Source organism: Lactuca serriola, chromosome 4, assembly GCF_051521515.1.
Source record: "Lactuca serriola cultivar US96UC23 chromosome 4, Lser_US96UC23_V15, whole genome shotgun sequence".
In the NCBI taxonomy this organism is placed as follows: domain Eukaryota; kingdom Viridiplantae; phylum Streptophyta; class Magnoliopsida; order Asterales; family Asteraceae; genus Lactuca; species Lactuca serriola.
In genome coordinates, this window is record NC_136411.1 from 74,206,721 (window position 1) to 74,495,078 (window position 288,358).

Here is a 288,358-nt window from a genome sequence, read left to right on the forward strand (position 1 = left end):
ATACCATCACCCACACCCAAATGGATAAAGATTAAGAATAGGGTGTTACAAAGTTAAATAGTGACATGAGTATCACTAAAACCTACAAGTGTTATGGTGACATAGTAGAAAATTAGCACTAAAGCCCCGTAGAATTGTAGTGAACTACCAAAAAGTGTCACTAAATCCCAATAACAATGGACATTTACTCCATAGCAAATCATCTACGGAAATGATTTTCATAGCTAATATATGTTGCTAAGGAGCTACAAATAATTAATTTCTAACAAAATTCGTAACAAATGTTGCAACTAATATCACCTCCATAGTCAAACTTCCACGAGTTTTATTGTCATTGCAAATTTTCATAGCTAAATAGCTATAAATTTGAACTCCTTAGCAAAATTGCTTTGGAATTTAATTTTGTAACAAAATTCGTAACACCTTAGCTAGACTTTTTATTTCCATAGCAAACAAGCAACATAAATAAAGTTTCATAGCACAATTCCTTAGGTAAATACCTATGAATGCTACTTCCATAGCAAAACAACTATGAAATTTTATTTAATTGCAAAATTCCGTTGTAGATTAACCACGATATTTAATTCCATAGCAAAATTACAACGGAAAGTATTTCCGTAAAAAATTTTGTTGCAAAGTTGCTACAAATAGTTTTTCCATAGAGATATCGGTAGCAATATAGCAAAAGATTATAGTTATTATGTTATTTTAAACTATTATTATTGTTGACAATTATGAATTAAAAACCATTTATTTGGGAAAAATTCAATTACTATAAAAAAATTTGATATTTTTAGTTAATTCGACATGTCGATTTAGTTTCATATTTAAAACATTTAAATGTTTTAAACACTTTTAGAAAATAAGTTTTGAATTTTATTTATTTATTTATTTGAAACGACAAATCTAACATACTCCTAAACTATATTTTAAATTCAGTTATGTACACGACATGACTTGAACCCTCAACCTCAAATAGGGAGGACAACAGGATATACTACTGGGCTAGAAGCTCTTTGGTATATTGATTATTTGATATTGAGATTTATATTTTGGATTTCTAATGATATTAAAATTATTTAGAAGTTACTTATTCCATATATTTTTCTGTAACGAAAGTTATACCACTTTTTATGATTATTATTGTTAGTGGTTTGATTTAAAAACCATTTATTTGAAAAAAAAAACAAATTATTATAAAAAATACGTTTTGATATTTTTAGTTAATTTCAAATGTCGATTTAGTTTTTTATTTAAAACAATTTAATGTTTTGTAATATTTTGAAAAGTAATTTTTTAATATTTTTTTTGTTTATTTGATATATTGATTTATATTTTGGATTTACCATGATATTAAAATTAACGTTTTAAGTATTTATATTGATAATTCAAAAAATCTACCATTAATATGTTAATATTTCACATATAATAACACATGTAAGTTATATATATATATATATATATATATATATATATATATATATATATATATATATATATATATATATATGTGTGTGTGTGTGTGTGTGTGTTGTGCGAGGGGGGGGGGGAGGTGGGTAGGGTTCAATTTAAAAAAAAAAAGTTGAGAACGAGAATACGAATACGTGTCATTCATTTCGAATCTATCGCTTAAGCGCCCCAACGTACAAGCCGACGGAACATATCATATTCATATATGAATAGGTATATTCATATATGAATAAATATGGCGGAATTGATTATTCATATATGAATATAGCGACGGTGGGTAGTGATGGAGGTTGCAGTAGAAGTTAGTTATTTGATATATTTTTCTGTAACGAAACATAATGTAATTTATAATGTTATGACACTTTTTACTATTATTATTGTTAGTGGTTTGATTTAAAAACCATTTATTTGAAAAAAAACAAATTATAATAAAAAAATACATTTTGATATTTTTAGTTAATGTCAAATGTCGATTTAGTTTTTTATTTAAAACAATTTAATGTTTTGAAATATTTTGAAAACTAATTTTTTAATACTTTTTTTGTTTATTTGATATATTGATTTATATTTTGGGTTTACCATGATATTAAAATTAACATTTTAAGTATTTATATTGATAATTAAAAAAATCTACCATTAATATGTTAATATTTCACATATAATAACACATGTAAGTTATATATATATATATATATATATATATATATATATATATATATATATGTGTGTGTGTGTGTGTGTGTGTGGAGGGGGGGGGGGGGGGTAGGGTTCAATTCAAAAAAAAAAGGTTGAGAACGAGCATACGAATACGTGTCATTTATTTCGAATTTGTCGCTTAAGTGCCCCAACGTACAAGCCGATGGAACATATCATATTCATATATGAATACATATATTCATATATGAATAAATATGGCGGAATTGATTATTCATATATGAATATAGCGGCGGTGGGTAGTGATGGAGGTTGCAGTGGTTAGTGGTGGTTTGTTATAGAGGGGGTGGTTATAGCGGAGGTGGTGCTGATGGTTGGTGGTGGGTGGTGACAGAGGGAGGTGGTGTATTCATATATGAACACATTTATATTTATATTCATATATGAATACTACTCATCATCCGTCGTTTCGGTATGCCGGAGCGTTTTGTGACAAAAATAAATGATTGACTGAGAATGATTACCTCAGTGTCAACATTTTCGTTTTTCTCAATTGAAGTTAACTCATGTATATATATATATATATATATATATATATATATATATATATATATATATATATATATAGAGAGAGAGAGAGAGAGAGAGAGATAGGTTCAAATGTTTCTAGCAACTATTGTGTTCCTAAATGCACCAATGAGAATTCAAGAATTAATAAACAAATAAATTAATCATTTAAGGGTATTTTCGATCTTTTGTACTTTTTAATTAAGGAATCATTTAATTGAAATCCTGGAATTAAGGAAATAAAATCAATATATTTGACCTAGTTTTTCTCTTGTATCGTGTCTTCTATCTTCCACTATTCAGTTTCCCCGAACTCATATCGGCCACCATTGGCTTCATCCGATCAGCAAATATCGGCGTGTCTACATCGGCGCCATTCAATCAATATATTCTGATCCCCTCTCACCCTCTCGAAATCCATTTCATAACAATCTAATTCCTCCTAAAAGCCCTAATTTTTCTCTCAGATACAATTGGATCATTGTTTATATCGAGAGGAGAGTTAGGGTTGTTGAGGGAATGACAATTCTTTACGCAATGGTGGCGAGAGGATCTGTGGTGTTGGCAGAATTCAATAGCTCGCAGACGAACGCGAGCACAAGATCGAGAAAATCCTGAGAAAATCCCAAAAGCTCGTACCAATAAGGTGGTGGCCAGGCAAATTCTCGAGAAAATCCCAGGAAATAATGATCTGAATGTTTCGTACTCACAAGATCGGTATATTTTTCATGTTAAGCGTATCGATGGGCTCACGGTTCTTTGTATGGCCGACAACGTCGCCGGAAGTAAGCTAAACATCATCCTCTTGGAATTCATGTGTTTTTCTGTTCAATTTAAAGTCATGCAATTGTTCCGGAATTGTTAATTTCATTTTAACTCGAATTTCTTCCATAGATTTGGTCATAGAAAATTATGTTACAAAATGACCCGAGGGTTGGAATTTTAAAATTTAGGATGATTTTGCATTATCTGCTGAATTGCTCCTGTGTAGGGAATTGAAAAGGAAGTTGAAATTAAATTATCTTGGATAACCTAAACTTCTCAAAGTAACATTTTTGAACACTCTGATTGTAATCTTTTGCTTAAACAAAGTCATGATACAAAACATTGACAAAGTTCTAGAGAGAGGGGATCGATTGGAGCTACTTGTTGATAAAACTGCCATTATGCAAAGTAATACTTTTCGCTTTTAAAAAGCAATCTAGAAAATTCAGGAATTCAATTTGGTGGATTTATATGTGAATGTAATCTGATGTAATTTTCATTCACATGTGAACGACGAATATAAATGATAAGTATATGTATGAATGATAACTCATCTTAATATATAAGATTTAATTGTGACTTTCAGAAATGTTCACATTGAAATCAGAATCTATCTAATTCTCTTAAAACTTAATACGAAAAGAATTTATTCTAAGTCAAATGTGGGTGATCAAAAATTGTTTCAAAAATTAGGAAAAATGATGATTTGAATGTGAAGTAATAGATGAACAACCTTATTCAGTTCAGATCAATGTGATTTTGTACTATTTGAAACTAAAAAAATAGTTTAAATTAATATTTGAAACCGAACAAGCTGAAACAATTTTGTTTATAAAATAGATACAATAGAGATTCATATGTTAATCTATACGAAGTAAACTAAAATATTATTTATTATATATCGATATGGATATCTATATATAGAGAAAAAAAAATATGAATTTTTTGATATACGTTAGCTTTATTTTTTGAAAATGAATAAATTCTTTGATTAATGAGAGTGTTTTTTTGTTATGATTAGGTATATTCTTAATGGGTAGTTTATGAATGCCTAGGTGGGTCACATGGTCCACCTAATTTTATAAATAATAATAGAAATTCCATACCAAGACATTGAGGAACCACCTAAAGGTTTTCTAAAGACCTATCTTATAAAGAACTAAGCGAATGCCCACGCGTTGCGTGAGATATAAAAAAAATTATATTAAAAATAACTAAATCATTGTTATTAACAATTAAATAATAATTTCATAAAAAATTATAAAAAAATGATTTTTAGTATTGTTATTATGTTGAACTATATTATAAGAGATAAGATTGGAACTTGAAGTTGTTTTGCATCTAGAAAGTTATATGATTAAAATTGAAAAAAATTAATTTTTAAAAATAAATAAATCGTTATTGTTATCTATTAAATAATAATTTCATATTAAATTAAAACACACTTTCTTGTATTACATACAGGGTTGTAAAACTTGGCTAACACAACTAAATACTCGGGATGTTACTTAAACTCGGCCTCCAATGGAAGCGAGTTTGCCTAACTCAGCCAGAAGACACTCGGATCCTTATTAAACTTGATCCAAATCTAAAAGATTCGGTCCAAAATATTTTCGAAATTCTGAAATTTCATTGGCCACTTGTCGACAAAGACAACCTCACCAAAGAATACACTCAACGTCCTACAAAGTTAGATGCAAAGAAGATCTCATGGCTTAGTCCCTTTAAAATATTTCACAACCTTTCCTATTTATAGAGGAGAATACATTCTCTTGTTTACTCTCACGATCAATGTGGGATGAAGACATTTTAATTAAACTCATTTCTTTATTTGCCAATAATTTCATTTTGTTAAATAAAATATTAAATAATAAAAATAAAACGTTATCCAGAAAATTTATTGTTCAATAGTTTCATTTTTCAGTTATCTCGTAAGTTCTATAAAAAATTAAGTTTTTATTGAATAACTTTTTGTTAAATCCTAAAATTATAAATTCAGTTAGGTACTTAATATAGAAAGTTTGTTCATATGTATTTTCATGATTCAAAATGTCATTATAAAATGAATTCATTTATAAAATATAATCGAGTATATATTTTGTGCTTTTGAATCAAAGTGATTTTCCAAACAATTATAATTTTATGTTTAAGTAGATTTTTTTATATTTATATAACATTATGTAACTTATAATATTATTATAAACAATTTGAATAATCATGGGAGTTTCAAATGTATGTAGTGAAAGAAAAATGTTTCATTTATCGGTCCAAATTGATCAAAATCAGACCGATGCAACTTAATATACCAAACTACATAACGTTTTTTCTATTGAAACCCGGTTTGTATATATATTCTGTGTTTTTTAATCAAATTTATTTTTCAAACAATTATAATTTTATGTTTAGGTAACTTATTTATAATATTATTAGAAACAATTTGAAAAATCACGGGAGTTTCAAATGTATGTGCTGAAAGGAAAATGCTTCATTTATCGGTCCAAATTGATCAAACTCATATCGATTCAACTCAATCTACCAAACTGCATAACGGTTTTTCAACTGAAACTCTATTTGAACCTAAAAAATCTTATTCAAAACCATTTTCGGGATTCTAAAACTTGAATGGACAGTTGTCAATAAAGACAATCTCACCAAAGAATACCTCAACATCCTAAAAAGGTAGGCATAAGGAAGTTCTCATAGTTTGCTCCCTTTGAAACATTTCACAACCTTTCTTATTTATAGAAGAGGAAACGTTCTCTTGTTTACTCTCACCATTAATGTGGGATGAAGACACTGTAATAAAACACACTTTCTTGTTAATAAAACATTATTCAACTTATTTAGTAAAACACCTTTCTCTTGTTTACCCTTTCTTTGTTGTTCAATAGTTCCATTTTTCTATAATCTCGTAAGTTGCTATCGAAAAAAGTAAGTTTTACTGAATAACTTTTTGTTCAATTCTAAAATCATAAATTCAGTTAGGTACTTAATATAGAAAGTTTGTTTATATGTATTTTCAAGATTCAAAAGTTCATTATAAAAAGAATTCATTTATAAAATATAATCTGTGTATATATTTCGTGCTTTTGATCAAATCGAATTTTCAAACAATTATAATTTAATGTTTAGGTAGATGTTCTTTTATATTTATATAACATTATCTAACTTTTTTAAAATATCATTGGAAACAATTTGAAAAATCATGGGAGTTTCAAACGTATGTAGTGAAAGGAAAATGCTTCATTTATGGTCCAAATAAATCAAACTCGGACCGATTCAACTAAATATACCAAACTACATATTTTTTTTCTAATGAAACCCGATTTGTATATATTTCGTGCTTGTGAATGAAAGTGATTTTTCAAACAATTATAATTTCAGGTTTAGGTAGATGGTTTTTTATATTTATATAAAATCTTGTAACTTATTTATAATATTATTATAAATAATCTGAAAAATCATAGGAGTTTCAAATGTTTGTTGTGAAAGGAAAATGATTCCTTTATCGGTCCAAATTGATCCAGCTCCGGTTCAACTCAATATTCCCAACTACATAAATTTTTTTCTAACTGAAACACAGTTTAAACCTGAAAAAATTCGGTTCAAAACTATTTTTGGAATTTTAAAAGTTAATTGGACACTTGTCAATATAGACAATCTCACCAAATAATACATTCGAAATCCTACAAAGGTAGACATGAGGAATTTCTCATGGTTTGGTCCCTTTGAAACATTTCACAACCTTTCCTATTTATAGAAGAGGAAACATTCTCTTGTTTACTCTCACCATCGATGTGGGATGAATACATTGTACTAAAACACACTTTTTTGTTTATAGAACATTATTTAACTTGTTTATAATATTATTGTAAAGAAATTGAAATGTAATTGGAGTTTCAAATGAATGTGGTGAAAGGAAGTTAAAAAAGGGGGTTTCAAATGCATGAGATTCAAGAAAAAATGCTAGCTTTATAAGATTGTATGAAATGAAAGAAAAAAAAGAAAGATATTTTGGGTTGTAAAAAAAATCTCAATTGTTGACACAGAGGTGAAACAATGGAACGACGATTAAAATTATTTAGGAACAATAGGTTTTTTCTGCTTTAGTTCCCAATTCCATTAAGGATAATGGACTCTCTTTTATTACATTATCATATTATCATTTTTTATTTTATATTTTGAGTTATAATAAAAATAAACATATATCTTATTTATTGACTTTTCTTGCTTTGGGGGAACCCGAGGATAAATCATCTCCAATTTGATCGCGAATTTATATCCATTTTGTTAATTTCTTTTTTATTTTTATTTAATTTTAAATAGATTTTCATACATTTTTTCATTAAAGAAAAACCTTTACTCACATATTTTTTTTATTACTGACTATTAGATGTATGAATAATCATTAACAAATCGGCTTTATTTTAAATTTAAGTAGATTTTTAGTAAAAAAAATTAAGGTTGATCGGTTTGGGCTCGGTCCGCTCACCGTTAGTTTTTATACGTGTTGAATTGATTATTTTTCTGGGTAAACCTGGTTTTTTTAACCAATTTTAGCTGGTGAACCACTTGGGTTTTTATTCAGACTAGCTGCTGTATATTCCCATCTATCTAATATTTTTTTTTTGCCTTTGGCCTCAAGATTAGTCCAATAGAGAACCAATAAAAATCAAGGAAGTAACGAACCAATAATAAACATCGGAAAACAACATATAAGCAAGCAAATACTAGGATGTATATGTCTTAGTTGGACGCGTATGTACCGAACTTTAGCAAAAAGCAACTTCGTTTTGTTATGAATTTTTTGAATTTTTTTTTATCAAAACAGAACTAGATATACCATAATTCTTAATTTTTTGTTTTATATAAATATAAATCATATCGATATATCAAAAAAAGAAACTTTCTGTTTACTTTTACTTTCTTCATATTCACTTGTAAAAATACAAAATATGTATTGTATAAAAAATTGTTTCAGCTTGTTTAGTTTCACACATAAATCTGAACATTTTTTTTTTTCAATTTCAACTACTTAAAATTTACATTGTGAATCTAAACTATATCTAGGTTTTTCATATATTAATTTACATTAAAATGATGATATTAACCGATTTTGCAACTATTCTTATTCATTCACATTTGAATTTGAATCTGAATTTGAATATATTATTTTAGTAATAAGTTTCAAATGAATTAATTATATTCACATGTGAATTTAGACAAATTCGCATATGGATATGAATATTTATTCAAAGCCACATGTAAATTTGATATGTTTAAACAAGTCGGAGAAAAATGGATGTTATAGAGTTCTATATTGGGTGGCAATATATTTGTTCATCACATTCTAAGAGGGAGATTGTTAAGCTGTAGAGAATGATGCTGACGCTCATCATAAACTAATTTCTTTAGTGTTTTGTAGGCTTGGCTTATTGGTAATCTTAGGCAAACAACTAGTATATATACTACATGTATTCATGTAACCCAAATAGTAAGTGTACAATCAATCCTTTAGGATATAAGCAATAAATCTCTCTCTCTCTCTCTCTCTCTCTATCTCTATAACATCCCGATGCTCTGGTACTTCTAAATTGATCCCTATAATTCTACTTCATGTCATTTTGGTCCTTAAGTCCAAGAAGTTATGCTTTGAATCCCTAGTGGCAACTCCATAAATATGGTAGGAGGAGTACGTCATGCGTACATGTGTGCACACTGAGCATACTAAGGTGCGCTGTAGTACGATGGGCGTAAACTTATGTATGCGGGGCGTACTAGCTTTAGTGGATACCCTAATTTTTAGGGTTTGGGTGGTATTTAAGCAACATTATCTCTCATTTCCCCCCACCTTTTCAGCCTCCACATCCTTTGAGACGTTTTTGGAAACCCTAGCCCTCCTAATGTGTGTTTTGAGCTCAAGAGAGTGTTTTGAAAACTCACATGGAGTATTAAAAACACATTGATTTATGAGGTTTTTCAGACGTCTTGGCGACATTACATGTACATAAATTAACTACTTTAGGCATGAAAAACATTATTGTGTTACAGTTTTGGAACCTCTAAAGTGCTACCCACATACGGAAAAACATCAATTTTCTAGAAACAAACATTGGTCTTGATAGAAGGCTACATTTATACCAGTAGAAAATATGAGATTTTCTAGGAACAAACAAACAAAAACAAACCATCTCATTTTAAATTCATACCAACATTGTCATTTAATACTTATGAAACTCACCAGCTTAAATGATGATCTACTCTTTCAAAAATACTTGTATGTCCCAGGGATTCAGTAATTACAGGTAACAAACAACTTTTGAAGAAGGGACGCTGCGACGCCAATTAATTTCATATTTTGGCATCATATTGTAATTGGTTTTGAACATGTACATTTTAACCATGTAGACTTTCAATTATATATATGATGGTTATATTGCTTTCTTTACTATGTATTCAATTGTTACGGTACTACATGAAGTCATCTGCCCCGAACGTTTTACCCGTTCCGGTTTGGGGGTGTGACAGATTGGTATCAGAGCATTGTTTATAGTGAACTAAGTATATCGAACCACATAAGATATACAAACTATAAACGCTTAAGGGATTAATACTCTCTGACAAAACATTTTTTTGTTTTACGCCTAAGCCGCATTTCGTTTAACTTAAATTGTTAGTTCATTTAAGTACAAATACATGCATACAACAACTTATTTCATGATTATAACTATACAAGAAGTATTTAGACGAGTTTGACACTACGATTAAGACTCGATATATGTAATCAAATTTGGGCCAAATATAGCATGATCAACTATATTTATCCGAGATCGGACTAATGTATATCGAGGAATGCTCGTAGTGAGCAACAAGTCGAAACTTACCAAAACATCACAAGGATCAAACACACGAATTTAAATACTATAGGATTATTTGTTACATAAAATAGTTTAACCTACATGTTTAGTCTTACATGTTCCAAATTTTATTTAATTCTTATAACCCTATTCTCGTACAGTCAAATGGTTGGATTTCATCACCCCGGCGACCCCTACTATCCCAACCAAGGCAACGGGGGATGGATCGAAGAGGATCCCGAGGAGGACGAAGAACCCATAGAATTGGATGAAGGGGAGGACTCCGGTACCAACTCAGAGCCGAAAATAATCAACCCACCACCCGTACAACCTCCCGTCTTCATGAGAAACTTTCAAGGACCGACTCCCGTTTAGGGAAGTCACCTCCACCATTAGAGCCAGCAACAAGGGATACATCCTCCCGACGGCATGTTTCGAGACTTCTACGATATCTGCGGCGGAGGTTCAGCCGATCGAGCACTCCCAGTCATGGTCGGCAAGCTAGCCAACCAGTCCTATCAATCCGGAGTTCAAGCTAGCCGGATTCGTGAAGTCAACGTGGAAGTATAGGTTCACACTTCCGACATCCGTAGGCTGGACAGAGCTCAGGACAATGCCCAACTCCAAACTGAAGCATTCCAAGCACAAATGATTGCAACCCTCTAGATGAGGGAGCAACAAGCTGCCTTCGATAGGCGTCTTATGGAATCAAAACAATCGGATGCGGAGTCAAGCTCCAAGCGCAACCTACGTCACAAGTAGTGCTTGCCAAATCCCAAATTTTGTTATAAGTTAGGACCTCGGCTAAAAGTTTTATTTTTCTTAAACTTTGTAACCGGAGACCCTTAGAGGGGTCAAATTTTTGTGATCGTTGTATCAACTATTATATTAATATAATTGGCACGCTATTATTACTACATTGAGTATTTTGTTCAATCCTTAAAATATTATGGAGAAACCATACGCTTGTTTCATATATTCGGATTTGCGAATAACTTCCATCCTTCTATCTTTGAGACTCATACTATCATCTGTTGTTGAACTATAGCGATTTAGTTCATGAGACAAATTCATTTTCTATACTATGGAATTCTTATCTTTATCTTCTCAACCTATAGTTGAAGGATGCCTCCGCGTAGAAACCCGAGACGAAACAACGGTGGGGAAGCACCGATACCACCACCGCATCCACTTCCTTAATTTGATGTTGTTATGTTCCAAGCAGCAGTCACAGCAGCTGTGACGGCTGCCATGTCACATATCAATACCCCTGTTATTACTGGTTCAGGAATTGGCACACTTCCTTCCAACCATGGCGAGAATCATGGGCAACCCTGAGAGTGCACCTATAAACACTTTACGAATGCCAAACCCCGGATGTTTAATGGAACTAGTGGTGTGATGATTTTAAGGCAGTGGATCGAAAGGACATAATCAGTCTTTGAAATATGCTCCTGTCCCGAGCACAGCAAAGTCAAGTTTGCAACTTACATGCTTACTGATAGAGCTTTAACTTGGTGGAATGGCCATGTTAAGGCACTTACTCTGATAGTGGCGAATTCAATAAGCTGGGAGAGCTTAAAAATCATCCTGATGAGAGAGTACTGTCCACGAGGAGAGATTCAAAAACTCGAGCACGAACTCTGGACTCTTGGAATGATTGGTACCGACATATCAACTTATACCAACAGATTCTGCGATCTGGTAATCCTTTGCCCAGATATGATTGCTCCTAAGAGCAAGAAAATAGAGAGATACATTTGGGGACTGTCGCCCCAAATTCAGTCAAGCGTGTTAGCTTCAAAACTTGACACTTTTGAAAGTGCCAAGGAGCTGGCACAATCTCTTATTGATCGCGGAAGTCATCAACTCAACGATTTCTGCACCAGAACCACAAAAGGGAAACAACAACAACAATAACAGGAAGAGAGGATGGAATAAAGGGAAGGGTGGGTCTTCCCAAGAATCCTCGAAGAAACAACAACTAGTTATAGTGAATGCTGCTACTGTACCTACTACCATTCCTACAAATCTCTACCCAACAAAGCCTTATGTAGGTAACCTTCCAAAGTGCACCAAATGCACTTACCACCACAATGGACCTTGTCGGGAAATGCAGTGCTCCAACTGCAACAGAAAGGGACACACTGTTCGTTTCTGCAAAGCCCTCGTAAAGCCGATCACTCAAGTTCCCAATGCTGGTGTAGGCCAAGCTTGCTACGGTTGTGGCGAGGTGGGCCACTACAAAAGAAACTGCCCAAAGGCAGCGAATACTGGCGGAGTGCGACGAGTTTTGGCTATATGCCACGAAGAAGCCGTAGCTGATCCTACAATAGTTGCTGGTACGTTTCTTCTCGATAATTCATATGCATGCATACTATTCGATAGTGGAGCAGAGAGAAGCTTCGTGAACCAAAATTTTATTCACTTACTTAAGCATAAACCTAGCATGTTAGAAAAATCATTCACTATAGAAATGGCAAACGGAAAAACGGAAAACACTAATTGCATATACATGAGTTTTACATTAACTTTAGACGGTCATTCTTTCCCAATCAACCTCATGTCGGTCAAAATTAAAAGTTTCGACGTCATAGTCGGCATGGATTGGTTAAGTCTTCTTCGCGCCGACATCATGTGCTTTGAGAAAGCAGTTCATCTTAATCTCCTTAACGATGAAACAGTAGTGATTTACGGTGACAAATCAAGTACAAACCTTCGCATCATTTCATGCATCCAAGCTTGAAAGTGTTTTGCAGAAGGATTGTCATGCATTTCTTGCACACATCGTCGATACTGATGGGTTTTAGCCATAAGAACTTTCCTATGTGCGCATGGAAAACCCTAATGCTCAGATCTAGGCTTTCTAATTAAACATGCTTTGAATCCAAGACTTCTAATGGCTAACTAGGATAAATAACAACATTGAAACAGATCTAGAACCATACCTTTGAGTTCCTTGTTGATCTTGTAGTCTTGGAGCTTCTAGAGTCACAATTGTCACTCCTCTAATGGCTTACAAACACCAATAGCAAGAAATATGATTTAGGAGAAAGGAGAGGGGAGGAAATCGGCCAGGGTTCTCTTATTTTAGGTGAGGTGCCGATTTCCCTTGCCCATGGGGTCTATTTATACTTGTAGATTCCTTAAGGGTTATAACCTAAACCCTAATTGGATAATCTTCTCTTAAGGCTATCCAAATCCTTTCCTTAGATAAGTCATTGGACGATTTTGAAGCTATCCTAGCTTCTAGAATCCGTCCACTATATATCTATAAGGATTTATAGTCTAAAGCTTAACTATCAAACAATTGACAGTTTATACCCCTTTATTTAATTAACCTCTTTAAGTCACCAAATTAATTCCAATTAATTCTATGACTTATATTAATCAAATAACAATATATTATTCTTTATATTATTCCCATAATATATTAATAATATTCACTCTCTCTTAATAAATCATCCTATCAAGTTGCTATGGTGAAGGCAACCCAAAAGGACCATGCACAACCGAGTCAAATACTTGCCTAATATAGTTGCAGCCTTAGACACTATTCCAACAGTCTCCCACTTAGATAAGTCTAGTAACTATATGCACAAGTACAATTCGGTTTGCAATCGTAGCTCTCAAAGACGCTGTCAAACTCTGATCTAATCAATCTTGTCCTTTAGATAAGGGATCGTACAGTCCTCTGTTAGATATCATGCTGACAATCCTATGGTATGGTTAGTCAAGCATTTAGGTTTCTCGATCTCTGATTTATTCAACATAGAACTTAATCGAACACATCAATTCAGTTCTGACCGGGCCCGATACATAAGTCAAATCAAATCATCGAGCGGCCGAGATATCACTTTTACCTTCTTAGATAAAAGTTACAGATAAACTTCGACTTATATGCATTTACTTATTCATTAATCAACTATACACAACAATGCGTTTTATAACACCGAGTTACCGATGCATTTTCACATTATCAATGTACAATCAATTAACAAATAACAAACCATATATCTAGGTTTTAAGACCATATGATATTATCGTCTTGCGATCATCCTTTTATATCATATTCCATAAGGTGATTCCAGCAAGCGCGGGTTTGTTCCAATGCTCAAAACTAGTTCATAAGCACTCATGAACGTTGTAGCAACCCTTTGCAATGTCTAAAACCATTTAGACAATCTACACACCAATTCATGACAATCTTCATTCATATCTACTTCCAACATATGAACGATTGTGGACAATTTGAACAACTCGATTATTCCTAATAAACTCAATTATTCTGGAAGTCAAAACATGCAAAGTGAAACAATAGTTAAACAATTAACATAAGACAGTAACATTACTCATAAATAAAACTCCTTTATTTAATCATCAAATGTTAATTACATTTATCTATTACACGTTTCTAATACTATCTAATCTATGCTAATATCATCCTTCAGCCCAATACTCCTAGCATGCTGCAAGTGCTTAACCCTACTCAGTCCCTTCGTAAGCGGATCTGCTGGGTTATCTTCTGATGATATCCTCTTCACTACGAGTTGTCCTTCTTCTACACGATGTCTAATGAAATGATATTTTCTGTCGATATGTCTTAATCTACGATGATCCCTCGGTTCCTTGGTCAAGGCAACCGCTCCTTCGTTATCACAGAAAATCTCCATGGGCTCCTTTATGGCAGGTACAACTCCAAGATCACCGATGAAGTTCTTCAGCCATATTGCCTCCTTCGACGCTTCGCTTGCTGCAATGTACTCTGATTCGCACGTTGAATCAGCTACGGTCTCCTGCTTGGATCTCTTCCATGTCACTACTCCTCCATTTAGGGTAAAGACCCAGCCCGACTGCGAAAGGTAGTTGTCCTTGTCGGTCTGAAAACTGGCGTCACTGTACCCTCGCACCTTCAAGTCATCACTCCCTCCGAGGACTAAGAACCATTCCTTCGTCCTCCGAAGGTACTTAAGGATATTCTTCACCGCAATCCAATGTGCTCTGCCAGGATTCCCCTGATATCTGCTAACCATGCTCAAAGCGAAGGCTACATCAGGGCGAGTACAAGTCATAGCGTACATGATTGAGCCAACTGTGGAAGCGTATGGTACTCGGCTCATTTCTGCTATCTCAGCTTCGGTACTCGGACTTTGAGTCTTACTCAACTTGGCATTACTTTGTATCGGTAATTCTCCATTCTTCGAGTTTTCCATACTAAATCGTTTTAGTACTTTATCCAAGTAAGTATTCTGACTAAGTCCAATTAGTCTCTTACTTCTTTCTCTTACTATCCTTATTCCCAAAATGTAAGAAGCCTCTCCGAGGTCTTTCGTAGCGAAGCACTTCCCAAGCCAGGACTTAACCTCCTGCAGAGTCGGGATGTCGTTTCCTATGAGTAATATGTCCTCGACATATAGAATGAGGAAGCTTACTATACTCCCACTGGCTTTGACATATACACAAGATTCGTCTTCGCTTCGTACACATCCAAACTCTTTGACTTTCTCATCGAAGCAAAGATTCCATCTGCGAGATGCTTGCTTAAGTCCATAAATGGACTTCTCAAACTTACACACTCTATTCGGATGCTTCGGATCCACAAACCCCTCTGGCTGAGCCATGTAAACATCCTCAACCAACTATCCGTTAAGGAAAGCGGTCTTGACATCCATTTGCCAAATATCATAATCATGAAATGCGGCAATTACTAGCATCACTCTGATAGATTTAATCTTCGCAACTGGTGAGAAGGTCTCATCATAGTCAACTCCGAGAGTTTGAGTAAAGCCCTTCGCAACCAATCGTGCTTTATATGTGTGTACCTTTCCATCCACGTCGGTCTTCTTCTTGAAGATCCACTTGCACCCAACGGTCTTACGTCCGGGCACATAATCAACCAAATTCCAAACTTGGTTATCATACATGGATTGGATCTCGCTATCCATCGCCTCTTTCCATTTCGCAGACTCCGGGCCTGCCATGGCTTCCTTATAGCTATTAGGTTCATTAAGATTTATTAGTGTACCATCACTAATATACGTGTCCCCTTCGGTAATAATATGAAAACCATAAAACTGGGGATGAACTCTAACTCTATCGGAACGTCTAAGAGGTAAGGATTCGTCAATTGGTTCAACCGGAGTTTCCTCCTCGGGTTGAGTGCCAGCGGTAGAGGTTCCTTCATCTATCGACTCTTGAATCTCTTCAAGTTCGATTTGCCTCCCACTATCTCCTTGGCTTATGAGTTCTCACTCTCGGAAAACTCCTCTCCTCGCAACGAAGACAACATTGTCCTTCGGTCTATAGAAGAGATATCCAAAGGATGTCTGCGGGTAGCCGATGAAAATACATCGCTCACATCGAGGTTCAAGCTTGTCATGAGTATCTCGTCTTACGAAAGCCTCGCAACCCCAAACATTGATATGTGCCAACGAGGGAGCTTTCCCTGTCCACATCTCGTGAGGTGTTTTGGCAACCTTCTTAGTAGGGACTCGGTTAAGGATATGGGCAGCAGTCTCTAACGCATACCCCCAAAAAGAGATAGGTAGTGAAGCACGACTCATCATAGAGCGAACCATATCCAATAAGGTTCGATTATGCCTTTCTGCCACACCATTCAACTGCGGTGTCCTAGGAGGCGTCAATTGCGAAACTATTCCACACTCCTTGAGATAATCGTGGAATTCAAGACTTAGGTACTCTCCTCCTCGATCGGATCGAAGCATCTTGATTTTCCTGCCCAATTGATTCTCCACTTCATTCTTGAACTCTTTGAACTTTTCAAAGGTTTCTGACTTTTGCTTGATTAAATAGATATACCCATATCTACTATAATCATTGGTAAAGGTCACGTAGAAGCGGTTTCCATCCTTCGTGGTTGATCTAAACGGTCCACATACATCGGTATGTATTAGGTCCAATAGACCCTCACCCCTTTCACACATACTCGTGAAGGGTGATTTAGTCATCTTTCCAAATAAACAAGACTCGCATGTTTCATCTTCCCTAAGGTTGAATGACTCCAACACTCCATCCTTTTGGAGTTGGGCTATGCGTTTCTTGTTGACATGTCCAAGACGACAATGCCACAAGGATGCTTTATCCATACTAGTGGAAGAATCTATATTCAAAACATCATTTCCTAAGTTATCAACAATCATAACAGTTTCATATATTCCATTACATGGTATAGCTTCAAAGTAAAAGACACCATTTAGATAAGCCAAAATAGAACCATTCTCATTATTAAAAGAAAATCTAAATCCTTGTCTATATAAACCATGAAATGAAATGATGTTTCTAGCCATTTCTGGCGATAGCAACAATTGTTCAAATCTAAACACAAATTATTCCTAAGCACTAATGAATACACTCCAATCTTGGTCACAGACGACGATCTTCTGTTCCCCATGATTAGATTGATCCTTCCTTGCTCCACATCCCTACTTCTTCTTAGTCCCTGCACATTAGAACAAATGTGGTAACCACAACAGGTATCAAGAACCCAAGAAATAGCATGATTAGAATCGTTAGATTTAATTGTGTATATACCTGCGAAAGATGGCTTGATCTTTCCTTCTTTGATTGCTTGCAGGTATTCTGGGCAGCTTCTCTTCCAATGTCCTATCTTGTGGCAGTGGTGGCACTCTGCCTCCTTCGGGTTAGGACAAGGCTTAGCGGGATCAACTTTGGTCCTACTAGAAGAGGCACCATCTCGGGCTTTGACCTTGTGATAGTTCTTCGATGAAGCCTTCCTCTTCTTTCCCTTTGCTTGACCAATAGCCAAGATAGGAGCAGCAGGCGGATTGGGAGTCGGTGCAACAGACTTGTCTTTGAAGTTGCTCTCAGCAACCCTCAAGAGACCTTGGAGTTTGCTTAGGGTGACCTCTTCTTTGTTCATGTGGTAGGTCATCCTAAATTGGTTGTACATCAGAGGCAAAGAGTGAAGCACCATGTCGATCGCCAAGTCTTCTCCAAAGTCAACATTTAACTTACGAAGGCGGTCGACATACCTTTGCATCTTTTGCAAGTGCACGGTAAGAGATTCTCCATGACCCATCTTAGCGGAAATCATGTTGGTGAAAATCTCATAACGCTCTTGTCTCGCGTTCTGGTGGTATCTCTCCAATAAGTCTTGGTGCATCTCGTACGGGTACATGTCCTTGTAGGACTTTTGGAATTCGGAGTTCATGGTGGCAATCATTATGCAATGTACCTTCGTTGCATCTCGCTCATGAGTCTCAAAAGCGGTGATTTCGGCCGGAGTAGCGATTTCGGGGTTGATTTTCTCGAGCTTCTCATCGAGGACATACTCCTTATCCTCATAGCGAGCAATGGTGCGAATTTACCTTATCCATTCGCTAAAGTTCGTTCCATCGAAGGTGACCTTTTGGCAAAGGCTCATCAACGTGAAAGAACTAGCAACAACGTTGTTTGCATTCGACATCTACAAAAGAAGAAGGACAAAGATAGATTAGAATAAGAATCCCTAATTATCACCAATAAGAAAATTAGGGCTAGGATCCAACAATAACATTTACATACTAGAAAAGGGATGCCGTAATCTAACATGCAAATAAATTGAAGGTAAGTGAATGACGATTCACTAATTCTCCATCACAAAACTTAACTATTAGTCCTAAGTGTATTGAGCATTCCTAGGTTCGAATGAGATTCATTGAAACTATTCAATGGCATGTTTAAATCTCGATATACCCCTCTTGTTTGTGACTGGGATACCGAGGATCACAAAGCGGGTGTGAATTACCATGCAAATTTACATGGTGCCTTCATTGTAACGATCACCTATTCGATGTGTCGGTAAACCACACATGCTCCATCGAACTATGATAAACAATGAATCACCCTTTGCCACCTTTGCTTAGAACCAATTAGTGTGCCGGTAAACCACACACGCTCCACTAACTTCTTAGCAAGGGTGCAAAGTGTAATTTCATGGGATTGCATCAACTCACTTTTCCTAAAGTAACTAAGATTGGGAAATTTTAAAAAATTGTGTAGTTACTTTGTATTACTTATTATACTTTTAATGAGAGGATGAGGTTGCCCTATCCTACCCGTTCGGCTAACGACCCTCCACCAATCAAGCAAGCGGTGGGTGTGAGTGTACACCCATTAAGCGCCATTTTATAGGCCGCAACCTTATACCCACCTTATAGATCGGCTTCGTGAATGAGGCCTACTAACGGTAAGACTAGCATTTAGTTATACATATATATATATATATATATATATATATATATATATATATATATATATATTATTCTAGTAATATCATATTAGTATAGGGTTGTATTTTAAACCTTTTAAAATCTAGGGTTTTGAAATTTAAGTTGTCTAAATTAAAACTTTTAATCACAAATGTAAATTTCAAAACTTGAGGGCAAGTTTTAAACATTTAAAACATAGAGGATCAAATAACAAATAATTCCAATTAACAATTAATATCCTAATTATCTATATTTGATTTTATTCAAGATTTCTTTGAAAGATAAATTACCAAAATAATTAAAATAATTAATTAATTATCATATAAGGAAATTAAATATTTTATTAGTAGATAAATACCTTTAACTAGATCAAGATAATAGTCATATATATCAAACAATCGGATTAGGATTGATCTATTATGATTAAGGTAAGTTTCCATAAGATAATTATGAAAAAATCCCGAATCTGGCCTTTCCTGACGCTTGAACTCGTCGAGTTCCCAACTGGACTCGTCGAGTTAGGCCAACTCGTCGAGTCCACCATGGGACTCGTCGAGTTTACGACTCAGAAACCCAAAATTCGAATTTTGCAAACAAGTTTCAAACAAATAAGCAACAATTTAAAGAAAACCAAGCTAGGCTCTGATACCACTGATGGGTTTTAGCCATAAGAACTTTCCTATGTGCGCATGCAAAACCCTAATGCTCGGATCTAGGCTTTCTAATTAAACATGCTTTGAATCCAAGACTTCTAATGGCTAATTAGGTTAAATAACAACATTGAAACAGATCTAGAACCATACCTTTGAGTTCCTTGTTGATCTTGTAGTCTTGGAGCTTCTAGAGTCACAATTATCACTCCTCTAATGGCTTACAAACACCAATAGCAAGAAAGATGATTTAGGAGAAAGGAGAGGGGAGGAAATCGGCCAGGGTTCTCTTATTTTAGGTGAGGTGCCGATTTCCCTTGCCCATGGGGTCTATTTATACTTGTAGATTCCTTAAGGGTTACAACCTAAACCCTAATTGGATAATCTTCTCTTAAGGCTATCCAAATCCTTTCCTTAGATAAGTCATTGGACGATTTTGAAGCTATCCTAGCTTCTAGAATCCGTCCACTATATATCTATAAGGATTTATAGTCGAAAGCTTAACTATCAAACAATTGACAATTTATACCCCTTTATTTAATTAACCTCTTTAAGTCACCAAATTAATTCCAATTAATTCTATGACTTATATTAATCAAATAACAATATATTATTCTTTATATTATTCCCATAATATATTAATAATATTCACTCTCTCTTAATAAATCATCCTATCAAGTTGCTATGGTGAAGGCAACCCAAAAGGACCATGCACAACCGGGTCAAATACTTGCCTAATATAGTTACAGCCTTAGACACTATTCGAACATATACGAGTCAGGAAGTAAAGGACATTAAGAGCATTCCAGAAGTACGCAACTTTCCCGATATCTTTCCAGAAGAACTACCGGGATTACCACCGCAACGTCAAGTCGAGTTTAGAATCGAATTAGTTTAAGGGGCTACCCCAGTAGCAAAATCGCCTTATCGTCTGGCACCAGCAGAGATGCAAGAACTTTCCAGTCAGCTTAAGGAACTCCACCAAAAAGGATTCATTAGACCAAGATTCTCACCTTGGGGAGCATCGGTCTTGTTTGTAAAGAAGAAATGCGGATCGTTCAGTATGTGCATTGACTACAGAGCACTGAACAAACTTACTATTAAAAATCGTTATCCTCTGCCCCGCATTGGCGACCTATTTGATCAACTTCAAGGAGAAAATTACTTCTCAAAGATAGATCTGCGATCCGGATATCACCAATTACGACTACTAGAGGAGGATATTCCCAAGACAGCCCTCCGAACTCGTTATGGACACTACGAATTTGTAGTGATGTCATTCGGGTTAAACAATGCACCAGCGGTATTCATGGACCTAATGAATAGGGTGTGTCGTCCTTACTTGGATCAGTTCGTCATCATCTTCATCGATGATATACTTATCTACTCCCGAAGTAAGGAAGAGCATAGTAAGCACTTACGAAGAGTCTTAGAAACATTATGATCGGAGAAGCTCTATGCGAAGTTCTCTAAATGCGAATTTTGGATTCGAAGAGTCGAATTTTTGGGCCACGTTGTTAGCAAAAAGGGGATACACGTGGACCCCTCCAAAATTAAGGCCATTGAGAACTGGTCGGCACCGAAGACACCTACAGAGATTCGTCAATTTCTAGGTCTCGCTGTCTACTATCGCAGATTCATAAAGAACTTCTCTAGCATTGCGAAACCTCTTACTACATTAACCCAGAAAGGCGTGGCCTTTGACTGGGAAACAAAACAAGAGAAGGCGTTCCAAACACTGAAACAGGCCTTGTACACCGCACCGATACTATCCCTCCCCGAAGGGATAGAAGATTTCGTAGTGTATTGCGATGCATCAAATGAAGGACTTGGTTGTGTTCTTATGCAAAGAGGGAAGGTTATTGCCTATGCCTCCCGTCAGCTTAAGATACACGAAGTGAACTATACAACACACGATCTTGAGTTAGGAGCAGTAGTATTTGCTCTAAAGATCTGGAGACACTACCTATACGGAACAAAGAGTACTATTTTCACCAACCACAAGAGCCTTGAACACATTTTCGATCAGAAGGAGCTTAACATGCGACAACGATGATGGGTCGAGCTACTCAATGACTACGAATGCGAAATTCGTTATCATCCTGGCAAGGCCAATGTAGTAGCTGACGTCCTCAATCAAAAAGAATACATGGGTCAGAGAGTCAAATCTCTCACTATGACTATCCATTCCCACGTATCCACACAAATTAAGGAGGCTCAACTGGAAGCTTTGCAACCTGAAAATGAGTCGGGCAAATCCCTGAGAGGAATGGAAAAGAATCTAGAAATCAAGGGTGGCGGAGCATATTATTTCATGGACTGTATCTGGACACTGAGACATGGTGGCTTCAAAGACGTGGTCATGACCGAAGCACACAACACGAGATATTCCGTTCACCCAGGTTCAAATAAAATGTATCTGGATCTTAAGAAACTGTACTGGTGGCCTAACATGAAAGCAGAAATTGCTACCTTCGTAAGTAAATGTCTTACTTGCGCTAAGGTTAAGGTCGAGTATCATAAACCTTCAGGATTACTACAACAACCGGAGATACCGTAATGGAAATGGGAACGGATTACTATGGACTTCATAACCAAGTTGCCGAAGGCAAAGGGTGGACTCGATACCATATGGGTCATCGTCGACAGATTGACTAAATCCGCAAATTTTCTACCAATCAAGGAGACTGACAAGATGGAAAGGCTTACAAGAACTTACATAAGGGAAATAGTACGACTGCATGGTGTTCCATTATCCATTATCTACGATAGAGATAGTAGATTCACTTGAAGGTTCTGGCAGTCACTACAAAGTTCCCTGGGGACTAGGTTGGACATGTGTACAGCCTACCATCCACAAATAGATGGGCAAAGTGAGAGAATGATACAAACTTTGGAAGATATGTTGAGAGCTTGTGTGATTGACTTTGGAAAGGCATGGGATATCCATTTACCCCTTATCGAATTTTCATAAAGGCTACTCCATTTGAAGCCCTCTATGGTCGTAAGTGCAGGTCCCCTCTGTGCTTGGCTCAAGTTGGCGACACACAGTTAGCTAAAGGACGAGTTCCTGAAAGCACTCTCACCGGTCTGGAAATCATACGAGAAACGACAGAGAAGATCGTTCAGATTCGTGAACGGATGAAAGCCTCCAGAGACCGATAGAAAAGCTACGCTTACCAAAGGAGGAAACCTTTGGAATTCCAGGTAGGAGACCGCGTTCTATTGAAGGTCTCACCTTGGAAAGGCTTGATACGCTTTGGAAAGCATGGAAAGCTAAATCCAAGATACATAGGGCCTTTCGATATTCTCGCCAGAATCGGCCCTGTAGCTTACAAACTTAATCTACCACGTGAACTTAGTAACATACATCCAACCTTCCATGTCTCGAACTTGAAAAAGTGTCAGTCCGATGAGACTCTTGTTATTCCACCCGACGAGATCGAGATCAACGAGAGCCTCAACTTCGTGGAAGAACCAGTAGAAATCATGGACCGAGAGGTCAAACAAATGAAACAAAGTCGCATAACCATCGTGAAGGTTCGCTGGAACGCCAAGCGAGGACCTGAATTCACATGGGAACGCGAAGATCATATAAAACAAAAGTACCAACATCTTTTTCTCTGATTCACAAGTATCTTTCTTACTTTAAATTTCAGGACAAAATTCCCTCTAACGGGGGGATGATGTGACAACCCGATATTTCAACTCTATGTAATGACCTAAAAAGTCAACTATTGTAACCACTTTTGATATAATGAAATTAACTTCGAAAATAAAATGTTCAAAAGTCTCTATTTGGTTACCTAGTATCTTAGATATCATTAAACCGTGATCGTACATAAAAAGAACGTCCAAATCTGACTTCATATAAGGAAGTTATGATTTTTCCAAGTTCGGCATAGTGACAGACAGTTAAAAACTCGAAACAGATATCGAGCGACTTTTGGCCGGAATGACCTAAATAAGAATCGAAGGTCTCGACAATGGTTTTTCAACGGTAAAAATTCTGGCAAAAACAGACGTCAGATAATGAAGTTATGGATTTCTAACGAAGTTTTCTTACCCCGACCTTTTAAAAATAAATAATAAAAATAATTTCAAAATTTGCCAATGGAGTCTAAACGAAAGTTGTAGAGCGTAGTCTCACCTACGCGTGGATATAAAGAACGTCGAAAACGGAGTTCGTATGAAGAAGATATGAACTTTTTAAGTTTATTAAATAATAAAAATATAAATTTAAATTAAATTTCGGTATTATCCGAAGGAGGAGTCACCGGGCCAATCCGAGTTACGCCTAGCGTACTCGAGGACTAGGCCTCAGATCGTCCACGTCTTCAACTATGCGAGGCTATGCCCCGTCCCATCCAAAGCTCTGAGGCAGTCGAGGATGCGGTCACGCATGACGCACGCGTACGCCCAGCGTAAACGCGTACGCCCAGCGTACCGAGGCGGTTCCCAGCCCCTATAAAAGGGATGAGAGGGTTCCGAAGAAAAGGCTCATTTCCTCTCATCTTTCTTGCATTTTTGCCTCGTTTTCCATGCACGTGATATCCCGAAGCCCCGGTTTCCATACTCAAGCCCCGAGGGTCGTTTGTGCTCCCGAGAATCCTGAGAAAATCCGCTTTCTTGAGTCGAAGTTCTACTCGGTTTTCATCTCGTCTTCTTCGATCTTTCAAGTGAGTTCATACCCCTATAATCCACACTTTTAAATGTTTTATAAATGCTTTTATATGCTTTTAAGGGGGGGGGGGGGGCAAATACAAGTAAAACACACGATTATTATCGTGTGTTATATAAAGCTTCGTTATACACTTTTTATCAATTGAATCATATGTGAATCATAACTATTATAGGGAAACTTTCGTATGCAAAATATATCACGATAACATCTTATCTTTTGTAATGAAAAATGTTGTTATATATATATATATATATATATATATATATATATATATATATATATATATATATATATAAATCAAACACTCTACTTATACTGTAAGTATATGTGTCCTTCTTTGGCACTACAAAAGTTATACTTTTCACAACAAGTGAGCATTTCACTAGGGTTTACTATACAAACGAGACCCACTTTTGGAAAACTATAATAGGTATAGTTTTACGAGAACATCACAAACTTTTACATACTAGAAACACTATTGCAAAGAGATACATTCATATACAAGAACAAACGAACATTTTCATACGTAAATCTGTTTTATACTAAGTTTTGTGAGACATTAAACTTCACGTACGTTCGAGTATACATTTCAAGTCCTGTTTTATATACCAGAATCCCTTGGAGGGGGAGCATGGTGTTTGTGTATAGATCTATACGGGATTGACAACCCTGTGCCCTGACTGTTAGCTACAGTACACCATTTGGGGTGACAAACGTCAGAACATTCCAACGCCTGAAGAACGTTGTGTATAGGCCTGCCTAGTCAATAGCATGGTTATAAAACTCACATGGAGTATAAAAACACATTGATTTACGGGGTTTTTCAGACATCTTGGCGACGTTACACATACATAAATTAACTACTTTAGGCATGAAAAACATTATTGTGTTACAGTTTTGGAACCTTTAAACTGCCAGCCACATACGGAAAAACATCAATTTTCTAGAAACAAACATTGGTCTTGATAGAAGGCTACATTTATACCAGTAGAAAATATGGGATTTTCTAGGAACAAACAAACAAAAACAAACCATCTCATTTTAAATTCATACCAACATTGTCATTTAATACTTATGAAACTCAACAGCTTAAATGCTGATCTACTCTTTCAAAACTACTTGTATGTCCCAGGGATTCAGTAATTACAGGTAACAAACAGCTTTTGAAGAAGGGACGCTGCGGCGCCAGTTAATTTTATATTTTGGCATCATATTGTAATTGGTCTTGAACATGTACCTTTTAACAATGTAAACTTTCAATTATATATATGATGGTTATATTGCTTTCTTTACTATGTATTCAATTGTTACAGTACTACATGAAGTCATCCGCCCCCGAACATTTCCGCCGTTCCGGTTTGGGGGTGTGACATAAAACTTGGATAGGAAAACTTCTGTAGCTTTACACTTAAAGTTCATTTAGCTTTACAGCCAAAAGTTTTCGAACATAAATAATTGGGAATTGTACTAAAACTAAGGATTGTTTTGGAAGTTTCTCATTCATCAAAATAACAAGACGAACTTAGTGAGGTCCTCTCTAATAACTGTATATAGATCTATACGGGTTGACACTCCCCGTCTGTGGTTGCTAGCTACAACCATCGTTTGTCGAAACAAAACGGACAACAACTTCTTGTTTTTATCTTACACTTTTTATCATGACGATGATGAAGCGTTGTTACGAAAACAATCACCAATATGATTTTCACTGTGCTTCACGGAGGCGGATTTATGTCATGTTGCTCAGTTATTGTTCCACAAAATTCTATATTAAAAAATACTAATAGACTAAGATAAGGTTGTTTTTAGTATACACATTCACATCTAGAATGTTAAACAAATTGTTAGTGTTTATTTACATATAGTAAACACTTAATATTCCACTTCACGAAAATATGTTGATTTTTTACTTATTCATTATAAGTAAATTAACATGAATACTTTTATCGGATTACATGTATGAGTCTCACATAAATCATATCGATAACAATTTTAGTTATATACTTGCACAAACTTTTCTTTGCAAAGATTCTAAATTTAATAAAAGTTCTTTTTTATAAAATTCACTATAAATCGGTTATAATTCCACATTGCCCATATTTCATTTCAAAAATACTAATACAAGTTAGAATAGAACTATTTTTAGTGTAAGGATTTACTGTGAGATCAGGATTAAGTGTAGCGTTTTATTTAAATAAAATTAACATTTAAGAGTATACAACATGAAATCATGTTGACTTTAACTTGTATTTCATAAGTCAATCAACATCCAGACTTGTATGACATTACAAGTACATTTACACTTAGGTCAGGATGACACTACTCATTATTATTTAACCACTATGAATTATAAAAGTAACATTTTTATATAATCTGATTATGTTTTACTTTTATATAAAAATCCTCTTTTAACAAGATAATCATAGTCAAAACCTGTAGAACTCATCAACAATTGTTTTAGACGTATTTCCAAAACGCGTGTATTCTCAGGAAGTTAGTAGCTGGATTTCAATCCCGATGAGTTATGGAATAACCTATCTTTTATTATTTACCAACCTGTTCGGGCCTTTTTGTTTTTGTTAAGTTACACCTTGTTGAACTTGTTTTGTAAACTCGCATTTCCGAATTAATTTTGAATCAATATAATCATTGTATTTAAATCTATGAAGACATGTAATGTTATTCAAGTCGTGTACTATTCTATGTATGTTTCTTAATTGTGATCCAATTTTCGACATTGCAACCTTGACGTTTCCGCCGCCGGCCGGGGTGTGACAATCTACATTGCGGTTTGAGGTGAGTTTCTAACTACATGATATTGATGTTATACGTCCTTTACTTTAGCTCGTGTATGCTTGTAGGATATATGTTGACAGTAGTTGGCTATGTTATTGTCTAGTAGTTGTATGATATTGGCTCAACATATTGAGGAATATGCGTACGGTATTTGCTCAACATACCGAGGAATACATGTAGGATATTAACTCGACCTACTGAGCAATATATTAGGTCTCGTCATACTGAGCGAAAGGGATCGACAATAGCCGATGTGTCATGAGTTAGTGTGTTCTTGTTTATGATTTTTTCTTAGACTTGCATGTGTGGTAATGTGTTGATTGTATCCTTATGTTAGCGGTAAAGTGTGTGAAATGATATATGTGTAGGTGTTGGAATTCACTAAGCTTCATGCTTACCCTTTCCCTTAAAACTACTATTCCAAGAACATCATGTACGAATGATGACAGAGCGTGACAGTACACACTGGCTTGGTTCGTTCATGATGAGTAGTTACATGATACAATTTTATTCATGTTTCCGCTTGGTTGAAATTTTAATGCATTAATTAGGGAAAATATATTTTTTTGTATATAGAATTGGATTTTAAAATTTGTTAATGATTTTTGTTTTAATAAATAAAATTTAAAAGTTCAAAATTTATTGAAAATTTTGGGATGTTATTGATTTCACGACGAGTGATCCGTAGGAAGTGTTCGTGACGGGTGGCTGAAAGCGAACAATATTGAGATACGTGCTATATAAGGATGTTAAATCAAAAAATGATGCCCCTTTGATATTTGAAACATTAGGCGATGACCCAAGTTGCACATAGTTTGGGTCGGCCATAATAATGTAATTTTAAACTTCATTACGAAATCAATAGAAACTCTCTCCAGTTCGCTTGTGGACATAACATGATTATCTCATCATGTAAACCAGATAAATCGTGTATTTGTTTTTATGCTTTTTCATCTTATATCCATGTGTGTCGCTCTAAACCCTAACATTTGATTAGTCAACTTGCCATTGTTAAGGTGTTTTTTAAATAGGTAAAATGTATGAACTCTTTTTCCAAATATGTAGTAGAAGATGTGGACCATAATATAGTCTACAAAAAGGAGATTGTTTATTTTATTTTTATAATGTGTAGGCTACATCAGAAAGCAATTCTTTTTTGTTTTGTTTTTTTTTTAACTTGAAAGACTTTCATTGATTGTAGTTCCATAAAGTGTACCAACCGCTTATTTAAAACTTGTTGTAATTTATTATGTCTCGTGAATGTTTGAATTTTTATTATTAAAAGAGTGATATGATTTATTGTTAACAGAAATGCATGCTACTATCAGCTTCATTGTGTAGTTAAACAACAAAAAAATTGTTGTCGTTAAGAAACATATTTCCTCCAAAAGCATTAAGGGGGCAACATGAAATATGAGGATACGACCATAATCAACATCTCCATGACTAAAAATGACACAAAATTTCATAAACATATAGGTATAATGAGTTTCAATGTCAAATGAAAATCTTGAATTTCAATCCTAATTACAAACACGCCTTGATACCTTGTTAGATTTTTGAATGATGATACTAACAATATAACTGAGTGTATGTAAATCAACATGACGTTACACTCCGCAATCGATTTTAATTCTAAATGCACTTTCTTTTTCAAAATAATTTCCCCAAATTTGACAGTTTAAATCAAAAGTAGAATATAAGAGAAACTTACGGCTGGTAGAATGATTGGATCCCATGTTGAAGTTGCTAATCCTCAAAGTAATCAAAGAAGATGATCAATTAAAAATTTATCTACAATATGAAGAAAATGCCATTTTCGATTATGCTGGAAAATCGAAACTTTGAAGCTGAGTGTTCTCTAGGGTTTTTTGTTAAGCACGGGATCACAGTCCCCTCCAAAGGTTCCATTTGCGAGTGCATGGTGGTTAATGGTGTTGGTGATTTTAGTGTCACCAGACGTTTTAGGTAATTAGAACTAACATTTGAGCTAAGAGGCTTATTATTTTTATTTTATCTTATATGTTTGGTGAATGCGGAGTGCATGCATATATAAGATCGAATTATAAGCTGGTACGACAGAATATCGGTAGTCAAGAGGGTCGCACCCCCTTGAATGGCCATAGGGCAGCACCCCTATTAGATTCTAAGGGGCATAGCCCCTAGAGGTGGTCTTTGGAAATTTTAGGGTAGCGCCCCAAAAGGTTTTTGGAAATCAGAAATAGTTTTATTATTGAACAACCAAATTCAAGTTATTGAAATTGATAAATCTTGTCAGTTTTGACACTATTGATTATTGCATTAAATTCGAGATTCCCCTAACTAACTTAGAAGATAAAACCCAAGTATGTCATGCATATATAAAACTCTTCTTTTGATCCATAAAGAGAACCCTTTTCTCAGCTCTTTTTCTTAAAAAACTATAGCGTCCGATTATCAGGTATTATCATTTTAGCCCCTAACTTTATTAAAGTTGCATAATTGGTCCCTTGTGGTAAAGTTTCTGGTTTAGCATGTACGTTGGGCATACATGATGGTACGCACATCGTACTCGTGAGATGAAGGATCGTGGAAGGCCTGCTAGTACCCTGGCGTACGTGTCGTACGTCCGGTGTACTAGCCCTGTCTCTAAACCCTAATTTTAAGGGTTTCTCCCTATTTAAACCACCTTATGCCTCCATTGGACATTCCTTATCAACCACCATTCGCTCAAAAACCCTAATCTTGAGTCTAATCTTGTTTCTGAGAGTTTGGGAGCTTATTAAGTGGTTTTGGTGCATATTTGTTGAAAAGGGAGGTGGAGAAGAATGAGGTGTTGCATGCAAGCTTATAGATCCAGAAACTACTCCTCATTGGCATCTTTTCCAGATATAAAGTTTATACCTTGACGAGTTTCCTTTTTGATCTCCATGGATGAGTTTTATCAGCTTTTTGTCCCAAAGTTTGGACCTTTATGAGTTTGGATCACTCTATTGAATAATAGTTATCGCTTCATGCATTTTAGGTCTTGTAGATTCAAAACAATAGTTGCTTGAGTATTTCCCTTGGCCCATGCATGAGTAAAGTGAATTAGAGTGTGATGGAAGTTAAAGTTTGTTGCATTAGGTCTTTTCTAGCCATGAAATGGCTTTAAGTCGATGACTTTATGGGTTAAGACACCCTAGGATGGTCAGATCTGAAATTAGGATAGGTGTCTAAACGGATTAAGACATAAAAGTTGATGAAACTGGATCAGGCAGAGAACGTCGCCCATACTGCTGGCTACGCCCTGCATAGCCAGTCCTGTCCCCGACTAGTCGTTGATCGAGTTGTATGCCCCGTGTAAGAGAGAGTACGCCCAGCGTACGCGATGGGCAGTTGAATTTTGTTTACTTTTGACATTTGGTCAAGATTTAGGGTTTTGGACCACGTGATGGGAAAAATGGTCTTTTGCTCTTGAGGGACTTAGTCGTGGTATTTGGACTCACGAGTTGAGTTATGGACCTTAATTATTAATTAGGGTTAATTATTGTGTTATTAGGCAGAGTCAGGTTCTGGTAGTTCGGATGTGAGATTTATCTGTCATCAGTATCAAGTGAGTCTCCGCACTTATTCTTACATGTGTGGTAGAGTATATGTATTTTTAATGATCAGTTGGGTCTACCATTATTTTGTATGATGTTGTTTATGTGTGACTGAGACTTAGGGTTGCTGATAATCCATAGGGCGTGTTGTTGCACATTGGGGCTGGTGATAGTCCTCAGGGCTGCTGATAACCCATAACTGTTTATTTATGTTGTGTTGCATGTGGTATCTTGGGGAATTCACTAAGCTTCGTGCTTAAAGTTGGTTATTTATGTGTTTCAGGTACTTCTAAGAACCGTAGGAAGACGAAGGTCTGATTTTACACTCTCGCTGGAAGATTTGTTACTGGGACAGTTTGAGATACTCTGATATTTTGTGATGATGTTTGTTCTAGACACTTATGTTTTTGATGACTTGGTTTGTGAAACTTTATTTTGGTAAATTAAAAATGAAAAATTTGGTGTAAAATTTGAGGTGTTACAAAAAACGAATATAGAACTCTCTGATGATTTAGTTTGTGTTTCTGTGCGTAGATACACAAGTGTTATTTTGGATTATCCTAGATTGAATTTCTTGTAACCCAGACATATGATGAAAATATCAGTTTGGAAAGTGAACATACATGATCCATTATGAATCCGATTTCCACAATCACCCTAATATCTAACCAAGAAATGGCGAAAGCGGAGGTGGAGGCAACGATGACTTAGTACACTATGGTGTGGCGGTGAATGGCGAGGAGATTTTTGATGGTGAGGAGCGTAGGGAGTGTCGGGAGGGGAACCGAGTGATGCATGAAACGAATGTTAAAAAAGCGCTTCAAAAAGCAAAATCTATTTTTTATCTTGTGCAAAAGGAGTTGAGAAAACGTTTTTTTTTTTTTTTTCTTCTTCTAAAAAACAAACAATTCTTCTGCAAAAAACAAACACTAACCGAGTCTTTCTTGCTAATATTCATATATTGCCGTTTAAAGAAAATATTATTTAAAAATATAGCCATGTTAAGACTTAGAACAGACCTGTGTACAACTTGTGCTAACAAATAATAACAAACTGATGGCTAATAAAAGAAATATATATCTACGTAACTTTTATCCCCACTTGCCCACTCGTCACCGTTGAAATGCTGATGTTTGATGTTTCCACTTGGTCACTCCACATTCTTTCTTTAAATAGCATGCATTTTGCATTCAAAATCAATCATCACCCCTCTTTTTGTAGTCCAATAAACATGGCTCGAGGGCTCACCCTACTGTTTTCGGTTCTCATACTAATCGCATTGACACAAATTCAAATAATGGTGGTCGTTGCAGCCGAACCACAGGTTCCATGTTACTTTATATTTGGAGATTCAATGGTTGATAGTGGCAATAACAACGGTCTCTTGACAGCAGCAAAAGCCAATTACCCACCATACGGGATTGATTTCCCACAAGGCGTGACCGGTCGATTCACCAATGGTCGAACCATTGCAGACATTATTGGTATTTTTTATACTCTCATCTAGTTCGACTATTTATATTTATTGGACATATGTTAAAACAATATAATATTATTATACTAGTTGTGAGACCCGTATATTATACAGATTAATTTAAAAAAAATTAAACATTAAAATATAAGCAGTAAAGATTTTTTAATGTAAAACTTTAAAATAAGAAAGAAAGAAACATATTCATTGCAATTTAAATTCATATATATTGTAAGAGTGTGCAACAAACCGCATAAACCGCCCACACCGCACCGCATAATACGGTTTTCAATGTTCGCGGTGCAATTTGCGTTTTGTAATTTTTTGTAAACCGCAATATACGGTACGGTTTGCGATTTATGATTTATATATATATATATATATATATATATATATATATATATATATATATATATATATATATATATATATATATATATATATATATATATATATAAAATTTTAAGATCCATTCAGTCATTCAGAATATCAAGTTAAATTTCAAAAACGTTTTGTGATTCATCATAAATTTTATACTTAAAAATGGCATCATTGCAATTTTATAATTAAGAATGTATTAGTTCGCATGTATAAACATTCTAAACTCTTTTTTTGAATTAAAACCATTCTAATTTCTTGAATTAAAAACATTATATTTAATATTAACAAATGTATTCTATGAATTTTTTCATTTCACTTCACGATTCGTACAGAAAGAAAAAAATAATTGTAGATTTTAAACATCATGTGTCCTTGATTAAGCACTAAAGGGACCAAAAAATTAGTTTTTCTAATTATGTTTTTTTAGATCGTAAGCAACACATAAATATAAAAAAACGAAAAAAAATATTCTCAGACCGCATTAAAACCGCCCGTACCGCACCAAACCACAAAGCGCGGTTTAGAACATTCGCTATGTGGTTTGCGGTTTTCGTAAATCTCAAACCGCATATGCGGTGCGGTTTGCGGTTTTGACTCTAAAGCACACCAAACCGCACCGCGCTCATTATATTGTATTTAATACTTGCATATATAAATATATGACTTTAGTTTTAAAAATTGAAACAAATCAGAAATTGACAAGTGAATAATATTTATTTCAAAAATATCACAAAATGACAAGTGTCAAACTAATGAAAGATTGAAAAGTGGCAAAAAAAGCTTCATTTATTAAAAAGGATTTATGTAATATATGTTACCCATTTTTATCAAAATGTTATTACTAGAAAATATATTGATGTTTTAATTGTCTACTTTTTAATTTAACAATTAAGAAAATGTAATTTTTTGTATCTAATTACTCCCTACAAATTAATATTTTGTTGTTCATTGCGAGTTATCAATATAGTATTTGAAATAAAATTGCAAAACTAATTTACTTCTTTATTTACATACTAGTTTATAATCCGTGATAACCACGGTTATTAAATTAATTAAACTTTCATATTAAAAAATAAACATTATTAATAAATTATTTTAAATAAATAATTATTTAAAAGATATTTTTTAGCTATATAAAATTATAATTGATGATTTAAATCATTTGTGAAGTTATATCACCTTATAATCTGTATTAATTTTATTTAATTTTTAACCTAATGTTATTACTTTAATATAATTAGAATAAAAAATTTAAAATTTAAAATTTAAAATGTAGAATCAATTATTAATTTAATGTAATTAGAATGAAAATTTTAAATTTTGAAATTTGAAATTAATAGATGACAAGTGACATAATAAGTTACATATAGTTATTAATGAAGAGTTTTAATAGTATGACACTTGTCAATAGAAGAATAAATATATTCATTTATTAGAATAGGAAGATCTGTAATCGGTATTTCAAATTATGAAATTCCATCTTAATGCACCATTCTTTATATTTTAAGCTTACGAAAGAATATGATTAAAAGTTTATCAATACTGAAAAATATTAATTAAATTTTATGCGAAGCTCATTTATTTACAGAAAAATATCATACATTTTAACAAAATTTTGCTGATAGAAATGATCGTAAGAATATTGAGATAAGCAAATGGTATGCATGATGTATATAAGCTACAAGGTAAATATAACATGAGTCCTTGGTTTATCTATTAAAATAGCTCGTATACAACGAGATGGAAAACCCGATAGATAATATAGACAGAAGGGGTTATCAATATGAGTTACACTAATTTTTTTTTCATCAGTGTAAAATGGACTTTATGTAACTTTTTCTTTTTGCATCTGTGGTCCATTTCCGTGAAAGTTGTCACTCCAAAGATCAACAAAAAATGTCACACCAATGGCCGTTCTTTGAGACCTCCGTTTAATAGGAACAGGAACGTTAAGTTGAGAGCATTTTCGATAACGACCATTTACGACATTTTGTTAAACTTCCTTAAGGACCATTTGTTAGATTTAAAAGAAGTCTATTAAATTTTGTGTCAAACAAAATGGCAAAAATGGTTCATGTGGTTGTTAAAAATATAAAGTTTTTTGTCTAAAAACGTTTGTGGTGTATAAGTTGTCTAGATTTGGATACTTGTGCGGTTTTGGTTTTTAAGAACTTGTTGTTAGCTTTTTCTAAAATAACAATTTTATTCTTACGGACGATTTCTACAATTGTTTATTTTTACTAAATTATAAGGATCATTTTTGCATCTCTTCTTTTTAATTTTATTAAATTACTATACATTAATCATTTTAGTTAACTCTTTTTTTATTTCTTTTTATTCTATTTTTATATATTAATAACCATTATTTTAATGGATTATAAATTTCTTAAGAATTTTAATTTTTTTTATTATAATAAATTTTTTATTAGATTAGTATATATTAATAAATATTTTTTATATATAATATTTATTTATGAATAAATATTATTTTATTGAATTATTAATATTATTAGTTAATTTTTTAATTTTATTTTTAGTTGATTATTTCATTTTTATTGAATTATTATCTATTAATAAACATTATTTTAAATATATAATACTTATATATTAATAAATATTACTTTATTGGATTACTAATTTTCTTATATTGTTTTCTATTTTATTTTAAGTAAAAAAAACCCCATAACAAATCCCACCACCCCACCTCTCTTAATTTATTTAAAATATTTGGAATATAACATATTTCGGAAAACAAAAACACCATCCTAACTTATTTAAAAAAAAATCCTACCTACCCCACTACTGTCGGATCAGGTGATAATGGTGATGTTGCCCAAAATATGTTATTTTCTAAATATTTAAAATAAATTAGGATATGTGGTGTGAGTGGTGTTTAATTAAAAGAATTAATCCAACAAAAATGAAATTAAAAACAAATTAACTAAACGAAAGTAATAATCCAATAAAGTAATAATTATTTATAGATAACTATTATACATTAAAAATAATATTCATTAATATATAATAATTCAATAAAAATAAATTAAAAGAAAATTAATAATCCAAAAAAATAATATTTATTAATATATAAATAGTATATATTAAAAAAATTATTTATTACTATATAATAATCCAATAAAAAGAATTAATCCAATAAAAGATAATTAAAAAAAAGAATTAGCTAAAATAATTCATGTATAGTAATTTAATAAAATTAAAAAGAAGAGATGAATAAATTACCCTTGTAGTTTCGTAAAAAGAAATAATTACAAATTGATCTGTAAGTGTAAAAAAAAATGAAAAAAAGTTAAGAGCCAATCTATTAAAATTAACGAGATAGGGACAAAAATCATATAATTTATCAAAAATTGGATCACTGATGCACCACCAAATCTTTTTTGGGAAAAAACCACATATTTTTAACTCCACACAAACCATTTTTGCAATTTTTTATTTATATTAACTATCATAAATTGAATAAAAATGAAAAAAAAAACTAAAACATGTAAAATATAATATTCAGATAGTTAACAAAATAAGACCTACTAATTTCAATCATCATTTAAAATTTTTTTATTTAATATATAAATAATTTTTGTTATCTAAACTTTATCCAAAATATTTAAAATAAAATTCATCCATAAATATTTTCATTTCCTATTTTTATCATGAAACAATAGGACTAAATAAAATTCAATTTAATCAGTCTAATTGATTTGGTTAAAAATTATATCCGAATAACATACAATAAATTTTTATTGGTTCGATATAAGCTTTTGATATTTAATTTAACAAAATTATGTAGTTTTATCAAATTTTGAATATATTCCTTAATAAAGAGATAAATTTTTCAAAACAAAATTTAAAAAAAAAACGTTTGTTAGCTAATATGAACATAATGAAATCTTTATAAATACTTCAGCCTTTTTTATCACCTTGGTTGTTATGCATGCTAAAATAATCAACCATATAAACAATATGACATTAATTCATTCAATTAACTTTCTTTAAAGGAAAATAAAAATATTTATATGTTTAAAAAGTTTTTATTTTAAAAATAATAATGTACCGTATTTAAAAAAATTAATATATTTTTATAAATTATCTAAAGATAAATCTCAAAAATAATATCACATAAAAATTAAAGGTAGATAAAGTTATGTTTTTATACTTCAAATATTTTTAGATAAATACTTCAATTATGTTTTTATACTTCAAATATGTCTGAATAAATAATATCATATAAGTATTAAATTTTCTATGCTTTAGTTTTTGTGCTTTTATTTAATTTATGATAACTAATATAACATTTTATAGACTTCTTTTAAATTTCGCAAGTGGGCATTAGGTGAAATTTCATAAATAATCTTTAAGCGAAGTTTAACAAAATCTCTGAAATAGTCCTTATCTAAAACAAACATATTGCAGAAGGACCATTGGCGTTACAACTTTAATTTTTCAGAAGGGACCACTGGCATGACAACTTTGTAAAAATGGACAATTAGACTGATTTTAGGAACATTTATTAAACCATAAGGACCATTGTGAAAATTTTCCTATTTTGTATTTTATTTTAAATGATTTTTATAAAAAATGAAAAAAGAAAATAAGCCTGAGAAAGATAATTATTCCACTCTTTGGTAGATCTAATATAGAAAATTATTTCTTGTTTGGTTGTATTAAACAGAAAAATGAAAATGGATTCCTTTACCTTGTTTCAAACAACATTTTAAAAAAAAATATACATCTTTTATATTTTAAAATTTTCATTTTAACATTATTTGTTACCAAATAATTTATTTTGTAATAAATTAGTATTATTTTATACACATCTTGTATTGAAAAACACATTTTTAATATAAATGAATAACTTAAAAATATATTTTAATGAAACTTGAAAATCATACTATTTAAGAACTATGTCCAATAAGGATATGCAAAAAGAAAAGTTCAATATTCTTAAAAATAACAAAACATAACTATATGTCTATGTTTAATATAGAATGTACAAAGAGTCAACTTCAATATTCGTAAAAACTACAAAACCGTAACTTAAAATAGATTAATCATGATATTGAACCATCAACAATCATTGTCATGTAACAAATATTTTCTTCTTCTGGGTTTGAATCCGTTGTCGGCACCACCATACTTTCCGGATACATGTAACTCCAACAATGCTTTAATCAACTTTGCATCCTCTTCAATAGTCAATGCGTGTTTGCTTCTCCCTGCCATGCCTAATTTTTTTTTACATAATAGATGCTTAAAATAGTAATTCAGCAATCCTAACAACCCATATTCAAAGCAGCATAACTCAATAGTAACTAAACCAAATAAACTATTTTTGATCCATAGACATAGAGAAGATAGAGAACTAGAATCTGAAATAGTTTTTAACAATCTTAAAAACCCATGTTTAGGGATATATAACTCAGCCAAATATAAATCAATTAAGCTTTTATTTAGTCTAACATGTAGACAAGATAGATAAGTACAACCTGGGACAAAAATCAGCTCATACAGATCACATATGAAGATTTTATGGTGGTTCCAACTTTGATAAAAAGCTTACAGAGTGTTGAATAGATTACAACAATCATAAATGGCCTTATTTGGGCTTGTATAAATTATCCAAATCTTAATCAATTAAGTTGGTTTTTGAGCCTAACATGTAAATAAGATAGAGTACTACAATCTTGAAAAAAAATCAGCCTGTTAGGAGGTCGTATGAGGATTCTATGGCTTTTCAAAGTTGGGCAAAAATTCTAAAAAAGAATGAAGTAGTAAAAACAGCAGTAACAGGCCTTGTTTTGTGTTGTATAACACATCCAATTCTTAATAAATCAAGTTGTGTGTTGATTCTAACATGTAGTTAAAACAGAAGAATACAACCGGGAAAAATTCAGTTCGTTCGAAGATTATATGAGGAATTTATGATTGTCCAAAGTGAGGCTAAAATTTTATAAAATGCAGAAAAAAGCGAACACTAATAGCCCATGTATAAAGTTGTGTAAGTTGGTGAATTCTTAACCAATTAAGTTGTTTTTTAATCCTAAAATGAAGCCAAGATAGAGGACAACAATTTGGTAAAAAAATCAATTCGATCTGAGATCGTATGAGGAATTTATACTTGTTAAAGTTTAGGCTAAAATTTTGCAAAATAATAAAGCAAAAGCCAAGTCAAAATTTTCTTCACAATACTAATATTGAAATTCCAAAACAATTAAATAGGAGATGATGTTCTTACGATATGATCAAAATTCAATCCACATATCACCTTATTATAATTTGAGGTTGAGATTACAATTCTCATTTTATGTAAATCAACCAATAATCAAATTAATAAATTGACCAAGAATCGTAAAACATTTAAATCAAAATCAAAATCAAAATCAAAATCAAGTAAGTAATTACATGTAATTGGAATTAGGTTAGCAAAATCGACACACAGAGAAATTGAGGACAAATAGATCGACTTCAAAGTCGTTGATAGTTGTTGATGTGTGAGGAAATTGATTTGTTGATGCCGTCGATGTGAAGAAATCGATTTCTAAGGAGATCATGGATGAAAAATTGGTAGCACACCCTGAGGTTCGAAGTTGAGATATGATTTCAATTCTCCATTTTTGTTTGATAACCTTTTCTCTATATTTCCTTATTAATAAAACGAGAATTAAGATGGAAATGGAATCAATTTAATTCTTTTTCGCTTCTTTTTAAAATTAAACGCCAACTAAACAAGAGAAATGGAATACATTCCATTTCTCTACTGTAAATTCTAATTCTATGTACCAAACACACCCTTATTATCTTTGCTTTCCGTTTCTTCTATGGTCATCTTTGCTAACCCCTATCGCCACCCACCCCATCATCCCCTCATTTACACACAAAAACCCCAACCCTTCCTTCGTTTTGAAGATACAACATTGAACGCAACACCCTCCATCTTATCTATCTTATCCGAACTAAGAATACATACCACCGTTTCAGACATAAAACCTGATCATTCAAATCACTTTTAAGGCAACCAAAGCGTATTAAAATAAAACAAAATTCATACCAACACAACTAATACAAAGCCACCATAGATTGTAGAGTGAAATCTAAAAGAAATAGTTGTTTAGAGTAACTGCATATTCAATTTCAACAATAACTTCTTAATTACTCGATTTCTAGATCTTAAATAGGCAAGGATCAACATCTAAAGAGACAACATTTCAACAAAATGAAACATACAGAAACCAATAAAGAAAAAATGTTGGTGAATTAGTTGTGGCTAATTGCTTTAGCTATGAGGAATGATTGCTTTAGCTATGAGGAATTAGGGCTCCTAAGCTTTCTTACTTGTTGTATAAATTAGTGATGATTCAAGGGTTTCGTAGGCTTTCTCATGAACGTATTTCTTGTTGCCATCACACAACTTAATCAGATTAAATCTTTCTTTATCCCACTATGACAACTTGAAATCAATACGGATTAAAGGGTCACTGATGATTCTAGACATGTGTTATACAGTTCCAAACCAACTACTCTATTGTGAGGAATTAGGGTTTGAGAGGTGTTAGGATGCCCATTCAGATTGGAACGAAGAGTGAGACGATGGGTTCAAGAGCCTAGGGTACTAGGTGGGGGAAGTGAGAATAGAAAAAAAATGTTGACGCTTGAAGGGAATAATATGAGGGAGAGAAAGGACGATCCTAGAACGAAAGATGGAGGACGTTGGTTATGGCAATCTGGAAACCAGGGTAGGGTAGGGTTTTATTGGTAAGGTGTAGGAGGCTATGGGTGGAGGTGATTTTTTATTTTTACTTAAATTTCGTTTTATAAAATATGAAATAAATTAAAAAGGGTAGAAAAATCTTTTTATATGTGTGAAGGACTAACTATATACAAGAATTAAAACCATATGGACTATCCATGTAAAAAAAAAATAAGAAATGAAGCATGTAAATTTAGGAAACCACATGGACCATTTATGTAATTGTGTGTTGTTTAAGCATGGGAATTTGGGAAACCACATGGAGCATATATATGATGTGGGTGATATGGAGCCACAGGAACAATTGGATCTTCAAGTCTATTACAAGAGATGTTCATCTCAATTGACAAAAATGTTGTTTATCTCAATTGGCCAAAATGGTGTACCTACCTAAAAACGGAATTATCAACTCCATGCAACTCTAGCTTCTCGCTAGCCTTTTATCAATAAAACTTTATTTTTTTTTTATCAAAAATTAATTGTATTGTTTAAGTGAAAAGGATAATACTATTGATCTCAGCAAATCGTATGTTTAATTTCAGGTCAACTTCTAGGATTTGTTAACTACATTCCACCATATGCTACCGTAACTAACCAAGAGATCAGCACAGGTGTAAACTATGGTAGTGGCACTGCTGGTATTAGAGATGAAACTGGAAGTCACCTGGTAAGAAAGAGTGGTTTTACTTTGTCTCTATTAAAAACCAATGTAACCAATGAAGTTTTTGTGACATAGTTACAAGGCCTAAAAATACAACTTATATAATTAGATCGATATTAACATTTTCTTTTTTTAAAGGCAAGGTGATTACACATTTTTTTTCACCATATTGATCGTATTATATTCTTCTATTTTGTCTTTTAGATTTAAAGTGAATTTTTATTTATTTGGTCGTTTTACGGGATGACAGGGTGACCGTGTCAGCTATGATAAGCAACTACTGAATCACGCAAAAATAATCTCTCGCCTTTCGCTCTTACAACACAACATGACATTTACGCAAGAATACCTGAAAAAATGCGTTTACATATCAGTCATTGGAAACAATGATTACATTAACAACTACTTGATGCCTAACAATTACCCCACCAGCCGCATATATACAATCGATCAATATGCAGCAGTCCTCGTGAAACAATACTCTAAACAACTAACTGTAAGCATTTTGACCATATTCCTTTGTTGTATTGTATATCTGAAATGTTATAATGTATTTTTAATTACTTTTCTTTTATTTTTATGATATTTAATCTTGTATACTTGTTATAGTTATATTTTTAGTTAACTGATAAACCCAAAATATACATTTTATTTCCTATGATAGACTCTATACAAATTGGGAGCTAGGAAGATTGCGGTGTTTAGTTTGGGTCTGATAGGGTGCACCCCATCTGAGATAGCACAGTTTGGCACTGATGGAAGACCATGTGTGGACTCGATCAATGATGCGGTTAGCCGATTAAATAATAGGCTTAAGCCTCTTGTTGATGATCTCAACAATGATTTGTCCGATGCAAGATTCACTTTCATCAACCTAACAAGCATTTCAACACCACCAGAAGGTATATATAAGGCAGGCATGACTACAAAACTTTCGAGTTTTATGGTATATCATACTATTTGATTAAACCTCCTTTGATTTGGGTTTCCACGAGTTTCGAGGAGAAATTATCTATTCCTAATCATGCACACACATTAAATTAAGTTTATCAATGGTTTATATTAATAAAATGTTTGGAATTTGCAGGTGTAACATTACCAACTGAGCCCTGTTGTCAATTACGGGCAGATGGACAATGTGTTCCAAACTCAATCCCTTGCCCGAATCGCAATTTAACTATTTTCTATGATGGTTTTCATACCACAGAAATTGCGAACACAGCTTTTGCAACAAGATCCTACACTGCGCTTTCTCCCATGGATGCGTCTCCATACGATATTAGTCATCTAGCTCAACTATAACATCGAACAAAATTGCAAGACAGAAATTATTATGTAATTCCTTGTATGCATAAAAAATAATAAATAATAATGATGATAATAAATACTATTATGTGACTTTGTTTTTACGGAAACCTGTTGGGATGTTATATAATGGAAGTCGACGTGAATCACATGATATAAACAAATTTGATCCCAAGTGTAATTAGAAAAGCGACACGACCAAACAAAAACCAATGAAAAGCTAGGATCGACAACTTCAATAATATTAAACTAGTATATCAAGCATAAACAAATTAGAAAAGTTTACGCCCATATGAAAGGATGAGGAAACTGCATTTCACTAAAAAAAAGAAATTTGAAAGTATTCAAGTGTTATCTCATAACTAAACTGAATTTAATGACATGACGTGTATATCTATATGGACAAATATGACCTTTCAATTCCTCACACCAATTCTGTTTCCTTTCTCTCGTTCTCTACTTCGAGAATTCCTTCCAAAATCTTAGAAAAGTTATTATTTATGTATTCTAGTTGTTAGTAAATTATTTCTCGACCCGGCCGGTTGACCCCGAGCCGATCTTTGAGTCCCGGTTCTACCCTACTTCAGTGGTTTCACAGTTTACAAGTGAGTTAACGACCCATATTTTACAGTTTTAAATGTTTTACCCGGGGTGATTTATAAAGCTAGATGCCTTAGGATACCGGATCTATAAATACTATGCCTAGTCGTAAGCTATGATGTTGTACCTAAGAGTTCGGATGGCCGATAACCTACGAGTATATAATACTTAGATGTTATAATGGTCAAATCCTTAGGAAACCTTAGTAGCTAGGAGTTATGCTAGACAAATTTAGGGATATGCATCGTAGTTAGTTGTTACCTTCCCTAAATATCATGTTAAAATAACGATAATTAGGTTACATATATGACACTTTATATATACTAGATAATTATAAGATCATAGAATATATATATATATATATATATATATATATATATATATATATATATATATATATATATATATATATATATATATAGAGAGAGAGTAACATTCCAAAAATACAGATAAAAATTTGTTTTTAATTTCATTTAAATCACACGACACTAATAGAAAAATAGTCGAGAGTATCATAGTAACATGTTGTCAGGGTACAATTTTCCAAAATCTCTAAATACGAAAATCATAAGGTGATGCGGTGCGATCAGGTCGGGCTCTTCCCCTTTGAAAGGAAGTACGTGAAACATAAATTTAAAATTGTAAGCACAAAGCTTAGTAAGTTCCTTCAAAATACAACATACTAAACAAACATACTGCCAACCATATCTGGGTGCTTGCCTACCCCTTCGGCCTGTTTTAACCAGATACTATTAAGCGTATCCGGGTGTTTGCGTACCCCTTCGGTCTATTTCAACCGGATACTATCAAGCATATCTAGGTCCTACAATCCACTTCGGTCCACTACTAGAAAACAGACCTTTAATGACGCGCTTTTTACGATACACACTGATTAATGATACGCAAAAGGGTGTGCCCTAAAAATAATGTCAGATCTTTAGAAATTTGAAGAATTTTGGACGCGCATTTTTGCGTGCCCTAAAACTATTGTCCCACAAAAAAAAAGAGACAAACACGGAGGGCGCATGTGCGTCCTCTGTGAGTGTAGCTTTATAATTTTTCACTCAAAATGCGCGTTCAAGGGGGAAATCGCATCCTCTTAAAATTTTAAAATTTTTAAATATCCCGCTTCAAGATCTCCCTTCATTCTCTTCTTCCCTTTTCTTTACAAACCCTAATACCAGATACCATATCTTCTTGCTTTGGTTGTTTAGTTGCACAGATGGTGGTTGTAGTGGTTGTCATGGTGCTCGTTTACCATCTTATGACACAATCTTCTAGAATAGCAAGCTGTGGCCCAGGGCATCATTGATTTGGGGGCATCAAGTTTTTGAGAGCTTTTATGGTATGTATAGTTTAATTGGACCAAAATTATTCGTATATTATTTTTTTAGCCTAGGGCAGCGGAGCTGAACACGAACACAGGGGAAATTACAACATCTCACGCCTAAATCAAAGCAATCGAACATATTTCTAGGGAAACACACGCCTAAATTGAGGAGTTGCTTAGTTATTAATCGACGCCGATTATCCTTCTTCTTTTCTTCTAGACACGCTTCTTCAAAGATCTTGATTACATGCTTCCTTCTGCAGACATTCCCCCCATTTCCCACTTTCGTCTCTCACTCTAGAAACCCTAATCCCTCCGCCACAATGAACACCGCCACCAACTCATCCACCAGACTACCGCACCCACAATGCACCACCACCACCTTCAGTCTTCATTATTCTCTATTAACATCGCTCAACCACCACACCCCTCCCTCTCTGGGTTGCAATCACAGATACACACCACTGTGAGTATCCCAAACATGGTTCCTTGAAAAAAGGTATATATTATTTTTCTATTTTTCTTACATGAAGTTTATCAGAGCTATTTATTTCTTCTTGATTTGGTTTACATAACATAAAATCCTTAATTTAATAAGTTTTGTTTTCATCAATGTGGTGACGAGAAGCAAGAAATGGAATCAACATTCTAATAGGTTGGTTTCTTCTTACGTTGGTTTAGAAAAATGGAGAGTAAATGGGAAGAGGAGGAAGACCATGTTGTTGATTTTTATTTTTGTAAGGCGATCACTAAAATCTCTGTTATTTTTCTCTGTTTCTCTCTAGAAAAGATATAAGCTGAACACCAGACCTCTGTTATTTTTCCGCTTTTTGTTGGGTCTTAGAAGAGGCTCAAATAGTTCCCTCAGTAGCCACTACAATCCTCTGTAGAGCAACAAATTTGTTATGAATGTGATGCCCAGATTGCACTCTGATTACTATTATCATTAATGTGAATATTAGAAACAAAAAAAATTCAAATATAAGTAAAAAGGTAGGGCTTCAATTGACAATGATATATGGTGAATATAATAGCTTTTACCAGAAAAACACGGTGAAAAGATATTTGACCAATGGTATTCCTCTCCTCTAACCACCTAGAATGAACATCATGTTATAAGGTAGAATCTTTTGAAGATACGGGTGATGCAAGATTGCTTAATGATAGGTTATCATTATCAAAGTGAGGTATTTACGATTCTATATATATTATATTTATAATTTATAATTATAGAATTTATATTACTAAACTAAAAAATTAAACATCATTAGAAGGCAAATAAGAATGTAATAAAAAGAATATTTTCAGAAAGTAAAGTTATAACATAATGAAAATCATGATGGAATGAAAAAGAAACACTCACTGGCTCTTTAATGAAGAATAACAAAATGCAAGAAAGGTCCATTCTGTTTCTTTTATTCCAATGGAATGAACCATTCCATTCCATTGGCCCAAAAACACTAGCTTGAGTTTTAATAGTAGTATCAAACTTATATTGTTGGAGATTTTATTTAGGTACCCAGATGAATTTGAGAGCACACGTATCATTGGTGAACGGCAATTTAAAAAAGCCACACAACTCTTTGAAAGTGTGTCTGAACAACTGAAAGGGAAAGTTAATTATTGCCACACATACATTGATTTTTCCAACCTCAAAGTCTAACTTTTAGAAGCAGCTAATAATAATAATAATAATAATAATAATAATAATAATAATAATAATGTCAAAACGTGCCCTGCTGTTATGGGATTTGCTTGTGCTGCTGGAACCACTGATGGACCTGGAGCATTTGACTTCAAACAGGGAGATGACCAGGCAGGGTTTTATATCTCTACACTACACACTTAATTGTTAAATTAATGGATCTAAATTTAGCAATGTAATGTTTTAGGGAAATGCATTTGGAAGCTGGTTGGAGGGTTACTGAAAAAACCAGATGAGGAGCAGATCAATTGTCAGGATCCCAAACCCATTCTGATCGACACTTGTGAAATGCATGATCCATACGACTGGGCAACCTTATGCAGCCTGCCACACTACCAATTCAGATTTTGCAAATCGGGCAACTTGTTATTCTCAGTGTTCCAGGAGGTAATCTTATACTTGGCATACTTAGTGTTACTAATTTTCCACTTGTTTTTATGGTTTTTGTAGAATTCACAACAATGGCCGGGAGGCGTCTGCGTGATGCGGTGAAGGAAGTTTTGACTACGATTGAGGAATATCAGATTCTGAGATACGAAGTAAGCATATCATACCTTACCTTTCTATCGAACATCTGACCAAAACACATAAATGCCCTCCTTATCCTCATAACCGAATTAGCCTTAAAAAGCTTGTCATTTATCACATAAGAATGGTAAACACCTTAAATTCTATAATTATAAACACCTAGATTGCTTAATCGTCAAAATTATTACTATATAATCTTGGTTTGTTCATCTTTTTCAGACCATGATGATTCAAAGTTCTGGAAAGGTATCCAAAGGTCGGGTTGACAACAACACTTTCATCTCTACAAATCCTGATGTTGGTATTTGGAAGCACAAAGAAGAAGATTTTCATCTCTACAAGTCTGGTAAGTATCCAAAAGTACACAACTTATATTTATAATGAAGACAAAATTGAGAGTTTTATGGGATCTGGTCTACATCAGGTTATTAAAGGAAACAATGACTTAACACCAGAGCACCATCAATTCTTTCTTTATCAACTTCTTCGAGGACTCAAATACATACACTCAGGTCATACAGTATTATCATCTGATGATATGAGTATTTGTTTAATTGTTTGAAGTAATACAAGCCTTCACACACTCTTTCACTCGTGAAACCATACCCGACCAATAGAGGTTACCCGCTAATCTTCGATAGGTGTGATAGTATCCTGAGTGTCCCCCATATGTTGATTCGTGGAATTCTTTCTGAAGATCAGGAATAAATTTTGATTATCTGGAAATTACCAATCGCCCCCTGTAATATAAAACTCCATTTTTAACTTGATAACCGGGATGATATGTAGGATTTGATTCACAATCAGTCTTTAACCTTTGTAGATCAGCATCATGTTGTGTTTCTGTCAACAACTCCCCTCCCTGTAGCCATGAAGGTTCTGAGACCAATGCCATAATTTCACCATCTTCTGCCCTTCTTGACAGATCATCAGCAGCTCTATTTTCCCTGCCCGGTTTATAACATATCTGAAAGTCATATCCCAGCAACTTTGCTACCCAATTCTGCTGATCGGGGCTAGTAATTCGTTTTTACAGCAAAAAATTTAGACTCTTTTTATCTATATACACGGTAAAAGTGGTACCAAGCAAATAGGAACGCCAATGTTGAACTGAAAGCACCAAGGCCATGATTTCTCGTTCGTAGGCCGATTTAACTAAGTTGCGGTCACTTAATGCCTTACTAAAATAGGCTATCGGTTTCTGATTTTGCATAAGTACAACACTGATACCTCGCCCGGAAGCATCACGTTCCACCACAAAAGGTAATTTAAAATCCGGAAGAACAAAAGGTAATTTAGATATCTGAGTTGATTAAAAGAGCTTAATTAGACGCTTCATCTGCAGGTGGTTCACAAGGATTGGATGGAGAAGAACAAAAGATGATATTTTTCTAGATGTTACAATTACTTCTACTTTACTACCTTTTACATTAAATTTTACATCCTGAATGCTTCTCTATACGAGTAATATATATATATATATATATATATATATATATATATATATATATATATATTATCTTTTTAAGCTGAAAGTGTAATTTAACTTATTTTTAATTTTCAAGTTTCAGTTTTACCTTCCTTTGTCTATTGAATTGGTACTACTTGTTTTCTATATACATGCAGCTAAAAAATGCATATGTTATTGCCAAATTGAGAAAATCTGGCTACTCAAAGAAACAATTCTATGCTGAGGCTGTAACCCTATAAAAAGAGGTATGATTTTTACTATAAATCACTGTTAAAATTAAATATGTTTGGATGCGTTTTTAAGTATAAGATTATCTTGTTGGTAATATTTAAAGAAATTATAAGGAAACAAGTCCTAGTCATCACGTTAAATCCTCTTGAGGTATAACGCCCGTAGATCCGGGCTAGTCAAATTAGAGGCAATAGGGGTCGAAAACGACTTTTCGACAAAAGATTATTTAGAATAAATAATCTTAACCAAGTTGTGGAATATGTCTCAAGGTTTCCGTACATATAAAGAACGCCGAAATCCGAGTTATAACGAAGAAGTTATGGCCCGTCGAAGTTTTACGGCAAAACCGGCACGACACCGGGAAGCGTAAATAGTAAATTTACGATAGAGCGATATTTAGCCTTAGCAATCTAAACAAAAGCTGTGGAAAATGTTAAACTAAGAGCGTCGATAAAAAGAACGCCCAAATCTGACTTCGTATGAGGAAGTTATGATTTTTCTAAGATTCGGCTTAGCAGTGCACGGCCCGAAACTCGAATTTTAGTTCGAGCAGTTTTTAGCTTACGCAACCTAAATGAGAGTTGAAGATCTCGTTAATAGGAACTCAACGGTAAAAAAATGGACGAAAACGGAGTTCGTATGAAGGAGTTATGAATTCTTCACGGTCATTTAACAGTCTAAACGCCTCCTACTGTTAAATTTGAGATCGGTCGAGAATTAGCCGATGGAGTCTAAATGAAAGTTGTAGATCTTGATTTTACCTACGCGTGGATATAAAGAACGTAGAAAACGGAGCTCGTATGCGAGAGTTATGATTTTTCTAAGTTCGAAGGCTGATACGCGATAGGGGTGACGTGGCACCACCAGAATTGGACACGTAGGGCCACCAGAAGGCCACCACATGGACCAACTCGGCGAGTAGGTCCCCCCCTACTCGGAGAGTCCATCAGATTTTGCACTATAAATAGAGGTGTCGGGTCTAGCCTTCTCTTCACACCTCCCAAACTCACTTTCTCTCTCTAGACTCTCTCTCTAGCCTCCCTAACCCCCCTAAAAGCCTAGGTAAACCCCTTAGCACCCGAAGGAAGCCCCGAGGCTCCCAGAGTCCCGAGAAAAGAGCCTTTCGGCTCGGGAACGCTGCTCCAGTGAAGCCCAGTTTTCGAGAAAACCCGATGTAAGTGAGCTACGCCTAACCTATCTTTAGTATAGCTTATGTTTTAATATAGTAACATTATTAGGAACTTATAATAATTATTTGGCCTATTATTATGAGTTATATTGAGCGTTATTAACGCTTAATAATAGTCAGACTAATTAATTTGTCGTTGTTATCGTTAGACTAAACCCTAGTGGTATTGGTACTAGGTTTTATCGAAGGAAAATCGTTTTGAGAGTATCGAAGCGCTGGTCGAGCGCTGAGTCACCACCTACTCAGGTGAGTGCATAGTCCTTTTCATCTTACACATAGATATGAAGTATTTTAATATAAATTACGTGCTATGTGTGCATATTGTTTGAATACTTGTTGTCTATGCTGGATGAATGATTTATACATGTTTTAAATGATTTAAAGTGTATATTTATTTTATATCTACAAATATGTTGGGATAAAAGATGGGTAGATGAAATAGTTGGTGAGTGATGAAATAAAATAATGAGAGATAGGTGATGATAGGAAGGTGATGATAATTAGGTGAGGATAGATAGGTGATTATGAATCGGTGATGTAGGATACTACAACCTTGTCCGACAATTTGGAGATGTAGTCATCTACCAGAGTATAGATGGCGACCACGGACTATTATAGACAACCCCGTGGAAACACCAGCAGGCTAGTAACCTGTAGGTGATGAATTACGAGTTCAGGCGATGTTGTAACTACGTATTCATGCGATGATAGTCTAACCCTTATTATGAAGTACGAGTCCAGGCGATGTTGTGGTTACATATTCATGCGATGATAGACTAACCCTTATCATGATTTACAAGTCCAGGCGATGTTGTGGCTGCGTAATCATGCGATGATACCCTAACTCTTGCTAGACACATATTGAGGGAGTAATCCCCGGATTAGTATTGTCTATGCAATGTAGGCGATGATCCTTAGGTAAAGTTCGTAGGAACAATCATATAAGGAAATACGATGTAAGGAGATGAGAAGTAAATATGATATAAGAGATGACCATTGAGATAATAGCTTTAGGGAAGACTAAAAGAAGATAATGGGGATGGGTAATTGAGTTGATTGTTTGATTGTTTAAACATAATAACTATATTATTGTGGGTTGAAAACCCTATGTACTCACCAGGTTTCCCAACCTGACCCACTCAGTTTATCTACATCACAGGTGGCGATATGAAGTGACATTACACTGAGAGATTTAAAGAGATGTAGATCACTAGTGTAAATAATTGTAAGTTCTGTTTATGCTTATGTTTCTGTATTAACGATGACATCCCAAACGTTTTAAGATGAATAAAAATACGTTTCTTCGAAAATGTTTTAATAACGTATTTATCGTGTTTTTCTGGGAGCAAATTCCGCAACATTTTTATGAAAAGAAGTACTCTGATTTTTACAAAGCATTAACAAAATCGGTCTTTTCTGGCCGTGATTTTGGGGATGTCACAGTTGTTATCAGAGCATTAGTTTAAGCGAACTAGGAATATGGATTTATTTCTAGACTTAAACTTAGAATGCTAAGCGATGATTGTGAGGTGTGAGCACTAGCTTATTTTAAGAATTGTGCCTAAAATGCTTTTATGTGCTAAATACTTGTGCCTGATATGCTGTTAGTTGTTTGGATCTATGGTCTGTTGCCGACCGGATCTGGAAACCTTATGTGTTTAGGATTCTAAACGTACGACTACGATATTAGAACTAGCATATAAACGTTTCAGAGTGATAAGGATGATTTAACCGTCAATCCTAAGTAAAGATCTAGATTCACCTTATTCGGTGTATAGATCAAGATGGCAAGAACCCGTAGCGGAAACGTGAATGCAAATGGGAACAGAAACCAACCCCTAGTGATTGAGCAAATACCGGTGATGGAAGCCGCTGTTGAGCCAGTCACAATGGCCGGAGTGCAAGTGATGATCCAAGCGATGTTGGATCGTCAAATGAAGGAAACCAGGCGTTTGCTCCAACAAAATCGAGAGGAAGCGACCATTCAGATCGAACAACCCGAGTTGAACGAAGGGCAGACTGAGGAGGGAAACTACAGTGGGACTATTGGTCAAGCCAACCCACCAATAGTTAGGCAAAACCACCAGGATGGAGGAAATGATGGACATGGATGCAAATACAAGGATTTCATGGCGTCCAAACCACCGAGTCTATCTGGAAGCCCGACGCCGGTGGAAGTCATAAACTGGATCTCCGAGATGGAGACGATGTTTGAGAGTTGTGAGTGTAGCAACAGGCAAAAGACCGCTCTCGCGGTTCCTCTGTTGAAATCTGGAGTACTAAGCTGGTGGAAGCTACTAGCTGATTCGATGCCCAAAGGAGAAGCGAGCAAGATGTCATGGGAGGATTTTCTGGTGCAGCTAAAAATGCAGTACTGCTCTGAACAGGATTTTCTGGAAATCAACAACGAGTTTCAGAATCTAAAGAAGGGAAAGATGAGTGTCATCGAGTATGCTGCAAGTTTTACGGAAAAAATGAAGCTTGTTCCTTATCTAGTTCCAACTGAACTCTCCAAGGTCAATAAGTTTGCCCATGGATTACCAGCAGACTTTGGTCCAATGGTCAAACAAGCAACCACTTTGAAAGTCGCCATCTGGGCAGCCAAGAATGTTGAGACCCAAATAAGAGAAAAGGGTCTGGAGAAAGTTGAGGTTGGTGAGAAGAGGAAGTTGGAAGGATCCTCAAGACCTGATAATAAGGGAAAGTTCTCGAAGTCTAACCTGGACGACCGAAGGAATGAAGCCAAGTGGTGTGAGAAGTGCAAGAAGAAGCACTTCGGAAGATGCGATGGTGAAGTGACGTGCTATAAGTGTGGTAGGACCAGTCACTATTCCAGAGATTGTACATTCGACAACAAGAAGTGCTACGAATGTGGAAATGATGGGCATATTTCAAAGAACTGTCCAAAGAAAAACGAAGCTGCAAGACCAAATGCACCACCGAAACCAAGGGCATTCCACATGATCCTCAATGAAGCAGACAACAATGCGAGGAATCATGAATGAAGACTTCTTACTCGAAGATCGGATTATTCAGTAGCCATAGTTTCGTATGATGTAGCCTAGTAGAGGCATAGTCTAGGGTGAACTTGAACACCTATGTAATCGTTTCAAGAAATGATATAAAACCTTTGTTTTGTTATCTGATGTGTTAAGTTGTTGTGTGATTTACTGCATGGTGACTTGGGAAACTGCGAGACAATACTTGGGACGAGTATGAGTAGGTGTGAATGGTAGTAGAGGCCTATACTACCGGAAGCACAGGGCTCACACTTGGATCAGGGAAAGTCACAAGGTTACTAAGAAGCTAGTAATTGATTTCGTTGTATTCAAGTATGTCGTTACCATTGTTTCGGTAATGACTAAGAAGATTGTTGTTATCCCGACCCTAGTGGTCATATCCCATCGAGCCCAACCACGATGAGTAGGTTACGTGGTTCAGAGAACCAAGTTTGATGAAGCGTCCGACTTAAACCAAACGATTGGAATCAAAGAGACCAATAGAAATATCGCGCTCAGAAGTTCATAGCTAGAAATGCCTAATGTTAAAGTGTGATTATATCACATTAGAACATGAAGGAAGGCATAGTCTGTTTTAGAGTTTAACTCTAAGAGACCTAAGTCTAAGTGTTGCAACGTACGATGATAGGTCATTAGAATATGACATATCGATCCGTAGTAATAATAAAAGAAATTATCTCAAGTTCGTATCCAGGGAGGATCGAGATTGTGACTTGAAGGTCATAATTGGGAGTCTAGCCTGAGGTAGAGAACAGGTGCACGATCGAGTACTCTTACAACCAATGAGTTTAAGATATAAACTTGAAGGAATGTAGAAGTTATAATTATTACCTAGGATGAAGAGATGATGTATGGAGTCATTATACGACTCTGCTTCATTGATGATTCCGGGACGTAATCATCCAAAGGGGGAGATAATTGTAACGCCCGTAGATCCGGGCTAGTCAAATTAGAGGCAATTGGGGTCGAAAACGACTTTTCGACAAAAGATTATTTAGAATAAATAATCTTAACCAAGTTGTGGAATATGTCTCAAGGTTTCCGTACATATAAAGAACGCCGAAATCCGAGTTATAACGAAGAAGTTATGGCCCGTCGAAGTTTTACGGCAAAACCGGCACGACACCGGGAAGCGTAAATAGTAAATTTACGATAGAGCGATATTTAGCCTTAGCAATCTAAACAAAAGTTGTGGAAAATGTTAAACTAAGAGCGTCGATAAAAAGAACGCCCAAATCTGACTTCGTATGAGGAAGTTATGATTTTTCTAAGATTCGGCTTAGCAGTGCACGGCCCGAAACTCGAATTTTAGTTCGAGCAGTTTTTAGCTTACGCAACCTAAATGAGAGTTGAAGATCTCGTTAATAGGAACTCAACGGTAAAAAAATGGACGAAAACGGAGTTCGTATGAAGGAGTTATGAATTCTTCACGGTCATTTAACAGTCTAAACGCCTCCTACTGTTAAATTTGAGATCGGTCGAGAATTAGCCGATGGAGTCTAAATGAAAGTTGTAGATCTTGATTTTACCTACGCGTGGATATAAAGAACGTAGAAAACGGAGCTCGTATGCGAGAGTTATGATTTTTCTAAGTTCGAAGGCTGATACGCGATAGGGGTGACGTGGCACCACCAGAATTGGACACGTAGGGCCACCAGAAGGCCACCACATGGACCAACTCGGCGAGTAGGTCCCCCCTACTCGGAGAGTCCATCAGATTTTGCACTATAAATAGAGGTGTCGGGTCTAGCCTTCTCTTCACACCTCCCAAACTCACTTTCTCTCTCTAGACTCTCTCTCTAGCCTCCCTAACCCCCCTAAAAGCCTAGGTAAACCCCTTAGCACCCGAAGGAAGCCCCGAGGCTCCCAGAGTCCCGAGAAAAGAGCCTTTCGGCTCGGGAACGCTGCTCCAGTGAAGCCCAGTTTTCGAGAAAACCCGATGTAAGTGAGCTACGCCTAACCTATCTTTAGTATAGCTTATGTTTTAATATAGTAACATTATTAGGAACTTATAATAATTATTTGGCCTATTATTATGAGTTATATTGAGCGTTATTAACGCTTAATAATAGTCAGACTAATTAATTTGTCGTTGTTATCGTTAGACTAAACCCTAGTGGTATTGGTACTAGGTTTTATCGAAGGAAAATCGTTTTGAGAGTATCGAAGCGCTGGTCGAGCGCTGAGTCACCACCTACTCAGGTGAGTGCATAGTCCTTTTCATCTTACACATAGATATGAAGTATTTTAATATAAATTACGTGCTATGTGTGCATATTGTTTGAATACTTGTTGTCTATGCTGGATGAATGATTTATACATGTTTTAAATGATTTAAAGTGTATATTTATTTTATATCTACAAATATGTTGGGATAAAAGATGGGTAGATGAAATAGTTGGTGAGTGATGAAATAAAATAATGAGAGATAGGTGATGATAGGAAGGTGATGATAATTAGGTGAGGATAGATAGGTGATTATGAATCGGTGATGTAGGATACTACAACCTTGTCCGACAATTTGGAGATGTAGTCATCTACCAGAGTATAGATGGCGACCACGGACTATTATAGACAACCCCGTGGAAACACCAGCAGGCTAGTAACCTGTAGGTGATGAATTACGAGTTCAGGCGATGTTGTAACTACGTATTCATGCGATGATAGTCTAACCCTTATTATGAAGTACGAGTCCAGGCGATGTTGTGGTTACATATTCATGCGATGATAGACTAACCCTTATCATGATTTACAAGTCCAGGCGATGTTGTGGCTGCGTAATCATGCGATGATACCCTAACTCTTGCTAGACACATATTGAGGGAGTAATCCCCGGATTAGTATTGTCTATGCAATGTAGGCGATGATCCTTAGGTAAAGTTCGTAGGAACAATCATATAAGGAAATACGATGTAAGGAGATGAGAAGTAAATATGATATAAGAGATGACCATTGAGATAATAGCTTTAGGGAAGACTAAAAGAAGATAATGGGGATGGGTAATTGAGTTGATTGTTTGATTGTTTAAACATAATAACTATATTATTGTGGGTTGAAAACCCTATGTACTCACCAGGTTTCCCAACCTGACCCACTCAGTTTATCTACATCACAGGTGGCGATATGAAGTGACATTACACTGAGAGATTTAAAGAGATGTAGATCACTAGTGTAAATAATTGTAAGTTCTGTTTATGCTTATGTTTCTGTATTAACGATGACATCCCAAACGTTTTAAGATGAATAAAAATACGTTTCTTCGAAAATGTTTTAATAACGTATTTATCGTGTTTTTCTGGGAGCAAATTCCGCAACATTTTTATGAAAAGAAGTACTCTGATTTTTACAAAGCATTAGCAAAATCGGTCTTTTCTGGCCGTGATTTTGGGGATGTCACATGAGGTATGTTTGGTTGGATGGAATGGAATGAAATAGACAAGGTAATGGAATGAGTCATTATATTAATGATCATATTTTGTTGGTTTGATATGAATGAGATATAATGGAAACCTGTAATAGTCTAGCTAGATTAGCTCGATCATCTTCTTGGTTTGATATGAATGATGGAAACCCGTAAGATATTTAGTAGATTCTTTCAAGCTGGTGGATGCGAGCTTCGTCTTGTTTTCATAATGCAGTATGTATAGCTTTTAGTTTTATAACTTTGTCTGTATAGTAACAATCTTGTTTTCATAATGCAGGGGTATGTGAGTCTTTTGACACAATATGCATATATCTGGAGAGTGATCAATCTGTTGGGACTGACCCTGATAAGAACTTTTAGGTGAAATACAGAATGGTTGTTTTGAATCAAAAGAATCCTTCCAAGACTGTGGAAGGAGTCATCTATTTGTACAAAGACATGGAATAAATATGTGCTTTAGTTTATGAAGGTTTCTGATATGCTTGAAGCAAATGCAGGGTTTCTTGTAAGAGACACAGTTGTTTTCATTTGCGAAATCTTTGATTGTTGCCCATGGTTCGAGTTCGCTGATCTTGTGGTCAGTAGTCTCTTAATTCCTTATCTTTGTTCATTCTCCTTTTCTTTTTTAGTAAAAAGTTTATCTTTTTTTTATGTTACCTGCCTTTGACTTTTAGAACTCCACCTGTTAGTCCACCAAGACCAAGTTACTTAACAGGAATTAGAATGAGAGTTCACTAGAGTTTAGACCACACTTAATGGATGCAGGGCTTGCAGATCCTCAATGTTGTACATGTTTTGTTTTCTATAATAAATATTATGCAATATTAGCAATGTGTTACATTTACTTACTATTGGAATGACTATTTGTATTTGACATATTAGTGCAATAAATTATCTTTAGTGTTTATGGTATTTTATTTTATATTATGAGACTTGTAATGTGTTATTTAATTTGAAAATTAGTAAATATACCAAAAATATATAATTTTAAAAACATTTAAAATTATGACACGCAAAAATGTATTTCATTATATTAAAACCCTGGGATGTCATCATTAATACAGATCAAAAGCATAAACAGTACAACATAGGCTTTACAACATTTATTTATATCTACTAGCCTATAATCCATAATCCTCTCGTCAAGTCATCCAACTATGCTCTTGCCACTACTTGTAATACAAGAAACTGAGTGGGCCAGGCTTGGGAGCCTGGTGAGCACATAGGATTTTCAACCCATAATAAATAAGTTTATTAACTTCAACAAACCAAACAAACCCGATTACCCATTCATGTTATCCTCACTTTACGTACCTAAAGCATCTAATATAAGGGACCTAGCCTAAGGATTATCATCGGGGTGACAACATTGCTTAGGGGATACCTCTTCAATTTATGTCAAATAAGGAAGCCATGAGGGGGATGGAGTAGACCTGGTGGACACTTAGTTTAAATAAACACCTACAGGTTGCGAGCCTGCTAGCGTTCCACTAGACTGTCTAGAAAAGTTTGTGGTCGTCATCTATACTCTGCTAGATGATTGGATCATCTTCAATACCAAGGCCTCTCATAATATTATTTTTTCACACACCAACTATTTCATCTACCCGTGTTTTACCCAACATATTTGTAGATATAAAATACACATACAGTTCAGATCTTAAATACGAAGTTTAAATCCTTCATCTAGTATAGATCTCAAAGTATTATATATATATATATATATATATATATATATATATAGTTTAGATATTAGTAGAAAAGTTTAGACCTAACAAAAATAATACATATACAGTTCAGATCCGAAGGAAAATGTTTAGGTCTGACAAAAAAAAATACATATACAGTTCAGATCTGAAGAAAAAAAAGTCTTAGCACTAAAAAAAGAAATTTTAAATCTTTCATCCGACATAGATCTTCAAGATAAACAGATAATATGCACACATAGCATGTAATTTATATAAAATACTTCATATCTATGTGTAAGATGAAAGTAACTATGCACTCACTTTATAAGGTAGTGATTCGGATAGTGCTTCACTTCTTAAAATAATCTCCTTTGACGAAACAATGGTTTTTGCTAGAAATCGGGCTCTGTGCGGGCAGGGTTTCAAACCGAAAAACTGTTTTTCTAGGAGCCTTCGGTCGCTCCGGGGCTTTCTTCTAGTGCTAGGGAGGTTTCCAAGGCTTTGGGGGTCTTTGGGAGGTTTAGATAGAGAGTAGTGAGAGAAAGAAGTGTGAAATGTGTGAGAATGAAGGCTGCCCCTCGCACCCATTTTATATCCGAAGGATGCTGACTATGTTGGGCGCTCCAGCGAAGTACAAAACGCGTTCCTCGGTACGCAGGGCGTACCCTCATACACATCGCATAGGAGTGAGGTTCATACAATGCGTGTCGATCATCAAATGGGGCAACGTGCCCGAACCGAGGCCTAGTCTTCGCGAACACGGTGCGTTCTCCCTTTCTGCGCGGACTGTTCCTTAGATAGTCTCGCATTTTGCCTTCCCGACTTAAAAAATTCGTAACTTTTGCATACCAGATTCATTTTCGATGTTCTTTATATCCACATGTAGGTAGAGATGTACTCTACAACTTTCGTTTAGACTCCGTCGTCTAATTTTCAATTTATTTATAAAGTTATAATTTTAACAGGCCGGGACATGATAAGTCCATTAAAAATTCATAACTTCGTCATCTGGCGTCTTTTTTCTTCTTTTTGCCATTGAGCTAAAATTAAGGAGATATTCGGTTCTTATTTAAGTTGTGTCAGCTAAAAGTCGTTTGATCTAATATTCAAACTCAGGGCTGCATACTATTAAGCCAAATCTTAGAAAATTCATAACTCTCTCATACGAAGTTAGATTTGGGCGTTCTTTTTATGCACGCTCTTGGTTTAACATATGCTACGACTTTCATTTAAATCGCTAAGGCTAAAAAGCACTTTATCGTAAACTCACTTTTTGCATCACACAGTGTCATGCCAGTTCTATCGCGAAGCTTCGACGTGTCATAACTTCTTTGTTATAACTCGAATGTCGGCGATCATTATATCTCCGAAATCCTTGTCACAACCACTCCAGTTTTCTTCATAGATATTGGGTTATCTAACATGTTATTTTTGACCCTTATTTCCATTCTTAATTTATTATATCTTTATAAACAAGTATAAAGCACATAAATTCATATAATACTCAAATAATTAATCTTTATTACTTCAAAATGAGTTACAATGGTTGACCTTGAATATTACATCATCATATTAATGCTTAGCCCATAAACATGGGCGTTACTATATATATATATATATATATATATATATATAGTACCACTCGAGTCACCACATATGATTTTACTGTTTCATTCTGGATTTAATCTAAATAAAAGGTGTCAAAGGGTTGCGAGTACATAGGGTGTACACTAGGTACGCACAATGTACTCCTTACATACGCATCATCAGGGGATCCCTAGTGTATGTTCGGCGTACCCATGTGTACGCTGGGTGTAATCGAGCTAGGGACAAACCCTAATTTATAGGGTTTACATGCTATTTAAAGACCTTAAGTCCCTCAAGTCCTCTACCCTCTTAACCTCTATTTACATTTTAATGCAAATCTTGAAGCCTAGCTTCCTAATGTGTATTTTGAGCTTGCCTTGAGTATTTATGGTATTCTTTGGTGGTTTTAAAGGAAAAGGAAGTTTGGGAAGTAGCAAAGAAGAGAAGAAGGAGCTTATAGATCCAGAGCTTGTGCACCATTTTCCAACCTATTGAAGTTATAAAGTTTGAACATGATCAATACAAGCATAGATCTTGGTTTAGGGTAGAATATGACATCATTTGGTCCCATAGTTTGGTTTCTTGGAGTATGAGCAACTCTAGGCCATTTGAGTTGTCCTTTTGGACTCTTGGGAGTGTTTTAAGTCAAAATCAGATCTTGGTGGTTAAGAATCAACAATGCAAGTGTAGTAACCATCCAAGTGAGTTAATGGGCTTAATTCATAGTTTGAACCCCATCCATGCATGTAAGAGCATAAAGTTTGAAACTTTATGGCTTAAGACGTTATTTTGAGCTTGGATCTAAGTTTTGGACGTTATGGTTGAAGGGATTAAGACTTGGAGATGAGTATGGGCGGACTGGCCAATATGTTGGGTGTACTTGAGAGGGTCAGTGCCCGGATTTCGATTGGTCAGCAACTTACACTGGATATATGAACCATGTACGCCGCACAAACATAGTATTTGGGCTTAGACAATTTTAGGCTTGATTTGTGTTGGGCCTTTTGGACTTGTTTAAGTTGGGCCTCGGGCCCACTGGATGGTAGCAGGTCATTGTAGGGCTTAAGGCAATGTTGGGGGTTCTCGGGCCATATTGGGCCTTATCTTCGATGCCTTTTTGGGCTTTTTATGGATTTGGGTATTAAGAGGAGGGAGGCCCATTGAGGCAATAATAAAGGAGCCCTTTTTACCTTAAGTCAAGAACTAGGGTTTGGAACTTTGAGTTAGAGTGTGGCCTAATTTCTAATTAGGGTTTTATGTTTTCGTGTTAGGAAGTGGTTTTTGCGAGTCATCCACCGAGTGCGATTTGATATCTTCAGTTTGAGTTAAGTCTTCCTTCGCAGTATCCATGGGTCGAAGGCACCAATGTCGGCCCACTAGTTTATGATGTAGTGTGATGGTTGTCTTTGTGACAATTGTCAGTTATGCCTACATTTGCTTGATGACTCTGTGATTTATGTTATGATATTATGTGGTAGTAGTAGGGGTGAAATAGATCCGGTATCTAGTTGGAATAGACCGAAAGGGTTGCAAGCACCTAGATATGCTTGATAGTATCCGATTGAAATAGACCAAAGGGGTAGGTAAGCACCCTATATATGCTTGATAGTATCCGGTTGAAATAGACTGGGGTAGGCAAGCACCTAGATATTCCTGGAAGTATGATTGTTTAGTATGTTATATTTTGGGGGAAATCACTAAGTTTTGTGATTAGTTTTTTTAGTTTACATTTCAATTACTTCGAGTTCGAAGGGCAATGACCCGGCCTGATCGCACCGCATCACCCTAAGATTTCCGTATTTAGAGATTTTGGGAGTTTGTACTCTAATAACATGTTACTATGACATTGTTTTGACTCTTTTGCTATTAATGTCGTGTGATTTTAATGAAATTGAGAACAAAATTGTATCTGTATTTTTGGGATGTTACAAGTTGGTATCAGAGCCTTGGTTTAAAGGATTTGGGCATACTCTCGGGTGTTCCTAGTGTCAAATTGAGGGTTTGGTAGGTTTTTCATAAAAAAAACATTTTAATCTAAGGATTTTTAGTAAAAGACAAGGGTTGTGATGCGTGCAATTAGCCAAGCTCATGTAAGTCTTCCCAAAATACCCATACAAGTTATATGTTTTATGTTATTATATGAGAATTTCATGCTCGATTAGGATAGGATTTCTTCAGAATTGCATGATAGAATGCTAGCATATATGCCTTTATGTGCCTATATGTATGAGCTTTTAGATTTGCATGCTAGTATTTGATAAGTTACTTGTTTGGATGACCTGTATTAGGTATGTTTTGAGTCGAATTGCCTAATGCTCGAATGATGCATCCTTTGTGCTTTAGGAAATTCTGTTGGTACTAGCTAACTAGTGGATGAACGCGTTGGGTTACATATTATTGTGATTGGATAATTGTAGAAGGATATGTTTAAATCTATTACACAAGTCTTGTTTGAGTCAAATTGTTGCAGTGTGGGACTTGTCATTCGAAGAATTATGTAGTACTAGTAGTATGTAATTGTGTTAATGTAGTACATAGGTAGTATTTGTAGAAGTTCCTTCTGCATATGATAGCAGAAAGGGGTGAGGAAGGGAGTCTTAGGGAGTCCCTATGAGATGCTTTGGTACGTAGGATGCCTTATAGTTTGAGAAATGTATTAGTTGGGAAAAGTGACTTGGAGGAGTTGGGATAGTCCTTAAGGAGGGTATAAATAGGTGTTAAATGTAGTATTGGTCTCGTACTACTGAAAGCACATGATTTACATGCAAGTCCAAGAAGACCACGATGATCTAGGGAACTCGGGGGTGTGAATCTTCTCGTGTGTTTGCTAATCGTTTATATGGTTATGTTTCAGTATGGTGGTGACACGTCACAGAGCAGGAGCTGTTGGATTTGGATCTGGTTCAAGTACGAGCACCAAGCTGATTAATGAGGGATTATGCGATTTCATTGCATCAATGATTACTAGAGGCATCCTTGATGCGACCCCTATCATGTTCGCGTCGATTAAGGAGTGTATCATGGAGCTGATGGAGGATCACCTTCAAATCTTCAATACCGATTTGGCAGCTAGCAAGTCGGGGGGCCTGCACACTCTCCTTCAAGGATTTCAAGGGATGTGGGGCACCATATTTCTTTGGGGTGAAGTACCCAATCGCAGTCAGCCTTTGGATAACCTTCATTGAGTGTGCTTAGATGATGAGCTTCTTCCTCGAGGGGTTAAAGTTAAGGTTCGCTGCAAGATGTTTAAGGGAGCGAGCCCGAGATTAGTGGGAGTAGGCTATCTATGCCTTGGGAGCCCCGACCATTAAGGTCATGAATTGGCCAGATATTGTGACCCGGTTTCACGCAAAGTTTACACTGGCTGTTGAGGTGCAACAGTTAGCCAGGGAGTTCTTGACATGAGGCTGACGATTGAGATTATGGCAGAGATCGCCGCCATGTTCAGAGAGAGGGCATTGTTGGTACCCAGTATGTAGCTGATGAGGAGATGAGGAAGATCGAATACCATGATATGTTGAGATCTGACATCAGGGAGTTCATTAGTTTTTCTGCCTGCCCGACTCTAGATGATATGATATGGAGGGAATAGGAGCGAGAGATTGATCTAGAGCACATATGGAAGAGGATTGTGGAGCCTGGCCAGATAGTTGAGGTTTCAGTGAAGAAACCCAAGGGTTTCAAATGTAGGTCGAAGGGCCAGTAGGGTCGGAGCCGCTATGGAAAATGCGACAGGTCGCAAGATCGGTTTTGCAAAGCGGGTGGTTCGGGATGCTATAAGTTCGGTAAGTCAGGGAACTTTAGCAAGGATTATACTGTTACTATCACCACCACACATACATCAGACCTGATTTGCTTTCATTGCAATCAGAGGAGCCACAAAAAGGCCAACTTCTTGAGTTTAGCATCAAGAGGACCGGTAGTAGCACCTCCTCTAGTGATCCTACGGATTATAGATGGCCGCCAGGGCTAGGCGGATGCGCTTGGTGTGAGGATTAAGGCCTTTTAGTTGACTGCCGAGGAGGCGCGTGCTGCAACAGATGTGGTAACAAGTATGTATTTTCTCCTTAACTCTTTATTTATGTTGATTTCTCTGCTTATATTTGTGTGTTCTGTTTTAGGATCGTTCCTTGTGAACGACATCTCTACTTTGATATTGTTTGATTCAGGGGCTACTCGATCTTTCGTGTCTCTTGCGCTCAACAAGAGGTTTGTTGGAGCTCCAAGTAAGCTAGGTCATCCCTTATAGGTTGATATTACGGATGATCGATTTTTCCGAGTAACGAGGGTTCATCGGGATTGCGTTCTAGAGATGTTTAGCGAGCAGTATCTGATCGAATTGGTTCCTAATGGGGCGGTGATTGATTGTGAGCGCCAGCTGGTACGTGTTCAGACCCCAAGTTGGAGAGAGTTGGTGGTCCATAAGGAGGACGCTCAGCGCGAGTTGGTCCTATGCTCAACCGCTAGGGCCAGACACTATTTTCATCAGGGTTGTTCTGGTTTTGTCGCCTATGTTATAGATACCCAAGAGAAGAGCAAGGTGTCGGTTGAGGATGTGCCGATTGTGTGGGAGTACCCCGATGTGTTTTTGGAGGATTTTCCTGGGGTGTCTCTGGAGAGGTTGGTGGAGTTCCGGATTGATTTGGTTCCTGGTGCGGCTCTGATAGCTAAAGCACCATATCATTTATCTCCACCAAAGATGTAGAAGTTATCTGCACAACTACAGGAGCTGTTAGAAAAGTATTTCATCTGACCGAGTAGCTCACAGTGGGGTACACCGATCCTGTTTGTGAAGAAGAAGATAGATGACATTGTATGTGTATTGACTACTGGGAGCTGAATAAGATAACTGTGAAGAATTGTTATCTAATTCTGAGGATTTATAACTTGTTTCACTAAATTCAGGGCACGTCTTGCTTTTCAAAGATTGATCTACGTTCTGGTTATCCTCAGATGAGGTTCTGAGAGGAAGACATGCAGAAAATGTCCTTCCAGACTCGTTATGGTCATTATGAGTTCATGGTGATGCCCTTCGGGCTCACCAATGCTTCAGCCGCATTCATGGACTTCATGAGCTGCGTATGCTGACCGATATTGAATTTGTTTGTGATTCTATTCATTGATGACATCCTGGTCTATCCCAAGACCTAGGAGCATCATGAGGAGCACTTGTGAGAAGTGTTGAAGACCTTAAGGAGGGAGAGATTGGATATGAAGTTCTCCAAGTGCAAGTTCTGGTTTCACAAGGTGCAGTTTCTAGGGCACCTTGTGAACTAGACTGGTATTCTGGTCGATCCGGCCAAGGTGGAGGCTGTGATGAGGTGGGAGGTTCTGAGGTCTCCATCTCAGAGTTTCCTTGCGTTGGTAGGATATTATTAGAGATTTATTCAAGATTTCTACAAGATAGCGGTTCCCCTGACCTGGCTGACGAAGAAGACTGCCACTTTTTGCTGGGGGCCTATGCAACAGGCAGCGTTTGAGACCCTATGATAGAGATTATGTGAGGCATAGATTCTGACCCTTCAAGAGGGTGTTGAGGATTTTATGGTTTATTGTGCCGTGTTTATCATGGGTGCGATATTGATGCAGAGGGGTCGTGGTATTGCACACACTTCAAGGTAGCTGAAGCATCATGAGGCGAACAATCCGACGCATGATTTGGAGCTGGGGGTTGTGGTTTTCGCCCTCAACATCTGGTAACATTACCTCTAGGGGTTTTATTGTACTAGTTACATAGATCACAAGATCTTGAGTTATTTGATGGATTAATCGAATATGAATATGAGGCAATGTCAATGGTTGGTTGTGGTGAAGGATTATGATTGTAAGACCCTTTACCATCCGGAGAAAGCCAATGTAGCGGCCGATGCTCCTAGCCACAAGGAGTTTGTGGCTCCAATTCAGGATATTTTTTTGATTTTGACTATGACTACTCCAATTTTGGAGCAGATTCGAGAGGCACGGATTGAGGCTACAAAGGAAGAGTATCGGAAGAGTGAGTGCATAGTTGGTTAGGTGGCTTCCTTTGATCATGATAGCAGAGGTTTATTGACTCTCTATCAAAGAGTCTAAGTTCTGTATCGGGTTGGTCTGCATTAGATTCCGATGGAAGAGGCGTACAAGTCGAGATTTTCCATTCATCCCGAGGAGACGAAGATTTATAAGGACCTTCATCCTGATTATTAGTGGCCTTGCATGAAGCAAAATGTAGCTTGGTACACGAATAAGTGCTTGATTTGTAGGAGAAATAAGGTCAAGATCAGTAATCTCACGACAAGACGTTGCCTTTAGATATTCTCATTTGAAATGGGAGGAGATTACCATGGACTTCATTATGAAGTTGCCTTGGATTGCACGCGGAGTGGACTCGATTTGGGTCATCATGGAGAAGTTAGTTGAGGTATACATCAGGGAGGTCATAGCAGGGCATGGGGTGCCAGTTTCTGTGGTTTCTGACAAGGACATCCAGTTTACTTACAGATTTTGGAAAAGGTTCCACGATGAGTTGGGTACTCCTCTTCATTTAAATACGGCTTTCCACCCGCATACCGATGGTCAGAGCGAGCGGACTATTCAAAACTTAGAGGATTTGCTCCGGGTGTATGTTTTGGATTTTGGTAGGAGTTAAGGTACGTATATCCCTTTGGCAGAGTTTTCTTATAACAACAGTTATCACTCCAACCTCAATAGACCTCCTTTTGAGATGCTCTATGGGAGGAAATGCAGGACTCTGATATGTTGGGGCGAGGTCGGTAAGCAAGTCATGGGGAGTACCGAGGTTGTACTAAAGATCATTGAGTTGATTCAGCATGTTCGTAGCAGACTTTAGACAACTCATAGTCGGCAGAAGAGCTATGTTGACAAGCGCCGATCAGACTTGGAGTTTCAGGTTGGGGATATGGTTCTCCTGAAGGTGTCACATTGGAAATGTGTCGTCCGATTTAGGAAGCGGTGCAAGTTGGGCCCCATTTATATCTGTACTTTCAAGGTTATAGCCCGGGTGGGTAAGGTAGCGTACCGATTGGTTCTTCCAGAGGAGCTCGGTTAGATTCACAGTACTTTTTATGTCTCGCAGCTTTGGAAATGTTTGGCTAATGATTCCGTAATGGTTCCATTAGAGGACATTCAGGTGGATGACCTTCTGAATTGCATTGAGAGACCAGTAATGATCCACGACAGGAAGACAAAGACAATGAGAAACAAGGTGGTTGAGTTGGTTAAGGTGTAGTGGTAGCACCGCAAGGGCTCAGGATGGACGTAGGAGTCGAGGATGAGATTAAGGGGCATTAACAAGAGTTATTTCCCGCAACGGACTTCAAGTACGAAGTTTAATTCAAGTGGGGGAGAATAGTAGTACCCGAGTTACCAGGTATGAGTTATTGTTTCATTCTATGTTTAATTCAAATAAAAGGTCTTGGAGGATTGCAAGTACTCTGGGAATACACTAGGTACACATGGCGCACTCCTTTCATGCGCATCATCGGGGGATCCTCGACATATGTTGGGCGTACCTGTGCGTGTGCTGGGTTTAATTGAGCCAAGGGAAAACCCTGATTTTTAGGGTTTGCACCATATTTAAAGACCTTAAGCCCCTCAAGTCCTATACACTCTCAGCATCCACTTCCCTTTTAGTGCAAATCTCGTACCCTAGCCTCCATATATGCATTTTGAGCTTGCCTTGAATCTTTGTAGTGTTCTTTGGTGGTTTTGAAGGAGAAGGAAGTTTGGGTGGAAACAAAGGAGAATAAAGAGCTTGTAGAACCAGAGCTTGTGCACCATTTCCAGCCAAGTGAAGGTATAAAGTTTGAACCTTGATCATTACAAGCTTAGATGTAGGTTTAGGGTAGAATATGGCATCTTTTGGTCCCATATTTTGGTTTCTTGGAGTATAAGCAACTCCATGCCATTTGAACTATCCTTTTGGACTCTTAGGAGTGTGTTGAGTCATGAAAATTGGATCTTGGTGGTTAAGACTCAACCATGCAAGTGTTAGTAAGCATCCAAGTGAGTTAATGGACTTAATTCATGGTTTAAGCCCCATATATGCATGCAAAAGCATAGAGTTTGCAACTATATGGATTAAGACGTTATTTTGAGCTTGGATCTATGTTTTGGACCTAACGGCTGAAGGGATGAAAAATTGGAAATGAGTATGGGCTGACTGGCCAGTATGTTGGGTGTACTTGAGAGTACGATGTGCGTAATGGTTCAGTGCCCTAATTCTGGTTGGTCATCAACGTACGCTGGGCGTACAAGCCATGTACGCCGTGCGTATGCAGTCTATGGGCTTAGATAATTTTGGGCTTGATTTGTGTTGGGCCAATTGCACTTATGTCACACCCCAAAACCAAGAACGGCGGAAACGTTCTGGGGCAGAGGACGTCATGTATAATATCAACAACAATGTAAAGTAGTAAACAAGCAACAACATCATCCATTGCATTAATAATATAATTATTATACAAATGTGTTCTGTCAAATTTTGATAAACACTAAAGAATAAATCAAAATGAAAGATAAGTCTTGAACAAGCTCCATCTTCCTTTCTCCTTGCATCGGTACCTGTCTATGATGACCTGAGGATACAAGTAATTTTGAAAGCAAGTATCAGCTTTGAAGCTGGTGAGATCATAAGTATTTAGTGTCTTAATTTGTATGTAAGAATTTATAAGTATATGTATTGTAAGTATTGAAAGTGTATATGAACTGTAAGTGTTTGAAAAACCCTAGAATCCCTATGATTCCTACTAGTATATGAAGGTGTCTTCTACCAAGACTTAACTGTTCTGAACGTAGTCTTCTACCAAGACCTAACTGTTCTGAAGGTAGTCTTCTACCAAGACCCAACTGTTCTGTATGTAGTCTTCTACCAAGACCTAACTGTTCTGAATGTAGTCTTCTACCAAGACCTAACTGTTTTGAATGAAGTCTTCTACCAAGACCCAACTGTTCTATATGTAGTCTTTTACCAAGACCTAACTGTTCTGAATGTAGTCTTCTACCAAGACCTAACTGTTCTGAATGTAGTCTTCTACCAAGACCCAACAGTTTTGTATGTAGTCTTCTACCAAGACCTAACTGTTCTTAATGTAGCATTAGTACTACCCTTTGGTACCAGGGTAACTAACGATGTTAACTGATGACATCCGTAGATGTACATTTACCTCTGTTGCTAACAGCTGGGTATAGGAATAGTCAGTCCCTTAAAGTATACCTGTAATGGTATCAACCGTTGACATCCGTGGATGTGCTTTTACCTCTGTAGCTAATAGAGATTCTAGTAATGGTCAATCCCGCAACGTATCCTTTGGTACTAGGATATTAAATCCAATCTATCTCGTCGATTATGTGATTGTATCACAAGGTAAAGATAAGAATGAGGATTTGATAACAGAGTCTATACATATAAAATGTAATAGAACTCATGTAAGTGTGATCATGTAATTGTACTCATGTAAGTGTGATCATGTAATAGTATAGTGGTGTACTGTAATGTTCTACGTGTGCTAGCTGTAATGTGTGTTCTCTCTATCTAGCAAGTATAGTAATGTACTGTAATGTTCTACGTGTGCTAGCGGTAATGTGTGTTCTCTCTATCTAGCAAGTATAGTAATGTACTGTAATGTTCTACGTGTGCTAGCTGTAATGTGTGTTCTCTCTATCTAGCAAGTATAGTAATGTACTGTAATGTTCTAGAAGGTATTCACTCATGAATGAACTGACTCATTGTATGATATCGTGTTCTAGTAATAGTTCTAGTATCTTCCTAAACTACCCATATGGTAGTTTACTAGCAGTCTAACTGGTACGTATGGACATGGATGTATACCCTTGCTACCCAAGGGCATGAGATGAACTGGAAGGACCTTTTATGACTATATAGGTACACATGATATATAACTAATATTTAAACAACTTTCGGACGAGTACCCGATATCCCACCAGACCACATCTCAAGCGCGAAAAGGAAATAGGGTGGATAGCCTTCCTAAGTCTTTTAAACATTTCTTATATAACTATACATATAGAGGCATGCAATTTATAATATAAAAGCATAAATAAGTTTTGTAAGACATTTGAAACATAAATATTATTTTAAGAAAATATCGACTTGATGTCAATCTATAAAACAATTGGAAGGCATAAGTTTGATAAAACAGTTTAAGTATAAGGAAACATTTGTTTGAAACACAGTTGTAAATAAGTTTGAAAGGTAATGTACAGAGTAAGATGTATAGTGTAATAAGGAGTTTAAAACATATAAAATGTTTATAAAAATCATTTGAAGGAAACTGTTTGGTAAAACGGCTAATGAGTAGCCAAATCATTTGAATGTTGTATATTAATCACATGCGATTGATGTAATAACAAGCATAATTCTACTTATTAATCACATGTGATTGATATAATAACAAGCATGTTTTTACTTGTATCCCCCCCATAAAACATTTAAAAATAGTTTAAAACATTAGTTAAGGGGTATGAACTCACCTGCAGTTAGTGACTGGAATTGAACGGACTGTTATCGTACGGAAGGATCGGACAAGTGCTTGGTGTCAAGTGAAGACTTAGACACACACAATGATCCTAATTACATATGAAAACATATGTATATAAATAATTAGTGATTAAAACACTAATTATACAATTAATAACATTTAAGCGCGAGGAAAACACTTTTGGTCAAGTGCTAGGAGGCTAATGGGTTGCAACAAAGGAGTGCAATGCCCCTAATGGAAGTTTATGGTCAAATGACCATATGTTTTGGAGTTTACGGCCCAGGGGACTAAACTCCTGGCTGTAAACTCTCCTTAGGGTCCCTAATTGAAGCTTAGAATTACTACAACTCTAGTGGTGAATTGTTTCAAGGCTATAACACGTGTTTGGGTGCCATATTAACTCCTTTGGGGAGTTTACGGCCCAGAGACCACATTCCCTTGGAGTTTACGGCCGTAAACTCCCTTGGGAGGGTTTTTATGGTGCTTTCAAGTCTCAAACATTTCTAGGAACTAAACTAGGCTTTTGCACTTGTCTTTAGAAGAGTTTATGGCACCATTTGGCACCATTTTATGGAGTTTACGGCGATAGAACCTTTTGGGCCGTAAACTCCTTCACTCTTGGTGTTCTAAGTGTTTTAACTAGTCCAAAACTCATTTAGGTACATGCCCAAATAGGTCTCTTGGCTTAAGGAAGGATTTAGGGTGTCATTTGACCTCTTTATAGGAGTTTACGGCCCAAGAACCACTCTTGGCCATAAACTCTTCAACACTTGTGCTTTCTTATGTTTTCTAGGTTCTAAACACTTTAGGGTACATGTCTATAATAAAGCCTAAGCCTTTGGGGTGATTAGGGCACATTTAAGCCTTTGAAAATGGTGTTTACGGTCCAAGAAACTCTTGGGCCGTAAACTCCTAAAACTATGTGTTCATGATTGATTTCTAGTCTCTAATGATCATACATAATACCCTAAGCTAGTTACCTAACAAGGAAATGAGACTAGATGGCCTTTAAGCTCCATTTTGGAGTTTACTCCCCAAGAACGTTCTTGGGCGGTAAACTCCCGGATCTCTTATATTTGACCTACAATCTATGTTAATAGGCATAAAACAAGCATTATAACACAACTAGAGAAGTGTACTCACGATTTGGGATGAAAACCCGAAGATCCGTGAGAGAGAAAACGGCTTTTCTCTAGTTGGAAATGTGAATAATGAATGAATTTAGTTTAGAAATCTATTTATATTCCTGAAATATTTTTGGCAGAAAATATTTTTATTCTTGGAACGAACTCTAATGTCCTACAGTATTGGAATTACAGTGTTGCACAAAACCCTAGTGCATCTAGTCACCTAATATCTCCTTAAGTGAAAAATCCTGAAAACTACCAAACTTATACTCGAAGTCTGAATTTTTACTGTAACTGCTCTACTTCTTTTGGCTTGATATGGTTTATTCAGAATGGAAATTTCGGGTTGTCACATCATCCCTCTGTTGAAGGGAATTTCGTCCCGAAATTAGAATTTAGTTAAGGAAGTACGCACGAATGATCGAGTCGTGAGGAGGAAACTTCCTAATCGATTGGTTCTAGCGCACTTAAGTGAAATCGGGTTCTCGGTTGGCATTCCAACGAACCTTCACTAACTGGCGACGGCGTTGCTTTGTCCGCTTGACCTCTCGGTCGAGGGTCACTACAGTTCTAATACGAAGGCGAGGATCTCGACGAGTGGACTTACTAGAGTCCTAACGGAAAGGTATGGTTCCACGATTTGAGACGCGAAGAGTAGGATGTACGTTACTGAGTTCGCGGAGTAGGTCTAGTTTGTGCGAGGCGCAGGACCGATTCTGATAAGAATCTCGGAGGTCCTGTCTATCTTGGATTTAGCTTTCCACGCGATACCAAGCGTATTAAGCCATTTCCAGAGTGAGTTATCCTAAAGAACTTGGTCACTCACTTGGAATTTGAAAGGTTCCTTTTCTTGCGTAACTTCCCAGTCAAAGGCCACCCCTTGCTGGGTCAAAGTCGTACGAGTTTCTATAGCCTGAGAGGAGTTCTGAATGAACTAAGACAGTAGGTCGGTAAGACCTAGAATTTGGCGAAAGACTGCCGGCATCTCAGGTGTCGATAAATGCTCAACGGTTTTAACAAATTGAAAGAGTACTCAAAATTTCCCACATTACTAACAGTGTGTAATAGAAATTTGACTCTTCAATTTCAAGACTCGTGCCTAGAGAACTTCGCTAAAAGTTCCTCTGTAGGAATGTTTCCATGGGTTTTCTTCTTACTACGAGGGTAGATAAGTAAGTCATTTCATGGAGAAATGAAGAACTAATCCAAGTAAGACAGACGTAACCCTATTCATTTAGCTCTTGAAAACTATGGGCGTATAGGTCCTATCCGAAGGGTATCACTACGGACTCGAAGTGTCCGCATCGAGTTCGGAAGATAGTCTTCCGGACATCTTTCCCTAACACTCGGGCTGGTGATATTCGGATCTCAGGTCCATTCCTGAAAGTAATTCTTTCCTTGCGTTTGCTCAACCATTTCATCTATGTGTGGTAGAGATAACGATTTCTAATGAAAAATCTTGACGGAGTCCTCGATATTCGAGGCACATACGATGCAATCCGTCAATCTCTGGGAGAATATGACCAGGGTTCTTTAGGGTGAGAAGCCTAGCCTTCTAATTCCCTTTCTGTGTAGCTCGCTAAGTTGTTTGTACTGTTCTGGTATCTCTATAAGTGTTTAAACTATAGGGTGATCTGACTACGGGAGTCGTACTGGGTTCTAAGTTTGTTCACATGATGATGTGATTACTCGTAGGCTTAAGCAGTTCTCCGTCCTGAAGTTCATATTAGAATTCATACTTGGCTTCACAATCACAATTTCGGGTATACGAGTCGCATATAATTAAGGTTGAAAATGTAGTCGAATAACTGATTCTTCTTTAAGCTCACATCCCATCAGGGAAAAAGAAGTTAAAGTGGAATCATCAATTCTAAACCTGTAGAAGCTTGATTATATATAACTCTTACGTATACCTTCCTCAGTGATAGATCAATCGCATGAATCCTTGGATTGAACTTGACGTACTGCACGAGTGGTACTTCGGGGATTTCTTCGGAAATAAAATAACTAAGAGGTACTCCTGGCATGAGTACTTCGGCGCTCTGATGTGACGGTTTCGCTGGAAAAGTGATCTAGAAGAAAGAGATGTACGTATGAAGCTGTTTGTGTGAGGATCAAATTGAATCGAGTCGTATGATAATGTCGGAATCATACTGAAACTTAAAGACATTAGATTTGAACATAAGAAGTTTATAGATAAACCACAACCGTGCAACCATGAACAGAGTTACAGTACTTTTAGATTTACCACAAGACTATTGCTGCGAATAAGATACACTACAAAAGACAAGTATACACAGCACGAGAATCCCTATACAGACAGGATCTCACAAAAGGGTAAGACTCTAGTTGCACTAGTTCTAGATAGTTTAAAAGTCTGTTACATCGAAACGCCTAAATTACATTTAACGTGGTTCCGGAGTAGGCTCTCCTGCAGCTGTGATCCTGAGAATCTTCCCATCCGCACCCGAGTTCTTTGCTATCGAGCAATCTTTCTTGAAGTGCCCTATCTCCCCGCATTTGTGACATGACTGGCTAGTACTAGCTTTGGTGACGGGATTTCGGTATTTAGCCAATGTTATGTGGACACGAGTGCCTTCCTCGTTACTCCACTTTGAAAATTGCTTCTTAAATCGTTCGGCGTTATAACTAATCTTGTGTGCAGGGTTAGTCCCGATTAAAGGGACTTGAGTGATGGGTCGCGCCGGTGCTCCACAGTCACGAGCATGGTGCCCTATGTTTAGGCAATTGCAACACTGCATCTCATGGCAAGCCCCATGATGATGGAAACTACACCTATCACACTTTGGGAGTTTTCCCTCGTATGGCCTGCTCGGTACGGAAACGGCAGGGGTTTCCACTTGCTGCTGTTGTATAGCCAGCTTTTGGGATCTCTTGCATTCTTTCCGGGCTTGATGCTTTCGTTTCTTGTTTTCTGTTTTTCGGCTTTGCGAGCCTGTGACTGTTACTGTTTGGTGACCTCCTGGATGGATACCACGATTGGAAACCTCATTCCCATCCGCAACATTGACTGTTCTGTTAGCGCTACGGTGCGCAAGGACCACGGTTACGGCAGCCACCACGGCAGCTGTAACTGCTGTTTGAAAGGTAGCGGCGTCCATAGGAAAAGCGGAGGTTTCCCTGTTCGACTGATTGCTTCCGGATGATGACATGATTCTGTAACACGAAAGATAAGGATTTTGTGAGCGATTCTGGTTGACCCTGATGTACTTAGATTGTTCATGTAAAGAATAGAAGTATGTTCTCGAAAGTTTGACCTACATCCCTATGATGCAGTCCTAGTACAACATGAAAGTATGTTCGTGAAGGTTTGACCTACATCCCTATGATGTAGTCCTAGTAATGAGTAGAAGTGAGTTCGTAGAATGGTCTCAAGACGTTTGTTGTGCAAGCCGAGGTATCGTGGGTTGGTGAATAACAAGATCCAACCACTGAAAGAGACTTGGAAATGTCTCCGGAGATAAATCACTATAGTCCAATGACTTGACTAAAGCATGATTCAGATAGACTCCAACGAAGGTATGATAAGAGTACTTGAATGAAGAATGACACAAAAGTTAGCCGGCTGTCAATATCTTTGATATTCACGATGTAAGGATTCTGGAAAATGACCTTGTAATGGTCTTACATCATATCTACAGAAGATAGTTCCTGACAGCATAAAGACCTAACTAAAGTACTTACGGTACAAGATAATTTCATAGAAAATGCCACATCGGGCATAGACAGAAAACACGATTTCCTTTTTAATAAAGAAATAAAGTAAAGCGTCTACTATTGGCGACGGTCATCCCTCTGGTCAACTCTCAGTTCAGCCAATTGACGTTCCATGTCAAGTAGGTGCCTTTCGCACACCATCTGGCGTACTCGGAGCTCTATGACTTCGGATCGTGATTCAGCCAGTTCTTGTAGCAGGGTTTCATGGTTTCTCTCTGATCTCTCGTGAGCATCTTCTAGACGAATGGTGCGGAGGGTATGCATTCTCGCATCGGCGACAACTTCGGTAGTCTGATGTAAGGCTGTCCTGCCTTGAATCTCATTTCGGGCCACTCTGCGGACCAAGATTAGCAAGACTCTATCTGCTGAGCCCCCATTGCTCATGTTGTAAAAGCTTCGGTCGCCATCAAATGGCATAGGCTGATCTTGTCCTTGGCTCCATGTTTCCAAGCATTCCACTCACTCAGGGTTGGGTCATGAAAAGCCGGACGAGGGTTAGGAATTGGAAAGGGAGCTGCTCGGGGTAGGTTCTCAACCTTTGTTTCGGAGTTAACATCATACGAAAAGTCTTCATCATGGTAATCATTCAGGGGATAGGATGATCATTCTCTGGTTCTTCTCCAAACCAACCAGCTATGACTTCGTTCGGAAGATACTAGTTGTCGAGGGGATGGAGTCCAGCTATGTTTTCTATGCGAGAATTTAGGGTAAGGGAATAATTATTAGACGGAATATCTAGATAATTATTTAGAAAACCTTCATTAGTTACATCGCTATTTGTGAAGTGCATACCAGCTATGTGTAATCTAAACAGGATAGACCTTCGAATAAGTGACCTTAACTCCGTATTCACACAGAATAGGGGTGAAGTAAAATTTTCACAGATTCTAAGTCTATAACATCCTAATTACATATAGCCTTAGTGTATCCACTTAGCAACTATCTACTTAGTAATGAAGATCTCGTTTTAGTTCTCAAGTATAAAGTACTTATAGTAACACCAAATACACCTATAGTATTTTAATTTTTAATGTTATGTTCTGTTGTTCTCATTGTGGTATGGTTGGTAAGATTTTAGCATTGTTGCAACCGCACAATTAAACTTAGGCACATGCTAGTCAACCCTCAGATAATATAGGTGACCAGGCTATATCTTCCCAGTTCTGACCATATGTCTCTAAGCCCACTTGTGTTTCCCAACAATCGTAATTCTTTTGTACTGTCCTAGTGACACTGATTTTAGTATGAATGCAGCACGTATACTTACTTAAATATTTTACTATTTAAAGTATAAACTCTTGGTCAGAGTATTTTTAATCCCTTATGTATTTATAGTTAGTATATCTTTTATGGGTTCATATACTTAATTCACTATAAACAATGTTCTGATACCAATCTGTCACACCCCAAAACCAAGAACGGCGGAAACGTTCTGGGGCGGAGGACGTCATGTATAATATCAACAACAATGTAAAGTAGTAAACAAGCAACAACATCATCCATTGCATTAATAATATAATTATTATACAAATGTGTTCTGTCAAATTTTGATAAACACTAAAGAATAAATCAAAATGAAAGATAAGTCTTGAACAAGCTCCATCTTCCTTTCTCCTTGCATCGGTACCTGTCTATGATGACCTGAGGATACAAGTAATTTTGAAAGCGAGTATCAGCTTTGAAGCTGGTGAGATAATAAGTATTTAGTGTCTTAATTTGTATGTAAGAATTTGTAAGTATATGTATTGTAAGTATTGAAAGTGTATATGAACTGTAAGTGTTTGAAAAACCCTAGAATCCCTATGATTCCTACTAGTATATGAAGGTGTCTTCTACCAAGACTTAACTGTTCTGAACGTAGTCTTCTACCAAGACCTAACTGTTCTGAAGGTAGTCTTCTACCAAGACCCAACTGTTCTGTATGTAGTCTTCTACCAAGACCTAACTGTTCTGAATGTAGTCTTCTACCAAGACCTAACTGTTTTGAATGAAGTCTTCTACCAAGACCCAACTGTTCTATATGTAGTCTTCTACCAAGACCTAACTGTTCTGAATGTAGTCTTCTACCAAGACCTAACTGTTCTGAATGTAGTCTTCTACCAAGACCCAACTGTTCTGTATGTAGTCTTCTACCAAGACCTAACTGTTCTGAATGTAGCATTAGTACTACCCTTTGGTACCAGGGTAACTAACGATGTTAACTGATGATATCCGTAGATGTACATTTACCTCTGTTGCTAACAGCTGGGTATAGGAATAGTCAGTCCCTTAAAGTATACCTGTAATGGTATCAACCGTTGACATCCGTGGATGTGCTTTTACCTCTGTAGCTAATAGAGATTCTAGTAATGGTCAATCCCGCAACGTATCCTTTGGTACTAGGATATTAAATCCAATCTATCTCGTCGATTATGTGATTGTATCACAAGGTAAAGATAAGAATGAGGATTTGATAACAGAGTCTATACATATAAAATGTAATAGAACTCATGTAAGTGTGATCATGTAATTGTACTCATGTAAGTGTGATCATGTAATAGTATAGTGGTGTACTGTAATGTTCTACGTGTGCTAGCTGTAATGTGTGTTCTCTCTATCTAGCAAGTATAGTAATGTACTGTAATGTTCTACGTGTGCTAGCTGTAATGTGTGTTCTCTCTATCTAGCAAGTATAGTAATGTACTGTAATGTTCTACGTGTGCTAGCTGTAATGTGTGTTCTCTCTATCTAGCAAGTATAGTAATGTACTGTAATGTTCTAGAAGGTATTCACTCATGAATGAACTGACTCATTGTATGATATCGTGTTCTAGTAATAGTTCTAGTATCTTCCTAAACTACCCATATGGTAGTTTACTAGCAGTCTAACTGGTACGTATGGACATGGATGTATACCCTTGCTACCCAAGGGCATGAGATGAACTGGAAGGACCTTTTATGACTATATAGGTACACATGATATATAACTAATATTTAAACAACTTTCGGACGAGTACCCGATATCCCACCAGACCACATCTCAAGCGCGAAAAGGAAATAGGGTGGATAGCCTTCCTAAGTCTTTTAAACATTTCTTATATAACTATACATATAGAGGCATGCAATTTATAATATAAAAGCATAAATAAGTTTTGTAAGACATTTGAAACATAAATATTATTTTAAGAAAATATCGACTTGATGTCAATCTATAAAACAATTGGAAGGCATAAGTTTGATAAAACAGCTTAAGTATAAGGAAACATTTGTTTGAAACAAAGTTGTAAATAAGTTTGAAAGGTAATGTACAGAGTAAGATGTACAGTGTAATAAGGAGTTTAAAACATATAAAATGTTTATAAAAATCATTTGAAGGAAACTGTTTGGTAAAACGGCTAATGAGTAGCCAAATCATTTGAATGCTGTATATTAATCACATGTGATTGATGTAATAACAAGCATAATTCTACTTATTAATCACATGTGATTGATATAATAACAAACATGTTTCTACTTGTATCCCCCCCATAAAACATTTAAAAATAGTTTAAAACATTAGTTAAGGGGTATGAACTCACCTGCAGTAAGTGACTGGAATTGAACGGACTGTTATCGTACGGAAGGATCGGACAAGTGTGTGGTGTCAAGTGAAGACTTAGACACACACAATGATCCTAATTACATATGAAAACATATGTATATAAATAATTAGTGATTAAAACACTAATTATACAAGTAATAACATTTAAGCGCGAGGAAAACACTTTTGGTCAAGTGCTAGGAGGCTAATGGGTTGCAACAAAGGAGTGCAATGCCCCTAATGTAAGTTTATGGTCAAATGACCATATGTTTTGGAGTTTATGGCCTAGGGGAGTAAACTCCTGGCCGTAAACTCTCCTTAGGGCCCCTAATTGAAGCTTAGAATTACTACAACTCTAGTGGTGAATTGTTTCAAGGCTATAACAAGTGTTTGGGTGCCATATTAACTCCTTTGGGGAGTTTACGGCCTAGAGACCACATTCCCTTGGAGTTTACGGTCGTAAACTCCCTTGGGAGGGTTTTTATGGTGCTTTCAAGTCTCAAACATTTCTAGGAACTAAACTAGGCTTTTGCACTTGTCTTTAGAAGAGTTTATGGCACCATTTGGCACCATTTTATGGAGTTTACGGCCATAGAACCTTTTAGGCCATAAACTCCTTCACTCTTGGTGTTCTAAGTGTTTTAACTAGTCCAAAACTCATTTAGGTACATGCCCAAATTGGTCTCTTGGCTTAAGGAAGGATTTAGGGTGTCATTTGACCCCTTTATAGGAGTTTACGGCCCATGAACCACTCTTGGCCGTAAACTCTTCAACACTTGTGCTTTCTTATGTTTTCTAGGTTCTAAACACTTTAGGGTACATGTCTATAATAAAGCCTAAGCCTTTGGGGTGATTAGGGCACATTTAAGCCCTTGAAAATGGTGTTTACGGTCCAAGAAACTCTTGGGCCGTAAACTCCTAAAACTATGTGTTCTTGATTGATTTCTAGTCTCTAATGATCATACACAATACCCTAAGCTAGTTTCCTAACAAGGAAATGGGACTAGATGGCCTTTAAGCTCCATTTTGGAGTTTACTCCCCAAGAACGTTCTTGGGCGGTAAACTCCCGGATCTTTTATATTTCACCTACAATCTATGTTAATAGGCATAAAACAAGCATTATAACACAACTAGAGAAGTGTACTCACGATTTGGGATGAAAACCCGAAGATCCGTGAGAGAGAAAACGGCTTTTCTCTAGTTGGAAATGTGAATAATGAATGAATTTACTTCAGAAATCTATTTATAGTCCTGAAATATTTTTGGCAGAAAATATTTTTATTCTTGGAACGAACTCTAATGTCCTAGAGTATTGGAATTATAGTGTTGCACAAAACCCTAGTGCATCCAGTCACCTAATATCTCCTTAAGTGAAAAATCCTGAAAACTGCCAAACTTATACTCGAAGTCTGAATTTTTACTGTAACTGCTCTACTTCTATTGACTTGATATGGTTTGTTCAGAATGGAAATTTCGGGTTGTCACAACTTATTTTCGTTGGACCTTGAGCCCACCTGATGGTAGCAGGTCATTTTTGGGCTTAAGACCATGTTGGGGGTTTTTGGGCTATATTGGGCCTTAGAGGCCTTATAGTTGGGCTTGGATGCCTTTTAGGGCTCTTTATGGATTTGGGCCTTAAAGGGGAGGGAGGCCCATTGAGGCAATAAAAAAGAACTCTTTTTTACCTTAAGTCAAGAGCTAGGATTTGGACCTTTAAGTTAAAGTGTGGCCTAATTTATAATTAGGGTTTTATGCTTGTGCATTAGGACTAGGTTTTCGTGAGTCATCCGCCAAGTGTGAATTGATATCTTCAGTCTGAGGTGAGTCTTCCTTTACAGTATTTGTGGGTCGAAGTCACCAATGCTAGCCCACTAGTTTATGATGTAGTGTGATGGTTTTCTTGAGATAATTGTCAGTTATGACTTATGACAATATATTCCTGATGACTTTGTGATTTCTGTTATGATATTGTGTCGTAGTAGTATATAGTAAAATAGACCACTACTAGAAAAATAGCTTTTACGACGCTCATTGCGCGTCGTAAAACGCTCAGACGACACGCAAATGCGCATCAAGGAAGGCCCTGTCATAAACAGAGACAACGCGCTTTTGTGCGTTGTCTATGGACGACGTGCATTTACGACGCGCGGTTATGACACGCAATACGTATCAAGGAAGCTCTTGTCATAAAGGAAAACAACATGCATTTGCGTGTCGTAACCTTATGACGCGCGTGTTTATGACACGCAATATTTATCATATTATCTTTGGGGAACAAATTACACAACACTTTTCTTCAAAAGATTACTCTGATTTGAAAATAAAGCATAAACAAATCGGTCTTTTTTAGCCGTAAAATTGGGGATGTTACAAATATATATATATATATATATATATATATATATATATACTTTCAGATTCATTTGAGACCATTCTAATTTTGTAAGACCGTGAGACCAAATCTAAAAATAATTTTAAAATGCAAAATAAATGAAAAAATCCAAAAATTCTTTTTTTAAATATTATTTTCGGAACTTGAATTAACTAAAAATAAATAAAAAAAATAAAAAAAATTCCGTTTTTTTTTGAAAAATACGTGAAATATTCTAATAGAATATTACACTGACATATTCTAAAAAGTAATTTTAAAATGTAGAATAAATGTTAAAATCTAAAAATTCTTTTTTTAAATATTATTTTCGAAACTTGAATTAAATAAAAAAAATAAAAATAAATTCCATTTTTTTTGAAAATTACGTGAAATATTCTAATAGAATACTATACTGACATATTCTAAAAAATAATTTTAAAACGCAGAATAAATGGAAAAATCTAAATATTCTTTTTTTAAATATTATTTTCGGAACTTGAATTAACTAAAAAAATAAAATAAAATAAAAATAAATTCCATTTTTTTTGAAAAATACGTGAAATATTATAATAGAATATTACACTGTACATATTCTAAAAAATAATTTTAAAATGCAAAATAAATGGAAAAATCAAAAAATTCTTTTTTTAAATATTATTTTCGGAATTTGAATTAATTAAAAAAAATTTAAAAAATAAATAAAAAAATCGCGTCTCACGGTCTCACAAAATATAGGTTGTCTCAAATGAACCTAACCCTATATATATATATATATATATATATATATATATATATATATATATATATATATATATATATATATATATATATATATATATATATATATATATATATATATATATATATATATAGGTTCAGGTTCATTTGAAACCATTCTAATTTTGTGAGACCGTGAGACCAAATCTAAAAATAATTTTAAAATGCAAAATAAATGGAAAAATCCAAAAATTCTTTTTTTAACTATTATTTTCAGAACTTGAATTAACTAACAAAATTTTAAAAAAAAATAATAAAAAAATTTCGTTTTTTTTTTTTAAATACGTGAAATATTCTAATAGAATATTACACTAACATATTCTAAAAAATAATTTTAAAATGCAGAATAAATGAAAAATCTAAAAATTCTTTTTTTAAATATTATTTTGGGAACTTGAATTAACTAAAAAAAATAAAAATAAATTCCATTTTTTTTGAAAAATACTTGAAATATTCTAATAGAATATTACACTGACATATTCTAAAAAATAATTTTAAAATGCAGAATAAATGGAAAAATCTAAAAAAATCCTTTTCTTAAATATTATTTTTGGAACTTGAATTAACTAAAAAAAATAAAAAAAATTCCATTTTTTTTGAAAAATACGTGAAATATTCTAATAGAATATTACACTGTACATATTATAAAAAATAATTTAAAAATGCAAAATAAATGGAAAAATCCAAAAATTCTTTTTTTTAAATATTATTTTCGGAACTTGAATTAACTAAAAAAAAATTAAAAAGAATAAAAAAATAAATAATAAAAATAATAAAATGCATCTCACGGTCTCACAAAATATAGGTGGTCTCAAATGAACCTAACCCTATATATATATATATATATATATATATATATATATATATATATGATAAAAAGTATATCTATATACAAAAACCATTTTAAGATATATATACTCGGAAGAGGTATAGTGTGATGTATGTGTGTATGTATGTATGTATGTATATATATATATATATATATATATATATATATATATATATATATATGGGCAATTATGGGTAGATAAACGATTAAAGATAAAATATAATTAGCTAAAGTCAATGTATTAGTGAGTTGATAATTCGTCCAAACGCCTTGATTAAATTTGACATTTTCCCAGTGCCTATAATCGTTAATCTTGCGAGTGCCTGAAAGTGTCAATTATAGGCACTCATGGTAATACATTAGATCAACTTAAAGTATAGTTGATTATAGGGGCTCATGGTAATACATTAAAATTTCCTTAGAGTTTAGATTATCATTAGGTGCACCTGGTATAGTAATTAAAATACTTTAGAATCATTAGATATCCTAAAAAGATAATAAATTTGGATTAAGAAATGATATCCTAATAAGATAAAAAGATAGGATCGTTAGATACCCTAATATGATAATCAATTTTGATTAATAAATGAGGTCCTTATAAGATATAGGATAGGATCATTAGATATCCTTAAGAGATAATAAATTAGGATTAATAGATGATATCCTAATAAGATAAAAGATATGATCTTTAGATATCCTAAAAAGATAAAAAACTAGGTTAATAAAATATTTAAGAAAGGTTTTTCTCAAAGAAAAAGGATTCTCTAAAGTTATCGAAAATTGAAAACTCTAAAAACCTGTGAGGTCACCAACATTACGTTGCGTTTTCAAAACTCCGTGTATTCTTAGGAGGCCGTGAGATGGAAGCCTACACTCCTGGAAGCAGCAATTGAGGGAGGAAGCATCTACAAATCCATTGTAGTTTATCGTTTATGTCTATCCGTTAAGTCACCTTTCTGTAATAGGAACCCTAGAAATCTGATGTAATGTTTTATCTATAAATAAAATAGTTATCTATGTTACATATTCGGTTTTGTATTGTTCAATATATATGAAAGGACTAAGAACCAACATCCCTACGTCGCACTGCCTTGCATTTCCGTTGACGGTCGGGCAGTGTGTGATAGGCTCTCTTGGATTTGACCAACATATCATCGATGTATACCTATATGGTGTCCCCCGGTTTTTCTTTTAACATTCGATTCACTAGTATTTGATATCTTGCACCTACATTTTTTAAACTAAAGGGCACACCAATATATCAGTATATACTACTGGGGGTTATGAAGATAGTATCCTCTTGATCAAATGGTTCTATTTGTATTTGTTGGAACCCAGCTGAGGCGTCCATGAATGCTACAAATTCATGGCATGTCGTGGAATCTATCATGGATTCGATGTGTGGAAAAGGGAAATGATCCTTTAAACAAGTGATTAAGATTTGTGTAGTCTATACATACTCATCATTTTTCGTTCTTCTTTTGTACCACCACCACATTGGCTAGCCATTTTGGAAATTTGACTTATATAAGTATTTCTTTCTTAAGAAGTTTTTTAACTTCCTCTTGGATGATTTGGTCCCTTTCAGGTGCAAACTTTCTTCTGTTTTGATGTATAGATCTGAAAGAAGGATCTATATTAAGTTTGTGAGTTATAGTTTTTATCTACACATGTAATATCTTCATGTTTCCATGTGAGGGTCTTTTTCTATCTTTTAGGAACCTTATTGGTATTGCTTAATATCCTCATGTATTTAGGATGCTATAAGTACTTTAGCTTTAGGATCCTCAAGGTTTAAGGGCATTTTTTTTAGATCTTGTTTTACAGCTTCTAGTACATCTTGTTCCCTTTGCTTTTAACTGCTATGCTTTACTCGGTACTATGGAAGGCTTCATTGAGATTTTGTATCATTATTTGGATTCTCGTTGATCACCAATGGTCTTCACTGTTCCCCAAGGAGTAGGCATCTTGACGCATTGTTGGTATGTTGATGGTATTGCTTTCATGTCATGGATCCAGGGTCTACCTAGTATAATATTATAGGAAGACAAAGCATTAATAACACAAAAGCATTGAATAAAGTTTACCCCTTCAATGTAGATAGGTAATTTGATCTCTCAAACCGTATGCTTCGTTTTATCGTTGGATCATTTGATTTTCTTGGATTTCAAGATGTTCATCCTGGTTAGAGAATCTAAGAGTATTATATCCACCTAGGATCCTCTGTTCACTGGGATCCTTCTAACAAAGTGATTGGCGATGTTGAGACTTATCACCAATCCATCATTGTGAGGATCTTGAATGTTCTTTATGTCCTGTTCATCAAAGGTGATTTCTTTCTCACCTTTATTGATGTGTTCTTATAGGGTCTTTCTTCTTTCTCTGTCTTGGATACATTAGTGTGTCTTTTTTGCTGCATAGTAAGAAGTTCCACAAATTTAAGAACCCCCCCCCCCCCAAAAAAAAAATTAACATTAATCACCTTGGTGTCTGAAGGAGGGGATCCTAGTTTTTCTAGGATCTTTGCAGGATCTGGCTCCTTTTCTTTCGATCTTTCTTTCCTTCTTCCTAGGATCTCTTCAAGGTATCATTTGCTCAAGAGATAGCTACTTTCCATCCTTGATGGCTATACAGAACTCAGTGATTTTTCTAAAATCTTCATGGTATGCACACCACTTAGATTTGTCTTTCCAGCCACTTGTTTTTTCCCCTTTTCTTGGCCATCATGCTTTGTCACTAAGATCCTACATAGAAAAGATTAGACCTGAAACATCCATAGAAAAAAAATAGTCAGTGATCATAAGGGATTCATGCTCTTCCGTTTGATCATCAAGGTAATTAAACCTATGACAATCAAGTTTGGACTACCGTTTTGATTTGTAGGATCGTTGGGTTGAGTACTCGGCCTTCCTATTAGGATTGTCGTATGAATTTCGAGTGTAGGTCCTTTTCTAAAATTCTTTGTTTTCTTCTAGTTTGATGAATCTCAGTGCTCTACTTCTGAATTCATCCATTCTCTTGCATGGGGTCATCATAAGATCCTCACGAAATTGAGAATCCCTCTTTAGGCTCGTTTTAAAAACATCTGCAGAAGTAGCCTTGTCAACATCGGGCATGTTAAACACTTCCCTACCTAACGTGCTTACAAAATCTCTAGGGGATTCCTTCGGATCATAGAGTACTCGATATAGATCACTAGTGATCCTTTTGAATGTCCTGTTACAAGAGAACTGATTATTAAAAAGGTAAACTAAATGAGCAAAAGAAGAAATGGACTAGGGAGGAATATTAAGGAGCCATTTCAAGGCATATCCTATAAGGGTTGAACCAAAAAACATTGCATAAACAAGACTCTTTTAAGTGCAATGGGATGGGAATAATTTCCATTCTTTCTCTATATTGTACTATATGCTCATCTGAATCTGTAGTTCCATAATAGGGTTCCATGACGAGTGTTTTGAAGTGTTTTGGAGCTACTGTGTAATCTATGGAGGGAGTAAATGTAACACCCGATATGTCAAATAAAATCTTAGCTACTTATTTTCTTTTATTTTTTGTTAAGGACCCTAGTATGGTAGGCATACATAAAGTACAACGGGCATACTTCGAAGGATGCATGAGACAGGGTAGCCCCCTGGTATGTTGGGTGTACCCATTTGTATGTTGGGTGTACATCAGTCAGGGGAAAACCCTAATTTTTAGGGTTCACACCCTATTTAAACACCTTATAAACCAAAATCTTTCTCCTTATCTACCTTCATTGACTCTTCTGAGCTATATCTCGAAACCCTAACTGATTTCTCAAATGATTGACCCTTGTGTCTGTGTTTTGCTGTGTGTAGTGCATATTGAAGAATAAGAAGACTTATAGAGGAGAATTGAGCAAGTGGGAACTTGTAGATCCAGAGTTTATTCACTCTTTCCATCTTATTGGAGGTATAAAGTCTTAACCTTTCTTATCATATGTCTAGATCTAGAATAGGTGAAGATTTTAGCATATTTCCGTCCCATGGATGAATTCTTGTGAGTACAAGCTACTCCAAAAGTTATGAAATTCTTCCTTTGATTTTTTTTGAATTCCTTTGTCCATAAAGTTTGCATCTTGATAGTTGTAGATCGACCGTGCATGAGTTCGTGATCATTTAAAGGAAGTAGGAAACTAAATTTAGGGTTTGAGTCTCCTTGAGCCATGCAAAGGTATATAGATCTGAAGGATGGACATTATGCTTAAAGCTTTTAGTGCTTAATGGATATTTTGGCCAACCAGGGTGTACACCGTGTCTACGAAGAAGTACGCTGAGCATACGCAACTAAGATCCCAGTCCTTATGTATCAATCAAGTATGTAAGGCGTACTGGTGGAACCCTTAGCGTACTCACCACAGAGCTTTTTTGGTTTATAGTGATGGGTCATTAGTGAATCTTATGGATTTTGGGCCATGGTGGACTTTAGGCCTCTTGGGCCTTTTTATGCTTTGGGCTAGTTTGGATTTGGACCATGATATGTTAGGCCCATAGGGTAAAGTACCCTTTTTACCTTAGGAATTGGCATTTAGGATTTGGACTCTCAGTTTGGGTTGATGACCTAATTTCTAATTAGGGCTCTTTTATTTGTGATTTAGTGTGACGATTTTATGATTCAACAGTCGTAGTGTGATTTGATTTATTTTCAGGCTGAGGTGAGTTCCTTTACCATACTCATGGGTCGAAGGTACCTAATGATGCAAGAGGGAGAATTATGGCGTAAGAAGGAATGTTATGGCGCAAAAGCATTCTTCTTGCCCACCCCTTTAACATATGGCGCAAAAAGGTCCCATTGTTGCTCCATATCACTCCTAAATGCTCCAAACATCTTACAGGTGCTCCAAACCCCCTTCTGTAGGATATGTTCCTTTGGAACTTGATCTGTTCCTTTTTCAGGCTATCTATTCCCTTCTCAAATGATCTGTTCCTTTGTCACATGTTCCATGAACCCCAAGTGCTCCATTGAGTTCCAAACGCTCCAAATGAACTCGAAATGCTTCATCCAAGTGCCCCACTGGATTCTAAGTGATCCATGTTGGACAATACTTCATACCTCAACAACCCATTGTAGAATACCTCCGAAATGGCACGATCCCAAAAGAGGAAAGAAGCAACAACGCCTTCAAGATGAGGGTATCATGCTTTGTAATGATTCAAGGGAAGTTATACAAGAAACCCATGGCAGGTCCATACTTATGATGTTTGGAAGATCATGAAGCTATAGATGCTCTAAAAGATATACATTGACGATATTATGGCAATTACACTGGAGGCAGATCCTTCTGCTCCAAAATACTAACGACGGGGTACTATTGGCCAACAATGAAAAAGGATGCCTTCTTACATGCACAAAAATGTGATTCTTCTCAAATACATAGCAACATTATTTATCAATCGGCAGAACCTCTACATCCTTTTATCTCTTCCTTGCCATTCATAAAATGGGGAATGGATATAGCTGGAAAGTTGCCAAAGGCTCCTGGTGGAAATGTCTTCATGCTAGTGATGAAAGACTATTTCTCAAGATGTATAGAGGTTGAAGCCTTTGTTCAAGAAAGAGACAAGCAAGTAGTTTCATTCATTAAACACAACATCCTGACCAGGTTTGGGATCCCGACTAAAATCATATGAAATAAGAGATCCTAATTCATAAGCAAAAGAAATAGAGACTTTTGCACTAGTTGGGGAATTAAAATGATAACTCCACTTCTATTCACCCTCAAGCTAATGGTCAACCAAAACCTAGAAACAAGATCGTAGTCAACAATTTTAAGAAAAGGCTATATGAAAAAAAGGAAGATGAGATGGAGAACTTCCTTTTGTCTTATGTGCGGATAGGAGTACATCAAAAACATCTACACGTCAAACTCCACACTCCTTAGTGTTTGGAACAGAGGCCATGATCCCAACCGAAGTGGTGATTCCAATAGAAAGATACCAATTCCAAAATCAGGAGAATAATGATGAGATCTTAGAATAATGATGAGATCTTAGCCCTGGATCTCGACACTATCGATGAAGTTAGGGATCTTGTCAGGATCCGCATTGCTGCTCATCAACAAAGGATTTCCAAAGCGCATACAACAAAAACATCAAAGTTAGAAGATTCCAGGTTGGTGACTTGGTCCTTAGGAAATCATTTCAAAATACCAATGATCCTAACGCAGGAAAGCTGGCATCCAAATAGGAAGGGCCATATCTTATCGATTCAAAAGAAGGAAAGGGTGCATATTGGTTAGCTACCCTAGAAGGAGACGTCTTGCCATGATCTTGGAATACCATACACCTAAAAGTGGATTTCATCTAAGTTAAGTCTTTCATTTTATAATAAGATTCAAGGTACACATTCTTTACCCTTTACTTTTATCTAAATTATTTTATTTATTCTATAAAAGACCATTATTGACTTAAGCATCGGAGGGGCATCAGCTAGGATAATGCCCACCTCAAGCTAACATTTGCAATTTGCAGAAGTTCTAGGATCCTAGCCGCTATGAGTAGAGACTAATCATCTCTCCTCCGACTAAGGGTAATTATTCCCCTCCAAGGTTTAAAGAGTTAATAACCTCTTTCTCACAACTTTAGGTTTCTACACCTCGATTGGACACACGATATCTTACTATAGGATGTGAATAAGGCGATTAGTTCACACTATAGTGACTTGACAACCCTCTTATTCTGAACATATGTTAAGATCTTAATGATTGATCTACGGTTTATAACATTGTCATGTTATCTTAAGTTGGTATCTTCCCTAGTTATTTTCTTGGGATCTTTCCCAGTGAATTTCTTAAGTTAGGATCTTCCCCAAAATTTCTTAAGTTGGGATCTTCCTTAGAATATATTAAGTTGGGGCCTTCCCCAATTATTTTATAAGTTGGGATCTTCCCCAGTAAATTTCTTAAAATTGCATTTTCCCCCAACATTTCTTAAAGATTGGATTTCCCCCAGCATAAGCTAAATAGACATTTTCCCTAAAAGACTCCTAAGTTTGATTATCTTGAGAGGGTTCCTTCCCTACACAAATCATAGGGAAGTAAAGGACTTACAACACGTAATTTCTCCTAAGTCAAAATGCTTCATAAGGTCAAAACTAAACCTAAGGATCTTCAGGTTCTATATTTCCTAGTTTCTTAAAAACTATTTTCCTACATTATAACTTAAGGTTTATCTTTTTAAGGATCCTAAATGCTTTAAAATCCTAAGCAGGTGACTAACCATTAAGATCCCAAGAGTTCTTGTAAAACTGGAACTCTTCAGGATCTTAACCATCTAGGGTTCCTCATAAGGCCTACTACTACAACCACGTCAATCATGTCAATCATGCAAGAAGATGTAAACAACCATGAAACCACATAAAATGGTTTGCCCACCAACCTCACAAAAAGAAGTAAAAATTGTCTTAAAATCCCAAGAAATATTTAAATTGTTTTTCAAACTACTGCTTGAATGTTGTCACTTGGAACATTCTTTGTTTCTTCCACCTCTCCTCCCACCTTCAGCTGCCCTACAGGATCCTGACTAGTGTTAACAGACTCACTAGTTAATTTGGCTAGGGCTTCATACCAATCAACACCATTCCAGGATCTTGCATTGGCCATATCCTCTGCCAGTTTGATCTTCGCTTCCCAAAAAGCCACAATAGTGCTTCCCTTCATCTCAACAATCACCTCTGCAATCTCCGCAACATGCTCCTCCTCTTTTTTATCCTTCTCTTTCCTCATCAGCTCCATCCTCATTAGGAGATCCATATTGGTGGCCTTCCACACCCTTGCCTGCTCTTGTAATGCTAGCTCGACCTTTTTAGCCTAAACCTTCAAGTCACTAGTGGACCGAGAAATGTGATCGGAGATCTCAACTAAGAACAACATCAGTAAAAACGAAACTAGAAAAGAAAAGACCAAGATTCCAGAAATACTTACTGCTTGAGAAATAAAGACCAGCTTCCTGTGTGCTTCCTCGGTTTCAAGGTTTTCTAGACTCATATATGTAACCTCAGCAGTTTTCCTCTTCTGGGAACCTAGGGTCGTAATAGTAAGATGAATGTGATCCCTCTTTGGAGGAAGATAGAAGGCAACTTTTTTCCTCCTTAACTACGATCAAACCACTAGATATGTCATCTTCTAGATTAGAGAGGGAAAATTAAGCACTTAAGCCAGTAGCTTTGGATCTTGTATGTAACGAAGGAACCTCATTAGTTCAGGATCCCAAAAATAAAGCATATAATAAGAAGAAAACAAGATCCTTACCAGTAGCCATTGAAGCTGTGGCGGAAGAACCTTCGAGGAGACTGGAGTGTTCAAGCTTGAAAGATTTATCAGCCGTAGATAGAGTGATAAAGTATGCATCTTTGTCTTCAGCGTCGTTAGTAGCAGGAACAACTTTTTGAAAATTGAATGATGTATCACAATAAAAAAAAATAAGAAAGTGAATTTTAGGATCCTTACAAGTAACAAGTAAATCCTTCTATTTTTTACCCAAGTCCTTGGCAGAAGATCCCTACCGAGAATGGAGTCACACCTCACAAAAATACTTCTCTTTCCAGGCTCCGTCATTTTGTTTTGATTTCAAAATAAGAAGCCACGTATTAGGTTTGAGCTTGAGTAAAAAGCAGGAGTTCCCAAAGGTAGCAACATCATAAACATGAAGTAGTTCAGCTAAGCTTATGCATAGATCATTGGGTTGGTTCAACTGATTAATACGAGACAAGATCCTCTAATTGATAGGCATGTATTGGATATATGAAATCTTTGTGGTTTCAAAAAACTCAGAGATGATACCGGAAAAGGGGTATTTCATACCCAAAGAAAATGGGTATTCAGGGAAGCATACCCAAGATGACAAAATAATGTTTGGCTGAATTGAAGCATCATGAGACCTAACGATTGTATCCTTATGAAAAGCCCTGTTGGCATTCACGGACTCGATATCCTCATGATCAAAAGAGAAACCTCATTGTAAATAAGGATCTATTGATCAATAAATTCGTTATCAAAAGGGCGGTGATACTGGTGCGAGAGCGAACAATCTTTTCGCCAATGGTCGAAAGATTGCAAAATCAAAAGAGAAAGAAGAAGAAGGATACCTTCGGAGATAGTCGGTGACAATCAAAAGAAAACAAGGGCAAGTAAAGAGAAACCCTTCACTAGTTACCCATATTTATCTTGATAACAAGAGAGAGGGGATTGATTTGACCGTGTCATCATGAGCATCAAACAGATAAAATTTTATCCGTTAGGGTTTGAATTTCAAAAATCCCTATCTCCGATAAAATAAAATAATACCTTTAAATATTCAAGATTAACATAAATATTTTGTAGTTATAATTAAGAGAAATTGTTAGGGCCAAGATCCTCAATCCTATCCAGGATCCAGGATCTTAAAGATATCTAGGGATCCCAAAGTATATGCCAAGATTCTGATTAATATTATGATTGTTTCCTAACAAAATTTAACAGCTATATCTTTATCCTTTATATATGCAGAAATAGTCAACATAAGTCTCATTCTCCATGATGAATCATTTTAATCAGGCAGAAGACATGGGAATACTAAGTCAAACCAATGTATTCATATTTATTCGAAACGATCCCGAAAATATCAGACTTATGGTTGCTTAGACTAAATTATAAAAGCACATGTACAATACACACTACACACAACTAGACTAACGACAACACTTCTACTTGTTATCATATTTTCATTTCTTTAATTCCAATTCAATAAATATAATGAAGCAAGGCAGGTAATCATTATCACCTCCCAAGGTTTTGTACCGGAGATCCTAGAAAGGGTCAAAACCTTTCTTGGTAAACCACTTGTGGAATTTTATTGTTAATTTGATAAACAATTCACCTACAACACCACAGTATGTCATTCATATTGGTTGATATTCATTTAATTTATTTTGACCAAAACAACTACTATGCTGAAACTTTGAAAAGCCATAACTTTCTCCCACGAAGTCAGATTTAGGCGTTCTCTATGTGTGCATAATCTTTGTCACATATGCTATAACTTTGGTTAAGTTTATTTATCCTAAATGACCTTCAATCAGAAATGTTATTTTTATCATTTATAATATCTTAATTGACTGGCCCAAATCTGCGAGTGTTACATTGCAATTGTGTTTATGTTCCAAGTGAAAGAAATAACAATGTACATTGGTTTTTGTCCCGAGTGCAAGAAATAGGAATGTGCTTTGGCATAAATAAATGCATATTGATTTGATAATTGTGTTTTTAACCCAAATGCAAGAAATAAAAATGTACTTTGGTATTTCTTATATTTAAGTATGTTTAGCACAAAATAAATAGAAAGTAAGCTAGCATTTCTTGTAAAACAAAGCTATTTAATTTAAAAGTCTCATATATCTATGTAATGATCAATAAATGCATGTTGACTTGGTAATTGTTTTTATGTTCCAAGTGCAAGAAATAACAATGTACTTTTGTTAAAATAACAATGTACTTTGGCATCAATAGATATATTTTGATTTGGTAATTGTGTTTATATCCCAAGTATAAGAAATAGTAATGTATTTGTGATATTTCTTTTATTTAAGTGTAAAAAATAGTATTGTACTTTGGTAGTTTTTGTTTTGACTTGATAGTTTAACTTATAAGTTTATATATGTTGTTATTAATTATGTAGTTAAAAAATCTTCATGCAATGCCCAACAACCCAACGTATAGGGAGGAACTTTATGCGTTTTTTCAATCGGAAAAACCACAAAGTGATGATCAAGGAGGAAACAAGGGGAGCAGAGATGATGGTTCGTCAGATAATAAGTTTATGTTTTGAATGTTAGATTTGTTGTAACACTTTGGTACTTGTTGGAATTATAACACTTTTGTTGTTTATTTTGGTATTTGTATGAAATTATAACACTTTGGTACCTAAGGGCATCCACAATGCATTGAATTCCATACTTATCAATGGATTGTCATATCATCATTCTACAATTCATACAACTCTATAATATATTTTTTTATAATGCATTGAAGTCTACCAAGTTCAATAGAATGTTATAAAATATAATTTATAGTAAATATCTAAGAATTAAAACTTTCCCTTTTCCCATTAAAAAGTTCAATGACCATTGAATTCCAAATCCATTAAATGTCAATGTGGCATCTCACAATGGTTGAGTTTCATCTATTGAATGTCACATAGACTTGTCACCTCATTCAACTCTCCCATTGAACTCGTCATTGTGGATGGTCTAAATAGATGTCTTTATGTTGTTGTTGTTGTTGTTGTTTTGCATTTAATGTCGTTACCTATCGGTTTTTTTGCACCCGAAAAATGTTGATTTTAAAAATAAAAAATAAAAAATTAATATTACCGGCGACACTATTACCGACGACGCATGCTATTATCGGCGACAGAGTATATTAGGCGACAGGGTTACTAGCGGCGACAAATATCTTTAACGGTGACATTTTGAGAAATAAATGCATCACAGTACCAGTACCGACAACTCCTTAGCGGCGACCTGTCACCGCTATTACTTTTACCGGTGACAAATCCAACCTTTAGCGGCGATTTTTATCGTCGTTAATGCCTCTTTTTTCTAGTAGTGTTGCATCCAGAAAGCTCTAACTTAACGAGTCGAACACTTTCTCGAAGTCCACTTTCAATGCAATAGCTTTTTTTGTCATATATAGCCCATATGCGATCACTTCGTTTAAAATTAATGGACGATGACCGTCCTAGAAGTTGAAAGTAAAGGGTGAAGAAGGCCGAAAACAAGACTAGCTAGGAAGAGGCTATTGCAAAGGAAGCTGAGGGACTACGAAGAGGCTATTGCAAAGGAAGCCGAGGGACCACATTACACCAACGATAAGCGAGTTGTAGTGTCTGTCTTGAGTCGATCCATTGGGATGAAATTAAATTTTGTAATCTCTGTATGAATCTATACGTTTAAATACTTCTTACCCCTAGATTGTAGACACGCATATAGTTTGTGCTCACTGTATACATGATGAATTTATACGTTTAAATACTTTTTATCCCTTCTGACTATTTAACCCTAGAAGCAAATGGGTGTTTCGTCTTTTAATTGACTTGAAATTTTTTGATATATATTGGGAATAGGATCTTCGTTTGATTGATTATTGAGATGAACATGGAGAACCACGAGTAGTGGGAACCTTTTTTACCGCACGATTCCCTTGCATCAACTTTTTAGACACCTTAATTAATATCACCGACTACTGAATGGATGATCCACATAATAACCAATGAACTTTTTTTCCCTCGTCATCTTTTATGCAAAACCAAAAGAAATTACAAGCATATAATTGGATCACATCCAAAATGTTATTGGTATTGCTAAAACCCCACCGGCAGCCATATATGAATTTAAACACAAAATAAATTGATTTCGCACTGTTTTCATAAACAGGGTTGTTAGGAATAAGCATATTTGCAAAATCGTGGTTTTATATCATTACAAAAATATTTAAAGAAAGGAGATCGATTTAATCAACTTTTTTAATATAATTCTCATGCAGTTGGCTGCGCCTTGATCGAAGTCAGACAAACATGGCTTCGGAGCCTTGTGTATTGTTTTGGATCCTTGTGTTGCATGTTCAGATATTTGTAGTCATCGGAAATCCAAGAGTCCCATGTTTATTCATATTTGGTGACTCGTTGGTTGATAATGGCAACAACAATGATCTTGAGACGCAAGCAAAAGCAAATTACAAGCCTTATGGGATTGATTTTCCTGAAGGTGTTAGCGGTAGATTCACCAATGGTCGAACCATTGCAGATATGATAGGTTTGTTTCTAACTATTATTCTGTTGAAACACAAAACTTATCATTTGATGAAATTTTGCTACATATCTATTACATTGTCCTTTTTGTCTTTATCGATTATTAGTTCCATGGGCAAATATTCATATTTTCCAACAAAAACACATCATTCCAAACAAATGAGGGTTCATGCTTTTTATATTACGTACACCCTTTCATTTTGTCCTAATTAATCCAAGAAAAATTGTTTTAGACCATGTTTTAGATGTTGTCTTTTAGGTACAAAATAACCCAACATTTTATCTTATGACTAAATTTGTTGAATTGACGCTGGCTGTAAAATAATAATAATAATAATAATAATAATAATAATAATAATAATAATATAGAATAAAATAAAATTATTTATACAACAATATTTTACTTTTTTTTTTGGATATAAAAACTATTTTACCTTATAAATTGCAAAAATCGTTAAACCAAAATATAAGCCTTTAACCTTTTTGTTATACAAGAAAAATACGTACGTACATTTTAGTTTGTAATCAACATAAAACATATACTTGTATTTCATTACTTCAAATTATAAGCATGCATTTTAATTAACATCAAAATTCTAAGAAACTCATTTTACTATTAAATAATGATTCATAGTTTTTTGGTTTTCTACATATTAAATATACTCGTAAAGACTATTGACGTGTATATATAATATTTGTTTCAGGTCATCTTCTAGGTTTTAAAAATTTTGTACCACCTCATGCCACCGTAAAAGATGAAGAGATCAGCACAGGGGTAAACTATGGCAGTGGTAGTGCTGGTATTCGTGATGAATCTGGAAGGCATTTGGTAACCACTAGTTGTATGTCGATTTATTTTATTTTTCGGCTTTTCTTTGTGGGGAAAATGACTTAAAAGTCCAACGAAGTTTCCAAACCATTCAAAAAACCTCAATCAATTTTTGTTTGTTCAAAAAAACTCAACGAACTTAACATTTTGTCTAAAAAGTCCAACAAAGTTGCTTACTCCTCAGTAGCTCATATAAATCTCGTGACTATTGGTATGTTTAGTCTGAACATACAGGGAATTGGAGGTAGCATTCTACTAATGTTAAGTCATGGACTGGTTTCTTCAACACTTTTTCTATGTGTTGTTCTATATGACCAACATAAGACTCGACTTGTTAGATATTACGAAGGTTTAGTGAGCACCATGCCGAATTTCTCTACCATTCTCTTCTTTTTCACTTTGACCAATATGAGTTTACCACCCAACGAGGTTTCCAAACCATTCAAAAAACCCCAATTAAGTTTTGTTTGTTCAAAAAACCCAACGAACTTAACATTTTGTTTAAAAAGTCCAACAAAGTTCCAAACCGTTCAGAAAATCCCAATTTTGTTTTGCTTAAGTTCGTTGGGTTATTTTTTGAACAGTCAAAACATGATTGGAGTTTTTTAAATGTTTTGGAAACTTCATTGGTCTAATAAGTCATTTTTCCGATACGGTAATAAGCCACGTCATATGTTTCTCTTATTTGACATTCAGGAAAGTGTAACTTAGTTGGGCTTTTTAATGTTAAGTTTGTTGGTTTTTTTTGAACAGACAAAACATAATTGAAGTTTTTTGAACGGTTTGAAAACTTAATTGGGCTTTCAAGTCATTTTCCTTTTTTTTGTGATGCCTAAAATTACATTATTTATTTGTTTGATTGCATGTGTTTAACACTTTAACTACACCGCAGGGTGATCGTCTCAGTTTGGCTACACAGATACGTAATCACAAAGCAATAATTACACGCATTACGAATTTACAGAACAACAAGACACTTACCGATGGACACTTGAAAAGATGTATTTACTTATCAAATATTGGAAGCAATGATTACATCAACAACTTCTTGATACCTGAGTTATATCCTGAATGCCACAAATATAGCAGCGATGAATATGCAGCAATCCTTGTACGACAATACTCTCAACACCTAACTGTAAGTATATATGATTCTTATTTTCGTTTTGATTTTGTGATCGACCCTTAAGCTTTCAAAAACTCTAAATTTGTATATGATTCTTATACAGACTCTGTACAATATGGGAGCGAGGAAAGTTGCAGTATTCGGTTTGGGTCAGATAGGGTGTGCATTAGAAGTAATAGCAAGGTTTGGAACCCCCGGAAGTTCTTCGTGTGTTGATTTGATCAATGACTCAGTTAACATATTTAATGGTAGACTCAAACCTGCTGTTGATAAGCTCAACAATGATTTTCCTGATTCAAGATTCACTTTCATCAACGTTACAAGCATTTTAGCACCACAAGGAGGTAAAGGATGAGCATAATATTTTATAATTTATGGTGTTTCATGCTGATTTCAACATATATCATGTGATTTTGTTATTTAAATTGTTGTGAATATTTAGGTGTACAGTTTCCAAATATTCCTTGTTGTAAAGTAAGGCCAGATGGACAATGTATTCCAAACACAGACCCTTGCCCGAATAGGGGGCTATCTGTTTACTATGATGGTTTTCATCCCACGGAAGTTGCGAACACAGTACTTGCAACAAGATCATACACTGCGCTCTCTGCTTTGGATGCGTCTCCTTATGATATTGCTCATTTGTCTCAAGTGGCTGATGATTAAAGGGGATTCAACGATACCAATCTGTTTAGAATTTTTATTTTTATTTTATGCATGACGTATAAATATATAGCAGTAATCATGACGATAGTAACATTCTATTGTATCTGGTGTTCATTTAGATAATTAGATTTAGAAAATCCATACACAAAATCTAGTGAACTAATGGAGCACTCAATTTTCTTGATTTCTCCAAATTAATGCTAGATATGGAATTTAAAAAGTTGGAACTGAGGTGAAAAGGGTTTGGGATCTTCACGCATGCATAATGGTAACACTTTTAGTACTGCTAACATTTTACAAAAGAACTGGAAAATTAATTGTCCTTTCTTAAAAAGAAAATACACTACTACACAAGTGATTTAATAATGCAAACCATTCTTTATTTTTGAGGCGGTTTATGGTAAAAACTGTCTCATTAAATGTATAGAGCATTAAATAATACACATTAAATAATACACGAACCGCTTTAAAAAAACATCAGATAAATTTTCAAAAGCTTTTGTTAAGGCGGTTAACAACAAATAGCATCAAAAAAAGATTTTTTAGTGCTACTTCATGTAAAAGCATCATTAAATAAGGATTTTTTGATGCTCTTTTTATAAAAGAGCATCATTAAATATTTATCTTTTGATGCTATATTTTGAAAAACGCATATGAAAACGCTATGATTTTTTAGTGCTACTTCATGTAAAAGCATTATTAAATAAGGATTTTTTGATGCTCTTTTTAATATAATAGCATCATTAAATCTTTATCTCTTTCCCTCTAAAATTTTCGTTTTAGCTTTCTAAAAACCCTCCATAGCCACCACCAAATTCCACACAAATCGCATCAATAAAATCTAAAACCGCCCCAAATCATCTCTTTCCCTTTAAATTTTCGTTTTAGCTTTCTAATATTTTCAGCGGATTTCCCCCCAATGGCGGTCGAAAAATTCTAATCTCCCCCCAAACCTAAGTTCCTCTCGCCTTCAAAAAAAATTTAATCTCCCTCCGACCTAGGTTTCCCTCCCACTGGAAATTTTTTTGATTGAAATCCAACTGACCCCTCATAAATCTATGGCTTCATCAACCATTTATATTCCTAAACGTTACTGGTTATCTCCATTTCGCATCTGATGAAACCACTAAATCCTCTGTTTCTTCTTCATAAATGAGAATTTACTTCTAAGAATTCATCGTCATCTTTTACTTCAACTAAACTTCTCCCTAGTGCAAAACCCTAAATATCTCCATCCTTGTAGCAGTAGATTTCAGGGTGCCAGGATTCAGTCTCAAAATGAACGCAATCAAGTATGTCCTACACCTTCTGCATCAAATTCTTCCAACTATAGTATTTTTCCCTAAAAAAAGGCTATGGAAGGTACGCAATATTGATCACATTAACTATTCAATTAAAGAGCATTATTCAATTTGGTGATTTTTTTGATTTCATCAAGTATAGTTGAAATAATCATGGTTTGTGTTGTTTTTCTTTTATTTAAATCGGGATTTCTATGACTTTTCAAGGAGGATCGATAGATATAAGAAAAGTGATTCAGCATGAAGATTATATTAGAGGATGTGGAGCATATTTACATTTAGGGAGCACAAGTAAAGAAAGAAATGATGATGGGAAGAGAGATGTTGGCAATGAAGAGAGGAGGTGTTCGATCGGGAAAATTAGTGCATATCTGAACGTGGTTTACTGGAACATCTTGCAAGAAAGAAACATCAAGCCAAAGGATAAGAAACCACCACCACCGTCATTACTAGTTATTGCAGGTTCAAGTGAGGTTTTAAAGAAGAAAATGGAGTGGATATGTCTTATTTGTAATGTGAGTTCATCAAGTGAGATAGATTTACAGAAGCATCTTGAGGTAAGAATACAAGGCGAAAGTAGCAATCATAAGAAAAGGAAACAACAAGTGAGATTGGCGTCTTTCTTATCTAGATAAGGCGGTTCTACATTTTCTAATGCTGTTGACTAATAGCATCAACAAATGATTGATGATATTTTATGTTGCCATTCATATTGTGTTTTAAAAGGCAGTTTAATTTCTAAGGCTATTCAATAACAACATCAAAAAATAAGTCTATTTTATGAAACTATATTTTATAAGGCGGTTTTGGACAGCATCAAAAAATAAGTCTATTTGATGAAACTATTTTTATGAGGCGGTTTAGGACATTTTCTAAGGCGGTTGTAGAACCGCCTCAAAAAACAACAATATTTTATAATGCTATATCTTTTGAAGCGGTTGAATAACCACATCAAGAAATAAAAAACAGCTTTATTAAACCTCTTATGTACTAGTGATAGTGCAAGACAAGCAAAAGTTGCAAAAATCACCATAACAAAACATCGAATGGTCATGGCCGTTGGCAAGTGATATGTCAAACAACGCTTTCAAATAGCATGGTCATAGCGGCAAAAAGCTAAATTAGCATGGTCCTGCCCACACTCAGCTACTATGATATACAAGCCCTGCCCACACTCAGCTGCTATGATATACAAGCCCCGCCCACACTCAGCTGATATGAGATACGGGCTTTGCCCACACTCAACTACTATGAGACAACTAATCCAACATAAAAATCATTATATTATTTATCATGTGTTTTTATTTAAAAAAAATCCAAATAGATATGAAACCAAACCAAATTTTATTATGAAAATGATTCATTTTCATGTGTTTTTATTTAATTTAATTAGTTCAATCGGTGTAATTTAACTGGTTCGACCGGATTTTTGTAAAAACCAGTCGGTTCATTCCGGTTCGGATATAAACATAAAATTGGTGCTAATTGTATCGCTTCTTTCTCCGGTTTCTGGTCCAACTGAGTCGAGCGGTCGGTTCAAACCAGTTTTTAAAACAATTGTCATTGTCCTTTGTAGTTTCCACGTAATAATGTTTTCCCCGAGATAATAAATAATTCCACTTATGTTTTTAAACAAAATGACATCCCCAACTAACTCAATATCCATCCAAATAACAAATACCTTGTCTTCATTCTTTTCAAGTTTCATTTTTGGATTCATGGGACAAAATGTCAGGATACAAACTATCCGCATATTCCTTTTGCATGGATCGAAAAAAAAAACGGTTTCCTTTGTCACTTTCTTTTTTCCTAAGATAAGCCGTTTGCTCATTTCAATCAACTAACTTCTTTAGATTTGAACCTAAAGTTTTACATGCGCGAAACAACCAAAATCTTTGAAGCCATAAAAATTGACCTTCCGAAATCTTACATGCCATATCTAACTGGGATCGTCAGAGGTTTAAAAGAATTGCATTGGTTATTTCGTCCTTAAAATGTCTTATAGAGCCTGTTAGAAGACCTAATTAGTTTTTAAAAAAATTTGTTATTGTTGTCAAACACCTGCAGAATGTCACCATCCATGTCGACTCGCTATCGACTCGGTTTGTTTTCCAAGACTTATGATATTATTTTTATGTTTGGGAATCTAATACACCTTCTTAGGTAACTTTTAGCCTCCATTTTTGCAATCTTTTTCTTTAATGTTGATTTTTGAGCTAGAGAGTGTGACCCGTCACCTTCTCGCCTAGTTAGTGAAACTTGGATTTTTCTCCCATCATGTGGTTTCTAGCACATTTTTGTCGAGATATCATACCTCGTGTAACATCCCAAATATAGGATCCGAAAATTTAATTTTTAGTTTAGTAAAACTAGTATTTCAAAAACATCAATAGTACAACCCAACAAAATAATGTGTCAAACATCATAACAACCAGAGTAAAACACAAAAGCGGAATGAGGTGGTGTGTGCTCTGCAATCATTCCAAGCCTTTCCCTTTGGAACTGGAAATAGCTGAAACATAAATTGAAAACCGTAAGCACAAAGCTTGGCGAGTTCCCCAAGATACCACATACCAAGCATATAACACATAACGGGCCCCGTTGTGACATCCCCAAAATCTCGGCCAGAAAAGACCGATTTCATTTATGCTTTTAAAATAATTTCAGAGTAAATCCTTTTGATTTGAAAGAGTTGCGGAATTTGTTCCCAAAAACAAAACATTATAAAACAATGTTTACCAAAGCATTTCATAAAAGAAATGTATTTTCATTATAATCAAAACTCGGGATGTCATGTTCCGATACAGACCAATAAGCATAAACGATAACATTACAAGTCATTCAACAAATATAAACATATACAGACTTGTAAACAAAACAACTTGATGGTTCATCCATCTCATGCCCTCGCGCCACTTCCTATAATACAAATAAAACTGAGTGGGTCAGGCTTGGGAGCCTGGTGAGCATATAGGGTTTTCAACCCACAATAAATAATCATATTTAATTTCCACCAACTAACAATAACCTAATTACCCATTCCTGTTATTCTCACTTTATGTCCCTAAAATAACTAAAACAAGGGACCTAGTCTAAGAATATTTCATCGGGGCGACAACACATGCTTCGGGGGTTCCTCAGCAATATAAGTCAAATAAGGCAACCATGAGGGGGATGGAGTACAGCGAATGAACACCCAAGTTTATTAACACCTACAGGTGGCGAACCTGCTAATGTTTCCACAAGACTGTCTAGAATAGCCGTGGTCGTCATCTAAACTCCGCTAGATGACTAAATCAAACAACAACGAGGCCTCTCATCTGTTTATTACACACCAACTATCTACCCATGTTCTACCCAACATATTAGTAGATAAAAATATACATTTTTATACATAGTTTAAAAACCTGTATAGCATGCTTTAATCAACACATAATCCACATAACAGATGAGGCACACACACACATAACACATATCTCATAGAGAATAAATCATATCTATGAGATAGAAGAGAGTGAGTATATATTCACACATATAACAACAAAATATATACACATAGCACGTATTTTATATAAAATACTTTATAATAATGTGATGGAAGAAGGTAACTACACACTCACCTGATCAGAAGATGATCGGACAGCATTACGACTTGCAGAAGTAGTAATCCTCAGCAGATCTGAAAGATCTTCACAAAAATCGAACTTCACGCGGGCAGAGCTTCGGCTCGGGAACCACACTTCTCGGGATCTTCGGGATCTCGGGACTTGCCTCGAGGCTCGAGTATAATACCGGGGCTTCGGGGTATTTCTGGCACCCAAAACGATGCAAAACGGGAGAGAGAAGAAAGAAAATGAACAAAAGAATCGGCTGCACTCGGATCCTATTTATAGGAGGCTGGAGCCTCGGAGTACGCGGGGCGTACTGCTTCCGAAATCGTCACTGCATGCGTCATCCGAGCCACTTGCTGCGAGTGTCGACACCTTCGGTGTACGCGGGGCGTACTTCGGATCGGATTGCTGACTCTTCTTCGGATAATGCCGGATTTAAAGATTTAATTTAAATGTAAAATATTTAATAAACTTCGGAAATTCATATCTTCTTCATACGAACTCCGTTTTCGACGTTCTTTATATCCACGCGAAGGTGAGACTACGCTCTACAACTTTCGTTTAGACTCCGTCGGCTAATTTCAACTTTATTTTTATTATTTATTTTTAATAGGCCGCGACAGAAAAACTTCGTTATAAATTCATAACTTCTTCGTTTGACGTTCGTTCTCGCCTAACTTTTTATCGCTTTGATACCAACAACGAGACCTTCGATCCTCGTTTAGATTGCTTCGGCTAAAAACCGCGCGATCTCAAATCGAGTATTTCGGGCTGCACACCGCTAAGTCGAAACTTCAATAAATCATAACTTCCTCATACGAAGTAAGATTTGGGCATTCTATATATATTCGGAAACCTCGTTTCAACTACTACAACATTAACCAAATATATCAAGTTTATTTTACACTTAAATTTCGACGCTTATTTTTATTCTTAATTAATCAAACCACATAATTAAGCAATTAAGCACAAAACACATAATACTCAAATAATACAAACTTATTATTTCAAAACGGGTTACAAAGGTTAACCTAGACTATTACATTGCTAAAAATGGCAAGCCCGGAAACACAGGCGTTACAATTCTCTCCACCTTAGAATGATTCCGTCCCCGGAATCACACATCAAAAAACAAATGCGGATAGCGACTCAACATGTCACTCTCCGTCTCCCAGGTGAGATTCGGCCCATTCGTGTGTTTCCATCGGACAAGCACTAACCCAACCATTTTGCATCGCAACTTCTTAGTCTTTCGGTCAACAATTGCCTCTGGTTCTTCAATCAACCTTTTGTTCTCATCAATTCTCAATTCAGAAATTGGAATTATGTCGGGAACTTCTCCCGTGAACTTCCTCAAATAACACACATGAAAAGTGTTGTGAATTCCATTCAGTTCTTCGGGTAATTCGAGCTTGTAAGCTTGGTTCCCAACTCTCTGAAGAACTTTAAACGGTCCAATAAACCTTGGACTCAACTTTCCCCTATATCCAAATCTTATAAGTCCCTTCCACGGCGAGACTTTAAGCAAAACCGAATCTCCAATCTCAAAAGTCATCGGTCTTCGCTTTTTGTCAGCATAGCTCTTTTAACGATCTTGAGCTGTTAACATTCTTTCCCTAATTATTTTCAACTTTTCAGCGGTTTGATGGACTATCTCGGGACCCATAAACTGCTTCTCCCCAGCCTCAAGCCAACAAGACGGCGTATGACACTTCTGTCCGTACAAAGCTTGATAAGGTGCCATCTTTATGCTCGAGTGGAAACTATTATTATAGGAAAATTCTACCAAAGGTAAATGTTCATCCCAATTACCTAGGAATTCCAAGGTACATGCTCTCAGCATATCTTCAAGTGTTTGTATCGTTCTTTCACTCTGACCATCAGTCTGCGGATGGTAAGCTGTACTTAAACATAACTTGGTACCCATTTCCCCTTGTAGACTTTTCTAAAACCTTGAGGTGAAACGGCTATCACGATCCGATACAATTGTTAACGGAACACCGTGAAGCCTCACAATTTCCCTCACGTAAGAATTTGCAAGCTTCTCCATAGACCATTTCTCCTTGGCTGCTATGAAATGCGCACTCTTAGTGAATCGATCAACGACCACCCAAATCATGTCATGACCATTCTTTGTTCTGGGCAGTTTAGTGACAAAGTCCATAGCAATGTCTTCCCACTTACCCATAGGCACAGGAAATGGTTCTAAACTCCCGTAAGGTTTCTGATGTTGTGTCTTGACTCTCGCACAAGTCACACACTCAGCCACATACTTTGCAACATCAAGCTTCATCTTCGGCCACCAGTAGTAGGGTTTCAGGTCCCTATACATTTTAGTGCTACTCGGATGAATCGAGTACATGGTCTTGTGAGCTTCTTCCATCAGAAGATCCCTAATTCCTCCTGACTTAGGTACCCAAATACGATCTTGGAATACCTTCAGTCCATGACCGTTAGTATCAAACACCAACGTTTTACCCAAATGTTCCTCCTTTCGGTCATTTTTCTCAAAAGCTTCCTCTTGAACTTTCTTTATACTTTCCACAATGGTCGAGACAACTTCAATTCTCAACACTCTTGGCCTTTTCCTTTCAAGATTGACCTTCTGACTGAGAGCATCAACAACAACATTAGCTTTACCGGGGTGGTAAAGTATCTCACAGTCGTAGTCTTTAAGTAATTCTAGCCAGCGTCGTTGCCTCATATTCAATTCCTTCTGATTAAAGACATATTGGAGACTCTTATGATCAGTAAAAAGTTTGCACTTTGTGCCATAGAGGTAATGCCTCCATATTTTCAGAGAAAAAACTACCGCTGCCAACTCCAAATCATGAGTCGGGTAATTCTTTTCATGCTCTTTCAGCTGTCGAGACGTATATGCTCTCACCTTTTCTCTTTGGGTCAAAACACAACCCAATCCAACCCCAGACGCATCGCTATAGACAGCGAAGTCTTCAACTCCATCGGGTAGAGAAAGTATCGGTGCCTCGCATAGCTTCTTCTTCAGCTTCTCGAATGCTTCTTTATGCTTATCACTCCAAGCATAAGTAGCTCCTTTGTGGGTCAAAGCTGTCAATGGAGTAGCAATCGAAGAAAAGCTTTGGATAAACCTTCAGTAATATCCGGCTAATCCTAAAAAGCTTTGAATCTCTATGGGACTTTTCGGTTGTTCCCACTTCATCACAGCTTCGATCTTCGCTGGATCAACCATTATCCCTTCTTGGTTGACCACGTGACCCAAGAATTGGACTTCACGAATCCAAAAATCACATTTGGAGAACTTCGCATACAGCTTCTCCTTCTTCAAAACTTCTAACACTTCTCGCAAGTATCTGCCATGTTCCTCCTGGCTTTTCGAGTAAATCAGAATGTCGTCTATGAACACTATCACAGATTTATCAAGGAAAGGGTTACAAACCCTATTCATCAAATCCATGAACGTTGCTGGAGCATTGGTTAGTCCACACGACCTAACCAAGAACTCGTAGTGTCCATATCTAGTTCTGAATGTAGTCTTCTCGATATCTTGCTCTCTTACTTTCAGCTGATGATATCCTGATCTTAGATCGATCTTCGAGAAATAGCTCGAACCTTGCAATTGATCAAATAGGTCATCAATCCTCGGCAACGGATATCTATTCTTTACTGTTGCCTTGTTCAGCTCTCTGTAATCGATGCACATTCTCATACTTCCATCTTTCTTCTTCACAAATAACACCGGAGCTCCCCAGGGCGAATGAACTAGGTCTAATGAAACCCTTGTCCAATAACTCCTGAAGTTGCATCATTAGCTCCTTCATCTCCGTTGGTGCTAATCGGTAGGGTGCTTTTTCTATTGGCGTGGTTCCTGGTAATAAGTCAATTCTGAATTCTACTTGTCTATCAGGTGGTAATCCACGAAGATCTTCGGGAAATACTTCCGGATAATCACACACCACTGGAATGCTCTGCATCACCTTCTTTTCCTTCTTAGCATCAATCACGAATGCTAAATATGATGTACATCCCTTGGTCAAACACTTTCTGGCTTTCATTAGGGAAATGATTCTAGAATTCACTCGCCGTTTGTCCCCATACACCATAAATGAATCTTTCCCAGGCGGGTTTACTTTAACTATCTTCTTCTTGCATAAAATTTCGGCATCATTGGCGCTAAGCCAATCCATTCCCAAAACAATGTCGAAACCATTAAGCTCGATAGGCAATAATTCCTCGTGAAACTTATTCCCATTAAGGTCGATTAAGATGTTTTTCATATGATGGATAACAGGTACAAACTTGCCACTAGCTACTTCGACTAATAAAGCGTCATCTAGTCTATCAACAGGCAAAGCTAGCTTCCTACCAAACTCATGCGAAATAAAGGAGTAGTTGGCTCCAGAATCAAACAAAATTTGAGCAGGTAATTCATTTACGAGAAAGGTACCTGAAGCGACATCAGCTTCATCTTTAGCAGCCTCAAGTGTCATCTGGAAGGCTCTCGCCTTCGGCTTTGGTGGAATGTTGGGCCTAGTTGCCTCCTTCTTCTTCGGACAGTCTTTCAAAATATGTCCCTCTTCATTACAACCAAAACACATCCTTTTGTTGTTCGGACATTCATTGGCAAAATGTCCAACCTTTCCACACTTGTAGCAGGTCACATCCTCGCTACATTTCCCAAAGTGCTTTTTCTTACACTTATCACACCACTTCGCTTCGCCTCCTTTTCCTCCAAACTTTTTCGAATAAGATTTCGAAAGTTTTCCCTTCTTACCGGAACCAGATGTTCCCTCAAACTTTCTTTTCTCACCAACCTCAACCTTGTCGGTGGTTCTTCCTTTAATCATGTTCTCAACAGACTTGGCAGCCCAGATAGCTGCCTCTAGAGTAAGTGCCTGACGTACTAGCACCTCGTACTCCCATGAGAGTCCCTTCGCATACCGGTCCACCTTTGTCAGCTCATCTGGAACGATGCGCAAAGAAAACTCCATCTTATCGGTGAAGTTATTGGTGTATTCATCAACTGACATGCTGCCTTTTGTCAATGTCAGGAACTTGTTCTCCAACTCCAACAAATTTTGAGCTGAGCAGAATCTGCGCTTGAACTGCACCAAGAACTCTGCCCATGACAATTGCAGTGGCTCATTAGGGCTCAACGTCTTCCATAGAGTGTTCCACCAACGAACGGCTCCACCACGGAATTGACGCACGGCATAGATAGTCTGCAACTTACCTCTACAGCCACAAGTCATAAAGGCTAACTCCATTTCGGAGATCCAATCCATAACCCCAATCGGATCCTCCTTTCCATTGAAGGTCGATGGTTTGCAAGTTAGAAAGTCTTTGTACTTTCATCCCATTCCATCATTCCTTCCATCATGGTTATCTTGCCTAACTATCGGTGGGTTGGCTTCACCAATAGACCCACTGAAGTTTCCCCCTTCCGAGTGCCCTTCATTTAATTCAGGCTCCTCCACACGAATTGACAGTTCTTCATAATTCTGTTGAAGAAACCGTCTAGTTTCATCCATCTGACAATCCAACATCGTCTGAATCATCATTTGCACACCAACCATGGTTATTGGCTCAGGTGTTGCTGCTACGACAGGTACTTGTTCAATCACTAGTGGTTGATTCCTGTTTTCATCAGCATTCCCAACTCCACTTCTTGTTCTCACCATTTTGATCTACACACCGAATAAGGTGAAATTAGATCCTCAATCATGATAGATACTCAAATCTTTCTTATCACTCCGAAACGTTTACATGCTAGTTCTAATATCGTACACGTACACTTAGAATCCTAGACACATAAGGTTTCTAGATCCGGTCGGCAACAGACCATAGATCCGAACAAATAATATCATATATGGCAACATATAACATTTAGCACATAAAGCATTTTAGGCAACTTTCCTAAAATAAACCAGTGCTCGTGTCTAAAACATAACAGACACACATCTCAAAACTTCACTTAGCATTCTAAGTTTAAGTCTAGAAATCCTACAAATTCCTAGTTCGCTTAAACTAATGCTCTGATACCAACTGTGACATCCCCAAAATCTCGTCCAGAAAAGACCGATTTCATTTATGCTTTTAAAATAATTTCAGAGTAAATCCTTTTGATTTGAAAGAGTTGCGGAATTTGTTCCCAAAAACAAAACATTATAAAACAATGTTTACCAAAGCATTTCATAAAAGAAATGTATTTTCATTATAATCAAAACCCGGTATATCATGTTCCGATACAGACCAATAAGCATAAACGATAACATTACAAGTCATTCAACAAATATAAACATATACAGACTTGTAAACAAAACAACTTGATGGTTCATCCATCTCATGTCCTCACGCCACTTCCTGTAATACAAATAAAACTAAGTGGGTCAGGCTTGGGAGCCTGGTGAGCATATAGGGTTTTCAACCCACAATAAATAATCATATTTAATTTCCACCAACCAACAATAACCCAATTACCCATTCCCGTTATTCTCACTTTATGTCCCTAAAATAACTAACACAAGGGACCTAGTCTAAGAATATTTCATCGGGGCGACAACACATGCTTCGGGGGTTCCTCAGCAATATAAGTCAAATAAGGCAACCATGAGGGGGATGGAGTACAGCGAATGAACACCCAAGTTCATTAACACCTATAGGTGGTGAACCTGCTAATGTTTCCACAAGACTGTCTAGAATAGCCCGTGGTCGTCATCTAAACTCCGCTAGATGACTAAATCAAACAACAACGAGGCCTCTCATCTGTTTATTACACACCAACTATCTACCCATGTTCTACCCAACATATTAGTAGATAAAAATATACATTTTTATACATAGTTTAAAAACCTATATAGCATGCTTTAATCAACACATAATCCACATAACAGATGAGGCACACACACACATAACACATATCTCATAGAGAATAAATCATATCTATGAGATAGAAGAGAGTGAGTATATATTCACACATATAACAACAAAATATATACACATAGCACGTATTTTATATAAAATACTTTATAATAATGTGATGGAAGAAGGTAACTACACACTCACCTGATCAGAAGATGATCAGACAACACTACGACTTGCAGAAGTAGTAATCCTCAGCAGATCTGAAAGATCTTCACAAAAATCGAACTTCTCGTGGGCAGAGCTTCGGCTCGGGAACCGCACTTCTCGGGATCTTCGGGATCTCGGGACTTGCCTTGGGGCTCGAGTATAATACCGGGGCTTTGGGGTATTTCTGGCACGCAAAACGATGCAAAACGGGAGAGAGAAGAGAGAAAATGAACAAAAGAATCGGCTGCCCTCGGATCCTATTTTTAGGAGGCTGGAGCCTCGGAGTACGCGAGGCGTACTGCTTCCGAAATCGTCACTGCATGCGTCATCCGAGCCACTTGCTGCGAGTGTCGACACCTTCGGTGTACGCGGGGCGTACTTCGGATCGGATTGCTGACTCTTCTTCGGATAATGCCGGATTTAAAGATTTAATTTAAATATAAAATATTTAATAAACTTCGGAAATTCATATCTTTTTCATACGAACTCCGTTTTCGACGTTCTTTATATCCACGCGAAGGTGAGACTACGCTCTACAACTTTCATTTAGACTCCGTCGGCTAATTTCGACTTTATTTTTATTATTTATTTTTAATAGGCCGCGACAGAAAAACTTCGTTATAAATTCATAACTTCTTCGTTTGACGTCTGTTCTCGCCTAACTTTTTATCGCTTTGATACCAACAACGAGACCTTCGATCCTCGTTTAGATTGCTTCGGCTAAAAACCGCTCGATCTCAAATCGAGTATTTCGGGCTGCACACCGCTAAGTCGAAACTTCAATAAATCATAACTTCCTCATACGAAGTCAGATTTGGGCATTCTATATATATTCGGAAACCTCCTTTCAACTACTACAACATTAACCAAAGATATCAAGTTTATTTTACACTTAAATTTCGACGCTTATTTTTATTCTTAATTAATCAAACCACATAATTAAGCAATTAAGCACAAAACACATAATACTCAAATAATACAATCTTATTATTTCAAAACGGGTTACAAAGGTTAACCTAGACTATTACATTGCTAAAAATGGAAAGCCCGGAAACACAGGCGTTACACCCGTCCCATGATAATGCAGAGTTCCACATGCCGGGAACTCCTTGAAGGTCAAAGAACGCGCCCCAACCAAGTCCACAATCTCTATGTGAAAGGTGCTCAACTGCTCATCTAGAATCTCCAGGATACCCTCCTTAACCGTGCCAAAGATCACATGAGTCTACTGAAGGATACTACACGTAATCTCAGACGAGATGAACTTTCTTGTCTGGTCATCTAGCTGCCCGACTCCAGATCCTAGGCCCGAGACCTCCCCAGCACGAGAACGGCCAACATATCTGCCTCGCAATTTCACCATACTGAAAATAGACCAGACAAACCATCGGAATGCATATCAGAATATATACATCAAGGGATCACAAAGTCACAAGCTTCCTTGTTTCGTCGCAACTCTCCTTGAATTGAGTACGGATCCTTTGCTTCCATTGGTATGGTGTAACACCCAGACCCCAGAAGGCTAATTAAGGAAAGAAAATCTTTAATTAAGAGGCCAACTCATCAAGTTCAAGGTTGAGAACTCGACGTGTTGGAATAAATGGGCATGCGGAAATTTAAAAACCAACTCGAGGAGATGGGGAGGACCAACTCGACGATTTGGATAGGGTTTGGGAAACCCTAAATCCGGTATCTTGCACCCTATATAAACAACTTAAGTTCTAGGGTTTGGTCTCATTTCTAGCCTCCAAGTCCCTAACCCTAAATCTCGAAACCCTATGACATTTTTGGTGATTATGATATAATCTAGTGCATTCTTGGTGAAATTGAAGAAGAAGGAGCTTGAAGGAGGAGTAAGAATATGTAGGAGGATTGTAGATCCAGAAGTTGGGCTTCGTTTCTGATTTACTTGAGGTATAAAGTTTCAATCTTGTCCATGGCATGCTCAAATCTAGTCTTAGGATGCTTTATTTCATGTTTTGGTCCAAGTATAATGGTTGTTGAGATTTAGGCGTCCTATATGGGCAACCCTTTCAAATCTAGATTCTGGAAGGGCTTTCATGGCATAAAGGTGCCAACATTGTGGCCCTAGTAGCCCCATGCAACCTCTAAGCTCTTATTTTGGCCTTTCAAGCCCCAAATAGCCATGCATGTGGACAAAGCTTAGGACTTTACATTATATATTGGTTCTTATGGTCCAGATCTATGACCTCATGGTCTACCTTGTAGTTTTGGTGGTTTTGGATTAAGACTTTGGCCCCTTTTGGGTTAGGTTTGAGCTTATTCGCTTTAGAAAGGGATTAATGGGTAAAGTTAGAAACCTTACCCTTCTAAAAGGACTTTCCAGTCTAGATCTAGAGTATTGGATTTAGATCTGAAGAATAAAGGCTTAATGCTTTAATAAGGGGTTAACAAACTAAAGAACTCGACGAGTTCATCAGAGGAACTCGACGAGTTCATTTGAAGTGTCCCGATTCTATTGAAATGGAAGAACACGACGAGTTTGGGGAAACTCGACGAGTTGATGCAAGATATCATGATGTTGTGGTTTATGGAAATAAGATGAGTTGAAGGAATAACTTGACGAGTTGAGTCAACTCGGAGCGTTAACTTTGACTTTGACTTGGATGTTGACTTTGACCAAGGTTGACCCTTGGAGGGTTATAAAGTATGGAATGGGTTCAAAAAGGTTGTTCCATGTAGGGGTTGGGCTCAATTTGGAAAATTGGGTCATTGATAGGCTTTTATCGATTTTATGGTTTTGGGCTTGGGCCTCGATTGGGATTCTTGTTGGACTAGGGGTGAAACGGTCCTTTCACCGCAAGTAAGGATTATGGATTACTGTGTGGAACCTAATTTTTAATTGGGTGATTTTTGGCATGGATAGCTCGGGGAGTCGGCAGGACTACAGCTAGGGATTTCTTGTAGTGAGATTCAGCGTTTGAGGTGAGTTTTCCTCTTGTTTGAACAGGTCGAAGGCACTAATACCGGCCTATATTTATGACTGTATATATTCCGGGCTAAGTTCTGATGTGGGGCGGTGCCCGATGTATGTTTATATGTTTTCTGAATTACAGTCCGATGTCCGGCGTTTCCCGAGGAATTTTTGTATACTTTCTGGATTACGGTCTGATGGCGAGCAGTGCCAAAGGAATGTTTGTATGCTTTCCGGGTTACAGTCTGATGTCGGGTGATGGCCGATGAATGTTTATATGTGTTTCCGGATTACTGTTCGATGATGGGTGGTACCCGATGGATATGTACATGTTTGATTATACTTGTTGTCTATGTGATACTTGTTTGTGTCTGGTTAGGGAGGTGAGTGTGGGCGGGGTACCGTATCTTATCATTAGCTGAGTAAGGACAGGCTTCCATATCTCATCATTAGCAGAGTAGGAGCGAGGCTCATAATTAGTGAGACCTTAGGACTGGAACGTATAGTATTATTTATGAATTCTTTATGTGTAGCATGATTATATGGTATTGATTAAATGTGTATAGCAGGCGAGGCCTAGGAAAAACAGATCTATATACCGAGCAAGGCTCAACGCCAAGCGAGGCCTAATGTCAGGCAGATCCTGATGTTGAGCGGGGGCCCAGTAAGTGTGTTTATTGATGGGTTTTGAGCATTATATTAATCCTATGGTACACATGCAAACCCTAAACCTTTGGATCTAGGTTTCTCTAATTATACATACAAATCATCCAAAGCTTATAACCCCTAATTCTAGCATACAAGAAATCGAAGATCATAACTAAACTAGGGTTAAGAAATTACCTTTCAATTGTAGCCTGAAGATCTTGAGCTTTGAGAACCTAGCACCTTAAATGCGATTCCTTTAATGAATCACAAACACTAGGGCTTTAAACGAACTGTTCGTGAACTATTTAGCGGGATCTAACACCGTAAATTTCAAAACGATTTTTCGCATTTTATAAAAGCATAATTCATTTAGTATTCATAAATACATCAGTGTTTGAAACTCAAAACATATAAAAATCCCAAGATCTCATAACATAAAAATCACGTGTGTGTACTGATCAAGCCGGCGCCTTCCCGTGGTCATCACTAGTACCTGAAACAAATAACACCAAACACTGTAAGCACAAATCTTAGTGAGTTCCCCAAAATACCACACATAGCACATATTAGCCACTCGAGGCTATAACTCTGTGGGTCTGTGGACCCTACTCTGTGAACCCTCTGGTTCTAACTCTATGAACCTTCCGGTTCCAACTCTATAAACATGCACAACATAAATCACATAGAAATAATGCAGTACAACACGTAACATACATATATCATACAAATACTCTGTCACCTAACTCTGATTACCTACTCAAGGTAAAGTATAGTGAGAAGACTCACCTCGCGTATCTCGATAACTCGTAAATCCCTGAAATCACTAGTGCTCGATCTCCCGAGCTATAGTCCTCCTATAACACAACACATATCTAATTAACACTTTCCCAACTAAGGTTGACTAACCCCATCAAGTCAACACTGGTCAACTCTGGCCAACGGTCAACGGTCAACTCAACTCACTGAGTTTGGCGTGGACTCGCCGAGTCTCTACGGGGACCCGATTCCTCTGAGTCCCTTCCGACTCACCGAGTCACTCACCTGACTCGGTTACTCAAACCCTGGTTCGAAATCACTGATCAACCCGCACCAACTCGTCGAGTCTGGAAATGGACTCGGCGAGTGCATTCCATGCACAACCCCAAACGACCTTCTGAGGTCAGATCTGCTTCACTAACTCATAGATCCTGTCCTTCCAAGCTTATTCATCACGTAAAGTTCATGTCTTGGCGCTCATAACACATCTAATGGCTCATAAATGGTGTTTTGACCTCAAGCACAAATACCCCAATCCAAAACCTCCATGGATTCATAAAAAGCATGGACAAAGGGACACTCTGGACCTCCAAGGGTCCAGATCCAGAACCTAACTCACTCAAGGGACCAAAGAAGCACTAGATCTAGCCACAAAAGGGCTCAATAAGCCCTAAATCAACATGAACATCACCATAACAGAGAATGGTTCGAAAAATAGTACCTCAAACGTGATGTTCTGGACCTCATATCTTTAGGAAGTTGTTCCTTTTGTTTCCCCTTGGCTATTGCTTCCTTTCCCTTACTAGATAACACCTCCAAGGTCAACAATGGCTCCTTATCTCACTCCAAACGCTCAAGCTCACTAGGGTTTCACTCTGGGGACTGGTGAGCACAAATGACGGCCATAAGTCCCTTTAAATAGGCCCCAAACCCGAGAAATTAGGGTTTCATTAAACAGCGCAGACTCTCCGAGTCCACCAATGTGACTCGTCGAGTCCGGTCATTAATCTGGGTGAGAAATCGCGTCTGTACTCGGCGAGTCTTCGCACCAACTCGCCGAGTTCTTCCACAAAACTCAAAATAAAATGAATAAATATAATACCTGAAATTCCGGATGTTACAATTCTCCCCCACTTGAATTTGACTTCGCCCTCGAAGTCTCATTCCTGAAATAGCTCCGGATGCTGCTCCCGCATCTCACGCTCTGGCTCCCAATTCAACTCGGATCCCTTCTGATGTTGCCACTGAACCTGTACTAGAGTCACCTCCTTGTTCCTCAGAACCTTGATCTTTCGATCCACAATCGCAACTGTCTCTCTGCGTAGTTCAGGCTCGCATCCACCTGAATGTCCTCTAACGGCACTACCACCGACTCGTCGACTATACACTTCCTTAATTGAGACACATGGAAGGTATTATGAATCCGCTCCAATTCCGCAGGTAGCTCCAAACGTTACGCTACCCTGCCCACCCTCACGACCACTCTGAACGGCCCAATATACCGGGGCCCTAGCTTGCCCCTCTTCCTGAATCGGATCACTCCTTTCCAAGGAGATACCTTCAGGAGAACATAATCACCGACCTGGAACTCGAGCTCGGATCGACGTCTATCCGCATAACTCTTCTGGCGGCTCTGAGCGGTCAACAATCTCTGCCTGATCCGCTGTATCTACTCTGTCGTCTAAAGCACAATCTATGTGCTACCCATAACACGCTGCCCGACCTCTCCCCAGCAAATGGGGGTCCGACACCTCCTCCCATACAACAGCTCAAAGGGCGGCATACCAATGCTCGAATGATGGCTGTTGTTGTAGGAAAACTCTGCCAAGGGCAAATACGTGTCCCAACTCCCCCCAAAGTCCAACACACATGCCCAGAGCATGTCCTCGAGCGTCTGAATCGTCCGCTCACTCTGTACGTCAGTCTGGGGGTGATATACGGTACTAAAATGCAGCCTAGTACCCAACTCCTCGTGAAACTTTTTCCAGAATCAGGAAGTAAAACACACATCCCGATCTGAAACAATCGAGATCGGCACTCCATGCCGAGATACCACTTCCCTCACATACATCTCTGCTAATTTATATGCGGAAGAACTCTCACTTATAGCAAGGAAGTGGGCGCTCTTTGTCAACCTGTCCACAATCACCCAAATTGCATCGACTCCACTAGCAGTGCTTGGAAATTTGGTGATAAAATCCATAGTAATATGTTCCCACTTCCATTCGGGAACCTCCAACGGCTGCAACTTACCATGTGGTCTCTGGTGCTCGGCCTTAACCCTACGGCAGGTTAAGCACCTCTCCACAAACCACGCAACATCCCTCTTCATACAGGGCCACCAATACTCTCTCCTCAGATCTAAATACATATTAGTGGCCCCAGGATGGATCGAGAATTTCGACCGATGAGCCTCTTCCATCAAAATGGTACGCGTCCCTCCCACAAACGGTACCCATATGCACCCCTGAAATGTCATAAGCCCCCGACCATCAATAACGAACTCCGATACCCATCCAACAACACGCTCTCTCTTCTGGTTCTCCGATCTCACGGCCTCAGCCTGTGCTCCACGAATGGCGTCCAACACTGGAGCCATCACGGTCAACCGCAAACATACAACCTGCAATGGGGCGCTCTCCGCCCTGCGACTTAGGGTGTCGGCTACCAGATTAGCCTTTCCCGGATGGTACAGGATCTCACAATCATAATCCTTGACCACATCCAACCACCTCCTCTGCCGCATATTTAGGTTAGGCTGATCCATCAAATACTTCAGGCTCTTATGGTCCGTGTATATCGTACACCGAACCCCATACAGATAGTGACGCCAAATTTTGAGGGGGAACACCACTTCCCCAAACTCTAGATCATGGGTGGGATACCTCGTCTCATGAGGCTTCAGCTGCCTCGATGCGTATGCTATCACATGCCCTCTCTGCTTCAGCACCGCTCCTAACCCCAAGATCGACGCATCACAGTATACCACAAAGTCCTCCATCCCCTCCGGGAGGGATAACACCGGGGCTTCGCATAACCTTTGGCGAAGCGTCTCAAAGGAGGCATGCTGCTCGAGGCCCCATGAAAAAGCGACACCCTTCCGGGTCAACCTGGTGAGTGGCACACGATCTTAGAGAAATCCCTAATAAATCTCCGATAATAACCTGCCAACCCTAAGAAACTCCTGATCTCGGAGGGTGACCTCGGCACCTCCCAACTCATCACTGCCTCAACTTTGGCCGGGTCGACCAATATCCCTTTCTGGTTAACGAGATGCCCTAGGAACTGGACCTCTCGCTACCAGGAATCACACTTGGAGAATTTGGCATAAAGCCTCTCCGATCTCAGAACTCCGAGGATCTCCCTCAGATGCTCCTCATGCTACTCTCTAGACCTCGAATATACCAAAAGGTCGTTGATGAATACAATCACCGACCGATCCAACATCGGCCTGCACACTCGGTTCATGAGATCCATGAACACTGTCGGGGTATTGGTAAGCCCGAAAGGCATCACCACAAACTCGTAATGCCCATATCGCGTCCTGAACGTTGTCTTCTGGATGTCCTCATCTCGCACCCTCACCTGACGATATCCAGACCTCAAATCGATCTTGGAGAACCAAGATGCTCACTGCAACTGATCGAACAAATCGTCGATCCTCGGCAACGGGTAACGGTTCTTGACCGTCAGCTTGTTCAACTCCCGGTAATCAATACACATCCGGTGTGAACCATCCTTCTTCTTGACAAAAAGGATAGGCGCTCCCCACGGCGAGCTGCTCGGCCGAATAAATCCCTTTCCCAGCAGCTCCTGAAGCTGCGAGGATAACTCTTGCATCTCTGGAGGTGCAAGGCGATAAGGCACCTTGGCAATAGGCGCGGACCCCGGAACCAAATTGATACTGAACTCCACCTACCTCCCGGGAGGCACACCCGGCAACTCCTCTAGAAATACATCCGGAAACTCACGAACTATCGGAACCTCCTCAACTGACCTCGGCCTCTCTGAATCAACCCGCGTATCCATCACATACGCCACAAAGCCCTTACAGCCCTGCTGTAGACACTGCCTCGCCCTAGCGGCCGAACAAAACGCTGACCCGGAACGTGTACCCTCACCATACATCGTAAGAACTCCCCCACTGGGGTCTCGTATGGTCACCAGCTGTCGCTCGCAGTCGATAACCGCACCGAATCTACTCAACCAGTCCATGCCCACAATGACACAGACATCACCCATCGCAATAAGAACCAAATCAATCGGGAAATCAACACCGAAAATCTCGAATACGCACCCACGGATCACCTCCGTGGCATATATCACTCTCTCGTCAGCTATGGAAACTCTCAGAGGCCGACTCAACGCCTCACGACTAATACTGATATGCTGACTAAAAGCCAAAGATACAAAAGACCGACTCACACCCAAGTCAAATAACACCAAGGCAGGTACAGAATTCACAAGAAAAGTACCTACGCATAACATAATATAAGCATAATATCTCAACATCAAAATAAATACACGAAAGAATACATACCAGCCACGACATCGGCCGCTGCGCGGACCTCCTCCGCGGTCAACTGAAAGGCTCTCCCTCGTGCCCTCGTCGTCTCGGCCTTCACTGGCCGACTCTCGGTAGCTCTAATGGCGGCAGGGGCAGATCCCTGAGGTGCTCCTTGAGCTGATCCCCGCAACTGCGGACACTCTGCCTTCTGGTGTCCGGTGTGGTTGTAGTGAAAACACACTGCAAACCCCTTGGGGCAGTCCTTGGCCATATGCCCCTCCTTGCCACACTTGTAGCAAGATCCAGCTCTACAAACTCCATCATGACCCTTGCCGCACTTTCCACAAGTACGGTCCTTCTGGCTCCCCGATTTGGGATCAGCGGGCTTGGTTCGCTTGGTTGCCGGTTGGGACTGTGCCGGTCGCCGATCCCTCCCCTGAGACTCCGCCTCCTCCCTAGCCTGGGTCTCTAGCTCGATCTCCCTCTTCCGGGCATTTTACTGAAGCTCGGCAAATGTCCGGTACGAGGAGTTCGCCACGAACTCCCGAATGTCTCTCCTCAAGATACTCAAATATCGGCTCATACGTGCCTGCTCAGTAGACACGTGCTCAGGGCAGAACATCTCCCTCTCGTGGAACATCCTGGTAATCACCGTAACAGACTCAGTACCCTGCTTGAGGGTTAGAAACTCCTGGGCCAAACGATCCCTCTCCGCCTGGGGAACGTACTCATCTCGAAACATGGCAGTGAACCTCTCCCAGGTCACTGCCGCAAGCTCAGCAGGCGTAAAGTGCGCCGTCACAAACTTCCACCAGTCCTTCGCTCCCAAGCGAAGCTGGTTCAGCGCGAACCGGACTCTCAAATGCTCAGGAGATGAGCAAGTAAAGAAACACACCTCTATGTCTGAAATCCATCTCATAGCCGCCACCGGGTCTTGGGTCCCGTCAAACTCCGGCGGTTTTGTGTTGCTGAACTCTCGGAACAGCAACGCATCACCACCCTGCGGCCTCGCGGCAGCAATAGCTACGGTGGCTGTTGCAACAGCAGCTTCAAAAAGAGCAGCATAACGCTCGTCGAAAGTCTCAATCAATGTGGTCTTGATAGACCCGAACAATCTCTGGTATGTCTGCCCTGATGGCCGCAGCCACCTCCTCATGGATGATCCGGCGGATCTCTTCATCACTGGCCCCACTGCTCTCAGGCATAAGACGTGTCCTCACCACGATCTACCTCTGAAATACAACATATGATAAATTAGAATCCATTCGAGCATACTCACACTCGACAACTCATTCCTCCTTGATCCTTGGCATTCCAAAGATTCTTACTTGGGCTGTACACCGCCCTAGTGCTTTCAGTAGTACGGGCCCAATACTACTGTCTGCACCGTATCAGAATACACCCCAAGTCCTCCTCTTCGGATCCCAAGTTCCAAGTACTCTATTATGCATAATCCACTCTCTAACAGATCTCTCATAAGCTCCTCGCTGCTACCTACTCACTCTCAAGCATCTCATAGCAGCTCATCTCTCCCTAGGCTAAGGCATCACAAATCAGGCCACTCTACTCCTAATAGAGTACCTAGCCTACTCTAGCATGGGAATACATCATATCAATATCATAAGACATAATATGAGGGTATCTTGGTAAATCACCGTTCGGGCGCGGACTGATCGTACACACGACTCTGCTATGTGTTTTCCAAAAATCTTTTACTCCTTTTGAAAATATTTCTCAAATCCTCAGTTTGAGTTCAAATACGCCCGAAGGTTTACTCGAATCCCTCAAACCAAGGCTCTGATACCAACTTGTAATACCGTAAATTTCAAAACGATTTTTTGCATTTTATAAAAGCATAATTCATTTAGTATTGATAAATACATCAGTGTTTGAAACTCAAATCCATAACATATAAAAATCCCAAGATCTCATAACATAAAAATCCCGTGTGTGTACTGATCAGGCCGGCGCCTTCCCGCGGTCATCACTAGTACCTAAAACAAATAACACCAAACACTGTAAGCACAAAGCTTAGTGAGTTCCCCAAAATACCACACATAGCACATATTAGCCACTCAAGGCTATAACTCTGTGGGTCCGTGGACCCTACTTTGTGAACCCTCTGGTTCTAACTCTGTGAACCTTCCGGTTCCAACTCTATAAACATGCACAACATAAATCACATAGAAATAATGCAGTACAACACGTAACATACATATATCATACAAATACTCTGTCACCTAACTCTGATTACCTACTCAAGGTAAAGTATAGTGAGAAGACTCACCTCCCGTATCTCGATAACTCGCAAATCCCTGAAATCACTAGTGCTCGATCTCCCGAGCTATAGTCCTCCTATAACACAACACATCTCTAATTAACACTTTCCCAACTAAGGTTGACTAACCCCATCAAGTCAACACTGGTCAACTCTGGTCAACGGCCAATGGTCAACTCAACTCGCCGAGTCTGGCGTGGACTCGCCGAGTCTCTACGGGGACCTGATTCCTCTGAGTCCCTTCCGACTCACCGAGTCACTCACCCGCCTCGATTACTCAAACCCTGGTTCGAAATCACTGATCAGCCCGCACCAACTCGTCGAGTGCATTCCATGCACAACCCCAAACGACCTTCTGAGATCAGATCTGCTTCACTAACTCATAGATCCAGTCCTTCCATGCTTATTCATCACATAAAGTTCATGTCTTGACGCTCATAACACATCTAATGGCTCATAAATGGTGTTTTGACCTCAAGCACAAAGACCCCAATCCAAAACCTCCATGGATTCATAAAAAGCTTGGACAAAGGGACACTCTGGACCTCCAAGGGTCTAGATCCAGAACCTAACTCGCTCAAGGGACCAAAGAAGCACTAGATCCAGCCACAAAAGGGCTCAATAAGCCCTAAATCAACATGAACATCACCATAACGAACGAACATGAACAATGAAATTTCTTAAACGAACGAACATGAACAAGAAAATTCGTTCGTTTAAGCGTTCGTGTTCGTTCATTTGTTTGGTTAACTTAAACGAATGAACATGAACAAGTCTCGCTCTGTTCGATTCGTTTACAGCCCTATCTGGTAGGATGAAAAAGTAGGAGATTATTTGATTCTTCATAAATTAGTCATTCAAAAAAAATTAATTATTAAAAGAAATACAATCTAGATAGTTTAAAATACATGATAAATGTGATGGTTTAGAAAACCGTTTTGCTTTTTAATAACTTGATTTAGACAACAAACTCCCACGTTAGTAGTTGTCAAAATAACTCAATTGTCCACCTCGCCTTCTCTATTTCTTTAAAGAGAAATTAAATCCTCGCATTTGTTTTGCATTCGGAGCTATTATCATTCATCTTCAAACTCCAACTATCATGGCTTTCGAGCTTGACCGATTACTCTTCGTCCATGCATTTATAGTGTTATTACACGTAGTAGCATTTGTGGTGTCCTCCAAACCACAAGTCCCATGCTACTTCATTTTTGGAGACTCCTTGGTCGACAGTGGCAACAACAATAAATTGAAAACAAAGTGTAAAGTCAATTACCCGCCATATGGGGTCGATTTTCCTCAAGGTAATACCGGCAGGTTTACGAATGGTCGAACCTCAGCAGATATCATCGGTATAATATTCTCTCGTTCTTTCTCTTATTTTGTTTGACGATCTTCATTTGTGAATTGTATATACCTTTAGTTATGCTAGTCAAGAAAACAAATAACGGGTTCTAAAGATGAATGTTTTTGTTAAATAAATGCACAAATTATAACAGTATCTTTTTTTTGTTTATTCTTATTACAAAAAGTTGGTGGCGTTGTTGCTTTAGTTCACCAATAAATGATTCTCTTATTCTTTGTCTGTCTCATATTTATATTAAAGAAAATAGAAATATTTTAATGTTCGTCGGCGTTGCCTATATATATCTAGCTGGGTATGCACATCTTGATTTTAAAAAATTAGACCAAACTGTTGGATTAATAACATATTATTATAGATACAACTCTTACTTAAAAATGAAGAATTACTTATTGATCACAAATCTTTCCTGGATTAAAAAACATGTCTATGAACGAATGTTATCTTATTGTTAGATCGATAAATAAGTTTGTATGTGGAAAGAATGAAAAAGAGATGTTGACTTATCGCTCAAAAGGTAGAAATTGGAAAAGTTGGCACAAACTTTTCTACCATACGAAACAAAAGAAGGAAACAAAGGATGAATGAAATAAAAATAAAAGATAAAAGATAAAAGGAAAACCAAAAGCTCAAGATGTGAGATGAGCTTTAGAACCGTCAGAATCGAACCAAAACTGAACCGAGATCGGACCCGATTTAGTAATAAGGTTTGGTTATTGGTTCTTATTGGTTCTCTAATTTTATAAAAAATCAGTTATGGTTCTAATACGGGTTCGGTTCTAAAAAACCCGGTTAAAAAACTAGAATTAAACCTGTTTTTTAAAACGTGTGTAACTTACTCATATGAAATTAGAATTACTTGATTTTTTTTCCAACATGTAATTGGTGTTTGTACTTCATTATAGAGTATATAAACACATACTTGTTAGATATTGAATCAGATACAAACTCCAAGACATATAATATCAATGTTGCGTATTTTATATTTTAGCATTTTTTTTTTTAATTTTTGTCCTGTTTTTTTAGATATGCACAACTCACTCATATGAATTTGAATTACTTAATTTTTTTTTCTAGCATGTGATTTGGAGTTTATACTTTATTTTAGACTATAAAAACATGTATTTTAGTTAGGTATTGAATCAATTATACGCCCCGGAAGACTTTTTTCTTTTTGGAATTTGTCACTCTTTTTAAAATGTGTGTAACTCACTCATATGAAATCGAAATTATTTTATTTTTTAAGCATGTAATTTAGTGTTTTTGCTTCATTTTAGAATGTATAAACTAAAATTTTCGTTAAATATTGAATCATCTAAAGACCCGAGAAGTCAACATATCATCTACAACATATCAACTAGTTCTTGGTTGAAAAATAACCGAAAATAATGATCGGGATTGGGACCGAAACCGGAACCGACATTGCACCCACAGTCAGGTTCTTGATTCCTATAGTATAGCAAATCTGGTTTTGGTTCCGAACCGATCTAGTTCTAAAGCTCATCTATAGATTGAATGCATTTCGTAACATTGGTTTTAATGATTGAAAATATAAATCAAGATTGCAACTTATTACGCTAAAATCAATCAAATACTTTTTAAACCAATGTAATTGAACATCATGGAATGATTAAAAAATATAAAAATCCAAACACATTGTTTACCGAATTTGAAAGGTTCAAACCTACTTTATAATACGATAAAATAAATCAAAACTACTTGAGGTTGTGATTATGTGAAGAATTAGCCAACGTGGTGATAGATGATAAAGATGATGAACATTTTTGGTAGTAGCTTGATCTTTGTAGGATTCTTTAATCATGAGTCAAACGAGGCTAGATTCTTTGATTCGAGGACGAGTAGAAGTGTTTTGGGAATGAATTAATACCCTTGTAAGCTTTAAAAAGTTTTTTAAATTGTCTAGAAATTTCTGAATATTGATGGGGCAAACAAGGATCCAGTCTTTTGATTGAGGTAAATCTTACCACCAAAATATGTGGGATATGTGTATATTTATATAACAACAAATTACAATAGTGATACTTGAAGAATAAGATAAATACAAGATATACATAAAGTATTATTTCAGGCTAACATCCCCCCTCAAGCAAAACGGTGGTGGTCCCAATCGTAACATGGCACGAAAGCATTTATACTGCTATCTTGGAAGACTTTTCATAAAGATGTATGCCACCTAAAGCTTGGTCGAAACAAATTTGGTGTATAGCTTACCAAAAGTAACAAGCTCTCGTATAAAATGATAATACAAATCAATTTGTTTAGCTCACTTATGTGAGACCGGATTCTGAGTCAAGAATAAGGCACTGTGGTTGTCACATCGAAGTGTTGGCCGAACTGATGGCAGAACGTATAGTTCCTGCAGTAAATGTGTAATCCAAAAAATATCAGCTGCAGTGTTAGCCATGGCTCGATACGTAGATTTATAACTAGATTGAGAGATAATGGGATGCTTTTAAGCACTCCATGAAACAACATTAACACCCAAGAAGATTGAATAACCATACATAGAGTACCTAGTTTCAAGACAGCGAACCCAATCAGCATCTTAATAACCAAGAATAGCAACATCAGCTGGTTTCCGGAAGGTGATCCCAAACGAATAAGTGCCTTTAATATATCGAAGTATACGTTTGACACATTGAAAATGTGAATCGGTATGAGATTGTAGAAACTAACTAAGCTGGTTCACATAATAAGAAATATTTGGCCTAGTAATGGTTAAATACTGAAGCGCACCTACCAGAGACCGATACAGGTTTGGAGAGTGAAAAGGAGTACCTTTTAAAATAAATGTATCATTAGGAGCAAGAGGCGTGCGAACTAGTTTAGAATCAATCATGGTTGCTCGTTCAAGAATATCTCATGCATACTTGGATCGACTCATGAATAAACCATCATCTGTATAAGCCACCTCTAAACCAAGAAAGTTCTTTAACTCACCAAGATCTTTAATCACAAATTCTTGGTGTAATCGACGAACGAAAGAAGTAATAACTTTTTTCATGATTTTCGGTCAGAATAAGATCATCAATATAGACAAGAAGATATGTGATGCATGATTCCCGTTTGAAAACAAACAATGATGTGTCAGCTTTGCAGCAAGTAAATCCATCACGTATAAGAAAAGCACTTAGACGTTGAAACCAAGCTCGAGGAGCTTGTTTAAGATCGTAAAGAGCCTTTTTGAGTTGACAAACGTGATCAAGAAACTGTGAATCAGCAAACCCAAGAGGTTCCTCCATACAACTGGTCTCATTAAGATGCTCGTGCAAGAAGGCATTCTGAACATCAAGTTGATGAAGTTTTAACTGATTAATAACAACAAGAGATAAGATGATACGAACAGTAGCAGCCTTGACTACAAGACTGAAAGAATGTAAATTATCTAGACCCAGAACTTGTGTGAAGCCCTAAGTACCAAGTCGGGCTTTGAGTCGTTCAATAGTGTCATTTGAGTTATATTCGTACAGAAAACCTATTTTGAACCAACTACATTTTTGTTTTTAGGTTTAGGTACCAATGCCCATGTATCATTATGTTTGAGTGCATTGATTTCATCATGCATGGACAACATCCATTTAGGATGTTTTGCTGCTAATTTAAATCCTTTAGGGTCATGAGACATAAATAAAGCCAAGCATAACATATGATGAGTGGTGAAATCAAGATCAATTGCATGTTTGGGTTTAAAAAAATTTAACTTTGAATGAGTTTGAATATGATGAGTGGAAGAAACATGACCGAAAGGTGTAGTTGTATCACTAGGAGATGTTAGAGGATGCAAAACCGAAGGAACAACCATATCGGTTTGAGTGGGATGATCAGAAATAGTCTCAGATACAAGTGGGGACTGAATAAGAGAAGTTTGCATTGGACTAGTGCCTGATGTGTTAGGTTGAATAGCGACAGGATCAGGCCGATGTCGAAACTAAGATAAATCACGATTTAGGCAATGTTCACCAACAACATCAGTAGCAAAAGAAGAACAAATTGGGAAACTTTGTACAAAACTTTGTGTGTGAGAATGAGCATAAATATCCTTAATATTAAGTTATACCGGTGAAGCAAGAGTAAATGATGTTAACGAAAGGCTGTCCAACTCTTGTGATGAACGCGAACTTGCAAAGGGAAAGATTTGTTAATCAAAACAAGCATGACAAGTAATAAAAACCTGAGATGTAACTGGATCAAGACATCGATACCCTTTATACTGAGAAGAGTAGCGAAGAAAAACACACATATGACTTTGTGGTGACAGGTTATGTTTAGCATAGACCCGTAGATATGGAAATACAAGACAACCAAAAACTAAAAAATTATGATAATTCAGAACTCATGAATATAAAATCTCAAATGGAGTTTTGTTGTAGAGAAGTTTACTTGGCAATCTGTTGATGATAAAGGCCGCCGTACTAAATGCATCAACCCTATATTGAGCAGGAACATGAGAATTGAAGAGATTGGCTAAACCGGTTTCCATAATGTGAAATATTTTCTTTCCTCTCGTCCATTTTTCTATAGAGTATAAGGACAAAATAAACAGTGAAAACTAAAAAGTCCTATTGTCCTCAAATATTTTGCAAACAGTATTTAACAAATTCCGTGCCTTCACCATTTGAAATACCTTGACTTTTTGTGAAAATTAATTATGTACAAACTTTAAAAAAGATTCCAATATCGTATAAGACCAGAGATACCTTTTAGTGGGTAAAACAAGCTGAAGCGCGAGATATCATCAATAAAAACCAAATAATAGCGATGAACATCGGTTGAAGAAACAGGTGAAGGCCCCTATAAATCCATAATGAACTAAATCTAATGGATTAGAAGAATGTTTATCATTTAGAGTAAATTACACGAATGGTCCCTATAGTTTAGAGTAATTTGCTTGTTTGGTGCCTAACTTATTTTTTTAACTCGAAAGGTCCCTAATGATTGTTTTTGTTACGTGTTTGGTCCTTATCTTACCTAAAAAAACTATTTTGCCCTTGATTTTTTAATTTATTTAAATAAACACACCCCTCACCTTACCTTATCTACCGCACAATTTTTCCATAGTTAAATAATAGTATTTTTAGATAAGATATGGACCAAGCGTAACAAAAACAAACAGTAAGGACCAAACGCGTAACAAAAACAAACAGTAGGGACTTTCCGAGTTAAAAAAATAAGTTAGGGACCAAGCGCGCAAATTACCCCAAACCAACCATAGGGACCATTCGTGTAATTTACTTTATCATTCAATTGAAAAGGTAAGCATTGTCCTTTATCAATTGTAAGTTTGTTGATAGAGAGTAAGTTCTTGCTAACATATGGTATTACCAAGAAATCACACAACTTAATATCATGAGAAATATTAGAATGACATTTATGCAAAATATTTAAAGTATGACCATTACCAAAGGTGACAGTCGTATTGCCCGAATCAAGAGAGACATGTTATAAGTGTTTAGCAGAGGATGTCATGTGAGTAAATGCTCTCGAGTCAACATACCAATTTGGATTTGAATTAGTAACATGACATTGCGAGTGAAATGCCTTTGCAAGATTAACATCAAGGGAATAAATGTGACTTGCATAGGAGGCAAGATTGGGGCACTGATTAGCATAGTGCTCTTCTTTTCTACATAACTGACAATGTAGAGAACGACGTCTACGACCTCGACCATTTCGACGAGAAGAAGAGAATCAACCTCGACCTCAAGAAGAGTTGTTTGATCAAGAAGAATCAGCAACAAAAGCAACAATGGGTGAAGAAGATGAACCATGCATTGATTTGAGAAATAATTCATGACTTTCTAATTGACACACAAGATCATGAAATACTAATCCCTATCGAGAAGCTTGTATTGTTGTAGAGAACTTTTCAAAGGAAGATCCAAGCCCACATAAAAATTAGTGAGATTTATCTATATGTTCCATGGGGTGACCAATTGCAGAGAGCTGATCACACAGACGTTTGAATTTACTATCAAACTCAAAAATAAAGGACAAACCCTTTATCAATTGTCTAAGTTGGTCATGAAGACTTTGAACCTTCTCAACAGATGAGTGACTATAGGCATGTTTGAGTGCAGTCCATATCTCATCAGAGGTTGAGAGACCCAGAACTTCAGAAAGAGCTTCCTCAGAATGAGAGGAGTTTAAGATGATTAGTGCCTTTTGATCATTATCGCAGCAGGTAGTGTAGGTCAGATTCACGACTTCTTTACCCTTTTGAATGATGGTTGGAGATGGAGCTTTAAACGAGCCATCAATTTGTGCCATCAGTTTTTGATACGTGAGAAGAGGTATCATGTGAAAAATAAGATAAATACAAGATATACACAAATTACACAAAGTATTATTTTAAACTAATAACTATTCTTATGGTTGATAAATACAATTGTGTTAATCGCTCACTTGTAAGACTTTACTTGTGGAAGGTGAATGCAATCCCTATGGGAGATAAATTGACTCTCATTAAGTATGTTCTTGGAAGCCTTGTAGTCTATTTGTTTTCTATGTTTTGTATCCTTAAAGGTATGCTTAGCAAGCTTGAAAGTCTTCACATAATGTTTTCTGGGGAAGTACAGATAACGTAAGTAAAATCCCATACGTCTAATGGGAAAAAGTAATGGTGTGGAGTTAGATCCGTCAAAGAAAGATAATTGGAGATGCAACCCTAAAGGGGAAGGGAACTTTACGGTTGCTTTGTTAAGGTCTTATATTGATATGGAAATTCTATATTCCAACAATGCAAATGCTAAGTGGAATAAGGGGGTGGTGTGTAAGGCTAATATGATTAGGTAGAAAATAATCCTTAGTCATATTCCTATGAAAGATAACCTTGATAAAATAGCAATAAAATGAATAGAATTTTGTGTGATTTATGCTCAGAAAAAACAAAGTCGATAGAGAACTTACTATTTGATTTTGGGTTTATAAAAGTGGTCTCGAGTAAACTAAGAAAATGGTGGGATTAATATGTTTCACGACTTCAAACTATGGCGATTTAACAAGGATATTGGACAGGTGGAAGGATCTAACCCAAGAACAATGGGTTTTGGCAGCATCATATGTGACATGTTTTGGTGTACATGGAGGTTAAGAAATGACATGGTGTTCAGGAAGAAAAAAGGATGCAGCGATGTGCTCTTTATTGATGTTAGACTTCCGCATTTTATGTGGATTAGATCTAGATGTAAAAATTTGAATACTTAATTCTTAGAGTGGTTGAGGTCACTTAGTAAAGCCTTACAATCGAAGTAATTCTTGTTTTCTCTGTAGCTATGTCCTTGTTAGTAGCTATTCTTTAATATATGTGTCGTTTAAGAAAAACATTATTCTTCACTTTTCAACAAATCAATAGGAAAGTTCCACCCCAATTATGATAAATAAGAAACTCGTAGATTTCATATCCTATATGATTTCAACCTTATTATGAAGAACACCCAAACACTTGTAGTTTAGAATACTCTAATCACCCACCACACTATTATATAGACATGATAACTTCCTAAAACTCTCAATATTCAAATCCTATTTTCTTTTGCCGCATTAGCTTGGATTTTCTATGAATACACTAGTCATTCACCTCCACAAAAGGTTGAGGAGAAGCAGGGGTAGATCTAGATAGGAGATAGGGGCTGGTGCCCTCAATGGCAAAAGAAGTGGTGATTTTCTAATAAAATTTTGATCTTGTTTTTTAAATATATGTGGTGCCCCCAAACATATGTTAATAAATAGATGGTACCCCTTGAGATGATGTTGAAGATCACTATTTACCAACCATGTTGACCGATAAGTTCTATCTCTTCACCAGAACACAAGAGATGGAGTAGGGTTACTACCCTTGGGATTTAGTCGGAAGGAGAACTCAAGAGAAAAATGAGGTTGTCAAATTAAACCCATTAAACATAAAGTGAGCCATACAACTCCAAGTTTTTATTTTTTAAGAATTTTGGTTCTTCTTAGCTTTTAGATAAATTCTTTATGTCCATTGGCTTCTAAGACTTTTACATTACAACCTCCCATCTTTATACACCTAACTCAAACAATTTAAGTAAATTTTTATAGCAATATCACTTATTTCAAGTTTAGGTTGCACAAACGAAATAACATTTAAAACTCTTAATACTTTCCCTCAACGAATTCTTGAAATGCAATGTATAAACCTATTATCTAGTCAAAAAATTAAGTTTCTATTTACCTACCATCTTACACATTTATTTTTACGAACTTATTCCTTATGGATTATCAATCTATTATAGGACTAATGATGTAGGTTTAATAGAAAATGCATAATTATGACAACATATGTTGGAACTAATGATCAAGTGACACATTTCCATTTCTTTATTCGTAAATAATGTATTGTAAAAGTATTTATGAAGTTTACTCTAAAATGATGAGTTGTCATGGTTTCATTAGTTCAGCCATGTGTTGCACTAATTGTGCATTTTCCATTAAACCTTCCCCTACGATTAATAACATAAACTTTATTATAATTTAATCAAATCCACAACATCGTGGTGGGTCAAATGTTGTTAAAATATATAATATTTTATTTCTCTAGATCAATGTATAGTTGCTCTCAAAACTATATTCATGACCAATGGTTAATTGTTTTGATAGGTGTACAAGTTGATTTTTTTAGCCCTTTTATTATTATAAAAAAAGTGATTGATTATATTATAAACAAACTTACCCGATAACTCTTTAAAAAAAAGCAAAACAAAACAAAAAAAAACCAGCCCACATAACCAAAATTTTCCGACCGATTATTTTGTCATTTGATGCAAGCGGGAAAAAAATGTGTTTAAATCTTGGATTCGGCTACTACCCCCAATTATCAAAATTCCTGTATGCGCTAACTGGGGAGAAGTCGGGAGAACATAAACGCGACGAAATGTTTATGCAATATATATGTTTTTTTTTTTTTTATCAAAGCTTTCATGATCGAACTCGGTAGGGAGTTTTCTCTCTTTTATTATAGATTCCTCCTTAAATACAAAAACTGTTAAATGGACTTGGTGTCTTTATTAAGGTGGAGATTGTGGTGTTTAGTGACATAAATACTATGCCTAAGAGTCTAATTTGTAAATAATTGTATTATAGAGTTTGACTTTGAGCCCTCTTAAAAGTGGACATGTTTAGTTTTTCGTTACACTTTCATTGTGTCGTATCTCTCTGGTGGCACACATGCAAGATAAATAATAGTGGATCTTGATGAATATGTTTGTATTCTAATGATTCCATAAGGTAGTTTAAACCACATTTCTTGCATAACCTAGTCCAACCATGTTAAATTCTCTATATCTTGTAGTTACAATTTTATATATTTTGGATGACTTATTTAGCTTATTCAATGGCAAAATATTGTTAGTTTGTGTTCTTGGTTGGACATTTATTCTGATCGGCTTAATATATATATATATATATATATATATATATATATATATATATATATATATATATATATATATATATATATATATATATATATATATATATATAATATGTAAAAAATATTGACAACAATAATATTGAGATTAACAAATTACATACTTGCTTAAGGTCAACTTCTAGGCTTTGATAAGTTCATTCCATCATATGCTACTGCAACTAACAAAGAAATCAGCATTGGAGTAAACTATGGCAGTGGTGGTAGTGGGATTCGGAAAGAAACGGGAAGTCATATGGTAATCTTCATTTGCAACTAGACTCCTACAACATGCATTTTATTTAATGGTATACTAAGAAGCCTCAGAAATCACGTTTATTGATGGAAATTCATTTCCTTACAAATAGGATTTCCATGTTATCAAGTCGCTTTAGAAATTAATTTGGCATTTTAATGAAGATAACGGCTAAACTACATCTATTTTAATTTGGTTGTATTTATCCTCATGTATAGCTACTTTTTCCATTAAGTCTTGAGACATAATAAATTTATATGCATTTTCTTTCATCACAGGGTGATCACTTCAGCATGGATAGGCAATTACTTCATCACAAGTCCATAATTTCACGAATTTCACACTTGAAAAAGAATACAAAATTCCTAAGAAAATGCATCTACATTGTAAATATAGGAAGCAACGATTACATCAACAACTACTTCATGCCCGACCTTTACAATACAAGCCACATGTATACCAAGCGTCAATACGCAAAAGTACTTATAAACCAATACTCTGGACAACTAAAGGTACACATATTATAATTCATTTTTTTCTTTATCTAGGTTTATTGTACGATTTTTCCTAGAAAGGGTCTTGCTCATTCTCATCTCCCTTTCGTGTTGCTAAAACTACATTCTTAGAACGACATGTCAATTTAAAGTTAAAACCTGTGAGATTCAAACATGAGGTAACTCTTTTCGGAATGCTTAATAATGCATGCATGTTTCTAACATTTTGATGTACGATAGACTTTGTATAGTTTGGGGGGCAGGAAGATTGCGGTGTTTAGTCTGGCTCCTATTGGGTGTAGCCCAATTTTTATAAACAAATTTGGCACATATGGCAAACCGTGCGTACAAAAGATGAATGAGGCAGTTACATTATTCAATGATAGGCTTAAAGCTCTTGTTCATACACTTAACCATAAGAAATCAGATGCAAAATTCACCTTCATCAACCTTGGGAGCATTTTGTCACCTCTAGGAGGTAAAGTCCGAGTAGTAATGAAACTAGATTCACATGGACAAAACTGGTTTCGTGGCTTAATTAATTACTATATAACTCCTCAATGCAATTAGGTGTATGCATATATGAAGCATGCTGCATTTTTCAAAAAAAAAAAGAAATTATGAATCAAGTAAAAAGTTACAAAGTAATGTTTAAATGTTAAACAAAATATTTGAAAGTTCATTAGAGTTGTAAGATGCATATTTATATTTCAGATGTGCCCATGCCAAATTCTCCATGTTGTCTAGTAAGAAAAGATGGACAATGCATTCCAAAGTCGATTCCTTGCCCTATGCGGTCTGTCTCTATTTTCTTTGATGGTTTACATCCAACAGAAGTTTCGAATAACATCATTGCAACAAGATCATATTCTGGAGTTTCACAAAAGGACGCCTCCCCATATGATATAAGCCAATTAGCTCAACTTTAATGTTGAGTATGACTAAATGATACACATTTTCTGCAATAAGGTGTGCCATGAAGTGTTACGTAATATGCTATATTGTTTCATTTAAGAAACATGCAAGCCAATAGGACATTTTCTATTGATTAATATCATCCGTCTCTTTCAATAATCTATAAGAAAGAAGTGATCATTTTCAAAAAAAGCGAGGTCATGATTCGAAGCCCTTTGGTTGTTTTATGATGTTAATTTATTGTAATCAATGTTTCTTTTGAAGCCCTTTGGTTGTTGGTTGAGGTTATAAGAGCATTCAGTAGAGTTTAATGGATTGTCATATCATTTTTTTATATTTCATACACTATCAATTTTTTCTACAATATAATGAACTCTATAAAATTTAATATAAAATTGAAGCAACCCAATTCATAGTAAATATTTACGATTTAAAAACTTTTTTTTCCCATTGAAAAGTTCAATGACCATAAAACTCCAAATTAATTGAATGTCAATGTGACATCTCACTATGGTAAAGTTTAATCCATTTCACTATAGTAAAATTTAATCCATTGAATGACAAATAGATTTATCACTTATTCAACTCTCTCATTAAACTTACTATTATAGAGGCTTTAAGGAGATATAAGATAACGATTTCAATACTATCTAGCGTCAATGATCTCGAGCTTTGATATATGTGGCCTAATATTTTAGTATAATCAATTCTTATAACTTCAATGCATGTTGTAGTACTAACTGATTTTTAAAGTATACGCATGAACTTAGTTTTTACCAAATTTTCTACTATTTTGCCTAACTTAGTTCCCCACCTCTTTTGTCTTTAAGTAAGAGGAAGATAGCACAAAAAATTAATTATCGTAATCCCTCTCCTTTTATGCCAACAAAAATGGCTCACGAGTCGAGCTTTTTAGTCTTAGTCCACGTCTTTATATTATTATGGCACTTTGGGACATACAAAGTTTCCAGTGAACCAAAAGTACCATGTTACTTCATCTTTGGAGACTCATTAGTCGATAATGGCAACAACAATGAACTTTACTCAAAATGGAAAGCCAATTACCGTCCTTATGGGATTGATCTTCCAAAAGTTGATACTGGCAGGTTCTGCAACGGTCGGACAACCGCAGATATTATCGGTATCTCTCTTTATTTCTTTCTCTCTCTCTCATTTTGTTTGACAATTTGCATCTTCAGCCAACCAATAAAAAATGAACATTCCAAATTTACAAAAGTAATCAAGATAAGTACTTATTATTTTGCGCGTTACTATTGTTATACAAAGATGAAATAATTTCTAAAAAATTAAAAATCGGTGAACTTGATAACCACTTCATATTGAAGCCTTAAGTTTAGATTAAATTATAAGACAAGGGATCGAATAGGCAGTGCTTTTATAACCATGTATCTAGAGTTGGACAATCTTCAGCATTATTTTATAACAAAAATATTAATGTTGGTGTTGTTTTTGTTCCTAAATATTTTATATTCTTTTCATGATCTTGTGATCAATTCATCAAAAGTCGGTTTTCTTTTTCATTTTCTATACGTGAAAAATATGGACAGTAATAATCAACATATCCTTTGGATGATGAATTTCAGGTCAATTTCTTGGCTTCGATGACTTTATTCCACCTTATGCTACTGCAACCGACGAAGAGATCAGCACTGGTGTAAATTATGCTAGCGCTGGTTGTGGCATTAGAGAGGAAACCGGAAGTCATAATGTAATCACCATTTGTGAATTAACTGGTACCAATTGTTTATTTTTAAGTCGCCTAAGAAAGGTAAAAAGCTACAATATGTTATGGAATATTTAGCAAATTATATTATTTAGTCAAAAACTAAACAAGATATAAGTATAAAATTTAATAAAGTAGGATATAATGACGATTTATGAATAGAAGAGAATTATGTGTTATACCATACAACATGACTAATTTCAACCCACCAACCCATTTAACTTTAATATATATATATATATATATATATATATATATATATATATATATATATATATATATATATATATATATATATATATATATAATTTAATATTTATTTAAATATTAATCTAAGTATTAATTTGTAAATTAATAGGTAAGGTTGAAAATTTTCAACCTACCAATCCAATCCTAACTCAAAATTAACAAGTTAGGTTGAAATTTTCAATCCATTTAGGATAAATGAATTAATTCGCCTAACTTATATAATTAAATATGTTTGGTTGGGTAATGTTGTCAACAAGTTTTTAACCCATCAACCCATTTAACTTTAATATATATATATATATATATATATATATATATATATATATATATATTACCATGTATTAATCTAAGTATTAATTTATAAATTACAATTTTGTATTATTATTTATGTTTTAAAAAATGCAATTCTAATTCCTATCTTTTTTCTTTATGCCGACAACACTAGTCACTCATCAAAATCATTTCGAAATTACATATCTTTAATATTATTTGAACAATTTTTTTGTATTTTTGAATTATGGTTATACATTTATTATACTTTGAAAGTTTACATAAGTTATGAACTAATTTATGCGGTTTAATCTTTAGTTAATTTATTTTACTTTTCTATTTTAAAATGGTTAACCAAAATTTAACCCATATATTTAATAGGTTAAGTTAGAAATTATACAAACGAGTCAACCTGGTGACAACCCATTTATTTGAAAGGTTGGGTTGGGTTGGAAATATCTACCCATTTAAATAAAAAGGTTGGATTAGATTGAAATCTTCAACCCAATTAATAAATGAATTGAACCCGAACCAAACTTAGGTCGACCCATTACCAACTCTAATTAATAATGGCCCCATAGTGAAGTCTTAATTATTTACGAACCATAGACTTAAGTTTTAAGCCACCTTTTATCTACAATGTTCACCTTGGCTTACAAACTAAATCCTATCATTCAAAATTGAAAGTCAAATTTTATTCGAAACTTGAAACAACATTGGATAGTCGATCGTATCCAAGCAAAACATTCGGGTCACCAAAACAAACACCTTGGAGTTGTCCCAGCTTCACTTTCAATCTCTACCTAACTTCTCGCCACCGAAGCATGCCTATCAGACCTGTATAACCCTATATACTTAGACCTGCAAATAAGTACAATGCGATCTACCATCAGATAGACCAAAAAATCAACCTAGTTGGGCCATTTGAGTTTCCTTCAATGAGACCACAATAAAAAAATCACATGTCGCACTACGGGTGAAAATTTTCCTTGGTAGTTGACTTGTCTACCTTTTCGAAACATCGCCTTAACCCACAACCCACCCCTATCGAGCCAAACATCGCCTCCCACCAAGTAATACCCACCCATCATCTATGTAGGCTCCTATGTCCTCGAACCCATATCTAACCGACGGTCTAACCTGTCTTTTGCACCAAACCCAAGCAATCGAAGAATAACCCACTCGACTCCACCTTAAGGAACATCCTTATACAAATCCACCATTAAAGACCCAAGGCTATGTTGAAAAAACTCACGTCCAACTCCTTCATATCAATTTGAGTAGCATACTTTTCAACATTCGATACGACCACAAAGTCGTTATCTTCTAGTTGTTTGGAAATCCCCTCCACCTTCTCCACCATACACAAAGAACCATCTCGGTGGACCATCAACTTCTTATTGAAAGAAGTACCCCAACTCAACACGGTACACCTCTTGGACGAGACCAAAACTGGTATCCCATGACACCACTACCATAGTCATTTCTTTACCTTCTTCTTTCCATATACTCTATCTCACCCTTACTTGCTATCCTCTTTCCGACAAGTGAAAACCACGTTCTTTGTTTCTTTTGCAACACCTGTGCCTTAAACTAAAACTCCACCCACCATAGACCATTCTTCCTTAGAAACATACCCAATACTACTTGAAGAAACATCCTCTATGTTGTCAAATATGTCAACTACTTCCTTTGATCGAAAAACCCCATGAAAATCAACTGGATTGCCACCTGATTGAGACCCGTTCACCCCTTATTCGATCCCTTTGAAATGATAGTCAAACCCCTATTTTTGAACACGAAGAACACTACTTGACGTCTTTGAGAACTTTTATCGAACATTTGGCATGCAATCTTTGAGACTCCACTTCTGACACAATCTTTGTAGAGGGTCCCCAAGAAACAAATCGCAAACTCAAAACAAAGGCAGTTTAATGAACGAAACCTAAACGAACTTGCCTTTGTAACCCAATTAAAAGTCTAATTTTTTTCACAAGAAAAAGAATACATCCATTATAGTTAAATTTGGTATTTGTGCTTTTGTTTTCTTTTCATTAATCTTAAGCGAAAATTACATGTGAAGACTAAATTGGAACATCATCTAAATACCCTTTTCACCTTCAATGAAACACCAGAAAAAGCAAGCACCAAGAATCACCTTCACATCACCAATTGGTCAAAAAAAAACTTCTCCTCTAGTTGTGATACCACATTACGACGCCATAGGAGACCACATTACGACGCCTTGAAGGAGCTGCCACGTCGGTAGTATCAACTCTTCACAGTCCAATACTTTTTTATTTGAAACGACAAACAATTAAATATCTCTTTTGTATGGGATTGAACCCATGACCTCCTAGTTAGTTGTTAGATTAGGAACCTTCATGTTAGCCAAATGGACTATTCGACGGTATTAAGCCTAGGTTTCATCAATTTGAAGTCATAATGATTAATGTATTTAAAATAGCTGAGATTAGTCCCCCTTTTTTTGTTTTTTTTTGTAAACGGCAAGTTTATTAACTTAATGTTGAATTGTTAACCACTTATCCTGTAGTTTAGCTATTATGCAACCGTAAATTAAATCTTATTATCTCAAAAACTTATTTACAACAATGAGACTAACTATCTTACCAATTTCCTAAGTTAAACATTACCCTTCTTCACTTTTAAACCCTTCATCAAGAACAACATGGATTTGCTCCATTCATCATGTTATAAGATAATTAATAAGGTAATCACATCATATAAAATACATTAAAACTATAAATTTACAGAATTGGGTCTATAGTGAAATCTTTCGCAACGTTAACACAACCCAACCCCACCTTATTTGAAGGAGAAGATGTAGATCAAGATGCATATCTTCCAAGCTTGATAATATATGATTAAAAATTATCAATTATTCATTTATCACACTCCAAATCAACTTAGATTGGCCCAAAATCTCAAGGTATTCTTTTATCCTCTAGAGCAGATACGAAGAAAAATGAGTTGAAATGATTTATCACATTTTTAGTATTTAAAAACTTTAATTCGACGCAATAGATGTTAGACTCATAATCAAAAATATAAATCTACCTTTCTTAGTGCCCATGCTAAACACAAAGTGTGGTTTCATCATGTAAAGCATAACTTCTTTAATCTTTATAATAGTGTCCAAATGACTTGATTTTTTTTCTGTGGGAGGCGTACATGATAAGATATATAGAGCATAAACTTACACCAAGGACCCTAATGTAAACAATAGTACGCTAGTAGTAGTAGTATATATATATATATATATATATATATATATATATATATATACACACACACACACAGAGAGAGAGAGAAATGTACATTCCGTTGATATTAAAAAAAAACAGAGATATTGAGATTCAAAATCAGTCATATATTTCACATCTGCCCCTCTAACCCTCCGACACGATAAACCAGTTATAATCATAAAGGATTATATATTGCCACACGTTCCTTTTTACTCCGCCACCACCATTACAACCACCTTTGATACCATCCGACCCCACCATTGCCACATTCGTTACTTATACCATCACCACCTCTTCTACTACCAACTGTCATAATCATATATGATTACTCAATCTATGAACATACATATATGTATAATCATTGATGATTATGCATTTACGTATAAACATATATAATCATATATAGTGTTCTAGAAGGTGCGCCAAGGTGTGCCCTGCCGTGAGTCGTGGCTTCGCCGTTAAGAAGTTTCATAACATTGTTGTTAAGCGTGACACATGACAAGACGTGATATGGCATGCTATGGCGCGTTGTGGCACTTCTTTTTTGTTTGAGACATGTTTTTTTGCTCTTTGTTATGTCTTTTCTAATCGGGGATACAACTATTGTGTTTTTTGTTAATCTTTTGTTATTAGTATTTGATATAACAATTCTAAAAACTAGTTATATTTGTTATAAATTTAAATTTATGTGGTAATATAATTATAAATTAATATAAAATCATTGCTTTACATCACGTCTTGAAAAACAGCATGGCACGTCATGGCTCGTTAAGCTTGAGGTTTGGCCTTGCCGCCACGCCAAGCCTCATGCCATTTAGAACCTTAATCATATATGATTAGACCTCTTTTTCATTTAATCATTTATGATTAGGCATACATCGTTGCTACTGTTACGCTTGAGCCTTAGAACGGCAAATGAGAAATATGTTGCTGAAGTGAATCTCGAGATCTCTATTTTTTTTAATCTCAAGTGGCATTCATAAATTTGATATTTGAAATCATTGTGAATTATGTGAAGTTTCTTAAGCAACTTTAATTTGTAGGTTATGGATCCCACTTCCTCCCTAATAAATAATAAACTTTTTGCCACAGGTCATCTTCTCCTTCATTTGGACACATGTCATTTTCTAAAATTTTTGAATTTTCTATTTTTCACTTGTCATTTTATTGTATTTTTCATTTTATTAAATTAAAATTCCACATTTAATATGTAAGGTAATATATATATATATATATATATATATATATATATATATATATATATATATATATATATATATATATATATATATATATATATGTAATGTATTTACTAGAAAGGGTTTATATATGTAATGTATGCAATACATTAAATCTTCATTAATTTTAATAATTCAAAATTTTCTCATATTTCTTATAAATTCAAACTTTTCAAATTGTTAAAATTATATATATATATATATATATATATATATATATATATATATATATATATATATATATATATATATAAACCCATGTAATACATGGGTCTTACACCTAGTTCTCAATTATTTAAAAGGTCTAATGAGTCTTAGTTCAACTTTCGTAGTTTTCAAAAATGAACGATTCCATTCGAAGGTGATACCTGACAATCTATCCATTTCCCACACTTTTAATTCCAAGGGTCTTCATATTCGGCTAACGTATTGTTTCTGTCTTTCTTGAGCAATATGTATATGCTCACATATCTCTTTGACCGTGTATTCACTTTGTTGCACCATCTCCTGCCCAAATAATGGTTTTTACACTCCGTTCCAACATGTAGGGGTTATGATTCATACGTTTTTATTCAGATACAAGAGTGGTAAGTGTTACTGTATCTAAATTCAAAGATTGTTAGATGTTCTTCCCTTCTACCACCAAAATCAATAGAACGTGATCATAAGGACTTTCGATCCTATATGCTCTTCAAATATTTTCAAAATTTTGGAGGTGAATCAATTGTCTCAGTTAGAGATAATATATCCAGATGCTCTTGCACACACATATGAACGAAATAGACTAACTTAGTTAAGCAGTCCCAAATTAACCTAATGGAATCTGAACTCTATGATATACAGGTTGTTTCATAATAAAATCCATATTAATTTATTCCTATTTCTTTGTAGCTATCAACAATGATTAGATTTTACTATAAGTTTTACTTAACAACTTTCTAGACTTACCACATTTAGGTACCCAAAATTTTCCATCAAAATGCAATGTCCCAAAAATATTAGTAAAAATTTTTATTTTCAAACCATCAAATCCATACAACCTTGGGTCAAAACCAAACATAGTAAAATGTATCTCCAATACATCAGAGTAGAATTGTAAAAATCAGTGCAAAAAAAAGCCAGCATGGGATGTTGTACAGTCAAGTCAGTTTCTTCCCTTTATAATTGGAAGTACCTGAAAAAATATTTAAACCACAAATCCATAAGCATAAAGCTTAATGAGTTCCCCAAAATACAACATATCATACAAATCACTTGACCCATTCCTACGTGAGTGTATTATTAACCATAGTCTTACAATCTCTCCCAGATTACAGCCCATCTGTAACCTTTATGCCATGATCCAACCATGGTCTCCCATGCAAGTCACAAAAACAAACAAGTCTTTCAAATAGATGTTGTGATCTCCACAGTCTTTCATACAACTGATATGATCCAGCCATAGTCTTTCATATAGATGTTGTGATCCAACCATAGTCTTTCAGACATATGATGTGATCCAACCACAATCTTTCATGCAAAAGCCACAAATACAATCTAGCAACCTACATAGTATAGTGAGAAGACTCACCACACATATGTAGTCAGTAACTAATAACTCTCACAATCAATCAACGGGTACTATAAACCTCTTAATAAACCATACATGGTAAACCCATAGTCTAACTTCTAAAGCTAACCAATTGACCAAAAGAAACCAAGTCATAAAGTCAACGGTCAAAATCAACTTAGATGGTCGCCACACTGTGGCCAATTCTTATCCACGTCGTGGAGAGTAGGCGGCAAAAAAGTCACAGATTCTTCAATCCCTACGTGTGGCAACCTACTCACCACGTTGTGGTTTCTAGATTTCGACAGTCTAATTAAGGGTGAGTAGAATAACAGGGTAACCGCTTTCGAAGTCGGAACCACCTTGAAACCGTTGGTTCTGGAACTTGAACTGTCTTAAGCATTTTCGGTTCCAGTTCTTGAAGTTTTGGAACCGCATTAAGCGGTTCGGTTCCGATTTAAATTTTTTTCGAAACCACTACCCGCCGATTACCCGTTAGGCCCGGTTAATAAATATATATATATATATATATATATATATATATATATATATATATATATATATATCCATGAATCCCTCATCAAACATGTCATTTCTCTTGTTTTGAGAATTAAATATCTATTACTCACCCATATAATTCCCAAATAAGTGTATACAGTTTGGACTTCTAGGGGAGTTTGTAACAGTTGAGTATTAATTTGATGGTTTGAACTGTTTTGTCATTAGGTTCGGTTCTGAGGATTTAAAAATACTTAAATGTGCAGGATGAGTCAGAAAAAAGGCCCTTGTCATTATTATAAGTTATGTGTGTGTGTGTGTGTGTGTGTATATATATATATATATATATATATATATATATATATATTATTGTTGCGGAAATCAGCCTTGGTGGCCGATTAATTGACAATTAATCGTTTAGCAGCCTTGAACCGATTACGATTAAGGTGTTTGTTGGAAATTTGTCAAAATCTGTCAAACTAGGGCTTGACGGCCATTGGCCGCCCTTGACGGCCTATCATAGGCGAGAAATATTTAAATAAGTTCGTATTATTTTTATTTTCAAACATTACACAAAAAATTTTACTTTTCAAATTTCTAAATATTATACTAAAATTTTCAAGTTTTCAAATTTTTAAAATTTAAAATTTTCAAATACATATTTTTGTAGGATATATTAACTTTTTTAAATAATTTTATTAATAATTTAGGGTTACCAATTAATCCCTAATTAATTGTTGCATAGTCCGATTAATCATTTAATGTCAGTCGACTGTAGACCTACCGACAAGTGATTTTCACAACCTTGATATATATATATATATATATATATATATATATATATATATATATACACACACACACACACACACACATATATATATATATATATATATATATATATATATATATATATATATATATATATATATTGCTAACTTATAATGTAGATGGACAACTATTATGTGGACGTCTGGATAATGCTATTTTATGAAAAATACTAAGAGAATATGTTGTTTAGCAATGTGAATGCGATCAATCTCATAGAAATATTGTTATTTTAATGGATTCTCGCCAATTTTAATTCATTTTTGTTCTCATTCATCGTTTTTTATTTATTTTAATTCTTACAGAATACGACTCAATAAACTTCCAGATAACATTCTGACAGAATGAGAATAATTTTAAATATATATATATAATAACCTTATAGACGATTTAATTAGTGAAAATTCTTATTAATTAAAATAATTATATAAGATTGAAAGTATTCATATTATCAAACAACATATTTTCTTTGTAATCTCACAGAATAGCATTATTCACACGTCCACACAATAGATGTCAGTCCACATTTGAACCTAGCTCCCTCTCTCTCTCTCTCTCTCTCTCTCTCTCTCTATATATATATATATATATATATATATATATATATATATATATATACACGAGGTTCAATAGAATACCATAATTAACCAAGAAACCAAGGAACCAATCTTTTTTTTTTTTAACTTTTAGAACTTATTTTTTATCAAAAAAAAAAACAAAAATACAGAAATTTATAACTTTTTATCATTTTTCCAAAGATATCAAATTCGATAAAAAGATTTCGTGAAATTCATAATATGAATCTTTGAAAATTCACAATGTGAATCTAAATTCACACGGTGAATCCGAAAAGTATATTTAACATTTACAATGTTAAGTTATGAATTTAGATATTTTTAGTTTTTTTTTTCAATAAATAATAAGTTCTAGAACTTGAAAAAAATATTTAGTTACTTGGAGAACCAATAATTAGGGTTCTCTATTGAACTTTTCCATATATATATATATATATATATATATATATATATATATATATATATATATATATATATATATATATATATATATATATATATATATATATATATATATATATATATCCCCTAATAAATAAAGAAAATTTTTGCCATATGGCATGCTCTCTTTTAATTTGAAAAATGTTAATTTCTAGTGATTTTGAATTAATTTTTTTCAACATGTCATTTTATGAGTTTTTCTATTTTATTAAATTTTATAGAATATTTTAACTAGGTATGAGACCCATGTATTACATGAGTTTATTTAAAAAAAATTAAATACAAAATTCTAAACATTTGAGAAGCTTTAATTTATAAGAAAAATAAGAAAATATTAAAGTATAAAAATTAAAGTGTTTTTTTCTCTTTAAAATTTAAACAAATAAATTAGATAAATAAATAAAGCAAATTAATGCATCTTTAATTTAGTAATTTTAAAATTAGAATGAAAGTTTATTAATGAAATTGATATGAATTTATTATTACATTTAAATACTATCTAGAAATTTAATAAAATGAAAAAAAACAATATAATGACATGTGGAATTAAAATTAATTTAAAATAATCAGAAAATTACATGTGGCAAAATAAATGAGAATGTGACATGTGGCAAAAAGATCTTTAATTATTAGGGAGGATGTATTAATTGCAATAAATAAAGTAATAAATGGATATCAATTTCATTAATAAATTTATCTTCTAATTTCAAAAAATTTAAATTAAAGTTTATTAGTTTCTTTTGTTTATTTATTTAAATTATTTGTTTATATTTAAAAGATAAAAATATTTCAACTTTAATAATTCATTATTTTGCTTATTTTTCTTATAAATTCAGAGTTCTCAATTATTTAGACCTTCATATTTAACTTTTTTTTTAAATTAACTCATGTAATACTTGGGTCTCACCACTAGTGTGTGTGTGTGTGTGTGTGTATATATATATATATCAAAAAACATCTCGATCGTATACAACTATCCACTTCTCCCGCCCTATCGTGATGTTTGCCATGAATGACACAAATTATTTTATATCTTTTAAATGAAAATAGATATTGATATCTTATTTATTTGTCATTGGCTGCCCGTTTGATATTTTATGCATTTAAAGATGAGCTTCGTACTTTATATGTAGCCGAATTGATATGTATGGGTTGATCGTGTGAAAGTGTTTCATAAAAGAAAAATTCATCCTAATATGAACTGGAATATAAACAATCGAGATCTAAGGAAATAAACCATAAAGATGAAAGCTTGAACCCTTATAAATTGTCCCGAAAATGATCTTCGAGATGTGGAGGTGGTCTTTACTTAATCCTTGCAACAAATCATCTTCTTCTTCCTTCAAACTACACCAAAATACTAAAGATATGCTCAAATATGAAAGAGATAGAGAGATAGAGAGAGAGATAGAGAGAGAAAAAAAAAAGATGGAGGAGGAGGAAGGGGGTTAGGGTTTCTTCAAAGCTCTTGGAGGTGATGGAGGTTGAGGATGGAGAAAAACCTAGCCATCACTTCCCATAAATAGGGCCTTAAGCTCAAAACTGGGGTTTGTCTAAAAACAAACGCCATGTTGTGGCAACCAATTTGAAATACGTGGTCAAGCGGCCATGCCACATCGTGGGGATACCTACGTCACGTCATGGCCAACACAAAACTCCTAAAATTAGTCTAATTTTCATAACTCAAGGATCCAGATGTTACACAAAAGTTTAGAGTCATTGTTTATTTTCTCTTTCGTTAGTGGTTCCTCCATGAAGGCTTCATTTTGATATTCATTCAAATTAGGTACATGGTTAGTAATTCCTACATGTGCTAACTTTCCATGAATTTAATATTTCTTTTGATTTAAGGCGTTTATAACTAGTTTCATCTTTCTAGGATGATATAGTATCTTTTTGTTGCAGTCCTTCAACAATTCCATTTAATGTTGTTGTCTTATGTTCAATTTTATTCGGCTAAATAAGTACTTTAAACTCTTGTGATCGACATAGATATGTAATTTTACCTATATGAATAATGGCTACATATCTTCAATGCAAAAGCACCTACATCAATATCGAGTCGTCCACTCTATTGGTATTTAATGGATAAAAATTAGTAATAAGTCATTAATTGTCTTGTCTTGGTTTCATTCGAAATTCTCTAAGTAAAGAAGATATTGAAGGGTTTTAAGCCTATCGAAGATCAACCATTGGGTAGCGGAGACAACAAACAATTTTATATCTAGAAGACTCAAAACAATATGGATCTAACTCAAAAAATCTAAGTTACTTATTAGGGCACAATAATTAGACATATACCTTTGATCCCTTAGGAGGTTTCTTCTTTTGATGAGCCACTTGGATGGATTAGAAAACCTAACATAGAGTTTTGCTTCTAAAATTGCACCGAAGACACAAGATAGAAGTAGATTCAAGCAATATTCCTCAAACTATTAGCTTCAAACAAAACAAAAAAATCGATTCAGCTATTGACCACGACGTAGTTATCTCGCCGCCACGACATTGGAACTACACTCCGGGAATTCTTAGGATTTTTGGAATATCCGAACTTTTGACAGTTGAAGGATTATCTCTCATATCTCAAAACTGGATTTAGATCCCCCTTTGTATAGGGTGGGGATTTTAAACCCTAGAGATAATTACCAAATTTAATTATCATTATCTATGAAATTCAAATCATTTTGAAATATTCCATATTATTTTCAAATTAGTTAATTAAAATATTAATTAATTAACAAAACAAGTCACACATATAAATATATTTTCAGATCTGTTTTTATTTTGTTCTTGTGTGTAACCCAAAAGGACACTGTTAGTTATGGTAATATTATCGGGTTTGTTATGACTATGGGTATTAATCTCCCTTTGCTTCCACTTGTATTTAGGAATTAACAACTGACATATCTAATACTTACTCGAAACAACAATGAGTGGCAATCCAGTGCAACTAGTATACTTATGAAAACATTGCTATAAACAACCCTAAGACTAACAACTTCAAATTCCTTTGATCTTCATGATATCTTACTATAAACTAGAGACATGGATCTATGGTCAGTCTCATCCTTTAAGATTATATTGTTGATACTGACTTGTGGTGACATTCAGACTGGCTATCAATTATAGTCAATTAAGTCTCAACTTGGCCAAGCACTTGTTGTCAAAAACAAAATCAACGAGGCGCCCAAAGATATCTATTTCTCCATTTCTAGAAGAAGGATCAAATAAACTTTGACTACATAGGTCAGTACTATTCCTCATGCAATATCTAGTCAAAACATGTATGATTTCTAGTTACGGGCAACGTTAGGGAAAAACCAAGACATAACAGGTTATAGAACATATGTTCATGCATCTCCATTTGAAGATATGAAACATAGTCTTCTTAGTTTACTCATGACATGATCCATGGAATATTTAAGCGTGGTTACTCCAATACTTAAAATTTCCATTTTTAAGTACTCATCAGTATCGGTCGCATGGATTTGCTATGTTCATCCCTATGAAAAATCTACCAATACTATTACAATTTGTATTCAACTAGTGGTATGTCAGATGCGCCCTTATTAGGGATGGAATTAGGAGCACCCACTTGTCCTTTCCCTTTTCCCTTGATATTGGGATGTGATGGTCTCTTTCTCTTGACACCACCTTCCCTAATAGCCAACACATGAGTTGTTGAACTTGTGTTCCTAGGTGGAAAAATTCTTTGCTCGACAGTCTTGAGCATCCCATGAAGCTCCATGATAGTTTTTTCCAAACCATTCATATATTAGTTCACAGTGAACTGCTTCTATGCACTAATCAATAAGTTAAGAATCCCATCAATAGCCAACTCTTGAGTGAAGGGGAACTCAAGATGGTGAATTCTATCAAAGTACCCTTTTTAGATTTAGAACATGTGTACTTACAGAACCACCCTCATGTTGCTGAAACCTATAATTGATTGCATCACCTTGAATCTCTTAGGCCAAGCTTTTTATTGGAACATGTCCTTGAGCTGATCGTTCATTTGGTACGCCCCAATGTTCTGACAACTCCTTTGGAGTTCAAAATACGTGGTTTCCGACATTAGACCTGACACGTCAATAGAGTGATTGTGATGCTTTCATGTTTAGCTGCTTCTTCTTTAGTAGCATCATCGAGAAGCTCCTCTTCAAGATACTCGTCCAACACATACTCCTTGTTTTCGTACCTCAAAGTGATCCATATGTTACGAATCCAATCCAAGTAGTTAGGACTAGTGAGCTTATCTCACAAGATGAGTGAAAGTAGTGAGAAGCTTGATAGAAGACATTTATACAAAGAAAAACACAATCAGTTGGATCAAGAAATCATTTTAATATAATTACCCAATAAAAATTATTAAACAAAAAGGCTAGGATCCATATTTGGCTTCACTATCTAAAGTGGATTAGCCAAAATCTACAAAGTGAAGTCATTTAGCTGGACAAACTATTTCCAGACATAATCTCTATAAGATTCCGAGAAACGATCTTTATTGACTTATGTCAATAGCATGTTAATCTATTCTTATGCTTATTTAACAATTATGATTGGAATAGCCGAGGATCATGAATCAAAATGGTGAATTGAGCATGCGATGTTACAATGAGATTCAGATCAAGTAATGCTTGAGAATCGCGATCAACATATACATTTCTTTGACTATATTCTTCCCTTACCGAGCTGGTAAACCACACACGCTTACATCACAAGAATATACCACAAGGTGTAATTTCCATGTGAAGCATAAGATTCACATTATTATATAAAATAGGATTTTGTTTTATTACTTATTAAGTTAATATTTTTAACTTTGTAAAATTATCCTATCAAACCCTTTCAGTAACTCCACTTCAAATGCAAGAAGTCGGTGAGAGTAGCGAACAATGAATGACACTTAAAAGTCTACCTCATTAGGAATCAAAGATACCTACCTTAAACATTTTATATTGCAATAAAATGGACGAGCCTAGTCGAGGTTCGACTAACAATGCACTTTTAAGAAGCATGCAAGGACTCAATGTTTGTAGTTGATGTGATACACATAAATACTATTTTACAATATATATATATATATATATATATATATATATATATATATATATATATACATACATACATACATACATTTTGGATTTATATGTCTTTTAATTCAATTGACTAAAAGTCAACATTTAAATTATTTAAGAGAGTCCTAATCCTTTATCTTTTAATTAATCTTATAATTAAATCAAATTGGCTTTATGTTTTAGTATAAAGGCTAATTTGTATGAGTTTAAAATTGAAAAGATGGGCAACCAGAATAAGAAACGAATTTAGAAAAATCTGGAACTTTAGGTTCCACGACGTGGGGAAGGAACAACCATATCGTGGCACACAAAAAACATGCAGTTTATGAAATTATTATTTTAGGTTCTCTACAGCTAGCCACAACGTGGCCAAGAAGGAACCACGGTGTGGCGATGAAGACAGTGGCAATCCAAATTCAATATCGACCGAGCCCACGATGTGGTGGAGGACCAGCCACGATGTTTCGAAGTGGTAGGGCGATCAAAAACATCGATTTTCAAGCATTAACAAATTCGATTTTTATCAAGAGAATTTCTAGTCATTTAAAATGATTATAACAGAAACCATACACATACAAACCCTAACATACTTGTCAAGACAATGTCTAAGTGCAATAGACTTGAGTTAACCAGACTCTAATACCGCTGATGCGTTTCGAGCCTATCCAAGATCAACTATTGGGCAACGGAAACAACAAACACTTCTAATCTAGAAGACTCAGAACAATATGGATCTAACTCAATCAATCTAAGTGACTTATTAGGACAAAATAGTTAGAAATATACCTTTGATCTCTTGGTAGGTTTCTTCTTTTGACGAGCCAATTGGATGGACTAGAGAACCCAACATAGAGTTCCTCTTCTCAAATCACACCCAAGACACAAGATAGAAGCTATCCAAGCAATCCTCGAACTGTGAGCTTCAAATAAAACTGAAAAATTGATTCAACTGTTGCACATGACGTGGTGATCTAGCTGGCACAACGTGGAAACTGCACTATGGGAATTCTTAGGGTTTTTGGAATATCCAAATTTTAATAGTTGAAGGGTTATCTCTCATATCACAAAACCGGATTTAGAGCCCCTTTTATATCCGGTGGTGATTTGAAACCTTAGAGATAATTACTAAATTTAATTATCATTATCCATGGAATTCAAATCATTATCGAATATTCAATATTCCATTATTTTCAAATTAATTAACTAAATTATTAATTAATTAACAAAACAAGCCCCTCATATAAATATCTTTTCAGATCTATTTTTATTTTGTTATTGTGTGTAATAAAAAAGGACACTACTATATTATCGAACTTGTTATGACTATGAAGACTAATCTCCATCAGATATAACTTGTATATTATTTCCATGGGTGGGCTCTTTGAATAGAGTAATAGACTGAACAACTATTCCTACTCTACGGAGAACATCCAAACATACTAAGTATACGGGTGTAAAATTTTAAAATTTTATAGAACGGCTAGCTCACACATCTTGTATTCTACTCTTAAATTGTATACATTGCCTCTCCAAAAAGACTTAAACTATTAACCTTTAGCCCAAGGGCAATAATAAAAAAACACTTGCTACCGTTATGTCAAATATCCTTTGATGTCAAACTTTATATGGTATGCCCGCTAATTAATTTTCACCAGAGAAATAAAAAACAACTAGTAACAAAATTTGCAAATTAAAATATACACTTGCAGTACAAGAATAATTAAAAGATGATAAATACGTTTTGCTAGAACCATTTCAATCTCTTTTTCTATTCTTACATTTCATATTTCATTTTATAACACCAAAGTAGAATGGTTAATACTATCCCTAACAAATTCTCGAAAATTATTTTGGCATATTACATAATCATAAATTCATAATGACTACCAATTAGAGATTAATTTTATTTTATCAAATATTAACAGGGAGGTCGGTTCAGTCTTGATATGCAATTAATTAATCACAAAGCAGTAATTTCACGCCTTTCGCGCATGCAACGAAATATAAGTACCCTCAAGGAATGTATGTACGTTGTAAATATCGGAAGCAACGATTTTGTTAACAACTACTTTCTGCATGACCATTACAACACAAGTCGCTTATATTCCCCGAAAAAATATGCAGAAGTCCTTATGAAACAATACTCTAAGCAATTAAGGGTACACATCTTGTTACTTTCGTCTTCCTTATGCATTCATTATAATCTTCTTCTTTTTTTTTCTGAAAAATGCCCTTCTTCATTCCCATTTCCATTTCGAGGTTCTCATCATCATTTGGATGTTTGACAGACTTTGTATAAGATGGGAGCTAGGAAAGTTGCTTTATTTGCTCTGACTCAAATAGGGTGCACCCCTCTTGCGACAAGCAAGTTTGGTACCGATGGGAAACCATGTGTAAAGTCAATCAACAAAGCAGCCATGTTATTTAATCATAAGTTTAAGCCTCTTGTTGATCAGCTCAACGCTAATAACGAAGATGCATTATTCACTTTCATCAACATTACGAGCATTTTATATCCACAAGGAGGTAAAACACGAGCAATGATTTTAATATGGGATTGTATACCATATACGTACCTGGTCTCATAGCTTGATTTTACTCTGTAACTCAGTGATGAAATCAGGTTTATGTATACACATGACATGATATAAACCATCTTCGGTGTTTTTTATTTGAAGGAAATTTTTCATGATGTTAAAAGTATAAAGATGAACTTGTAAGATCCATTAGTTTTGTAAGACGCTTTTGGATTTTTCAGATACGGCGATGCGAACTCCTCCTTGTTGCAAATTAGACGGAGAATGGGCATGCAAGGCTGGCTCCATCCCTTGCCCGTTTAGAATTTTTCATATTTACTACGATGCTCTTCATCCCTCTGAGATTTCAAATATAGCCATGGCAACAAGAGCATATCATGCTATTCATCCCGCTGATGCTTACCCATATGATATATATCATTTGGTGCGAGTTCAAAACTAATAAGATGTCATAATAAACATTAACTTGTTGTACATAAATATGAAGATAATGAAAAGTGTTACTATGCATTATTATTCATACTAAAAATGCAGGAATTAATTTGCAAAATTTCCCTCTGTCCGACGATATTCATCGATCATATTATAAAATTTGTTAGTGAAAATTAAAAATATATTTATTTAAATATTACGTGCAGGGCCAATTCAAATCCAATTCATTTGAGGCCCCTAACAAAATAACAAAGGAAGACCCTTAACAATAAATTTTTAAGTAAAAATTTGATTAATTGCTTAGATTCATGAAGAATAAAAATTGCTTAGATTCATGAAGAATCAGCTGGAATCTCTTCGTCTTCTCCACCAATTTTTGCTCCGATCTCGTTTTTCTTTTTACGTTGTTGCATGTGTAGGTTTAATACAGAACATTTTTTTATTATAATAATATAAGTAAATATATAAAAAATAAACCCTAAAAACTTGGAGGCTAAGACCGCCTATAACGTCTCACCGACGATGAGACTCTCATTTAGTGACGATAAAATATGCATGTCATGTGATGTAGTTTTTAATTTATTATTATTATTATTATGTGGAGTTTTTAAATTTTTGTTAAAGGAAAAATTTTAATGATGAAGTATATATGGATACCCATTTTCTAAAATAAAATAATGTATTGCATTTTTATTTTATAATTCTATGGGACTAGTTGGGAGAGGACGCAAACAAGAGGGGGCATACTTTTAGCCTGTTTTATTGTAGATACTAGGCAAATTCCCATGCGTTGCGCGAGTATAAAATTATATAATTAAAATAATAACTTTTACCAAATTATTATTTAATATTTCTACTTTGAAACAAAATGTTAGTAGTAAAGCAAACATATAGTTAACATATTAGTTTTATTAAACATTATAGTTTAATTTTTAAATCATTGTGATATATATAATTAATTGATAATTTTATAAACTGTTTAATATTGTGTAAATTATATATCAAATGAATGATAATATAATGGGTAACAAAACGTATGAACAAAAATATGAACTGTAACTTGTAGTAACATAAAAATAGAAAAACATTTATTATAACATTTGTATTAAAAAAGATATATATACAACGAATAATAAAAAATATGAAAAATAAATACTATAACTTTTAATAACATAAAAACACTAAAACATATATTATAACATTTAGATTAACTTTTCATATTTAAATCACAAATCTCTTCAAATACATTAATATTTTTAATGAGCAAAACTTTACAACCTTATAAAAGAAAAGAAAATAAAAAGTTATTAGTGATTAATAATTAATAATCATAAGTTAAAAACTCTTGAATTCTAACTAATAAATATACATAAATTAGAAAACTTTTGAGTTGTAGTGTGAGTTTCAAATGAATGCGGTACTTGAAAATGTATTATTATTATTATTATTATTATTATTATTATTATTATATTCGTGTAAATAATTGGTTTTGATGCATCATTTTAATCCCTTCAATTATTAAACATAAAGATATTTAATTATAAATTTATAAGATACATAGGTGCATATACATGTTAAACAAATCACATATAATATATATATTTTCGTAAATGTCATATGTAATTCTTGTCGTAGTAATATGGATAAATTAATTTCATATGAAGAAAATATCATGATAAGTCTATCATAATTAAATATCAAATGTTTAAAATTATGTTATCTTTTAAATATTGTCTTTTAAATATGTTGTGTAGGATAACCCAACAAAAATACAATAGAAAATAAACATAAGCAAAATAGAAAAACTACAATCGAATAAATAAGAGCATTTGGTAGTTGAATATATAAATAAAGATGTTACATAAACATATATTTAAATCAAAAGAAAAAACTAACATTCGTCAACTTTGCTCAAACAAAAAAACCTATATCCATTTTACGAATCTTCTTTCTTCATTTAACATCATTCAACCATAGAAACTTGATGATAATTTTTCACTAACCTGCAATCAAAATATTTTTCTTGAAAAAAACGAATCATAAAGATATTCCAAGCAAAACATTGATGTTTGGAGAGTCGCATTCAAGATTGAGTAATACACACAAATCACATAGAAAGATTAAATGAGAAACTGAATATAAAGAAATAATAGAAAAGCTTCATTTGTTTTGGTTGAAAGAAAAAATCATTTTACAATTACCATCGATGCGACATAACCCATTTCTTCAAATCATATTTGGATCGACATAACTCATTTCTTCAAATCATCATATTTGGATCGTGAATGTTTCAACTACATGAAAACTTTTGAATCACAATATCTTCAAATCCTTCTTACATGTAAGATTTTATATAACACAAAAGACACAAAATATTGACCTTTTTATACTAAATTGTTCACTAAATGCTAATTAAACATAATATAAGTTATAAACCTTTTGAGTGTTAAATCATAATTAAGAAAACTTTTGAGTTGCATTAGTTAAAAAATGGGGTTTCAAATGAATGTGGTTTGAGGAAGTTAAAAAAGGAAGTTTCAAATGCATGAGATTCAAGAAAAAATGCTAGCTTTATAAATATGTATGATATTAATATGATGACCCAAAGTTCATTTGTCCCAATAATTTTTGTGTGGATTTGTCATTTTCGTTGGCAAGACTTAAACTGTATTGATGAAAGAGGGCACAAGAATTGAAATGCTTGGAAGAACGAAGCTTAACTCGAGAAACTCCAGAATCATTTATAATAGTGTATTTTGTGTGACTTGGTTGTTAATTGAAATGTTTGATGAGATTTATTTATAATGGTGTATTTTGTGTGACTTCATTCTTAATTTAAATGCTTAATATATGAAATTTCATATCTAAAAAATTGGATGTTTTGGTGCAATATAAATAATATAATACAAAATTTATTTGATTAATTTTATTTATTAATAGATCACTCAAATCAATTGATTTCTTGTTTTTATCCTAAAAATATTATCGGATACTAGAAAATAAATATTAAAGGGTATTTCATTTAAATTAACGTTATAAAAAACTTAATATTCATTCGATTGTACAAAACTAAAACCAAAATTTGAAAATGCTTGGATTATATTACATGGTATCAAAATACTATTTAATAGACATTTTTAATTTTTTGTTAATTCGGTTAATGTCCAAAAATATTAATGAAAACGTAAACTCGAATATATTTTTTAAAATACATCAAATATCATCGTACATTTTGTTCATATACATTTGATTAAGACAAATATAAAATTTAGGAGATGTGATTAAAGAAATAGATAATTAGTGATGTCCACGTGTCATTATAAATGAGTATGAAGATTATAAGCATGAACAAAATGTAGAAATTTATTTAATTTTTTTATTTTTAATTTTTACCTGCAATTATTTTAACTGTATAATTATATCATTGCGCAACTGGCAAAATCAGATCTAACATTTAAATATCACAGTCAAATTTCAACAACAAATGGAGAATAGGCTTGTACTTTGTTTTGTCTTGGTGAAAAAAATATATTAGAATCATATAGTCCTCCTTTGAGAGTATTTGACAAAGAAAGAAATCTTTTGAGAGTATTTGACAAAGAAAGAAATCAAACGTGTGGTAGTGTTTCCACCTCCGTCGACTTTGCTTGATGATTAGGTTACTCCATTAATGGAAACATTCATATATAAATTACAATAAAAAAAGAACATTTCATATATTACTTCTTTTATTGTGGATTGATGTTCGTTTTCTTTGGTTTTTTCCTTCAAAAGTCGCATTTCATGGTTTACATGAGATCTTTGTGATTATTTTTGGAAGACCTAACACAATTTTTTCTCTTGTATGTTGTGCTTATTCTCATGATCGATTTTTACAACAATTCTGCTATCACTATCGGTGTATATTTAATTAAATAGGTTGAGACATTTTTATAATAAAATAAAAATCATGCGATGGAATTTTGATTATAATATAACATTGATGCTTCAATAGAGAAACATAAAAGAGTATTTCCCTTCAAATGTGATTTTTTCATGCTTTCTAAAAGAATTTATTTATTTCGCCTAACTTGTTGGCCACCTCTGCTCTCTTTATGTTCCACGCATTTTGCATTCAATATCAGCATTTCTCTCCATCTACTTTAACTTGCACTATTTTCTTGGATTTGATAACCTTGTTTCCCACTTGTTTCCTCTTATACCAAACATGGCTAATTGTAAGCTAAATTTATTTCCAATTTGTATCCTCTCCGTTTTCATAAAGTTTGGAACGTTTATCATCGTGGGCAAACCAATAGTCCCATGTTACTTCATATTTGGAGACTCATTGGTCGATAGTGGGAATAACAATAAACTCAAGACAGCCGCTAAAGCCAATTATCCACCATATGGAATTGATTTTCCTCATGGTGTCACCGGCAGATTCACTAATGGTCGAACCCAGGCAGACGTCATAGGTCAATATTTCTCATTTGGTTAATAATGTATATTCTTAATATGCCATCAAAGTTAACCAAATTTTCCTATTTTCATCTTATCACATTACAATCGATAAAATTGCAAAAATGGTCCATGTTGTATTTATTTTCTCTGAACCTCAACTTTTTGGCTTTATGGTCCTTTTTAAATTGGTTTGTTTGTGGTTTTGATTCATCTTATTTTTTTTGTTATATATAACCCTTCTACTTCAATTTTGTACATATTAGGCTCAAAAATATACAAATTTTGGTCATGGCCCCCCCCTGTTCACCGATTTTTATACATATTATATCCCCCCCCCCCCCCCCCCCCCCCTAAATCAAATGTTGAAGCTCCGCCCCTGTGACCAAAAACCAAAAAACTAAAATCCCATTTTATTTTTAGTTTTTACATTTTTAATACTTTTTTATACTTTATCAATTAAAAAAAAAGAGAGGAAAAAATAGGGTCTCTCTCTCAACCAGATAAAAATTCATCCTCATCAACTTTTGATTTTGAAGATCACATCATGAAATTTTCAACTTTTTCTTCTTGTTTCTCTCCCTTAAATTTCATCATCCTAATCTATATTTATAATATGTCAAACAATTTAAACTTGAGCTCCACTTCCCCGTTCTCGCTACAAACCCTACAACATTTCCCTTCCCTTTATCTCCAAATCCCTCCCGATTCTGAATACAACAACAACCAACACATTGCTGGCTCTGGTAGTGAAAATTGAGATATCGTAGGTCTTCGACCAGATGGTTGCACTCCTGGTTTAAGAAAAGCCAAGACCATCCGTCATCATCATCATCGGGGAGAGCGAAATACCCTCTGGTCATACATCCTTGAGATAAACAATGGATGTAAAGATTCATAGAACTGACATAAGCAAATTGGGTATCCCCAAAATGTTGAATCGACTATTTATCTTGATAACTAGATTGAATTAGGTGAAGAACCATAATGAGTTGGTGCTTCCAATTCATATAAAAAATCAGACATTAAACAAGTACTTGTTCCTAATGAAATCAAAGACAGATCTAAACATGATGAATTCGACTGAGTGCCACTTCCCTTTTGAACAAAGCATAATCTAGTTTGAGGCTGTCTTGTTGCACACCTCCGCGAAGGTCATCAACGTGTGAACTAATCCTATCCCAACCATTGATTTATGGGTTTATTTTTAGATGCCAAACCCTTGATTTAGTTGCAAGTTTTCTAAGGGTTTTGAAACAAGAAACCCAAATCTTTGATTTAATTAAGGTTCTATAATAGTTTTTGAACATGGATGAAGGTTTCATCTTCATCAGTTTTTGAACAGGGATAAACGTTTCCTAGTCACACCAGAAATCCATGTGTGTGTGTCTTTTGCTTTTGACCCTCATCCCGCCTCACCAAATTCCTCTAGCCTCCCACATGTTCTTCTTTACCATCATCATCTCCCCCTGAACTCATCCCCAAATAAAAATTAAAACTTGTAATCAACACCAAACCAAAATCAAGAACAACCTAGAAATCAATTCTACCTACGAAATCATAGGAGGGGAGAAGTATGGAGGGATAACAGGTGGGTGAATCGGCTTTAGGATGAACAAGAATGGTGAAAAGATGGTGGAGCTCGATGGAGTTGTTCGGTTGATTTTTCCATCATTTTTTTCGTTTCTATATGTGTTTTGAGAGAAAGAAAAAGAGAAAGAGAGAGAGAGAGAGAGAGAGAGAGAGAGAGAGAGAGAGAGAGAGATAGAGGGGGAGAGAGAGAGAGAGAGCGAGAGAGAGATGGGCCATTTTTTGTTTTCAATTAATAAAATATAAAAAAGTACTAAAAAGGAAAAAATAAAAATAAAAGGGCATTTTAGCCTTTTAAATTATTTGAGGGATCAAAACCACAAGAAAACCAATTCAAAAGGACCATGAAGCCAAAAAAGTCGAGATTTAGACTAAAGCTAAGAAAAAATGCATAGCATAATGACCATTTTTACAATTTTATCTACAATATATTATTAGTGATGCTTGATTTTCTAGTTACATAATGAAAATATTTTTTAAGGCGCTTTAAGTTTTTATTTTAAAGTAAAAAGATTTTTTTTGATAAAACTATCAAGATGCTAGAAATATTAAAAAGAAAAAAAAAACATTACAAACAATGATGTGTTCATTGCAAGAAAAATAAATTCCTTTAAAACATGTTCATGTTTCCAATATTCATTAGAGTAGACAAAACTTAAGGTCTTTAGATGAACAACATTTGAACAACATTTGGATTGGTTGTTTCTAAAATAAGGAATGAAAGAAGGCCATGATGGCAATCCAACATTGGATTGAGCTTCCTCAAAAATTAAAAAAGTGTCATAGTACATAGAAATATGAAAGGGTTTCTATTAATTTGTTATTAAAATAAAAGTGCTACTATATATATATATATATATATATATATATATATATATATGCAAGTTGGACAAAAAAATCTAGACAAAGTAGGAAACCAAAATATTGTAACAAAAGATAGATAAGTATGTACTAGATGACGATGAAATCTTTGAGTTGGAATCAGATAGCTTATGTTGTGTAGCTAAACGATTTGCTTTACTCCCCCTCAAGTTAGGACGTGGAGATCACAAACGCACAACTTTCCAAGAAGATAACGAAACTGCTTAGCACCAATGGTCTTAGTTAAAATCTTAGGAACTTGTTCAGTAGAGCATATAAAACATGTCTTAACTTCTTGGGATTCAATATGCACACCAACAAAATAGCAATCCATTTTGACATGATTTGTAGGTTCATGGTAGAGGGGGTTATATTGTAACTAATTGTGACACACCAAATTCTTGTAGCGGCCAACATAACCACGAAATCTCACTAATAGAAGAAGTAATGGAACAATGTTCAGATTAAACGGAGGGTCGAGAGACAACCGACTGCTTCTTTAATTTCCATGAGATGGGAGCATCTCACAATGTGATAAAATATCCAATTTTAGAACGTATTTTTAAGGGACGCCCAAGGCAATGAGAGTCACAAAAAGCCTTGAGAGTTAATTTACTAGTAGAAGGCAAAAAAAATACCTTGTCCTAGGGTGGATTTAAGAAAACAAAGAATGCAAAGAGTTTCATCAAAATGTAGCCGTCGTGGAGAAGAAACGAATTGGCTTAAGGTGTTGATAAAAAGTGTGACGTGTAGCGGGTAACCTGTAGGTAGAGAAGACATCCAATAAGTCTTTGAAATTGACTCACATCAGCAATAGGAGTGTCATCTGCTTGATCGAGATGAAGGTTGTGCTCTATTGGAAAAGCGCTAGGTCGACAGCCTTAAAGGCCACAATCTATGAGATTGTCTAATGTATACTTTTGTTGGCTAAGGACCATCCCATCTGGAGTTCTTGATGCTTCAACTCCAAGAAAAACTTCAAAGGCCACAATCTATGAGATTTAATTTTAGTAATATGGTCGATGTCATTGCCAAGGAGGATGAGATCATCAACATAGATAAAGGTAGCCACAAAAGTGGTTGGTGTTTTGAAGATGGAGAGAGAATGATCGACTTTGAATGTTGGAAACCAATACCTAACAAAGCATCATTAAACTTTTTATACCAGTTACGAGATGCTTGTCATAACCCATACAAGGACTTTTGAAGTTTGTAGATACGTGTATCACTAGTTTAAATATAACCTTCTAGTGTTTTCATATACACTTCTTCCTCTAAATCACCATGCGAAAAGGCATTGTTAACGTCAAGTTGATGAATGCTCCATTTTATTTGTACCACCACAACTAATATTGTTCAAACTGTCACAAGTTTGGCAACATGTGCGGAAGTTTCATGAAAACTAACACCTTCGATTTGGGTGAAACCTTTTGCGAGTAGATGTGATTTATAATGCTCAACTTCAAAATTCTTATTTTATAAACCCATTTAGAATCAATTGCTTTCTTTCCCAATGAGAGATCTGTCAAGATCCAAGTATTATTACTTTTAAGATCCTGGATTTCGTTTTTCATAGCTTCTTATGATTTTGTATCTTTAGTTGCGTGGAAAAAGTGTTTGGGCTCATTGTGTGTGGAGATAGAAATCAAGAAAGATTTGTGACTGTTAGAATTTTTTTATAAAAGAAAAAATTAGATAAAGGATGTACCACCAAGGATGCTGAAGGGCTTTAGGAAGAGAATAATCTCTAGAAGGAGGAAGCTCTAGTTCATAGTCACCAAATCGTTAAGGAAATGTTTTCGTCCTTTCTGGCCAGTGGTGTTGTGTGGGAATGGTGTTTGATGTGGAATCATTTTGTTCAACACATTTATTTGGAGTCTGATTAGTAATGTCTCTTGGGTTCTCGGTTTGTGTGTCCTGCGTTTTATCCATATTTGTCTCAGGTTGTGTATTATTTTTGTTTGGAGTAGGAGTTTGTTCATGGTTTGGAAATATTGGCTAAGAAACGAGGCTAGAAAAATCATTCTCAATGCCAAGGGTAGGAGGTTGTTTATCTTGGGTGGTGTGAAAAGGATATTGACATTCTATGAACTTTAAATCTGTTGAAACACTCATCTTTTTCTCCTTTAAATCCTAAACTTGAGAACCCCTTTTTCCCATAGGTAGCCTAGGAAAATGCAAGCGATTTCCCTCTCTTCAAATTTATCCTTTCATGTTTTGTTTTCTTTTGCATATACCAAATAACCAAAGACTCCCGTATGATCATAATGTGGATTTTGATCAAACAAAAGTTGATAAGGTGTTTTCTTCTTTATGACTTTGGATGGTAGCTTATTGATGACGTAGGTGGCTATTAACATGTATTCTCTCCAAATCTTTTATGGGTAGATTTTATTCAAAACGCAGGGTTCTTGCTACTTCCAATAGATGCCAATGTTTTCTCTCAATAACCCTATTCTATAGGGTCGTGTGTATTCGTAGTATTTTACCATTTGATTCGAAGCAAACTCACCTCCGTTATCAGTTCAAATTTTCTTAACTCCTTTTCCAAATTGTGTGTTTACCATTTTACAAAAAAACTATCAAACTATTGTATTGTCTGATTTACTTTTGATCAAATATAACCATGTAGATCGACAAAATCATCAATAATTTTTAAAATAATAACGAGCCCCAGAGATAAAGGGTACTCAATATGCTCATTAAATATCACAATGTAAAAGATCAAAACAAGCAGTTCATTTTATAGAATTATCTGAAAAAGTAAGTATTTTGCTTTTATACAAGAATCACAATCTTCTATGCTAACTATTTTTCCTATGGGATCAGTTCATTGTAGTTTATTGTTGGATGCATGCCCTAACATTTTGTGCCAATATTAGATTCGACTTTTATTTCTAGTGTTGTAATTCTTTTATCTTTTCCTTCTAATTGATATGGACCATTCTTACATCTCCCCGTGCAAAACAACTTCCTCAAATGTAAGTCCTTTATAAGGAAATAATCTAGGAAAAAGGTCATTAAACAATTAAAATCTTTTGTAAATTTACTGACAGAAAGTAAATTATGTCTAAAATTGGGAATATATAAAACATGATCAATTTTTGTGTCTTTTGGAAGAAATGCAGTTCCAATTCCTTCAATTGGGACATTATCGCCATTTGGTATGCTAACTGCGGTTCCTTTGTTTCAGTTTCTCACATTCAAAAGAGATGATTGTTGCAAGAAATGTTTTCAGTAGCACCTGAATCGATGTTCCAAGGGGTATTAAAATTAAGCTTACCAAACATGTCGACTTCGGGTTTCGAGCCCATGTATGGGGCTAGACTCAATTTTAACATTCGTTTTGTTTTGGATGTTTTTTTGTTGATTCCCTGAATGCTTTTGTTGCAGAGAATTCCACCAATCTAGGTAACCAATCTTCTTGAAGCATCCTGATGAGTTATTAATTAACTCTTTGATCGACTAGATCTTTGTAACAGGTATGCGATGAACGTAAAAACAATGAACAAAACACAAGTATGAATCAAGATGTGTCGAATGATTAGAATACTCGATCCTCAGCAGAGCTCGACTAAGAACTTCCACTGTAAAGGATTCTAGGGTTACAAAAACAAGAACGATAAATCTGCTGAACAATAAAACTCTAATCGCTACTAATCGTCCTCTCGTTCTAGGATGCATGCAAGCATCTATATATACTAAACCCTACAAAACTCACGGATGGACAGGCCCATACCGGAGATATATATTGGACTAGCTAACGAGCCCAATAGACACAACACAAAAGATGACCCAATAATCTCCCCCTTTGCATCAAATTGGAGCGAGACTACTTCTTCTTCTTGCTTGGGCCAGCAGCGGGAACCTTCTTTACGGTATCAAACAGACGTGTGATAAGAGCAAGGATAGTCTGTCTGAACCGAATGTACCATTGAATCATATCATCAAAGTACTTGATATCATCCGCTGTGTTCTGCTTGCATCGATGGATGATCCCTAAAACGTGTTCCAAACATGCAATGGTGTAGAGATGTTTGTCTGCCAAGGCGAAAAGGCATTTATGTCCTTCGTTCCTGGTAAACATGACGAAATTTCTCTTTGGGTCAATCTTCCCCATATGCATCATGTTGAGATCACTGGCAGAGCCAACAGGAGATATGGTAGGCTTCTTCTTAAATACGCTCGCAATCTCCTGATCCATCAAAGCAACTTCCATGATATAGCATACAAGCATCCTCTTAAAATGGTCGATGGTCGGACCATATTCAGCTTCGTTTGTAAGAAGGATGTTGTGCAAGATAATCCAATCATGGGGATTAAGGTTGGGAAGATCTGCAAGTGATATGGCATGTTCGGCTTTGGCAGATCCCCTTAGTACCTTGAACCGAACGTTGGTGAAGTTGCCTTCCCTATACGGCTTCAGGACCCGAACATTGACAATTTTCTGAGCGCTCCAAGTCTGGTATTGGGTTGAGCGGCCTTCAGATAAAATTTGATTAAGTCCCGATCAACCTGTGGATGAGGATGAGGGAACTCTGCAATGTTGTCAACGGCATGAAAAACAAACACCTTTCGGGTCAGTGGCATGTCGAACTGTGAGTCGACAGTGTTAGAACGATCTAAAGAGATCACAGGTTCTAGCCACAAGATACTTGGTGTGTCAATGGCTTCTTTAATCAGCCTCTCAAGAGTCCACGGAGGAAAAAGAGTTTTCCTGCTCTCAAGAAGGTCGTGGGCTTCTTTCTGTCTTCTTTCGGCTTCTTTATCCTCTCTAGCCACACGAGCACTGATGCCAGCCTCTTTATCTCGACCTTGATGCTTCAGAAGGTCGGCAATTGTCTCTTTATCATCATCATCACTCTCCTCAGTAATATTTTTGCCTTTTTCTTCCACACCAGAACCGGAGGCTTGGCCTACTGGAGGAGGTTCGGTTGTGTGAGTTGCTGAAGTAGGAGGTGGTTGAGACACTTGTTCTTTTTCTCCCCCTTGTTTCGGAATGGACACGAAATCAAGGAGCCCCTCAATTTTGCTGAGTAAAGAAAGGGCGGGAGCGAGCTTCTCTACAAGGGTACGACGTACTGAATAATTGATGATTGGGTCATGTGCTTCAAGGATGTTGGAGATAGCAGAGTGGACATCCGAAACACACGATTTAATTACCTCTCTTTCAGATCGAAGAGAGTCAATCTCCTATTGACAGTTGGAGAGTTGAGTACTCTTGACCTTCAGAGCGGTAGTCTTCCTTGCGAGAGCATCCATGAGAGAGTTCTCGACAGCTAAGTCTTCTTGAAGCTTGGAGAGACGCTCCTCAATGGTGGTTCTGAAAGCTGAGTTGTCGTCAGAGATGGTTTGACGAAGCGAAGCGAACGACTTCAGCTCAGAAGCGACTGATGTAGTAAACTGGTTGATAATGGGTTCCAGCGTAGTCTTGGTGGCTTCAGCACTTTCCTGTAAAGATTTCAACAAGAAAGAAGCATCAGTGAATAGTTTATCGACTTTTTCGGTCGCTGCCTCACAAGCTTTGGTTGAGGCATCTATGGCTGCAGTGGCGGAATCAAGGGAAACTTGATGAGCTTTGGAAAAAGCCTCAACAATTTTCTGAATTGCAGCTTCAGATATGGAGGACTGAGATGAGGAAGACGAAGCGATGAGCGAATCAATTTTGTCATGTAGCTCCTTGAGATGTCTCTTTGTGACAGGAGCATCGTCATCGTCGTCACTTTGAACTTGAAACGGACTATAATAGACCGAATCAAAAGTCATATTCTCCCCGCCAAGGAGTGGTTCTTCTTCCTCTGAAGCATGAGCAAGAGAAGATGATGGTGGTGAAACTGTAGGCTCGGTAGTAGTAGTAGTTTTGGGTTGGGTGGTGTGTTCGGTTGTTGGTGTGGGTTCGGGTGCTGAGGTGGTTTTTGGTGCGTCAGTATGAACCCCCGTATCAGATACGTTGGTTCTAACATCTGCAGTGGTGGTGGTTGTTGCTTCGGTAAAGATTGGTGGTGGTATTGGGATGGAAGTAGGTGGTATTTGAGTGGTGGAGGTTATGGAGGGGAATAGAAATAGGAATTGTAACGGGTGGAGAAGAGATAGGAGAAGTAGAAATATGTATCTCTGGGGTAGGCGAACGTGGTGGAGTGTTGCCACGTTGAGATCCATCCGAATCAGAATCCTCGTCCTTAGATTCGCTTGAGGATGAAGCGATAATCAACTTTCGTCGCGGTTGGGTTTTTCTCCTCTTCTGCGGTGGAGACTGAGCAGCCTTAGTGGGTTTCCTTTTCTTGGGAGATGGGCCTTTTGCTCCCTTTGCCACCTGTTTTCCCTTATCAGCTTTCTTGCCTCTAGGAGCAGGCTTGTCAGCGTCATGAATTAATTTCAGCATCTCTGGAGTAAGATCCCTCGGACCAGAACGTCTGAACTCCTTATACGTTTGAATGATCCGGCTGTCAGCAGGAACGTCACCATACATCGTTTCCGGGATAGACCCGTTGAAGGGAAATTTCGAAGCATCCGACACAATGATCTTCATGGTATGGAAAGTACCAATCGAAGACATTGGAGCACCAGCGACAATGGGAACGTGGTACTTGTCCATCACCCATTTCGTGACAATAGTCCAGAATCGGGCATAAGAAATCTCTGAGTGTCGAGAAGTCGAAGAGAGACTCTGAATGAGTTGTTGCCATAGGACCGACCTGTAGTCCATGTTGATGCCATTGTAGATCCCGTACATGATGGAGAGAAATAAACGACTTGCCCCATCGGATCCAGCACTTCGTTCAGATAAGCCCTTGAAAAGAACAGTGAACATTCCATTCCACTGAGGGGGCAGGCACGATTTCTTGAATTTCGTGACAGTAGTGAGCACCTCAGTGTACCCCATGTTGTAGAACATGTTAAACAGATGACCCATTGGAATGGTTTCCAGATTAACCCTCGAAGAATCAGGGACAAACCCTAACAGCGTACAGAACCTCTGTTTGGAAATCGACGCCTTGTGCTCAAAGACATCGAAGAAAATCCTGTCGACGACCTTGTCGTAGTGAGCCGTGGCAAAGATTTGTGACAGGAACTCCATTGGAACAACTTTAGCCCTGGTAAGAGCAGGAGCGATTGGCAAGAACTTCAGGCATTCGATGATGGGAAACATGAAAGCGTCGTATGCCTGAGGAGTGAGATCAATGATCAAACTCTACTGGGGACGAATAGGCAAGATGTGAGAGGTCGCGTGAACAGATGAAGAACCCGCCATTGTTGAGATGAAAGTGGGAGAGATGATGAACAGTAGAGGTTTAGAGGAATTTCTTGCTTTCTGAGAATTTAGGTGCAGTAAAGAGGTAAACGGTGGATCACATTACCTTTTATACTGTGGGTAAAGGAGAGAAAAAAATCTTTCCCAAATCTTCAATTGAAAAACGAAGGGTTTTTCGAAGGTGACTGACGCGTGATAGTTGGGTTTGACGATGATCACGCAGGAGAGAGAGTGTCAGTCCCTAATTACACGCCTTCCCATCAGGCGCCGTTTGGAGATGAAACGATTCCTATTCGCACGCTTTCCCCTGTTGCACCGTTTGAAATCAAATCGATTGGACTCCCGCCTGAGTCAAGATTTCGTCATCTTATCCCTTTAGAGTGAAACGGCATCTTTAAAATAAAATCGCCACGTGGATCAATATTAACCTCAACTTTTGATAACAGCCAACCCAATTAAAATTCCTTAGAATTAATGAAACCAGAATTTTGGAAAATCAAAAAGATTTTCGTGCTGAGTGTGTAAAAGAAAAAGAAATAAAGCAACACTTTTAAGGGATTATGTGATGTCAATAAAGACACGAAACAGTGGATCCCGGGCACGAATCTCTTCCTTCAAAGTCAAGAGAGACTTTAAAGTGTTTGTGTGGTTTCCCGTTGAATAACGATCAGACACTTATTAAGAAGTGTTGAAAGGCTTCTTTTAATTAGGCTTATGAGGTGGCTTTCGCTTCGATTCATAATTCTTGATCTTGATATAAGATAGAAATCGAACGAAGTACTTGTGAGACCAGTGTAGTCTGTTTGAACAAGTAGGTTAGAGATAATTTAAGTGGCAAGGTAAACTAATGTATGTGAAATCTCAAAAAAAAAAAATAAAACTGGATCCCAAGGGAAGAAATGTTATTAGATTTAACAATTTCATAGGAATCACTCAAAAGAAAAATAGAGATTTCATGTTGTACTCTCATGGATAAGTTCGTCAATTCATTAGTGAAAGCTAGAGCAAGTTAATTGTTCACCGTCAATGCATAGTAGGTATTGAATTGTGGGTTTCACTTAGCACGTAGTGACACGAAGCTAAGATCATGAACACAGAAATTGTGCAACCATAAACCTCAGTGGTAATGTCTGAGAGTCTCAAGGGTTACGTTTGTTAAACGAGTGAGATGGAGAAAAATGATGTAGATGGTGTAAAGAAACCCAAAGTACCTCTGCTATGAAAAATAGGACTAAGCAGAAAACTCTTATCTCATGTAAGAAGAGAGTTAGGTAGCTCATGATTAGAATAAATATGAGAGCCTAATTGGGAAGACAAGGTTTGTTTGTACCAAGTCAGTAAGGCTTTTATTCAGAATCAGATGAGGCTTTGGTCACATACAGCAGCATGCTTCTAGGGACACTTAGCTAGTGAAATAAGTTAACCACAATGAAATAAATAAAATAAAAATAATAAAAAAATATAAAAGCCAAAATAAAAAAAAAATTGGAATTTTTGATCGAAATAAATAAGACATAAAAAAAAATTTATACACAAAAAAAATGTTGGAACCGAACCCGAGCGTTCGGTTTATTTCGGTTGAGAAAACTTTGGAACCGAACCCGAGCGTTCGGTCTATTTCGGGTGAGAAAAAATTTGTAACTGAACCCGAGCGTTCAGTCTATTTCGGTTGCCAAAAAAATAAGATTGAAAAAGAGAAGAACTTTGACAATAAGATAAATGAATTAAGAAAAATGATACAAAAGATTTACAACCATAGAAACTACATTTGAGTGATAGGCGAAAATCAGATGATACAACCGAACCCGAGCGTTCGGTCTATTTCGGTACACCAGAGCAAGACCCGAACCCGAACGTTCGGTCTATTTCGCTTCTTGCGTTTGATCTTGAGAGGTAATTTTTGGTACTGACTCCGATTCCATCATTCCAAGCCCTTGTAGAATTTTGTTGAAAGAAGCTTCAGGAAGAGCTTTGGTGAAGATGTCAGCCAGTTGATCAGTGGTTCGAACAAAATGAATTTCGATGTTCCCATCTTCCACATGATCCTTAATGAAGTGATACCTCAGTGCTATGTGCTTAGTCTTGGAGTGTTGCACTGGGTTATGACAGATCCTAATTGCACTTTCAGAGTCGCAATATAGTGGGATCTTTTTCATATTGAGTCCATAGTCCCGAAGTTGGCTTTGGATCCAAATCACTTGAGATGTACAGGAGGCAGCTGCGATGTATTCTGCTTCAGCTGTAGACAGAGATACACAAGTCTATTTCTTTGATTGCCAGCTAACCAACTTCCCGTCAAGGAATTGGTAGCCTCCAGTGGTGCTTTTCCTGTCTAGTCCACAACCTCCAAGGTCTGCATCTGAATAGGCTTGAACGAAGAAGCCTGAGTTTGATGGATACCATAAGCCGAGAGAGGTAGTTCGTTTCAGATACCGAAGAATGTTCTTCACTGCAAGCATATGAGGTTCACGAGGATTCGCCTGAAATCTAGCACAGTAGCAAACAGAAAACATTATATCAGGCCTGCTAGCTGTAAGGTACATTAGAGAACCGATCATCTGGCGATATAGCATAATATCGACTGCTGGCTTGTCCAAGGATGGAGTGAGCTTGGTTTCGAACGCCATTGGAACTTTCACCTTTGAGTCTCCCATCATGCCGAATTTAGCAAGGAGAGTCTTGGTGTAAGCTTCCTGGTTAATAAAGATGCCTTCGGGTCCCTGTCTAATATTTAAGCCAAGGAAAAAGTTAATAGGACCCATTGAGCTCATTTCAAATTTAGTCTCCATCAGCTTTCTGAATTCAGCCGTTAAGCTAGGATTCGTTGAGCCGAAGATGATATCATTAACATAAATTTGAACAATCATAAGGTGGTTACCTTCCTTCTTACAAAAGAAGGTTGGGTCAACCGAACCTTGTTTGAATTTGGACATCTTTAAAAACTTGGTTAGCGTTTCATACCAGGCTCTAGGTGCTTGTTTCAGTCCGTATACCGCTTTGTCCAGAATATAGCAGTGATTGGGGTACTTTTCATTAACGAATCCCGGAGGTTGCTCCACGTACACCGTTTCTTCAAGTTCTCCATTTAGAAATGCGCACTTCATGTCCATTTGGTAGACCTCAAAGTTCTTGTGTGCAACATAGGCAAGAAATATTCGAACAGATTCCAGCCTAGCTACAGGAGCAAATGTTTCCTCATAATCGATTCCTTCCTCCTGGCAGTATCCTTTCACAACCAGACGAGCTTTGTTTCTTATTACATTGCCTTCCTTGTCCATTTTATTTCTAAAGACCCATTTTAGACCAACAATCGAGGCATTTTGAGGAGTTGGAATGAGGCGTCAAACTTTATTTCTTTCGAACTCATTAAGTTCGTCTTGCATAGCTTGAACCCAATCAGAGTGATCAAGAGCAGTATTTACTGTCTTCGGTTCAACTTTTGAGACGAAAGAGTTAAACATGCAGAACTCTACTTTTGAGAACAGAGATGCTTGCTTTGCCTTCAGTTGAGATCGGGTCAGGACCTTTTCAGAGACATTACCCACTACCTGTGAAACAGGATGATCTCTGGTCCATTTGACAAGAGGAGGGTAATTCGGATCATAGGATGGATCCAATTCAGCGTTTACCATCTCTTCTAATTCAGATTGACTGTCACCATCATAAAACATATCGGCATTCTCCCCCTCGACTGATGAGCTTTCAGGGGTATCTTGACTTTCTGGTGCTACAGGAGTTTCGGGAGCATTTGGGCTTCTGGTAGCAACAGTAACTTCGGGTGCAGTAGAGCTTTCGGGTGCATTTGAGCTTTCGGGAGCTACAGTACTTTCGGGTGTAGCTGGAGAAGAGTTCTCCCTCTCAACCTGTGAACTTGGCAGTTTTGATGAAGATGGATTCTCCCCCTCAACTGAAGCACCGTGCTGAGAAGATTCATTTAGAACTGATTCTCCTTCACTCAATCGTTTGGCAGCGTCATCGACAATTTGCTTCAGATGGTCAACTTTGTTGTCTACTGCATTGGCTTCTGAGAGAGTAGCCTTCTCCGGTTCATTGAATAACTCCACAAATTGCTCAAACAAATTTGCAATCGAGGCTGTGACTTGTCCTGTTTGAGAAAAGATTTCTCCAACTGATTCTTCCGTGGCCTTCAGCTTCTTGACATAGCTGTCATCGAAAGTCACATAATACGTTACTTCAATCTTCCTCAAACTCTTGTTTAAAACCCTGTATGCTTTCGAAGTAAGAGAGTATCCCAGAAAAATTCTTTCATCGGCTTTAACGTCGAACTTGTTACGATGATCTTGAGAATTGAAGATAAAGCATCGAGAGCCGAATACGTGGAAGAATTTGACGTTTGGCTTTCTGTTGTTGATGATCTCATAAGGAGTAAGAGTGAAACGCTTATTGAGATAGGACCTGTTCTGCGTAAAACATGCTGCAACAATAGCATCAGCCCAGAAATATAGAGGTAGAGAAGCGAAACTTAGCATGGTTCGGGCCGCCTCACACAAAGATCGGTTTCGTCTTTCGACAATTCCGTTTTCTTGAGGGGTGTAGGGAGCTGAGAAGTTGTGACTGGTTCCTTTTTCTACTAAAAATTCTTCAAGTTCTTTATTCTTGAACTCCAGCCCATTGTCGCTTCTGATGTTGCGAACGACTTTCCTCAGCTGCACTTCAACCTGCTTGATAAACATCTTTAGCTTAAGAGTTGCCTCAGATTTGTGCTTCAGAAAGAACACCCATGTAAAGCGTGAAAAGTCATCAACAATAACAAGAATATACTTGCTACCGCCAATGCTTTCGATAGAAGATGGTCCACATAAGTCAATGTGAATTAACTCAAGTGGTTCAACGACTTTAGTGTTGATTATGGATGGGTGACTTTGACGACTCTGCATCCCCATTTCACATGCAGCACACAAATGTTCTCGATCGAACTTGAGCAATGGAAGACCCCGAACATGACCTCCCGTGACAAGTTTGTTGATATCCTTGAAATTGAGATGGGAGAGCCTTCGGTGCCACAGCCAGCTTTCGTCAGAATGTGCTTTGGATAATAGACAGATAGTTGGATTTCCTTTGATAGTTTTGAGATTGAGAGGAAACATTTTGCCTTTGCGCTCTGATTTGAGAATCACTCTTTTTGTTTTCTTCTCTATTATTTCCGAACCCTCATCATCAAATGAAACTTTAAGACCGGTACCTCCAACAAGCTGTGATACACTGATGAGGTTATGCTATAGTCCTTCAACGTATGCAACTTTTCAAATCGTGAAGTCTCCATTTGTTATCATCCCATAACCTTTTATCGTGCCATATGAGTTGTTCCCGAACTTGACATTCCCGCCGTTTGGAAGAGATCGGAATTCCCTCAGCTCTTCCTTCCTTCCGGTCATGTGACATGAGCAGCCACTGTCAATATACCATTCTTCGTCGAACTGCTCGTCACTGATTACCTGCAAAAATCAAGCAGATTTAGGAACCCAAAGTTTCTTGGGTCCACGTGAGCCTTTCACAGGAACATTAATAGGAAGAGAAATGTCAACTAGATATGTTCTTTTTATTAAAATTGTTTCATCTTTCTTCTTAATGGTGAAAACTTTAATTTTGTTGGGATTTGTTACAGTCAGTTTGGATTCAGGTTCAGGCGTTTGGGCCTTGGAATGCTTTTGATCATTCTTGACTGAGGAAACCTTCGATTTTCCTTTCAAATCTGTTGAAGATTTTGCATTTTCAGTTTGAACAGAATTAGATTTAGAATAGGGTTGAGAAGAATTAGAATGAGAGAATTTAGACTGAGAAGTTTTCTTGACTTGACGTTCTAGGTGGCCCTTTTGTTTTTGGTCATTAGTGGGACCGAACCTTGAACCTTGGCAACTTTTGATCTCGGAACCGAACCTATGCTTTCGATAGCTGGTGTTCTCTGAACCGAACCTTTCCCTTCGGTTGTTATTCCTTTCTTGCGGTCTGTCTTCTCTTTTTCTCTAAATTTCTGTCATGATCAGAAAAATGGGCGTTTTGAGATCGCCAGAACTGTTTCTGCTCTGAGAGATTCTTTTTGTATCTCAGATTCCTTTGCTTCTTTTGATCCTTCACTTGCGTCGGCTGTCTGTGGATGTTGGCTTTTTGCTTTTGCTTCCTGTCAGCCGGTTCACTTTGAACTGATGATGTTTCGCTTGAAGGAGTGACTTCTTCTATAGGAACTTCTTTTGTACCACTGGTACTTGGCACATCGAAGTTGTCAGGCTTGTTTAGTGGCTCTGGCACATATCTGCCTTTGGTTTTCCAGGACGTTCGCTCTGACTGACCAACAGTTTCGTCAGCATTATCTATTAGAGCAGACCAGAAAAATTCATCACAACCATCTGCATTATCTTCGTTTACAATGGCGGTGAGTTCGGCTGTCTGATGTTTGGTTACTCATGTGACCTTATACACCTGATTTGGTGTTGTTCTCACCTTTTGGTACACAACTGCCTTTTCTTCTAGAATCGGGGACTTATTTTGGGACAAACGAGCAAACTCCACAGAATTTTCAGAAATAAGATTTTTGTGGTTTTCGGGTTCACTCTTGACAAATTCAGAACAGTCAACTTCATCCTCTACAGAAATTTCACTCATATCATCATCCTCATTGAGCTCAGATGCGTTTTCAACATCAATTTTATTTTCTGAGCTTAAGTTGGCATTCAATGAGTCAAACTTTTGTATGGTTTCAGTCTTTAGTTTCACTTTATCGTTTTCATCCAAAAGGTTTTTCAACATGTCCTTATGGTCCTTGGACTTTACAAAAGATTCGATTTTGTCCAGACCATACATATACGTCGGATTCACATCATCAGACGAAACTACACTTTCACAATTATATGCTTCAACGTCGATTTCATCTTCCTTAAATTCAAGGAAGGGTAAAATCATGCGATGAATTTTCTGCCCTATTTCACAGTTCAATTGAAGTTGAGTAATGTTAGCATAAAGACGTTTAGCAATTAAACAAAAGACATTTCTTTGTTTCAAAAGTTTTAAATTGTCTCTTTGCAAATAAATGTTTTCATCTTTGGTTTTAATCAGCTCCGACTCCTTCATCTCTATCCACATCCTCCGTTCCTCACTTTTGGAAGACACCCTGCTTATTTGGTCAGTTAGGTTAGAATTGGTGACCCGTGTTTGAGTTAAACTGCTATCTAGATTTGAGATTCTTGAATTTAAGCTTTTTAATTCTTTTTCATATGAATTTTGTGGGACTTTAAATGAAACAAAAACGGATTGTACCTTCTTGATTAATTCATCAAGCTCATTGAACTGCACGCTGAGAGGTTTTGCTGTGAAGCATAGGTCCTCTCGCTCCTTGGTGTCCTCATTCGCACCATCCGTATTGTATCCCCTTATTTGAGATACATCGGTCACCATCAAGCACTTCCCACCGCTTTCTTCACCTCTTGCAACATATGCCTTTCCATGAGATGGCTTTCTGACCTCATCATCCTCCGAGTCGGTTGACCAGACCTGCACGCCACCGAACTCATCATCCGCTGCCGAACCCTACATAATTAAAGCATTCATTGAAGGGTTAGCAGTAGCTTTCTTTCTCTTGATCTCTTCTGGCTTTTTCATCAATAAGTCCTCTTCATCCTTTTCCTCATCCTTCTCTGCCATTTTCTTTAGAACGCAGTCTTTGGCATAGTGGTTCTTTCCTCCACAGTAGTAGCAGTTCACACCTGAATCTCCTTCAACTTTCGCCTCTTTCTTTGGTTCCTCTATCTTCGCTTCCTCCCTGACCTTTTCAGAACTGTAGCTTCCGTGCCAATTTCGGTTCTTATTGGTAGGGAACCTTTTCTTAATGAACCTCTTTGGATTCGATACCATCATTGCATAGTCTTCAGAAGTAAGATCATAGTCTTCTAAATTGAGATCTTCATCTTCTACCACACTTTTGCTTTTGGACAAGAGTGCCAAGGACCCTAAACTGGAGACAACATTTTTCTCTTGTAAAACAATCTTTTCTTGGGTTTTCAAAATCCCCACCAGCTTTGCCAACGAATAGGATTTAAATTGCTCATGAGCTTTAACAGTGGACACAACCGCTCACCACTCGGATCTAAGGCCATTCAAAAAGGTTACTTTTTGCTCAATCAGCTTCCTTTCTATATCGTGTTTGATCATCTTGCTAAGAAGATGATTGAAGTGATCGAACGTCTGAGTAACAGTTTCATCTGAATTCTGCTTAAATTCACCAAACTCAGACAAAAGCAAGGTCTGAATAGAATGCTCCAAATCTTCATCTGTAGAATATAGCTCTCGCAGCCTATCCTATATTTCTTTAGCAGTGCTGCATGAACTCACTAGCCTGAATGTATCTGATTGCAGAGCTAATCGAATCAGTCTCAATGCTTTAATGTTGCATTGAAACTTTTCCTTTTTGTCTTGAGCAATATCCTTTACGTCCTTTAACAGATCATTATATTCCTTCTGAGTTTTAATGATTTTTGACGTTCCAGAGTGAGCAAATGGTCCAAAAACGATTGCTTCCCAAATAAGGTATCCATTGTCTTCAGATCCGATGACATAATCTTCAAAGTGATGTGCCCAAACTTCGTAATCCTGGGTTTAAAGGATAGGAATCTTCGTCGTCGATCCAATGTTGTTAGAGATGTTGATGGGATTAGATTGTGACTCGTCCATGCTTGATCGTTTTTAACCTGTTTGAAAGATCAGACTTGTAATATTTAATATTAGGGAAAACAAATAAATGCTGAGTTACGTCAATAATGGAGTGACGGCTCAATAAATATTAGTTAATGCGGAATAACCCTAATCGCAAACTCTTTCACAGAAAATATGTGTATGAATTACACAGCCTCCTGCTCTGATACCAATTGATGAGTTATTAATTAACTCTTTGATCGATTAGATCTTTGTAACAAGTATGCGATGAACGTAAAAACAATGAACAAAACACAAGTATGAATCAAGATGTGTCGAATGATTAGATTACTCGATCCTCAGCAGAGCTCGACTAAGAACTTCCACTGTAGAGGATTCTAGGGTTACAAAAACAAGAACGATAAATCTGCTGAACAATAAAACTCTAATCGTTACTAATCGTCCTCTCGTTCTAGGATGCATGCAAGCATCTATATACACTAAACCCTACAAAACTCATGGATGGACAGGCCTATACCGGAGATATATATTGGACTAGCTAACGAGTCCAATAGACGCAACACAAAATACGACCCAACACATCCATATATGGTGTGTCCATTCTTTCCACGGTGTTTTTATTTGATACCTTCATGTGTGTTAATTTTTTTTCGATTTTTTGTTTCTCTAAAATTTTATTTTGTACCTGATAGGTTGCAGCGTCAGTTGTGGTTCTTCTTGAGGTCGAGATGTTTCATTATTGTTCGTCTTTTGCAACCAAGTGATATGTTGTTCCATGGCTTGACATTGTTTTGGTTCTTAGGATTTGGGTTTTAATAGTTCTACATATCTCATCAAGTCCCATAAGGAACTCATAAACACACTCCTTTTTCTCTTAACTCGGTAAGTTGTTTTCCAAGATCACATGTGCATTTCCCGCATGTACACTTTGGAATTCGCGATATTGTGTGGATTTCGTCTGGGATGGCTCTCAACATAGTGAAGTAAGTTGATATAATGGTATTGTCTTATCTCGGCATTGTTAGTTTCCATTTTAGTTCGTAAGCTCAAGGTGTACTTTCGTTTCCTGCATTATTCAAGATCTTCCCAAACTTTGTAGGATATGTTGACATATTTGACACCATTGCTTATATCATTTTTCATTGCGAACGTCATCCATCCTCATATTAATGCAACACAATCTTACCATGCCTTGAGTTTCAAGCCATTTTCTGTATTTTTGACGATGGATCCATCAACGAAACCTGATTTGTTCTTTTCCAAGAGAAAGTATTTAATCTCTCTCTTGACCGGTCGATATAGTTGTTGTAGTTGAGGACATCATTGATGTGGATCTATCGAGGGTAGTCCGTAAGATGGATGTAAAAGGGTGATCTAGGATCTGATGATGGGTTTGTGCTAGAGGAAGATCTTCTAGGAGTCGGGCCTTTCATGGTCGATTAGCAGGATATTAATTGTGTATCCTACTCGGATACCATATAGAAATCTTAAAGGGTTTCTATTAATTTGTTGTGAAAATAAAATTGCTACCACAAAGGGTATACATACAAGTTACATAAAAGAGCTATACAAAGTAAAGAAACTAAAATATTCAAATAAAAGCTAGAAAACTATGAGCTATATAACTATGAAGTCTTTGAGTTGGAATTAGATAGCTTATGATTTGTAGATAAATGATTCCCTTTATATTAAAACCACAAAAGCTAAAGAGTGTGATTGTGAAGAAGGAAGGATGATGAAGCATGCCATATGTTAAAGTAGTGAAAGGTGATTTTCCAAATGTTGAGAAATATAAAAAACACATGCCTAATAATGGCACATAATGTGAAGAATTGGAGGATAATCCATGAGTACATATATATATATATATATATATATATATATATATATATATATATATATATATATATATATATATATATATATATATACTTCCAATAACATGAATATGAAGTTAGCATGTATACTTTTTGGGAAGGTTAATTCATTTGATATGCTAAAATTATATATGTTCCATGAGGATGAAGGAATAACCGATGCATCTTTTTAGTAAATTGGTAGGCTATATGTCCTTTTAGAATTTGAAAGTAGAGACTAAGCTCGTTAATTCAAAAAAAAAACTTGAGGAACTAGTTCATAAGGGTTACTAATTGGTAAATTTTGTTTTCGGTAAAGGCCTTACTTGCTTGCGTCTAAGTTGTTTCCTTGCGACCTCATTATTCTAGAGGCTTTCTTATAGTTGGGTAGACTTAAGAGGGATTTCATTAAGTATGTTGGTTATAGTCTACATCTGAATAACAGAAAAGGAAAATAATTATCTCCACCACATAAATATAATGTATCAATTTTATGGTACTTGCCAACGTAGACAGTTAAAGGTTCAAGGACATAGTAGTTGAATGAATTGATGGATAAAGTAGTCCCTTAATTGTCAAATAATTATTTCTCCCATGGTTTTGAATGTAATTCAATTGATAAGTGTTAATAACATGGTGTCAAAGAAAGATGAGACGATGCTTCAAATGATGGTGTGATATATGTTTATCAGATCAATTACAATACATTCGTTGTCCCTAATTCCTATTGTATTTTCTATAAGCATGAGCATCCTGTAAATCTATTAAACCGCTTTTTGGTTTGGTCCCTAAGTTCAGCTCCTTTAGCCCTTTAGCTAAGTTTATCATAATGAGTTTTCCTATTTAGATCTCCTTTTCCTATCATTGTAATTGTATTATTTATTTTCAATAATTACACCCTATCAATATTTTTTCACTAGTTTACATTATTTCATTAGTTTACATGGTATCAGAGCCGTATTCAATCTATCATTTATGATTGTTAGAGGCGAGTTGTACATAAAGCTGTAACGTTTTGCAAATCGAAAATCTTGACGATTTTAGGTACCTCTTTCTGATATTTATGTATTTGGTTTGGTTTGGTTTGATTTGTTTGAATTTTTCAAGGTTTTCTATTATTTATGGTATTCATTTAATTTTGGGTTTTTTTTGTCATTTTTTGTGCCACAATTTGGATGTTGCCACCAGAAAAATAACCTTTCGTCGATCTCTTGCTGGGATTTTATATTCACTCTGCGACTTTTTTATCAGACAGAAGATTTAGATAAATATTTTTGCTTTTTATTGTCAATATGGATCCCAAAATGACTATCTTCAGTCCATTAGTACTAATCAACTTGATTCCAAGAACTATGCCTAATGGAGTTATTTATGAAAAAAAAATTATGAGGGAAGAATATGTAAGGAAATGTGGTAGGTACACGAAACAAGAAAACTTATTAAAAGGCTGCAAATTATGCAACCTTACTAGAATCATGTGAGACTGATAACTCCAAGATGATCACTTGGATTAACAATTATGTAATTCAATTGGCACATAATTGGCAAAGTATGACAATACAAAGGAAGTTTAGGATCACTTGGATAGATTGTACATATAGTCTCATTTTTTCAAGACAATATCAATTAGAGTTTGATATTCGGCCCCTCTAGCAGAACATTATGAGTATATTCAAGAGTTTTACGCTTATATGTCTAATTTGTGGGATCAGTTGCTCTTACTGAACCAGTTGACCTAAAGGCCTTCCAATCTTACATTTCCAAAAGGGATGAGCAACGTTTGGTTCAACTTTTTTATTCCTTTATATTCTGATTTTATGCTTCGATAACTAAGTTGGTTGTTCATGACTTCATTACTGAAGAAGCTCGTATCAAGTCACATGCTGAAAAAGGTTCTAAGTCTACTACTACTCCAGTTGTCTTTGTAGTTCCTAAAATACCTTAGAACTCTAATCAAAATTTCCATAAAGTTGTATTTGATGAGTGTGCCTTCTACAATTAAAAAAACCATTGGAAATATGAGTTCCCCTTACTATTGAGCAAGGGAAATTAGCAGCAACAACAAATTAGACCATCTGGATAGTTCCAATCTCTACAACAAAACTGACCTTCTAGACACTTTTCGCTACGCCCATCCTTTACACCTTTTTATCCAGTCACTAGGAACCACAACACCTTGATGCATGTTAAGATTCTTAAAAGGCCATCCAATCCTTTAGTTTGGTTTCTCAAAACAATTCTGCCAGTACTAAAAAGGTTATGGTTGAGACTCCTTTTGTAAAAACTGACTCTTCTTAGACAATTTCTTCTGTGTTTTTTGCTAAATGATGGCACAATTTTCAAACCAAAACAATTTCCGAAACCAAATGTGCCTTCGAAAGTAGCTTGCAAAGAACATGTTGCGAAGAACTCTATTGTTTAGAAATCATCAAATAATTCAAAACAAAAACTTGAGTGGAAAGGAAAAAAGGTTGAAAACACATTTGTAACATCTGTCAACATAGTGATTCCTACAACATGTCGAAAAATTGTTGGTCCGAGAAAAGCAGCATCCAAACAACCTTTGGTTGAATATGATTTTTGGATAAATTAACAAGACCTTGATATTCTTCTTCTTTCCCAAAGTATCTTGGAACAATCTCTCCGAGATGCAGTTGCACAAAAGTCAAAATCCAAGCCTAACGCCCATGCCAAAGTCCCTAAGCCTAACTCGGAGCCTAAAAACTATTGATTTTGCAGGCACTCTATGCTTCGGGACAAGATACAATATGGTATATTGATAGTGCTTGTTTCATGCATATGACTGGGTTGAAAGACTTTCTGCATGACCTAAAGCTCACTCCTAATGTTGGTTACATGACATATGACAACATCTTAAATTCACAAATTCGAGGTTATGGCATCCTGACCAATGGCAATTTCTCTTTCTCCAATGTGGCGTATCTGGCTGATCTCAAACGTGCCTAATTAGTGTAGCTTAACTCACTATTGCAAACCGAAGAGTTGAATTCTACAAAAAGCATAACTACATTATGACAGAAGGCTGAAAAGAATGTCTAATTAATGCAGATCACATCAAAAACATGTATCCATTAGACATCAACATGACCATTAGAAAGCCTTAACTTTGTTTTCTCTCAAAGTTTGTTCCTGACGATAGCTGGCTCTGGCATCGAAGGCTTACTCATCTCAAATTTCGATACATGAATGATCTTCTTTCTGGTGAAATGGTCAATGGTCTAAAACTACTCAAAATTCGAAAATGATCATCTCCGTGTTGCATATGAATGTGGGAAGCAATATAAGAAAGGTCATTGTGTAATCATTGAAAAGCCAATTTTGAAACCAATGGAACTTCTTCATATTGATCTTTGTGTACCTTGCACTATAGAAAGTCTGCATCACAAAAAGTACATTCTTGTGATTGTTGATGACTACACAAGGTTCACCTGGGTCTTCTTCCTTAGGCTCAAATCTGAAACAACCTTTGAACTTATTAACTTATCAAAGGAATTGAGGTTCTTTTCAAACTTCCTGTTAGTAGAATCTGAAATGACAATGGCCCAGAATTCACCAATGTCACCATTCTGAAATTCCTCTCCAAAAAAGGCAATTGCCATAATTTCTCTGCTCCATACACTACTCAACAAAACGGTATGGTTGAAAGAAGAAACCGAACTCTCGTTGAAGCAGCTCAATCGATGATGAACTTTTCAAATCTTTCTCTCTCTATCGTTGGGTTGAAGCCATGTCCACTGCTGGATTTACTCAAAACCAAAGCATCATTAATCACTGTCTTAACATTACATAGTATAAAGCCATGAATGATCGTAAGCCGAGTATCCCATTCTTACATGTTTTTGGTTGCAGATGCTTTATCAAAATCAACCATGATCAGCTCACCAAGTTTCAATCCAAAGCCGATGAACCAATATTTGTGGGATATACAGCCAAATCCAAAGCCTATAGAGTTCTAACTCGTCGAACTTGTGTACATGAAGAAAGATTTGATGTCACTTTTGATGACAATTTTGTTTGAAATTCCGGTCCAACTCATGTTACAATTCACATCATGGATTCTGATGCTCTAAGGTCTTTTAATTCTCAATTCATCTAAGAATTCGACTTTGAAAGCCTGTTTGGACCATTAGAAACTGCTCTTGACTTGGAATCTCGATCAAGAGTGTCCTCGTCAGCTGCAACTCCGACTTTTCAAATTTTTCTGTTCCGACACCGTCCTTTCCTCCATTTGATTCAGATCCATTTCAACCTTCCCAGGTTGAGGAGGAGAATGGTCATCGATCCATCGAATTAAATGTTGGTGGATTTCAAGACGCAGCAGATCAATTCGTTGAATTTGATCCCATTCCGAACAACAACTAAGACAATGCTAACTTCTTTGACTTTCCGAACGATGATGACGTCAACATATCCGGTTCAGAAGCTCAGGGTGAGCATCATCCTCAAATTCAAATTGTTTAGGGGGAGCAACGCAACCCCATTGTTGATATCAGCTCATCCGCAACACAAGAAGTTCCGAGATTACAAATATGGGTAAAGGATCATCCTCAAAATCAAGTCATTGGAAATCTCAATGATGGTGATCAAACTCGTTCTACTACAAACATCCAAAGTGAGTTCTATTTCTTAGTATTCATTTCAATGGTTAAACCAAAATCCATCAAGGAAGCTTTAGAACATGCTGATTGGATTACAGTTATGCAAGAAAAGTTAGTAGAATTTGACATAAATAAAGTGTGGCCTCTTGTCCCTCATCCTCAGGATCATCCTATTGTTGACACAAGATAGGTCTTCCGAAACAAGCTTGATGATGTCGGAGTTATAATTAGAAACAAAAGCAAGATTGGTGGCCAAAGTATTCACTCAGATCGATGGACTCAATTCCGACAAGACTTTTTCTCCGGTTGCTCTTCTTGAAGCCATCCGAATCTTTCTCGCTTATGTAGCTCACAAAGGATTCATACATTACCAAATGGACGTTAAATGTGGCTTTCTCAATAATGAAATCGATACCAAAGTGTATCTTCAACAGCCCCTAGTTTTGTAAATCTTTCGTATCCAAACTATTGTTACAAACTTCGAAAAGTACTTTATGGCAGAAGCAAGCTCCTCACACCTGGTATGAGACTCTCACTGATTTTCTGAAGCGTTCTGGTTTTCAAAGAGGAATTCTTGATCCTAGCCTATTCCAAAGATCGAATAGAAACCATCTCATGTTAGTCCAAATTTATCTTGACGATATCATCTTTGGATCCATGGATTCAACGATGGTTGTTTATTTTGCAAAGTTAATGGTTAGTTGATTCCAAATGAGCATGAATCGTGAATTAAGTTTCTTCCTCGGACTCCAAGTCTAGCAAAACAACAGAGGAGTCTTTATTCACCATGAGAAATACATTTCCAAACTCCTAAAAAAGTATTCACTGGACACATATGCCTCTACAAAGGGTCCATTGGGTTTCGGACACAAGATCTTCTTGGACCCATTAGGTGTTGTTGTTGATAAGAAGAAGTATAGGGGAATGATTAGATCGCTAATCTACTTTACTGCAAGTTGTCAGGACAGTACGTTCTCTACATGCATGTGTGATAGATTTCAGGTCAATCCGAAGATGTCTCATCTTCTAGCTGTCAAACAAATATTCCAATATCTTAAAAGAACAAAGAACTTCGAAATTTGTTATCCAGTAAATGAATGTTTCCTTCTTCAGGCATACTCTGACTCAAACTATGAAGGTCTTCATCTGGATAAAAAAATCACTTTAGGAGGTTGTAAATTTTTGGGTGGAAGATTGGTTAGTTGCTCATCTAAGAAATATAACTTTATTTCTCTTTCAACAACTGAAGCAAAATATACCACTGCTGCAAGCTAAACTTTTCAAGTTCTTTGGATGAAATCTCAGCTTCTGTACTATGGTTATTGATTTCAACAAATTCCAATCTATTGTGACTCCCAAAGCATAATTGCAATTTGTCACAATCCAATTCAACACTCGATGACCAAGCACATCGATATTCGGTACCATTTCATTAAAGATCATGTTTTAAAAGGAAATATTGAACTCATTTTTGTTCCATATGATGATGAAGTTGCTGATCTATTTACTAAGGAATTAGACGAAACTAAATTTAATGGATTTCTGAACAAAATGGGAATGATGATGCCTGATCCACAATTCTTCCAACATGCTTGTACTCTCTAATGGAAACATTAGAAAGTAAAATAATTTTGAAGTCAAATTTGTGTCTCCGTGGAATCGTTTCCTCTTGGAAAATAGAGGATCATTATATGTGTCTTTTTGTCTAACCTATTCTTCTAGTTTTTAAGTTGTTCACCTTTCCTCGTCGCTTGAATCTTATGACCGATATAGTTAGATTGGCGGTTTTACAATCATCACATCTCAGAGTTTATTTCAAAATCAAGTGTGTTATGAAGTTAATCTCGGGATTCCAATCCAAAAAAATAATATGAGTTCATCTTTTATCTTCATCCGAGCTCTTATCCTTCAATTCTCGGAATCTGAATCCTTTGATACTTGTCCTTTAAAATCTTCATATATTTTTACCTATTATATTCAGTTTGAGACTGTGCCATCTTGAACTCTATTCTACATACTAATGATGTGTTTATATTCTTTTTGAATCATCTTATGACATTTCATCTTGGAATCCAATTGTTCCGAGATCCTCTGTTGTAAAAGAAGTTCAAAGGTTTTCATTAAAGTTTTTTTTATCCGAAACATTTTCTCATTTATATATTAACGGTAATTTTTCTTGATGAATCAATCTACATTATGTCACACCCCGCTAAAGAGGAAATATGGGGCGTGGCAATACAAAGGGTTTCATAGCAAAAGTTCAAAGACAACAACAACCATAGTATTAAAATCATTACAAATTTAAAATGAGTTTGAACAACTTTTTAAAAGAAATTACAATGTATTTAAAAGACAACACATGTGAATGCTCCTACAAGTGTTATGTCTTTATGTGCCACTTACTCGATGATTCCTGAAAAAGCATGTAAAACGAACGTCAACTATAAAAATAGTTGAAGTCATGAAAATCAGAATATTGATAACAATTTTCATAAACAAATGTTCATTACTAAATAAGTAAATAAGTTTTCATGAATAGAAGTGCGTTGCTAAAATGAGTAATAAAGTTTCCATAAATAGAAGTTTGTTGTAATATTTGAATCAAAGTTCGTTACTCAAATGAGTAAACGGGTTCATTGCTACAAAGAGCAAACAAGTTCGTTGCTAAAAAGAGCAAACAAGTTTGTTGCTACAAAGAGCAAACAAGTTCATTGCTAAGACAAGAAAATAAGTTTCCCGTAATAAAAGTTTGTAGCTATAATGAGAAACAAAGTTCGTTGTTACAAGGAGCAAACAATTTCATTGCTAAAAAAAGAATATAAGTTTCCAGTAATAAAAGTTTGTTGCTATAATGAGAAACAAAGTTTGTTTTTGTAATCAGGAAGCTACTTTGTATGTATATGAGCAAACAATGAGTTCACAACCAAGCCTATGACAGATGCCCTATCAAGATCTATGCTTATCGTTCCATAGATTAATATGGTATCATGCACTCAAACAATCGGACGAGTGAGGAGTTGTAAATTCCTAATAGCGCTATCCATAATGACCATTGGCTCAAAGACTTAATGGTTGGAGTAAAGTGTAAGGGGAGGGACTTAAGACGATAAAGCCTCATGTTTCAAGTTGCATAAACATACATAGAAAAATATAGCAATCAAGTTTGATACAAATCAGTTTAAATACGATGAATCAATAAATAGTTTTTCGGACATGTTTTCCACCCCAAAACTTAAAAACTGAAAATAGGGGAATGTGTGAATACTCAAAATGCATTGAGATAGTGCAAATAATGCATTGATCTAAGTTCCCCTTGTACCACTACTGATTCCTATAATAATGGTATACACTAGTGAGTCTCCAATCGAAATCTACCACTGTCATACTTAACTTTTACAATAAAATTACGGCAATATTGTGTCAAAATTTTGATATTGATAAGTTACTAACATTTTTCTATGAAATTTAGATTTCTATGAATCAATATATTGTATAACAAGTTCAAGTGGAAATCTCAATTATTGAAATGTTAAAATTTAATATTTTAGGTGGTGTTTCAATGATTAATTATTCAAAAACTAAATCAATTTAGTTCTTGAATTTTCCAAACTTTGTATTTTAATTCTAACTGAAGACAAAGATCCCTATATAATTTTTCTTGAATTTTCGATTTGTCTAAGTATTTTTCACCATTTGAATTTCTTGAATAATCATAAAATCATGAAAAATACTAAACAATTAATAAAAAAATACCAAACTTCGGATTTTGGTTTTGACAGCATTAAAGGGTTTCCAAATAAGTTTTCATAGATTTTAGATATGTATAACCACTTTTCCAATATTTAATTCTCTAGATATATATAAATTCATGAAAAATATTAATCAGTTAAACAAATTCCCCAATCTTTATGCACCACTGATATGAAATATATATATATATATATATATATATATATATATATATATATATATATATATATATATATATATATATATATAATCTAGGGGAAACTAATAAAATGTATTTTCAAATAGTTTAACATGATTTTTCTGATTTTTGTGTAATTATTCTATCAAAATAGAGATAAATATAGAACAGTTCCAAAAATTCCCCAAACTTTTCGTTTTATTGTTATTCCACATATGAAAGCTGAGAACAATATAAAAATTGGTTTCCAAATAGTTTAGATATTTTATTTGTTTTATTCACTAAAATAAACATTAATTCGTGAAAAATTATTAAACAGTAGGTAAAATTCACCAACTTTTTATTTATGATTTATATGTAATATAAGATATTTAGATGAAGTTTCATAATTTTTGGATAAGTGTAGCTATTTTCCATCAATTTAATACCTTAAACGTTCATTAAATCGGGAAAAATAACGAATTCTCTTGAAAAAATCTAGAAAATTTTCATGGAGTCTTTATGATGTTTAGAAGATGTGAAAATTACTAAGTATGGCTTTGGACATTCATAACTATATTTGACAATTTATTTCTCTTCAAAAAAAAATTGAAATCAATAGAAAATAATCATATAAATACATGCAACTTCATGAAATGTCTTTAAACAGTGAATAGCCCACGTCAGAAATTATCCAAAATTTATTGACCATAAAAAGTATTTTATGTGAATTATTGCTCTATTTTCTTGCAGAAATTACAATAAATCGAGAAAAATGATTTATTTTATGAAACATTCCAAATCATCTTATTTTGTTGTTTAGATTCTGGGAAGAATCCTATTTGAACAGAAAAGAAGTTTTAGATATTTATTTATGAATAAATCATTTATAAGCATTCTTAACAATGTACTTTGATAATCAAGCCTTTAGGCTTGATGTTCATCACATGCATTATGATTTTAAGACCATGTATGAGCTTATTTTGTTCAAAATGATGTTTCTAAATGAAAAACTTGAATACATGTGGGTTTGGATCTTTAAAACTTGTAAAACTCATGCTGATGGATTTGGTTTAGGTTTTGATCATTTAATTTCACCTTCTAACAACATTCATATTGTTTTTCGGAAAAATCCTACCACTATTGTCATCAAATTAGACACGCATAAACATGCATTTGAATAATCTCAAAGAAAAGTGTTTATGGAGAAGAAAAATGCAAAAAAAAAAAAAAAAAAAAAAAAAAAAAAAAAAAACTTGAGATGTTTGAAAGAAAAGTGAGCAAAATGTAAGGAAATTGATTTTACCTTGAAGAACAACTTCAAATGATGAATATTCTTGAGTAAAATGAGGGATATTTGCTGTAAATCTCGTGGGTTTTGAAGCTAATTCATAGAGGTAAAGAGTGGGGGTTTTAGAGAGAATAAAAGAGAGATTTTATCTCTTTGGATAGCTCATCTCTCTCGTCATCTCTTTGGGGTTATCCTCCACCAAAATCGTCCAACCAAACACAGATATGCTTATGAACTCATGAAGAATTGAATATCAAAATCTCTCCCAGTTATTTTGTGTCTTAGTTCTGATTTTCTCAAGAGAAGTGAGATAGGCATTTTTAGAGAGAGAATTAAAGAGGTGGAGGAGGGAATGAGTAAAATGATTAGGGTTAGGGAAGAGGTGAACTGGGGGAAGAGATGTGAACATGAATTTGAGGAGAGAAGGAGTATGTTTCCAGCATTCATTTTTTATTTATATAATTTATAAGTTTTGGGGGTTATGTTTAAAAAATATAAAATCTTGTTATTGAATTTTATGACATTTTGGCTTCAATGCTCATAAATAAGCTAATGTTAATAAATTATTGTCCATAGTATAATTTTGATATCATGATATATGTAAATAATTAAAGATTTTATATATAATATAAAAATTTAGGGGTAGTTTAAATTTTATAAAACTTGCATTTATTTTATAAAATTTTAACACTTGGTTATAAAGTTTGGACATTTTGGAATATCACAATGGATGTAGAATATCTTGGATTGTTTTGAACCAAATAAAATTTGTTAACACCATAATGAATTGAGTTTAATATTTGAAAAAAATCTAATTTCTCAAAATAAATAATTATATTTGGTAGAAAGTTACATAGTTTGATTGAAATCAGATTATTGACATTTTATGTAGTGATTCCTAGATTCAAGTGAATTTGAGTGATCAAGTATACTAGTCCTAGTTTTTAAATTTGACTTAAGTTTCTTTGAAACTTTGACCTAATTTCTACTTCTAGTTCAAGTGCATGATGTGTCTACATTATTCATACAAAGATGTTCAATTCAAGGAATGACCCGGATATGGATAGTCATTACAGTTAAGTTGTTGTAGAATTCACATACCAGTGTGAAATCTAAGTACACTATTCTTCGATCCTACTTGTTTCCAAGTTTTCTAGTAGGTTATAACTTAGCTTCTAGTTACCAAGTCTAGTATGCGGTTTGCCTATACATGCAAATAAGCTTATTCAAATCTAGACCTATCTCGAATTTGATGGTTGTCACACATTATGATCGACTGCATCTCTCATCATCCCATAGCAGTTTCGCTTACCAAAATCCCCAACCCTAAACTTCCTCTTAGAATTCTTCATAAAGCCTTTGAGCGGATCAAGATGAAGAAAGACGTGCTTGAAGTTAAGATCACTGATGAAAAAATCATTCGTCTGCACAAGAACACTTTCCTCAAAGCAATCAGCATTCCAGAAAACCCCAAGGGTTTCGTGTGCAAGAACTCACATCTAAAGAGTTTTAGACTTTTCTCCATGAAATCGGGTACAATGATGAATTCAAGGCTAAGGAGTTCAAGAAGTCCGATATTCTGACCTTTGGACTGATTTGATGCACCTAATCCTTCGAGGATTATATGGCAAGAATGTTGGTACTGACCCGATGAGAAAATACTGGTTGACATTGTGTACAACATCTATTCCAAAATAATTATTACAGTTCACTTGACCGAGGTGCTATGGAAATACTTTCGGAAGTTTGCCATCAAAAGTAAGCCTTACGAGATCTCGAGTCCGAGATTCTGGTCTCTGATGCTTCAACAGCTCTATGATGAAATATTAGAAGCCATTTCTCTCAATTCCGATCTCAAAGAGATATACTGTTCTTTTAAGGCTACTAAAAGTTATAGGTTACCGAACCAATCTACTTTCAGGCATGTTCATCGCTTGCCACAACATATGTTTTGCAAGAGTTCCATCTGACTCAATTTATCTCAAACACCATCTTGAGACTTCAGTTGTGTATGACCCTACATACTCTTCCCTAGTCTCGGATGAACAGCCTTCGGATGTGAACAAACCAGTTTCTACTTGTGTCTGAAAGAAGAAAATATCTAAATAAAAGGCTTCATCCTCTAAAGTTATATCCAAAAAGAGAACCAAAGCTAGTGGATCCTCTCAATACAAAACACATATTGGCATTCGATATGACTCTGGATTACAGGCTACCCCTCCCGTCCACTCTTCTAAAGTACCCTTCAGAATTTCAATATCACATGCATACACTCACGGGGAGTCAACACATAATCTTCCCCCATCTTCCAAAAAGGTGTTGCTGGTATTGAACATAGTCACTTGAAGCACCCTGGGACACACCCACGAGTCATTTTGGAAACCCATCTTGGTTCTACACATGTACAATTAGGGGCATCTACCTCTGAGTCTAAGCTTTCTAAAGCTGGAGTAGTCCCTCCTGCATTGAAAGCCCTAACCGGTCTGATACCTAGTTCAGGTAAAGGACAATTGGGTCCTTCTGACAAAGATTGGTTTGATTTTTTAGACAGGGCTCACACTCATCATCCAAAGCTAACAAGAGCATAAGTGGAGTATACTTTTATTTCAATGCGTCACATATCTATTCAAATCAATCTTCCATTTACTTTTCCAACTGATAAAGAAATTGATCAAGAGTTCCACCCTTCCAAAGAAGATCAGAAAACCGCTACAGGAGATGTTCTCAATCCCACAATTATTTCAGATGATCCTTCTCTAATGTTCACAACCAAAGAAACTCCCAAGCATCCCTCTAACGAAGAACACTCAGATGATGTAATGTTTAATGATGACAACACATCTGTTGGTGTTATTCTGATCCTCACATCTTTCAAGTCATTATAGAATCCCTCCTTCTCCAAACAATTATATGATTTTAGCCTTTTCTCATCCTCCTCTTCCTCCTCCTCCTCCTCCTCCTTAGAAGAAGAAGAATAAGAAGAAGTAAATGTTGATGTCAACACTCAAAGCAATCAAGGCAACGGAGGTCAAACCAATCTAGCGAATAATTCCAAGCCTTTCGAACCACAAGACGATGATAATGGTGACCCAGATCCTTTTGCCTTGTTAGAACTCCGAGACAAGGTTGTTGTTGTTGTTCCCAAGGTTGACTCACTCAACAAGATTGTTACTCAAGTTGGCTCCAAGACCCATCAGAAGGTTACCAGCCTCGACTCCAAGCTTGAATTCATTCTAAAATCTCTCTCCAAGATCAATGATACTGGCCCCTTCGAAATCGATCGAGCAAATCAACTCGACCATCTCATTTCCATCCGATTCAGGCACACTCTGGAAGAAGTTGAACAAAAATACAATGAAAGCCTTAATTATCATATCTCGACCACCACTACTATGCACAAGATTTATGAAGACATGATTAGTGCTACCAACGAACTGATCATACAGACTTATGTTCGTCATGAGAAACAAATCCAACGGTTGGAGAAGGAGATTCGAAAAAAGCACGAGATGAACATGATTATGCAACAAGCCCTTATCGAGCTGATCCGAGCCACCAAGAATATTATTGATGTTCCAAATAATAAGTTTGATGAGATGCTTGTCATTATCAATGAGACTTTTGGCCATCTCAAAGCTCAAGATCACACTGCTGAAGCCTAGGACTCTCTCTCCAAACAGATTAACATGAGCTTTCAGAGAGTGTTCGAATGCTTAACTGAACTTCAAAGTTGTGCTAGACTTACATCAGATGTTGGGCCTTCCAAATCAAGAGGGGGGCAAAGGAGCTGGTCAAAGATAAAGAAGGATTCAATGGAAGCTTGTCTCGAAATTTTCACTTTGAGATAAGTCATCCGAAGATGATATAGAGTCATCCGAGGATGATATAGTCAAGTTTGAATCTCTTGAACCTATTGAGTTTGGTGATGAAGAAGAAACTGATCTGGTTTTTAATGGTGTTTAATGACTTCAAGCTATTATGTAAAAACCTGTGAAGGTCCTTTCGCATGCATAAAAGATCAAATCGTCCTCGGTTACATGGCCATCATCATTAGCAGAAACGTTCAAAAGAAGACGAGATATGGCTAAAATCAAAATAAAGCTAAACATCAATGCATTCCGAGCTATAGAATCCATGCTACCACCAATACCTACTCTAAGAACCGTTCAGATCGATGAAGGTTCTCCAACCTTGAAACCTGATGATCTCCGTAAAGAACGTCTTGTTCATCCTCTACCAGAGCTCATCAACACTGAATCCGTTCAACAACTAATCTCTGACCTAAATGAGCCTCCACAAGACAAAGGAAAAAAAAGATTGCTACTGAATTAGACAGCCCAATGAGCACATAGAAAAAGTCTGAGGACTGGTCTCAAGAACAAATAGATTGAGCTTTAAAAGAAATCATCAGGATTCGTACACTGAAAGACGATCTGAATTTGATGGTTGGCATATCTCTTCTTTTTCGATAAGGAGTTATTAATGATATTCACTTTGTCCCTTTATATACTATGATCTTCCAATTCAGGATGCCAATCAACTTGATCTACCAATCTCTTATCATGGTCAATTCTACATCAAGTACGCTCCTCTTCATCTGAATGATGATCCTCAAATAATCTTCAGGACAGAGCGTGAGAGATTGAGAATCTTTAACTCTGTTAACGCACGTCCTCAAAAAGAAGTGTGGTCTCAGAAGTGGACTACCAAGATCGTTGGATTCGGTAACAAGGTTCAGAGAAAGTTCAATCTTAACTATATGTTATACAAACACTATGTCTATTGGAAAAAAGAAGCAAGCATCACTCTCACAGATGTATAATTTCCCACAATCAACCCTAATGGCATTCTCACCATTGCTGCTCACCTCCGAATTTTGTAGGTCTGACATTGAATTTGCTCACTTGTTCGGAACCAGGAATATTTTGGCCAAAATCAGTTATGAAATGTCTGAAGCTCAAATCTTGGCAGAAGGACCCATTAAAGAACCAAATTCTTTAGAGTTCTTGAGAAACGTCTAGTTCCATCAATGTTCCTTTAGAAGTTCATCTCCAACGCTGCAAAAGTGATGCTCCTAAGCATGTGAAGAAGAAGTTCATCGAACAACTGAAATGGTACTTGGAAGTCCGAAGTTAGCTACACAGTGCCTAGCTCTTTGTGTCTGATGAAGCTAACCGAGTTAGTTAATTGCTAAGTTCACTTGGGGGGGGGGGGTTTGTTGATGCATAAAAGTGAACCTCTAGCAATCCGAGCCAAACCAGATCTGAAAGTGAAGTACAACCGGAGATATGAAGAGTTCCGAAGTCAGTCTTCTTCCAAGATGTAGACATTTGCAAGACATTCATAGTATTTAGATGTTATGCAGTCTGTACAAGCATTAAATGTTGTTTGTTGTTTTATTAAGTGAACAGTTCATTGGAAAAAATCAAGTAAATCTTGTGTGTTAGATTTGTTAAGTTCTCTGTTTTTTCTAGTCTATAAAATTTTCACAGTTTGTACTATGTCTCCACTTTACTATTTAAGGATATGATCTTTCATGCATTGTAACCTGGAAGTAGCAATATTCTCTTCACATCAATTACAAAATCTCATGCAAGTCACATCTTTTTCACCATCATTCTTCTTGTTCTTAAGTTATCTTTACTTTGCTCATACTCACTTTACTTAAATATTTTGTTGAATACTTTGTTGATCTTCATACTTCAAGACAAGCTTGATTTACCAGACTTGACTGGAACAAATATTAGCAGCAAACATTGATCTTAATTTAATTCAAGGTTTGAATTTTCAAAGCTTGTATGCGCACTAAGTCTTTCACTTTCAAAAACTTATGGCAACATGAAACCTAAAAGGATCTATGGCTTTTCACTATTGATAGCAACATACTTTATAAAACAAGACATCCATCATACTATAATAAAAATCACTAGTAAGAAAACATAACTTTAACATTATCAAATATGTTAGTATCTTGAGTTCTTCGAATGCTCCAGAGAAAGAAATATCCACAAGTATCAATGTCTCTAATGGTTCACACCTAAAACCCTAGAACAGTAGAAAGACAAGATGAGAGAGGAGGAAGGAAGAGAATTTTGTTCTCCGCCTTCTAGGTAGGACAAGTCACAAAAATATGATGCCCAAGGGTTCTATTTGTAGTTTAGGTAACTTACAGATGAATCCATATTTGAATAACTAAATAATCAGTTCAAATCATTTCCTTATCAACAACCATGGGGTTTCCAAAAACCCTAAACTCCTCGAAAACCATCTATACCATGGATGGTTCTAGAATTGCCTCTTTTATTCTACTATTAAACAATTACAATTCACCCTTTAACCTTTAATTAATTCCAATTAATACTTAATTAAGTTAAAATTAATTTTGATTAATAATTAATTAATTTTGACCATTTCTAATTAATTCATAGTTATGTATTAACTATTTCCAATTAATATATTAATCACATAATAAATTCACAAATCCTTTGATCTCTCTCTTAAAGTCATATGTAGCTATTTCTAGCTTTTGAGGGCAACCCATAAAGTACTTTACTTTTATTCCATAAAATTATATTAATTTAGTCATGACCTTGACCAGTTTAGTTATGACATTTTAAACATATTCCAACAATTTTTTTCTTTAACAAACATTAGGAATCATTGGAGAGATGTTATTATAGAGAGTCACAGGGGATGGCGGTGGTATTGATAAGTAGAGATTGATAGAAACATGGTGTGTTGTTTGGGGGCGGAATTATTCATGTTCAAATTTCCCTCAAGCATAACATAGTAACACTAAAAGGTTTTTATGACCATTAAGGGAATATCTACGGGGGATTTAGAGTGTGTCCATATTTTTTTGGTCTCTCCTTTTAGAAAATTTTGATCTCTTAACTTAGAGGGCTCACTTAGGTACACTCCCCACGTGTGCTAATATAGACTTTATATATGTTGCGATTCTTTTTTTTTTCTTGACGTTTCTGTCATACCAAACTTGAAATGTAGGAGAACCTTTTCTATATTATTAGATGATCATGGTCCTAGTTCCATTTTTACAATTGGTGGTCAAGCACTCCTATCTCATGTATTTCTATTAAGAACTTGTTTATTATGCTAAAGATGAGAAATCAAGTTATAAAATCGTGCATGTCATCATTGTAGTTCTTCATGCATTATTGTAGACAAGATTAGAATTATAGAAACACCCATGTGTTTAATTATAAAGTTAGTTAATGCGTAGACCTAGATAGTGAGATTCATATCTCTATGCTTCATTTGTTCAAAACTATATCTAGAAAAGGAGAAAATATATTATTATAAATGTTGCTATGATCTGATAAAGAAATTCTTGTATAAGATGTAACTCTAGGCTTTTTCTAGTTATGTCTCTCTAATAAAAACTACTTATTCTAAAGAGGCATATTACAAATATGAAAGAGCAAGTTTTGGATTATGAAACCAACACACCTAATCAAGGTAAAACATCTTGCTTCTAATTATCAACCAAAAGAAAGAATAAGAAACATTATTGTTAAAATATCCACTTGCTTTGGTTTAGTCATGAAAAAATATCGAATTTATGAATTTCAATAGAATCAAGTAGCAAATACAACTATTTCAAAAGCTTTAATTTTTACTAACCTCAGAGGTGTAAATATTGACCAAGAAAACTATTTTGAAATCATGTGAGAAGAAGGGTAATTTAAATCCCACCAACGAGAAATAAGATACCAAATCAAACCACCATCAAGGAAGCCTAGTTGTCATCACTTGGTATGAAACACTCCAAAAAGGAGTTCACCTAAATTCGATTCCCACATGCATTAATCTTAGGGTGGTTGTGTGTTCAAAGAATTAATTAAAATAAAATAAGAAAGAAAATAAAAAACACAAGGGATCACATGATAAATAAATGTGCGACCCTTTTGGGTGCGAGTCACATAATGTGTAGAAAATAGACTTTAAATCATTCTTTATGTATCCAAATTTACAAATTTAATAAAAATTTCTACATTAACCCTGAGATATTGACCGGAACAAGATTATTTCATCTAATAGGTTTTTTGCTTTTCACAAATAGTATTATTCTAAATTAAAATTTTATCAAAAACTCCTAAGAAATTTTATTTCAAAAATCATATTGGTGATTTTAGTGTTATCAACATTTTTTAATAATATTGAGATGGTATGAGTTATATTTCAGTCACCGGGGTTGTACTTGCGGGGTGCACACTCGGAGTGATACATATGAGCTTAGGATACGGTGGTTCGGGGGAAGTGCCCTTGGGTACGGGGTTTCAAGTGGCAGCACCCTTAGCAGATTCCAAAGGGAAAATCCCCTGGGCGGTGGTTCCAAGTTCAATAAGATGTAGGTGTCAGTTATGTCTAATAACTACCATATATTGTCACCAATTTTGATTTTACCGGTTTTAACCACTTTTCCTTCATGTATAAATAATATTTCAAAGGTCTAGGAAAAAGGTTAAACTCTCATGTACTCGAAATCAATTCATCAGATTTATTTTTCTATCTCTTAAGAACACATGAAGCAAAGGTATTATGTGTTTCACAGTTTGAATTAGGCCTGTAATTCGTATTGGTTTTGTTCTTGGATTATCCCACTTCTGAATTTGTATACCCCAAGCAATATGGATGACTAACAAATTTCAGAAAGTGTTCAAAACATGATCCTTGAAGTTATCAAAGTAATATATATTGTTATTCTGATTCACTAATTCTATCATTCGAAATCTATAATTTCTGTAAAGCAGTAACAATTGTAGAATATGTTAGGGACTTGAGTTCCAAGTTGGGGAAACTTGATAAGTTTAAGGGAAATGATTTTCATTGTAGGAAAATAAAATGCATTTCCTTTTCATCACTTTGAAAATTTTCCACATTTTAAACACTCATGCACTAGAATAAATGGAGGATGAAACTGTTGAACATGCCAGAAGAAGATGCAAATGGGAATATGATGATTATATCTATCGTGGGCACATTCTAAATGGTATGTATGACTCTATCTTTGATCTTTATCGAAATCATGAAGCTACAAAGGATATGTGAGATGCTCTTGAATCCAACTATATGGATAAGGATGCTTCCAATAAGAAGTTCCTTGTGAGTAATTTCAACAATTACAAAATGGCGGATCCTATGCCTGTCATGGAATAATACAATGAACTCATGAGGATTCTAGGAAAATTTGAACAACACAAGATGCTAAATTGATGGATTCATTTCTGTCTCAAGTGTCATTGATAAATTGCATCCATCTTAGAAGACTTTAATCACACTTTGAAATACCAAAAGGAACATTTTTACCTATATAACATGATAGTCACTTGAGAATTGAAGAGAGTCTTCAAGCTTAAGAAAATGGCAAAGGAAAGGAAAATGAAGTTCATGGATCTTCTATGAACATGGTAGAAGATTACAAACATCAAAAAAAATAAAAAAGGAAAAATGAAGAAGAAATATGACCATCATAAAGGTTAAAAAAAACTTGTATCTTGGAATTGCAACAAACATGGTCATGGTCCAAAGCAACATGAAAACGAGATTGTCATTTGAAGAACAACAAAATAAGGCAATCACTTCTAGACAAGGAACCAATGATCAAGGTCCAAAGCCACAAGGTCAAACTTTTATTTCTGAAAATACTACTACTGTTATATATCATGTAACACTTATTCATGAATCATTCTATGATCAAAATGATGATCATGCATGGTGGATAGACTCAGGGTAAATAGTCATTTGTGTAAAGTGATGGTTTTATATGTTACAAAAAATCTTATTTTGGTGGAAAAACATACAACCTAAGCTCAAATGCACCCTAAAGGATCTTTGTTCTTATTATGATTTGCAAACAACAATTGAATATCAAGAACCCTAAAGTACATTGCTATTTTTTGAAATTAGCAAAAGGGTTATCAGAACATCATACGTTTACTTTATTATAGAAAATAACTATTATGCCTTTTATGTTGGTCTTTAGAAAGCAAGCACAAGAAGTCTCATGCCTCTAATGGCTCATACCCAGACCCTAGTAAGTTGGAGGATTAAGAGAATAGAGGGGGAAGAAGGAAATTTTCGGATTTTCTCTTTCTAATGAAGTGAATTCTGAAAATAATAACCTAAGAGGTTTATATAAGTGATAGGAGGTTAAGGATAAGGCAGGTTCCTTTTAGATAACCTTAATCCTTTTGTTTTCCCCATAAGGCATCCAAGTTTCCTTAGAGCCAAATGAAAGATATAGAAACCCTTTAGAACTCCTCTAGAACCGTAACCCTATGGGAGGTTCTAGAACTGGTCAATGTTTAATTTTTGAACATTATCACCTTTAGTCCTTCCACTTTTAATTAATCAAATTAATTGCAATTAATTTTTGATTATTTTTTAATTAAACAATATTATTTCTAGTCAAAATATTATTCTCATAATATATTAATAAATTATTTATTTTTATTTCTAATTTAACAATTCCGTTTTTCTCTCCAAAAAAAAACATTCAAGTAAATTAGTAGGTTTGAGAGAAACCGAAAGGGACTTTTCAAATAATTCAAGATTATACTAATTTAGTTATTGTCTTAGACACCTAATCCAAGAGTCCCCCACATGGATAAGTCTAAAACTAAATTACATGTATAACTTCTAAATTAAACAGCAAAGGGTGCTTTCCAAAGCAGCTGTCGAACTCTGATCCGATCATCTCATAATCCAAAATCATGTTTCCTGATTTCCTAATTTTTGATAACGTCATAAGACTTCTAATTTAATACATCAGTTTAATCCTGGCTAGGACCAACACTATATTTCAACACAAAATCACCGAGGGGCCGAAAGATATCACTTTTCTTGTAAAGGCAAAAGCAATGACTAAACTTTGACTCGTATGCTTGAATCTTTTACTCACCAAATCACACATGACATTATGTTTTATAACATCAAGTTATTGATGCGTTTTCACAATACCAATGTACAACAAAATTGTAAATTATAATCCATATATATCTATTTAAAGAATCTAAGATATTACCGTCTCATAAGTTACTCGTGATAAAACACATGAAGTAATTCTCTGAGTGTGGGTTGATCCAATGCTCAGATCTCCATTTTCTAAGTACTCATGAATGTTGCCGCGAAAAAATTGCTACGTCTAAATTCGTTAGACAATCTACAATCCAATTCATGACAGACTTATTCACTACTTACTTCTTAAATTACGAGCGATCGTGGAGTTTCGATTAATCAAATTATTCAGGAAGTAATACATGCAACATGAAACACAATAATAAATTAATTAACTATGGTCTCAAATCTATTGAATATAAATAATCTCCATTGTCTAAACACCATAATAGTTTCAACTTTATTCATTGTATAATGTTTCGAGTAATCAACTAACCACTTGAATTAAGCATCATTCATGCCATATTTTGAACATTCATACTATTCCTCTATATGGTCCTTCCTTTGTGAACAAATTAATAAGGCATATTCCAATGATGCTTATTTCACAGTTCCAAATGCTTATCACTGTCCATGATGTGATTGAATTCCAACTTAACATGTATTAATCCATATGATATCAAGATTCTAAAGTCTCAAAGACTGAGTCTTTGATATTATAGAATATCCATTAGAACTTTGTTACTAGAAATAGTTCCATGGTGATTTCTAATTTAAGGTACACTCCTTGAACACTTCTCTTTGCATTAAATTTTCCAACTTATATGTAGATTTTTCAATTATCTCCCATTATGGAAACAATTCCATATTTCCATATGACCATCAATTATGATTAAAAACCATCTCAATCCAGAATGATGTCACAATGGTCCATCTGAATAAATATCATACTTCCAATTGTCTACAAGAAACTAGTCTTTAAGTATAACCTTAGAATGTTCTTGACAGTTGTTTAACAACTTTATTCATACAAAATTATAGTACTTTTTCCCACAATGCTCTGAGCATTTGAAAAATTAGAATAAATGAACAATATAGCATATATAACTGATCTTATATTTGAAGCATATGGGAGTCGACTGATTATATCTTATATAAGTATCGGATATTCGTTCAATCTTTTGCTATAATATATCCATATATTGAATTTCCTATGATGAACCAGTTTAACATGATATTCATATATTTCTATGACTAAATTCTATTAAACTCTACAATCTAAACCTTTAGATTTGTAAAGAAGTATGAGTGCCTTCCCCCTTAAGTCTAGTATAGCGAAATAATTCCCAAACTTTTCAATTTGCAATGTTGAAACATTGTTCACTACGAAAAATATTGTCAACATGCAATACTAGGTTTGACATGTACCCAAAAATCAACTGGACTTCTAGAAATCAATACTCTTGACTTTCTTACTGGAGTACAGATTTCTGCTATGCGATGCTTCGATAAGTCTCCTTCTAGACTTCAACTTATACACCTTCATGGGATAGCTTATGTGTGTGTTTAAATCCTTTCAAAACTTGTAGATATATGTCTAGAAAGTTTAAATAATTCCTTTCCATTCCTTACAATTCGAAATATGAAAAGGTATGTTGTAATCATATTTTGATTTTGAGAATGCATTTAATACAACCAATATCCATATTGATCTTTATCACAACTTTAAAATCTACTTGCAAAATTATTTCCTCATAATCGTTCTCATGAATTAGAGCGAAACATTTTCCACCCAGATTTTATTGTGCATACATTCCCAACAATGTGAATCTATCATTTCCAACCTACAATAAAAAATTCAAGGTTTAGGACAAAACAAAATTCAAATTTAGCTTTTCTTCATGGAATGAACTTTGTTATTATAAATTTATTTCCCTCTGGTAGCTCAAGGACCTACCTGTGCTTCCATATTAATAGCTAGTCACCCATATCGATCAATGCACTTTCACTAACCAATGCACTTTGCTTTTGTATTCAAATGAAAAACATAGAACTCATAAGCTTGCCAACTCAACTAGAAGTGCACAGAAATAAGAATATGTCACGATAGGTTATGAACCATAGGTCGCATGCTAGTGATAACTAAAAGGTTTATTTGTGATTCCCACTAACTTCTTGACGTATGAGTTTTATCTCAAGGAACATTCCTTGATGATCTAAAATAAATATTCAAAAGTTTGTGTGGATTCTCGAAAAGAAAAGACTTCATAGAATAGGTCTTGGTTTATTTCTTGTTTCTCAATTAAAGAGAACATCACAACTCCAATCCTATATGTGCCACAACAAGAAAGCATTTTACCCCACATATTTCGAGGTGTTTTGAACTTTCTTAGTTTGATAAGACTCTCAATATATGATTCATAGTTACTAGATCATGGCTCTAGCACTTGATTGGAATGAAGTATGACTCATCTATGATTGAATCATTTCCAAAAATGTGTGATTCCTCTTCTTAGTTATACAATTGCACTAAGATGTTCTTCGAGGAATCAATTGTGATACAATTTCACACTTATTAAGATGATCATGAAACACGATACTAAAGCATTCTCCTTTCTTATCAAATTGGAGAATCTTTTATCTTTCTACGTAATAGATTCTTCTTATTCGTTCTGCTACTCTTTGAATGTTTTCAAATTATCAAAGACATGCTTAATCTTATAAACACAACCATATTTACTAAAACATCAAAAATCATGACGAATAGAGTTATCATCCTTTATGGTGGATCTGACTAGTCCATATCAACATGTACTAGATCCATTCACTTGACTCACATAAACATCTGATCAATGAATTAGTTATAAATTTCCAATGAACAAGATTCTCATATACTATACAATGTGACTTATACAATACCAAGTATATGTCCAATTGGTGATGAGATTTCTGTTCACTTGGTCAATTATGACAATACCACATGCGATGTCATAAAAATCAGATCCATAATTAATAAATAAGACAACCACATCAACCAAAATTTCACTTTTATTTAAAATAAATGAAAATTTGGAACTTGTCCTTACAACGAATAAAATGAAAAACTATGTTTCTAGACATTTCCTAAGAGTGATAACAGTATATTAAATTATCCTATCTGCTTAATAGTAGCTCCAAATTCTGATCGTCGAACCATGTGACTAAAGTCCATTTCCCACGATCAGATTTAGCTCACTCTGCTTAAGCTTCCTTCTTTCTCTTAAATCGTGCAATAACATCAAATGTGAGCATCACATAATGTGTTAAGAGTCTATGAATACGAACTTAGAAAAATAATGGAGTTAGACAATGGATGTACCTAAAGTATAGTAATTCAAATTAACTTTGCCATCTTTGAGATCTTTCAGGTACTCTGAGCAGCTTTACAACTAATGTCCCCTCAATTGGTAGTAAAATAAAATGGACTCTTTGGACTCAACACATAGGATGATCGCAAAACGAACCTTTCTCTTTACCATACCATCAAACTATTTGGCCTTGCCTGATCCCTTTCCAATGGGAAGAGAAATCTTTTCTGAAACACCAATGTCATTATCACCAATCTCCATGTAAACTTTGGAATTAGACCCTATAAGCAACTCTGCTTCACATGTGCTCTTAAGCATTTCTACTTTAACAACTATTAACATTTGGTTTATATCAATTAGGGTCACATTAAGATTCCTCATATGGAAGTTTTCAACAAACTGGCCATATGAATTAGGAAGCAAGAGTAGAATCAAATCAATGGCTTGATCCCTTGGTAAAATGAAACCCATTCTATGTAACTTGTCAATGTATGATTTCATTTGTAGAACATGCACACACACACACGCACACACAAAATTTCCATCTTGATGTCTAGATGCTAACAGGGCTTGAGTTGTTTCATATATTTCAACTTGACAAAACGTGACATTGGGAGAGTTACAGGACGAGGAGGTGGAAGATTTAAGAAGCATGATTTCCAGTTCCACCAATTCTCTAAGAAAGGAAAACATTTTCACCTTGATCAGAATTTGAAAAATCATATTCAGAACGAAGAGGAAAACCATTTCCAAAAGAACGAGGAAGACCATTTATGTCTTCATAAGTCATCTAAAATTAGTAGAAAAGAAAATTCAAGTTGGTTGATTTTAATCCTTAATTATTAACCCAAATTTTAATTAAGTGTAGGACCATATTTTCGATTCGAACTTTGAAGAGGGATGTCATAATCAAATTCAAATCTATTTTAGGTATGTAAGGCTTTTAACGATTTCAATCTTATGAAACTCCTAGTACTTTTTAGATCCATTGAATTTTATCAATGACATGTTTAATCTCAGATTATGCTCTCACTTTTGTGACTGGGATGCCGATGATCACAAATGGGATATGAATAACCATGCAAACCCTCTTTACAACCTCGATGTCATTTATCATCTCATATTTGTGTGTCGGTTAACCACACACGCTGCATCAACAATGATAATTTCATAGATGCCTATCATATCTGTTTATAGTCCCTATTAGTGTGCATGTTAACCATACACACTCCACTAACGACATATAAAGTACGATGTGCGTTTTTAAGGATTAACAAACTTTTAACATTTTTTCTAAAGTAACTAAGAGTGAGATTTTAAAAATGGTTTAATTACTTTATATCATTATACTTATTAATGAGATTATGTCCTATCAAATCCATTCAGCTAACGACCTTCCACCATACAAGAGAGCGGTGGGTAAGAGTGAATACCCAATGACGGTCGTTTTATAGGCCGCTTCCTTAAACTCTCCTTATAGTATGGCTTTGTGAATGAGGTGTACCAGCGATTTGACTGACTTATCTTATACATATAATAAATTAATCTTTTAATTATATATCGTAGAAGGTGTATTTAAATTTTTTTTTCTAAAATACTAGGTTTAAATTTAAATTTTTGAAATTAATATAAAAATAATTTAATTTAAAAATAAATCAATTTTGATTTAATCTTTATCTTTTAATTAAACAATTAATTAAATTCATTAAATCATTATGGATTAAATAATTATTTACAATTAAATAATTAATAAAACAATTCAAATTTAATCCTTATCTTAACCTTCTAATGTTTGAAAATAGCCTAGGGTTTATTAGGTTTTAATTGTTCAAGTTTTAAAGATTTTAAAATAAAAAATAAGGGAACAAGGTAAACCCTAAAACCCTTGCAAAATTTTGAAAGTTAGGCAAAATGGGCTAGGGGTTCAAAAACTCTTGGAAATTTAAAAAATATAGGGTGGAGGCTAGGGTTTCAAGAACCTTAGGGATTTTCGAAAATTGCCTCATTAGGGTTTAGTTTCTATAAACCCTAATTTTGATCTATTCAACTTTTTGGAAGATCAATGATAACAATAGATCTAATACCAATGATCGGTTTTTTATTTATTACAAAAAAATCTTATTTTCGTAGAAAAACATAATCCCTAAGTTCACATGCACCCTAAAGGATCTATGTTCCCACTATGATTTGCAAACAACAACTGAATACCAAGAACCCAAAAGCACATTGTTATTTTCAAAATAGCAAATGGGTTATAAGAAAATCATAATTTTAATTTATTATAGCAAATAAACTAATATTCCTTGTGTGCTGGTCTTCAAAAAGAAAGCACCAACAGTCTCATGCCTCTAATGGCTCACACAGAAACCCTAGTAAGTTGGAAGCTTAAGAGGAGAGAGGAGGAAGAAGGAACTTTTTAGATTTTCTCTTTATAAAGAAGTGAATTTTGAAAATCATAACTCAAAGGGTTTATATAGGTGATAGAGAGGATAAGGATAACGCATGTTCCTTTTAGATAATCCTAATCCTTTTGCTTTCCCCTAAAGCATCCAAGTTTCCTTAGAGCCGAATGAAAGATGTATAAATCCTCTAAAAATCCTCTAGAAACATCCCCCCCTCCTATGGGAGGTTCTAAAACTGGTCAATGTTTAACTTTTAAATATTGTCACCTTTAGACCTCCACTTTTAATTAATCAAATTAATCCTAAAATTAATTCCAATTAATTTATGATTAATTTTTAATTAAACAATATTATTTCTAATTAACATATTATTCTCATAATATATTAATAATTTATTTAGTTTGATTTCTAATTAATTTATTAACCATATAATAAATTAATAAATCAATCTATCTCTAAAAAAACATTCTTGTTAATTAGTAGGTGTGAGGGTATCCGAAAGGAACTTTGCTAATAATTCAAGATTATACTAATTTAGTTATTGGCTTAGACACTTAATCCAATAGTCTCCCATATGGATAAGTCTAAAACCAAATTACATGTATAACTTTTAATTAAACAACAAATGGTGTTTTCCAAAGCAACTGTCGAACTCTGATCCGATCATCTCATAATCCAAAATTTTGTTTCCCAATTTCCTGATTTATGATGACGTCATCAGACTTCTAATTGAATACATCAATTTAGTCATGGCTGGGCCCAACACTATAATTTAACACCAAATCACCGAGGGGCCGAAAGATACCGCTTTTCTTGTTAAGGTAAAAGGAATTAATAAACTTTGACTCATATGTTTGTATCTTTAACTCACCAAATCGCACATGACACTACGTTTATAACATCAATTTATTGATGTGTTTTCACGATACCAATGTACAACTAATTAACCTGTAAATTACAATCCATATATCTTCATTATAAGAATATAAGATGTTATCGTCTCAGAGTAACTTGTGATATAACCCATGAAGTAATTCTCTGAGCGGGGGTTTATCTAATACTCAATTCTCCATTTTCCAAGTACTCGTGAATGTTGCAGCAACATAATTGCTATGTCTAAACTCCTTAGAGAATCTACAATCCTAATCATGATAGTCTTCATTCACTACTTACTTCTTAAATTATGAGCAACTGTGGAGTTTCGATTAATCAAATTATTCAGAAAGTAATACATGTAAAATGAAACACAATAATAAACTAATTAACTATGGTCTCTAATCTATTGAATATAAGTAATCTCCATTATCTAATCACTATAATAATTACAACTTTATTTATTGTATAATGTATCGAGTAATCAGCTAACCACTTGAATTTAGCATCATTCATGCCATGTTTTGAACATTCATACTATTCCTTTATGTGGTTCTTCCTTTGTGAACAAATCAATAGGACATATTCCAATGATGCTCATTTCACAGTTCCAAGAATTTTATCACTATCCATGACGTGATGGAATTCCAACTTAACATGTATTAATCCCTATGCTATCAACATTCCAAAGTCTCAAAGACTAAGTCTTTGATATTACAGAATATCCTGTTAGAACTTTATTATTTGAAACAGTTCCATGGTAATTTCTAATTTAAGGTATATTCCTTGAACACCACTCTTTGCATTAAATTTTCCAACTCACATGTAGATTTTTCAATTATCTACCATTATTGATACATTTCCATATTTTCATATGACCATCAATTCTAATTGAGAACCATCTCAATCCAGAATCATGTCACAATGGTCCATCCAAATTAATATCACACTTCCATCTGTCCACAAGAAACTAGTCTTTTGGTATAACCTTAGAATGTTATTGATAGTTATTTAGCAACTTTAGTCCTACAAAATTCTAGTCCTTTTTTCCCATAATGCTCCCAGCATTTGAAAAATTAGAATAAGTGAACATTATAGCATATATAACCAATCTTATATTTAAAGTATATAAGACTAGACTCATTATATCTTATATAAGGATCTGATATCATTATAGCAGCGCCCCTAGCGCGGTCAATGGGGAAGAGCCCTTGGCGGTTATGTCCAATAACTACCATATTTTGGTGCCACTTTTGCTTTAACCTATTTATTCATCATATTTTCTCATTGTCTCAAGAACAAATCAAGCAAAGGTATTTTATGTGTCACAATTTGAATTAGGCCTGTAATTGCAATTGATTTTGTTCTTGGATTATCCAATTTCTGAATTTGCATACCCTAGACAATAGGAGCGAATTACAGATCTCAAAAAGTGTTACAAAACACGATCTTTGAATCTATCCAAGTAATATATATATATATATATATATATATATATATATATATATATATATATATATATATATATATTATGATTCCCTAATTTTAACAAATCCATGCTGCCATAATCATTTGCCGTTGTGGCCAACTACCAGAAAATATTGTAAAATACCCTTCAACTTGTACCAATGATTTCCTTTCTCCCTTCCTTTGTATGTATAACAAAGATCATGGCCAATAGTCAAGTGAACATCAATAAATAAGCAGGGAACTTCTATTGTTTTCTAGTCCAAATAATATAGGGATCGGTGTTTAAAACGAAAGTAACCATACTAAAGATTGTCTAAAAAGTAGTCAATCAACCATTACACGCCTTTAGGAACAAAGAGAGGATAAATTTTTAGAATATGGTTTAGTGGCACTTGGAAATCTGAGAATCATGATAATCACTTTCAAATCGAAGTATTTGGGTGGTACTCCCAAATCCTCAATTGGATAAGACTCAGATAAAATCAGAGAGAAAAGAAAGAGAGATTGAGATGGTGTAATTTCGTGAGTACCAGAAAAGTGACTAAAATTGGTTATAAACCTGCCTTATCCGAAAAACTGTCAAAACTGTCATATAACAGTTTTTCTCAACAGTAAAAACTGTCATAAATCCAAGTTTTGTATAAAGATTAATTCAAAGTCAAAACCGGGTCAAATATTCAAAATTTGGATTTTCCGATGCGTTTTTAATATATCAATACAACCCAAATAAAATTTTCCCGCGCTGACCTGGCAGCTCGACCCCAGCCAGGGGATCTGCCCCTTGGACCCCGCTCCCAGGGGCGCTGCCCCTGGACCCCCGTTCGTTCAGGGGCTTCGCCCCTAAATGACAATATACTTTAATACTTGATCAAACTTAAACAAGTGTGTACTCCACACCTTCCTTACTTGTTTAATATTTATCAAGATCATTTTTAGTCAACAAAAGTAATCCCTATTACACTTAAATAACATTGATGATAACAAAATCACCAACAAACCTCCCCCATTTAAGTGTAATCTTGATTAACTTAAAATGAAACATAACACCAACAAAATTGATGCATAAATGAAATATCGTGACGATTGAATTTCACATTAGTATATTATATAATCCAAATATTCGAATATCAGGGTATCACTAAGGATTGAACCCTTTCTATCCATAGTGAATACATGAAGATAATACACACAACAGTTTACATTCTCATAAGTTCTAACTTGACACTATATTTTACTAGCTTGTGTCTCATCCTTCAATAAGCATATCAAAGCCAAGTCCTAAATTCTTGAAGCAGCTAAACTTCATGCTTATATAGGTAGTTCTTTTATTCTTGCACCTGCAAATGCAATTTTTCAAAAGAACTATTAAGAATATAAATTCAACCTCCTTAACTTGCAGTACTGAACACATACCTTGGGATGATGATAATAATGTGTTCCAATCTTTAAATATCAAGCTTTCCACATTGAATTCAGCATCTAATATTACATTAGATGGGAATTGGGTATCTCAATATAAAAGATTTTAAGTGGACTTTAAACCCATCCCTACAGCCGCCTTGTGCACAAGATCTCTTGCTAAGCCTTTTGTTAGATGATCGGCTAAATTAAATTGAGTTCTTACAAACTCCACAGATATCACACCAGTCATGATGAGCTCACGAATCATGCTATGTCTAACACCTAAATGTCTAGATTTCCCATTGTACACTTGACTATAAGCCTTAGCCAAGGTAGCAGCACTATCACATCTGATAGAAATGGTAGATATCGGTTTAGGCCATAATGGAATTTCATAAATCAAATTCCTTAGCCATTCAGCTTCTTTACCAGCAGCAGACAATGCAACAAACTCAGACTCCATGGTTGAGTTAGTAATACAAGCCTGTTTCTTAGATGCCCAAGAAATGATACCTCCTCCAAGAAGAAACACCCAACCACTTGTAGAGGAGTGATCCTCTAAGTTGTTAATCCAGCTGGCATCTGAATAACCTTCCAAAACAGAAGGATATCCACTATAAGCTAAACCATAATTAATGGTCCCTTTCAAGTACTTGAATACTCTACTCACAGCTTGCCAATGATGTGAACTAGGATTACTAGTATATCTACTAAGCCTTCCCACATCATATGATATATCAGGCCTAGTACTAATCATGGCATACATTAGACAACCAATAGCCTGTGAGTATTCAAGTTGAGACACGGGAGATCCTTTATTAGGTAGAAGCTTAAGACTAGGATCTATAGGAGTGCTAACAGGAGAACAATTCTCAAAGTTAAACTTTTTCAAGATCTTCTCAATATAATGAGATTGAGAAATTGAAATCCCATTGTTTCCTTTTCTAATTCTTATACCAAGAATTACCTCAGCCTCCCCCATGTCTTTCATATCAAAACTAGATGATAAGAATTTCTTGGTTTTATCAACTTCTTCTAAATCAGTACCAAAAATCAACATATCATCTACATATAAGCAAATCATGACTCCTTTACTAGAAGTATCAAATTTGTTGTATACACACTTGTCAGCTTGGTTTAATGCAAAACCATTAGACAAGACAACATCATCAAACTTTTGATGCCATTGTTTTGGTGCTTGTTTCAAACCATATAATGATTTCTTCAACTTGCACACTTTGTGCTCATTTCCAGGCATCACAAACCCTTCAGGTTGTTTCATGTATATTTCCTCATCCAAGTCACCATTCAAGAATGCAGTTTTCACATCCATTTGGTGAATCACAAGATTATGTATAGCTGCAAGAGCTAATAATAATCTAATAGTAGAAATTCTAGCAACAGGAGCATAAGTATCAAAGAAATCAATGCCTTCCTTTTGTCTAAAGCCTTGGATAACCAATTTGGCTTTATACTTATCAATTGTGCCATCCACCTTCATTTTTCTTTTGAGGATCCATTTACATCCTAATGCCTTGCAACCAGGAGGTAAATCAGCCAATACCCAAGTATTGTTATGCATGATAGAATCAATCTCATCATGAATTGCCTCTTTCCAGAAATGAACATCCCTAGAAGCCATAGCATCACTAAAAGTCTTTGGATCCTCTTCAATATTAAAACAATATTGATGTTGAGATATAGTCTCATTCCTTGTTCCTTCAACTAAATATAGTTGAAAATCAGATCTGAAAGACTTAACTTTTCTAGCTCTGGTGCTTTTCCTAGGTTCAGGTACATAACTTGCACCACCAGAAACATCTTCAGCTTGAGTAGTACTCTTGCTGGAAGATTGATGAATCATGTCCCTTGGTCTAGATATAGATGTAAATCTTTCTTCATCAAAGATAGAATCTCTTGACTCTATCACTGTGTTTATAGACACAGAGTCATTAGATTCTAAAACATAGAATCTATATGCTTTGGAATGCTCAGCATATCCAATAAAGATACAATATATACCTCTCTCACCTAATGTTTTCCTTTTGGGTTCAGTGAGCCTTACAACTGCTCTACAACTCCAAACTTTGAGATAACTCAAATTTGGTACTTTTTTATACCAAAGTTCATAAGGAGTATTCTTACTCCTTTTATTTGGAGTTCTATTCAAGATGTAACAAGTAGTTAACATTGCCTCACCCCAAAACCCTTCACTTAAACAAAAATATGACAACATAGAATTAACCATTTCTTTCAAAGTCCTATTCTTCCTTTCAGCTACACCATTTTGTTGTGGTGTATATGGAGCTGTGGCTTGATGTATTATTCCAGTTGATTCAAAATAAACTGGATCATAATACTCACCACCTCTATCAGTACGCAATACTTTTATTAATTCATTTTTATGAAGCTCAACTTGTTGTTTATAAATTTTAAATTTATCAAGGGCTTCATCCTTAGAATGTAGCAAATAGATATAACAATATCTAGATGCATCATCAATAAAAGTAATAACATACTTCTTGTTTCTAAGGGAAGGTGTTGCATGGAAATCACATAAATCACTATGTATAAGATCTAACACCTTGCTTTCCCTAACAACATCTTTGAAAGGCTGTCTAGTGATTTTAGTTAGCATGCATGTTTTACATTTTTCATTATTTTGCATATCAAAAGCAGGAATTAAACTCATTTTAGACATGTCTTTTAATCTCTTGTAATGAATGTGTCCTAGTCTAGCATGCCGTAATTCAGATTTATGAAAATTATTGCTAGTACTACTAGAAGCCATGCAAACAGAATTATCACTAGAAGGATAATTAATATTAAGCCTAATCATTCCATTACATATATAGCCAAATCCCATAAAAGAACCATGTATTGACAAGATATACTTGTCACTTTCTGATACTTGTTTGTAACCACAATTATTTAATACAATTTCAGACATGAGATTCTTACGAATCCCTGGAACATATAAAACATTGTTCAAACACAAACATTTCCCAGAAGTAAAAGTAATTAAAACAGATCCTATGCCCTTGATTGGTTCAGTTGCAACATTTCCCATTTTCACAACAGATCCATCATCAATTGGTTGAAAGTCCTTGAACCAATATTGATCTTTTCAAACATGACTTGTTGCTCCCGAATCAACCCACCATGCAACATTATCATCCTGCACATAAAATGCTTCAGAAATCACAGAAATATAATTCTGAATATAGTTAGACTTCTGCATGAAAACAGAATTCTGACCTTGTTGCTTTTCTGGATCCTTGGATCCACTTGGTCCTGCACCATCCTTGTTCACTTTACGCAAACGACAATCTTTCTTGAAGTGACCCGGTTTGTTACAATTCCAACACACCACTTTAGCCTTCTTGTTGGAAGACTTGTCATCCTTTCCTTTAAACTTCCTTTTCCCATTAGACTTCTTTTGATTCTTTGATCCTTCTCCATCCACCATGTTCACAGAAGAGGAACCAACTTGGTTCTTGCCTTTTGGATTGTTATCAAGTTCTTGAGTCCTCAAGGACTCTTCAATCCGTAAATGGCTTCCAAGTTGAGTTAAAGTCAATTCCTCTTTGTTATGTTTCAGATTGTGTTTAAAATCTTTCCAGGAAGGGGGCAGTTTGTCAATGATCACAGCCACAACAATGGCCTCATCCATTTTCAGATTATGTTGAGTAAACTGTCCCAGGATCCTTAACATTTCATGGTATTGTTCCATAACAGGCCTGGAGTCAATCATCTTGTAACCCATAAAGTTACTGACAAGAAACTTCTTGCTAGAAGCATCTTCAGCCATATACTTGGATTCAAGAGAATCCCATAGTTCTTTTGCAGATTCGAAATTTTGATAGATATCAAAAAGAGAGTCAGACATACCATTAAGAATATGACCACGACATATGTAATCATCATTTTCCCACTTTGATCTTCTTCTTGTTGCCTTCAAAGTTTCATCTTCAACAGATTCTGGTAAGACTGGCATGGGTGTACTCAGAACATACACCACTTTCAGAGTGGTAAGGAGAAACTTCATCTTCTTCTGCCATCTACGAAAATCTTGCCCTTCAAACTTGTTCAGTTTTTCAAACTTACTTGTTATTTCCTTCACAGAATCACCACTTGCCATGATCACAGTTTACTTCGATTTTTGTTAGAAATATGGTTTAGTGGCACTTGGAAATCTGAGAATCGTGATAATCACTTTCAAATCGAAGTATTTGGGTGGTACTCCCAAATCCTCAATTGGATAAGACTCAGACAAAATCAAAGAGAAAAGAAAGAGAGATTGAGATGGTGTAATTTCATGAGTACCAGAAAAGTGACTAAAATTGGTTATAAACCTACCTTATCCGAAAAACTGTCAAAACTGTCATATAACAGTTTTTCTCAACAGTAAAAACTGTCATAAATCCGGGTTTTGTATAAAGATTAATTCAAAGTCAAACCCGGGTCAAATATTCAAAATTTGGATTTTCTGATGCATTTTTAATATAGCAATACAACCCAAATAAAATTTTCCCGCGCTGACCTGGCAGCTCGACCCCAGCCAGGGGATCTGCCCCTTGGACCCCGCTCCCAGGGGCACTGCCCCCGGACCCCCGTTCGTTCAGGGGCTTCGCCCCTAAATGACAGTATACTTTAATACTTGATCAAACTTAAACAAGTGTGTACTCCACACCTTCCTTACTTGTTTAATATTTATCAAGATCATTTTAGTCAACAAAAGTAATCCCTATTATACTTAAATAACATTGATGATAACAAATCACCAACATAAATTGGTACATTTGAAAGCTAGATGACTACAAGCAGGTGAAATGTTGATCCACGAGCCACAAATAAGATCCTCTAAGATCGGACACTTCAAGTTGACGAATCAAGTCAACAATAGTTTTAACCGCTTTAACCCATAAGGGAGGAGGGAGTCGTTCCCACTGAACCCACTGTCACATCAGCTTTTTTCTCTTTGATTTTTCTTCATCTTTCCGAACCCACAACACACGGAAATCCTATCTTTTTCAACCCACTCAATTAAAAAAATACTAAACAACTAAGGTACAAGTCTTAAAACATACGGTACAAGAGAAAATGAGAGAGAGAAAGTAGAGAGAGAGGATGAAGTGGGTTCGTGAAACCAATTAAATAACCCACCGAAGAGGGAGTGGTACCGACGGTAACTCTATTGCTAATTAAGATTTTACCTTGATTATTTTGTATATTTTTTTTAATTGAGTGGGTTGAGTGGGTTGAGAAAGATAAGATTTTCGTGTGTTGTAGGTTCGGAAAGATGAAGAAAAATCAAAGAGAAAAGTTGATGTGGCAGTGGGTTCGGTGGGTTCAATGGGAACGAGTCCCTCCTCCCTAACGAATTAGAGTCATGAGCAAAGGCCATCGCCACTTTAACACTCCACTCCTGGGTTCGCTAAAGAAAAAAAAAATTGATGATTCTGCTTTCCTTTCTCTTTAGTTCCTCCAGATTTGGGAGGACAATTTATCAGATAAGTTAGTATAAATTTTTCTATCCTTTTTCTTCTCTTCCTTCAAATTATTAAACTCAGGAGCAATGTTTTTTTAACAATCATCGTGCTTCCTTTCCTTTCTCTTCTTAAATGAAACTCTGGAGCAACATATAAAAGAAGAGCTTAGGGCACTGTTAGGTTTAAGAAAAATAATTTTCTAAGAAAATATATTCCATTGCGAAACGTCTATATAAGTATGACAAGGATTTTTTTTTACACTAAAGCATGAAAGCCCTTCTTGGTATATTTTTGATGTTAGACTGTTTAGATCCATTGCAAATACATAAATTACTTATGCCATTTGATCTGATCTCACAAATTTCCATCGCTACACCCTATTATTCAAATTATGTTTCCAACGTCTGTTAACCAAATTATGTTTACTTAATTGCAGGTGAACTACTAAATTTTGATGAATATATTCCTACATATTCCACTGTAACTGATCAACAAATCAGTAAAGGTGTAAACTACGCTAGTGGTGCAGCTGGCATTAGAGACGAAACTGGAAGTCATCTCGTAATCCGAAATGCACCATTTTAATAAAATGATATCTGTTAAACCCAAAAATCACCAATTGTGACATGATATTAAATCTTTCGTGTTTAAATTTTCCACAGGGTGGTCGAATAAGCTTGGACATGCAACTACATAATCACTGCACTACGGTGTCACGAATTTTTAAATTGCAACAAAACAAGACGTTCACCAATGGATACCTACACAAGTGCATTTATTTAGTGAATATTGGAAGTAATGATTACATTAACAACTACTTAAAGCCAACTTATTACACCACTAGCCATATATATACCACAGTCAAGTATGCAAAAGTGCTCGTGCGACAATATTCTAAACAACTAAAGGTACATGTTTTTTTACTTTTTTTCGGGTTGTGTTTATTTTATATAATACAGTACTATTTTTCTATGAAAATAACTTAATTTCTATCTCATTTGAAACCCCCTTGTTATGACATATGGTAGACTTTGTACGATTTGGGAGGTCGAAAGATTGTTGTTTTTGGCCTTGGTCCAATCGGTTGCACTCCAGCTGAGATATCCAACTTTGGCATTGATGGAGAATCATGTGTTGAGGCAATAAACGATGCAGTCAAACAATTTAATGGCAATCTTAGGTCTCTTGTTGACAAGCTAAACTTAAACAACCCGGATGCAAAGTTCATATTCATCAACCTTACAAGCATTGCACTACAACGACCAGGTAACAATATGTATATCTAATTTCTTGAGTGATAAATTTTAGAGTACAAATTAACAATTAAAAGACATAATTTTCTAATAACTAAATATTTTCAGGTTTGGGGTTGTCTAATGGTCCTTGTTGTGAAGTGAGGGCAGATGGACAATGTATTAAAAACACACATATATGCCCTGTTCGAGCATTGTCAATTTACTATGATGGTTTCCATCCTACAGAAATTGCTAACACTATCATTGCAACAACATCATTTTATTCGGTCTCACCCAATGATGCTTCTCCATATGATATTAGTCACTTGATTCGACAATGACAATCAAGATGTTCGACATGGTTATGTGATTCAATTAACACAATTGCAAATTAGATCATAAGTAGATATCTCAAAAGTGTTTAATTTCACAAAAAGGTCATGATTTCTTATGATTTCAAGTAAATGCATTCCCTTTATAGGCACGAATCTAAATTCAGCAGGTTGACAAATTTCAATATATAAAATTCGAGTAATTGACAATGCCTATTACCTAAATTACACACCTAGTCAGTCACGTGGTCTACAAAAATTATATCATTAAAAATGTAAGGAGTTTTGGTGACTTAAAAATAAGTCTAAGGGTTACATGTGCAAATAAAGTAAAGATATCAACATTCATTTAGTTTATGTCCCCATATTAGTGATATTTATTTTATTTCGTTGTAACTTTTTTCCTTATTACTTTTTACATGTGGTTCCATCTTCTTGTTTAAATACATTTAATAGAACAAATTTTAGGAAAGTTTTGAAGTATATTTTTAATAATCTTCTTCCAGAAACAGTTACTTAACAATATCGTAGAGGAGTGTTTGGCATAAGAACATAACATTACATAGGGTTTTTGAGGAATTCATTAAAGGGTGGAAATCAACTGTTGGGTGACGGTCCGAATTGTGTTATCAAGTGGGATAGTCAATCAAGATCAAGGCCACAAGATATTTTTCAAATGCTAATATCACAACATTAAGGTGCCTTTTGTTAAGGGAAGTTCAATTAGATATTATTTTTTCGAATTTCCCATTAATTTTGGGTGTTTGAATTAAAATTGGGATCCATCGATCTACATATATTTTTGTGTTGATGAGGTACTTTTTATTATTGAATGCAAGCTGTTTCATGAAAGTCATCAATGAGATCACATTTGTTTTCAAGGAACAAAAAAGGGGCTGTGGCATTGTCTTGTGAGTGTGTAAGGGGGTATTATTCTTTAAGGGTTCATTTAAAAAATAGATTTAGTTTATGGAAACCAAGATGCAATAATTGTTGAGAAAAATAAGGAATTTGGTTTGAAATTTTTGGAGAGAGGCCCACAAGTCTAGATGAGACATTTTTTTAATAAAAAAGACGAGAATGCCCATTCTAAGTTATTGTTGTCACTTTCAGACTAGGTTCTTTGTGAGGTTATTGATAAAGCGAGTGTGTTGGGTTTATAGTGAAGGCTCAAGTCATCAGATATGCTGAAATCTTTAACAAACAAGCTGTTATCGAGACAATGGTCATTTTCTATATCTATATGAGCAAAATTCAATATTGGACATAGAAATGTCAAAGTCAATATCATGTGACATGAATTCTTTTGGTTTCTATATTGGCATTGTATGAAACATTTGTTAGTTATTTTTGTTAGGTTGGGATAAAATAAACTTAGACAAGTTGGGTTAAGTTTGCAATCTAGGGAGCTTAGGCTTATGGTATCTAGGATAGTTCTAGAGTCTCAACCGGTGGGGTTGCAGATTTCAATTTAGAAGATAGGCCAACGCAAACATGAGAACAAATCTTCAAAGTCTCAAAATATAAAATCCAACTCATGCGGTTTTGGTCACAATTGTCGTGGAATTGGTCATTAGAAGAACGAGTTCGCAGCTAACAAGATATATGGGTCAAATGACAATATCAAGAATAGGGGTACAAATTTGGAGGATATGCTTTGTAATACCCCATTTTTATATATTTAATACCCCACTTATGGTAATCTTTCTATTTAATTGAATTCTGAAAGATGGGATATAACTGTCTAGGTTATTCCACTAAGAAGGATATTGTTATGTAAGAAGTAAGAACAGAGTCTGATTTGAGAACCTTAGACCATGCAAATTCTTCTGCGAATTATTGTAAAAGTGGAAATTGAAAATTAAGCCCTTAAATTCGAAACCTAACCTTGAAATTGAAAAAATTACATAATTTGAAAATGTTCTTACCTGGTTAACAGAGGAATCTGAGCCCTAATCAAATAGGAAGGGAGGCGAGAGGGAACATAACATCAGAAGGCAACGAAGAGTTTCAGATTAGGTGAAATCAAGGAGGAATCGTTAGGAGTCGCTGACAACAATCCTTTTATTTCCTTAACTCCTCACCGGGTAGCATCGTACTACACAATAAGGAGGGCATGTCGATAACCAAGATTAATCAGAAAATTGAATTCGAGAAACCATGGAATCAGAAATTTTGAGGGTTTAAAACTACCTGAATCCCGAAACGTTCAATTTGTGAAGTTCTGGTCGATAAAAGGGAAACGACGGGTACCCAAAATCGATCTTTAGAAAAGGTATAAGTCAATTTGGAGCGGAAGTTTAGAGAGAGATGGATGGTTATCGCCCGTCAGTGGGAAGCGTCGAGAGGAAGACAATGCATCTGAATGGATTGTAAGACCCCCGGTGTACATAGCACGAAGTCGTCCGTGGTCTAGTTGGCCACGAACCACGGCCGTGCACACCACCCCGGTGGTTCCTGGTGGGTCGTGGTCGTGGCCTTCCGTGGCCCGGACAACGAATGCAAACGACCAATCCAATCCGATGCGCAAAGAATTCGACCGTTTCTCTTTTTGGTGTAGCCGTTTAACAACGGCTAGATTGTATTAAAAAAAATAAATAAATAAACAATTTATTACCTATAAATACCATACTTTTACTCCTTATTTTTTACACCATTTTTTTCTTTCTCTATATACAAACTACACACTACATCTTCACAACCAAAAATCATGGATCTCAACCAAAATACCCCTCCAAACTACCGAAATCGCAAACCCGATAACGCTTTTGCGTTAGACACAACACCTCGACAATTCCCGACGATGGAGTCACCTCAAGGCGGTTTTATCAATCTACTTCAAAGTGGTTCCCCTATCCAACAAACACCACTTTTCCAACAACAATATCAACCTTTTCCGGCTTTCCAACAACAACAAATGCAACAACAATACCAACAATTTCAACAATTCCAACAACTACAACAACTCCAACAACAATCGTCACAACAACAACAACCACCAAGCTCACAACCACCACTTTCGCCGGATTTTGTTCCGGAAACACAACCTTCACCACCACCTCAACCAAAAAAGAAAAAAGGAAAAAAAACGGCCCGACCCACTACCAACCAAGAAAGGGTCCCATGGACAAAAGAAGAAGAAGAAGAAAAGTTAGCGGAGGCATGGGTGGCGGCTTCCGAAGATCCAATTGTAGGAGATAGCCAGACGTACGGAAGTTTTTGGGAAAAAGTCTGAGCCATTTTTTACGACTTAATGGAAAGTCAAGCTCGAAATGCCGATCAAATTACGTCGAAATGGCGAGATATTCGATTAAAATGCACCGATTTTGGAGGAATCTACAACAATCTCCTAAACATACGCAAAAGCGGCTCGAACGATTTTGATGTTTTCAAGGCGGCCATGGACCAATATGAAAAAACAACGCCAAAATGGAAAGAGCAAACGGAAGGAAGTTCCCAATCTTCCGGTTCAAAGCGTTCGAGAAACCCCGATGGAACTTCTCAACAATCGGACGGCCGAACACACATCGACATCAACGACGATCCGATAGATCTTGAAACCGACCAACCTCTTCCTCGGCCCGTTGGAAGAAATAAAGCAAAAAAAGCGGCGTCAACATCTTCGAATTCTAGTGTTATGGATATATTCGGCGATAAATTTGATCGATATGTGCAGCTTCAAGAAACGAAGGCCGAGGTGATGACTCGGATGGAACAAAAAATGATCGAAGCACAAACATCATTTCAAGATGCACAAGAGACACTCCAAACAAAAACCGATATGGAAATCTTGAAAATGAAAGCGGACGACCTTGAGGGCGAAGACTTGGAGCTTTTTCTAGCAATGAAAGAGTCGGTTCGAGCCTGACGTAGGCGTAGGGGGTAGTTTATTTTATGTATGGTTGGAATTTTTAGTTTTTTTAATGTTTTTTTTTTAATTTTTTTTAAATTAACTAATGTAATTTTTATTTTGATTGTTATTTTTATTTTATTTTTTAATTTCAATTAATTTAGTTTTTATTTAATGTAATTTGGTATTTTAATTTAATGGAAAAATAGTATTAAAAAAATGTTTTTAATGTATTTTTGAATTAAATTTAAATAAAAAAAATGAGGTGGAGTGGTGTTTTAATGTATTTTTGAATTAAATTTAAATAAAAAAAATGAGGTGGAGTGGTGTGTTTAGTGGTAAGTACCCCATGTATGTGGTAGTGGAATGTGGTGCTGATGTGGCACCCACCACATATGTGGTATGTGGTAGATATAACGGATGGCCTAATGGTGGGGGTGATACGTCTGGAAATCGAGGCGGGTTGGAAGGAAAAAAAACAAAAACGATATATAGAAGAGGTCCAATAGAGTAAAAGTATTGTTACTTAAGGACTATACTTTTAATCTAATTATAAATATGCCAAATTATGCCATATTACATGTTTAGTACCAATAACTTTGTTTAAATTGTGTACAATATCCTTCTATTACGAAGCAATATGCTACATGTCCCTTGTTTCCATCATAAGATATTCTAGCTTATACCCGAATGATAACAACAATGTTTTCCATTCAATTAGCTTTACATAATTACAATAATTTTTTTTGCTAAGTGTAAATTACAATCATTAATACAAGTTTTTTTTTTCTTTTGTCCACTGTCCAATGAATCTAACAAATAGGCTCATATTAGCTATTGCTATAGTTTAGAATAACACTAATCACAATATTCATTTTTTTAGTATCATAAAATTTGATACATATATGATTGCAACATACTTTAGAGTTCTGGAATCCCTCCCCCCCCCCCCCCCCCCCCCCCCCCCCAAAAAAAAAAAAAAAAAAAAAAAAAAAAAAAAAAAAAAAACTCACTCACATGATTAACAATAAATTCAATCTTCAAACATGTTCCATAAGAAAACTAGAACGAAGCTAAATCTTTCATTGTACAACTTCAAATAGAATACACAAGTTTATAGTCAAAAAGTGAAGTCTATGTAATTCTCCTAATTTTATCATATTTTCAAAAAAAAAAAAATACTGATTAAGGATATATATATATATATATATATATATATATATATATATATATATATATATATATATATATATATATATATATATATATATATATATATATATATATATATATATATATATATATATATGAGATTCGTTGAGAACTCATTAAAGGCATAATCATCATCTTACCTATCTCATTTAATCTTTAATTTTTGTGTTCTTAGAAATATTAATAAAAATATCTAAAAATTAGCATAATAAATTTAATTTTCATATTTTATATAAAAATAGTAATATTCGTTTTTTTTTAAATGCTGATTTTTTAATTTTTTAAGAAAACATGAATTTAAAAAAAAAAGAAACTTGAAATAATTTTTTTTATTTAAAAAAAAAACTACAATGTTTTGAAAACGGTAAAAAAAATGGAATGTTTATAAAAAAGTATAATTTTTTATACCAAAAAAAATCAACATTTTAGGGGTATATATACATATCTTTTCAAGTGCATATATGCATATTTTTTATACTATAATATTCATAACTAAAGCATAAAAAAACTCAATTTTTATTGCTAATTTATATTTTACAAGTATTTTATTCGATACAAATTTAGATATACAAAACAAAAAATGCAACAAAATTTCAAAGCTTTTTCATGTCTTCGGGTGAATATTTACATATTTTCTTCAATATATCACTTTTCATCTCGTCAATATTTTTCATAAATTCTTCCAAATCTACATAAAAATTAAAAAAAAAAATCATTAATGCAAGAACACTCATGAATATATATATATATATATATATATATATATATATATATATCATGTAAGATTCACATATGATTATATAATTAATAGTGATTCACTTGAAATTTACGTGTGAATCATATGTAATTCACTTGTGATTTACATATAAATCACATGCGATTCATATGTTAATTACATGTGATATACATGTGAATCATATATGATTTATATGGGAATTACATGTAATTTACATGTGAATCACATGTGGTTATGTGTGAATTAAATGTGATTTACATGTAAATCACATATGAATTACATGTGATTTACATGTGAATCACATGTAATTCATACGTGTTCACTCGTGATTTACATGTGATTCATCTGTTACTTACATGTAATTTACATGTGAATGACATGTAATTCATATGTGATATTCATATGTAAATTACATGTTAATCACATGTAATTCATATGTGAATTATATGTGAATCACATGTAATTCATATGTATTCACTCGTGATTTACATGTGATTCATATATGAATAGCATCTAATTTTCATGTGCATCACATGTAATTCATATGTGATTCACGTGTGATTTACATATAAACTAATCTTTAGTGATTTTAAAGATGATCAAATAAATAACTTACTATGAGCAAACAGGGAAACAGGATGATTGTTTTAACAAAGCAATCAAACATATAGCTCTAGTAGTAAAAATAATAATTTTAGGTGATATGTGAATATATATATATATATATATATATATATATATATATATATAAGAATTTTAGGTGAATTTATCTATATAAAATATTTGATATCTCATTTATTTTTCTATATCTAGAAAGATAAATTCACTTAATTTTTTAATTTTGAATGCAATAACATAAAGAAAAGTGAGTCTTACAAAGAGAGATGGAAAATAAGCTACAAGAGTTGATGCTTCCTGGCTGCTAACATCACAATTCTAAAACATGAATCCTAAAAGTTACCCGGTAACAAAAATCAAATGCACAATCAAAATCTTAAGCTATATCATAATACACACCTTAGAATCCATTCAAATACTCTCATTTATAACCGTAGAACCCTAGAGAAAAAAGTATATGTGCCAAAAGATGACTATATTGGGGACTTAAAGCGAAAAGCCTCCTTTGGGACTTAAAGTGGAAAGCAGAAACAATAATAAGGCCAAATTCATAAAACATTTGGGACTTAAAGCAGAAAGCCTCCTTTCCCGAATTTTCTCTATTATAACTTCTTTCTACGTTAAGTATAAAAGAAACACTCATATAAACTTTACTAGATTAAGTTGCATTCCTATTAAGCCCAATAAATTATCCGAAATATTTTTGTTTTCTAGATGATTAAAGCTTTGAAAAGAGAATAACAAGTTTAATCACACCTTCTAATGTACCATTTTGCATTTGAAATTATATGTTTTGTGGTCTTCCCTTCTTTCTTTTTGGTGTGCTATTTCCATCTTGTGTTTCACTAGTTCCTATTAAGAACAAATGAACAAATCAAACATTGAGGTAAAGTTATACAAAAGCAATCAATGTTTTTTTACATTTAGCTTTTGTGCCAAAAGAATCAGATTCCAAAATCAAACATTAAGCTATATATTTAATCTTACTAAACTATCTTACAAGCCACTTCTTCTTTACTTACGCCATAAAGCATGACCTAACATAGAAAGTAAATGTGGATTTCCAGGTTAACTTCTGATAGTTAATAAATATTTCCCTAATTTGGTGTTGTAGCATCATCTTTAGTGATTAGCTAGTCAGCAAAATCTTGCCAATCATTTGGTTTGGAAATATCCTCAGGTGGCAGGTCACAAAAACCATAGTCAATGGGATGAATTTACCAATACAGAAGCACAATTAATAAAGGTAAAGGGTGAAAACATCCTTTGAAGCATTTCAACAAACACGTTGTGTGCTAAAAACAAACAAAAGATATTTTCTAAATCCAAGCGGTTTAAAATCCATCAAGGTGAAGGGAACTAATACAATATTCAAAAGTCAAAATCTCAAACAATTTTTGTGAAGCAATAAGGTCATTACAACTTAACCTGGAGGTCAAACAAAAATGTGTAATTTTTAGTATTTTTGTCATAACGCCTTAATAGTTGAAGGAATATTCATGTGATCATCTTTGTTGTCATGTAGGTCTCCCCAAAATACGAATCCTAAATATGAATAGAAAGTATCTAGATAAATATTTCAGAAACTATTTTCACAGCAATAAGCCAATAACATGTAAATATTATAACAGAGCTTCAGCTTGTTCAAATACAATTATTATTTCAGAAAGTTTCTGCTTCTTTTGCTCTGAATTCAACTATGAAATTCAAATCAACACATATGAAGCAAATATAAAACATTATTTTAATGTTTAAAAGCGATGGGATATTTAAGATTAGAGAAAAAAATAAGAAACAAGTAATGGTAGTTACCAATATGAGAATAAATGAACAACACTTATCCTTTTCTCCTTCTGTTATCTAACAAGTAGTTACAAAAAATAGAATTTTCAAGAGGAAGAACAATCCAATATTCTACCGATCATCAAAAAATTCCCTAATACTTCTATTTCTCCTTTTATGTAGGTGTTGGTTTCATCTAGTGGACTTACAATATGAAGAAAGTAAAGGCAGTAGGTCAAATCAAAGCCAACATGATTGAATCAAAAAATCAGAAACCAATATAGATATGAAGGCGTTTACCAACTCAGATCAATATGTAGGAGAAACATATCTAGTGACGATGGTGCAACAATAGAGGAAGAAGAGAGATCTCGATCATAGTGGAGTAGTCCAATGATGATAGAGAAACAAGGGAGAACGGATGTGAAATAATGGCAGACAAACCGCTTCAAAATCAAATCATCTTCAGTGGAGTTTTTTATGAAGAATGTGAGACCAAGGAGTATGGCGCTCGATAGAGGGATAGGTGGCTGGTGAAGGGAGGGGGGGCAATTGACAACGAATGATAGAGGAGGCAGTCGTCGTTGATTGTTAATGAAGAATGTGATATGGAGAAAGATTTGATGATGAACAGATATAGAAATAGTATAAGGAAAGTGCTTGACGGGATCATATCTAAGTTACATATCCATAAAATGACCTCCGACAAATTGAAATAAGATACCCCCATGTTTTTTTATTTCCAAGCTTTTACAAAAATGCCACAGATCATTTTGACCCTCTATTAATTTGATCTAACGATCATTGTTTGGTTCTCGGGTTCTCGGGAAACTATAGGTTCTCAAATGATCCTTCCTCTCTCTCTCTCTCTCTCTCTCTATATATATATATATATATATATATATATATATATATATATATATATATATATATATATATATAATCCAATCTTTTGGATGTTTGATCTTGTTACCACCTTTATTTCATCCAAAATTTAAGCACAATGCATCAATAACACACACTTTTCCTACCAAGATCCTTAACCCATTAATTCCAGGTCATAAAGGTGTAAATATTAACTTAATGGCCATTTAAACCCAAAGCCAACTTCATATAGTGTAACTTCCAATTTTCTCAAGAAAATTTTTTCATTTTTAAATAAGGTAAAATCACCATTTACAAAAAACCTAAGTTGTGAAAATCGATTTGTTCCAAAATACAATTGTTTGAAGATCAATGTAATATAAATAATGCAGAAGCTCCATCGCTACGGATGAGTGTATATAGTCATGCCTTCGCCCTCCCATGATCACCAATTGTACCTGGAAAAATATTTAATCCACAACGATAAGCCAAAACTTAGTGAGTTTCCCCAAAATACCACACACCACAATATACACACAATGCCTACACATATGAGCCATTAGTCTGCATGGCCCACCGCACAAGGCCTACAACATGTTTGGACCGGTCTCATGAGCCTACAATCTGACTAGACTGCCTCGCATGGCCTATAGTACACCTTGATCGCACACACACACACACACTCTCTCTCTCTCTCTCTCTCTCTCTCTTTCTCTCTCTCTCTCTCGGCATATAGTTAATCCATACCTATCCTAGAGTACATCGTTGGCCCACCTGAGTATCTTGGCCTACAACACAAAGCAGGACTGCCTCAACCCGCCACCCAATATGTCGATATATGTAACAATCAAGCAATCAATTGAACACATAAAAACATGAAACCATCTACACTACTCTATTTGTCTAACAACTCACTACCGCATACCAGCCCTCATACAGTACATTACGCAACTACCGATGTATCTCCAAGGAATGAATAGATATATGTTACCAGAGGTGTGATAGACATTCGGAAATGTGATCCCACACTAGACCCACAACCAAACAAGGAACAAGAAAGAAAGCCTATATCAAGATTTCTCAAGCTATCGTACATGACTACATACAGCTCCTAGGGCACTCCCTTAGACAATTACATGCCTACTGGTACTCTATCCAACATACCACTACTTATATATTAGGAAAAACAAGGATATATACCGTAACACATAGTATGATATGGAAACTCACCTGAATGGAAGACCCAATGAAATAGAATAGCGTCAACACTTTATATACTGATTACTTCCGTGAATCGATTGGCACTAAATACAGATAAATCCTTAATCAATAATCCAAGTTCTTTAGGTTTGACTCAAAGTCAAACTAGTCAAAATTCAACGGTCAACAATCAACAAAAGGCAATGGTCAACTAACTCAACACTTACCATGATGTGGATACCTCTTGGCCACACCATGGACACACCATGAAAAATTAGTCATGAAGCTGAGAACCACCACGTCGTGGCAAACCCAATGTCACATAGTTGAAATTGGCATATTGCCATATTCTTCAATAAGAGTTTAATCGTTACAAATATAAACCCGTAACTTCAGATCTTATCCTTTGTAATGACTTAATGGATAAATTTTCCAACTTTATCCATTAGAACTCCACCACAAGGTAATTTCTACAATTCCATATCCAATAAGTCCTTAATGAGGCCAAATCTTGAACACAATACAATGTATCTCCAACCATGGCTCTTTTCTCAATTACTAGAAGCTTGGAGACGAAAAGGACCATAATAAGCTCTGGATTTCTTCAAACTACAAGAAAATCCATGGAATGGACCAAAACCACCCAAAATAACCCCAAACTTGAATCTAGAATAAGAAATGCGAAGGTGTGAAATTTATACCTCGAATAGCTCAAAAATTAGAAGAGAATGATGGATACAAACCTGGTCATTACTTCCTTACACTAGTGTCAACTTCCTTCTCCCCCAAACTTCACCATAATCCAAAGAATAAGCTCCAAATAAAGAAGATAGGTTATCAAAGATCCATGGAGGCTATGGGGTTTGTGATGAGGGGTTAGATGTTGAAGAAGATTCCCTAATCCTTGAGATTAAGTTCTTAAATATGGAAGAAACCCTAAAAAATCATGGGCTTGGGTTGCAGTTGTTGTCACATCGTGGTACTGCTCTTTCTAGATCGTGGCAACCACTAGATACGTGTTCCATGCATTTTTCATGCCACTTAGTGGTGCTTCATTCACTACATCGTGACACTAGATTTCCCTAAAAATTTTACATTTGATTCCTCTAAGCCTCAACTAATCCATCCTGGAAAATGTTGTTACACCTTGGCTTGGTTAACACAAACTATAAAGGAGCATGCCTTGTCCGTACAACAATGTTCAGAACTTTTTTCTTTGCGTCTTTTCCAACTAAGGCATATTATAAACTATCTAAAATTTTCCAAACTTATGTCATCTGATCATGGTCTTAAGAACATGAATTTCCACTATTGGACCCTTCTCCAAAGAAGATATCAATAAAGCTACTTGCTATCATAGGTCTTCAAATCGTCGGGACCATATCGTTTTACCAAAAAGCTTTACAAAATTATATGTATTTTGCTAAGTAGTGATGTCAAGTGCTTGGTTAAAGAATTTGAAATATCTATGTACACACCTCATGTAATTATTAATTTTCCCTTATTGCAAAGGTTGCGGATCTGAGAATGGACTATAAACCTATAAATCTAGTTAGCATTGTGCATAAAATTATTTCAAAAATTTTACAAGCCAAATTTAGATGATGATGATGGGAATGTGGTGAGTAATATTCTAAACAGTTTTGTAGCGGATAAAAACTCTTATATGGTTCTCTTATAGCTAACGAGATGGTGGTGTAAGACTATTGACGTTCAAAGTAGATATAGAGAAATCATATGACTCCTTAAGCTTGGAGTTTCTTGACAATACCATGATTTTGATGTGCTTTGGGGACACATTGAGAGGATGGATGAAAGCATGCTTGTATTCATCGGTGTATTTAATTTTGGTTAGGGGATCACCATCTATAGAGTTTGTACCTAAGTAGGACTAAAAGAATGAGATTTGACCTCTCCTTTATTGTTTATCATTGCAATAAAATGTATCTATTTTCTTTCAATAAACCTAACATGAATAATGTGTTTGTAGGAGTTAAAATTAGAGAAGATGGTTAGTATATTTCCTACCCTTTTTATACCTTTTTATAAAGATGACAATATTTTTGTTAGCAAATGACCCATAAGGGATAAGATTAAAATTGGTAAATGCAATCTTTATGTAATTGGAGTTAGCAGTATTGTACAGAAAAAAATGTCCACTCAAATAAATTTTTGTGCTTCCAAATCCCGTATCTCTTTTTGACCATCCCTATTACCTCTAAGGATTCACGAATTCCTACTTTTTCTAGTCATGGAAAATTTGGCTCCAACTTAAGAAACTCAAGTATGCAATTAATTCTACGTATGTCAATCTACTATGTAAATCTATTCTTTCAATCTATTATTGTGTTATGTTAGTACTTGAATGTTTTATGTTGATGTATAAAAGTACATTGTCATTCTATTATTCGGGCTATTCGGGTTATATAATCCTAATACGGCTTATTCAGTTTGTTTTGGTTATATTAGGTCCCTAATCATCTTGTACATGTTATTCGGATAATAAATGAACTGAATCGATTAATACCCGAACCGAACCGAAACCTTGTTGGTTAATCAGTTCAGTTTTTGGCTCATGCAGTTACCTATATTCATTTTTCAGGTTATTTAGGTTCGGGTCGGTTCGGTCCAGTTCTAACCCGAATAACATCCCTAATGCATTGTATGTGTATTTTTCTGTGGAGTATTTTCGGGGAACTTGCTAAGCTTTGGCTTATAGTTGAGGATTTAAATGTTTTCAGGTACTTCATATGATCGGGGCAAGGCAAAGGTATGATCATACGCATCCTCCATCTGGTTTATGTTTACAAAAGATTTTTATAATCTGATTTTTTATGGTTTTGTTTTTTAACAATGGTTGATTACTTTATAGATTTAGTAATATACCTTTGAAAAATAAAAAATTACTATGATTTTTGGAACATTACAAGTTGGTGTCAGAGCCCTAGTTTAAGGGATTTGGAAGAACACATGTGTGATTCCAAACTGAAACTATGGAGTTGCAAACGATTTTCATAAAGAATTTCTCGAGAACTAAAGAGGATGCAATGTGTACAATCAACTAGAGGCCAAAGAAAAAGTTATTCCCTAAGAAACCCTCACTTGTTATATGTGTACTGGTGAAGTGTTAGAACTACCTGATAGTTTATAGGCTAAGGATCTTAAAAAATTACGTGATAAAAAAAATTACGTGATAGAATTGTCTGATTTATGATGCATGATTGCCTAGGAAATTTCTTGATATGCTATATGAAACTATAATTATTATTGTAGTCATTTATTGTATGAATCATGATTGAATGTGACTAAGATTTTATAGCCTGAGAATTCTTGATTTAGCCTTATTTCATGTTCCTTTTCTGATTCTCTGATTAGGGTGGAATTAGTTATTCAACTGTCTATTGAATCCAACGTTATATATGATTAACATACACAAGGCGACTGCAGAGTTAGTGATGGTTTCATGAGTTATGTGAGGTTGTCAGTAACCCAACAAAAGTAAGGAATTGGTAGCTACTACTGAGAGTGGATATAAGATGTATGTATATCATAGTTGTTTTGGGACTAGTGGCCAGGAAATTCATGACAATCCTCAAAAACATATACGGGTAGATATGGAAGGTAGTATCAGCCCATACTACTAGAAGCACATGACTCGTACGCGTATCAATGAAGTCACGAGTTCCACGGAATGAGTGATCGCGTAGTGACGTTTTTTACTATAATGTAATTTTCTGACGTGTTCTGATTTATTTTTCAGTATGGTGACACGAGAGGTTCATGATCAAGTGCTGATACCCCGGAGAGGTAGTCCCGAAGGTGTTTGGGTCTATTAAGACTACTCAGATTAAGATGTTCGATGAGCGTATTGTTGTTGTCACCGAGGATGTTGCCACCACAGCCACTATAGTTATCACAGATGCAAGACATTAGGGAGAGGGTCTATACAGTACAACGAGTTTAGCAACATGAAGTCCTCGAAGTTCGATGGCGTCCAATACTTGATTATTTCTATAAGATGTATATTTGCTATTGAGGTGTGTTTTTACACATGTTCAATTCCAGAGAACTAGAAGGTGAAGTTCTCATTGAACCTTCTTCACATGGGAACAAAAGATTGGTGGAAGTTGGTGACCAGTGCTTATTCTCCAGTGGAGAAAACCACATTGACATTGAAGCAGTTAACGGAGATGTTTCATACAATGTATGTTCCACTGGTAAGGAGAGAGATAGATAGATAGAGAGAGAAAGAAAAAAAGAAAGAAAAAAAGAAAGAAAGAAAGAAAGAGAAAGAAAGAGAGAGAGAGAGAGAGAGAGAGAGAGAGAGAGAGAAGTTAGCCCAAGACTATATGTCATTGACGCAGATGACTGAATCGGTAATAGAGATCACCAAGATGTTTAATAAGAGAGCCCTCTCATGACCTAAGTATGCTGCTTCTGACTAGGTTCATATGTCACGATACATGAGTATGCTGAAGACTGAGATTCAGGAGTTTTTGTTGACTCAATAGTATCATTCCCTCTCAAAGTTTTAGTCCTTTAACTGAAGGAGAGAGATTGAGACTGAGTTGTAAGAGAAAGAGAAGAGGTAGGCCCTAATTCAGATTCAGTCACCAGCTAAGCAGTTCAAGCCTGTTGATTACCGATTCAGAGATAAAGATGTCTCACTTATGGTACGTGTGCGAAGGTATATGATGGTGTATTTCGATCAGCGAACGGGTGCCACAAATATGGAAAGGAGGACCATTTTTTCCATAGATTGCTAACATCATCAACAACAACAACCCCCACAATAGGGCACTCAATTTTTTTTATCATTGTGATTAGGTTAGCCATGTGAAGGCCTATTGTGCATTGCTTGCTTCTAGGACCATCGAGGCACTGAATCCAACTACTCTTCGGATCACTGATAGTCGTAGGGGAGGGTTGAGGCCCCAAAGGCCAGCGGTCGTTTGTTCTAGCTAACTACAGAGGACGCTAGGGAAGCATCTGATGTCGTTACTGCTACGTATTCATTCATAATTCAATCAAGTTAATTTTTTTTATCCATAGGTTTATGTTCCTAATAGGTAAGTTCTTATTGAATTCATTTCCTGATATGGTGCTTTTTGACTCGGGTGCAAGTCAGTATTTTGCATCTCAGTCTTTCTGTAGGGATTTTAATATGATCCTTGGGGAGTTGGTTGTGAGCCAAACAGACCCATTTGGGATGATGGTATGGCTGGCGAGCTGCCTTGAGCTAAAGGAATGTTATATGAGTATACAACTAGTATGTAGTAGATGTGTGTTTAGAATGGTTTAGTCTGGTTGGTCATTAATTAATTAATGAGGGTAAAACTGGGTACGGTTCGGTACTAGTTGCAAAACATTGGGTGCAAAATGGAACAATCTAAGAGTGTGAGTTGGGCGTATCGATGGAAGATAGCTTGCCAGTGTATAGGATATGCCTCATTCATGTAATTGAAAGCGTCGACTTGTTAGAAAGGAAACTCTAGTGCTAGGAGTTATAGGGAGGTACGTCAGAAGCATGGTCCATATTGAGAATGTGTTAATCAAGATATTCCTTCATTTTGGAGTGGTTGAGTTCCTTGTGAGGGGATTGTTCTGTTTCATGTTTGGAGAAGTAAGAATGATTGTCAGCCTTAGAAGCTCGACATTAGGAATTTCATATCATCATTTTAGAATTATGAAAGTTTTTCAGGGATTTGGGTTAGTGAGCCACTTCAGGAGTTTTGTCTGTGAGGGATATCATTTACTCATCTGTTGGAGTTGATGGAAGTGCTACATGGAGTGGCAATTCAGGATTAGAGACCCAATACGTAAGAGATAAGGGAATGTTTCAATTATTAATCGGGATAATCATATTTATTTGTCATAATATGGCCAGATCTATGTTACTACATTTGAAGTAACAATCATGCATGTACATTAGGAAGGACACCATTTGAACTGTCATATGGTAGGAAGTACAAGATTTCCACATGTTAGGGAGAGATTGGGCATCGAGTGTTGGGGGATAAAAATAATCGTGCTTATAATGAGCAAGTTGATTCAGATGGTGCAGGACTGGTTTTTTACTGAGAAGGGTCGACATATGAGCCACACCATAGAAAATGAGTGATTAGGTTTGATAAGAGTGGAAACTTAGGACCTCGATGAATAGGTCACTACAAGATTACTTCTTGGGTTGGTAAGGTGGTGTATCGGATGGAGCTACAAGATGAGTTGAGATTAATTCATAACATATTTCATGTATCGCAGCTGCAAAAGTGTTTGGTTAATGAGAACGGTGTGGTTCCTCTTGAATTATTTAGATTGACAAGAGACTCAGCTACATAGAAAAGAATGTTTCCATTCTTGAGTGGAAGACAAAGACCTTGCGGAACAAAGAGATTAATCTACTAAAGTTTTAGTGGCAACATCAAGTCAACATCCTACCCAAGATCAAGTCAAACCCATCGGCTAGTAAGTTATCAATAATATTTCCGTACTACTAGAACACCCGACTATACGATACTATTAACAACCTAACACATGGATCTCCATGCCTAATTTTTGGTCCAACTCACAAAGTGAAACCCACAATTTTTCACACCACATCGTGACACCAACTAACCATTGGAATGAGAGGCTCATAGTTCCTCACCATTCTTGCCATCGTCCATCCTCGAGCGTCGAGACTCTTGACTAGAACCTGGTGAGCCTATAGGTACGAGACCATCATCCCACCGACCTCCAGGAACCCAGTAAACATCCTACTCAACACTTTCCAAAACAACAAGAGCCAATCAATTCTATAACACACCACCCTTCTGCAACCCAGGCTGCCACCAACACATTATCAAACGAAGTCATGGCTGAATGCAACCATAGAATAAGATAATACGAATGAATGCTTGTTCCAACTCAAATGCGATAAATCATACAAGAACCATGTCATAATGTCAGACCAAGTGTTGTTAAGTTATCATAATCAATCAACATACACCCTTTAGGATAATATTGTGGAATTGTCAACACCTCACATTCCTTAGCGCAACCACAACGCTTCTGAGACTGGCTGCATTCCTTCCTCATCATATCCTTAACCAAGAGCAAAGTACCAGTAGGTTAATGAACGATGATCTAGGACCGCTAATAGAGGCATCCCCTAAATATCCAAAACAATATCCTATGCCTCACATGAAACTAAATAGATCCCAACAATGCAATATTAAACCATATAAAGCTTCCAAATTCAGAGAAGAATTTCAAGATTATCTAGAAAACATCGCTAGAATTCCCGATCGGTCAACCCCAAATACCAAGTACAAGGATGTGACATCCTAAACTAATCTATAAGTAGACCTGAAGTCACCCGTGGGAGATTAACTACGGTGTTGCAACACCCGAACTTTCATTAGCTAAGAGCACCACCAAACTCAATCGTAAAAGAACTCATTATCCTACAACCAAACCACAAAGGGTACACACCTAAACCATTGACATACCACTAACAAGTATTTGATTAAGGGTCGACACACCAACTACACTTTTAACTAGTACTACTCGGAGACCCTCAAACGACTCCCGAATACTGATGAGGAACAGAATGACTAATTGATCAGAAAAAGGATTGACAACTAGAGCCCATTACTCTCGAATACTACTGCATGAATCACATATTACTATACTCATATTGAACTATAAAACTAACCAACATGTCAACCACTATCCAAATTGACCCAAGATACTGAACCCATACCTTAAATCAATCATGCTTACTATATTCGATACACAATCTAGGCAGCCTAAAATGATCTTCTAGTAAGGTCCAGTTCTCTTCTAGAAAGAAAAGAACTACTAACCACAACAAGTTTCTTACACAATAGCTTTCACCTACGTCGCTAAAGACATAATGATGGTTGAAAATTTCTATGCACGTGGACTACCTAATCCTTAATTCTTCCTGAACCAGAATGATTCTAGCGGATCCTTGAGAATTACAATGAGAAGACTCCATAACCATGAGAGATTTGACGATGGACTACCGTCCTTCTCCTATGCAACAATAAGCCTAAAGCAAAACCTCACATAAATGAACCATAGATTCCTCTCACCCAATGTGATGAAACCATACAATTGAGAAATCCAATGGTCCTTCAAGAAGAAACCTAGTTCTCCTCCACTTAGGGTTCGAACTACCATCAATTGTCGCATATATTTCCCAAGCCTCTAACCGATATAATTACAATCTACAATTTAAGAATTTACTAGGAAAAAACTAAATGGAATCAGATAGACCTTCGTATAATCTAATTTAATTCCTTGAACTGAAATAGGCGGAAGGATTAAATCAAAAGTTCAAAGTCTAAGGGATTCCCTACCTAAAACATTTGCATGGTCTGCTTAAAATAAAACAAAAATATTCGCCTAACAAACAACATCTCAACAATGAAGAGTTCACTAGAAATGAAGGCAATACTTACGCATGGCAAAATAAAATAAAAGATCATCATAACAGTAGCATAATCAGATCATCATAACAGTCATAAAACTCCATTCTTGATTATAGAGCCACTTGCCCTTACCGATCGATCATCTGCCAACTTTAAGGCCTATGATACTAGAACTGGTATCGCTCCTCCCGATATCTCAAGACAATCATTCCAAAGTGTTCTAGTTGTTTACAATGAAAGCAAACCATCGACTTAAATACACACTCTTGAAGAAGATGCCCTTTTTTACTATGTCTAAAACACTTTAACCCACAACACTTCCCTTCGCACCCTTGCCGATATCTAATGCAGAAACCATGGTTCATTCTTCTTTCAATACAGTAGTATGAAGTTTCAACTTTCACATTTGCTTGGAAGGTGTAGTGACAAAGAACATGGTTTGGCATGCGGAATTAAAGATTGCACAATTGAACATGGTGATTTGGGTGTTTAAGAGATGTATTGATTGTATATGGTGTTACAAAAAGGATCTAGATCTAGACTACATAAATAACACACACTTACACACTCACTTTTACATCTCTCAAGCACACCTCTACAAGTGGTATGAACCCACTATTTATAGAGGTGTTTACATGTCTCTCTCTCACTCTAACTAACAAATGGGTCTAAAGGCTAAAGCACCACATGCAAGTGGGGTTTACAAAAGTCAAACATTTACAAAGTCATGAATGAATAACTTTGCACCCTAACATTCTCCCCCTCAAAGTTAGGAATGAATGACCCACTTCAAATCTTCCAAAATCAAGCACTACGCGGTTCGAGCCTCAAAGGTGACACATATCGAAACGAACTTCAATCTTCAATTCTTCCATGACTCTTCAATTTGGGCTCTAGGATGTGAGACCATACAATCCGAGCAGTAACAAATGATCAAGAGTATTCCAAACTCCAAATAATCACCCAAAAGTTGTGCATAAAAACACACCCCAAAAATCTTCAATAATTCCAAACCCATTTCGAATACATCACTTCCGAACTTCCAATTGCATCATCTCGTAATCTTCAAAACTTCAAGATCACTTCGGTCTTCAAATCCACGTACTATGAAAAATTCAAGTTCGAATTTCCATATAAAACTTCTCCCCCCTTTTTATAATCGAAATTTGATTATAAAACTCCAAGGAAAAAGAATGTGCTCTATTCGGAATTTTTCGTATCAAAACTCCCCCTTAACATGTGGCATAACCTTTGTGCTTCAATCCGGAAAATCCAAAAAATAATCAATTTTTATCTTCGTTCACGGATCGCCTTTGACATAATTTCTCAAAAATGGGTAGAAATTGTCAATTTCAAAATTCTGCAGTGACCCGTTGCGCCATAAACAGCCAAATATGCGAAACACACTCCCATTTGCGAAACCGGGTAGAATGTGTAAATTCGCACAAACTGTATGGACCATATTTGAAAATATTCCAATTTCTCAAAATTTTTACCCCAAATGCGAAACTGGGTAAAATTTGCCATCTTGCGAAGACTGCAGGGATGCAAAATGAAGATTCTGTATTTTTGTCATTTTATGACCCCATTTGCGAAGTTGGACCAATTGTGTTATTTCGAGAAAAGATCAGGGACCCAATTCTAAAATATTTGTTTTCTTTTTCCCAATTCATTAACCAATGAAACTTCGCATCGTCATTTGCACGCCCCTGACAAATGCTTCGCATCTTTCACCCAATTAACCAAATATGCGAACACAATCTCTACAACCAAATGCGAATCCAATGGTTATAAGCAAATGCGAATTCAATGTTATCTCTTTAACCAAATGCGAAAATTAGTTTTGAAACCCAGATGCGAATATCTCCATAACATAACAGATTGCGAATGAACTTCCTGTTTAACTTCCAAATTGCAAACCATATCACTATTTGCGAACATTCAATCCAGTTAATCAAATGCGAACTGCTGTTGAAGACAAATGCGAACTTCATATCACATCCTTATACCCATCGATTGTTCGCATTTCATTCACAATCTAAGTTTTGTTCGTTAAAACAAACCTTCAATTCAAACAAGATCGATATGCGAACCCAAAATTAAGACCCAGATGCGAATGGATGTTATCATAAGTCATAGATCATCACACCAAAGACTTCGATCGAACGACACCAAAATCGAAATTGCAACTCCAAAATCATCGATCAAAAAACCAAGGCTTCGTTCCTTTGCTTTTAGCGTGCCAACCAAACCCTGTTGGTACTTCATTCTTTGTTAATCGATTCAAACTCAAACTCACAGATCTTTGAAATCGATTTCAACAAATAAACACATCTTCAAGCAGAAATCGAATTTTGACTTTCAGATTTCGATTTTGTCTTTTGATCGACTATCAGTGCTTTAGTCGACAAACAACAAATCGAATACTTTCAAATTGATCCATATTTCGCCTTCGATCAATGACTCCTCAAACATCAAAAATCTCATCTGTTATTAGAATCGAATCTATTCGACTCCCAAATCAATTTTCAAACCTATTCATTCAAATCGACTATGATTGAAAGATACGATTTTGACTTTTAGCATTTTTGACTTCTCTAGTTTCATTAGCGAACAAACACAAATTGACATTACAATGTATTCAATCGTTCACTCAATTGAATAACAAAATCAAAATCGGTTGGAAGATATATCCGATCGAAGAATTTTGACTCAATATCAGACAAGAATTCAAGAATGATGAACTCACACACGAGTGTACAACTCGTTTATGCACATGATGAAGAACACTGAATAATCGAATCATATATATGATTTGGATGAATCTTTGGGTTCGATTAACAGATATTGGATTAAAATGCATATTAATGGGCCGATTGTGAACAGTATTTATCTCATTGAAGATTGAAAGTGCAAACATATTTGCGAATCGGTCCGAGAAAGAACAAGAACAATTAGATACGATTTGGACTCAGCTTTAATCAAATGAACAGTAAACTGGAATTGATTGTTTTTGGGCATAATTTTGATTCAAATGAACATTTGCTAATTTAGAATCGAATCAACCAAACGAATATGAGATTGGATCGGGCTTGATCAATGAAAAATTTATTGGATCATAACAAACGGGTTTTTCAACAAAATTTAGATCCAACGAGTCAAATGATCACAAATCAAAAACGCAACGCACGAATCAAATATTACAAGAGATCATAGAGAGAGACTCACCAAAATTGTTCAGATTGCGAGAAAAATTGCCAAACCGAGAATCGTTCTTCAAAAATCACCTTGATCTTGAAGACCCGCTCTGATACCAATTGTAGTGACAAAGAACATGGTTTGGCATGCAGAATTAAAGATTGCACAATTGAACATGGTGATTTAGGTGTTTAAGAGATGTATTGATTCTATATGGTGTTACAAAAAGGATCTAGAGCTAGACTACATAAATAACACACACTTACACACTCATTTTTACATCTCTCAAGCACACCTCTACAAGTGGTATGAACCCACTATTTATAGAGGTGTTTACATGTCTCTCTCACTCTAACTAAAAAATGGGTCTAAAGGCTAAAGCACCACATGCAAGTGGGTTTCACAAAAGTCAAACATTTACAAAGTCATAAATGAATAACTTTGCACCCCAACAGAAGGGTGCATAGATCTGTCCTAATTTTATACTTCCTTTGAGAATTTCAAATTTCCGTGCTAATTTGATACCACAAATCCCTTGTTAAATTCAACAAGAGGCCCATCACAAAATGAACCTTTGGCTTCTTAGGATTGAGATTGTAGAGAAAATCACCTTCCATTTTGATAATCGATCGCACATTAAACAATACTTTACTATTCCCACCAACTACATAATATTGACATGTCCTCAACCTAATGCCAACGACATCCTTAGATCTGGGCTCTCCAGATCCTCTAGCTCTTTATGCAACATAAAAGTTCTAGATTTGTAACACTGCCAATTCTTCCTTAATCATTACCAGAACAGTCGGCATCACATTGTGTATACCATGCGAGACCCCATAATGAATTTCGTTGCGCAACTCGAAGCATGCCAATGCTTTCCAGAGCTGCTTCCTCTTGGACTCGCAACCACCATGTTGAAGATACAATTTATACATAACAATACCAATATAAAGATATTTGTGACAACCCGATATTTCTATCTTGTACAACCATTCAACTCAATCGAAGTCAGACTTGTTTCTGCCATCTATTTAGCACTTTTTAGAGTCTGTTTGACTGTTCTAAGCCTAGTACATCCAAGGATCGGGTGTTAGGAAGTATCTGCTTAAGTCCTTTATGCTATAGCCAAGCCTTAAACTTCATCATGTGGAGTTTACAGCCACATCGCCATGAGTTTACGGCCGTAAACTAATGGTGGTCGTAAACTCATGCATTATACATGATGTTCTTTCATTTCTTCCTCATTATTCATGATTTTAACCCCAAGAACTTGATTTCTCTCTCAAGTATCATAAGGATCTTCATTTTTATCTTCAAAAAAATGTAAGTTTTTCATCCTTTGATTTGTTGATACATCTCCTTAACTAGTATCATCCTTTGATTTCATCCATTAACTCCATCTTTTGGGTTAGATCTTCAAGATCTTCAAGAACACCAAGAACACTATAGTGTTTTGGGCCGAAATCAACACTTTTAGCTTCCATATCGTAAGTATCTCTTCCTTATACTTGTTATCTAGTAGAAACCCTTGAATTGCACCTTGAAAACATCCATTTCCCAAGAACAATAGTATTTTACGGGCAAGAGCATCTCCCTTGGCCGTAAACCCTTGTTAAAGGTGCATTGGTTGGCCATAAACTCCCTAAAGCTAAGCATTGAACCTAGAACACTTCCTTGATGCTTGAAAGGACTTTAAATCACTCTTTGGCACATAACTTAATGACTTTACAGCCGTAAAATCATAGGGCCGTAAACCTTATGGCCGTAAGCTCTCAAAAAGCATACCATTTTGGCTGTAAACACCAATATGTGGCCATACACCCCTTTTATGCAATCTTATGTGACTCTAACACCTCCATTCAAGCGTTTCCTTGTCCTTAAGGTGTTTTCACTTACATTATTAGTTGTATAAACACTAATTATATACATATATGTGTTATTATATGCTTATTAGGATCCACTTGTACCCGAGATTTCACTTAGCACTCTGCATCCTTTTTCGATCTTTCAGTCAAACCACTCACTCTAGGTGAGTTCATACCCCTAACCAACCTTTTAAATGATTTTAAATTCTTTATGGGGGGGATACAAGTCGATAACATTATAGTTATTATATCAATCACATGTTATTAATATCTATTAAACAAGTGCATTTTCTTATACTTCAAACTATTTTATCAATCAATCTCTTCAAAACATTTTATAAATTGACATCAAGTCATCTGTTTCCATCCAAATGGTTAAAACTCTTTTATATTTTAAACTCTTTTAAACTTATATATATTGTCAAAATCATGTCTATATAGATATAGTTAGATAAGTAAGGTTGAAGGGACTTAAGACTGGTAACTCACTTTATTTCATGTTCCTTGTTTGGTTGTGGACTTAGAGTATCCTGTTGTTTGTCCAAGTGTCATTTGAATCTTAGTTATATATTTTGTGTATATGTATAGACATAAAAGCTCTTACATTTGTTCAACATCTTTGGGTAGCAAAGGTGTATAAACATACTTAGTCATTCAAACAACAGTACTAGTAAACTATAATAGGTATAGTTTAAAGGTTCACTACTCACTATTTCTAGTACAATGAAACATACAAGAGTCAGTTCTTTCATGAGTCAATACAAACTTACTATTATGAGAAACAGAAAGAACATACTATGATGAGAAACTAAGAGAACATACACTACACTATACAAGAGAACATATTATACATTAGAACAGAGAGAACATACAATATACTAGAGCATACTATACAAACACTAGAATACTATAATATTAATGTAAGCCACTAATTCATGGCATGGCAATCTACTGATGAGTCACATTTTTTAATCAGAGTGTCCTGGAGGGAGAGCGTGAATTTGTGTATAGATCTATACGGGACTGACCATCCTACACCTTGCTGCTAGCTACAGTGGGACCTACAGGTCTACGGGTGACGAATATCATACCATTTCAACGTCTTCGAGCGTCGTGTTTTACTAGTCGATCAAGTGTGGTTACAATCATATCACATTTTGCCTTAATTAACAAACTGGTTTAAGGTAGTTAGTACGTTGGTAATTACTTATATACAATACTACAATACATCTTTATTTTCCCATTACATTCACTTTGTGATGTTCTCACATAACCCGTAATGTAATCTATATTTGTTAATAATAGTCATACTTGGGAAAATTACACACTTTTACAAACAAACATCACACAAAACATTTAGGCCTTGGTAGAAGGCTACACTTAAAGTATAAAATATAGGATTTTCTAGGAGATACAAACAATTACTACAAACACTTACAAACATTTACATCAAATATTTACAAACGCTTTCATACAAACAATGACACTAAAATACTTATGAACTCACAAACTTTATTGTTGATCAACTCTTTCAAAATAACTTGTATTCTCAGGTCACCAGTAGACAGGTACCGATGACCAGGTTTTGAGAAGACGAAGCTTTCAAGAGTCATCTTTATTTTGATTATTCATTTTTGGTGTCTTATAAACTATACACAGAACACACTTGTATTAAATTATATTATTAATGCAATGGATGATGTGGTTGGTTGTTTACTATTATGCGTTGTTGTGATACTGTACATGACGTCCTCCGCCCCAAAACGTTTCCGTCGTTCCGGTTTTGGGGTGTGACAGATTGGTATCAAAGCTTTATTTATAGTGAATTTAGTATATCAACACATAAAAGATATACAAACTATAAACACATCAGGATTAGTTTATACTTTTAAATAATAAAATATTTAACCATAGTATACATACCTGCATTCATACTAAAATCAGTGTCTCTAGGATAGAACAAAAGTATTGCTATTGTTGGACAACACAAGTAGGCTTGGGGACATATGATCAGATCTAGGAGTGATATAGCCTGATCAACTATATCTTTCTGAGAAGTAATTAGCATGTGCCTAGGACTGGTTGTGGTGTTGGAGCAAGTCTAAAAACTTACCAACACTACTACAATGAAAACATTAGAACATAACATAAACTTAAAATACTATAAGAGTATTTTGTGTTACTATAATTACTTATTTGAGAACTAAAGGTCTTTATTAGTAGATGAATAGTTTCTAGGTGGGTACACTAAGGTTATATGTTACGAAGGTGTCATAGACTTAGAATCTGTGATCTTTGCTTTATTTCCTGTTCCTTGTTTGGTTGTGGATTTGGAGTTAGGGTCACTTATTCGAAGGTCTATCCTATTTTGATTAGATGTAACTGGTATGAACTACGCAAGTATTGTAGTAACTAATAAAGATCATCCTATAATTATCTTAATTAGTACGTCTATTAACTATCTCTTTCATCCCTTTTCTTGCATAGATATCATGGTTGGATTCAATCTCCCTGCGACTCGTACTTCCCTAACCAACGCATTGATGGTTGGCATGATGATGAGCCCGAAGAGAATCATCCAATTCCTTTGGATGATGACTTCGTAGAGAACTTTTGGGAGGATTTTGACTCCGAGCCAGAACTCAATGATGTGCCTCTGGTGGCTCCAATCCCAAATCCTAACCCTCGTCTGGCGTTTCAAGGCCCGACACCACTGTGGGCAGAATATTTGGGAGCATGGAGTCAGGAGCAGGGTCAACCTATTCCATACAATGGCGACTGAAGCTTTTACAACCTGAGCGAGGGAGGCTCAGCAGACAGAGTCCTGCCCATTTTGGTTTGCAAAGTTGCTCTTAATGAAGATTAGGGTATGACAGCCATCCACCGAATCATGGAGGTTGACGCCAATGCGGCAGTCAATGCAGTCCGCATCATTCGTCTTGAAGTTGCTCGTGAGAGTACTAGGAGAGACAATGAGGCCCTACAGCAAGAGCTGGCTGCGACTCGAGCTAAAGTCATAGAGCTCCGAATACGCCAAAGGGTATATGAACGATACCTTCTTGACATGGAGCGTCAGCTGGCAAGATTGAGGGTTCACCCGAGGGGTACCCGTCACCGGTAGAAGATGCTCTAATCATCCTTTCTTTTGGTTTAAGGAATAGCCTTCGTAACTATGCTTTATGTAGCATTTTTCCATGTAAATATTCCTAACTTTCTAGTACTCTTACTAGGTCGCTATGCTGTCAGAATTCTCTTAGTTGTGGTTTGATGTAAGACCTACTTTTAGGTCAATTTTCCAAACTTGTTACATCACTAATGCGAATATTATTGATAGTTAACTAATCTTTTGGGAAATCAATATCCAAGTGTTTTCAGACTTCTACTGCTAGATCTCTATATCAATCATACCCTCATTTGTTTTGTTGGACTATGGAGAGTTAGTCCATGTACCACTCTCATTATACTTACAATTGATTCTTACAATCATCATCACCTTTGTAAACTTTTCGCTGAACGATGCCTCCGCGGAGAGTAACAAGGCGTAACCCTCCGATAACTCATATGCAACCTCCACCTCCTCCACAATACAATCCGGCAGCTATCCAAGCTATAGTGGTTGCGGATGTTTCAGCAGCCTTAGCCAATTTAGTGCTAGTGGTACTAGCGGGAGTGGAACAACAGTTCATTCCACTCAAGGTGATGCTCCAATGCCCTCTAGGAGTGCTCGTATAAGGACTTCACCAACTACAAGCCTAGGTCCTTTAATGGGACTGGCGGAATCATTTCCCTCTCGCAATGGTTTGAGAAAACAGAATCTATCTTTGAGATCTGTTCCTGTCCGGAAGGAAGCAAAGTTAAATTTGCTGCCTGCACCTTCGCGGACAGAGCCCTAACATGGTGGAATAGACATGCAAAGTCACTAACTCTAATAGTGACTAATGCTATGGGATGGGAAGATCTGAAGGAGCTCATGATAGAAAAGTACTACCCGAGGGGTGAAGTTCAGAAACTTGAACAAGAACTCTGGAGCCTGACCATGAAGGGCTCCGACATAGTGGCCTATACTGCCAGATTCAGCTATCTGGTGGCACTATGTCCGGGAATGGTCCCTACGGAGGGAAAGAAAATAAAGAGGTACATCTGGGGGCTGGTGCCTCCATTTCAGGGGAATGGCTTAGCTTCAAACCCCACTACCTTCGATAGTACCAAGCGATCGACACAACGGCTCATTGATCATGGAGTCCGCACCCTAACTACGACAACAACCCTGGACATCCCAAAACCCTCCAAAGCCGCTGACAACAAGCGGAAGTTCTGGGATAATAAGAAGAAGAATGCGGCGCAAAAACTCTGCCAAAAAGCAGCAAGTCGTGGACGTTCATGCTGCAATAACCCCTACTGCTATTGCGTCGATGAAGCAGTATGCTGGGAGCTTGCCAAGGTGCAACAAGTGCAACTTCCATCACAATGGACCCTGCTGGGAAATGAAGTGCGCTAACTAGAACATGAAAGGGAACACTGCCCGTTTCTGCAAAGCTCCGGCAAGGCCAATCACCCATGTCCCCAACATTGGTGTGGGTCAGACTTGCTATGGATGTGGCGAGGTGGGTCATTAAAAAGGAACTGCCCGAAGGCAGGGAACGGTTGTGGAGTGGGAAGAGTTTTGGTTATAGGCCACGAAGAAGTGGTTGTCGACCCCACAATGGTCAATGGTACGTTTCTCCTCGATAACTCATATACCTGCATACTGTTTGATAGTGGAGCGGAGAGGAGTATCGTGAACCAAAAATTTGCTCATTTACTTAAGCAACAATCACATACACTTAAAGAATCGTTCACTGTAGAAATGGCTAACTGTAAGACTGAAAGCACTAGCAGTATATACATATGATGTACTCTAACTCTCGATAGCCATTCATTTTCAATCAACCTCATGTCGGTCTCGATTAAAAGTTTCAACGTCATTATCGGCATGGATTGGTTGAGTCTTCATCGTGCCGACATCATGTGTTATGAAAAGGCCGTTCGCCTTAATCTGCCATATAGCGAAACTCTAGTTGTCTATGGCGACAAACCCGGTACGAACCTTCACATCATTTTGAGTATTCAAGCCCAGACGTACTTGCGAAAGGAATGTAGTGCATTTCTTTCTCATGTTGTCGATATGAGCCAAGAGACGAAGGACATAAAGAACATCCTAGTGGTATGCGATTTTCCCGACATATTTCCAGAAGAACTACCAGGATTACCTCCACAACATCAAGTCGAGTTCAGAATCGACTTAGTTCAAGGGGCTACCCTAGTATCCAAATCGCCCCTATTGTCTAGCACCAGCTGAGATGCAGGAGCTATCCGGTCAAATTAACGAGCTGCTCAGGAAGGGCTTTATTAGACCAAGCATCTCACCCTGGGGAGCACTGGTCTTGTTCGTAAAGAAGAAAGACGGATCGTTTCGTAGGTGCATCGACTATAGAGAACTAAACAAGCTTACCTTTAAGAATCGTTACCCTCTGCCTGGCATAGAAGATTTGTTCGACCAAATGCAAGGGGCGAATTACTTTTCAAAGATAGATCTGAGATTCAGGTATCACCAGTTACGAGTATTTGAGGAGGATGTTCCGAAGACAGCCTTCCGAACTTGTTATGGACACTACGAGTATGTAGTGATGCCATTTGGATTGACTAATGCGCCTGCAGTATTCATGGACTTAATGAATAGGGTATATCGTCCTTACTTAGATCAGTTCGTCACTATGGTTATTGATGACATACTTATCTACTCTCGTAGTATGGAAGAGCATAGTAAGAATCTACGTCATATCTTGGAAACATTATGATCAGAGAAGATCTACGCAAAGTTCTCTAAATGCGAGTTTTGGATTCGAAGAGTTGAATTCCTGGGTCACATTGTTAGTGAAGAGGGAATTCATGTGGACCCTTCCAAAATAAAGGCCATTGAGAACAGGTCAGCATCGAAGACGCCTACAGAAATTCGTCAATTACTAGGCCTTGCTGGCTACTATCGTAGATTCATTCAGAACTTCTCTAGGATCGTGAAACCGCTTACTACATTGACCTAGAAAGGCGTAGCCTTTGACTGGGAAGAGAAACAAGAGAAGGCGTTTCAAACGCTAAAACGAGACTTATGCACCGCACCAATACTATCTCTCCCAGAAGGGATAAAAGACTTCGTAGTTTATTGCGATGCATCCAACCATGGACTCAGTTGTGTTCACATGCAACTAGGTAAGGTCATCGCCTATGATCTTGAGTTAGGAGCAGTTGTGTTTGCTACACCACACATGATCTTGAGTTAGGAGCAGTTGTGTTTGCTCTAAAGATCTGGAGACACTACCTGTATGTTACGAAAAGCACTATCTTTACAGACCACAAAAGCCTTAAAACCTGAAAATGTAGCAGGTGAATCCCTAAGAGGGATGGATAAGAGCTTGGAAGTCAAGGGTGGAGGAGCCTTAAATCTCATGGATCGAATCTGGACACTGAAACATGGTGGTTTCAGAGGCTTGGTCACGACTGAAGTGTATAACACCCGATATTCCGTCAACCCAGGTTCAGATAAGATGTATCTGGATCTTAAAAAGTTGTACTGGTGGCCTAACATGAAAGCATAGATTGCTACCTTCATGAGTAAATGTCTTACTTGCACCAAGGTTAAGGTCGAATACCAGAAACCATCCAGTGTACTTCAGCAACCAGAGATACCGGAATGGAAGTGGGAGCAGATCACAATGGAATTCATAACCAAGTTGCCCAAGACTACAGGTGGTCTCGATACCATATGGGTGATCGTAGATAGGTTAACCAAGTCCGCACACTTCCTGCCTATCAAAGAAACTGACAAGATGGAGAAACTCACTAGAACCTACATTAGGGAGATCGTACGAATGCATGGTGCTCCCATATCCATTATCTCTGATAGAGATAGTAGATTCACTTCAAGGTTCTAGCAGTCGCTACAAAGTTCCCTAGGAACTAGGCTGGACATGAGTACAGCATACCATTCGCAAACCGACGGGCAAAGTGAGAGGACTACTGAAAGTCTCGAAGATATGTTAAAAACATGTGTGATTGACTTTGGAAAGGTATGGGATATTCATCTTCCCCTTGTCGAGTTCTCCTACAATAACAATTATCACACGAGCATAAAGGTTGCTCCATTTGAAGCCCTCTATGGCCATAAGTGCAGATCCCCTATGTGTTGAGCTAAGGTGGGCGATACTCATTTAGCTAAAGGACGCGTTCCTGACAGCACTCTCATAAGTCCGGAAATCATTCGGGAAACAACAGAGAAGATCGTTCAAATTCGTGAGCGATTGAAAGCCTCTAGAGACCGACAGAAAAGTTATGCAGACAAAAGGAGGAAACCTTTGGAATTCCAGGTTGGTGACCGTGTTCTATTGAAGGTCTCACCTTGGAAGGGTTTGATACGCTTTGAAAAGCATGGGAAGCTAAATCCAAGATACGTAGGGCCTTTCGAGATTATCGCTAGAATCGACATTGTAGCTTACAAACCCAAACTACCTAGCGAACTTAGTAACGTACATTCTACTTTCCACGTCTCGAACTTGAAAAAGTGTCTGTCCAATGAGACTCTTGTAATCCCACTCAACGAGATCGAGATTAACGAGAGCCTCAACTTCGTGGAAGAACCAGTGAAGATCATGGACCGATAAGTCAAGCAAACGAAGCAAAGTCGTATCCCGATAGTGAATGTTCACTGGAATGCCTAGGGAGGATCTGAATTCACTAGGGAGCATGAAGATCAAGTAAAACTGAAATATCTTCATCTTTTCGCTTAATTATTTGTAATTGCCTAAAATCTAATTTTGACACAAAATTCTCTCTAACGGGGGGATGATGTGACAACCCAAAATTTCTATCTTGTACAACCATTCAACTCAATCAAAGTCAGACTTGTTTCTGCTATCTGTTTAGCACTGTTTAGTCTCTGTTTGAGTGTTCTAAGCCTAGTACATCCAAGGATTGGGTGTTCGGAAGTATCTGCTTGAGTCCATTATGCTATAGCCAAGCCTTAAACTTCATCATGTGGAGTTTACGACCACATCAACATGAGTTTACGGCCGTAAACTAATTGTGGCTGTAAACTCATGCCTTATACATGATGTTCTTTCATTTCTTCCTCATTATTCACCATTTCAATCGCAAGAACTCGATTTTTCTCTCAAGTATCATAAGGATCTTCATTTTTATCTTCAAAAAAATGTAAGTGTTTAACCCTTTGATTTGTTGATACATCTCCTTAACTAGTATCACCCTTTGATTTCATCCATTAACTTCATATTTTGGGTTAAATCTTCAAGATCTTCAAGAACACTCTAGTGTTTTGGGCCGAAATCAACACTTTTAGCTTCCAGATCGTAAGTATCTCTTCCCTATACTTCTTATCTAGTAGAAACCCTTGAATTGCACCTTGAAAACATCCATTTCCCAAGAACAATAGGATTTTACGGCCAAGAGCATCTCCCTTGGCCGTAAACCCTTGTTAAAGGTGCATTGGTTGGCTATAAACTCCCTAAAGCTAAGCATTGAACCTAGAACAATTCCTTAATGCTTGAAAGCACTTTAAATCACTCTTTGGCACATAACTTAATGACTTTACGACCGTAAACTCATAGGGTCGTAAACCCTATGGCCGTAAACTCTCAAAAAGCATACCATTTTGGCTGTAAACACCATTATGTGGCCATACACCCCTTTTATGAAATCTTATGTGACTCTAACACCTCCATTCAAGCGTTTCCTTGTCCCTAAGGTGTTTTCACTTACATTCTTAGTTGTATAAACACTAATTCTATACATATATGTGTTATTATATGCTTATTAGGATCCGCTTATGCCCGAGATTTCACTTAGCACTCAGCATCCTTTTCCGATCTTTTAGTCAGACCACTCACTACAGGTGAGTTCATACCCCTAACCAACCTTTTAAATGATTTTATATGCTTTTAGGGGGGGGGGGGATACAATTCGATAACATTATAGTTATTATATCAATCACATGTGATTAATAACTATCAAACAAGTGGATTTTCTTATACTTCAAACTATTTTATCAATCAATCTCTTCAAAACATTTTATAAATTAACATCAAGTCATCTGTTGCCATCCAAATGGTTAAAACTCTTTTATATTTTAAACTCTTTATTCAACTCTTTTAAACTTATATATATTGTTAAAATCATGTCTATATAGATGTAGTTATATAAGTATCCTGTTGTTTGTTCGAGTGTCGTTTGAATCTTAGTTATATATTATGTGTATATGTATAGACATAAAAGCTCTTACATCAGTTCAACATCTTTGGGTAGCAAATGTGTACAAACATACTCAGTCATTCAAACAACATTACTAGTAAACTATTATAGGTATAGTTTAAAGGTTCACTACTCACTATTTCTAGTACAATAAAACATACAAGAGTCAGTTCTTTCATGAGTCAATACAAACTTACTATTATGAGAAACAGAAAGAACATACTATGATGAGAAACTAAGAGAACATACACTACACTATACAAGAGAACATATTATACATTAGAACAGAGAGAACATACAATACACTAGAGCATACTATACAAACACTAGAATACTATAATATTAATGTGAGCCACTACTTCATGGCATGGCAATCTACTAATGTGTCACATTTTGTAACCAGAGTGTCCTGGAGGGAGAGCGTGAATTTGTGTATAGATCTATACGTGACTGACCATCCTACACCTTGCTGCTAGTTACAGTGGGACCTGCAGGTATACGGGTGACGAATATCATACCATTTCGACGTCTTCCAGCGTCGTGTTTTACTAGTCGATTAAGTACGGTTACAATCATATCACATTTTACCTTAATTAACAAACTGGTTTAAGGTAGTTAGTACATTGGTAGTTACATATATTTGTAACGATTTTAACTATATAGGTGTTTCAGTGCAACGCGTGGGTATTCGCCTAGTTTTAATAAAATTGAACACAAAAATCTTGATGTCACTGAGAAGGTCTTTACCACATTGTAATTATTATTGTTGACTCACTTTTTTGTACAAATTGGTAGTCAAGAACAACCATTTTTTTTCAAAGTATGTCAAAAAAAAATAAAAGAATATTGAAACATTTTTAAATTGGAAAACGTGATTTTTATACATTTACACCTTCGATACAGAAATAATAGAAACTTTAAATATATAATATTATCATATAAGTTTTAAATCAATTCTTAAATTGGAATATTACTTCCAGTTAACAAAAATTATAATATAAGTAAATCATATACTCTATGTACTATAAATACATTGTTAGGTGTAGAATGTGTTTTCCAATATATTTTATATACAACAATTTTGCAAAAGGTAAGCAATATCGGTCGACCAGAGAATAACTACTATGTACCTATACAAAAGAGTATTCAGATTTTGTAAATTATAAAAAATTAATTTTAGAAAAATTATATATTTAAAAAATATCATAACTTTATTGAAATTTATAACAAAATATATGAATATGAGTAACAATGATACATGACAAAAAAAATCAACAATGAAACATGTTTAAATGCTAGAGTATGAAAGTATTTTAAAAAGTGACATTTATTCTTTAATATTAGAGTGTCATGAAGAAAGATAGTCTCACACGACAAGAAATAACACATTTAGCAACAACTTTATCTTTAGCGATTACATCAAGCAAAATGTGCCTTTTATCGTCGCTAAAAGTGTTTGTCGTTGCTAAAAGCGGAGTCACTAATAATTCCCACAGGTGATCCCTATATCCTACGGGAAATTCGATCGTGGCCATACGTTTTTACAATGATCCATCGACAAGGGTTTAATCTCGAAAGAAGCAACAATGACAACCTTAATTGTGATGGAGTGTCATTGCCAATGCTATTAATCTGCATGACTCGCAAGAGACGAAATGTTGTCCCCTCGTTTTTTTTTTGGATTAAATGACTTATAGCCATAAAAAAGGCATGTCAATTTCCCTAAAAATTGGCGCCGCTATTACCCTGGCGTCGTCGCTGCAAAAGGGTAACTAGCTTTTGTTCTTTCTTCATCCCAGACCTGGTACCCAACATTGTTGTTGTTCTCCCAATTTCCTCCGACGACTAGACTACTTCACTAACGCTTTTTGATTTCACGACATCATCCATCGGTGCCACTTCCTCCCACCCCCACTTAGATCGTCGGAGTGTTTCCACCCTCACTCAACGTCACCGACGACAAATACCTACCTTCTCTAGCCATCTTCTACGATGGTAACGTGCTCAACATCAATCCTTTCTCTTTTATCTTTCTCTTTTGTCCTGAACTTCAAAATTAATTTCATGAGTGTTGTGTTTTTTAAGGAAAACCATACCACCACCCGCGTAGCCGCCTATTTTCTAACGACCATCATCACCACAAGATCATCGGTGTATTATGCAATTCTCCTGCCATAGGTACGTTAGTCCGACCAAAAGAAAAAAATGCAATTTATTGTTAAAATATCATGTATATGCATGTGCGTTTATTGGCTATATATTTTCATATGTTTCTTGGAATATGATTTTTTTTTATTTAGGTTTTTTGGTCAAACTATTTATGTGTACTTGGTAATGAATGGATCAAAATTAGTTCATATGTTTTCTTGTATATAATTTTTCTTTGATTTAGGCTTTCATGGTTAAGTATGAAATTAGTGGTACAAACTAATGGTCATAAAATGACTCAACCATTTTGACTATAGTGAATGGATATCTATTTGTATATATTTGTATTCGGTATGAGTGTATAAGTATATTTGTAGAAATTATATATATATATATATATATATATATATATATATATATATATATATATATATATATATATGTATGTATTTGTATGTTAAATGTTATGAATTAATTAGGCTAGTCATCGAAACTCGATATTATTCAACAATTCTAATAATTATTTAAATAAAATGTTATAATAGAATCGAAAAAGATTAAAACTAAAAATATAATACGTAAATATACTAAATTATAATTTAATAACTTAATTATTTAAAATACAATTATATAACAAAAAAGTAGGTTGTTTAGTTTAACACTACTAGAAAAACAAAACGTTCAGACGACGCGCAAATGTGTGTCAAGGAAGACTCTATCATAACGAGAGACGACGCGTTTTTGCGCCTCGTCTATTTACGACGCAATCTTACGACATGCAATGCGTGTCAAAGAAGGCCCAATCATAAAGAAGATGATATGCATTTGTGTGTCGTAACCTTACGACGCACATTTACAGCTCGCGTTGCGTATCATTAAAGCCCATGTCATAAAAAAAAGACGACGCACATTTTTGCGTGTCATAAAGTTAAATGTTTTAAAAATTATATATTTTGATAGATTTACTATTTTTCAAATTAAATAACACATAAAAAATCTCATAATACAAAATAAACTACCATAAATAACAAAGATAATTTATTTCACTAATATATCAAATACAAATAATTATTCCAATAGTGAGTAAATGTTATAAAAAATGAACTCAAGAGAAGCAGAATTTATATACAATTGCATTATCCAACTTACTATGTGCTAACAAATCTCTGTGTGTTTGCTTTTGCTTGAGTCTAGTTTACTCAAAAGCTTCTAGTCATGCCAAAGTATGATATCTTAGGGTTCATGTCCAAATATTGCTAGCTTAAATTCATCAAGTCCTTGGCGTGAAGTCTTAGATAGAAGCTTAACTGCAATCTCCAATCCTTCTAGCAAACCCTAAAGATCATTATTGGCCATGTAGCAGGATCAACCTGCCAAAATTGGATAAGTTAAGAATATGCAATAAGATTGGTGAAAAAACATAAATGCCCCTACCTTGTATTCAACAGTAGCAACAGCAAGAAGATTTCCTTCCTTGTTCAACCTCAACCATGGAAAAATCTGTAATAATCATTTAAATATGATATATTTGATATAATAAAATATTGTGGAAATGTGTGTTATGTTGGCAATGAAGCTCCTTCTGTTGGTCGTATTTATTCCAGCCATATTCGGTGAAACACGAATGATTTCCCTCAGTATAGGTATGACGTAACATCATTACCAGCAACCACAAAAAATATATAAACACAACCAACAAAATGGAACCATCAAATAAAAAATGAAAATGAAAATGAAAATGAAAATGAAAGAGGGGCATACCTGCTTAAAGATGGTGCTTGTTCCAGAACCCACGAGTCCAAGTAATAAAAGTTTTTGAATCTTTTGGGGGTCAAAGTAATTTGGAATAGTTGTGTAATTGCTGGCTTCATCCCTTTCTCTATGCTAAAAAAGCATGAAGCATTTTTTGGTTTGAAATTAGAAAATAAATAACTTGTGTCATTTTTTTGGTTTGAAATTAGAAGAAATGATTATTAAACTGTCTTCTACAAGGTAGAATATGCTAGAGAAAAAATATGAACAAAAAAACAGAATTTGTTCATTATATACTTGTATTTAAGTATTGTACCTTTGCTTGTAGTTCCTGAATTTGTTCATTATATACTTGCATATGAAACACCAACACTTAAAGTTAAAATAAATCAAAGAATTTCAAGCTCGGTTGAATGAAAATTCGTATTTGAGATTAAACTTCTTATTCTTTTCTGTGATACAAGTCAACCTTTCGAGCACGAATGATGGATACACTCCTCTCTAGCTGTTGTTCAAGCTTTTGTAGTTCATCAATGGTGCTTGATCCCAGACCTTCTCCCAAAAGTTTCCTGTAATAAAGATTTCAGATGTTAGGATCGATGATTTTATTATAGCTTTAATTTAGAACCAAGAATCTTAGTTTCATAACTACATGTGTGGCGACTTACAGTTCAAATAACATATTCATAACATGAAATTCTAACCTTTTAGTTATTTCCAGGAGTTCTATCTTCTTTGTCATACTTTGTATTTCTTTCTTCAAATGTTGTCGCTGAACACAATTACTAACCAATTGGGTCCTTGATTATAGCTGATTTTTGAAATTTTGATCCCAAAAATATAGTCATTTTACTTGGAACAAGGACAAAGAAAATAGAAAGACCTCAAATAAGGGATATGTTAATTGAACTTAAAGAGAATTTCAAGTTTCCAGATACAAAAAGGTTTGCATATCTTCCAAAGCTTCAATCTTCCTTTAGGATCAGTTGTGAATATATATACCTATACAGTAGTAACAGTTTAAAATTAGCAATCAAATTTGAAGTCAACATTGTTATGCATATGTCCTACAAACTCCCAAAATACTTTTCACTTCCTATACTATAAACAAGATGATTGATTATGTGCACATAAGAGTAATGATTGAGGTGAACAATAGTATGCATTGTTCTAGGTACTTTAGCATTGAAACAAGTAACAGACTAGTAAAATGGGAGTATAAGTTGAATGGTACCTGTTGCCAAAAAACTTGCACCAATAATATGCATTTTTCTAGGTACTTTAGCATCGATGATAGAAATGTCATGGAATTGCAAAACATTTACGTGTAGTATACTCTCTCAGAGGCAGAATCATAATCAGCAGCTGGAATTGGCAAACTTGGAGTGGGTTTTGATAGCATAGGAGTTGTTGACTCTTCCTGGTTGCATTTTATTTTCTTGTCTGCTGACTCAATCTGTAAAATTAAGGAAACTTTATGGATTAAGAACTTCCTACCATATGGTATGAATTATAAAAAAAAGGAAAACTCTTACCTTATGATCTCGCCTTTTGGATGTATTTTGATGACAGAAGTAACCATAGTAAAGTGCTTGGGTGGTAAGAGCTAAGGTAGTCACCAAGTACAACTACATCCCACCCAAAAGTTAACAAAAAGTTCAAATTCAACATTTGGAAAAACTTTGCTGGAGTAATTTCGTATCATAAAGGAAAAAATGATCCATCAATTTCAAACTCATGTTTTCATATACTTCACATCAAGTTATTTTCATTCAATTCTTGCATAAACCCATTATTGAAACCATTTAATGTCTTTCTTTTGGAAACATACTTGAATTTTGTAACTATTAAGGGACCATGGGAATAAAATAATGATAATGTATGTATTCACATGTTGACTACAGTAGGAGACCAGATTTAATAAAAATTGGGTTGAAGGCTATGGAAAAAGATTAAAAGTTTCAAAAATTGGGTATACTACAGTAGGAGATCAGATTTAATAATGATCATATATGTCACATGTTGAACACATATATGACAAACAAACATATTTTCCAAATCAAATGATCCTCACTGTCTATCCCTTCATTTTAACAAAATAAATAAATAATAATAATCATATCCAAGCATAAACCCTTTTAGATAATTAGTAAACTTAATTGATTTGAAGATGATCCCTCTGTTATATTATTTCAGTCTGTGGTTTGGCTAAAATCAAAAACCAATCAACTTTATGTGCTTATTTCTACTCTTTGTTATTACCACTCTTATGAAGAATCTGGAAATCAACTCCCAAACACCTGTCCCGATTCTAAAACTATCATTATGAAAAAGGTTTGAGGCAACAAAGGGTAACCAGAGACGTTAGCTTACCCTGATCAATAGAGAAGCTATGAGCACCTTATGAGTTAAAACACAGTAGTCCAAAGCATTTCGATTGGAGAAGGGAAGCACAGCTTTGTCACTCATTGCCATGGAATGCCACCTCCTACTTTGTTTCAAGCGCCGGTTAGAAAATGGGTTGAATCATCGATTGACGTAGGTTACACCGCCTTCCCCCCAAACGACACATCAGACTTCTTTTCTCTCGTTTCCTAGGGCTCCTCCCTTGAACCTTAAATTCAAGGTTTTCTCTTGTCTTATCCTCTCTTAAGACGAATCCTAATCTCCAATTAGCTAACATGATAACTGCTTCCAAAAAACAAACAAATATTATTTAGAAATATGGCTATAGTTTAATAAGATAAGTAGCTACATAAAATGAGAATGTTTTACCAAAATCACATAACAAAGACACAAACAAAAGTCATATTTGGAATAGAAGGGACGAACTAACAGGTGCAACATCTGATTAAAAAAACATTTAAAATACAAAGTTAGAAATGAAATTAGGGTTCTAGCCCTTTACCTGGATCGATTCCAAACATGATGAAGAAAAGAGAATAAACATAGGGCTTCAACATATATTCACATGAAGACAATGCTAGAAGATGGATTAAAGTGAAAAGGGTTGAAAAATTGAAAGTTTAATACAAAATACGACCAATATCTAAGCAGACCTCATGAACTGGATTCCAAATTGAAACTCTAATTTTTGTTGAAAAGAGGCAAGAATCAAATGAAGTGGAATATACAATCTTCGTTCTTTCAAATCATGTAAAAAGAAAAGATAATAAAGATGAATCATACGGTGTTCAAGAGAACGAGAGAAACAAAACCCTAGAACGGAAGCGAAGTCCAGAAGATGGTCAGACTAATTAAAAAGTAAGGATTTGGAGGAGAACGCTACCGACACATAAGTGAAATAGTATCATACGGGAACTTTTGGATGAAAAGCTATCTCGATTAAGGGAGAGATGTTGGTTTTTGTAAAGAGGGAGCAATCAGATGAAGTGAAAGAGGAATAGGAGAGGCAAAAGAAGATAATAATGGTGGCCTTTCAAACTTTTGGGATTTTAGTTTCCCCCCAGCTGCAAAAGAAGAGAACACGCCTTTCATTAAAAAAATATAAAGCGACATTTCTACACGACACACATTTTTAAATAAGTGCCCTCCGTGTTTTTAATTTTTTTTGTTGGACATTAATTTTAGGGCACGCATAAAAGCGTGTCCTCTATCCTTCAAAATTTAGAAGAGATGACATTATTTTTAGGGCACACGCTTTTGGGTATCGTAAATCACCACGTGTCATTGTTTGCGCGTCATTAAAGGATTGTTTTCTAGTAGTGTAAATCTTTTTCTTTTAAATCATCAAGAGCTTATAAATATCCATCCGAAATGGATTTAAAATTTAATTTTTGGTTGTCCTTGTTTTGGGATTGTCGTTTGAATACTTAATCTTATATAAGATGTGAATATGTATCACATGATTGATTGTTTAAAAAAATTGATTGTTATTTTATCTTTGCTCATCAGGTATATATTTTTATTTATACTTAAAAGCTAAGGGGAAATGCTGCCAAATTTTTTGAAAATGCTCAATCATGTAACCCACATTCACATATGAGGTAAAGTATTTAAAATATATATTTAAAAGCCTACCCTTGTGAATACTTTATCTGTTGTCTGATTTTATGTTACTATTGCAATAGTGCTTTTTGAATAGTCGATTTTTACTATATCTTTTCTCGAGAGGTCCAAAGCACACACCAATAACAAATGTCAAATCAAATGTCCCTTTAGAAATTTGATAAAAATAAATTTATAATACTAGCCATACTGAAATTTCATATACTTTAATATGGATCTATGTTATTCATGACGGAATACTCCTATGAAATAATTTTGCTTTCAAATGATAGTTTCAAGTGATAATGTTAGTCTTAATATTATGTCACAAATTGTTGGAAAATTAAATTTTGATAAAAATTGTTGTATACATATTGAATTATACAAATAAAGATTTTATAAATAGTAAAAATGTTATAAAAGATATGTTTATATATTTTAGGTATTAAGTTGAAACATATTCTTTGATAGAAAAGTGACAAAATATCCAGTTTTTTTTTTAAATAAATAAAGGATTTGTGAATTAAAATCAAAAGAGAAAAAATAGACCTTTTAAAACAAATAATTTCTTTTTGTGGCAAATAACATTTCTATATATATATATATATATATATATATATATATATATATATATATATATATATATATATATATAGAGAGAGAGAGAGAGAGAGAGAGCTAGGTTCAAATGTGGATTGACATCTATTGTGCGGACGTGTGGACAGTGCTAGCATGTGATAATGACAAAAAAAATATGTTGTTTGATAATGTGTATACGTTCAATCTTACATAACTATTGTCATTATCACGGATTTTCACCAATTAAATCGTCTATAAGGTTATTATAGACTTTTATTATTATTCTCAGGATATTTATTGAGTTGTATATAGTAAGAATGATAATGAGTGAAAAACGATGCGTGAGAACAAAAATGAATAAAAAATTAGTGAGAATACATAGAAATGACAATAATTGTGTGAAGTTGAGCGTATTCACATTACTAAACAACTTATTCTTAGAGTATTTTTTATAGAATAATATTGTCCACATGTTCGTACATTAGTTGTTCATCCACATTATAACCTTGCCCTATATATATATATATATATATATATATATATATATATATATATATATATATATATATATATATATGTGTGTGTGTGTGTGTTTTCCTTACATTTATTATGTACTAGAATAAAGCAATAAGAATTTAGTAAAAAATAGATTACTTTTTAATCAAATAAAGATAGATATTAAATGATTTTTTATAATTGTATGTATATTAAATGATATCAATAATAATAATTTTATTTTTATGAAAATTAATTAAATTTATCATTAATGTTAACAGTAATATTATTTCAGAATTTATTCGCATCTGAGTTTTATTTATAAATTTATATTTTGTTATAAGACTCACTCGTTTAAATGACAATAAAATTGTATGGACATAAAGAATGAGATTGTATTATTTGTCAAATTATTAGATTTAACATTTCATTGTTTTTTCTACTTTTCTAAAACCAAATAAATCTCACTTAAAAAAATTTGTCTATTCATGACATTTAAAGTGTTTGAATTTACATATGTTTGTTTATTTTTCTGTTAACCAGATTATTAAATTAAATTCATAATTTTCATATTATATATAAGTATTTTTAACATAATACCAACCGAATGACGTAATGAATTAGGCACTTAATGTAGTAAGACATTAACTATCTACATATTTTCTTTCTTGTTTAGTACTCCAAACTTCTTTTGCGTTGAAAAAATATGATGAATATTGTCACAATTAATAAGTGCTATAAATATTTTGTAACCTATAGTAAAATAGTGATTCCATATAATTTATTCGCCCCAGGGAAAAAAAATCTTATATATTTGTTTAATTAAATGACAAAAGCAACATTATACCGTAATAATACCAGGACCGGTCATAAGGATTTAAATATCCTTAAATGTCTTGAACGAGTCCGAAAAAAAAATCATTATCGTTATTATAAATTTTTTATTTTTAAATAAATATATATACATGTATAACATAATAAATTTTTTTTGCCTCAAATAAAATTGGACAATGTGATTGGGCCATGTGTTGAGCTGCCTACTTTTTGCCTCCTCCTTCTGTCCCCCTAAGACTAGTATTATGGACGTGTTCAGCAAAAATAACTGATAACGAATAGCAGGTAACAGTTAGTGGGTAGATGGTAGCACATAACTTATGTTTTGGAGCTTTTTGTTTGCTGAATCAGACTTTTTGTCTTTTACTAGTTTTTTAAAAGGTAGAAGAAGCGAGAAGCTCCCAACTTTTGGTTGCCGAACATTATATCACTAGATTACATAGATAACACACCAATTCTAAACTGACTCAACAATACGTATATAGCAAAGATGGTGGATAAAACGATGAACAAACAAGTTGTTTCAGATAATAGACATTGTTCACACTTACAGCAAATAATTAATTAAAGTAACGAGATAATTAAATGTCAAACTATAGATACTTAAAAACGTTGCAATTAATAACCACAAAACCATACTAATCACGACGAAGGTGTTATAGCAAATAGATATTAACCTCAACTCCTTCGATCATTACCTGAAATAATATCATGTTTAATTCAAGAGTCGAAATTAGATATGGATACAATATCTTTTTAGAGCAAAGAATTTTCTTTCTGCTGTTTAATTAATTTGTTCTTACACTAGCTGGAGAGGTGTTTGATCTTGGCAAGAGTAATTGTTATTGGGTTGAAGATCATTGACTTGAAGGTAGTTTCTTCCATCGAATGGCTGATGAGGTGATACTAAATCGTAATCAGAACTTCCAGGCATCAAGCTCATGTGTTGCTGTTGTGCTCTTTCATTTTCAGCGATCTACAAAATGAATTTTAATGAAATCAATAATAGTATATATATAAAGATAATCAATGAAATCGATCGTATTTAAAATAAAGAGAGACCTTTGCTCGAAGGAATTGGTTACTATTATGCAACTCATTTTCCTGCCATTAAGAGTGATAATCGAACATTAATTACTAATATTAACCCTAGATGAACCCTAGAAACTAGGACTTACGATTAGGGGTACGAATTATAATAATAAAAAGCTCTGTACTTACAATAATATATATATATATATATATATATATATATATATATATATATATATATATATATATATATATATAATTTACACCGGATAATAACGAAAAGATAAGCAAAATGAGTTAGATTTATTTTTAGAATAGTATTACCACAAAAAACCTTAAAAAAATAAAATGATACGAGAAAAAAAAAGGATATTAATACATCCATATATTGAAACTTGTTCATATAGCAAAACATATGAATTTTACTTAATTTAATTTTTCAAGGTTTTTAGTGGTCAAAAAGCAATTTTCAATGATTATCACCACAATAAACGTTAATACAACATATATCACGAATACAATGATATATTATAAAATATACATTTATATATTGTGAGATATATATTAAAAAACATACAAAAATTCATATCTGATTTTTCTTCGCAACCTTTTTTTTTTTTTGATGGAAGAACAATCTCGCGATGACTAATGGGTCATTGTGAAATTAGTGGTAAAAAAAATGGTCAGTTCATAAAATAACTCCACCGTTTTGACCATTTTTATGCTCATCCTTACAAGATATTACTTAAATATTACTAACTCCAAGATTCACATTACTTACTCGTTTTTGCATATACTCGATTTCAGAAAATAGAAGTTCATTCTGCATTTTTTTGTGGGAAAAACACACGTTAGATTGCTATAATTAATAAACCACAAATTTTAATAAATGATTTAACTTAAATACCTTTTTTGATCTGATCCTGCTAATGCCTTTCTCTAACTTGCTTTCAAGATTCTTGAGGTCTTTTGCTGGCATGTTTCCCAGCGATTCACCCATGATGTTCCTGTAAAATTGCCTTTTAAACAAAAGGTTATGGCATTAATTAATTAATTAATATCAATGTGATATGTATACTAAACACACTCACAATTATTAAAAGTTACCTGTTTTGATTCTGAAGATTTGCTATTTGCTGACGCAGTTTTGCAGCTTCTTGTTGGTAAAACTACGATAAAAACCATTTTGTAACAAATAAAATTAGAGTAATACTTTGTTTAATTATTCAAAGTAGTACATAAGATTGGGTATTAAAGGTTATTATTACCTGAGCATTGGCTTCTGCTACAGATCCACTGCTTGGTGGGTCTAGGCATGCTTTTTTGTACCTATCAATGGTTCCTTTTACACTGCATTAACAACAAAACAAAGATCATTAAATGATCGTAATAGATTTCAGCAACAACATAACATTTTCCAAAAATATATATAAGGATTCTTGTCACATTTAGATTTAAACTATGATACCTAAATAATATATTAATTAATAGTAATCAAAATATGTACAGAAATTGCTGATAGTTAAGAACTTGGTTAGTGTTACAATAGTTCACACCATACAAAATTTGTATATGTCCAACAAATACATAAACTATAGAAGTTTTGTAATATTAATTATAGTACTAAAACTGTTTGATTAATCAATATTGACGCTTGAGCTGCATAAACTAATTATGCCAAATGTCCCTAGATCTGTCTACCCACAAAAAATAAAATCAGGAAAACACTAAAACTTCTTAGTTTTAAATAACGCAAAATCTAGAAAAAAAATATTTTAATAATGTAAAGCTTCTAATTGTCTTCTATATATAGAAATGAATTCTTCACATTTTCAATAATTATATATAATGTATCGTATTTTTGTGCCAACCTATGTGTCTATATGTTCACTCAAATCAAACCCTCATCATGATATAAACAGACTGTGCACTTTTCAAGCAGTGTGTGAATGTAACAAGGAGTTTTCATTTCCATGTCTATTCAAAAACTAGGTAAAATTATATTAGAATATTAACTATAGACTTCAAGTACAATATGTGTATAAAAACTAAAATAACCCGTGTTCATTTTATAATTAAAGTGTCAATAATAAGAAAACTATAAACATGTAGGAAAAGAAATCATAAAATCCGTTAATATTGTATCATACATATGTTTTTACAAACTCAAAGGATAGCTTAAGGCACCTAAATAACAACTGTGTTTTGCTCAAAGGATAGATTCATGCACCAAAACATACAGCAAAATTACTGCACACATAAACTCTCAATCAGTAGTCAACTGTTGAATCTAAAGGCATTTCACCTCACAGCCAATTCACTGAGTAAATGGTATTTATGATTTCAAGAAAACCATAAAATCAACTCAAGTGAATAAAATCCCACTTTTCTCGGAAATCTTAAGGATTCTATTTATATCCCTTATCTGTATGCATATTACCTTAATATTCCCGAAGACACTGATTGGCTGTCTCTGCCACGTTGTCACTGATCCCCTCTTTATGATTGGTGAGACAATCCAACGGATAGATCTTTACCACGTGTCGGAGGCCCATTATACCCTGGGTAATTCCTTTAACTCTCACCCTTTTACCCACCTTGGGTAGATCCAAAATTATGGTTTTCTCTTTCTCTCTGTAAACTCTGAGTAATCAGAGCCGTCCATTTCATGGCAGCATCCATTGATGCCCATTTTCCTCTCTCCCCATGCATATCTTACTCTCCCATTGGTTCTCTTCAATACGTACCTTTTTTCTCTCTCTCTCTCTCTCTCTCTCTCTCTCTCTCTCTATATATATATATATATATATATATATATATATATATATATACCGTTTTTGTGTTAGTCTACCCTTAGGTTGCTGTTTCAGTTTCAGCAGTTTGATAAACTTTGGGAAAGTCATTGCTGTGCATTACCAAAGGGAAAGGTTCAGTTTGTGTGTTTTCATTTCACAATTGAAGAAATGTGAACTGTTTTTAGAAATTAAGGAAAAAAGAAATCATGATTAATGACAAAAACAAAAGGTGCAAGAGCTTGCTTATTATGTCAGAAGTCAAGAAACTGAAAATGAAATCTGGGTTGTGACGTTGCCAAAGATTTCTTTCTTGTTGAGACAAATCTTACCCATACACCTAATATTTATTTATTTTTCTTAGATTTGGATGTGGGTATTTGATTAAAGACAAAACAATAATTATAACAAAAACATTTTGTTCTGAAAAAAATGTAAACGAGTTTTAAAAGATGCCAGGTGAAACCCTAAGTTTTAAAATAATAGATGAAAAGGACACTTTTATTAATCAAGATATTGTTTTTTAAACAATATCCTTTTGTCTTGATCTTAAACTTCCTAACCCTAATTTATTACTAAACCCTAGTTTTAAACTAAATTAATTAAAGACTATTAATGGCCAGATCTGGTATTTTTAAATTATCCGTCGAGTTTGGTAAAGGAAAGAAACTACTCATAAAAGTTATATATCCTTATAAAAACCATAATTTAGTTTATGTTAACAGCTATTTTTACAAAATGGACAGAATTAGGGTTACTTTAAGCAAAAGTATGAATGGAAAATTAATGACTTGAAGGGAATATTATGAAAACTTGGTAAAGCCCTAATTTAGTTACGAGGAAAATCTTTCGGTGACACAGGAAAGATGAAACTTTTTTTGTTTATTTTGTGAACTGTAAACTGATTTGAAAACCTAATAAAGCTTTTTGGTTTTCTTTGACAAGCCTTGATGACATCTCTTTTCTGAGAGTGCTTTCATCTTGCTTTGGTGATGTTTAACTGACATATGTTTATTAAGGAAGTGTCAAAAAGATGGAACTCTTAACAAATAGGAACTTGACAACGTCTTTGTAGGCTCCCTACCTATCACTTGTGTGTGTATCTTTGTGTGCAAAGTATGTGTTTGTGTGTGTGTGTGAGAGAGAGAGAGAGAGAGAGAGAGAGAGAGAGAGAGAGAGAGGTTAAACAGCAATGGAGAAAGGGTAGATGGGAAGCTGATCTCAGTGTTCTGCAATACACTTCCTAAATCTTTGCTTATTTGCTCACAACATATCCAAGACTTGCTATAACAACAGATCTTGTAGGTACCAAAATATGAAACAAATATCGGATCATAAAGAAGAAAACTAACAATAGAATAAAAAAAGGTAAAATTACTAAAAAACAATAAGCTCATTGAGGTAAAGAAACAAAGCAGAAAAAGAGAAAGAGAAGTGAATCTTTGTTCAGCAGCAAAAATAAACTCAAAAATCTCACAAACACCTTATCATTGTGTTTCGGTTCTTAAATCTTCACCACAAGTCTTTCACAAATACGCCAACATTCATTCATGTACTTACACATCCAACCCAGAAAGCATCAAGAAATCCAAACTAATCTTCATCATGAACCAATTTTTTGGTAGAAAAAAGATGAAGATTCAGAAACCTTTTCTTGGATTCAAGATTTCGTTAAAAATAGATGCAAAATTCAAGAAAGTTCACCTGTTATTTGCGTACTCATAAAGTCGACCTCGGCTAGAGAAGACAATAAGAGCAACTTCAGCATCACAAAGAACAGATAACTCATAAGCCTTCTTGAGCAAACCGTTGCGACGCTTGCAAAAGGTCACCTGGCGATTGGTTGTGTTTTCGATCCGTTTGATTTCGATCTTTCCTCTCCCCAATTTTCTTTGTGGAGACATCTCCCCTGAATCATTTGGAAACGACATAGATGCACCTGAAATCAATATCAAACTCATAAGAAAATAATCCAAAATTTATAAACAACACAAACTCCATTACTACTACAAAATGAACAGTATCATAAAACCCAAAAAAGTTGAAAAAATTTAGCTCATTTTTTGCCCAAACAACGTCCTTGATATCAAGGATTTCCATGATCTATTTCTTTTTTGGGTTTTTCTAAACCAACGATACAGTAAAAAATATAACTGATTTGCAGAAGAATTTTGGCATCAATCTTCTTGAGATTTACGGATGAATGGATATATGATATGAATAATTGAAGAGAGAAACTAATCAAGTCCCAACCTTTTTGATCTCTCTCTGCTTTTTGAGGGTCTCCCACAAATCTGAACAGGAAAGATGCAAAAAATGGAATGGGGAGGTGGGATGGTTGATGAGTATTTATAAAGTAGACAACGACTCTTTTGTCTATTAACTTAACAAACTCTCGTAACCTTAATCACATATCGTAATACCGAATATTTGAATTATTATGATTGTGTGTGTATTCAAAATTTGTAGTAATAAAAGTTTAAGAGTATATATTCCTATATATATTGACCTCACTTCATCACCCTTCAAATTTCTATTCATACAAAAAAAAAGTGTATATATATATATATATATATATATATATATATATATATATATATATATATATATATATATATATATAGAGAGAGAGAGAGAGAGAGAGAGAGAGAGAGATGGACCTTAATTTGATACAAAAAATGGCTCTGGTAGGTGTATGAAATTTGGACAAAGTTGGGGAAATGCGTTTTTTAGTACTAGATATATAACACGAGAACAGTTGGAGTCAGTAGAAGAAACTATCAAATTAGGTTTAGAATGGCGTTTGACTTATCTAGTCATACGTTTGACTTATGTAGTCATACACATCTATTAATTTTCCAACAATAAATAAATAAATAAATAAGACCTTGAATATTTCACAATTTAAAAATAAAGGTTTTTTTTTTTTTTTTTTTTTTTTTTTTTTTTTTTTTTTCCTAAATTTGTTAAAAATCTTTGTTACCTTTTAGTTTTATTTAGTCAACTTGTATTAAGTAAGTGAAACATATGTAAATAAACTTTGGACGTCCTCTATCAATCGGTCCAACAATTAAATTTAAAAGAAAAATTCATAATGTAATTTCTGGACAATAGAATTCACTATGCACTACACCATTACAAAAAATCTGTTATTTAGTTGCATACAAAAAATGCTATTAAAACCCAAAAAATACAGCTATAGTTATAAAATATGATCAAATAACAAGATAAGTTATAGAGTAAAGAAAGACATGAGAGTAGAGAGAACTTTTATTCCAATACTTGTGATGAACTCATCAAACTTTATAATACATAATATTCATTATTTATACTAGACAAAGAAGATGAAAGGTCATGTATGATATGAATGCACATTATGGTGGTGCATAACTACACTCATAAAACACATAATAATGTTTGCTATAATGCTCACTAATTATGGAGAGTAATGAGGGATATGGAGAATCCAATAGTCATTCACTAAATAATAATTCATAACACTCCCCCTTGAATGACGATTGTATCATGCCTTGTTAAAACCTTAATCGGTAAAACCTCATGGGAAAAAACCCTTTATTAAGGAAAAAGAGTACATGATTAATAATAGATATTGGAAACAATTGTCTCGTTAAAAACCTTGCTAAGAAAACCCGGTGGGAAAAACATAGCTAAGGAAAAAAGTACAATATGTTTCCAACTCCCTCTGATTAGCACATCACTTGATTTTCTTGAAGCACCGCATAGCAATGTTTCGTACCATCGTTTCAAATTTCGATGTAGGAAGTGCTTTAGTAAGTCAGTCAGGAAAGTTGTTACTGGATTGAATTTTCTAGATGTTGATGGCACGCTCTTTTTGATGATCATGAGTGAAAAAAACATTGGTAATATATGTTTGGTTCTGTCTCCTTTGATAAATCTTTCCTTGAATGGAACTATACAAATTGTATTATCTTCATATAGTATGGTTGGAACATCCCTGTTAGAAGTTAGACCACAATTCTTGCAAATGTGTTGAGTTAAATTTCTTAACCAAATACATTCATGACTTGCCTTATAAATTGTTATAATCTCTGCATGGTTAGAATAAGAAGCAACTAAATTTTGTTTAACAAAATGACAAGAAATTGCGTTACCTCCACAAGTGAATAAATAACATGTTTGGGATCGAGTTTTGTGTGGATCAGATAAATATCCCGCATCTGCATAACTAATTAACTTTGCATTTTATGAATTTGATTAGTATTAATTCATATCTATTGTACCTCGAAGATATCAAAGAATGTGTTTGACTCTATTCCAGTATCTTCTTGCTGGACAAGAACTATATCTTGCTAATAAGTTTACGACAAAAGATTTATCAGGTCTTATATTAATAGTAAGATATATTTGTGCACCAATAGCATTAGGATATAGTTCTTCGGGAACAAGAAGATTTTCATGTTTTTTATGATGCTGAAGTTGGTCCTTATTTGGCATCTAATTGCCTTACCACCTTCGGGTTACTCATGGATGTGATCAGTTATTCATATAAAACCTTTTTAACACCTTTTCTAGATATTAACGTACAAAAACTTCATTTTTGTGTGCTTAATTTGAAGACCCAAATAGAATTTCATCTTACCAAGATCATTTATTTCAAAATTTTCTTTCAAACAAGAAGTGACCTTTTCCAATTCCCTAGGAGTTCCAATTATGTTCAAATCATCTACAATAACATCAATTATAATAAATTCTTATCTGGATGTTTTTATGAATACACATGGGCTTAATGGATCATTTTTATAGCACTCTTTCAACAGAAATGTACTAAAACAATTGAAGCATATACGGCCAGATTGTTTCAATCTAAACAAAGATTTATTAAATTTTACCAAATATAATTCATGAGAATTAGAAGTTTGTGCTTCTAGCACCTTAAACCATTTTGGAATTTTCATATAAATATCATTTTGAAGTGAACCATATAAATAGGCGGTAAATACATCCATTAGACACATCTCCAGTTTTGCATATATTGTTAAACTTATAATATAACTGAATGTAATTGCATCAACTACCGGAGAATACGTTTCTTCATAATCAATTTCGGGCCTTTGGGTAAAACCTTGTGCAACAAGTATTGTTTTATATCTCACAAACTTCATTTTTCTCGTTTCTTTTGCGCACAAATACCCATTCGTGTCCCACTGTTCATACTCTGTTTGGTGTATGGACTACAAGTCCAATAACTTTTCGTTGAGTAAGAGAATTAAGCTCTTTATTTATTTCATCTTTCCATTTTGGTCAATATTTTCTATTCATACATTTCTCAATAGATTTAGGTTCAAGATCCTCATTTTCTTTATAATCACATGCGGAACATGATATGAAAAATTATCGCCGACTTCTGTCTTATGTTGGTTCCGTCTTATTTCTGTCATGACATAATTTATTGAGATCTCATCATTTTCATTTTTTTCAGGTACCTTATATTCTTTTGTTATGTCATTGGCTCTTCTAGAGCTTCATTAATCTTTTCAAGAGATATTGTTTTCTCTTTTTTACCATCAATTATATTTTTTCCCATTCCTTTTCAAGGATTTTTATCTTTAGAACAGGTTGTTCTTTCACGCTTCAGGCGTGGCTTAGATTCATTTGTAGTTGTATTTTTCCTTCTGGGATATCAATTCTAATTGGATCATTAGAGCTAGTACACGAGATTTTATTTTCCAGCTTCTTTATTTCATCCCCTAATGTTGGAAAATATGATTCATCAAAATAATAATAATCAAATATAGCTATAAATAAATCTCCGGTTGATGATTTTAAATATTTTACTATAAATGAAGATTCATATCCAATATAAATTCTCATTCTTCTTTGAGGTAGAGAAATGAGTACATTAATTGCACATCTAAACGTCCTTAGATGGAAATATTTGGTTCCTGGCCGCAAACCATTTGAATAGGGGATAACTTATGATAAGTGGTTGGCTTGATGCGTATAAGTGATGTTGCATGTAAAATTGCATGCCCCATGTCAATGTAGGAAGTTTAGAATGCATTAGTAATGGTCTTGCAATTAATTAAAGGTGTTTGATTAACGACTAAGCTAAACCATTTTGTGTATGAACATATGCAACATGATGTTCAATAGTTATCTTAATCAACATGCAATAATCATTAAAAGCTTATGATGTAAATTCTCCAACATTATTAAGTCAAATTTTCATAATTGGGTAATCGGGAAAATGTGCCCTTAGGCTGATTATTTATGCAAGTAATCTTGCAAAAACCAAATTACAACTAGACAACAAGCACACATGTGACCATCTAGTTGACTCATCAATTAAAACCATAGAATATCTAAATGGTCCACATGGTGGTTGAATTGGTCTACATATATCCCTTTGAAATCTTTCTTAAAACTATGACTTTCATACCCAACTTTTGTTCAATGATGGATGGGAAATTAATTTTCCTTAAGAGCATGCAACACACAAGAATTCATTAGCTTGAAAAATCTTCTGGTTTTTCAAAGAATGATCACTTGAAGTTTTAATTATTTTGCGCATCATAATTTATCCGGGATGGCCCAACCGGTCATGTCAAACTTTGAAGGTATTATAATACCTTTTTAATTTTCAATAGCATGAATCATTGTAATATTTGTATAGTACAATCTAGAGGACAATACATATAATTTTTCCAAAATAATTTTCTTACCCGGTATCATTTTTGTAATGTTGAGATAATTTGTATTACTATCATTAGTTGTTTCAATATGATATCCGTTAAACCGAATATCCTTAAAACTTAATAAATTTATTGGTGATTTTATTGAAAATAATGCATCACCGATTGTAATTATTGTCCCTTGTTGTAATATTATATTCGCTCTTCCGGAGCCTTCAATCATTTTTGCATTACATGTTATTATATTAACATTTGCTTCTCTAATTGATAAGTAAGCAAAATACTTTTCATTATTAAAAATGTTATGTGTTATTGCATTGTCTGTAAGAAATATATCTTCCTTATTTCTGTTGCGAATATCCATATTTCTTTTCAATAAATAAATAAAACACAAGACACATTCGACTTAGAGAAATAAAGTCATATTTTATTAATTTGGGAAGATTGTGACGACATCATTTCTCATTAAATGAATATGACATAAAAACATAATACATGTCATGAAACAAAACTATTATATATTATTTTTCCATCACCATCAATAGCACCACTTGTCCATTCTGAGTAGACAAGATAATTCGCAACATTTATATTTTAGAGAATCTTGATAAAGATCAACAAAATGCTTTGGTAAGCGACATGTACAAGACCAATGATCGATCATTCCACATTACTGACAAACATTTTCAACTTTTTTTTTTGCCTTGACCACTTTTATCATTAGGATGTGGATTTTTGTTATTTTCCAACTTCTGGTGGTTACTTGTAATCTTGTTATTTTTATGATAATTATAATAACATCCACGATGTCGGTTAGACTCATGACTATTATGATTATATAATGTTGCATTCACTTCAGGAATGCACCAGATCCGGTCGGGATTAATTGGTGATTTTTCATCAATAACTCATTGTTTTGTTTAGCCACCAAAAGACATGAGATTAATTCATATTTATTTTAAACATTTCTTATGATATTGCTACTGCAGGAGCATGTTAGTAGTATGAAAACTAGAGAAAGTTTTATCTACCATGGTTTTCCATAATGAAAATAGAAATCAAAATAAAGACTTGTATGTTAAGGAATTGTTAGAAAAGAAATTCCATAAAATAAGTTGTAAGCATTATACATGTAAAATTATAAAAAATCATACCTGAAAATAACAAGAACAATAAGGAGTTAGAGCTCTATGGTAGAGTCGTGCTGATAACGTGTTATAAAATATGATCAAATAACAAGATAAGTTATAGAGTAAAGAAAGACATGAGAGTAGAGAGAACTTTTATTCCAATACTTGTGATAAACTCATCAAACTTTATAATACATAATATTCACTATTTATACTAGACAAAGAAGATGAAAGGTCATGTATGATATGAATGCACATTATGGTGGTGCATAACTACACTCATAAAACGCATAATAATGTTTGCTATAATGATCACTAATTATGGAGAGTAATGAGGGAATATGGAGAATCCAATAGTCATTCACTAAATAATAATTCATAACAACTAGAGATTTTTTAGGGAATGAGCCACACACATTATAAGTATCATTAGAAATGCTTCCACTAAAAACTTTTATTGACACTTAGTGATTTTGTCGTTGCTGTTTTTTAAGCTTCTAATGACACTCTTTTATTTGCCACAATAGAAGAAATACTTTTTGTAACACATTTTTGTGATATTGAATACTCATTTTGATTAAATAATTCATGCTACTTTAAGTTACACGTTTTAAGATTTTAATGATATGTTTTTATTTGTCACAATACAAAAAATTACTTTTTGGCATATTTGTACCGGTAAATACTTATTAGATTCTATAATTTATACTATATATATCTACATAATTTTATCTATAACATAAAATAAAATATATATTTAAATAGCAGAACCTAGAAAATAATAAAAGTTTCATTCCATCCGACGAAACAAAAATCATTTTTCTTAATTTCAGTGGAATAAACCATTTCATTCCTTTCACAATTCTGTTGTAACAAACAAACACTACATCCACATAAAATTAAATGTTTTTCCAACCTTTGCAAACTGCTAGATATTCAATAATCATTTATTTGAATTTCTATGCCACAATGGTTATCATGTATCTTTGAAACTTTTAAGTCTAATTCAACTTCTTCGTTTGTTGTCTAGCATTACAAATTTAGCAAGAAGCTCAAGGTAAACACATGAGCTATTATATCCTGGTTGTTGAGTTTGCATTTTTTTCAATCTCCTGATAAAAACATTTTATCTAAATGTTAAAAAAAATCTTATCAAAAAAACCAAGATACATTTATTTGTCAAGAGTTTGAAGAAAGTAAAACATAATTATAATAAGCCTATAGTAAGAATAGTAAATTTCATGTGTTAGTCTCTGTGGAATTTTAATTTTTTCAATTTTGGTCCTTTCCTAAGGTTTTTTTAAAGATTTTGGTCCTTGGTCCAAGTAAAACGACTATTTTTGGAACCATGATTGCAAAAACTACCTACAATTGATTGAAAACCAAAAATAAGCATTTTGATTGGAAGATGAAGGACCAAAACCGTTACAAGAACCACAAATAAGGACCAAAACCTTTACTTAGGGACCTAAAATATAATTTATCCTCCACCTCTAGTGTTAATATAAACGCACCTTAAATCAGCTCAATCCTTCAAGAACAACTATGTATGTAACCCTAACACTTGGTTTCTCAACTCCTTCTAGTAGATGTAATGCATGAACAACAACACCCTTAACATTCAAACATAATGACATATTTTTTTTATCATAAACAACCCATAAAATAACTATATTTGATAGAATATACCTTGTATGCTAGTTGAGTTCTTGTTGATTTTTCCCATCAAGCTTGTGATAATCTGATAAATCTTGTTGATTCTTGGATTTCTATCACCCAAATCAGCCCCTACACTCAACAGTGTCAATGCCACTTTTTAGAACATTATTAGGGTGCTTTGAGTTCCCAAACAAATGTCCATGTCTATTCAATAACATTCTTAACATCATTCGAATCGAATCATCCAAACTCCATAATCCAACAAAGCATGCTGCTCAAAGCTTGGCAATGTCATATTTGCTTTCAAGAAACATGTTCCCACACAAATAAGATAACCAAACTACTAAAATACCCCTATACTTGTCAAGTCACTATAAACTCATCTTAAGTTGAAGATTTCCAAAAGTAATGAAATCAACACTATTTACCTCTTGAGTACATTAGGTTTTGCAAGCCCTTGCTAAACTTTCTTAGTTGTGGTTAAATGATAAGAGATTGAAGGACACCTGATAGCTAAGGATTCCTCCATAAGTAACCTAGCTTTCCACTCATACAAGATTCATAAATCATTCAATTAAGAAGAATAAAATATGATCAATAAATATTTTTGAAAGAAAATTTTCAAAAATTAGATACTCATAAATCCCTAAGAGCAGTCGTTAGGTGCATATCTATCTCTAAAATATATAACTGCAATAGTTTCACCATCCCTGCAAGTTATTGAATGCATCAATGTATGATAGAAACTCTTACCCGAATTCTTTTTGAGAGAATCCTATATTCTACTTTTGTAATTATAATCGACTAAATCGACTTATTCTTTGAAGAGTAGGGAAATTAATTTCAATTACGAATGAAATCTTACATCATGATAGAATGAGGGCCCTTCGAAATTGGTGTTGATATATTTGACGAGATCAAGACTCTCCCCCTTTACTTCATTGTTGTGTTCTAAAGCAGACACCTTTAACATAACAACACACCACAAGCAAGTAAATATCATAAAATTTTGCTTTGCATGTTTGTGCTCTGTGCATTGTTGTGTCTATCCAATTCAAAAAACTAAAAAAACATACAACTTTTGCTATAAAAAACACCTTTTTGTTGGGTAAAGTTTCTCCTTGAACCAGTCTTGTCTGTTATGTAGATCAATTGGAACTAATTTGATCTTTCCCTGTAATCCATGTTCATAATTTAACAGAAAAGTGATAAATATGTTGGGCATATGGGAAATTGTAAGATACATACGGCCTAAGCAAAAGAACTCAACAAATTTATTTTTAGAGAATGAATCTAATTTTAATAAGTAAACCAAAAATGCATATGGGAACTCTAGTTCCATATTTAGAATTGGAATTTGGAATAAAAACAAATTTAATTTAGGTTTTTAGGAAAATGAACTCCAATTCTAACTCCAAAATGTGAATTCCGTTTAGACGATCTAGACCAGGTTTATTTAGGCATTTTAACAAATAGTCGGTGATTTATAAGTTTACCTAGTGGTTCCATCAAAGACTTCATGTAGTTCTGATGTAGAATCAAGAGCAAGTGGAAGATCCTCTTGCAAACTTCCAACAACAGCCAAGAAATGAAAATTAAATATTAGAATTGAGAAACGGAGAATTTAGAGGTCAACTTTTGAATACGATATATACACTTACCATCCTTGTTGATTACAAGATCTCTAAAATTAAGAAACAATTTTCTTTAAATATTTTATAAGTTTCTTTCCCTGTTTCTCGAATGATTAAAAAAAAGTCCAGATCATCATATATTAGCTAGTGTTTGTTCTACAATTTCAAGAGAATATTATAATTTTCATCCAAATTGAATTCAACTTAACAGTTAACAGTTACCATAAATCATTTCAAGGAAAAACCTTGAGAGAGTGTCCTACAAAAACTCGTCATCCAAAGTTAATCGGTTTATTAACCATTGAAAATGGCGGCGAATTCATAAGCTTTCTTTCGGCAACTGTCTACAAACAAATATGTTAATAATTCTATTGAGGAATGAAACAAAAACAACAGCCTCAGCATGATCTTCTCTTCTTTGTCGAACATCATCTTAGGGTTATTCCATTCAATCTCCAGCAGATCTCGGTTTAATGTAATGCTACCGATGAGAATAAACAAAATAGAATCAGAAGACTCAACAGGAACCAATTCATACAGCTTGAGGATGGCATCACAACTTCATCTACCATGTAATCAACATGAAACGAGTTCACACCTCCGTTGTAATTGTTGCTAGAAATTGACACAAAGAACCAGAAAACACTATGACAACCCGTAATTTCTATCTTGTAAAAATCAAACTTGGTCAACTAAAGTCAAACATATCAATCAAAGGTCAAACTTATTTCTTTTATCATCTTAATATAGTTAGGGTAATGAATTTATAGGTGTATAAAACTTGCATTCTTAGGTGTTGTCTGTTTTGGAGAGAAATCATTCAGGACCGAGGACCTTCGCATGAGCCGAAAACCCTCGCAAAGGCAGTAAACTCTCAGACCGAAAACGAACCTTCGCAGCCGTAAACATCCCTCGTTCACAGCCGTGAACTCCTTCGGGCCGTGAACCCTCTTCGGACCGCAAACCCTTCCTATATATATGTGTTTGACCGAAAACTTCTTCACTTCTTTTCTGATCGCAAACTCCATCTTTTTCTCTCAAAATCTTCAACCGAAAACCCTCATTCTCTCTCAACTATCATCGTTTTCCTTTGAATCTTCTTAAGATATTAATAAGGATCTTCAAGTGTTCTTCATTTCTTCAAGATCCTTGGGTCGTGAACCTTTGAATCATCATCATTTGTCAAGAACATCATGATGTGAACTCAAGATCTTTGGGTCGTGAACACTTGCATCATCATCATTTCACCAAGAACACACACTGTGTACCAGCCGTAAACACTTGAATCTTCAACGGCCGAAAAACCTTTGCGGTCGTGAACACCGAAGTTTAGCCATAAACACCAAGCATCTTCTTTATTTCAGTTCTGACACTTCTTTTGTAAGTGTTCCTTACATCATAGGTTGTTTCCTTTACACCTTAGAGGTTATATTCACTAATCGTATGCCTATATACTATGTGAAATGCATTTTAAGACTTGTTTTGTCTCGGGATCTAACTCAGGGAACTTATCATTCTATGTCGAACATTCAATCGAATCACTCACATAAGGTGAGTTCATACCCCTACAAATTACAGTTTTAAACGTTTTTAAATGCTTTTTAGGGGGGAGAATACAAGTAGAACACAATATAATTGTGTTAACCACTTACATGTGAAAACATCAAACAAAAGGATTTCTTATACTCAAACACTTGTTAAAACCATTTTAAAACTGTTCTTAGATTTCTGTTTTTATCAAAATCATATTCGTGTATCTATTTATGTATAAGTATGCTTTAACGGGCTTAGGACTATTGCTAAATACCGTAACTCATGTTCTCTGTTTGGTGGTGGGCTTAGGGTAGGATCACTAGTTCGAATATCGGCTAAATCATAGTTATACTTATTGAATACATACATGAATATTAAACCCCATTTTTAAGGAACATACTTAACTCAATTGCTTATGTTGAACAATTGAGTCATTTCTACAAATCAGTAACAATTCAAACAAACTTACTAGTAAACTATAATAGGTATAGTTTAGAGGATCACTACATACTATTTCTAGAACAGAGAAACATACATGAGTCAATACATACATACTATTACTATTTATTACAAAGTATACTATTCATTTACAAGAACGAGACGCAAGATACATACTATAACAAGGACATAATAACTAAAATGTGATACACTATTTCATGGCATAACAATATTCTTGTTGTGTCACGTTTTGTAACCAGAGTCTCTTGCAGGGAGAGCGTGAGTTTGTGTATAGATCTATACGAGATTGACCATCCTACACCTTGTTGCTAGATACAGTAGGACCTGCAAGTCTACGGGTGAAAATGTCATGCCATTTTCGACGCCTGAAGAACGTCGTGTTTTATACTAGTCAATCAAGCATGGTTATAACCTAATCACATTTTTAACCTTAATTAACAATTTGGTTTTAAGGTAGTTAATGCATCAGTGTATTTTATACAACACTTCTGTAAATCTTCATTTTTCATTACATTCATACAGTGATATTCTCACATGAGAAGTGCATACTATTTTTCGAGTAAAGATAGTTAACTATATGGAAAAACATACATTTATACTATTTCAAGTACAAACATACATTTTACACTTTATTCAAGAGAAAAGAACATACAAACAGTTGAGTCTTGGTAGAAGACTACTTTTCATTTAAGGAAGAAAATATAAGATTTTCTGGGAAAGATACGGACATTTTCACTAGACAAATACAAACATTTTCAAGAAACAAATGCAAAAAATTGAAACTAAAATACTTATGAACTCACCAACATAAATGTTGATACTCTCTTTCAAAATAACTTGTATTCTCAGGTCAACAGTAGACAGGTACATTGGACCAGGTTTTGAGAAGACGGAACATGTTCAAAACTCATCTTTTATTTTGTTATGTATACATTTTTGGTGTCATACAACTATTCACAGAACACACTTGTATTAAATATACTATTAATGCAATGAATGTTGTTTCTTGTTTTACTATTGTGCATTGTTATGATACTGTACATGACGTCCTCCGCCCCCAAATGTTTCTGCCGTCTCGATTTGGGGGTGTGACAAACACGAATAACTAGATCATATACAATGCTTTCAAACCTCTCTACAACTCACGAGAAAAAACTCATCTTATTCTTTCTCATCTTTATGTGGTCTTGGTCGAAGTGTTAACCAGAAACACTCGTCTGGATGCTCCTTTGCGTGCCGATAAATTGACTAGAAACACCGTCGAAAAATCATCAACTCCTGATCATGAATATTTCTAAGATTCATTGAAGATCAAGATCCAAAATCTCTAATCATAAACTTATCAATCACCCTTCTCCTTATTGTAGAAGGTTACAGAGCAAATATGAGAAAAAAAACGAAATCGATCCCCTATTATCTCTTCGTTCCTTGTTCTCTCTCTCTCTCTCTCTCTCTAGCTTACCCCTCTCAACTTTATCTCTCTTCGATGTGTGGAGAAATGGTACTACAATTTTTGGAAATAATCAAAATTGCAGATTTTTCCTCTTACCTAAAATAAAGGAATCCAATATTAATTACCTTCTCACCCTTATATTTTTAATTTAAAAAATTCCACCACAATGTTTTATAAGTTATCACATAAATGCATTTACAAATTGTCTCATTATGATTATTACTATAATCAATATTTTAAATAGAAATCAAACTCATAAAGAACTGGAGTTAATGATAAAAATATACCAAAGTTGTAATTTCGGTAAAGATTATACACTATTTTGTAATTTATTATTGTTATATTAATAATAACGATACTATATAATATTTTTAAGAAAACATAACCATTAGTGGCATATTAAAATATTATGCCACTAATAATTATGAATATTAGTTGTATAAAATAATTAAATGCCTTTAAATCCATTAATTTTTATAGTGACATATAGAATATGTCACTAAAAACATCGTGGCACATCAAAAATATGCCATTAAAATGTGTGTCACTAAATGATATTTTTTATAGTGCAAGAATAATAGCCTTTAGCGGCGTCAAATAACTTTCGTGTTATTTGTAGTCACTAAAGCTTAACCGACGTCGATCCGCATCAAATGCTGAGATGAAATAGTAGTCATTGATTTAGAGCCTAATCCAACGACTAGAAATCCACATCGTATGTAACTTTTAGCGGCGACATCTTCATCAGTGACAGTGTCGCCGCTAATACTCAAAAAAAGCACCGATAAAGATTCCCTCCAGAGGTGCTTCCGTTATTACTTCGTCCGTCGCCGCTAATACCCTACGCAGATAATACCCCTCTTTCCTCGTTTTCCCTTTCTGTTGCACCTTCTTCCTCAGTCGATTTTCCTTTTCTTCCTCAACAAAAACTCGACTTTCTCTGTCCAAAGCCACATCGACGTCCACTACACCAACAACAAAGCTCATCACCGACGATCCTAAAGGTATCACTGACAACGTTACATCAACGATGCTGAAGCACTATTTCTGGCAAAAATGACAGGTGAGACTTCAGTTTTTTTTCTCCTTTTCTTTTCGTTCTACAGAGTATTCTTCTCCTTAGTTCCGAGATGTAGTTACATGCTCATGATACTACTGTAGCCGACTGCTGAAAGTCAAGTAAATGAGTTAGGAAACCGATTTTTTCTCCTCTCCCCACTGAATTTACATGTTGGTTGAAGGAATTTCGAGTATTTTTCCGGAAAGATCCCCACCAAGGTAAAACTATTGTTGTCGATCCTTACCAACATTTGACTATCACCACCAATGTTCTCGCCAAAATAAGCCTTGATAGCCACCATGCCACATGTTTTCTTTATTCTGTTTTTTATATATAATATGTTGATTTTGTGTATACAAAAGTGTATTTATATGTGGATTTGTATGTATATTTGTATTTTGGATGTGTATGATGTATGTATATGTGTTTTTATGTATTTGTATTTTATGATGTATGTATATGTGTTTTTAGATGTGTATTATTTTTGTATATATGTATTTGTATGCATAGAAAATTATGTATGTAGTTTGTTTATTTGTATGCAATTTGGAAACTACAATGTTAAAATGAAAAAATGAAAAAAACAAAGTAAGATGCTATAATGGAAAGTGTATTTATATGTATATGCAGTATGTGTATTTGTATATATATATATATATATATATATGTGTGTGTGTGTGTGTGTGTATGTATGTATTGATTGGAACATCAATGAACTTTTAAGGGCTTATATGGAAACTACAATGCTATAATGGAAAAAAAAATAGGATGTTATAGTGGAAAGTGTATTTGTATGTAAATGCAATAAGTGTATCTATATGTATATGTATGTATGTATTAATTGGAACATCACTTATAATTTTGAAGGCTATATATGGGGTTTAGTTGAGTGATACACTTTTACATGATGGCCGATGTGATGGGATTATGACATGGAGGTGATGGAGTCGGGGATCCACTACCTCCTATAGGCTTTGTCCATGGAAAACACGAAGAGGATGGTAAGTCTTATTATGATACATTTATTATCTTTTTGTATTCACTTATTATAAAATATTGTGACTAATATGTTTAATTATATTTTTCAGATGAGCTACCGAAAAAAGACGAGGATTATCTAAAAGCATCAAACTCGCAAAGTTGATACGAGCAAACAAGGGAAAACCCATTGTTTTGGATTTCGATAGAGAGCTCACATTCCCCCCCCCCCCCCCCCCCCCCCGGTTGAGAAACATGGCAATACGTTTACCCATAAGATTGGGCAACATATGTGGCAGAACATCCCTTTTAGCGTATCTGGTTGGGAAAATGTTTCCCCAACTTTAAGGAATGTCCCAGTGGTGCACCTGAAGGTAAATTATTTATATGATGATATTTTAAGTTTATTTGTGATTTTTATTTGATTAACTAACTTTTTTGTATTTATAAAGAAAGTTTGATTTGGATAAGGTTAACTTGGATCCCCGACGTGCTCAGTTGTTGCATAGCATTGATGCGACTCAACAAGGAATTTATAGAGGCCGAAAAATAAAGCACATATTTATTTTAATAATGTCGGAAGGTTTACATATATCCCAATGGCATTAGTCAACCCCCAAAGGGTATGTCACCTGAAAATTGTGCGCATGCAGTCAAACACTTTGAAACACCCAAATTTATGAAGTGTTCGACGGCAAAAAAGGAGTCTGTACACAACAACATGTTGTAAACATAAGGGGATCACGCTCGTATAGCAATGTCCGTTTCAAAGAAGTAAGTTATGATATATTTAACTGTTTATTTAAAGTATAAATAATCTAATTTTTAATGTTAAATAGGACATCATTAGACTCAAAACATTTTGTAAGCTTAATACCGATCGACAATGGGTATTTAGTAATCCTACAGTCCAGTAGCGTTATGTAAGTGGTTAATTTGTATTTTCATATTAGTGTTTATATATATATATATATATATATATATATATATATATATATATATATATATATAGTGATTTTAACTAACTTTTATTTTGAAAATACAAAACGCTTTGCTCCAAGAGATCAATCAACAAACTCAAGCTTCTTCTGAAGCAAGTGGTTTGACATCAGAGGGAATAAAAGAATGTTTTGAAAGAGTTTTTGGTGTTCGATGTGGCCATATAAGCGGCATCAGGCATAAACCTTCTACGATCGTGTCGATGTACGATCAGGAACAACCATTGACACAGCTACCGCCACAATCACAGGCAACCATTAGTTTAGTAATAGTTTATATGTTGGTGATTGTTAGTTTGGTTATAGTTTGATATGTTGGTATTTTGTAGTTTGGTAATTGTTAGTTTATGAAAGTACAATGCTATAATGGAAAAAATAAAAAATAAAAATTCAAGGCTATAATGTGTTATATGCAATATGTGTAGCATGTACGTTTAAGTCTATTTGGAAAGTACAATGTTATAATGAAAAAATGAAAAAACTAGGATGTTATAATCATCATGACCTTAGTTTGTAAAGTAGAATGCTTTAATGATATGTTGGGAATATACTTTGTACATTGCTTATATTTTTCTAAGTTTGTTATAGTACAATGCTATAATGGAAAAATAAAAAAAAAACACAATGTTATAATGTATATGTAATAAGTGTAGGATATATGTTGTTTCTACTTTGCTTATATTGTCGTAAGTTGTTGGTTTAACTTATAAGACTATGTTGTTTTCTTTGTAGTTAGACATGCTTCAAACAATGTTAAAAGTTATGACATGTAGTTTCGCACCTGAAGAATGGTTTTGTTCGTTACCACTACGAAATGAAACTAGAGAAAACAAGGAGAGTGATGATGATGAGTAGTTGCTTTTAGGAATTTTGTAATGTTTTGTTTGTGTTAATATTTTAGACTGGTATTTTAAATATTTTGCATTATGTTAATTTGGATGAGTATTTTGAACCAATGTTGGATTAATATTTTGAACAGATGTTGAATTAGATTAATTATATTATAGAAGTTTTTATACTTTGTATACAATCATTTTTAATTTTAATGTTAAATACAAAAAAATGAAAAATAGAATTGTTGGCTACGCCTTTAGTGACAACACTTGGTTATTAGCGACGACAAGGCTTTAACAGCGGCGGATAGAATTATTGGCAACATTTAGATAATTAGCGACGAAGCATCAACGACGACCTTTTAACGGCGACATCTCCCACTTTTAGCGGCGACGCTTGTCGCCGCTAATACTCTTAATCCTTGTAGTGATGATAGGATGTCCATTATTTTTTTTTTGTTCTCATTACACCATTGACTAGTTTTCAATCGACTAAAATTATAATAAAACCTATGTGGCGTTCATTGTGAAATTTAATATGAAATCATTTTTTCAACTAGTTATGTCGCTGACATCATGACACTACATTGACCGTGGCGTCCGGTATAACATAATTACCCAATAGAAATGAATTCTATTGATGTAATAAGAAGACAAAATATTATTGGTCTCTTGAATACAACTAAAAGATAAGTGACCTAATTAAGAGAAAATTATATGACACTAACCCATACCAATATGTTGAAGAAATGATTATCAACAACTAAAGGCTTAAACGATTTAGAGCCAAAGAAACTCATAACCTTTAGAACCTTAATTGCATTAGTACAAAATAAAATATTTGGAAAGTTATAGATTTCAACGAAGTAAACTGATATCGAATCCTACATGGTGTCCAATGTAACATTCAATATGACATACCTTTTTTCAATTAGGTCCGTCTAGCGTTGACACTGCATCCAGTAATGTCAAATCATCAAATAAAATAATAGTGAGTATTGAATAAAATTAAAAGATAAGTTCCCTAAATAGAAAATCATGTGTTATTGTTTGTCATTTTATAACATTAACCAATGCAAATACGTTGAAGAAACGATTAGAATAAGATAAAAGGATTTAGAGCCAAAATAAGTCATAACCTTCGAACCCTAATCGCCTTAGAATAAGATAAAATATTTGGAAAATACAAAATATGCCATATATATGTATTTATATTTAATTTCAGTTTAAGACCTTCAAGTATCAAGAAATTTCATTCTAATATCCCTTTCAACTTCCCATATCAACTACATTCCCTGTACTTTTTTATTTGTTTTTTTCTTCGTTCTATATGTAGCTTTCTTTATATCTTAAGTCCTTAAATCACAAACATATTAAGTTATTATACAAAGACTTTTTAAGAAACACAATACCATTTTTTAGAAATATACACCATGTCAACCTCTATGAATTTTTTAAGAAATCACATCCAAGATGTAAAGGAGTATGTATGGACTGTGTAATGATCGATGATTTATTAGTACATTTTATTAAAGAAGGAAAATCATTGTCACTAACTAGAGTGCTTGAACATATTGAAGATCAACATGTCATATCATATATGACCTTACTTATGATGAATCTCCCTCAAAAACCCTCTGTTAGACTATATGCTTACAAAATAAAATACTAGCTAGCATTACTGTCAACGTTATCTTAACGTATCAGGTTGTGCAACTAATGAAAGTTGTCAATATATAATAAGACTGGAATGATCTTAAAAGCACCATGAAACCTTATAATGGTTACAAGGAACAAGGTATTAAAACATGTAAGTGTTTCATACTCTAAAAGGACAATATTTGGCCCTTGTTGTACTTGGATATAGCTTGCCCTCCCTAGACTAAGCTTAGTATAAACCAAATATAGGGGCCAAACGCATATGAAAACTACTTTCCGCTTATAGATATAAGGCCCTTTCCATTAATTTATGTGGACATTTTTGCCCTTTATTCAAAAATTTCCATAACACTAATGAGTTCCTAAGTGTTATATTCTAAAGGGTGTTATTTCATTCAGCTAAAACTCAATAACTAAACACTGGTCTTGTCTAAATGTGGATATTGGTATATAGAAGCTACTTTTGGTTCCTACACTATACATACATTTTCCCCTTAATTCAAGGATTTCTAGCGCATTTACGAGTTCCCCTGAACGTATTGATAAAGTTATTAAACTTTGACTATTAAGCCAATATGTCTCAAAAGTTTAAATGAAAAAATCATATGCTAAATTTATTACTTTATAATATTTTGAAATATCAACTACGACACTCCTAACAAATCTCATCAAATGTAAATACCAACTAGTCATACTAGTAACAAAACTTTGAAGTTCTAATGACATTAAGCAATGATAGTAAAAACTTTTTGGACAATATAAGATTCATAAAAAACTTTTTAAGTTATTTTTTTGAGTAACACAGTTTACTAAAGAAACCACCAAAATGTTTCTAGATTTTTAAACAACTTAGCAAACTATTGAGATATTCATTTTTTTTTGTATACATTGGTTGTCAAGAAGAATACTATAGGAAACACGAACTTTAGCGGCGACATCATTCGCCGTTAATGGCAACATTTCTTGTAGTGCAACCATTTTTGTTCAAACTACGTCAAAAAAAATCCATCAAAAGTTTTTTAAACCGGAAAAACATGACTTTTACACATTTACACCTTGTATATAGAAATAAAGTAAACTTCAAATATATAATATTATCATATAAGTTGTAAATGAATTCTTAAATTGGAATATTACTTCTAGCACTACAAGGAAAAAGATAATTAGCGGCGACAAAAGTCGCCGGTAAAAGGTCCAGTTGTCGCCGGTAATAGTAATAGAACCTATAGTGGCGGAAATCAACGAATATGTCGTCGGAAAAATTGTTCTTCACCCAGAAATACCCTCACCAACCCAAATACAAAACTACCAAAAACAATGAAATTGAAAAATAATTTGCAATCAATCATAAAATGGAGCTAGACATCGAAGTTAAAAGTGAAAGATAATGAGATATAACAACTTAGAGTTACCTTTTTTTCCCCAGATGGAGGTAGAAATCGTGAGTTAACCCGTTTAATTGAAACCCCTAAACACATTTGATCCCTAATCTCACAATGTGGTGAGATTTTATGTTGAAATCGATGGAAACAACGCAAAGAATAGGGGAAGAAGAAGCAGCAACGTTTGATGGAAGAGAGGAAGAAAAAGAACAGAAGGCGTCTGTTTTTGTGCTTTAAATTTGCAATAGCCTTTAGCGGCGACTATTTGGCTTTTAGTGGCAACAAAGGTTAACAGTTGCGACTATATGGAGGGAAGGGTATCACGTCTTTTTTTAGACCACTATTAGCGGCGACATTTTCGACTTTAGCGGCAACAAAATGTCGCCGGTAATGGGTATGTGCGGATACAACGCCCCAACCGTTGGATGAGATATCCGATCGAACAACTGAGGTGTATCAGAAGGGGATAACGCTGATTCGGATGGAATACCTTTAGCGGCGACACAATACAAACGGTAGGGTCGTCGGTAATTGTGTCGCCGCTAAAGGCATCGTTTCTTGTAGTGATATATCGTATCTTAATAGTACCTATATAAGCCACATGACATCTCCTAAGTTGACAAGTTTTGAAAGTGAATTTCCATATTTACCCTTCTTCTCATTGAACTCTACATTACGTTTTCTACTTATTATTCATATTCAACCTATGGGAACTAGAAATCAGGAGTGCTCACCAAAAATCTTGACTAAATTAGCATTATAAAGGCAATCCATTCCAAATTTATTGGTTAATTTCTCTATTTAATCGATTTGTTACAGTAATCCCACAATTTTTAACCCTAATTTCTAAGATTTTCTTATCATCAGACCTGTTTTCTCTTCTGAAGTCCTTTATTTGGCATCAGGTATCATTATGTTTTGTCTTAAAAGTCCAGTGTTTTGCTCAATATTTTCTTTGTTGTTTTTGTTGGATTGAGTATCTAAACTAATAATTATAAGTTGTGTAAACTTGAACTGATAGTAGCACAATCCTTTTGGTTTTCCCTCAAACCTAACAATTGAATAAAATAACTATTAGAGAGAGAGAGAGAGGTTTATTGTGACAACCCCAAATCTAATTCCGTTACAAACCCCATTTTCACTAACGGAACGTGTCACTATACGTTATTTTATGCAATATTTGGAATCGTCAATATCCGAATATCTAAACTTATGCATGGCTTAATATTATCATAAGAAATATAACTCGTATATGTTAACCCCGTTTAACCTAAGAGAGTTGTATTACCTTTCCAACCACTTCACCCGGGTAAAAAGTTTTAACCCAGGTAACTTTAAACATCAGGTAGCCGTGTATCGGGTGCGATTCCCGAGACATATGCAATGGGTGTGCACAACATTTGAACACTCATTTACTACACACCCACTCTCTCTCTACTTTCTCTCTCTAGACTCGAAATCGACCCCGATTTCCGCTAATTTCCGACTTCCAAACGTAAGTACTCATCCTCTATCTTATTCTAGACATGCTTCATTGAATTTGAGGGCCAAAAATCATAGGAATCAAGGTTCAAAGAGGAGTTTACGGCCTAAGAAGCTCCTTAGGCCGTAAACCCCCAAAACCAAGCCAAAGACCAAGTTTTTCCTTCTTGTATGTTAGTATACTAATTAAGGCTTATAACTAGAAGAGTTTGGACATTAAAACACAAGAGATTGATGCTTAAAAAGGAGTTTACGGCCCAAGCATGTGCTTAGGCCGTAAACACCTCAAACACCCCAAAAATCTATGTTTTAAGCCCCAAAAACACTTCTAGGATGTTTGGTAAATTAGACTTGACTCCAAGGAACACTTAAATGCATCAAACGACATCATTTGGGCACAAAAAGAGGAGTTTACGGCCAAGGCTAAGCTTGGGCCGTAAACACCCAAATTTTTGTGTCAAACAAGTCCCTAAACTACCCTAATGCATGAAAGGAATTTACCTAAGGCCTATGGAAGTGTGTTGTACAATTAAACTTCACATTTGGGAACCAAATGAAGAGTTTACGGCCAAGGATGTTCTTGGGCCGTAAACTCCCCAAAAATGTATGCCAAATTGTTCCAAACTCACTATAGGGCCTTCTAGGATTTTTCTAAGCCATTTGGGACAATGTTGTACAAGTAAAACCTTCATCTTGAAGAATTTATAGGAGTTTACGGCCCAAGAACAAGTCTTGGCCGTAAACTCCCCAAAAATGTCACAAATTATGATGTTAATCCTTCTCTTTTAGTCCAAAACACCCACCCCTAAATTAAGGAAGTGATATAAGGCCTTAAACATACACTTTGGGACACCACTTGAGTTTACGGCCAAGCCTAGGGGGCTTACGGCCGTAAACTCCCAATGGGTGGCTTTTAGGCCATAAACTCTAAGAAATTGAACTCAAGGACCCTCCCGTAAATCATCCATGGCCTCGTACCACTCCCGGGAACCCTTTTTAGGCCTTAAAACCCCGAAAACGACACTAGAATGTCCAAATTCTATAATGAAAATCACAAGATGATTAACTTCTTGTAAAATACATATTTCATATGAAATTAGGGTCCTAAAAGGTGCTCAAGTGGTTATTTGGTACCAAACGCTCAATCGACACTATTACCCGATTCACCCGATTTCCGCGATTTCAGGTGAGTTCATACCCCTTTAATGAACCTTTCAAGTATTTTACATGTTTTAGGGGGGAGATACAAGTTGCTTGTAAATGTTTATGTAAAGTTTTACAAAACGATTTCCGAGTTACAAGGATTAATCACATGTGATTCACTACTCTTGGCTCAAATCACATGTGATTTGTCCCTATGCCTTAAAAACGGGTTTTACCCTTTACAACTATTTTTGAAACAGTGAATCAGAATTTAAATGTTCTTTTGGAAAAATACTTTTATTTAATCAATTTGCTTATAAAAAGGTAACCACTCTGATATATTTATATAAATAAGACATGGAGGACTTAGGACCGATATCTCGCCTTATTTCCTGTTCTTGTTTGATTGTGGGCTTAGGGTAGTAGTTATCCGTCCGACTGTCGTTGATTTCTTACTTATATAAAATCTGTATATCAGTATGGGATACGAATATTACTGCTTTCACTTAATGCTAAAGTCACTAACGTGCTAAGAAACATCCCCACTAAGATAACCATAATAGGTATGGTTAGGGTCGCTACCGCTACTACACGCTAAAGTTATGACTATCTACACTATAATACTCACTATTACTAGACGATACCCTAGTAAGAGAATACACTATGATCAATACTAAAAGATTACTACACTATAACCATAGAGAAAACACTAAACAAATAATAATACACTAACCCGCTACAAAATACTCTATTCGCTATTCACTACGCCCGGAGTGTTCCAGCAGGAGACGACTCTACATGTATAGATCTATACGGGGCAGACGCTATTACATCCCGACTGTTAATCTCAGTCCGCGCCGTACAGGCCCAGGGATGCCACTACTTCACTATACTATGCATGACCGGGAAGGTCATGGGATCCTCTATTATCCTCACTATTGGTAAAATACAAGGAATACCCTACAACTACTCTAAAATACTACACTAAATGCTAAACTGCATCCCGAAGTAAGTAAGTATCTATCACTAAAGGAAGCTTGCACCTCTATCACTGATTTACAGGCTTAACCTATTCCATCACACTTGTTATTTGGAGATTGCCAATGTATTTATAAAATAAACTGTTTTCAAAGGAATAAAGGATGCATACTCTTCACAGATTGTCACTTACAATGTTTTTCCTGGAAAATATGGGATTTTCTAAGGTCCTACTACTTATAAACGTAATGATACATTTTTAGCACTAATGCTTTGTATACAAAAACTCACACTAAACTCTTATGAACTCACCAGCTTTATGCTGATAATCGTTTTCAAAATAACTTGTATCTTCAGGTCAAAGATAAACAGGTACAGACGCAGCGTTTTTGGAGAAGGTGGAGCACACAAGACCCATCTCTTATTTTTGATTTACTTTTGGGTGATTGTTAAATATTACAAAATACGCTTGTAATTAAACTCACTATGTAATACTATGGTTGTATGTTTCTTGTTTCTACTATTATGCAATTGTGATGATACTGTTCGCTACGTCATCCACCCCGAAACGTATTCCGCCGTTATCGGTTTTGGGGTGTGACATTTATCAATTTATTATATAGTTAATAAATTAATTAGAAATCAATATAAATAATTTGTTAATATATTTTGATAATAATATATTAATTAGAAATCATAATATTTAATTAACAGTTAATCAAAATTTAATTGGAATTAATTTTGGATTAATTAAAATTACATGGGTTGAAGTGTAATTGTTTAATAATTGAGCAATATGCATTCTAGAACCTTTGTAGAAGCCTTGGACGGTTTTTATAGGGCTTTAGGGTTTCTAGAATTATCCTTAGCGAATAATTAGGAAGCTAAATAAGTGCCAATTTCAAGATAATGTTATTATAATGGCTTCGGGCTTATCTACGGTTTCTTGGTTGCACTATATAAAGAACCTTATACCTTGCAAATTTCGGCCACTCTTTGATTAGAAGAGAAATCTGAAATTTCCACCTCTCCCCTCTCTCTCTCTTTTCAAGTTCCTTGGTTGCTAGGGTTTGGGTGTGAACCATTAGAGACACGACACTTATGATGCTTGCTTCCAAGAGTTTTCAAGAAGGTTTTGATTAGTTATTTACTACAATAACTAGAAGGTATGTAAAACCTACTTTTGTTTTGTTATATTCGAAATTACCTAGGGTTTATATATTTTTGTTGTTTAATAGAATATTAGTTCAATAATATTATGACATAGATCTTTAGGTTACATGTACCCTTAAGTGTTAAGGATTTATCCGCTTTAGTATATGTAAACTCCATCAGTGGTATCGAAGTGTAGGTTGTCTAAAAATTTAATGTATATTGCTTGAACCTGAACAAAATCAAAATTTTCTGAAAAAACAGATCTCACGACATGAGCACATGTTAATCGAAAAATCTATTTCTGCCAGACTGTACTCACGACGTGAGCAGTCCATGATGACGACGTGTATATTCCGAATTTTTGGATCTTCTTGCCTAGTTTGATTTACTTGTTAATTATCTTTTATATAATGTGTCATAATCCGAATTTTGGTCATATTAGATAATTAAATAAAACCCTAAATACCAGGAGATGATTATAGATAAGATAATGATAAATTTATATGATTCAAATTATCCTGATGGATCTTATTATTAAATTAATTAAATGATTATTTAAAAGATAATTAATAAATCCTTCAAATGATTAAAATTTAATTAAATTAAAAGTTTAATTTATTAAAAGATTAAACCTTTTCAATTTTAAAATGTCTTAATATAAACCTTATACTATGTATATATAATTAAAAGTTTAATATATATATATATATATATATATATATATATATATATATATATATATTATGTATAAGAAAAGTCAATAAAATCGCCAATACACCTCATTCACGAAACCATTCTATAAATAGGATATAAGGAAGTGGCCTGTACAATGGTCATTGAATGGGTGTCCACTCTCACCCACCGCTCTCCTCTATGGTGGAGGGTCGTTAGCTGAATGGATGTGATATGACATAATATCATTAATAAGTATAATGACATAAAGTAACTAAACTATTTAAAAGAATCCCAATCTTAGTTATTTTAGGAAAATGTGAATTTATATGCTAATCCATGAAATTACCATTACACTTTATACGTCATTAGTGGAGCGTGTGTGGTTAACCGACACACTAATGTGGGACTAATAAAGAGTGGTAGTGAATGTCTCGAAAATTATCGTTGATTAATGGAGCGAGTGTGGCTAACCGGCACATTAAAATGAGATGATAAATGACATCGAGAGTGTCAAGCTAATTTTTATGGTTATTCACATCTTGTTTGTGATCCTTGGCATCCCAGTCACAAAAAGTGAGAGTATAATCTGAGATTAAACATGTCATTGATTAGATTCCATGAATCTCAAAAGATCTAAGAGT

At 35.0% G+C, this 288,358-nt stretch overlaps 6 protein-coding genes across 9 annotated transcripts; 5 read left to right on the plus strand and 1 right to left on the minus strand.

The window, feature by feature from the left end:
* The first annotated feature begins 32,451 nt into the window (after positions 1 to 32,451).
* Positions 32,452 to 42,920, plus strand: LOC145101905 (GDSL esterase/lipase At1g29660-like). Its single transcript, XM_079039210.1, has 5 exons — positions 32,452 to 32,720; positions 41,393 to 41,517; positions 41,762 to 42,007; positions 42,176 to 42,413; positions 42,599 to 42,920. The coding sequence occupies exons 1-5, from the start codon at positions 32,468 to 32,470 to the stop codon at positions 42,811 to 42,813; spliced, it is 1,077 nt and encodes a 358-aa protein (XP_078895336.1). The 5' UTR covers positions 32,452 to 32,467; the 3' UTR covers positions 42,814 to 42,920.
* Positions 42,921 to 94,757: 51,837 nt separating this feature from the next.
* LOC145100199 (GDSL esterase/lipase At1g29670-like) lies at positions 94,758 to 98,059 on the plus strand. Its single transcript, XM_079037569.1, has 5 exons — positions 94,758 to 95,299; positions 96,000 to 96,124; positions 97,017 to 97,262; positions 97,354 to 97,594; positions 97,693 to 98,059. The coding sequence occupies exons 1-5, from the start codon at positions 95,062 to 95,064 to the stop codon at positions 97,914 to 97,916; spliced, it is 1,074 nt and encodes a 357-aa protein (XP_078893695.1). The 5' UTR covers positions 94,758 to 95,061; the 3' UTR covers positions 97,917 to 98,059.
* Positions 98,060 to 121,986: 23,927 nt separating this feature from the next.
* Positions 121,987 to 133,727, plus strand: LOC145100200 (GDSL esterase/lipase At1g29660-like). Its single transcript, XM_079037570.1, has 5 exons — positions 121,987 to 122,354; positions 131,945 to 132,069; positions 132,345 to 132,578; positions 132,801 to 133,038; positions 133,275 to 133,727. The coding sequence occupies exons 1-5, from the start codon at positions 122,105 to 122,107 to the stop codon at positions 133,487 to 133,489; spliced, it is 1,062 nt and encodes a 353-aa protein (XP_078893696.1). The 5' UTR covers positions 121,987 to 122,104; the 3' UTR covers positions 133,490 to 133,727.
* Positions 133,728 to 134,345: 618 nt separating this feature from the next.
* Positions 134,346 to 152,321, plus strand: LOC145101906 (GDSL esterase/lipase At1g29660-like). The gene is made up of 5 exons (XM_079039211.1): positions 134,346 to 134,616; positions 135,080 to 135,204; positions 151,137 to 151,370; positions 151,500 to 151,737; positions 151,970 to 152,321. The coding sequence occupies exons 1-5, from the start codon at positions 134,355 to 134,357 to the stop codon at positions 152,188 to 152,190; spliced, it is 1,080 nt and encodes a 359-aa protein (XP_078895337.1). The 5' UTR covers positions 134,346 to 134,354; the 3' UTR covers positions 152,191 to 152,321.
* A 4,066-nt stretch (positions 152,322 to 156,387) lies between these two features.
* Positions 156,388 to 214,138, plus strand: LOC145098516 (GDSL esterase/lipase At1g29670-like). The gene is made up of 5 exons (XM_079036149.1): positions 156,388 to 156,637; positions 212,999 to 213,123; positions 213,225 to 213,470; positions 213,591 to 213,828; positions 213,924 to 214,138. Exons 1-5 carry the CDS (start codon positions 156,388 to 156,390, stop codon positions 214,136 to 214,138), a joined length of 1,074 nt encoding a protein of 357 aa, XP_078892275.1.
* Positions 214,139 to 257,433: 43,295 nt separating this feature from the next.
* On the minus strand, positions 257,434 to 263,162 carry AG (K-box region and MADS-box transcription factor family protein). Of its 4 annotated transcripts, none has more exons than XM_079039215.1 (9): positions 263,086 to 263,162; positions 262,537 to 262,771; positions 259,309 to 259,390; positions 259,148 to 259,209; positions 258,948 to 259,047; positions 258,822 to 258,863; positions 258,071 to 258,112; positions 257,812 to 257,984; positions 257,434 to 257,706 (listed from the first exon to the last, which is right to left on the minus strand). In XM_079039215.1, exons 2-9 carry the CDS (start codon positions 262,761 to 262,763, stop codon positions 257,703 to 257,705), a joined length of 732 nt encoding a protein of 243 aa, XP_078895341.1. In that variant the 5' UTR covers positions 262,764 to 262,771; positions 263,086 to 263,162; the 3' UTR covers positions 257,434 to 257,702. The 4 variants fall into 4 exon arrangements, with proteins under 4 accessions (XP_078895341.1, XP_078895338.1, XP_078895339.1 ...); XM_079039212.1 differs by having other exon boundaries at positions 258,948 to 259,059; positions 263,086 to 263,137; XM_079039213.1 differs by lacking the exon at positions 263,086 to 263,162 and adding an exon at positions 262,987 to 263,074 and having other exon boundaries at positions 258,948 to 259,059.
* Between the last annotated feature and the right edge of the window lie 25,196 nt (positions 263,163 to 288,358).

Bases quoted from the DNA above. Each gene is read 5' to 3' on its own strand.
- LOC145098516 (XM_079036149.1), top strand. From the start codon at position 156,388: ATGGCTAATTGTAAGCTAAATTTATTTCCAATTTGTATCCTCTCCGTT. The intron at 213,124-213,224 runs GTAATCCGAAAT...AATTTTCCACAG, and splicing joins ACGAAACTGGAAGTCATCTC to GGTGGTCGAATAAGCTTGGA. The intron at 213,471-213,590 runs GTACATGTTTTT...GACATATGGTAG, and splicing joins AATATTCTAAACAACTAAAG to ACTTTGTACGATTTGGGAGG.
- AG (XM_079039212.1), bottom strand. From the start codon at position 262,763: ATGTCGTTTCCAAATGATTCAGGGGAGATGTCTCCACAAAGAAAATTG. The intron at 259,391-262,536 runs GTGAACTTTCTT...TTGTTAATGCAG, and splicing joins TATGAGTACGCAAATAACAG to TGTAAAAGGAACCATTGATA. The intron at 258,864-258,947 runs GTATTTAAGTTA...AAAAAAATGCAG, and splicing joins GCAGGATCAGATCAAAAAAG to AATGAACTTCTATTTTCTGA.
- LOC145100199 (XM_079037569.1), top strand. From the start codon at position 95,062: ATGGCTTCGGAGCCTTGTGTATTGTTTTGGATCCTTGTGTTGCATGTT. The intron at 95,300-95,999 runs GTTTGTTTCTAA...TATTTGTTTCAG, and splicing joins AACCATTGCAGATATGATAG to GTCATCTTCTAGGTTTTAAA. The intron at 96,125-97,016 runs GTAACCACTAGT...ACTACACCGCAG, and splicing joins ATGAATCTGGAAGGCATTTG to GGTGATCGTCTCAGTTTGGC.
- LOC145101906 (XM_079039211.1), top strand. From the start codon at position 134,355: ATGCCAACAAAAATGGCTCACGAGTCGAGCTTTTTAGTCTTAGTCCAC. The intron at 135,205-151,136 runs GTAATCACCATT...AAATATTAACAG, and splicing joins AGGAAACCGGAAGTCATAAT to GGAGGTCGGTTCAGTCTTGA. The intron at 151,371-151,499 runs GTACACATCTTG...GATGTTTGACAG, and splicing joins AATACTCTAAGCAATTAAGG to ACTTTGTATAAGATGGGAGC.
- LOC145101905 (XM_079039210.1), top strand. From the start codon at position 32,468: ATGGCTCGAGGGCTCACCCTACTGTTTTCGGTTCTCATACTAATCGCA. The intron at 42,008-42,175 runs GTAAGCATTTTG...TTCCTATGATAG, and splicing joins AATACTCTAAACAACTAACT to ACTCTATACAAATTGGGAGC. The intron at 42,414-42,598 runs GTATATATAAGG...TGGAATTTGCAG, and splicing joins CATTTCAACACCACCAGAAG to GTGTAACATTACCAACTGAG.
- LOC145100200 (XM_079037570.1), top strand. From the start codon at position 122,105: ATGGCTTTCGAGCTTGACCGATTACTCTTCGTCCATGCATTTATAGTG. The intron at 132,070-132,344 runs GTAATCTTCATT...CTTTCATCACAG, and splicing joins AAGAAACGGGAAGTCATATG to GGTGATCACTTCAGCATGGA. The intron at 133,039-133,274 runs GTAAAGTCCGAG...TTTATATTTCAG, and splicing joins CATTTTGTCACCTCTAGGAG to ATGTGCCCATGCCAAATTCT.